The sequence below is a fragment of the Myotis nattereri genome (assembly GCF_964212035.1).
Source record: "Myotis nattereri genome assembly, chromosome: 12".
NCBI classification, from domain to species: domain Eukaryota; kingdom Metazoa; phylum Chordata; class Mammalia; order Chiroptera; family Vespertilionidae; genus Myotis; species Myotis nattereri.
The window spans coordinates 63,734,447-64,021,705 of record NC_138087.1 but is presented as its reverse complement, the minus strand read 5'-3'; the positions used below and the strand labels follow the sequence as shown (position 1 = coordinate 64,021,705).

The 287,259-nt window shown below is 47.8% G+C and overlaps 3 protein-coding genes across 8 annotated transcripts; all 3 read left to right on the top strand.

Moving 5' to 3' along the window:
- The first annotated feature begins 7,927 nt into the window (after positions 1 to 7,927).
- Positions 7,928 to 107,281, top strand: PTPN3 (protein tyrosine phosphatase non-receptor type 3). Its single transcript, XM_081103443.1, has 26 exons — positions 7,928 to 8,026; positions 37,449 to 37,603; positions 43,681 to 43,788; positions 43,868 to 43,910; positions 46,459 to 46,537; positions 51,157 to 51,201; positions 53,993 to 54,045; positions 57,905 to 58,025; positions 59,142 to 59,229; positions 62,535 to 62,623; positions 63,688 to 63,751; positions 65,090 to 65,262; positions 68,555 to 68,689; positions 70,740 to 70,916; positions 78,853 to 79,039; positions 79,159 to 79,236; positions 80,321 to 80,377; positions 81,783 to 81,939; positions 84,407 to 84,567; positions 91,819 to 91,909; positions 92,185 to 92,246; positions 94,548 to 94,694; positions 101,008 to 101,136; positions 103,180 to 103,325; positions 103,870 to 104,005; positions 105,644 to 107,281. The coding sequence occupies exons 2-26, from the start codon at positions 37,466 to 37,468 to the stop codon at positions 105,719 to 105,721; spliced, it is 2,742 nt and encodes a 913-aa protein (XP_080959569.1). The 5' UTR covers positions 7,928 to 8,026; positions 37,449 to 37,465; the 3' UTR covers positions 105,722 to 107,281.
- Positions 107,282 to 149,863: 42,582 nt separating this feature from the next.
- On the top strand, positions 149,864 to 264,881 carry EPB41L4B (erythrocyte membrane protein band 4.1 like 4B; the record flags this gene model as incomplete). 6 transcript variants are annotated; one of them, XM_081103438.1, is made up of 26 exons in its annotated part: positions 149,864 to 150,169; positions 183,092 to 183,196; positions 193,034 to 193,076; positions 194,296 to 194,374; positions 196,206 to 196,250; positions 198,131 to 198,183; positions 202,609 to 202,729; positions 204,006 to 204,093; positions 204,253 to 204,341; positions 204,641 to 204,710; positions 204,837 to 205,006; positions 207,264 to 207,373; positions 208,703 to 208,733; positions 212,676 to 212,709; positions 216,458 to 216,522; positions 231,176 to 231,411; positions 233,406 to 233,524; positions 238,964 to 239,077; positions 239,877 to 239,944; positions 241,999 to 242,097; positions 246,337 to 246,526; positions 248,335 to 248,412; positions 254,481 to 254,597; positions 256,853 to 256,921; positions 261,309 to 261,454; positions 262,211 to 264,881. In XM_081103438.1, the coding sequence occupies 26 exons, from the start codon at positions 149,864 to 149,866 to the stop codon at positions 262,278 to 262,280; spliced, it is 2,715 nt and encodes a 904-aa protein (XP_080959564.1). In that variant the 3' UTR covers positions 262,281 to 264,881. The 6 variants fall into 6 exon arrangements, with proteins under 6 accessions (XP_080959564.1, XP_080959563.1, XP_080959562.1 ...); XM_081103437.1 differs by having other exon boundaries at positions 238,964 to 239,089; positions 246,346 to 246,526; XM_081103436.1 differs by having other exon boundaries at positions 238,964 to 239,089.
- A 3,625-nt stretch (positions 264,882 to 268,506) lies between these two features.
- On the top strand, positions 268,507 to 286,873 carry FRRS1L (ferric chelate reductase 1 like). The gene is made up of 5 exons (XM_081104109.1): positions 268,507 to 268,778; positions 276,428 to 276,512; positions 279,045 to 279,183; positions 282,320 to 282,566; positions 285,828 to 286,873. The coding sequence occupies exons 1-5, from the start codon at positions 268,541 to 268,543 to the stop codon at positions 285,998 to 286,000; spliced, it is 882 nt and encodes a 293-aa protein (XP_080960235.1). The 5' UTR covers positions 268,507 to 268,540; the 3' UTR covers positions 286,001 to 286,873.
- The last annotated feature ends 386 nt before the right edge of the window (positions 286,874 to 287,259 follow it).

Here is a 287,259-nt window from a genome sequence, read left to right as displayed (position 1 = left end):
CGCTGGCGTGCAGGGATTAGAGAGTTTATAACAAGTTGGGATAATCCAGGAAGAGGTAGCTGGTGAGATGCACCTGAAAGAATTGGGTAGGGTTTCAACAGGCAGAGATGGTAGAATGAGTTGTTTCGGGAGGTTGATATGGATGGCTTCATTTTCAAGCAGAAGGAGCAAAGAGGTTTGTGCTGGTGCTTAGGCTGGGATGACCAAGACTGGACCAGTGGTGGCATCAAAGACCAAATTGAGAGAACCCCAAGAAGGGGAAGAAATGGGAAGAGAGCAATATTTTTTGTTACAGAAGCTGGAGAACTTCCTCCCAGAGGGGGACATTTGGGCAGAAAAAGAGCCGTATCTGTGTAGGCCTTGGTGGCTGCTACATTAAGTCACCTGCTCGGGCATCTTGACAGAAAACCATATGACCTTCATCAAGTGGTACCCCATATGTGAAGATGATATGCCTTAGCGACTCTGCTGTCCCTGGCTGGACACAGATTCCCTTAGCTTCACACGTGACTCATGTTTACAGAGGCATCGGGGGACACTGTGTTTGCACTGTGATGCAGCCACAATGTGTACCATGGAAAAAATGAGAAGGACATCCCAGCAGGACGCCAGGGCGCAGTTGAGGAAATCCTGTGATGTGTCATCCATGCAACACTAGAAGGTCACCAGAGCACCAGGCAGGCTGAACAGTGTCTCCCATTCTTGAAATGTCACCAGGGCTGAAACACAGTTGTCTCCTGGGTCCAGATCAGGTTTCCAACATCTCAGAGGTGGAATGGGCAGCCAAGCAAGAACAGGTTTCAGAAGTTCATCTTTTCATGGATGTGACTTCCAGGAGAGGCCCAGGTAGACACAGTTCTCATCTTACTGCTCTGGCCATTGTGTTCCCAGCTGTGTCTGGAAAGCATCGTTCTTGATCCCGAGGTCACTGGAATTATTTTTCTTTCTTTTTTATCCTCATCCAAAGCTCTTTTATCTGTTCCATCCCTCAACCACACGCGTTTCCAATAGGAGTAAGAGTTCTTGACCTATGGCTGTTTCTCTTGGACCAGTTATACATTATTTGCATTGGTCATAGTTACAGCCTTGGCTTCTCATGTAACCTTGGCTTCACACCTGGACAGCAAAATTCAGAGGGAGCCAAAATGTAAAGCAAAATAATTTTTACAAAATATTATGCAGACATCATTATTACTTTTTTTCTAGAGCGTACTCTTCCTTTTAAATAGGTTATACATTGCCGAAACCGGTTTGGCTCAGTGGATAGAGCGTCGGCCTGCGGACTGAAAGGTCCCAGGTTCGATTCCGGTCAAGGGCATGTACCTGGGTTGCCGGCATATCCCCAGTAGGAGATGTGCAGGAGGCAGCTGATCGATGTTTCTCTCTCATCGATGTTTCTAACTCTCTATCTCTCTCCCTTCCTCTCTGTAAAAAATCAATAAAATATATTTTAAAAAAAATAAATAAACAGGTTATACATCACCTACTAGATGTATACCCTCCCCTGCCCCCACTTATCCAGTTCCTCTTCGGGAGGCAATGACCTTCCCAGTTTCAGTTTTGTGTGTACTCTACACACATCCATGTGTTTATTTTAAGGTCTACCCCTCTTAGCAAACATCACCACTGCTGTGACTACCACCATTACCACCTCCTCTCCAGCCACGTGGTTAGCTTGCTTTTGCCCCAGGAGAGTTAGACATCTGAGAGCAGATAGCCCCACGTCTCTCTATTAGGCATCCCTATTTGTCTGTAGGGATGCCTTCTCTCCATCTCCCCCTCTCCTCTCCTTTTCCCCTTTATATGAGCACTTTCTTTAGGAAGTAGATGCTTTGGCACTTAATCCCACCCAGCCAAGCATCAGTGACACCTACAAGATGATGATTATCTCTTGGTAAAATGTCCCATCTTCTTAGTTGATTTCTTAGCCTGTGTTCTTGGTGTACATACATCGGAGGCTATAGGACAGAACTTATAAAACGCAGTGCGTGTAAGATTCTTAGAGCACGCTATAAAATGTAGGTTCCTGGGTTCCACAATCAGAGATTCAGAAGGTCGGCACTGAGACCAGGCGGCCATTTCTCACCGGGACTATTTCCCCCAAGGTGATCTTCCTATGTGGTTCCTGGATCGAACTTTAAGACCTGCTGCCCTCAGTATTGTTCCTGACTCCTCTCCTCTCCTGTAGGAGAATCTTCTATTAAGGATTATTGAGGGTTTCCTTCATCACTGCTGATTTCTCAAAGCCGTGACCTCTGTATAACCCTTCTCCACTGCCTGTTGTTTTTCTCTTTCTCTTTATGTTGTTGGTCATATGAACCTTGAGGGTGTGGTCGGGAAGCTTGACAAACCCATTTTCCCTGGTTTTGTAAAATGACACCACCCCTTTCAGGGAAGGCCATTGCTTAAACACAGTCCGCCACAGTACAGCAGGCCAACTTTCTTCTTTTACATTTACCAACATTTCTCCTCACTTCTAAAGCCACAGCCAGCTAGTGATGGGAACATCTTCAATGCTTTCAGTTTCTAGAGCAGGATCTCAAAGCCTCCAGACTTACATTTCTGGTTTTCGGCGTATCTATATGGTGGTCCGTGGCCCCCTCACGGTCCCTTTGGTCCTCTGTCATATCTGTAGCATGTGTGCCAGAAAAAGGGTTTTTGAAACTCAGGTCTGTGTATCCTTGAGGCTTCACTCAAGTGTTCCTGAAGACCTGAGTGCCCTCTGAGATCATCGCTGACTGTTATCTGTCCATTTCTATGATCATGTTAAAATATACTCATAATCTGGATCGTTTGGCTCACTCCCTTATAACGGAGGGCTGCTACATGATTGCGATTCCCTCACTGAAATCTCTGCTTCCTGACAAGCGGGCATCAAGTGACCAGCCAAAGGGACAGCATTTAACTTTCAATGTGTTGTCAAGTACATTTGGCAGTCATTACATTGGCTTGGCTTTCCGGCTCAGACTGGAAGGCTGAGTCCTTGCTGGGGCTGACGGAGGAGAGGGTGGGGGACTCGGGTTCTGGCCCCTGATGCCTCTTTGGCTCTACCAGCTCCCTTACTCTATGAATAAGGCCCTCCCTTAAGGGCCTTTGAACTGGCTATTCCCTCGGCCCAGATTCTTGCCCCAGATATCTGGGTGAATAACTCCCTCATCTCTTTCAGGCCTTTGCTGAAGTGTTTGCTTAAGTCATTAAATTCCTCAATACTATTTAAAATTGCAACTCCTCACCCCACCTCCATTATTCTCCCGAGCACCCTTAACCCCGGTGTCTTAACATACAATATGACTCATTTATTCATAATGTTTGTTGTTCATTGTCTCGCTTGTCCTGTTAGAATGCATATGTCCACAAGAGCAGAGATTGTTGTTTCTTTTGTTCATGGATGTCACCCAAGCACTTAGGGCACCGCCTGACACACAGTAGGTGTTTAATAAATGCCTGATGAATGAGCACCTCATGGCTGCTTTTGTGCTCATGCTAAATTTGTTCATCAGTTTTACAGACACAACTCTTTGGCAGTGATCATTTGCAATGGAAAGACATATTTTAATGGAGAAAACTTTAGGCTTAAAAATGTGTATTCCTCTAAGTCAGTGGTTCTCAACCTTGGCTGCACATTAGAATCACCTGGGAATCTTTTTTTTTTTTAATATATTTTTATTGATTTCAGAGAGGAAGGGAGAAGGAGAGAGAGCTAGAAACATCAATGATGAGAGAGAATCACTAATTGGTTGCTTCCTGCATGCCCCCCACTGGGAAGACAGCTATGCTCACCACTATACCACCAACACCTTCAATGCCCCCCACTGGGGATCGAGCCCTCAACCCAGGCAGGTGCCCTTGGCTGGAATCGAACCTGGGACCCTTCAGTCCGCAGGCTGACGCTCTATCCACTGAGCCAAGCCAACCAGGGCATCACCTGGGAATCTTTTTAAAATCCTGATTTCTGGGCCTCATTCCGGAGGAATGAGGAAGTTGCCAATGCTCAAATATTATGGACCTACAAAATGGCAATTTTATGTGGTTGAACCTAGTAATTCACACAGTTGAAGCCATACTGTGCAAGTAATTTTTCCTCACATTCTTTTCACTTGTCATTATAACAGCACCACTTGCCCACGTAGTCAGGGATGCGTGGGCCCTTTTTGTGAGCTTGCATTAACAGCACAAATAATTGATGAGCATTAGCATCTCAGCCGGGAGCCCTGCCCTGTAAATCATTCAAACAGTCCACCCAGTGACCAGACAGACTTCCTGCGTCTTGATGTGAATGACAATCCTCAGTGATTCTTCCGGGAAACTCTCCCTATAAGTGCCCCCAGCCAATTGCCTGCGTGCAGCACTCTGGCACCAGATTTCTGCCCAAATGGCAGCTTCTGGGAACGCTGCTAATGACTATGTCCAGTTGCTCGCCTGTCGTTCCTCTTCACTCATATGAATCTGGTCCATTACCAGTGATGCATATTGGGTTTGTGGAATTTCTTCCTTTTCAGGGAAAAGGCTCTCATTGGCTTCATGCATTTGTTGTTATTGTTTAGTGATTTCTGGACCAGGTACAGTCTACTAGCACTATTTTAAAAAGAGCTTTTTTAAAAAAAAACAAAAAACAAAAGCTTACCAGCAGTACGAAGGCTGCTTTTAGGGCCCTGGCTTTCTCTTGGCGAACATCATCAGAACTACCAGCTCTGTTACTTTTCATCATAGCAAAGTCCTGAGGAGTCCATGGACCATGGGATTCCATTATGTTATGATTCTGCCTCCAAAGTGATTGCCAGAAACAGTAATCTATGTGGGTCTCTCTGGCTCATTATCTGAGACTTGGTAGATCCCTATTCCCCACTGGCCCTCTATTTGCTCTAGATATAGCTGAGTTCACCCACATAGACTAGGAAGATTAAGTGCCTATCTAATAACCCCATTTGCATAAGGTTTGGGAGCTTATGATATAAGGTCAACTGTGATTGCTGATAATAACATTGTGTCACTCCAGGGGCAAGGATCTAAAAGGATGAACTTTATCACTTTTGCTCCAAGAATAATACAGTGACAGGGAACTAGAATGTTTAAAGGTAATCCGTGGCCTGCAAACACATCAAAGGATAGAGGAAATAAGGCAAAAAACCACATAAAATGGAATAATAGAATAATATGTGGTTTCTTTTACGATCAATATATGGTAAGCTACTACACAGAGGGGTAGTATTATAAAACCTAACACCCTGGCTTTGAGGTCAGACCAACTGGTGTTCAGATCCTGGCCCCGTTTCTTACCAGCTGTGAACAGCTCCTGAATGTTTCTCTTCTGTAAAACTGACCTAAAGACACCCACCCTGTAGAGTGACTATAAGGATTAAAGACAACACAGGAGTAAAGTATTGATCACACTTGCACTCAATATTAGTGGTTATTATTATTATTATTTGACGTACACAAAACTTTAAGAATTTCTAATTTAATCTTTTAAATCTTTATTATTGCAAACACAACATTGTGACATTAATAGATAAACTTAAAAATCAGACTACTACATATTCCCATATTTCCTCCTAAGTCTTGGCAAATGTGTAGACATCTTTACACAGTGCATTTGTGTTTTCAGCCTTTTTTCACTTGAGATTGTACAGTAAGTTATCCCCTGTTGCAACACAATCTAATTTAGTGTAAAATAGTTATTATTTCAACAAATACGTCATAACCTAATTAACCATTCTTCTGTTTTCAGACACTTATTTGTTTCCAATTTGAGGGATATTCTTTCCCTTGGTTCCTGTTTCCGTTGTGGCGATTGGAAACGCACGATTTTTATAAATATTTTGGGTTTTTCCTTAGGTGAACGTACATTTTTTAGCTCGAATTTGAGAACATCCTTTAAACTAATGGCTGTTGACTGTGGGGAAAGAAAGGGTAGTTTCAGCCTAATTTCTTGTGGAAGGCAAGTTAAGATGCCTCCAAGAAATCCCATGTCCACTAGTGCAGTTTTGTTCTCATCTCAGCACTTGGCAAACTGGCCTGAGGATGAGGGATAATTGAGGTAGGCACTCAAGAAATGGATCTTTAAAGTGGGCTAACCATGCTCACGTTTTTATTTCATTCAATCCCACGCGCAGGCCAGATCCAGGAGGTAGATACTCGTATTGTTTGAGGCACAGAGAGGGTAAGGAGCATGCACCAGATCACACAGCGGCTGGGAGAGGACAGAGAGTCTTTCACAGACCATACATTCCCAGCTTTCCCACTGAGCTTTGAAAAAAAATGTCCCCGACACCACCACACCCTCAGCTAAGAGTGGGTGGGAACAGAGAGGGGCTGAGCACTGGGCCGTCCCCTGCCCCGCCAGGAGGCTCCTCCTCCCGGGCGCTCAGGCCCAACTGGGTTCCGAGCATGCCCAGTGCGCTCCCCGTCGGTCCCATGGTGCCTGCTGGGCGCCGCAGCTCCAGGTTTTTTGGGCGACCGGAGGTTGGTGCGGGGCGGGGCGGGGCAGGGCGTGGGGCGGGTCCTGTTCCTGGGTCTCCCTGGCTCTGTCGTAGTTCCCCGAGGCCACTCTCCAGCGGTGTCCACAGCAGTGGCGCCGCTCCGGGACAAGGGTCAAAGTGAGGTACCAGGTGCTGCCCTCTGCCACCCTATGGCCCTAGGCCTACCGCCCCCCTGGACCTCAGGCATCGGGTCCGGACAGGATGGTTCCAGCCATCACTACACGCCTTCATTCACATATTTATTCAACAAATAGTTTTTGAGCGCCTACTGTGTGCTGGGCGCTATTATAGTGTCTGAGACACTGCAGCCAAGACAGGCAGCCCTGCAGTGCCAGAGCTGAAATTCCCGGAGGTGAATAATACACAACGAGAATAAGCTAATTAGAGGAAATCAGTCATTGACCTCATCTCCTGCAACTCTGCGTGCCTTGTCATTGCCTAATCAGTCCTGCGCCTTAGGGTCTTTGCACTGGCTGTTCCCGCTGCCAGTTTATCTGCATGGCTGAAATGTCACCTGATCTGACTACCTCATTGAAAATTGCACTCCCTCCACCTCCAATTCTCCTCACCCTGGTAGAACTTACCACCTTCAAGTATACTATATGCTTGTATGTTTATTGTCGGTCACCTGCCTATCCTTCCCCCTCGCCGCGACCCCCCACCCCCACCCCCCCATTCCCCAACTCCATCAGAGGACAGGATTTTTGACTATTTGGTCACCACGCATGAAGAACCAGAATAGATGACTAATAACTATTTGTTGAATGAATTAATGGATAAATTGTGATACATGTGAGGTAACGAAAGCGAGGACATGGGAAGCAGAACAGCAGGGAGCTAATTTGGTGAGGTGGTCAGGGAAGGTCTCTCCCAGGAGTTCACTTGTACAATGAAAAGGTGCCAGCCACGAAAGGCTGGGCAGAGAGGGAACGGCCTGCGGAGGCTGGCCAAGCCCTGAGTGTGTGCCGGATAGAAAGGAGCACCTGGGCTGCAGGAAGGCAGGTGTGCGATGAGGTGGAAGAGATGAGGCAGGGGCCCCGCAAATCTTGGGAAGGAGGTTTAAGCTTACTAGTGGACGGGGATGAGCACTGGACAGCAGGACCCTCTGGACAAGACGACTCCTCATTCCACAGGTGTGTTGAGCTGACTGCTTGACATTCCTAGGTATGAAATCACTCAGGGCCGGGCACGTAGTAGGTGCCCAATGCATGGTTATGGGACGAATGTCTGCGTGCATGCGCCAGGGGACTCCGGGCTGCCCGGAACCCGGCAGCAGAGCCCGGGTGGCTGGGAGGCGCGTCCCGACGAGACTGCCCCGGGCGGGGGCGGGGGCGGGGGCGGGGACGCCCCGCAGGGCAGCCCGGTGCCGGGCGCCCGCCCCCCGCCCCGCGCGCGGGCCCGTCGCGGCCAGCAGGACCGGCGGGAGCCGCCCGCGGGCGGCACTGGGCATGCTCAGACGGCGTCCAGGTCGCGCCGCGAGCGAGCGAGCTTCCGCGCCGCCCGCAAGCGCGACCTACCTGGGCGCCTGGCGCCCCCGGATGCTGCAGGTACGGCCCGGCGCGACCCCAGCGGGCCCGGGACAGGGCGCGGGGCGACCGGGGCCGGGGTAGCGATCGGCGCCGCCCCGCCCCCACCGTTCCCAGGCGCGCGGCGAACGCGCGGGCGGGCGGGCGGACGGGGCAGCTCCGGGGTCCCGGCGCCACGTCGGGGCGGGGAGGGGGCGCCCCCGCCGCGTTCACCTGGCCGGGCTGGGGCGGGAGGGAGCCGGCCGGCCGGGTGGGGCTCGCTCCGGGCGGGCGCCGGGACGCGGCGGCGGCGGCGGCGGCGGCGGGGCGTGGGCGTGGGCGTGCGCTCCGACCCGGACAGGGGCGGACACGGCCGGCGGCACGGGAGGGCCCTGCGGCGCCGCGACCCAGGCCCTGGTGGCCTAGGGGGCGCCCAGCCCGTGGGGAGCCAGCCAAGCTCGGCGGCCAGACCTTCTGAGCTCCCCGGGCGAATCCGCCTCTCGGCTTTCAAAGATGGCATTTCCTGGGCCTGGCATGAACTCCAGCGCCAGTAAACCCTCCCCGTTCCGCAGGCGACGCGGGATGGTTTACCAGGTACCTGCGCGGAGACAGCTGCAGTGGGGGAGTGTATGTGAGCGCGCAGCCCCCCCCCCCCCCGCCCCGGGAATTCCCATTTGCAGCAACCTAAACTTACTGAGAAGTTGCGCTTGCCTTAAAAATTCATGGGAAGTTGAGACAACTTGACACCTGGGCTGTCCGAGGCGGTGCAAAGAGCTTGTGACTTGGACACTGGAGACCTCCGGTCAAGTTGGTCTCCCCCTTGGCCAGCTGGTGACCTTGAGCGAGTTGTCCAACCTCTCTGATCTTCAGTTTCCTCCCCTGCAGACAGCCGGTAATAATGCCCACCTCACTGGGCGGGTGGGTGGATTAAGTGGGATAAATTATGTGGAGGTGTTTGGCACTGTGCCCGGCCCAGAGCAAGTGAGCAGTTGGCGTGATGCGAATTTAATTCGTTTAGAGACCCCCGTGGCTCCCATTTCACCAGGAAATTAGAATCAGGGAAGTATCTTCAGGGCCTGGTGGCAGAGTGACAGACCTGTCTCTGTGCCCTGGAGAACTTGTGCTGAAGTCAAGGGCTTTGGAAAAACAATTTAGCGAATTGTAATCGGAGAGCATCTTCTTTAAAAGCAGTTTCATACATTCAGGAACTCCAGAAGTTGGCAGTTCGGCTGTACTTACAAAAGAGCTGTTTTTCGAGAGGATCCATTCTGCAAATGCTTAAGCAGATGATGCTTCAAAGTAAAGCCAGGTTAGGAAGATTTCTGTTCTAAAAAGCTTCTAAACTCAGCTTTTGTGATTATTTAGATCAGGGTTCTTAACCTCATGGCTGGGGTTGGTTAATTCTTTGTTTGAGGCCTGTTCTATGCATGGTAGGTTATTGAGCTGCATCTCTCGTCTCTACTCACTAGATTTCAGTAGTAATCCCTCTCCCTCTGTTGTGCCAACCAGAAATGCCACCAGACATGGCCAGATGTCCCCTGGGGGGGGGGGGGGGGCCAATATCCTGTCTCACTTTTTAGAACCACTCCTGCTTTCTGTCATTAGCCTGTTGAAGTTGTCAGAGCATTTCATCTTATGTTTTTCCTATAATAACTAACCTTTGTATGGGCTTACAGAACTGCACAGAGTGTATCCACTATCTCAACTCACTTAATTTTTACAACTCCCCCAGGAGGCTGGTGTCATTCCCATTTTACAGATGAGGAAATTGAGGCTTTGAGCAGCGGATCACACATTATGTGGTGTAGTTGGGATGTAACTCAGGTTTCCTGATTCCATGGGCAGGTCTTTCTGTTCTGTATCAAGATGCCCTTTATTGTACTGAGATTTTTCAAATAGATAACTTTGCTGATGATTGCATCAAGATGTGAAGTAGATTGGAAGCTGGAAACCTTTCTGAGATTGACTAGTTGAACATTAACAGTAGGCTATTATCTGAGAGAGAGTAGGTCGTTCTAGTTAAATATTCTAGTTTATAGCGAGCTCCCATAAACCCCACGTACAGTTAATGGAATACCAATTTGCAGAGAATTAGAGTAGAATAAAACGTGCCTCCGTACTCTGTATTGATCCTGAGTTGTCTCTGGTGATTTGCCGTCTCTTAAAATGGACTCCTGTATGCAAATTAGACATTAGCTGGGGAATGTAAAAGGTCAAGTTACTGAAGTCATATCTGAGTGGCGGAGGCATTCTGTTCAGCCAGCATGTATTAGTCAAGCTGCTTCTGTATGGCAGATGCCGTGCCGGGGTTGGGAGATGCAGAGTTGGCCAGTAGACCCCAGTGAATCCAGGGTTTTCAAGGAGAGGCCAGGCCAGATACATAACAGGCCCACAGGAACAGCTTGGGGCAGGAGAAAGAGCCTAAGTTAACACAGAGTCAAATGCAGGGCCCCGCTCTGCCTCACCACTCCTGTCTCTGAGCCCTCCTTTCTGCATTTTATCACAGAGAGGCATCCTGGTAGCTTTTCACTTTCTCACTCAAGTGTCAGGACCCTGGTTAGAGACACATCTTACTCCTCATAGGAGTTGGGGTTCCCAGCTGGCAATTGGTCTCAGCAGATTGATTGTGGCCTGTGAACGGGGAGATTTCACATGCATTGTTTCATTTCAGTCCTCCCTGTCCCTGTTTTGCAGATAAGGAACCTGTGCTAGCAAAGGTAGCGTGCGTCTAGGAGCAAGAGGGACGAATTCTGACCTTTTGAACCTTCGTTTCAGGCCCGTGAAGGATTCTGTTTTCTAAGATGAACAACCCACCAGAGGGGCTCAGCTTTGGGGATTGGAGGGAACAGGAAGACATGGCACCCTCCCTCCCCACCCCAGCCCCAGGGTTTGTGGCACGTTGGGAGGGAACCAGCAATGTGTGGTCCCTCCCTCTCTACGTAGGAGAGTGCCTATTGACCATAATCCCAGTGCTCACCTTCCTTCCGCCAGACAGTGGTTCCTGGACAGCAGGGCCAGTCCCTCTTCATCTCTTCCCAGGGTCTGTTGCAGGGGCTAGAACGCCCAAGGAACTCCGTGCTTGCCATGGCATTGACGGGCTGGTGGGGGCTGGGCAGCCTGCGGGTGTTCTTCCCAAGCCTCAGCTCTTCTTACCAACTCTATTAGAGACAGGACAGGACAGGACAGGACCTAGTGTCCATCCTGCTCTGGTTTGGGTCCCGGCATCCGCAGCCTCCGTTCTCACAGGTGTCTCCTTTCATCTGCCTCAGGGGGGACTAAAGGGAGTGCTTGGTAGGCGCCTGGCTGAAATCTGACCTGGTGATGGGTTCCCAACCTAGAGATTTGCATCACACAGCTTCCAGTTGTGCCTCCAGTGAAGACCAGCTGTGAGCACAGATTTAACAGCAAATTCAGACATTTATTGAGTCTACTGGAGGCCTGATGCATGAAATTCGTGTAAGGGGCTCAGCCCCCACCATGGTGGTGGCTAGCTACCTCAGACCCCGCCACCACAACGGCTGCCTCGCCCCTTGAAGCCCTAGCTTCGTCTGGAAGGTCATCCAGAAGGACGTCCAGTCTAATTAGCATATTACACTTTTATTATTATAGATAGTATATGCCGGGCAATAGGGTTACAGAGATGAAATTTGAACCCCTGTTTTGGAAGGACTCATGGTGGAGTTGGGAAGACTGACCTGTGTGCTATCTGTCTGTCTGTCTGTCTATCTATCTATCTATCTGATAACTACTTTACAAGAGGGTAAATCAAATGCAAAGAGACCAGTGGAGGCGGCCACTCATTCTGATGGGCATCAGGGAACATCATAGGGAGTCGCTGGCATTTGAATTCAGCCTTGAAGGTAGAAAAAGATGGTACTCAGGGGGCAGACAGAACAGCAGATGTAAAGACTCAGAGGCATGAAGAGACCTTGTGTGTCTCAGGAGTGGTGACTCTTCCCCTTCTGAGCGTGCTTATTGCATGACCCACCTCCTGCAATTAGGGTACTCTCCCATCCCTGTACGGTGCCTGGCTTCACTCCGCCCAGTGCTCAGTGCCCATTCCCCTTCTTTTCCTCAGAGCGGTGCCTCTGGCTTGAGCACCTTCTGCCTGGGATGCCTCTGGTTTTAGTTATTCAATACTGATAGAGCGTTTACTGGCTGCAGGCACTGCTCCTGAGGCTTTCCAAATATTAACTCATTCATTTAATCCTCTGTGAGTAGCAGCCGCTTGGTAGGTAGGTCAGGGCAGAGCTCCTCTCCCCAGCCTGTGCCCCTCTGTGGGTGTTGCTCCGATTGTGGTACACCTTCTCATGGCTCACCTCATTGTTGTGCCAGAAAACAGAGAGTTGAGAGCGAGTGCTGATGGCCGCAGATTTTTATCCCTGACCCCGTGTCCTTCAGGGGGCCAGCAGGGCTCCCTGACTACATTTTCTGAACTAAGATTGGGAACTGTAGTCTGAAAAAGAATGTTTGTGCGGCTTTTTTGTGAAAGAGGAGGGAGGCCTGGGAGGTGTTGTTTGGATACTGAGAGAGTGGAATTTTTGAGACATTTTGATGGTTTATGTGGAAAGTTAGGACAGAGGATTTGAAATTGGAATAGCCCTGGAAAATTCAGGTCCTATGATTTACTGTCAGGATACACAAGCTTTTAGTAAATATTTAAGCACTGTGTAGCTTGGAGTGAAATTTTTGTACTTTTTTTGTACTGAGCCCATTGGAGCCTCAAAAGGGGGTAAACAGTACCTTTTAGTCCCAGAATCTTGCAAATTCCCACAAGCCCCCGTTTACAGATGGGGTGAGAAAACTGGGGCTCAGAGAGAGGATGTCACTACCCAGAGGGCACATTGCTGGTAAGTAGGACAGCCAGATTTGAACCCAAGTCTGTCCCCAGATAAGTCCTTTAACTGTGAAATGAGGGTAATAGGACCTATGTCCTTTAAATTGACCATTTTAAAGGAGCTAATGACTGAAAACCTACTGAGGCAGAACTTGGCACAAAAAAGGGTCCCCTCCCTTGTGGTCAGGCCCCTGACTCTTCGGACAAGCACTTTGGTGCTGAGAATGGCTGTGGGCGAGTCATGGCCCCTCCCAGGGCAGGGCTACCGGTCCTAGCTCTTAGCGCAGAAGGGATGTTCCAAGGGGCAGGATCCAAGGCCAGAAAGGGGCGGTGGCCAGCTGGATGCTGTGTTGCTGAAAGGCACTGGTCTGGCTTTGAGAGCAGGATGTGAAGACCTGGCCCCTGTACCCCGCTTCCCTCAGGTGAGTCAGCCTCAGTGTAGACCTGAGGTTTTTAGTAAGAGAGGCAGAAACCAGCTCTGGCCCTAATCACGGGTGGGCTGGGAGAGGGGAGGATGACAGCCTGGACCCAGGCCTTGCCTGCTGTTTCCCCCCGCCCCCTCCCCTGACCTGGTGATCACATTTATACATGGTTGTTGGAGAAAATTAAATGTCAGGGAGCAAAAGGAAAATCGGAGGCTGTGAGAGCCGGGAGCCTTCTCCCCTCCTCAGTTCACTCATGCTTTGGGGCTTTGCTCCCTGATTACCTTCCCTCACCTTCCTGAGTTGGGTAAACCTGGCTCTATACATGCGCATGCCACCATCTGTCTCCTTTTACAGAGCTTTTCACAGGTGCAGTTTTGCAGTTAATTAGTATAATTATTAGTACCTGTCTCCCAGCTGCACTGTGAACTCTGTGAAGTCTTTCTTTCTTAAAAAGAAAAATTTCTGAGACATTGTTTTCTTTTTAATTCTTATTTTGACCTAATTCAGACACAGAAAAGTTCCAAAAATAGAACAAAGAACTCCCATATACTCTTCACCCAGATTCCCCGAATGGCACCATTTTATCACATTTATTCTATCTTTCTCTCTACGTAGGTATTTTATGTAGGTATTTTTCCTGGACCATTTAATGATTAGTTATAGACACTTCTGTGTATTTTCTAAAAATGATGAAATTCTCCTATATAACTATAGTACAGTTTTTAGAATCAAGAAACCAATATTGATACAGTACTATAATCTATAGAACTTATTCAGGTTTTGCCAGCTGTCTCGATAGTATCCTTTATCACAAAGAAAAGCCCAGATCATGGGTTGCATATGGTTGTCATGTCTCTTTCTTCTTTAATCTGGACAGATCCTCAGCCTTTCTTTGTCCTTGATGACCTTGACATTTTTGGTGAGTGCAGGCTAGTGGTTTTGTAGAATGCCCCTCGATTTGAGAGCGTTTAACTCACTATTGTGTCCCCAGTGCCGCTGAGACATCAAATGCACTCAGTGAGTATTTGTTGCCTGAAGAGACCATAAGGTGGAAGGAAAAAGCAGGTTTTCTTGTTTCCCCCCACTCCCAGTCTTTTCCTTACTGAGGGATGTTATTTAGTTGCAATCATAGTATACATAGGTTCGAATCCTGCTGTTTTTATAACACAGCTTTCCCCCCAAAAAAAGAGAGAGAGAGTTCCGCAGGGAATAGTGAGCCTGCTGTCCGCACAGGCATGCAAGCAAACACTGGGTGATGGTTTGGCGGGGCTGCTGGAGAGGAGAATGGAACATTTGATGAGGAGAGACTCAGCCTGGAGTTCCCTCCCAATGCTAACCTGCCTTCTCTAACTGGGACTTGAACTTTGCTGGCCTAGGGGCCCAAGAATAGAGTGACTAGAACTCATCTGAACCAGAACATTTTGAGAATAAAAGGGGCGGCTATTAATAATTGCATCTAACCAGCTAGCCTCAGCTGGGACTACCCTAGCAAATGAGGATGTGTGGTCACTACCCACAGGTGACTTTGAGGTTGGAGGTCAGTGTAATGCCGGTGGACTTGATCCAGCATCTGGAAGGGTTCAGGAATCTGGAGAAGGCGCTGTGTGTAGATTAAATAGGAGTCCAGAGACGAAACAAGTTTGAAAGGCATTAGGGGGCCAGAGGAGCTTGACTAAAGAAACCAAGTTCTCTTTGTCTCAGGACCCCTTGCTTTTTATTAACACAAATTGTCCTAAGGCAAGGTAGATATACACATCAAAGGGTAGGGTGAGTATACAGAATCCATTGTCAGATTGGGGAAAAACTGCCTACGGCTGTTCCGGTGTTTGGCCAATAGGAGGCAATAACATGTAGATTAAGATGCCCTCAGCTGCCTGGCAGCTAGCAGTCATTTTATGCATCCTTTTCAGGTTTGGGGAAATGCCTTCAGCCACCTCCAGATGTTCAGCCCTGCTGACATGCTGGAATTGGCTTCTGGCATCAGTGCAGGCAAATTAGCCTGGAAACGCCCCTAGCACTAGGAATCCTCTACCTGGATAAAGACAGAACTTACCTCCTTGACATTGCTGGCCCAGTCCATGTCCGTGGCTCGGGTCCCCTCTGGTTGCACCTCCGTTGGCATGCTTTGCTCCTGCTTCACCAGCCGTCTGTCAGCCCTCCCTTTACCTGTTCCTTCCTGCCACATGTCTGCCAGAGCCTGCAATGTCACTTATGTATCCAGGCTGGAGGGAGGAGGGAGGTGGGAGGGGGTTTGGGATAGATGCACAAGGGGGACAAACAAGCCAGCTGAGCTTTTCACTGACCAAATTCTAATGGAATGTGAGAGCCAGGGTGTGCAGGTGAGGGGGGGGGGGGGGTCGAAGACTAGAGTCTCCCTAGACCAGTGGTTCTCAACCTTGGCTGCACATTAGAATCACCTGGGAATCTTTTTTTAAAATCCTGATTTCTGGGCCCCATCCTCCGGAAATTCTGTTTCTTTGTTACTAATGCTGTGGCCCCACCCCATCACAAAGAAACAGAATTTCTGGAGGACGAGGCCCAGAAATCAGGATTTTAAAAAGATTCCCAGGTGATTCTAATGTGCAGCCAAGGTTGAGAACCACTGCCCTAGACCAGTGGTCGGCAAACTCATTAGTCAACAGAGCCAAATTTCAACAGGACAACGATTGAAATTTCTTTTGAGAGGCAAATTTTTTAAACTTAAACTATATAGGTAGGTACATTGTTATTAACTTAATTAGGGTACTCCTAAGGCTTAGGAAGAGCCACACTCAAGGCGCCAAAGAGCCGCATGTGGCTCTCGAGCCGCAGTTTGCCAACCACGGCCCTAGACCTTATCTTCTGGTTCCCTGGTACTCACACCTGCACCCTGTCTTCCTCTTCCAGGCCTGGGTGGAAGAGGCCAGAACTAAGTCGCTGCTTTCCCTAGAGGCAGGGAAGCAGGTGTCATTGGGGACCCAGGCACCTGGATGGGTGGTCATCAGATGCCCGGTAGGTGCAGACAGGGACTTGGATGCAGAGAAACCAGGAAGGAAACCAGCATCTAGGAATCCCGGAACAAGATCACAAGGTCAGCAGGGGGCCATTTATCAGGAAGCCTGGAGTTGTAACGCTATACAGGTGGGGTCAGTGTGGTTTGGTACTTAACCCATTTTCTTCCTCGCAAAAAAATACCATCCCTGACTTCCCAGGTTAAGAACTATTAAAGGATGCCCTAACTGATTTGGCTCAGTGGATGGAGCGTCGGCCTGGGGGCTGAAGGGTCCCAGGTTCGATTCCGGTCAAGGGCATGTACCTTGGTTGCGGGCACATCCCCAGCGGGGGGTGTGCAGGAGGCAGCTGATCGATGTTTCTCTCTCATCGATGTTTCTGACTCTCTGTCCCTCTCCCTTCCTCTCTGTACAAAGTCAATAAAATATATTAAAAAAAATATTACAGGATGAAAATGGGCATGTACATTTTTCTGGGACGTCGCAGTCATGTGGCCTCACAAACGCAATCCAGGCAGTACCGTATTTTCATAACTCTGGGCATCGGTGGCTTTAAGGGGAAAGCCAGTTCGTGAAGGAGAGTTCTAGTTCTTCGAGTGCAAGACACGAGCACTGGCTGACCTTGGGAAAGGTTTTCTAGTTAACTGTTATATTCTGTTTGACTGCTGAAAATGTTCTTTCCTATCCCAAAGCTCAGCTATGTAAAAGCATTTAGTTTCCGGTCATTTCTTTCAGGACAGAAAGAATCACACAGTGTCAGAACTGGAAAGGGCCTCAGAAGAGCCTTTCCCAGCTCGATTTTACATTTGGGGGAACCGAGGCCCTGCAGGGCTGTGGCACACGCCAGGGCACACAGGCAGTCACAGAGCAGCGACTGGTCCCCGTGTTGTACAGTTTCAGGCCCCCAGGTCTCAGGCGTGTTTCCAGATCTCATCTATGGACGTTTATAAGATTGACTGTATTTCTGTAATTTTGTTAATAATGTGCACTGGCGTTTCTCTAACTATAGAAATGAATTGTGTTGACGTTGAAGCAGTTATGCATTTCTTGCTCTCTTATGTAGAAGCTGCTAGGCTGATTTTGTTCCTATAAGAAAGATATGAACTTTTCTGTTGGATTTCTGTGTTCTCTACTAGTGTTTCTCGAACTTCGCCACATCAGAATCACGTGTGAAAACACGGGCTGCTAGGTCCCGCCCCCAGAGTTTCTGACTTCTGTGGGTCTGAATCAGACTCCCTGGTGGGACCTGAAAATTTGCATTACCAACAAGCTCCCGGGTATGGCTGCTGGTCCAGAGACCAGGGGCCATGCTTTGAGGACCTCTGCCCCAGGCGTAGTGACAGTTTCAGACTGTGCCCTGTGCTTTGCAGCCGGCTAAGTCCTCCCTGCATTGCACTTCCCTGTTACTCCCACACCACCCAACCGAACCGTCTCACTCTTTCCAGGTCTCCTACCTGCTGTCCTCGCCTCTCCAGATAACCCACCGCCTGTGGCCCTGAGATGCTCAGAGCCTCCTCACCTTCACCCCTCCTCCTTCATTTTCTGGCTCCTCTTCTTCCTTCCTTTCCTCCAGTCTGAAAAAATGAGTGTCTCTGGCTCAAGCTTACTGTTGAAGACTGTCGTCCCCTCACCTTGGGAGAAAACTTCTCCAAGCCTACCCTTCTCTTTCACTGCCGAGGAATAGTCTGCCATTGCTGAAAAGGATTTGCTGTCACCACTCTGGACACAGACATACTGTTCAATTCCAGGCGTCCAGATTTCCTATACCTGTAATGAAAGAAGTAATTATTTTTTAAATGTGGTAAAATACACATAATGTAAAGTTTACCCTCTTCATCATCTGTAAGTGTACAGTTCATGGCACTACGTATAGTCAAAGTGTCGTGCTGCCATCACCCTCATGCAGCCACCACCTCTCTTCATCTTGCAAAACTGAAATCCTATGTGTATCGCCTCCCCCCGACCCTCTGCACATCCCAAACAGAGCTCAGCACCTTCTTCCTTCAAAACACTCTCTCCTGAAGTCTTCGCTGTGAAACCGCAGGTCACACTTCACTCACCCCCCACACCTGTCCTGGACAGATCCGCCTGGGAAATCCCTCCCCCAGCCCGCCCCTCCTCCCCACCTCCTGACACTGGGAGAGCTCCTGAGCGAGTCCCCCTAGAAAATGCCCAGGCTGAGCTGTGGTCACAGCCCAGACAAGGCCCCAGCAGCCAGGGGCACACATCTGTCTTCAGAGCCCTCACCACACCGAGAGGTGATTCTTCACGCATCTCTCTGACAAGCCCAGGGCTGAGGCCGGGGACCTGAGATAGCCTCTTACCTCTGACCCCCAGCCCCCGCCATGGAGCTGCCGGCAGTTGGTTCTCATTAAATGCCTGGGGCGTCAGAGAGAAGGGTAAATACAGACTGTTCAGGAAGGGAGAATGTGTAAAGCCCTGTGACTAAAAGCCAGCACGGAGAGCCGAGCACTGAGTCGGTGTGTCTGGGAGGGTGTTGGTGTAGAGGGGAAGATGGTTTGAGGAGTCAGCAGAGCCTCAAGTGAAAATGCCAAGATGGACTTCAGAGGTGGAGGGGGAACCCCACAGGGGCGAGTGCTGCGATGGGACTCGGGCATCAGCGTCGAGGAGCGAGAGTTGGGCTGGCGTTCTCTGAAGGGGTGGGGGGTTCAGCAGGGATATGGGGATATCGGTCAAGAAACCATGTGGTCTAAGGTCGGAGGGCAAAGCTGCTTTTCGCTGCTGCTTTCAGGAGAGGACAGGTGCCCAGATTTAGGCAGTTTGAGGATGAAGAATTCTTCGCTTCACGAGGCTTGGTGGAGCCAGCAGATTGGGGCCCCGTGAGCTGGGACTGTCAGCTCCCTGAATGTCAGTGTCCTGTGAGGTGGGGTCGCTTCATTTTCCCGAGGAGGAAGTGGAGTCTCAGAGAGGTCGGTAACTTGCCCAGGGCCACAGCTGGGAAGTGGAGGAGTCCAGCCAGGACTGGGGTCTGGGGGCCAGAGAGTGTCAGGCGGGGCATCCCAGCCTTGGAGCAGCAGGTGTGGTAACAAGGTTAGTGCTGTGGCAGGGTTGGGAGGGCGGTTGGCGTCCGGTTCTGGGGGCAAGAGGGAGGAAGAGGAAGCAGGGTCAGGGGACAGAGACACCTGTCACACACCTGGGCACCAGGAAAGTGTCAGGTAACAGCATTTTTAGAAATTCTGTCAATTTGATTTTCTTAACTCATTATTGCTCAGAGACAGTTTAGGAAATACAGAAAGGTGGAAAGGATAGAAAAACTAACAACTATGTTTTTATGGTCTTGCGAGTTCCCCTATACTTCTGTTATAGGTATGGGCATACTGTACATACAGTTGTATAACCAGCCTTTTTGATGTGCTGTTCTAATCACTTCCACATCATCATGAAGTCTTCATGGACACCCTGTGCCTATTGTGACTTACTTACCTGGCCCTCTGAAGTTGGAAATCCTCTTTTTTCTTAGTTGTAATTTTCAATGTGCCAGATGTCTCTGGGAGGAAAATCTTTGCCAATAAAAGTGACGGTAGGTTCCTAGGAGTGGAGTTACTGATCAGTCCGCCTCCCGCACAGCTGGAGTGATGCGCTGTTAGGAGCGCGGACACAGCCTTCTGAAAGCGCCGCGAGCCTTGTGCACATTAGCTGTTGGTTCATTCGTTTGTGTGTGCAGGTCACAAGCGTTTATGAAGGGCCTGTGGGGAGAAACCCCGTTCTCTGAGGCCAGGTCAGCAGAGTGTCCGCTGCCAGCATCTCTGGCTGACGGACGTGTAGGAGTGTTTTGTCACCCACGTTTCTCAGGCCCAGGAGCCTGGGACAGCCCTGAGCCTCTGCAGGGGCCAGACAGTGCTCACCTGTGAGTTTGGAGCCACCTGCCTTCCCCTCGGTAAGGATTAGTGATAGGGTACTTACTGAGAGTGGTGTCCCCCACTTTATTTTTTTGTTGTTGTTAATTCTCACCCGAGGATATTTTTCCATTGATTTTTAGCGAGTGGAAGGGAGGAGGAGAGAGAGAAACATCAATATGAGAGAGACACATTGATTGATTGCCTCCCGAAAGTGCCTCCACCAGGACCAGGAATTGAGCCTAGACTGAGGTACACACCCTTGACCAGAATCAAACCTGAGACCCTGAAGTCCTCTGGCCAACACTCTATCCTCTGAGCCAATCCGGCTAGGGCCCCCATTTTATCCTTTTAATGCATGCATCCCACAGGGGCTTATTGAGCACCTCCTGTTGGCTAGGCTCTGTTCCTCTTGCCAGGGATACAGCAGTTAAATAATAAAAGTCCCTGTGCTCAGGGAATTTCATTCTAGTGAGAGTCAGGGACATGGGGATTGCGAGGAGGAGGAGGAAGGGGAGGGGGACGGGGAGGAGGAGGGCAGTAAACAAATACGTGCTATGTCTGATGATGGTAGCTGCTAAGGAGAAAAGGGAGTAGGGGAGATAAGGAGTGATGGGGAGGCCTTGCTGGGCAGACTCATGAAGAAAGTGGGGGAGAGCCAGGCGGAGGATGTCTGAGGAAGGGTGTCCAGCCAGAGGAACAGGTGTGCACACCTGAGGTGGGAATGAGGAACAGGAGGGGGGCAGTGTGGCTGGAGCAGAGAGTGGGTGTGGTGCTACGTGAGGCGGGCAGGATAAGATCTAGGACCCAGGGGTCATTTTTTTTGTTAGGAGCCAGAGGGCCACTCCAACCGTGTGAAGGAATTCAGACTAATCTCATGGATTTTTTGTTGCTTATCTGCACTGTGTTTGGTGGGGAAAGCCCGGGATCTAGGAAGTCAGTGCCTCCATCGGCCCTCTGTGCAATGAGGGACTTGACCTAGGAAACTGGGAAGGACATGCTGAGCTTTGCAGGGCTGGGGCCTCTGCCCTGTCGTTAGTTAAGTGTGCTAGTTAGATCTTGGATCATTTGCGTTTAAGTCAGCGGTTCCCAACCTGTGGGTCGCGACCCCTTTGGGAGTCGAACGACCCTTTCACAGGGTCACCTAAGACCATTGGAAAACACATATATAATTACATATTGTTTTTGTGATTAATCACTATGCTTTAATTATGTTCAATTTTTAACAATGAAAATACATCCTGCATATCAGATATTTACATTACGATTCATAACAGTAGCAAAATTACAGTTACGAAGTAGCAACGAAAATAATTTTATGGTGGTGGTCACCACAACATGAGGAACTGCATTAAAGGGTCGCAGCATTTGGAAGGTTGAGAATCACTGGTTTAAGTGATAGGAGTGTGTGAATACAATTGTTGATATATAGTATTTAGTTCTTAGTATGTGTGTTTATCGAATCAGATTTACTATTTTGTTTTAAACTATAGAGTCAGCCAGTTGGTCTTGTAGCTGGGTGGAGGGTGGGGAGTGGAGTTTATCCACTCAATGGTTTGTCCACTCAACCATCCATTTATCCCAGTTAATTATTGAGTACCTGCTGGGTAGGCACTGGGCTGGCTGCCTACACCATAGTGGTGATTTTGAAAAGACCCAGACCCTGTCTTCATGAAGTTCATGATCTAGTGCAGGGTTGCTACCTAGCTCTGCCAGAGGGTCACAGTGGGGAGGGGACCCTGGTCAGAAAAAACAGGGCAGCCCCTCCCACACGTCATATACACAAATTAACTCAAAATGGATCCATTGCCTAAATATAAGCACTAAAGCCTTAAAACTCTTATTAAAAAAAAAAAACACATAGGGATAAATCTTCGTGACCTTGGATTTAGCAATGGATTCTTGGGTATGACAACAAAAGCACAGGCAACTAAGGAAACATAGAAACATTGGACTTCGTCAAAATTAAGAACTTTTGTGCATTAAAGGATGTTATCAAGAAAGTGAAAAGGCAATGTACAGAATATGAGAAAATATTTGCAAATCATATGTCTGATGATGGTTTAACATCCAGAATGTTTAAAGAACTCCCATAACTCAACAACCCAAATTAAAATAACCCAATAAAAAAATGGGCAGAGGACCTAAATAGGTATTTCTTTGAGGATCTGCAAATGGCCCATAAGCACATGATAGGATGCTCAACATCACTGTCACTAGGGAAATGCCAATCAAAACCACAGTGATAGATCACTTCACACCTACTAAGATGTCTGTCAGGAAAAAGGAAGGAAGTATTGGTGAAGATGTGGAGAAATTGGAACCCTCTGACATCGCTGGTGGGAATATAACATGGTGCAGCTTCTGTAGAAAAGTTTGGTGGTTCCTCAAAAAGCTTAACATATAATCACCATATGACGCAGCAGCTCTCCTGGATAGACACCCAAAAGAACTGGAAACAGGCTCAAACAGACGCCTGTACAGCCGTGTTCATCGCAGCACTATTCATAGTAGCCCATGGTAGAAAGAATCCCAGTGCCCAACAGATGGATAGCCAAATGTGGTCTATCCATGAAATGGCCTGTGATTCATCCTTAACACGGGATGAAGTTCTGACACATGCTACAACATGGATGGACCTTGAAGACATTAGGCTGTGTGAACTAAGCCAGACACAAAAGAACAAACATTATATAACGCCACTTACATGAACTATCTAGAATAGGCACATTCATAGACACAGGAAGTAGAGGTTGCCAGAGGTTGGGGGAGGGAGGGAACAAGGAGTTATTGCTTAATGGGTACAGAGTTTCTATGAAAACGTTTTGGAAGTAGATGGTGGTGATGGTTGCACAACATTGGGAATGCAACTAAAGCTCACTGAATTGTACACTTAAAAATGGTGAAAATGACAAAATTTATGTTCTGTTTGTTTTGCCACAATGAAAAAGACCAGAGCAGGTAGTGCAATGTCTGGGAGGAGATTGACTGCTAGGAGCCACTGGGTGTGAGGGTTCTGCTGAGCCAGGCCACCTCGGGTGTGGTCCTTGCAGTCTTTAGCCAGGTTCTCTCTCCTGATGTGAGAGTCCAGTGAGATGTGGGAGTCCAGTGAGATGACAAGTGCCTTCCCATCCCCTTTCATTTCTTCCTCCGTGTACAGAGATCATTCTGCCTGGTAAGAAAAAGAGAAAACAGCACACCTGGTGGTTTCCCCCAAATCATCAGTGACCTGTTCGTCTGCTTTGCCATTTTCCTCCAGGCGGTGGTCTGGCCCCCTCTTTGGTGCTTCTGCCCTAAAGCAGGGCTCCCCTGGGCCGCACTTCACTGACATCTGTGCCTGCCCTTGGTCACATGCTCCCACCCTCTCTGGGTTTACTGTGGGTTCTTTTGGAAGTCTGGGCCATGCTAATTAGAAGTCATCTGAACACCCAGCCATGCCTATGATTCCACTGGGTAGGATATTGTAAAACCATAACGACAAATACCAGAGAAGTGTTTGAACTACCTGGACAAATGTTTGGTGGTGGGATAATGGGAAAGAGTGGGCTGTGTGATTGGAGAGACATTACAAATTTAACTTTTAAAAATCACACCCCGAAAAACAAGAGGGTGTGTTGGTCTTATCTGATGTGTGGCAGCGGGTCTGCTGGGCTGCCCTCTCCTTCCCCTGCAGGGTTTGTCATCTTTGGGGGGTGGGGGTGGGGGAGGTGAGGGCGGTCAGAGCCAATTTGTTTTTACTGCCCTGGAGGTAGATTTCCCATGGCCATTGAAAGACTCTCAAGGTCTAGATCAGCGGTTCTCAACCTGTGGGTCGCGACCCCTTTGGGGGTCGAACGACCCTTTCACAGGGGTCGCCTAAGACCATCGGAAAACACATATATAATTACATATTGTTTTTGTGATTAATCACTATGCTTTAATTATGTTCAATTTGTAACAATGAAAATACATCCTGCATATCAGATATTTACATTACGATTCATAACAGTAGCAAAATTACAGTTACGAAGTAGCAACGAAAATAATTTTATGGTTGGGGGTCACCACAACATGAGGAACTGTATTAAAGGGTCGCGGCGTTAGGAAGGTTGAGAACCACTGGTCTAGATGCTATGAGGCTGTCCTTGGTCCTCCTGGAGACCCAGGCTCCTCCACACCCAGGATGCCCCCAGCTTATCAGTCGTGTCCCGTCCCCCCGCCCCCTCCCCCCCCCCCCCCCCCCCCCCGCCCCTGGCTGACATAAAGATTCTTGGCTTTGAGCCAGCACATCACCCTGAGGTGAGCGGGCAAAGGTGTGGTTGAGCTCAAGTTCATTGAGAAGCCCGGCCTCCCAGGGGCCGTTGTGCACCTGGGCCTCCATCAGGAGTCCTTGTGGTTCAGAGATGCCTGGGGCTGGTGCAGGAGAAGGGGCTGGGACTGGGGCTGGAAGGAGAGTTCTGAGCCAGTCAAGGGGTAGGAAAGGGCCGAGCCCATACCAGTACATGAGGCCAAAGCTGACCTCAGGAAATGAGGCTGCCCACTCCCGCTCTCCCGCTGTTAATAATTAGCCCAGGGTGGCAGCCTGTGGACCTGGGAGGGCCTTTACACGTCATGTGCACTTACTCCGGCCCACGCCTTATGCAACGGTAAGAGGAAGTCATTTACGAGGTTTCCCCGATTCTAAAAGAGGTGTGTTCACAATGTCAGGGTGCTTGGGATGTACTTTTTCTTTAAAGTTTATGAAATACCTGTTAACCCCATTGTCATCTTAGAACAGAGGGAATGTGGTAATACATACCCCAGTCGTGACTCGGGTTCCTGTAGTTGCAGAATGAATTAGGGAGCAAAAGGGTTTCCTGGACCATTTCTCCCGGAAGAGGAAATTCACCGGCATGTGAACTGTGGGGAGTGTCTGAAGATTATCTCAGAGGGTGAGGATATACTTATAGTCAGTAAATTAGAGACAATGGTGATTAAGTGGGGCCCTTTCCCCTGAGTGAATCACTTTCCTCCGAGTCGTATGAACCGTTGGACTGAGTGGGCAGGTGTGCGATGCGATGTCTTGCACTGAGCTTGGGAGCATAGCCTCATTTGGAGGCTGACTGTGGGACTTGAGCATGGTTCTCTGAGTCTGCCAATAATCTGCCCGTCTGTGAAATGGGTACAGCAATGCTGCCCTCCAGACGCAGTCAGAATGAGTTGAGCCGGGAGTAATGGATGCGAAAGTATTTGGGAAACTCCGAAGCCCTGTAGGTAAGACCCTTGGTTGCTTCTCAGGAGAGGAAGCCTGGGGATGGGAGCAGGCCAGGGACTAGACCTGAGGTGGGTGGAAAGGGTGGTAATACAGTCAGTCTTCATAGCAGCTGGTGTAGCGCAAGTGTCTGCAGTGGGCCAGGCCCTCTGCTGGGTTAGGTATAAGGTCACTGCTCCTCAGGATGACTTACGGATGAGTAGACTGAGACTTAGAGAGTGAATTTGCCCACGGTCATATCTGCCGGGATGCAGTGGAGCAGGGACTGGCACCCGGGTCTGGTTGGTTCCTTCAGGCCTCAGCTGGGCCCTGGTTTGCTGAGACCCCTGGTCCGGCCGGCTGAGTGCCCCTGGAGATCGAGAAGTGGGTAGCCTCTGTCCCTGCTCCCATCTCCCAGCACATGGAAGGCCTTGGGACAAATAAGTGCGCCAAAGGCAGCAGCAAGAGATTATTTTCGTCCAATTGTTCCTAAAAACTGTTACTCTGATTCCCATTTTGGTGTGCCTTTATTCGTCTTTCCCAGAGTTCGTGCAGTTTCCTCTCCTTAGTTTCCTGACCCGATCTCACCAAGACCTAAAGCCCTGGGAACCTTAGTAGGCGGCACAAACATACATTTTTATCTTGGTTTGGAGAGGCCCTGGCAGCGTTACCCTACCTGGTCTAACCCGAGATGGCCCCTCAGATGAAAGCCTTGCAGGCAGGGGATTTTGACGCTGGGGGGATCCGTAGGCTCTCCCTACGGGTGGTAACTGCCCAGGTCACTTGGCTGATCCTCACAAATAGGGTGATGCTTTGGTGGGGAGGGGTGGGAAGGTGTTTTTCTGTGTTTCCTTGAGATAACATGATGGCGACGACTGCCAGCGGTGCGGATTGGGTTTCTCTGGCCAGGCTGCCGCCGACTTCAGACTCCTTGGCAGGCTCAGAGCTGGCGGGATGGTCCACTTGTGAGATTCCAGCTTCTTGGCTGGGATGCACCGCGATTAGCACGTCTCAAACCTTTCAAAGTGACGTTAGCCGTTTTCTGAAGACTTCTGCTGCTCTGAGCTAGCCGCGCAGGGGTGGGGACTGGAGCCTAAGATAGAAATATCATGGACTGACACCCAAATGGGCGTGTCTCTGCCCTGAGGGCAAATATTAGCACAGTGTTTTTGTACAGTTTATGCAACTGGATTCACATCCCTGCAGAGTAAATTTATTCCATCCTGTTTTCCAGTCTATTTGGGCCTAGTAGAACTGTTCAGAGGGAGAATGGAAAGAGTTTAATAGCTTAATTTTAGGTAGAAACTGCTCAGTAGAAAACGTATTTATTCCATTGTCTATATTTTGAGCTTGGTGTATTGCTCTCTGTGTATTTGTGTTGTTTTGCCTCCTATTTCATGATTTGATGAGCCACTTAGTTTCTTTTCCAAGACTGAGGTATGAGGGATCTGTTTAGAATTATTTCCCAGGAGAAATCCATGTAAGATCATCCAAATTTGAGTAGTGCATGTAGGGCTGACATGTACAGAAATTAAACTTGGGGACTGTTGAAAAAAACTCATGATAGAATCTTGGTCCTGGACGCTCAGAGTTCATCTGACCCTTGCAGTTTTACCCAGGTTCTCTGCTTGGTTACCTCTAGTGATGGGGGGCTCCCTCTCTCCCAAGGCTGCCCCTTCCATGTTTGTGCAGCCTTGACTGTTCAGAAACTCTTCCTTCTGTTTCATTTCTTCTTCAAACCCTTGAAACCTTGGGCTCTAAAACAATCAGTCTAATGATCATAGTAAGAATAAGTACCCTTGATTGGGCCCTGCTAGGTGCCGGTGAATTTGCATAGGTATTATCTTCAGTGCTTAACACAACCTTGGAAAGCAGAGAAAATGTCCCCCCTTTTATTGATAAGGAAACCGAGTCTCAGAGAGGGTGAGTGATCTCGGCAAGTTCACACAGCTGAACAAGTGGCTGAGCTGGGCTTCCAGCCTAAGTCTCTGCCAGCTGTCATCCCTACCGGCCTTCCCAGGGCCTCACAACCATGTCCTGACTCCTCTTCTGTGTCATAGCCCCTTGGATTTTTGAAGAACCTAATCTCTTCCCGGAGATTTCCCTGGGATTTCAGTTATTCCTCAGACACTCCTACCAGATCTGTTTCCGTGGAGTTTCTAAAATGCCCCGGTTTCTCCTCCTGTCTGTGCACACACAGTGTCATTTCTGGACTGCACTGCCTCGGCCTGGCCCATTTCCCTTGGTCCTGCAAGATCCCCCAGGAAGCCTTTGTGATCTGGGCCCCTGTCCCACCCCACCCCAGTCAGGAGCCTTCCCCTGTTCCTCTGGCACGTGGGCTTTTATTCCCTCAGAACTTGGACTCCAGGCACCTCTGCCCTCCCACCCCACCCCAGTTTCTGGCCGGGCACCCAGCAGGTGCCCAGTCAATGAATACTAAATGGCCTGGAGCTCCTTCACTAGTGTACTATCGAAGACTAAAATAATCACCCACAAGATCGATGAGTCTGTGAAATTGTAGCCCTCCAGTTGGGCCGGGAACTTGGCCGGTGGCGCAGAGGCTGTGGGGCCGCTGTCTGCTGCTGAGTCCTGGAAGCCGTTCTCCTCAGCATGGTTTGGTTCCGCTCCCCCTGCGGCTGGCCGGTGTCGCCTTTTCCTCCCAGGAGACCAGCTCGCTGGCCTCTACAGTTTCTGGGTTCACCAAGTCGGCGGGTCATGGGAGAAGTTTACCAGGCACCGTTCAACGACATACTTGGGGGGAGGCCGAGTCACAGCCCTTCTCATTCCTACAGTCCACGCAACACAAGCTGCCGGAAGTGTACACGTGCGTGCGAGAGACTGTCCTAGCACTGCACCATGATAACCTTTACTTAAACATCAAAACAAAACCAAACCTTAAAAATCGAGTTTAAATTAATCTCGTGGCCCCAGCTGGTTTGACTCCGTGGATAGAGCGTCAGCCTGTGGACTGAAGGGTCCTGGGTTCGATTCCAGACAAGGGCACATACCTCGGTTGCAGGCTCGATCCCCGGCCCTGGTTGGAAGGCATCCAATCGATGTGTCTCTCTCACATCGATGTTTCTCTCCCCCTCCTTCCCACTCGCTCTAAAAAATCAATGGAAAAATAATACTCTCTGGTGAAGATTAACAGCAGCAAAAATCCCATGAAAATATTGTTAAAAGTTAGGAGAGTGGTCACCTCTAGGGGAAGTGTCATATTTGAAAAGGGCCATGAGGAGGTCCCTACCAGGCTTCTTGAGAGCCATGCTCTTAGAAAATCACAAATGCTTTTCCCCTCTGTGTGATCCTTTGGGAAAAAAGCAGGGGGTGGGGGGTGGGGAGGTGATGACTTAATTTAATATACTCACAAGTTTAACACGTGAGTTTCCTGGTGTCTTTGGAGTGGAGTGTGTTTTTCAGTTACCTTGCTTCCCATCCCAACCCTGAAAACTCAGCTCATGGAACATAAGAGGTTGGTTTCTCTTTATAGCAACATTACCTCTTTCCAGAAACTGCCTGCAACTCCCACAGCATTCTTTATCTTGCCCTTCAGGGAGCTTACAGCTACTTCTTGTTATCCTCCCAGTATCAAGTATAACTTTTATTTTGTTAGTTTTGCAAGTGCCCTGGTGTGGAACCTATAAATAAACCCCACTCCATAACAAGAAAACTATTTGACATTTTGACGTTGAATGAGAGCAAGAGTGCTAATTACGGGTCTCTGTTTGAGGAAAGTAACCCTACACATTACTCCACCCAACTTCCTGGGGGGCTCCAGTTGGAGACCTACTCCCTGAACAAATTATAGGATTTGTGGAAGAAATGATTTGATTCCAATATAGTACTTCTGGAGTATTAGGATTAATAATTGCAAGATAATTTTAGGATTGAGCTGTGTTATTAAAATGACGTTGTGAGCATTTTCTCCCCTTTGGTGGAAAATAATGTGAAGTCAGAGTTAAAACCTTTCATAAGTGCATTCACGGAAGCATTTTTATGAATAAAAGGTATTAAGTACTTTTACACACACACACACATTAAAAATAAGTCTTGTGCATCAGTATTTCCATAGTTGGTTGGGATTATTGTATTCATTAGCAAGCTTTAAGCTTTAAAGATGTTATTTAAAAATTAATCTTTTGGTTTATAGGCTCAGGACAAATTAGTTTATTGGCTTTACCGTTGAATTAGAAATAAATGTGAAAATGCCTTCCTTAATGAATTGACATTTTTTCCAATTTAGGAATTATTCACTAGTGATGTTTACATTATAAGCTAGTTTTTAAAATAAGTATATTTATCTTTGTTATGCAGTGTTGTACCTTGGAAATTAAAAAAGTCAATTAAGTGGAAAAATGGCAGAAGGTAGTATTGATAAATTTATGAAAACATAGTCATGAGGGAAATTAAACTTCATGTACCAGTTGAATGGTAATTTGCTTATCAGCTGCACATAATTTAAAATTAATAAAGTGGAATCGAATTTATGGAAATGTTTTCTAAAATATAGGGGCATTTCACAAATGAAAGCTGAAATCCGAATTTTTCATTTGTTGGGCTGAGTTTCATTAATAACATTTGCAAAGCCTAATGAATCATACAAAATGCATACATCTCGTTTATTTTTTTTTCTTCCCTATGACAATCATACGTAGTCCAGTCTGGCCCATGTCTGAGGAAGTGTGCATAACAAGGGCACTACGGTCTCTTTTTTTTTATAACATGGATATTATGAATCGTTCAGAATTGCTGTCTGTGAGAGAGGCAAACTAATTTGAAGGAACAAGCCAAGACATCTGGTTATGTAATATCCAGTGAGAGAATCCTTTCTGAACTGACATTATGCTCGCTTTGCTTTCTTCCTGTTATGACAACAGGGCTGATCAGGGCACTGACATACAGACTGCAGAGTCTGTCCCTGCAGCGCTCCGGGAAGTGTTTGCTGTGGAAGTTGTAGAAACTGTGCAGCCCCGCGATCTACGGGTAACACGGGCAGGAACACTGACATAGGGTGCTGACCTCCCCGAGCCCCTGGCTGTGGGCTCAGACGGTCAAATCCCAAGGGAACTCTGGAGATAATCGCCTGGTTGAGTGTTTTCCACGGTGCCAGGTGCTTAGACCCCCTGCATCCCAGTCCTCTGCAGGTGCTCATTCAACATGCAACTTCCATATGACAGTTAATGCAAGGCAAGGTCCTGGTTTGGAGCCTGGATCCAAAGGACAAATAAAAGATGCCATCAGAACCATGTGCAAGATTTTAATATGGATTGTATATTACATAAGTGCTTTATCAGTGATGTTTGTGCTGTGGTTACAAACTGTCTTTGTTCTTGGGAGATACATGCTAAGATAGCTACAGTTTTCAAGTGTTCCATTAAAAGCCTAGGGTAGGAATGCAGGAGAGAGAAAGAGAGAAGCATAGGTGGCAAAATAAAAACAGTTGAATCCAGACCAAGGGGGATGGGGGGTTCTGTTTTTCTTGCAGCTTTTCCATAAGCTCAAAAAAATTCCTTAAGTTTGAAAATGCGATTTCCTGGGTCCTTACTAAACCAGAGTCTCTATGGGTGGTGCCAAGAATCTGTGTTTTAACAAGCTTCCCCCCGATGATTCTTAACTACTAAAGTTTCATTTAAGTCTCTGGTTAAAAAGAAAGTCTCATTTTAACCACTCTTTTGTAGCGGCTTAATAACGTGTACATTCCTACACCTTGATCTAATCTTAATCTAGTGCTTGATAAATGATCAATCCCCATCCAGATGTTTGTAAATCTTATCTTTAGGACGGACTGCCCTGCTTTCTTCAGAGAAGTTTAAGGACCACGTAGGCCTGGCCTTAAAACAGACCAGAACTAGAAGCTGCCGGGTGTGAGGTACGCGCAGCAATCCCGAAGCGTGGCTTATGTTCTCCTGTCGGTATGCAGTCAAGCCTCGATTGGTGGGAGTGATTTTTAGGGCGTTGGTTTGCCCCCGGAAGACTCGGTTAACCAACCCATAAAGCAGCACAGTTACTCTGTGTTTACAGTGAAGAGGAGAAAGCAATATTGGTATTATATTAGCAGCTAAACAAGTAAAGCATTGTTATTAGATATTGGTGCCTGAAGGGAAGCACACTTAACTTGATGAGTCATCCGTCTCACATGGCTGGTTGTACATGAGTGTTTATTAGTTCTGTTTGCTAGAGATGTCCCTCTCCGGCTGATCGGGTATCTGCTGGGGCTCCTAACAACAACAAAAAGAAGAGAGCTCTTCTGAGTTCACTGGGGAAGAAGAGTTGGAGAAAAGGAGAAGGGAATCGAGCTACAGAGGAGGCCTTACATATTGTGAGAGAGGTTTTTTGAAAAAAATTGGGACTGTGATCAGATAGAAGGGAGCAAAGCTGACATGTTTCCTTTGAAGAAGGGTCAGTGAGAGGTGGCGTGATTTCCTCTGCTGGCCACTAGGTGGTAGCATTGGCTCAGATCAGCTTGATGATTCAGGTAGTAGAGAGGTACCTGTGGTTCATGTGCACTGTTTACTCACAAATTAGGTGTTTCTATCAGGACTGCTTGCTTCCTTTCATTCCTTTTTAACTGACACTTTATTCGAGTCAAGGGGTCTAAGTTCTTGTTTATTTTTTAAGGGTATGCAATCGCCCTAACGCTTTCTTTTAAAATGATCAAAATGGAGTTGCTTTCTACCTTTCTCTAATGGAGAAGCGTGTGCTCCGCTTCCTTGTTTGTGTCTGTGGTCATGGGCTTGTGCAAGAACACAGTTCCCCGGATTAGCATGTAGGCCCTTAGGAAATAGAGCATCCCCTCTCCCCCGGTCTTGGCTCCAGGGCAGATGAGGAGCCCAGAGGGAACAGTGGTTAAGCCGTGTGACCCAATTCTGAGCACCAGGGTGTGGTGGTCTGCGGCACCGTGCTACTGCTGCTTCTGGCTCCATTGAGTCTGTAGAGAAGTTCCAGAATCTACCTCGTATCTACGACGACTCTCTTTTAACTTTAGCAGGTTGTCTTTATTTAAACAAATAGAACTTTAAGAATCAGAACATTTTATACATTTGTAAGGTATTTTTAAGTCAGGCTTGCCTACAAAATACAGACTTTACAGTCAGCACCCGATGGCATTAGAAGCTTGGTATCCTATATAATAAGAGAGAAATATGCTAATTAGCTGTTACACCCGTTAACGACCAAGCACGTCACAGCCAGATCATGGGTCAGCAGGAGGATGGGCCAGGGAGGTACAAGTGGGCTTCGGAGAGCTACAGGAGGGGGCAGGGCAGCAAGCTATGAGGGCGGGGAAGCAGGGAGGGGGGTAGGGGGAGCTACAGGAGGGCGGGGCAGTGGGCAGAGAGCTACAGGAGGGTGGCAGTGACCTACTGGCGCACGGATTCGTGCGCAGGGCTACTAGTTATTAATAAAATGTCTTTTATTGAGTACCTGGTATGTGTCCCACTTAATTTGATTGGCTCTCTGTTTTAGCTGTGTGGGTACTTTACACGTCAAGCCCTCAACACTCACTGTACCTATGGGGGTCTACTGGGCACAGAGTGAGATGTGGGCTCTTTTCTGTGTTTTGCAAGTAGAATCTTTGATAAAAACTATAGTTACAGTAGAACCTCTATTCTTACAGGGCAGCACAGGTTCGTAACTATTTGCTCTTTGAAAAAGTACGGGCAGAGCAAGCTTGGCTCCCATGTTGATAAATGCATCAGCTGCAGCTGCAGTCATTTGTGGTGGGAGAGGCCAGAGTGTTCCTGGTCGGGTTGTGGCTTTGTTTGGAATTAAGAGGCTTATAAAGGAAGCCATAGAAACCCGAGGGCCGCAATTGCTGTGCTACAGGAAACAGGGCGGTTAGTCAGCACCCATTGTCCGGACTGGATTGTTTAAGATGCCATTTCAAGACAATCTGAAAACACTTCATGGCTTGATTGTGTGGTTATTTGTTATCAGGCCTCCTCTTATCAAGGTCTGCCTTAGGAACAAGGGTGGGAAGGACATTTCTGCTACTTTTGTGAAGTGCCTACTTATGACTTGTCATTAAGTGCCATTCCAACCCCTTTATGGAACAGGGGTTGATGTGAGGAGGACAAAGTGTGTCTGTTCTGGGTTGCTGGTTTACCATATTCTGTCAGCTGGCTACCTGCTTATGCTGGCCAGCACCATTCATTATGGTTCAGTTCAGAAGACCCGCTGGTACCCACGCTGGTGCGAGCGGTAGGGGGTCTCAGGTGAGGAGCGGCTTGAAAATCAGTGCCTGCGGGGGTCCTTCCATCCAGGTGACTTTCATTTGACAGCTCCTATTTGAAATCACTTCTGGGTTTCTTTCTGTGTCACGGTGTGGTTCTGATTCGCTCTGTTTTAGCTGTTCTGAGGACCTGCCTGATTCCCACAAGTGGCCCCACCATGCATGGCCCAGATTCTGCAGAGCCTGTATTCTCAGTCTGACCATGGGCAGCACGCCGCGAGGCACCCGGAACCCCACTCCTCTAGCCCTTGACTCTCAGGCCCTCCCTTTGAGAGCTTCCCAAAGGGAATGCCATTCTGGGCCCCACCCCCGGATGCTGAATCACCATCTATGGATAGGGCCAGGACAGGCATATTTTATAAAAGCTCCCCCATGGGGGGGCGGGGGGTGGAGGCAGGGGGTGTGGGGTGGGGAGGACGACTCTGATGTGCACCTCCCACTAATAGTTCTATTGTATCTTTAAAAAAAAGTCCTAACCCACCTGAAATTCTTAGAAAAGGACTAAACAATAAATTTGGCGTCTTACATTCAGCGTGGTTAAGGCATTATGGAACAGAACACACTTGTTGTTGTTGGATAACTTTTGGTATTACTCAGAAAATGCATCCCTGCTCCTGTGACATTTGCATTGGAAATGGCAAGGTGGAGGTGGTGGGGTGGGTGGAATTTTGCAAGTTTTAGAACAAGTTTCCTTTCCCTTCTGGTCCTGGGAATTTTTTTTATTATTAACACAGAGATCCCCTACTCCTCCCTGCAGGAGAATGGAGGTTCACCGGGAGCTCCTTAAACAGGATGAGGGATCCCCGCACCCTCTCTCTGGGATGTATCTTCGACTCGGCTTCCATTCCTTTTTGCTTTCAGTTCCTGCAGCTGAGCCGTGATCTGTGGCTCCCCGAGGCTTGATTCTGCTTTGTCCTCATCCCTCCCTGGCCACTGATTCCCAGCTCTGGCCCTGCCCTGACATTGGGTGCTGCTTTTCCAGTTATCTGTGGCTTGCCCTCCCAGGGTGGACCCCAGGTCAGCAGCCCCAGCAGCATCTGGGAGACCAAGAAATGCAGGCGTTAGGGCCCCGCCCAGGCCTACTTGAATCTGAGCCTACGTCTTAAGATCCCCAGCGTGAGGAGCCCCGGTCTGCGGGACAGCCCCACGCTGCATTCTGCGTGAAGCCCCGACCCCATCCTTCTTCCTGCCTGCTCCCACCAGCACACGGTTGTCGATCATGTTGAGCCGCTGTTTATCCACACTGTAACTCTTGGCTTCATTTTTTTTATCTCATTCTGCCTTTCACTCATTGATTCATTCAGAAATTCATTGACTGCCTCCCAGAGCTAAGTGTTGGAGATGCAGTGAGCAAAATCAGACCTGGTTCCTTCCCTCATGAAGCTCACTCTAAGTGGGAGGAGTAAATATTAAATAATCGCGTCATCCTTATATAATAAAAGGCTAATATGCAAATTGTCACCTCGACAGGGGGTTCGACTGGGCGTTCAACCAGGGGACCCTCCCTGGTTGGCCTCTCCCCCCAGCTGGCCCCACTCCTGATCACCCCTACCCCCCACCCTGATGGGGGATGGGCCCGCCAACTGCCCACAGCCCCTCCCCCGGCCAGCCCGGCCCAATCAGTGCACAAATTCATGCGCCGGGCCTCTAGTTAGTTATAAATGTGAAATTATGATGAGTGCTGTAGAGGAGAGCCTATAACACAAGTGAGTGGTCAGGGACACCAGGAAGGCTTCCATGAGGAGGTGATGCTGCACTGAGCACTGAGGTGTGAGTAGCAGTTATTCAAGCACAAAGCAGGAACAGCTTTCAGGCAGAAGAAACAGCATGTGCAGAGGCCCTGTGCATTACAGAGAGTTTGTGGAGAATTAATAAAAAGGAACATTAAATTGCTCTTAGGTCCTTCATCTTTAGCTGCTCTTCTGCCCAACCTTGTCAGATTTACACCTTCTTCATTCCTTACGCTGACCTTGATCCTTAGCTTCCTACCTGCATGATGGGACCATGTGCTCAGTTGCACACTTTTTGGGTCATTAGCCTACCACTCCACAATTGCATTCACTAGTAAAACCACTTTCCTTACTGTTCCCTGGATATACTGTGGTCAGATTCTAACCTGTCCACGAATCCCCTCTTCATACATGTATTCTTTGTAAGTAAACTTGATATTGAAATATGTGTACATAAAGGTGCACAAATCATAAATGTAGAGCCTGATGGATTTTTATAAAGTGGATACATCAGTCTCATTAGCATCCAGATCAAGAAGTAGAATAGTATAAGCATCCCAGAAGACCCTGGGCCCCCTCAGTCCCTACACCCAAAGGTAACCACCATCCTGTTTTCTATACACATTGACTAGTTTTGCCTGTTGTTTTTTTGAAGATGTGATTGGATTTATTAAGTGATTCATGAATGGGGCAGCATCCCACCGAGCCCCGAAGGGCTACCAAAAGGGAAAAGTGTGGGATTTTAAAAATAATTTAACAAAAAATTTAGTTGCAGTTCACATACATTATTCTATTAGTTTCAGGTAATTAGACGTTACACCCTAGTGATTAGACATTACGGTACATAACTTACTAGGTGATTATCCCAATAAATCTTGTGCCCATCTGACTTTATGTAATTGTGTTCCTGCTCTAGGTCTGGCTGCTTTTGCTCAACATAACATTAGAGACATTCATTCATGTTGAATGTGACAGTGGTTCCTTTTTTAAAAAAATTCATAGAACTGCTTTTTTAAAATATATTTTTATTGATTGCAGAGAAGGAGGGAGAGAGAGAGAGAAACATCAATGATGAGAGAGAACAATTGATCGGCTGCCTACGCCCCCTACTGGGGATTGAGCCCGCAACCCGGGCATGTGCCCTTGACTGGAATCGAACCTGGGACCCTTTGGTCCGCAGGTCGAGGTCTATCCACTGAGCCAAACCGGGCGCCTTTATTTCCTTTATTGTATAGTCATGCATGGTGTGCTGTTCCACAACTTACCCATTCTATTGAGGGACATTTCTGTGTTTTCCAGGTTGGGGCTATTATGAAGATACTTGTACATATATTTTAGTGAACCAGGAAGAAAGAATTAGCACTCACCATACTATGCTGTCATGAAAAATGTCCATTTTCCTGTTGGGAATAGCCTAGAAGTAGAACTATGTCACAGAATATGCATGTGTTCAGGTTAGGAGGTGCTGCCAAACAGAATGCATCACTAGCTGTGCATGAGGTTCCAGACGCGCCACACCCTGTTCAGCACTTGGTTGGGTCAGATTTCACTGTGGCCATTCGGGTGGGCATGTAGTACTAGTGCTTTGTGGTTTTACTTCTCTGACAACTGATGTGGCTTATTTATTGTAACAGGTTGTTTATTTGTTTCTTCTTATTGATTCATAGGAGCTCTTTGTATACTTGTAAATACATATTTTGCAAATATTTCTGTGGGTCGCCTTTTTATTTTACATAGTGTCTTTTAATGAATAGAAGTCCTTAATTTTAATATAGTCTAATTTATCAATAAATGTCTTCATATTTTACATTTTTATATCACATTTAGTTCTGTAATACCTTAGGGGTAGGATACACAAATATATAAAATAGTAAAACATAAATAAAAAATTAAAAGCATGGGAAATACATATATATGTGTGTGTACATATTATCTCGCGGAGATAATAAAACACAAGCCATGTAATCCTATAGACATATTATAATTTAACAATACGCTTTGCTTAGAGCTTAGAAGTCAAAACTTAAGCAGAAGCATGGTCTTTTATCTAGTTCACATTATTCGTGAGGTCCTCCTATTGTGCAGATCAAAGCAGACAGGTATGGGGTGGGCAGGCTTTGGGGTGCATTCACATGTAACTGTTAATTTGCATATCAGAGAGCTAACAGGTACATCTTCTGTTGCAGGTTATTCAACGATAGTTATGACCTCCCGATTACGTGCGTTTGGTGGAAGAATTAATAACATACGCACCTCAGAATTACCCAAAGAGAAAACTCGGTCCGAAGTCGTGTGCAGCATCCGCTTTCTAGATGGCTTGGTACAGACCTTTAAAGTTAATGTAAGTTCTCCACATTTAATTTTTTCTGAGTTAATGCTCCTAAGAAATAATTTTTCCTCCATCTTATAAATCAAGAGATGAAAACTATTTTAAAATGAAAGCTTGAGATCTCAGGTCTTGTATGTTGAGATTGGACTAGAAAGACCCTTAAAAACTATGTCCACGCACTGGCCAGTGTGGCTCAGTTGGTTGGAGCATCATTCCATATACCGAAAGGTCGAAGGTTCAATTCCCAGTGAGGCACTGGGCTCAGCAGGTGCTCATTAAATGTGCAAATGGGTGGGTCCTGTCTGGAAGGTAATGAGAGTTAGCCTCACAGATGGCAGGGCTCAGGGGAGGCCTGGCTTCTCCCACCTCAAGCCCGAGGCAGAGGCAGGGTTAGGAATGAGGTCTCCAGTGTCCCAGCAGGAAGATGCATGAAGAGGAGTAGTCCCTGCTGCCCCCCTCCTTCCTTCCCCACTGCAGTTACCACAGAGGCTCGTGACCTTTGCCTGTCTCTCCCATCCTGTGACCCTAAAGGGGTCAACCCCAACCTGCCTGGCTGCCAGCATCTGCCCCAGCCTGGAAAGTTCAATATGCAAGGGAAGGTATCAGAGAGAGAAGATGGGGGATGAGAGAATAACTGGAGGGCGATAAAAGGCCACAAGAATGTAAAGGCCAACAAAGCTGACCCCTGTGGCTCCTGCCCCACCCATAGTCTGCTTTCTGCTGAGCCCAGGTCACTAGGGCAGTTTTCCGGACCGCACAGTATGGTGCATGCTAATTTCTCCTTCCTGGCTCAGGGTTAAGTCAGCTCCCTTGTCTGCCTTCAGGGGACAAGATGCAGACAGATGACTGAGGACATGGGAGTTTGGGCCCGTCTCCTGGCAGAGAGTGGGAGTGGACAGTAGAGAGAGAGATTCCCCAACTTTCTACCCAGCTGCCCCTTCCACTCCCACAGCTGCCCAGGCCTCCCCTAAGGTCAGGGCCCCTTCTTTTGCAGATGGGGGGCATTATTGAAGAAGGACACGCCCAGCAAGAGCATGTAATTGCCTAGTTAGAATTGTCTAGAATCGAGGGGGCTCAGAATACACCTGTGACCTGTTTCTTAAACCAGTGTGTAGAAAAGCTCCCCTCTAGGGCAGCACTGGCCGGAAGAACTTCTTGCAATGCCGGGAAGTGTCACGTATCCACGCCAGTCAACACAGGGCCACTAGCCACACGCAGCCATGGAGCACTTGACATGCGGCTGGAACACCAGATGAGCTACATTTATTTTAGTTAATTAAAATGGAAATAATTTTACGTACTCCGGGTGGTGCAGCCCTTGTCAGTATTTTCTGAGAGTACATCAGAACCCCCTGGGATGCGTGTTAGAAATAGAAATCCCTCTGCCCTCCTGGGTGTTTGAAACATACTCTCTAGAGCAGGGGTCCTCAAACTACAGCCCGCGGGCCACATGCAAATACAAATATTGTATTTGTTCCCGTTTCGTTTTTTTACTTCAAAATAAGATATGTGCAGTGTGCATAGGAATTTGTTCATAGTTTTTTTTTTTAAACTATAGTCCAGCTCTCCAATGGTCTGAGGGACAGTGAACTGGCCCCCTGTTTAAAAAGTTTGAGGACCCCTGTTCTAGAGTATCTGCATTTTAACGGCTCACCAAGCAATCCTGATGCGCATTACAGTTTGGGGGACCACCAATTAGGGGCCTTTTGTCAAGGTCATACGTACATCCCTCAAAAAGCAACTGCCCTTGGTTGACTGAACTTTGTTCTATATGCCATTTCCTTTTGACATCGTCATCTATAGAATTTTGTGATTGAACCTGTTCCGCAAAGATCAGAAGTATCTCTTCTAGTTGCTGTAACCAGTTAATTTATATCTGACTCCTTTGTTAACATTAATGTTGTCAGTCTGCAGCTGTTCCTCAGCTCTGCGACTTCTTCCGCACAAGAACAAGAATGTTTATTTGACAGATGTTTACTGAGCACCCACTATGTGTCAGGCTTTGTTCTGGGTACAAAGGATAGAGGAGTGACCAAAACAGAGCAAAATCCCGGAGAGGAACTGGACCATACACAAATGTGTACTATGCCAGTGGTATTATGTGCTTAGAAGAAACATAGAGCAGGACAAGAAGATGGAGAGTGCCAAGGAGGGACAAGGAGGTGGGGTGTCATTTTATACAAGTGACCAGGGAAGGCCTCCCCTAAAGGAAGTGAAGAGGAAAAGAATCCTGTCCTTCTCTGGAGGAAGCACATTCCAGGTCCAAGAAACAGCAGTGCAAAGGCCCTGGGGCAGGATCCTGGTTAGTGTGGTTGTAGAACAGTGTGGCAAGCCATTGTGTGGGGAGAAGAATAAGCAAGGAGAGCGGCAAGAGAGGTCAGAGAGATAGCAGGTCAGCTGAGGTGGGGAGGGTTGTGCAGAGCCTGGTAGGTCATTCTGAGGGAGGCAGAAAGCACTGCGAGGTTTGGGCAGAGACCCAACATGATCTGACGCAGGTGTCTCTGGATGCTCGGTCGACAGTAGACTTGGGCCAAGGGCTAAGAGGCTATTAGAACAACCCCGGGGAGAGATGATAATGGGACAGTGTTGTAGTGTGGAGGTGGCTGAGTAAACCAAGTCAGGAGGTATTTTAAAGGTGGAGCCAGTGGAACTTGCTGGCAGATGGGATTTGGGATGTGTAAGAAGCCTCAAGGTGACTCTAGGGCAGTGATGGCGAACCTTTAGAGCTCGGCGTGTCAGCATTTTGAAAAACCCTAACTTAACTTTGGTGCCGTGTCACATATAGAAATTTTTTTTGATATTTGCAACCATAGTAAAACAGAGACTTCTATTTTTGATATTTATTTTATATATTTAAATGCCATTTAACAAAGAAAAGTCAACCAAAAAAATGAGTTCGTGTGTCACCTCTGACACGCGTGTCGTAGGTTCGCCATCACTGCTCTAGGGTCAGCAGGGCAGAGTTGCAGTTTACAGAGATGAGAAAGGCGGCAAGAGGAGCAGAAGTGGCCATCCTGTTGTAACCATTTGAGTTGCCTGTTACTCACCTGCGAGGGGATGTAGCCATGGTAGTAGATATGTGAGTCAGGAGTCTAGACTGGGATGTACGCACGGGGGTCTAGGCTGGGATACATATGTGGGTGTTCCCAGGGCAGAGATGGGGTCTGGGGCTATGAAACTGGATGAGGTCCCCTGAGAAGTGAGTAGACAGGCGATACGAAGGAGGCTCGATGTTTACAGTTGGAGAGAGGAGGACAGAGCACTAAAGGAGACAGAGGACTATCCAGGGAGGGAGGAGGGCACCAAGAGCAAGGGTCTTCGAATCCCAGCTAAGAACGTGTGTAAGGAGTGACGAGCCCTGTAAACCCGGACAAGGAAAGCACCCACCCAGAGTGGGAATCCCGTCAGCCTGGCCTGCAGCGGCTGCCCGGCCATTCTGAGTTGAGAATGTCTTTGTTACCATCACGCTGCTGCCGGTGTTGCCTCCCTAAGCTCCCAGCAGCCTGGTCAGAGCTTCCTCACGTTGAACTTGAATTTGAGGGCCTGCTGTCAGCTGAGCGTCTCGGTGCCTTATATATTTGTCCTCCTGGGGATTGTTTGCACTGTCTCATTCAGACCCTTCAGCCCGGACTGTCTTCACCAGGGGCGGGCGTCATCAGGGAAGCTGACCTGGACATCGGTTGTCCTTTGCCCAGCCCAGGGAGTGAGCTGGCCATGGACCGACGACCTCTCGCGGGATGGGGACGGATTGGGAGGAGTGTTCTTATTATAAGTGTGCCCCTTTATTATGATTCTGTTTCTTTTGAGAACTGGGCAAGATGTGTACAAGAAATCCTGGAATGGAAGTGTTACGCGCTCCGGAAGAGGAGAGGCAGGGCAGGGGGAACAGGCAGGCTTTAGCATTAAGTGGGCCTGAGTTAGGCAGACCATCCTGCGGCCGATGGCACAGGACACGGAGTTTTCCGGGGCCTGTTTGCTTATCGGCAAAGAGGTTGCTGATGGTGACTTTGCAAAGATGAGACATTGTGTTTAAAAAGAGCACGTATTAGCATCGTGTCTGGCTCCTCGTAGCTGTTCAGTGGATTATAGTTATTAATAATAGATTAAGCCTGGCGGGTTTGGCTCAGGGGATAGAGAGTTGGCCCATGGACTGAGGATCAGGAGTTTGATTCCGGTTCAGTGCACGTATCTCAGTTGCAGCCTGGATCCCTGCCCCTGGTGGGGTGTGTGTGGGAGGCAACCAACCGATGTGTCTCTCTCACATCCGCGTTTCTCTCTGTCTCTCCCCCTCCCTTCCAATCTCTAGAAAATCAGTGGGAAAATATCCTCGGGTGAGGATTAACAGAAACAATAATGATAATAATAATAATATATTTAATCTGATATAAAGTCATAGAAGTAACCATTTCAACACGGGGAGCAGATAGCGCTTTGACGCATTGAGAGAATGTCTCCATTTAGGGGGAGAGGATCTCATGGTTCGGAATGAGTGGGCCAGTCATCTTTTCCACACCATCCTGATTCCCTTGGGGGGGAGATGTCGAGGCAGAGGAGGTGGCAGGTACAGGCCCTGGGGGGGGTGGCAGGGGGGCGGGAAGGGGATGTGTTCGGGCATTGGGCGTGTCTCGTGTTCCCACATCAGATCAGATAACATGAGACCGAGCCAAGGCAGAGCCTGCAGGAGGGGCCTGACAGTTACCTAATGTCCTCCTGGTCGCTGCGACCTATTTTCAGGTACATTATCTGCACCCCTCCTCGCCCCCCCCAAAAAAACTGCTTTTGCTTCTTCTATACACGGTCTATTTCTGACTCCAATTGTCCTTCAGTTAAGTGGTTTGGTTCAAAGGATTCCTGAGAAGTCAGAGCATTAAAGTAGACTTTGCAGCTTTCCCAACACCCCACGCTGTTTCCCAGCCCCTGCCTTTGTGAGGGGGTGCCTGCTTCAAATGGCTTTTCTCAGCTCCTGCACCTGGAGGGAAGGTGTCACGCAGCCCCGCCACCCTCCAAGACCGCCACCCTCCCAGACCCCCACCCTCCCAGACCCGGGTCAGGGGCTGCAGGAGGGGTTGCTTGTCCCCAGGCTGCGTTGAACGTTGAACGTTTGTGTTGTCCTCTCGTGTGCTCACTGTGCCCTGAGCGTTTCACAGCCCTTGACAGCTTTCCACTCCCCTCGGCACAGTGCAGCTTCCACCGGCTGGCCCCTTGGGAGGACAGGAACGGGACACTCACTGTGCCTCTGCCCCCATGCTCAGCCTCGCGCTCTGAGTGGTGAAGGCGGCCGAGTCCCGCTCTGGATGTGAAGTGTTTGCATGTCCCCACCGGCTTCTCACTTCAGATGACGAGGAGCAGTGAGGCAGATAATCCCCCAGGGTGCCACATGCCAGCTCACTTTGAGGGTATTTTGGGTGTCATGGGAGTGTTCCTCGCCCTCTTCCTTCACGTGGTTAGCAGAGAGTTTGTTCCTCCCTTTGCACACGTCTGTGCCTCCTGAGGAGCCTTCGGGAGCCCGTGTGGGATTAGCGTGGTGCTGGGGATAAGCCATGGGTGGGGCACCAGGAGGTGCTCTCACTGTGATTGCTGAGTTTCCCAATTAAGGCATCATCACTTGGGAATCTCGGCTAAGGGGAAGCAAGAAGTCTGACAAAATTAAACTGGACGGTCTTCAGTCCTGCTTATGTCGTTTTCCTTAGCCTACTTCCCATACGTACCATGCGGCTTCTTAACTTGAATTTATTAAAGCATTTCTTGTCGTGGGATGTGTGTGCACATAAAATCTCTCTGAATGTTTTAACTCCTTATTTACTGTAAAGATTTTAAAAAATAAAATGTTATTTTTTTATTGATTTTAGCGAGCGAGGGAGAAGGATGGACAGATAGAAACATTGATCAGCTGCCTCCCACATGCCCCCTACTGAAGGTCGAGTCCACAGTCTAGGCATGTGCCCTGACTGGCAGGCGAATCCCTGACCTCTTCGTTCATGGGTTGACGCTCTACCACTGAACCACACTGGCCAGGCTGCAGGAAAGATTTTTAACTACTAGTTCTTAATTCGTTTTAAAATTTTACCTACCCGACTTTTTATTCCTAGAAACAGGACACCGGTCAAGTTCTTCTGGACATGGCATATAACCACTTGTGTGTGACCGAAAAGGAATATTTTGGTTTGCAGCATGGCGACGGATCAATGGACTCTCCCGTGAGTACCATCCCTTTAAGATGGGCTAGGCTTCTGCACATTTTGGTTTTTTTATATCTTATGTTTTCTTAACCAGCAGAGGTGGCTGGAACCAAGCAAGCCCATCAGGAAGCAGTTAAAAGGTGGGTGTGACCTTCTCACTCATTTGGACGCTCATTTGGTGTTAGTGTATCATGGCCCAGTCCTCCCCTCTGATCATCAGCGTGCCTGTAACATCTGGAACCTGGACTCCAGGTGGTCCAGGCAGCGTGAGTGAGATGCTTCCAGACCAGCCTCCAGGGCTCCTCACCAGCTGTGAGCAAGATGGGGGAGGGTGAAAGAAGACAGCCAAGAGCCAGGGAACCCACTTTCTTCTTACAAGGAAAGAGGATGGCCTTTCTTAGCCCAGAGTGAGAGGCAGGGTGGGAAAGAGAGACAGGCACACACACCTACTCCTTCCCAGCAGCTTAATTCCAGTCACGGGAAACCACAGCATAGATGATGTCACAAATGTAACATACAGCTCATCCACCATGAGAGGTCCCAGTGCAGGTTAATTCCCACTTAGGTGGGCTCTCAACATCACACTCTATTTCTCTTTATGCACCTTATGCCCCCGACAAACCTGGATGACTTGCTGGGCCCCACCCACTCCTCTGTGCCTTCCCTCATTCTGTTCCCTCTGTTGGGAATGCCTTTCCCTTTTGCTCCCTATGTCCAAATCTTGCCCTTCTTCAAAGCTGCTCAGATCCCCTTTCTTTCCCTACTGCAAGTCCTGACTCCCTCTACCCCCGCTTACATTTACATCATCTGCTTCACGTGCCCCAGAACACTCTCTCCTTCAACTCATAGTTACCTGCCTTTCTCTTTGTCAAGGAGCTTGCAGTTTGCAAGGTGAGAGAGGATGGCCTTTCTTAGCCCAGTGTGAGAGGCAGGGTGGGACATCCTCTCTGCACTCCTAGGAGTGCCCACCCCCCCACACACACACAGGAGGTGGCCAGTGAGTGGTTGAGGGGTGAAGGCAGGTGGATTTGTACACAAAAGTGTGCACACACACATGCTGCACCCCAGCCCCCAGATGGGAAGGAGCCGAAACAGTCGCCCGGACCCTGATCCCACAGCTGCTCTCACCTGGAGCCTGAGCCGCAGAGTCCCTGCCTCCCATGAGTGTGCACTTGGCATTCAGAAGTACCCCCAGGGAGCACAGCGCCTTTGTGCAGATAACCCCCGGCCCCATTTCAGTTCACGGAGGGATAAGTGCACACAGGCACGCACAGGTGCTGCCCTTCATTCTCTGACCGATGCATTCACTCAGCTAATGTGCCCCGAGCTCAGACTTTGGCAAGGCACTGGGCTCAGCTCTGGGAATCTGGTCCAAATCAGATTTGGACCCTGCCCTTAAGGAGCTCACAGCCGAGTGTGGGGACTCTGACAAGGGGAGAGACAGTGTAGGATAGTTTGGGGCACATGATAGGATGCTCTGGGTGCACAGAGGAGGACGCGAAGGACTTGGAGGCATGTCTGAGACACACAGTGACAACTTACAGATGGAGGTGGGGGGAGCCGGGAGGCCATCCCAAGGCAGTGGGAGGACTTCGCTATCCCTTGATGCGCAGGTGGTCGGCCCGCACTCAGTGTCCCAGCACCACACCCTCTGGCACCCTGGCACCTGTACGCAGGTACATTCATAGGTGCACACACACCAGTTGAAGTCTTTGACCTAAGCCAGAGATCAGAGAGATGATACTAAAGAGAGGAAAGGGCGGAGCCCAGCATGAACTAAGGTAGAGGAGGTGAGTGAAAGGCCCCTGGTGGAGAAGGCTTGAGTTTCAGAGAGCAAGTAAGTGCTGTGCGCTTAGATAGGGCCAATGAGTATTACTGAGTAACAGAAAGGGTGAGATTGACATTAAGAAGAGCATGGATCTTAGCAGCACAACCTGATATTCTCCTATTGCTATAGCTAGCAAAAGAAATGGGCTTATTTCATTCATACAAAAGGCTTGACTCTTGGTCGTGTTGCATGAAGCCATAGTTGAGTATATTAATTATGTAATATTTGCTAACATGTTAATCACTCTGGGATTCACTTAGCATTAAAAGCATGATGTGTCTTTTAGTATAAAAATGTGTTTGAAATGTGGCCTAGCAGAATCAGAGACCACAGGGCTACCATTCTGGTTGTGTGATTAGCTGTGTGACTGAAGGCAAGGCACACCTCTAAGCCTGTTGGCGTATGTGTAAAAGGGAGCTAGCAATAGCAGCCTCGCCTGTTCATAGCAGTGTTAAAATCAAGCATGTACATGGAAATGTTTGAAAAGTGTAAAATCACTGTCTGTGGGAGATAATATTTATTCGTGAATTTTGTATATTCTGCTGATTTAAGGATTTTTTACATTCCTAACACAAATAATGGAGTGCACCGTTTGAACACAGCCCTAAGTTAAACCTGTAATAAAAAGTAGATAATGCCTCATTCTCTGCTGATGCTGCAAAATAATATTTTACTTCTTGTAGACGTGATGATTTCTGAGCAGTCGATTAACTTATGCACTCCTTTTTATAAAAAATTAATGCTCTTAATGGGAAAGCTATAGTGTAGTGAAAAATGCATCACTTATGGGAGAGCAGCCACTTATATACATTGACTATTTTTAAAGGGAAAATTTAATTTGTTTTTGAAAAATGTTGTAGGAGGTTTCCCCTGTACCCTGCATTTTCGAGTAAGATTTTTTATACCTGATCCCAACACACTGCAGCAAGAACAAACCAGGTAATAACATTTTTTTAAAGTTTTCTACTTAGTATATAAAAATGAGTGATCACAAAAAATGTATTCTTTTATTTTATCACTGTGGCCAAATACTTCATTTGGATATAACTGTGCCATCAATTATGATCCAATTAAAGTGTGTGTGTGTGGGGCGGGGGTTGGCGGGTAACAGAGGTTGAAATTTGAATCAGCTCATTCCTGTCCAGTCTTGGTCCTGCCTCTCTCCCCTCCTGACTGTGTGATTCCCAGTGCACTCCCACCTGGTCCTGCCTCCCCCACTGGGTCCTGCCTCCCTCACCGTCCCCACCCCTCCTGCCTGTAGAGCTCCTGTGTTCAAAGAACAAAGTCCTTTTATGCTCATGCAGGCAGGGCTTGGAAGACAAGTTTGTAAAACAGTCATGTACAGATCCAGGAGCCTGTGTCTCCGAAGGGCTAGAATTGAGGCTCTTCAGGATAACAGGCGCTCTCTGAGCTAAGCATTCCCTGTCAGATCCCGGTGGCAGGAGCCAGAAAGAAGAACCAGCTGGGCCAGCTTCTCTCCTCAGTGAATCCGCCAGTGCAGACGGTCTGTGAACCAGATATGGGCTGTGATAGGAGTTGTTTACCCCTCAGGGCTTGGTGTCTGGCCCCAGCTTTGCGCTGGTGCTGACACGTGGGTTTTCTGGGCAGAAAGGTGTTTGGAATGGAGGGGGAGGGCACAGGAAAGTCGTGGCTGTTCGAACAGGTACTAGGCAGATTCCACCATGCCTCTGTTTTTCCCCATGGCAACTTCAGCCCTTTATTATGGGTACTTTCATCTTTCTGAGGGCGGGAAACTTCCACCAGGAAAAGTAATGAACGGATGTTCGGGAATATTGAATCCTGTTCTGTGCTCACTGTGGCCGGGAGACCACCACCAAGCCGGCCATGTCCACTCACACATAGAATGCCATCTTGATTTTTACCCTTTCTTTTTCTTTAATGGTAGTCACATGATCACATTTTACCTTTGAATATGTTTGAAGGCCAAATATTAGTCTATTGTTCTGTTTTGCCTTCTTTGTGCACCTCTTCCCCTGCAGTAGCAGACATTGGTGATTGGACTATGTTTACAGTGAAGTTAAATTTCAAGCCGTTGTAAGAGATGCCCATCAGGACTCATTGGGTAACCATGGCCGTGCACACAGTGGTTTGTTTTCCCCCGTACTGGCCCTTTACCCTGGTGCACTGAGGGGCAGTGTAGTGACCGCCACCTAGCAGGTCAGTTCCTAAGCCCAAGGACGCAAAGTGAAGACATTGTCTATAAGAATATGTGTTTGAAATGACCCTACCAAGGTTTCCCCAAGCCGTTACTAAAGAGCAAGTTCTAGTCCAGGAATGCTTTTAACCCTTTGCGGTCCAATGTTATTTTTGGAATTCAAACAATCTGGTCCATATTAATTGACGGGATTGAATGTTGAACTTTTTAATGTTCTTATTGCTCGACGTTGGACCTGCTCCTAGCGCCTGGTCTGTTGAGTCAGCCTCGAGGTTGGACCGAAAAGGGTTAAAATGGCATGATGGGTTATGTATATATTATGTGTGTGTGTGTGTATATACATATGTATAATGCGTTTTTAAAATCATAACCCCACGGTAAAAATATGTTGTGATTCATTACACAGGTTATATATAAATTACTGAGCAAACATTTCATAAAACAATAGGAAATGCAAAAGTACTCTGAAGTCTTCTGAGGTTCTTTTTCCTTTTAAAATGCCAGTTGTGGCCCATTAAATTGCTTTTACTACCAGCTAATGGGTTCCAACCCCACATGTGAACTGTGCCGCCTCAATTTGTGATTGTCCCCCATCCCCCCTGTCCTCCCTGTGATGCTCTCCAGAGAGAGAACTTGAGTGAGGGGTTGCTGGGCAGCCTAGTCCAGTGCCCCTCTCCAGCACCCTCCCTGGTCCCTGGACACTCACTTCTGTGCCCCATGGGAAGGAAGCTCACTCCCTCTGGAAGCCAACAGAATCCTCCTGCCCTGCCCTGACATTGAGGAAACCATAGGGAGTTCAGGATAGAGGACCAGGAGGGAAGCAAGGGCTGCCCTTGATCTGCAGGCGGAGAGGGGGATTGAATGAGCTTGCTTGGTAGAATTCTGTCCAGTGGGTGGAGGTTACAGAGGGGCAGGTTTAGGCTTAAGGTGAGTAATAGGCTAATTTTTGTTCTTATCTAAGTCCCATGTGAAATTCAGTTTGTCCGTGTGTTCCTTCTAAATCCCACCCCCCACCTCCCATCTTCAGAGAGGTGGTTTCCCCAGTGTGGTGCAGAGTAGAGCTGTCACCTCCTAGGATTCGGCGCCAAATTTCCCTTTAATGCAGCAGGAGCCCTGGCAGCAGCCACCCCTCTGTGTGTGTGTGTGTGTGTGTGTGTGTGTGTGTGTGTGGTTCGTTTGTTTTTACTTAAATGAAGATTTTTACCTGCGTTCCTGGCACATAGTATTTCCTGAAGCCCCAGCTCTGTAGTGTATCCAAAAGTTCCCAAAAGTTAGAAATCTAGCTCCTGAGAGTCAGAGAAGGAGCACAGAGGTGACATTTGTTTCCTGAGGATCCAGGCAGGGAGGCAGGGATTGCTTTTCTCTGAAGTTGAGCTCCTGGATGGGGTGTGCTCTAGGATCGATGGCTGCATTTCTGAAGACAGGCACAGCCAACATCTCTTCTCAAAGTCTTTCCTTTATTCTAACTGCAACATAAGTGTCCCCTTGATGGGGAACTCCACAGCGGCGGTGTCTGATAAATGTAGATCACTCTAAACAGAATTTCATTTACTGGCAGACTCAAAATGAGGCCCTGTACATCTGGGAGGTCCGCTCAGGTCAGGCCTCATCCCCCTATCCCAATCCCTTCGTGATGATGTCATGGGGTTCACTCAGGAGCTTTGCTGAACATACAACAAGGTAGCGTTTGATGAATGGTGATGCCCAGGCTCATGTTCTCGCTTATATCCCTAGGAAGATGCTCCGATTAGCCGGGCTCATCTGTGAAAGCCCAGCTTTTCCATGGGATTATCTCTAAGTCCCTCCCTTCTCTTCTTTCTCTCAGTAGTGTTGTGGAAGGAGAGAACACTTAATTCTGGTTGAATGTCATCTGGGATAAACAGAAACAAACTAGAAAGGACGGATTATGTTCTAGGTGGAAAAGGTAGAGATTCCATTATGGAATAAACACGAATCAGCAAGTCTGTGTTCTGCCGTCTCTCAATGCTGGTCTTCAGCACATTAAGGGAAGCTGGTAATTATAGTCAAAGTAATAACATCAGAGTTAGGAAATAGATCCTCAGCTTTTTAGCCATTAGCCACATAAATTTGTAGCATAGTCAGATTTTTCCCATAGCTTAAGTGTCCAGGTTAAAATAAGACATAACTGACCCCACATCACCTCTTTGAACATCAGTGTTCTCATCTGTAACAAATGTAGATGGTGGTCCCTACCTCACAGAGTTATTCCGAGGCTGAAATGAGGCAGTAAGTTCTAAAATACCATGCATGTGGCCCAGAACTGTGCAGATAGGAAGTCGTGATACCTGGTGAGGCATTCACATCTCAAAAGACCAGCACCTTCACCTTTAAACATAAATTTGAAGGAATCATGAGAATGATCTGTTCAAATTGCCAAAATGATCTCTCTCTGGCCCCTGAGCACTTCTGCTGCATCTGTATTATATTTCAAGAGGTTTCGCTTTTGTCATCTTGGCCAGACACTGGCATGTCTATCCCATTTGAGTCTGGGCTTTAAAAAAGAGTGGGAGCTAGCGGCCAAGTGTCACGGGTGTGCCGCATCCCGAAATAGAACGCTCTGCAGGGCCCTTCCCAGCCTGCACGGCGCTGTGAATGCCCCGTCTCCCGTTACCTGGCTGGAGGGCAGGCTCACAGGCTGGTGAGGGGCCTGATGATTTACTGAGCTCTGCCCACACGTCACGCCCCGGGTTTTGAAGTGATATTGCTTACAAAGAAGTGCCGAATCCAGCTTGGAGGTCCCAGCCTGCAGTTGACGGTTATGCTTTTGCTGGAGCACCCACAGTTCCTGGGACACAGGAAAGAACCCAGCTGGGTGCTTGCTCCCCAGCCAAGGAGATGTCTCCACAGACCCTCTTCTCCTCAGCAACTCCATGCAGAGCGTACGTGGGTGTGCAAATGTTGCGTTCTGAACAGCAGCCCCTCCAGTGTGCAGGGGCTGCCGGTGCCAACGCCTGTAGTTCCTGGAGCTATCAGACACCCCAAGTTTGATTGGGGAGGTCCAGGCCGAGGGTCTGGGCACTCACTGACCAGCTGGTCCTTGATGGGCTGCTTCCACCCCGTCCATCCCTGCTCAGCCACTCCTATGACAGCATGTGCTGGTGTGAGGCTGGCTGGCCATCGGCCCTGCCAATCAAGACTTAGGCAGCCACGTGAGCCATTATTCCTGAAGGGGCAGCTTTGAAATGTGCAAAATGGTACCTGATGCTTTAGATTAAAATGTGGCTTTACTAGTATTTTATTTTTCCAATGTACAGGTCTTATCCTTGACGCATCAATGTTGTTTTGGGTGTTGTTGTTGTTGTTGTTGTTTTGCTTATTTCAATTTGAGTATGATGAATTAATGAAAATAATTGTTTCATAGGCATTTGTATTTCCTACAACTGAAGATGGATATTTGTGAAGGAAGGTAATGAGAATTTTGCATTCCTTTTTTCCCTGTCAGCTGCCAGATTAGCAAAATCTCTGCTTCTAATCGCATGAGCATGTGCCCCTGGTAGCAACACTAAACGTCCACGAAGAGTGGATGTTGAAAGCAGCATTCCGTATGCTTTGGACATGTGTTCAACTCCATCCTGGTTTACAGAGGCGAAGGATCGATAACATTCTTTTTGTGTTGTTTCAATTTTGTTATAAAAGGTACAGATATCTTTCTGGTAAAGACCTGAGAAATTTTACAGGGAGGGAGGGACCCCGAATGTGAACAGGGCCTCCTTCAGGAAGGCAGGTCAGGCCTCATTAGGCCCACTTTGGAGCCCCTAGTACATGCGGATGATTCATTTCCTCTCTGGGACACTTTGCTCAATGACATGAGCACCTGCCCGTGATTCAGCACTTCCTGTGTATCGGGACCATCTCGGTGGCTGGAAAGTGAGGCGCAGAAAGCTCAGGGAGGGTGGGAGACGCCAAGCCAGTGGTCCCTGAGCCACCTCCTCCAAGTCCTGAGTTTGCGCTTGGCTTACAGAGGAAGGTGCAGCAGGTAGGCTGATGGGGACGGCTACCTCATTCCCATTCCCCGCATCCGCTCTCCTGCCCATGCAGTCCTGCTGAGGAAGGTCTCCAGGCCTCCGGCGCGCTTTCGGAAGGGAGCTTGCAGACTGCTGGGGAAGTGATACCAGAGCCCACGAAGCAGGGAGGACCAGGCTGAGCGTGGAGAGCACGTGGTCCTGGGGTTTTAGGAGGAGGAGGAGATGCAGGTGTGGGCTGGGAGTCTTCGTGCACTGCTGCGATGAGCTGGGGTTGGGGTGGTAGCGCAGTGAGGAGGTGTGTCCCCCTGGGTGGTGAGTGAGAAGATACCCCTCCCCTCACTCATCGGTTTGTCTCACAAACACTTCGCAAGCACCTGCTATGACACGGGCACTCGCCTGTGCTAGTCAGTGGGGCAAGGCCCTGCCCCTTCAGGAGCTTTCTGTCCAGCTCTCCCAGTGCTGGAAATCGGTCATCTTCAGTTTGTTCTTCTCCAGACAAAATACCCCTTGATAGTTTTATGTGAGTTGGTAGAATTCCTGGCTGAGAACCCTGGCATCCTTGTCACTATCAGGTGTGCCGGTGGCCCGCCCCACCTGTCTGAGGGGAGGTCCTGCCGCTACCAGCGGCTTCTCAGGATCTTTTGACAGATCTAGTGGATCTAGTTCGCATTCCTCCTGGGGGTGGAATCGTGCCCTGACCGAAGGCTTCAGTTCCTTCTGCTGAGATAAGCGATCTCATCCCCCAGATGGAGACCCCAAAGCCCGGAGAGAAGGAAAGGGGTCTGTTAGGAAGACGTGGCCTGTGAGCGGGCCAGGCAGGAGCACAGTGCAGGCTTTCAGTGTTCTCGACTCGGCACCATATTTACACTCTGAGTGGAGATATTTTCCTTTCTGACTTACTCGTAGGCTTGCTTCTTCCATCTAGACTGGACCCCTTTAGCCTCTCCCCTAAAATGTCCCCCAAATCCCATTCAGCTGTTTCTGTAGCAAGAACCCGGCTTAGATTCCACTGAAGCCCATCTTGGCAGGAGAGTGAATGGCTGATGCTTGCTCTCCCCATGGACTCTCTGGGTCGCCAGACGAACGAAGAGACAGTGAGCATCCCTGGATGTATCTCCAGACTTGGAGAGAGCATTTAGAAGTTCTAGTCAGGGCCCCGCCGAGAGGGAAGGCTACCTTCCCAAGCAGCTGCAGGGCCAGCACACAGGCAGCGCACAAGACAGGGAACCTTGGCGGGCCGGCCAGATTAGTCAGAGAGGTTGAGGTGACTCACATCTTCATGGGCTGCCATGGAAACCATGTGTTTTCTTCACTTTCCCATGGGTTTGCTGGGAAGAATGCTTTGAAAATCTGTCTCTCCACCCTGCAGGCCTTCATTCCTGCTCTGCGTTCAGCCCTCTCCCAATGCACCCCTCCCACTCAGGGTGACCCTGCTGGCCAGGCTCCTAAGTAGACTGTGGAACCCCAGGTGGAATGGAGAAAAGGGAGCACTCAGAGGATGTGAAATATGGACCAAGACAGAGATGGAGCCACTGGCAGAAATGGGGTATCCTGGAGGGCAGTGAGCTTAAGAGGGTAGAAGAACCAGTCCAACCTGGAGTCTGTGGACGCTTGGCAGATGGCAGGAGACTGGGAGGTGGACAGAGCATCCCCCCTAGACTGGAAGCTTCAGGGAGCAAACAGATTTAGGAATCTTAAACAACTAATTTAATTAGGTAATTTAAAACTCACTGGAGTTTGAAAATTCATAACGCTTTTCTATTTTTCCCTTTTAAGAGGAGGTCACCCTTCTAGAAAGTGAGTAACTGAGATTCATTGAGTCAGCAGACCTCGGGGATTTAGTTAGAATCCCCGGACACAGGTTTCACAGCCCTGTGAAAAGTCTCGTGTCTTTACCAGAAAGATACGAAGGTCGCCCATGGATCTAAGCGTTCAATTTTCTCTTAGTGATATGAGCCTGGCCTGTCTTGACCAGCCAAAACCCTGGCCAACCATGACTTCCATGGGATATGTATTTTTGTATATTATTTTAAACATGAAAAAGTGTTCTTTCCATTTTCAGAAATCTTTAGTGTTGCATTCATCTTTACTGCTTACTATTAGTTGTGTCATAAAATTGTCTTTGCTGTGATTCATGGGTGTGTCTCATGCTTAACTCAAGAAAGAAAAGACAGGTGATCAATGAGTGTTTCGGGCTCATGTGCCTTTGCTAATGTGTTTTTCTTCTGACAGGTTGACCTGCCCTCTTAACTCAGCGGTGGTTCTAGCATCCTACGCAGTACAATGTAAGTCACAAGGGCGCGTCACGAACGTACGGCTTGTTCTGTCGCATGTATCGGGAAAGTCATCGGCTTCTCCTGTTTGGCTGTGTCCCTCCCTCTCCTGTGGGGGAAGCGTCTCTGGTTGTCCAGATAGTTCCTCTCTCAGCCTGACTTACCCTCTCCTTCAGCTCAGGGCTGTCGCACTCAGGAAGGTGGTTGAAGGAAAAAGCGTAGATGAGCTGTGGTGTGAGGTTTTCTCCCCGGGGAGCCCATAAAACGGAAGACACCTATCGCCCATTACCTTTGCCAGAGGCTTTGCTCACATTTTGGATTTGCTTTCCACAACAAACCCCGTGGTCACGTCTTACAGACCTGGAAACCGAGGCCCGCCTAAGTTACGGAATTTGCTGGAAGTCATTCCTGCCACTTGCTTTGTGTCACTCTACACGCCGCTGGGATCTTAGGAATTTATTTTTTAGAGTTTCCATAGAGCTCATGGGGGTGTATATATATATATATATATATATATATATATATACAGATATATATATATTAGTTAGTAGAAATATAATATGAGCTATGTATGTAATTCTCGAGTAGCCATATTAAAAAAGTAAAATGAAACAGGTGAGATTAGTTTTAATATATTTTAACTGAGTATATCCAGAATATTATCATTTTAATATGTAATCAATGAAAAAATTATTAATGAGATATTTTACTTTTTTCGTACTAAGCCTTTGAAAACCCATCAGACTTTGCACTGGCAGCACATCTCGGTGTGGACTGGCCACCTCCAAGTGCTCAGTAGCCACATGTGGCCAGCGGCTGCCATACTGGTGGGCAGGCAGAGGTGGACCAGGCGATGCTGGCAGTGGGACATGCTGGTCCTGCCTAGGGGAGAGGGAGGGAGTCCAGAGCAGCTACTAGGGAGGATCCCCAAGCAGAGCCTCGAAGATCAGGTGGGAGTTGGAGGAATAGCAGGTGAAGGGCTTTCCCAGCGGAACAGCTGGACACTTGAGATGCCACACGTTTGAGTTCCCGCAACATACTCTCTCTTTTTTACAAGATGTAAAATACCACCCAGAAGACTGCATGGAACTTCAAAGGCAAGGTATTTCCCATGTAGGAGCCCTCATGTCCTTTTCCTGCTGCTATAATTAGCTTTTGCAGGTATTGCTTGGGCGTGTGGTACAGTCAATAGATAAAGAGTGTGGACGGTGGTCAGAGTCTAGGCTCCAAGTGACCAGCTAAACAACAGTGGGCAGGCCCCTTCCTTGAGTCTCAGTTCCATTATCTGTTTAATGGGGATGAAAGCATCGCCTATGGCAGGAGCGTCTCTCTTGCGGTAATGTCTGATGTCCTTGGAATCAAAGTGGAAACCGCCCTGGGCTTTCCAGATGTGTGTCACTGGTTAACTTTGTTTCCCCCTAGTGGTCAGCACAGGACTTGCACAGAGTGGCCGGCTAAGATTTCCAGGGAAAACCACCCTTCCGGGTGGCTCATCGGTCCTGTGTTCAGTTCAGACGTTGGTGGGTGCCTGACCTAAAGAGAGAACCTTGCTGTCCATGCTGGGTTGGGACTGCTAGTTGTATGATGGACGAGGAATCAAGATCCGAGAGGGTCTTCTGAGCTAATGAAACCAGCAGAGTAAAATTAGTAGGACTCTGCCTCAAGGCTCAGGAACATCATTTGTGGCATTTGGTTGCCCTTTGGGGACATGGCCAGTGTCATCAGCCAATGGCCAGCAGCAGCTCGGGCCTGGCAGGCAGGCTGGTGGGTTAGCAGGCACACTAGCCAGGGTGTGGATCACCTGCGTTCCGATCTGGACCGCTAAAAAATGGCTCTGTGGTCGAGGCAAGTCCCTTCTCCTCTCTGCACGTTCATTTCCTGCCCTTTAACATGAGGAGTTGGGATGCTAAGGCTTCCTCAAGCTTTCCTCGCTGTGGACCGTGTCAGGACACCTAAATGACTTCCTGTAAAGGCCATTGCACACTTCGCTATGCACAGGCTCACCTGCAAGCCACACTCGTGCTGACATCATCCAGCCTGGACATTGCCGTGCACAGCTTAGCCACAGTTGGCTGGCCTTCACGGCCTGTGGTCTACCCTTGACCAAGTCTGCATGCATAGCTCACTTGGCTTTCTGCCCTCTTCCCTTCCAAAGCTGAACTTTGCAGTAGCCTCCGTACACGTCAATTCTGAGCAACACAGCCTTGAGCACCTACTGTGTGCCATGTGTGAGAGTTAGGCCCTAAAGAGGAGTGGGCCCACTCCCAGCCCAAAAGGAACAGTGCAAGGAGGGAATGGGCCCTGTGTGTGACTGGCCCTGAAGCCTCACCTCACTCTCCTCAACCCACGCCCGTGTGACAGCGGAGTGGTGTTTGACTTAGAAACCTTCTGTGCTGAGTGGGTGCTCTGAAATGATCCTGAGTCCTCAGAAGCCCCTTGACGTTGAAGCCAGCCGCAGGAGAACGACATGAAAACCTTTGGAAAGATCTAGGTTCATATTTTTAAAAAGATGAAATGGCCTCTTTTGTCAAGAAAGTGAAATACTAGATTAATTGCCTACCAGAGCTAGGCCTCAGGGCCACCACCCACACTGGTACAGGTTGGGTGCTCACTGCACAGCTCTCAGGAATGCCCATCACACCACAGCCCTCAGAGGGCCCTGTCTGCAGAGGGCAGTCCAGGACCTGGAGGAGAAAGTGCCATTAGGCCAGGGGCTAGTCTGGGAGTTCCTCTGTGTGCCCCTTTCCCTTTCCGCCTCTGGTTGCAAGTCCCCAACGTTCTTTCCCTGACAGCCCCAGCATCTGTCTTCCTATCTTCTGAGTTCCCTAAGAATGTTTCCTCCTTCCCCGAAACTCTTCCCTCAGCCTTGCCAGGGCCTAGACCAGCGGTTCTCAACCTGTGGGTCGCGACCCCTTTGGGGATCAAACGACCCTTTCACACGGGTCACCTAAGACCATCAGAAAACACATATATAATCACATATTGTTTTTGTGATTAATCGCTATGCTTTAATTATGTTCAATTTGTAACAATGAAATTGGGGGTCACCACAACATGAGGAACTGTATTGAAGGGTCGCTGCATTAGGAAGGTTGAGAACCACTGCTCTAGAGCAGCAGTGGTCGGCAAACGGCGGCTCCTTGAGTGCGACTCTTCCACAAAATACCAACTTCTGCGCATGGGCCACGAAGTTTCAATCGCGCTGTACATGCGCGCCCGCACGTGGTATTTTGTGGAAAAGCCACACTCAAGGGGCCAGAGAGCCGCATGTGGCTTGCAAGCCGCAGTTTGCCAACCAGGGGCCTAGACCCTTCAGCCCCACCTACTCCTATTCCTCACACTCCCCCCACCCCCAGGGCCTCTGAACACACCCTGGTTCCCTCCCTTCCACACTTCCTGAACTCCAGGGGGTGAGTCAAGATGCAGTCCTCACCCGTTTCTTAGAGCAGATTGGCCCAGTGTTAAAACAACCTTGGGGCACTGCAGAGAGAGAGCCGGCACGGTGCCTGGCATCCAGAGAGGGGCATTGCTCTGAGCGGGTTCTCGTATTTTTCTTTATCCAGGGGTATAAGCACAAACTGCTGTGCTGACCAGATGTGGGATTAGAATAGGACCTAGATTCAAACTGCCTCCCCCTTCCTTCTCATGTGACCTCAGGGACAGAGAGAATTTGGTTGGAGCACGCTGGGCGGCACTTCGCTCGTGGGGAGAGTTCAAGCAGTAAATGTGGAATCCGGAGCTAATGCAAAGCTCAGGCTCCTGTGGGGGCAGAACTTTCGGAGAGAATATTTCCAATTAATGTTTTTCTTGTGATGCCTGTAAATGCAGACCTTGTTGAAAGGGCAATTTCCTCCCCATTCTGTCTTGCTAGCTCATTTTGGAGACTATAATTCTTCCATTCACCATCCGGGCTATCTTTCTGAGAGCCAGTTTATACCAGATCAGAGCGATGACTTTGTCACGAAGGTGGAATCGCTCCACGAGCAGCACAGGTGAGAGCAGGGATGGGGTGGCCTACTTTGGGAACCCCGGTGGGTACTGTCAGCCCTGTGTTTGCTCTGTTCTCCTCTCTCTTTTGTTCACGAATCCTGTCAGGATGTGGGGGGTTTGCGAACCTTTGAGCTGTAAGGAGGTCATGTATATTTGGCAGGACTGGCTTTCTGTAAAGTGTAAAATGCGGTAAGAGTTCAGGGCGATTTGCTGCCTTCTTTGTCAGGAGGCAGTTGAAATCCGTTAACTCCTGAAGGAAAGGCCCTTTTTAAATCTGACTGCCCCACTAATGGGCCCTCCCAGGCAACCCTTTGAACAGTTCACCCCATTGAATAAAATGGCCCCGTGCCTTCAGGTGGGGTCGAATGCACAGGCAGGTGGACAAAAGTGCTGACAGGCTGGCTCAGTCCACAGCCCTCTCTTGGCATCAGGTCATGAAATTGCCTCACTTCCAGAATGGAGCCCCAGGCGTCTGCGGCTGCCTGGGGCCAAGCCTTCACTGCAACAGACAGGCCCCACCTGGCCTCCTCCTGGTCCCTCGCCTCAGCTGACTCACAGCTGCCGCCCCCCCCCCCACCCCCCCGACTGGAAGGCCGGGTCTCAAGGGACCTCACATGCTTGGGAAGGCCATAGAAACAAAGGCCAAGCACCCAGCGTCCCTTCTAGAAGGCACCGCCAATCCTGCCTCCCAGAATTGCTCCCCCGGCAGAAGCCAGCGTCCTAAAATAGCACGGTGACGTTGGGAAGTTGGAGGCTGCTGCTCAAAGGGTAGATAAAGGCAGAAAGACCTACCGAGCACCTACGAAGCAACTTGGAATAAGTAGGGTGGGGGTTCCGAAGGCGACAGCCTTTGCTGTCTGATCATGGAGAGCCTACTAAAGGAGAAGGCGTATTTAATAACGAAATGATGGGCTAGAAGTCTTAGTGGACAAGAAGGAAAACCTGGTTTAGTAGAACTTAGGGTGAGACTAAGCTTAAGGAATTTAGGGTTAGGTACCATGAGGCATTTAGAAACCTTAGAGTAATGCTATCAGATTTTTTAGTTTTCTTGTCTTCATTTTTTAAATTGGAGATGCCATCCTCTCGTGGGTGAACGCTGTTTCTCCTCTCTTCTGTAGCGGGCTGAAGCAGTCAGAAGCGGAATCTTGCTTCATCAACATAGCACGGACCCTCGACTTCTATGGCGTGGAGCTGCACAGTGGTAGGGTAGGTACCTGGGGCACATTTGGCTTCAAAAACTTACTTTGATTTTAATTTCTGAAAGTTTGGAAACTTCTAAAAGTCTTGCTTTTGCAAAAAAAAAAGATCTTTTTTTAGACGTTTGGAAGTTTATAAAGTAATATCGAGTTTTGCTGGTTGTTTCTTCAGTTGCTTTTTTCATGGTTGCCTTTGTACTTGAAGACTTTATTTGGGGAAGGTCATGAGGATTAAAAACAAGTAATTTTTGTATGGCTATTTTATATTGTGGTTAAAAGAAGCAAAAATGGTATAGAAGTCTGTTTTCTGAGTAACACTTTAGTAAGCTACGGTTTCTACTATTTAATCTTAGTGCTGCTCAAATTAGAGCGAATTACTTAAATATCATCGTCTTTTAAAAATTATCATTGTGTAATTATGAAAATCAATATTTTAAATTGGTTGTGACTTTTTTTTGTTGTTAAACTTCACCTGAGGATATTTTTTCCATTGATTTTTTTTTTTTTTAATAGAGAGTGGAAGGGAGGGAGGGAGAGGGAGAGGGAAAAACATCTTGAGAAAGAGACACATGGATTGGTTGCCTGCCCTAGGCGTCCCCAACCAGGGCCGGGGATCGATCCTAAAACTCAGGTATGTGCCCTTGCCCAGGAATCAAACCTAAGACCCTTTGGTGCTTGGGCCAACACTCTAACCACCGGACAATACCAGCCAGGGCTGGCTGTGACTTTTTAAATAAAATGGACCAACATCACTTATTTTCTGAGCACTTTTCATCTGCCACACAGTGGCTTATTTCCCATGGGGTATTATCATTACTCCCTTTTTACAGATGGAGTAACTGATACTCGTGGACTTAATAGCACATAAGTAGTGGCTTCAGTACATGACCCCAGCCCTTTCTAATTAATATCTGACCTTTACTTTTTATAGCTGTAATTGGCCCACATCATATCCAAAAGGAAGAAAATAATTGGTGGAACACCTAGTCATTTGTTCCAGATGGTCTCATATGAAACCATAAGGTCTCATTTAAAGATTATAGTAACCTTTGAAATTGGTAGTCTAATTATCATTTTGCAGATGAGACTAAGGGAAGTTGAGTCAATGGCCAAATTTTATCTCTGTGTAATGTTTTTAGAATGCATACAAACACTTTCTTCAGGCCCATAACTGTGGCAGGCAAGTTATGACATAGGTAATAAAGTAGGAAAAACATACTGAACCTAGCCCTAGCCAGTTTGGTTCAGTGGATAGAGCATCAGCCTGTGGACTGCAGGGTCCCAGGTTTGATTCCTGTCAAGGGCACGTGTACAAGTGTTGGGCTCAATCCCCAGTAATGAGTGTACAGGAGGCAGCCAGTCAATGATTCTCTTTCATCATTGATGTTTCTCTATCTCCCTCTCTCTTCCTCTCTGAAATCAATAAAAAAAAAATTTTTTTTTTTGAAGATACTGGATCTTACAAAATACGAACTTTGGGACTTGACCATTAAATTTTACTCCATTTGCAAATAATATTTTCTCTCTAGTGGAATGTTGTGGAGAACTTTCTTCAGTGGTGAAGTAGGCTTTATACCCGCTCCAGTTGATCCATGTTCTCCCCACCCCCAGTGCCCCATGAGGGTCCTGAGGCCAGCTGACACCTGCAAGGTATCAGAGGGAGTTGGGTTACCCCTGGCTATGCCGCATCAACCAAAACCCCTTAAATCTCAGAAACTTAATATCACCAAGTTTCTCAGTAGTTCAGAGTCTGCAGCGGGTCCTGACAACTCCAGGGCGGCCCTCCTCCAGGTATGACTCAGCAGTCTAGTGGCCTCACCATCTTCACACAAGGCCTCGCGCCTGTCACAAGAGGAAGCTGGGGGGTTGCACACCACTCGTAAGAGACACACTGTCACTTCCGACCATATAGCACATTGGCCAGAACTAGCCCTGTGGCCCTGCCTCGTTCAAGTGGAGCTGGGAGATGTTGGGATGGGCATGGGAACTTAGGGATCCGTAACTGCCTGTGCTGCCGGGGTTGAAGTGCAGATTGAAAGACCACAGGCCCAGGAGATTGGAGACCCAGGTCACTGCCACCCAAGCCACTCATTGATTTCCTTGTTTTGCGCTCCACTTTGACTTTATTTGCTAATTTGTGTGTCTGTACCACCTGCTTAGTATTTTCCCCTATATTTTGGTCCCAAGTGTCATGTTTCAATGCAACCCTCATTTCCACCAAGGAAATTTGGTTTTGCTTATGTGTGTGATTTCGGTTGGGTGCCCAATAGCGAATGCTCTCTGGATCCTTCATGATATCGGCAGTGTGTTCTTTGACCAGTTTTTCTAATTCCAGTGTTCACATCATTTTCTCCAAAGTGAGTGGTCCCCAAAGCCTGTCCTGTGTTCCTTACCTATGTTCCCTAATTTCAGCCTGATAAAAGCCCTTGGAGGTGGGCCCGATAATCCTAATTGTACAAAAGGAAAAATTGACACTCAGTAGCCCAAAATAACACAGGCAGAGTCAAACTCTGCTCTTGCTTTGTAATTTCAAGTATCTGATCGGGTAAATACGGATTTGAGAGAGAGAGAGAGAGGAAAGGAGAGAGAGGAACATCGACTTGTTCTGTTTATTTATGCATACATTGGTTGCTTCTTGTATGTGCCGTGACAAGAGGTTGAACTTGCAACCTTGGTGTATTGGGATGACGCTCTAACAAACTGAGCTACTGGGCCAGGGCCGGGAAGGAGCTGTTTTATTTTTAAATTTTATTTACTGATACCTTGTTTGCAAACAAACTTAAACTGCGTATAGTTGCGGTATCTTCCTTCTGTATCTTCGTTATCTACGGCACGCCTAGCACACAGGTTCTTAGCAGATGTTGAACTTAATTGGATTTATGAGCAGCTTTCACATCTTAATTGAATTTAGAATCTGTGGTTTTACACTCCATTCTAGTGGCAGGAGTTGAGATTTACAGAAAGCTGTGCAGGCGCAGGGCCTTTGTGATTTTAATCTGACACCTCATACTAACTGTTGAAAATGTAAACTCAAGTTTCATCTCAGTGATTCTGTGGAATGGGCCGACTGGCCTGGTAACTTTTTGAAACTGGTGGAGGGGGTGTCACTGTCAGTGCGTTCACTTTAGAAGAACCTGGTGCTAATACTTAGATCTTAAGTGTCCATTAAGAGGGGATTTTTGCCTCTTCTCCATAACGTTTTCCCTGCGGAGCTTCTGCGCGTTGCTGTTTATGAAAGCGTGGGTGCTTGGGAGATACCAGAGGACATGGGCCTGACCGGAGCAGGCTGTGAATCTGAGCTCTTCCTTTTGACAGGACCTGCACAATTTAGATCTAATGATTGGAATTGCTTCCGCGGGCATTGCTGTGTACCGAAAATATATTTGCACAAGTTTCTATCCTTGGTAAGTGCAAACCGGTTCTAATTATTTCTGCATCATGCCTCACAAATATGCTGAACCAAAGTAATGTCAGCTCTAATTTTAAACGGTTATTTCTAAAAAGAGGGATGGAAACTCCCTCCCAAGTGTTCACCTCCGACCTCTGAATCTGATCCAGCGTCAGTACTTGGGAACGTTACTTTGGTTTTCATCGGCATCCCCTGCCCCGCCCCGCGTCCCCCTGTGGCGATGTGGATGAAATGGTGCAAGGCAGGTTTTGGAGTTAAAAAATCCCAGGCAGCGCATCGGCCAGAATTCAGAGAACTTTCTCTGGGCAAGAGCTGTGTTTTCAGTGCGGTGTTTACTGATTAATTGAACTTTTTACCAAGTGTTAGGTTCTGGTCTAAAAACCCCCCGGGGACCCAAGACTTGAATCCCCACAAGACAAGTCCATGGGCAAGGCAGCGCTGCCCCCGTTCAGACTTCCCGGTGGAGGACTGAGAGACGCCGGCTTCGAGCACCTCGTTGGGCACTGAGGTGACGCCTCTGAGCCTCAGGTTCCTCACCTGAAAACTGGGCGTCATAAGACGTACTTTCCAGGCTGATGCAAGGCTAGATGAGGGACTGCTTGTAAAGCTTCTAGTAGGGGACCTGGTATATAAAAAATGCTGTTAGTCGAGGCTGTAATTGTGTTGTTACGCAAACAATCCAGGGGCTGCTGGACACGCAGCGGTTGAGGAAGGAGCTGGGATGTGGGTCCTCTTTCTGCGGCTCCACACCACCCTCCCCATCTCCCCCAGGTGCACACCAGCTCATGCAGAGCTACCACAAATGCAGCTGCAGCAAAGAGCGTGCTGCCCGTAGTTCTTGTTATTTAAAAGCTGCATCGTAATCCAGCGGCTCCTATGTGATTCCTGGCTTCAGTCAGCTACTTGGTGTGGGGCCGAGGCGATGGGGCCGGGATCATTCCTACACAGAAGTAAACTCCGGTCATCGTGACCCTGGAGCAGAGGACGCACACTGGGAGGAGTCAGCCACCGCCCGGCTGATCCCCGATGTGCTTTTTTGGTGTGTTTTATTCCATGCAGGGTGAACATTCTAAAAATCTCTTTCAAAAGGAAAAAGTTCTTTATACATCAGCGACAGAAGCAGGTGAGTTCTGCCTACGCTTGCTTTGTGTCTCGTTTTCCACCACCTCAGCTCCTTCAGCGGGTGAAGGCAGCTGGCCAGGTGCAGAGCAGGGAGGGAAGAGCAGGGCTTAGGTGGGAAGAAAGCGGAGCTCGGAGCCCGGAGGACCCAGCAGTTCTCTGTAGAACTCACTCTGCTTGTCCGGTTGGAGAAGTAAGTTGCTTTGGCGTCAGATGATGGATTCAGGCGAGCTCTGCCTCTAACCAACGGGGCGGGTTACTTACCTTCCCCTGGCCGAGCCGAGTTACCTTATTTACAGAAACGCAGCACTGCCTGCTTCTCCGGGAATCGTGAGGATTAAACACAAGAGCATAGGTCAGAGCGCCTGGCGCAGGAGCGTAGCCGTAGGTGTCAGCAGGGTCAGTCCCTTCCCTTGGTGTGTCCGCGTGCATGCTGGCCTTCGTGCGTGTCTCCTGAGAGGACCGGTCTGGTTGACCGTGAGGGAGAAGGGCTCAGCAGTGAGGGAGCTGAGGCTCCCCACTACGAAGGGGAGGGGCTGGAACGTAAACCAGAGCTGCCGCTCCTTCCAGGCACCACGCTTCTCACGGAACCACGCTCCCTCTGGTTATGCTGCAGGCTTTTCACTTACTGTCACTGTGTCCATTTCCCGGTGTTGCAAAGAGAGTGTGAACCTAGAATGGCTCCCATCGCAGCGAACGCTTAGAAACAAGGGCACGAAAGCCCAGAGAAAACCAGGGCTAGCCTCTGGGGCTCCCCCCGCCCCGCCCCCCGCATCCCCACAGGATTCCACGTGGCCCAGAAATGCGCAGGATGATGGTGCTTTAACACGAAAACAAATCCTAAACTCAGGCGGCTGAAAGGAAAGCAGATAATTAAGGTGATGGTTCCGCACAAGCACCCTGTTTCACTCTGCTTTGTGGAAAGCAAGTAGAGAAATCCAGAGTGTTCCGGAATTATTCCCGCGGCCTGCTGGGTGAGAGTTCTCTCTCCAGGGGAGAGATTTGCCCAGAGCTAAGTGTTCAAAGGAATGTATCCTACAGCCCTTCTGGTTGTTCCAAATATATCCAACCTAGAAACGTAGGCACCTTTGAAAGGGAGGTGCTCACGAAGGACCACAGATACTGGCGAAGAGTAGACTCGGGTCGCCTTTCCCACGAGGAAGACGGTGCACCAGCCCACTCCTGAGCGTTCCTGCAACACGGGGCTGTGGCCGAGGCCTTGGGGAGCCAGTTTCCTGCACTCTGCCGCGTCTCACGTGACTGCCACCCGCGTGGCGTGAGATGCCGAGACCTTGAGCCTACTTCTGCGCCGATGAAATCTCTACTGTGTTTCTCCTCCCAGACGGAATCCAGGGATCACATTGTGGCCTTCAACATGTTAAATTACCGATCTTGCAAAACCTTGTGGAAATCCTGTGTCGAGCACCATACGTTCTTTCAGGCAAAGAAGCTGCTGCCTCGGGAAAAGAATGTTCTGTCTCAGTACTGGACACTGGGCTCCAGGAACCCCAACAAGTGAGTACACGCTGGTCTCCACGCCAGACTGAGAAGTAAACACGTCGTCCTGGTCCTCACCGGGGGGTGGACATGCTCCGTCGGGGGAGGGATGGCATCACCCAGAGGCCCCCGGCGCTGGGGCCGGAGCTGCTGACAGGTCTCGGAACCATGGCTGCGGTCCGTCCCTCCGGGGGCAGCGGTGTCTCCTTCCACACATGCTCGGTTTCTGCTCATGTTCCCATCGCCTGTTTCTGCCTCTCCACTCCGCTCTCCTCCGAGCTCCCGAGCAGCCAGCATCACAGCTGCTCTCACACCGGGTCACAATAAGGGAAGCACGTGTCGATGACTCAGGGTCACCGTGGAGCTGGCATATGGGCTTTGCTGGCCCGCTGCCACTAAGACAGCCTTGCCCACAGAATATTCATTCCCTCAGATGCTTCGTAGTAATGAATGAATAATATTTCCAGAGTCAAGTGACTGGTATGTGCTATATATAACCATCATGAAATAGCAATTATAATTACAAGTAATAATTATAGCTGATCATTGAGTGCTTGCTTTGCATCATGCACATAATTATATTTAATTCTTAAAAGTACAATCCCATGTGTACTCTTATGTACAAGGATAATATTCAAAGTATTTAATAAGTAGTAAAGTAAAAGAAATTAACCTATACATGTTTACCTTTTAATATAGATTAAAATTCCTTCTCTAAATAAACTAACCATGCTTTGTATATTTTTGTGTATTTGTGTTCAGATTGCCTTCTAAGTACACGCTGTAGCAGAAATTGTTTATCAATTATTTTTTTAAATGTTTTTATTGATTTTAGAGAGAGGGGAAGGGAGAGGTTTAGAGAGATAGAAACATCGATCAGCTGCCTCCTGCATACCCCCTACTGGGTATCGAGCCTGCAACCTGGGCATATGGTCTGACTGGGAATTGAACCGGGAGGGACCGTTTGGTTCATGGGCTGATGCTAAACCACTGAGCCACCCTGGCTGGGCTCAGTTACCCTTTATGATTTGTATATCATTTGTTGGTTTGAGAAATTGGTTTTGTGATTTTTGCATTGTTGATGTGGCTGTTGCTAACTTAACAATACCCCTGTGTGAGCCAGTCTCTGATATATGGGGCTGTGTCAGACAACTCCAGTGACTTTCCTGTTTAATTGATAATCATTAAGTAACTATAGATTCAATAAGTAGGAAGTTTCTGTTAGTATCAGTGATAGGATTTATGGCGCTACGTGCTCTCTCTCAGGTTCTGACAAACCACAAACATACATTTTCAAAGTTTTTTGCTCTTATAATACTGTCTAGTATTTTACACATTCAGGAGATGTATTACTGAACAAGCCATGAGCACAACTTATGGGAATGCAGTGTTTACCTCAGTTGGATCCATTCCTTCCGGCCAGCTGAGAGCATGGACTCTGGTGCCGAGTAGCCTGGCTCAAATCCTACCTGTGCCACTTCCGTTTTAATTTACTTTGCTGCTTCAGTGTCCTCATCTGTAAAATGCAGTCAGCATAGAGTGTGGGGGAGGGCATCTGGTTATGCATTGTGGCATAAAAAGCTACCTTTATTTTGGTGACTTAAAGCAACAACCGTTGTATTATACCTCGAGATTTTGTGGGTCAGGAATTTGGGAAGGCCTCAGACAGACAGGTCTTTGCTCAGCGACATGCAGCTGGTAGCTAGTCTGGTCTGAGAGTCCAAGAGGACGTCTCTCGCACACCTGGTGCCTTGATGAAATGATTGGCAGGCTGGCTCACCCGGACCCCTCACCCTCTCGTGTGTTCCCAGGGCCTCTTCATGTGAGCGCTCCAGCAGGGTGGTTGGGTTTCATACACACAGGCTCAGGGCTCCAAGAGTCTGAGACAGAGGTGGCCGATCATCGTAAAGGCTGGGTCCAGAAGTGGCACAGCTGTAACCAGCTGCTCTGAGTCACAGCAGTCACAGGCCAGCCCGATTCAGGCGTCAGAGAACCTGCAGACATCTTTCATTGGCTACTGGGGTCAGGTGGGATGTTGGGGGTAGTCCAGGGGCACAGGTCAGCAACTCTTTACTACCAGTGTCAGCTTCAGTGTCCTGGGACGTCTCAGCCTCATTTTACAGATGAGGAAACTGAGGCTTAGAGAGGTTTGGTGAACCCCTAGAGATACATCTACACATTTGCATATGAGGCCTCCCCCTGAGAGGGTCCACATAAAAGAAACCCATTCTGTGTTTTCCAAGCTTATGGGACAGTGGAACACTTCCCCCCCCCCAAAGAGTACCTATTAATAACCCATGACACATCCTTTGGGGAGCCACTATGTTAAACCTCTGAATCGCCCGCTTGCTGCCCTCCCTCGGTGCTGTGCTCTCGGTCAGTGGTAATTTGATGTAGGTTCTGGTAGCAGTGATGTCGTGCACATTTTGATGAGGGTGACAGTGGTACTTCTTGTAAATTAGTGCAGTGATATTCTAGGGGCTGTTTTGTGTTGTTTGTGTCCTTGGGGACTTTGTTCTTTTGTTGCTGTTGGTGGTTTTAGGCTGCAACAAACGTGTGGAATGTTTTCATATGACATCGACACATTTTTTAAAATCTAGAAATCCCAGAACTGAGTTTCCCCTAAACTGGCTTCAAACTTCATCCTCTGAAATAATTCACTCTCTAAGGCAGTGGTGGCGAACCTATGACACATGTGTCAGAGGTGGCACGCGAACTCATTTTTTTTGGTTGATTTTTCTTTGTTAAATGGCATTTAAATATATAAAATAAATATCAAAAATAGAAGTCTTTGTTTTACTATGGTTGCAAATATCAAAAAAATTCTATATGTGACACGGCACCAGAGTTAAGTTAGGGTTTTTCAAAATGCTGACACGCCGAGCTCAAAAGGTTCGCCATCACTGCTCTAAGGCATCTAGATAGCTAAGATTTAAATTCTCGGTACAAATAAAATTCAAAAATAACCTTCAGCTCAGCCAGCGTGGCTCAGTGGTTGAGCGTCGACCTATGAACCAGGAGGTCACGGTTCGATTCCTGGCAAGGGCACATGCCCGGCTTGCGTGCTTTAATTAAGACCAAAAAAAAAAAAAGAGAGGGCGAGAGAAATCTTCACCAGAAGAGAAAAAATAACATAAAGAAAAGGAGAGTAAAGGATCGCTTCTGACCCCCGCACCTCTACTCCTGCTAACCTCGGCCGGTGTCATCAGGGTCCGGGGAGGGAGGGTGTGCAGAGCGTTCCACTTACACTGCAATGTCTTCCTTGTTGAACATGTCAGTGTAGAAAGTGAACCTGCATCTGGTTTTTCAGGTCTGTAAATAACCAGTATTGCAAAAAGGTGATTGGCGGGATGGTCTGGAACCCAGCCATGCGGAGATCCTTATCCGTGGAGCATTTAGAAACCAAGAGCCTGCCTTCCCGGTCCCCTCCTATTACTCCCAACTGGTACGTCCTCCTTTTTTTGTATTACTCACCCGTAAGCACTTTCTCTCAAAAACAAACAAACGAAAATAATGAATTCCTAAATCAAGATGGCCGACAACAGAATTTGCATCGGCAGGTTTGGCTGCTGCAAACTGTTTTGGCAAAAGGCACACGTCTAGCTAAACATTGTCCTTGGTGGATAATGCCAGGATGTTCTTTTTTTTTAAGTTATTTGGTCTAGATTTGAGAACTGCAGCCTGCTGGAATGCCCTCTTGGAATGCGAGTGCACATGAGCAATTAATGTTCTAACAGGTCCTGTAATAAAGAGCGTGTTGAGTTTTATTTAATCTAATCTCACGTTTCCCATTAACATCACAGAAGAAACTTTGGGGAAACCTGATACAGGAGCACGATAGAATGATGGACGGACGGACGTGCAATCCTCAGCAACAGTAGCAAATGCACTTGGGGAGGGAGCCTGCCACTGTTTAAGATGATGGAGTTGGGGAAAAGGAAGGAAGTGGCAGTTGGGCACCAGGGAAGGGCACTGGGTTTGTAGCTGAAAAGCCCAGGCTCAGATTTAACTTTCCCGCTCATTCACAAGTTTCTCTACCTCTCTGGTCTCAGTCGCCCCAAATATAAAAGGATTATAAAAATTGCCATAAAAGAAGTAATGCTAAATAAATAGCTTGAGGTGGGATTATTATTGTTATTTTATTACAATGTTCCCCCAAAGGCATCAGGCGATTTCTGTGAGTGCCTCCCCAGCACCCTGGCGTCAGCCACAGAAGGGACACCCATCTGAAAACATTGCCCCAGCTCCATGCTAGGATAGGAGTGTGGCTTTCTGCTCTATTCACGAAAGACCCGTGAACCTTTAAGTTCCCAGGCTGAGGGAAGTTCTCACAGGCCTCTGGGTAAGGACCTGCCACTGGAGCCCAATGCCCTGGGCAGGGATGACGATGGTATTTGTTGTTAGTCGTAACAGGGCTGAGCAGATTTGCTTCTTGGGTTCCAAGATATGGGCCCACATTCTTAAGAGGTAAATTTACGCTATAAAGTAGCTTAATTTGCCTGAAAGTATCTTAGGCAGCAGTGCCAGGGACAGCAGAGGCCCAGGATGGCACCCAGGAGGACAGCTGGGTTTGATGTTGCCACACCCTTGGCGGGGAGCTCTGATGCTATTTATAGGTCCTCCCTAGGGAGTTACCAGCCTTTCTGCTCTACTGTGGACACCGTGTTATTGATTGTCCAGGCCCAGGGGGTGGTGAATAGTGGAGGCCCTGACAGCCCCAAGGACAGATGGCTCACAAGGGGCAGGAGGAAAAGCCGAGGGAAAATAGAACTTAGAAAGCTAAGCTCCTGGAATCGCCACTGCAATAGCCGATGCCCAGGGGCTGCCCCTGGCGTCCTGAGAACATTGCCTCTTCTGCTTTATTCTCAGGAGCAGGCAGGTGCAGCTAAGGCCCAGGGAGGTGAGATGACTTGCCTAAGGTCACAGAGCTACTGCTACTATCAGAGGAAAAGGATAGTGCTGTGATGTCCATCTAGCATCACATAAGGGATATGTTTTTACAGAGCGAACATTTCTTCTTGGATCAAGTGAATTCTGCATGAAGGGATGTACTAGTAGTTGAAATAAGGTTTGAGTTTTGACTTCTAAACCTTTTATTTCTACTGTTCAAGAGAATCAGGAAAATTGGTCAGCAGTCAGTATGGCCTATTATTTATGCATTGAGAGCTTGACTTCTCCTTGAAGAATGGCTCACCCTACATCAATACTCAGTGCCTTCCCAAAGGGCATAAACCAGTCTCCTTTGCCTCTTTATGAAGCTGAGCCACCTGGGGGCTGCACCGCTGGCCTGACAGTGTTGGGGACCCACGTGGCCCCTGGTGGACTCTGGGGTAGTAACAGGTTAACTGGCTTTTAACTTTCCAACAGCATCAGCCCGGTCATTCTTAGAAAGGTCAGGGCACAAAGTCAGATCACTGGTGTGTGATAAAAAAAAAAAAATGTTTTTAAGTGGAACTTGCTTTCAACACTTCCCGCTCCACCTTTTCCCCACCCAGGCGAAGTCCTCGGCTCCGGCATGAAATCCGAAAGCCACGGCACTCTTCCGCGGATAACCTCGCCAACGAGATGACGTACATTACCGAAACCGAGGATGTGTTCTACACCTACAAGGGCTCCCTCTCCCCTAAAGACAGCGATTCGGAGGTTTCTCAGAACCAGAGCCCTCACCAAGAGTAAGCGATTGGGTTATTCTCTCTTTTTACTTGCTTGTGCTGACTGTTGAGGAGTTCGCTGAGGCCCAGATGGCCGGAGTTGCGGGCTGCAGGCTGCAGCCAGCTCCCTAGGGTGCCCACTGGAAGACAGGCTGGGGGCCTGGGGTCTGGGGCTGGACTTCTCAGAGTTGTTACCTGTCCGTGAGCAAAGCTCAGTCTCATTCCGCATTCCCCAGAGGCATAGACATGTTAACCACAGTAATATTTCTCTAGATTGTCAGATTTTGCTGCTGCCGGGTTCCCAATCCCTGGAAATAAGCTTCTACACAGAACCATGGCATGCCCTCTGGGGTTTTGTTTCCATTTTGTCTTTAATGAGTAGTTAATGCAAAGAAAAAACATGCGTAGAACATCTCTGATTTTCTGTTCAGCTTGTATCAAGGACAGTTTGCGTCAAGTTCTTTGATATCCCCACTCTCCTTTTTTAAATGTGACCAACCCCTCTCAAGGCCAGGAAAAAGAGCTCTCCTAAAATGCTAGCCTGAGTCCTGTTATTATTCAGTAAGACGTATCTAAGGCGCTAGTTCCCTGTTTGACTTCATTACCAGGGAGCCCAGAGCTCCATGACGTGCTCAACTGAGTTGGCTTCCCTGAGCCCAGGTTTCTGATAGACTCCCTACTCTTCCTTAATGGGCTTTATTTTTTCTCTTGTTGTAATGAGTTCACAGTTCTGCCATATCTGTACATTGTAGGGTAAGCCATCTCAAACCATTTTTTTGAAGTGGAGAAGATACAGGTCCTAAAGAAATAAAATGACAACTTAAGCTAAAGGAGGATGGGGTCAACTAGTCAGCCATGGCCATAGGTATCCATTCTGTGAAGTCCTATACTAACCCTCAAATATAAGCATAATGCCTCCCCCCAACAGCATAGGGTTCACAAGGAGGCATTTTAGTTAATCGGTCACTTTTTACCACTCTAGCTCCTGGTTTTAAGCATTAAATGCAACCTGATTGTCCTCTAGGCCTCACAAGTAAATTGCAAGCCTCGTTTCCCACACAGTACATGTGCAGTTGCTGCCTCTCTGCTGTCCGGGACCACAGCAGTCACGGTTTCCAGCTTATCTGTGTTCTTAACACGTCTAGTTAAGTAATCCCTCTGGCCATTATTTCCTGGTGACCCGAGCTTGGACAATGCTTTTGTTGAAATGATCACTATCTCTTGCTCCAACTGCAGGCCTGGTGAGGCTGCAGTGGAAGGGGTACGTTCCTCCGTGTGACCCCGACTTTGCCAATCTAGAGATGCGCGTGCAGGCATGCATCACTCCAACTGGTTTGCGTCTGCGGTGGGCTTCTGTCGCTTTGCCGAAAGGAGAAGGAAGGTTTGGGGACCTGACAGGAGCTCTGGGAAACCCAGGCACAGCCTCCTATCAGATCTTCCCACCGCGGTTTGCAGTCTGGTTATGGAATTGTGGAGCAGCCAGGCCTTCCCTGACCAGCCCAGTAGCCACTAGCCACATGTGGTTATTCCAATTGAAATTATTTAAAGGAAAATAAAATTTAAATTTGGTTCCTCAGTCACATATCTTTATTTCAAGTGCTCAAGATCCACATGTAGGTAGTAGCCACCGTGTTGGTCGGCACAGATGAAGTCTGTTTCCATCACCACAGGAAGTGCTGTTAACGGCACAGCTCAGCGTCAGGTGCAGGGAGAGGAACTCTGTCCAATGCTGTGAGGATGGGGTTTTCTTTTGTTTGTTTGTTTTTTGTTTTAATATATTTTTATTGATTTCAGAGAAGAAGGGAATGGGAGAGAGAGATAGAAACATCAGTGATGAAAGAGAATCATTGATTGGCTACCTCCTACACTTCACCTACAAGGGATCGAGCCCACAACCCAGGCATGTGCCCTGACTGGGAATCGAACCATGACCTCCTGGTTCATAGGTTGACACTCAACCACTGCCGGCTGGCCAGTGAGGAAGTTTTAATCCAGCAGCACACTTTATACATCTTCAAGGCTCATTGAGGAAACATCGAGATGAATTAGACCAATCTTTGCCTTCAGGGGCCTTGGGCAAGCGGGGTAAATGGCACATGATCAGCCTTCATCGTCGTACTCTGGGGCTCTGTCCCTTTGCTGAAAGGAGAAGGGGTTCTGGGGAATTGTCTGAAGGTTCTGAGATTTGTGTGTCCTGCATCCGATTTCCCTGGTCTGCCGCCACACCATGGAACTGCAGAGCATCTTAGGCCTTCCACAGTCCAGTCCAGGAGCCACTATCCACAGAGGCTGTTCTAATTTAAGGTCATTTCAGTTAAATTTCAAATTCACTTCCTCCAGCCCTGTTTAAGACATTGCTGGCCCTGCTCACCCCTACGCATTGCACATCCATTCTTTATGAAACTCTTCTACCAGACCTTGTAAGATGTGTCCTTCTTGGGCACTTTTTCATTTTGCAGCTAAATGTTAAAAGTAGCGCCCTAGCTAGTTTGGCTTAGCTTAGTGGATAGAGTGTCAGCCTGCAAACTGAAGGGTTCTGGGTTCGATTCTGGTCAAGGGCACATGCCTTGGGTTGTGGGCTCGATCCCCAGTGGGGGGGCGTGCAGGAGGCAGCTAATCAATGATTCTCTCTCATCAGTGATGTTTCTAGCTCTTTCTCCCTCTCCCTTCCTCTCTGAAATCAATAAAAACACTTTAAAAAAAAAAGTTGGAAATAACAGTGATTCAAAGGCAGCCTTCCTTGTTGGGGCTTTGCCAGGGACACTGACAATAGATGACTCACAGTCAAATAGCCTCTGCACTTATCAGTGGGGTGAACAGTTGAAAAGCTGCAGCCCCTACCACCTCAGTTAGGTGGGGGACCCCTTCTGGCTGATGGGTCCCCAGAGGCAGCTGGCCTCCCTGGGCGTCTGGGGGTGGGGGCTCTCTGTTGCCCTCGGCAAGAAGGGAAGGTTGAGCTGTACTTGGTGAAAAAAACTGTGGTTATTTCAGTGAGTATTTGCAAAATGTTTAAGAGACGTTTGACATGTTTTATACAGCAGATCTGCGTTAAGAGGCGAAAAGGATTCTGTCAGAGAAATCAGATGAATACGACTCAGGCAGCGAGGAGGGCTCCTTTTAGAAAGCAGAATTAACGTAATGTTCTGCACCCATTCAAGCAAGAAGGAGAAAGAGAAAGGAAGAAAAAGAGCGGTTAGACTCTAGCTTGAAACCCAGTGGCGTAGCTCCGGGTCTCTGAACGCTCTCGGGCGGAAGAGTCACGGGGGGCGGGACCGTGCTCAGAGCAGCACAGCGAAGTTTGGGATCACAGATACCCATCCTTGGCAGTCTGCTTCGTGCCCAAGTGGGCTGGCTGTACGCGTTCCTCCCCAGGCTCCTGCCTTCCCTTCCTTGTTTCAGAGCAAAGGCCAAAATCCGCAGAGAAGGAAGTTTCCTTCGTGGCAGAAGAACCCAAACCAAGCACCCCACCACCCAGAAAAACGGGAGGGGAGGTCCCCTAGAGGGAAAATGGCTTTGCCGCCGAGCAGACCCTGGAGGGAAGCAGGTTTGCGGGCAGGTCCGGGGTGCGTGTGAAGAACGCCGCTGTCGTTTTTCCCGTGGTTTGGATCACCAGAGGAGACACTCCACAGAGGGCGGTGGGCTTTGCGTGGTCACCGGTGCCCTTGCGGTTCGCTCGTCTCTTTCTTCAGAGCTGCCTTGTTCCGTGGGACACAGGGCGGCTGCCACTTTTTATTTCAGAGCTTCTGTGCGCACACCATGTGAATGCCCCAGGGCTGCTGCTCTCAAGCATGGTGACGATGTTACATGTTATATGTGCGTTGACCACTGTTAAATTTTTAAATTTGCTTTTACGACGGCAGGGAGGAAAAAAAATTTCTTTAAACTATTTCTGTGCATTGGAAGGTACTTAGGAATCCCCCTTTCAGCCACATCGGCCATGGAGGAATCCCCCAGGCCCTGTCACCTGGTGACGGGGAGCCCTCCTGCAGGGTGGCAGCCTGTTCCGGGGTTGGGCAGCGCCTCCTCCTTGGCAGGGACCCAGCACGTCCACCGGTCCCTGCCTCGAGCTCCTGGGACACCACAAAAGGGGTCTGGTCTGTTTCCAGCCCTACCTGACGGCCCACGCACTGTCCTTTAAATTAAACAACTCCAATCGCTCCGGCCACTCCCCACCCTTGGCACCCAGATTGGAGCTTGGTGACAGGGTCTGGGCCCCGTCTAAGTGTCTCCCACAGAGACCGGCCAGCAGCAGGGGTTCCTTAGGAGTTTTGCACTCATTTTCCTTGCACTTGGCTGTCCCTCCCTGGATTCATTGCCAAGATAAGCATGGCATGTTCAGAATGTCTCCATATCACAAGAGCCCAAGCTTAAGACACCGATCTTTTTGTTACTCAACGGCCCTTATGTGAGGGTCCCTGTGAAACATTTCTCCAGGAATTTTATTCACAAGAAACGGAGCCTTCTGAGCGAGCCTGCCGAGGCGGAGCCCGCATGCTAAGGAGATCCTTGTCGCATTCTCGGGAGCTCTGATCTTCCAGACGCTGAGAACTGCTGAACCCACCCACCCTCCGTTCACCTGAGCTTCCCGGTTTCCGAGAGAATTCCGTGCTCTTTTAGAGTAACCCCACGAGCCCCAGGAACCGCGTGAAGGCATCTTCTCCTTCATTCGCCCAGCGTCCGCATGGAGCGCGCTCTGCGTGCCTGGCCGAGCCTGACGTGCATCTGGACAGGAGTGGAAAGAGGTCTGGGTTCTCTCCCGACGGCAAGAAGCTCAGAGACTCGGAGAGAAACATGACGGGAAGTGGCCCCGCTGTGTCCCACCTATCCTACTGGCCCCGCTGTGTCCCACCTATCCTACTGCCGTAGCGAGTTAGGGCTGCGGAACCCTCCTCCGTGGGAGCACAGCTGCTCCCCCGCACAGGTTGGGGGCGGAGGTATTTGTCATTATCTCAGGTGTAGGAAAGAGGGGCGAGGGAAGCATCACGCAGGAGTCTCTTCTGCATGGGCAGTCCTGCCATTTCTACTCTAACATTGCTCTTCAGAGGAAAGAATGTTACCATGGCCTTTGTTTCTGAAGGCACATCCACAGTTCTGGAGCTGAGGGTGGCCTGCGTGCCTGCCTGCCTGTCTCCACCCCTTGATTCCCAGGGACCTGAGGCTGGTCAGTCCCTCCCTGGCTACTCTGGATCCCAGATGGCAGTGGCAGTCCCCTTCCGGTCCCTCCTCCTCTGACAGGTGCCCCCTTCCTGCCTCAGGGACAAACCTCTTGCTTCTGCTCCCTCCTCCAGCCCTAGTCACCTGCCTGCTTCCTCCAGCCGCCCTCTCTTCTTACTTCCCTCATCCTACTCCTTCCCCTGGAGCCCTGGCTCCACCCACAGCTCCCTTCACCGCTCCCTCCTCATCCACTAGGCTCTCGCTCCCCTCGTTAGCACGCACATCCTGCCCCCAGAAGAGAGGAAGCCAGCGTGGTTTGGCGTCTTCGCTCCTGGCATCCCCGTGCTGTGTCCAGCTGCCACGGTCTCACTGCTCCTTGTCATTTGATGTCCTCCTCACCATCTGTCTTTCCGTCCTCCATGCTGAGCAGAACGTCCCTGCAGCCTGCAGGGATCGTCTGTACACAGTTGATCAGCCAAAAGCTGCCGTCACATGTTTAATAAAAGTAACCTCTCTGACCCTACTTAGAAAGCAGGATGGGGCACATCCTGGCTTTAAATGTATTATTTTAAATATATTGTATGAGTACAGTGGGCCGTTTTATGCCGAAAGGAAAAGTACTTTAAAACCTTGGATGATGCAATCCACACGTTAAAAATTGTAGAAAAAGAGTGACTATAAAATACATTAGAATTTTACTGACATCAGTCTGTTCTCTTCTGCTTTGTCACCTTGCTCACCTGTGTGTGTGTTTGTGTGTGTTTGTTTGCATGCCCTTCACCCTCTCCATCGCCGTCACCCTCCACAGTCTTCCACACGTGTGAAATGTGTGTGCTGCTTGCATCTTCTTCCTATTGGAAGTTCAGGACATAGGGTTTCCTAAGCCTTGTCTGCCACTAGGGGGTGTTCTTGTACGCATGCAAATATAGGCAAGTTGCCCTACTTGTGGGAGAGATTTTGTTTTGTTTTGTTTGTAGCCTTAAGTAAATTCATTTTTAGTCTGAAAACTTACCACTTGTCTACAGCTTCAGTCCCCAAGGATCCTTCCTGAAATGCCTTCCCATCCATCATACCTTTCCCTCAACTTGAAAACCGTGAGGCCAAACTCTTCTCTTGCATGTAGCTATATTCCTACACTGGCCTGTAGTTGAATTTTTATATTCCAATAAGTTGGAATTGTGACTCAATAAATTGAATAGGATACTGATTTTGTATTTAAAGTAAGGTAACTCGAACTTACTAGGAAACAGAGAAGCCCTAACTTAATGAAAAATTCACAGATAAGGGCTTGAAAGAATGATTTAATAAGAGGCAGCAGCAACTGTCTTTTGTCTCTTTCACTGACTGTCTTCATCTACTCACCTCTCCCATCACTGAACCCTGTGTGTAGAACAAGAGGAAAATCCTGTATTCTGTAGGCTTTTTAAGGCATCTTTTGCTAGGCCTGTGGCTCTGGAGGGAGGTGTAGTGTGGCTGTGTGTGATGCAGAGAAGTTGAGTGTCCTAAACAGTGGCAGCTGAGATGGTACTCCCTGTACGCCCTTTGAGGTTAGAGACTGTGTGATGGTGGAGGGTTGGGTGGGAGGGAATGGTGTGGAGGGCGTCTTGGGAGCAGACTTGGCGTAGCCTGGAGAGGAAAGAGATGCTCAGCGACTCATGCCCATTAAGTGAGGGGAAAGCTGTGTCCTTGGTCAAGCCACGCAGCGTCTCTGGACAATAGTTTCTTCATCTGTGAAGGGGAGTCGGACCCGATGAACATAGAGACCTGTTTAGTTCTAACTCTGTAGTTCTCCAAGAACTTCTGTGATGCTGCAAATGTTTTATAACTGCGCTTGTCCAGTATAGGAACCATTAGCCTCATGAGAATATTGACTTTTTTCCCAATTTATTTTTTAATCCTCACCACAGGATATTTTTTCCATTGGTTTTTAGAGAGACAGGAAGGGAGGGAGAGGGAAGGAGAGAGACAGACAGACATCAATGTGAGAGAGATACATTGATTGGTTGCCTCCTGCACACGCCCCTACTAGGGCAGGGATTGTCCTGCAACCCAGTTATGTGCCTTTGTCCAGGAATCGAACACAGGGTCTTTGGTGCACAGGATCTAACCACTGCTCAACCACTGAACACACCAGCTAGGGCTATTGATCATTTTTTAAAAGCGCTGGTACAATTGAAGAAATTTCTAATCTTTATTTATTTAAATTTAAATAGCCATGTGTGACTGGTGGCTACCATATTGGCTCCATAGTCAGTCATGTTTGCTCTGATCAAATATGAATCCAATGATTAAGATGCAGAAAGACCCATGTTAGAGAAAAACAAAACATATACCGGTAATCTCAACATGGACAACTAGTGGAATCACAGGCAAATAACACAAACTAGGATTAACATAAATTGCCCTGAATATGCAGCATTAGTCCCATCCCCTCTGGAAGCAGAGCTGTCAGCAGGATTGAGACAGAAGGAAAAGGCTTTCGGAAGGATGGAGACATGCATCTGAGTAGCTGGTCCATTTCCCCGTCACCTTCCCGTGCAGCTGGGAAGGGAGCTGAGATCTGCCCTGTCCTTTTCCCCTCTTCCCCCCAAACTGCAGGTGGTGACATTTAGGCCAGATGGGGACCGGAGTGGCCCGTTGGACTCTGGAGGCACCACAGCCTTGAGCTTGACCTCTGGAGTTCTCTAAGGTTGCAAGTGTTCGTGACAACTGTGGGATGTCAGGCCTCCATAGTCAGCCATGTTTGCTCTGATCAAATACGAATCCAATGATTAAAACATCTCCTTCCTTCCCCACGATGAAGGGGCATACCCGAGAGCAACCCAGCACAAAGCTGCCCGACCCGGAAGTCATCCAGTTCTGTGTCCCCGTCTTCAAACGCTCCAGGCTCCTGCTCCCCAGATGGCGTGGACCAGCAGTTCTTAGAGGACTTCCACAGGGTGGCCAAAGGGGGCTCCCCCGAGGACTCCAGCCAGTACTACTGCGACACGGTGAGTGAGCCCAGGCCCTGCGGTGCTCAGGGACCCGGGGGCCCGCCCGGGCTTCCTGGTGCAGAGGCACCCGCTGGAGAGGGAGGTAACCTCACTGACCACTTTCCAACGTGTTCCAGAATGACAGTGGGGATGGCTACTTAATCTTGATCCGTATCACGCCTGACGAAGATGGAAAATTTGGATTCAATCTGAAGGTATGTCGTACGTGTTTGTAAGGATTGTATGCTCTGAAGCATAGTCTGTGGATGACTTTTTAATTTCCCACTGGACTTCATTTCCATTGGAAACGGGCCGCATCCCTGAGGCTACATCAGGGCACTGGCTCCACCCTCAGCATTGGGAGTGTTTTTATGTGGCCATAGCAGCTGCCTCGCGCCAGGTGCCTGTTCTGTGCTTGGTGTTTGCTCTGTACTTATTCATATCCCCTCACTGAGTTCTAATCAGTGCAGTTGGCATTTTAATCCCATTTTATAGATGCATACTAAGGCTCAGAGGGAGGACGGCCCACCGTTGGCAAGCAGATCTACCCCTTGAAGAGGGGTGATTAAGAGAGCCCCCCCAGCATTGCTAAGCCAATAAGAGAACAGTGTTCAAGTGCAGGGCCATTACCCTCCTTTGCCTGCCTCTAGGCAGGGTCTGCAAGCTGTGGCCTAGGGACCAAAACACCAGTTTTTGCAAATAAAGTTTTATTGGCACACAGCCACATGCATCCATTTACAGTTGGTGTAGGGCTCCTTGGGCCCTGCGGTGACAGGGTTGAGGTTTGACAACAGAGCCTTCTGTCCCACAAAGCCTAACACGTGTACAGTACTCTCGGGTCCCCTGCAGAAAAAGTTAACCAGCCCCTGCTCTAGAACTGAGTGAGGGCAGGCGGGTGGCCTTTCCTACACCTCAGGGGCCCTGCCCAGGACCTCGCAGCCTGTGACCTTGTCTGTGGCTCCGTCTCCTCCACTGAAACCCCCTGTCCAGCAGCCCTTAGAGGCTGTGTTTTCGGAGTCCTCCTCCTGGAGCTATTTGCATGTTTTTAAAGGAGCTTGCTTCCTCCGAGAGCGCCTGAAGTTCATGGGACGTGGGGGTGGCAGTGGCAGCTTCTGAGCTGTCCTCTGGTTAGTACCCAGCGGGCTCAGGAACCTGTGATTCGGAAAGGACTTGGGCCCCTGGGTTAAGAGCAGGATCGCATGAGGTCAGACCCCTCCCCTGTGCCAGAGAGAGCTGCGTGTCTTCATTGCTGTGAATTACTCATGCGGCTGTTTTGGTTTTTATTTCACATATTTGCAGGGAGGAGTGGATCAAAAGATGCCTCTTGTGGTGTCGAGGATAAACCCAGAGTCGCCTGTAAGTAAACATGTTCTTCTTTGTTTTCCCCAAAATCTAACAGAATTCTGTTTCTGCAGCCAGCAGCAAAGAGTGTGTGCAGATGCATGCATATAAACCTGGGAGGAGCAGGGCCAGGAGAACAGAGTCCATGTTTCCAGAACCTTGCTGCTCAGGGTGGTCCCCACTGCTACAGCTCCCACTTCACCAACATCACCTGGGAGCTCGTGAGAAATGCAGAATCTCAGGCCCGACCCCAGACCTCCCAAAGTAGGACAGAAAGAAACATCAATGATGAGAGAGAATCATTGATCAGCTGCCTCCTGCGTGCTTCACAGTGGGGACCGAGCCCACAACCCGGGCATGGGCTCTGATCAGGAATTGAGCCATGACCTCCTACTTCAGAGGTCGATGCTCAATCACTGAGCCGCACCGGCCGGGTAGGATCTGCATTTATAACAAGCTCTCCAGGTGATTAGTGTGCACACTGAAATTGAGAAGTGCTGCTCAAGAGGGGAAACTGAGGCACAGTTTGCTGGTCTGCTTGCTCTGAGTGGGCACATGGGACCTGCCTTCCATCACCCTGCCCTCAGCCCTTGGTCTAAGCTTTCTCAGCAGATCATGTGCTCAGAGAGGAAGGTAGAGGGAGTGAGAGATAGAAACATCAATGATGAGAGAGAATCATTGGTAGGGTGCTCCTGCACACCCCACTGGGGATCGAGCCTGCAACCCGGGCATGTGCCCTGACTGACTGGGAATCGAACCATGACCTCCGGTTCATAGGTGGACGCTCAACCACTGGGCAACACCGGCCAGGCCAAATCATGTGCTTTTGTAAAGCAGTGAGCACCAGAGTCCGTGCACCTCCCAGGAAGGCACCGGGATGGGGGCTTTACTCTGAAGAGGCCTGTAAGCTGGCGACTTACTTTTTCTTACTGCTTGTGGCCCGTTTCAGGGACAAAGGCTTTCATTTTACCTTGGCCAGTGCCTCGCTTCTCTCCGTGATGGCTTCTGCCCTTGGTGTTACGCTCACATAGTCTCTCTCCATTGCAAGACGAGTAAAAGCTCACTTTGAGCTGACAAATCATTTTCAGACAGCCCATCTAGAAAACAGAAGGTCAGAAGCGTCATAGCCGTGACGCTACATTCATCAGGGAAGGTCGGCCGCCCTCGGGAAATGGCTCCGTGATTCTCTCAGCCTGATTCTGGAATGTTTCATAACTTGAATTCTGAGCAGCACGTTGTTGGATTTCCCCTGCCAGCTGCCATGTCATCATCGCATGGGTGTAAAAATAATGACGCTAATCCTTGAGGGAGGGATGGAGAACTTGATCACGGTCTCAGGTGTCGGGGCCCCGGGCGGCGGCATCCTTCCCTTGAGGACTGTGTGATGGTAACTGGAGAAACTTGCTTCCCCTCCACTCAGGCGGACACCTGCATTCCGAAGCTGAACGAAGGGGATCAAATCGTGTTAATCAACGGCCGGGACATCTCAGAGCACACCCACGACCAGGTGGTGATGTTCATCAAAGCCAGCCGGGAGTCCCACACGCGGGAGCTGGCCCTGGTCATCCGGAGGAAAGGTAACAGCCGCCTGCGGGGGAGCAGCCCGAGCCAGGCGGGGCCTGACCTGGCCCTTCCCTGGTTTTGAAAACGTTGAGCTTGTAGCCAACACAAATCAAGAACTTTCCTATAACAACCTGGATGTGTGATTTCTCACCTGAAAATTTTGAAGATCTAACCACAGACGCCTGGGCCCTCCGGCCAGTGCTCTGGAGATGGGCAGCGCCCACTGCCCACCGCCCCCTGTATGCAGGGCATGACCCCCAGTCCTCCCAGGCCCAATGGGCCCACAGCGCACACCTCTCTTAGCTGCCTGGCCCTGCAGGCATTTGCGTTCCAGCCCTTTCTGGAAGGATTGGGTTATATGTTATTCATGTGCATTTGGTTTTGCTGGAGAGGCAGGGGGAACAGGGCCAGGGCGCAGCCTCTGCGTGGTTCTCACTCCGCCTCCCACGGCTGAGGGGCCTTGAGCGAGTTTCTTGCCCTCACGTAAAACGAGGACAAGAAGAACAGCCCCTGCCTCAGGGTTCTCGTGAAGATTTAATGGTACTCGTACCTGAGAGCGCCAAGAATGCTGCCCGGTGTGTGGTGGGCGTGGGCAGGATGGCTTCTGTGAACACCATCACTGCCCTTGGTGTGGTTGCTGTAGAACAATAAGCCGAGTCCTTGACTGCTTCTGCCTGGCTTTGAAACACTGAAGGACAATGCAGTGTGTGACTCAGAGCCCTAGCCCTACAGCGCTCATCTCTGTTCTGGTCTTACTGGGTGAATGTCACAGCTGCCTCTCCGCCCCCCACACCACCCTGCGCCCCGCCAGCCCCCCGCCCCCTCCCTCCCAGCCTCCAACCCCAAACACACATGTGCTTCTCTCTGTTCTCACTAAAACTTCCAGTCAGGAGCCATCCGTGTTAGCTCTCCTCCCACCTCCCTGTGAGGCCTTATCAGAGCCTCTGGATCAGTATCTACCCCTTCTTCCACCCCATCCTGTCCCACCAAATCCCAGTACCCTGCTCTGCGCACAGTAGGTGTTCAGTTGTGGTAGTAGCTGATGTCTGGGGAGCGCCAGAGAAGTGCCTTGCACTGTGCTAATGGCTTTAAATAGTTATCCTCGTCAATTCTCATAACATTCTTATAATGTTAGTATTATCTGCAAGTAAGGAAATGGGGAAACCAAGTCAGGAGAGGTGAAGTAAGTTGCCCTGCTATGGTGTAGCTGGTAAGGCCGCAAGATGATAGGGCACCAAGGAGTCCAGCGATTGGGAGCAGGCCCTTGGCCACACCATGCGCCTGTGGGGTGCTGCCTGTGGGGTGCAGCACTCTGGCCTGTATGAGGTGAGGAAAATGGATGTCGATAGACTATTAGAACCACAAGGGCAGTGCCACTGGTCTTCTACAACAGTAACGATAAGTTTAGTTTTTAAATAAAAACATAGGGATTCAAAGAAAAATAAGGAAAGAGCATAGGGAATAGCGGATATGACAGAAATCAAGAAAGCAATGGAAGAGCTGAGTTTCTCTGATCAGAGAAAAAAAATGTGGTCTTCGGGCTCAGAGATACGGACCAGATTCCCGTGCCTCGCCCTGACAACTTTGGACAACTTACTTGCCCTGAGAGTCAGTCTCCTCATCTGTGTAATGGGACTAGTGACTCGTGTTCAGCATTGTGAGGATCCAGTCCAACCCTGTGGAGAAAGGTACAAGTTGATACTCTCCTCATCTTTCCTGTTATCTTGAGGGCAGTAGGGAGCCAGTGAAGGCTTTTGAGTGAGGGAGTGGCCTCCCCTTCTGAGTAGAAAGAGAAAATTCCGAGATGATGCTAAAGTTTCCAATTTGGGAGACTGGAGAGGGAAGTAACGGTAGGTGGGAAGAGGCACGTGAGGCTGGAGAGGTACGTGCAGGTGGGGCAGTCGGGGGCCTGCGGTTATTTTTATTCATATGGAGTCTGCCATGCAGGGCGGATTCGACCTGACGAGGTAGGCATGAAGTGCAGGAGAGATGTTAGGACTTGAGATGTGTACCTGGGAGCCTCCCGCCTAAAAATGGCCATCAGTTAGGTTGACTGAGTTGTGTGGGACGATGATGTCATGGACAGCATGCTGGACCTCACACCAGGGCCTGGGAAAGTGCCTGTTTTAAGGGAGTAAATGAAAAGGAACCGAGAAGGGGGTGGAGGATGGGTACATGAACCAGGTCAGAGAGAGCGAAGAGAGAAGATATGTTTTCTATAAAAGCATCCTTCCCCTTTCTTTTACCTTTGGCAACATCTAAACACCATCATAAACGAACCAGAATAGTATGTCGTTTTGTGTAATCAACACGTATAATCATTCAACAAGAAGCAGTGTCTTTGGTGAGAATTGCTGTGCTCGTAATCATTTAATGAGATGTTTTAAATCATCTGCATCCAGGTGTCATAAGGGTGATTTGGGGGGAGGAAACGGATCCCCAGGGCGCACAGCCAGACGCACCCTCTCTTGTCCCCTACAGCTGTCCACTCCTTTGCGGATATCAAATCTGAAGATGAACTGAACCAGCTCTTCCCAGAGGCCATTTTCCCTGAGTGTCCAGAGGGTGCCGACACCTTGGAGGGATCCATGGAACAGCTAAAGAAGGGCCTCGAAAGTGGGACGGTGCTGATCCAGTTCGAGGTAGGAGAACCAAGGGCCCACCCACGACCTGGACCCTGGTGCCTCGGTGGGCTGCTCAGGTGCTGCTGAGTCAGCCGAGACCCTGGGGGCCCATGCTCATCGCCAAACACAAGAGGGACTCTGAGCACCGGGCAGTGGAGCGGGCCCAGAAAGCGGGGGATGGGGCCCATAGCTCATCACCAAACTCTGCCTCACCCTCTTATTCTAGGATGTTTGGTAGTCATGGAGAAACGCGTCAGAAATCGAGGAGGAGGGACTCTGAGCTATTTAGCTGCCAACACAAAGGCTCCAAACACTCAGGAGTAGAAGGTAGTGGAGAGGCGGTGTGGGTGGCGCCCAAAGCATGACGGAGGAGCCCGTCCCTGGCCCCGCCAGGCATCCTGTGGAGCAGTTAGTGTCATCCCATCGAGCACAGGGCCTTGCCTCCCCAAGTGCCCAGAACCATGTGAACATGAGTAGTAACCAAAGTCAGATGCCCCTGTCCTTCGCCAGGAGGGACCGCTAATCACAGGTTGGAACTGTTGACAGAAAGCTCACACAGACTTTACAAAGCAAAGTAGGACCAGAGAAGGCTCGGTTTCTAAGCCAGTTTTACTGATTTGCTTGCCAACAGAATGAAAACAGAATGTGTTTATCGTCCAAATGTTTCTCAAGGTAGAAGAAAGCAGAGTAGTTCATGCAATAAAAGATAACAAAGAGCACAAAGAAGCATTAAACAAGGCGATAAAAGAAAATCGATCGTGATTAACGCCAACACACCCAGTTTGGATTCATAAATTAGGAAAGACAGTCTCGGGTTGAATTTGAAAGCAGAAATCAGCAATTCCTTGTTTGTTTGTATAAAAAAAAGAATCACAGAAGGAAAACTAGGCTGTTTGTCAAATGTATGTGACTGCACATTGATTCAGGAAAGCAGGAGTATGAATATGGAACAAAAAGGAACGCAAGGCATAGGGTCTCGAGTGAGAAGAGGTTTATGGTGCAAGGAATAGGATGTAAACAGAATACATCATTAGAGCAATGTGTGTTAAACAACAGTAGAAAGTAAAAACCTACAGGTGAAAGGTGAAGATAATTGACCTCCCCCCCAACCCCCCAAAAAAATCAATAGGGAATTTTAAACTTAATGGTCATGGCAGATAATATAGACAAAAAATAAGTTTGTATCTTATGGAAATGTGAACAGGATTAAAGGGTAGGAATAATGTAATTACGTGGGTAGAATTGGATAGACATAGACTGAATACAGAGAGAGAAAGTCTTCTTCCCACTGGCCTGCGGGAGGCTGTGTAGGCTTAGGCTTTTAAAAGAAGAAAATGCAGAGGTTGTGTTTCCTGGCCTTGCATTGCAAAATAGTGCATTCTAAACACTAAAACTGCATATTTTTAAACATTCTCCAAAAGCACTGAAACAAGAACGTAAAAGCCAGAGACAGCGTGTATTCCTTTTATTCCCTTTCGGGTGTTGGAGGAGATGTGAGAGGCACTGTGCAGTCACTCATTCATTCAGGGGGTGTACATTAGGGGTTACCATGTTTCAAATACTGAATCAGGAGCACACGCAGGAGGGAGAAGGTGGGTTTCTGGCCCCAAGAAGTTTACAGTCTAATTTTGGTATATTTGCATGGATGTCTCATGAATCCCAGAAACAGCTAAAGACCAATCTAGGGCAAGATGTCATTGCACAGAATGTGTGTTCTGTAGAAACAGGAGGCAAGAGGGTTACCGGAGGTCCTCTGGAGTGAGATGTCGTATTAATAGAGGATGGATGGGATTGAGTGTGGAGGGGGTAGAATATGCCAGGAAGGTCCCGAGCTAAACGCAGACGAAGCTCATAGGGTGTCAGGTAGCAAAGGGAAACAGGGATACCTGGGCGGAGAATGCAGCAAGGAGTCCTTGGAGATGTCTCCAGGTGGTGGAGGGCCTTCAGCCCAGAGGGAACCGTTTGTCTTTTATCACACTGTCCACAGGGGGCACTGTGGGCACTCAATGAGGAAGAAGACCAAGCTTGGTCTTAATCTGTGCTCCGGAGGGAGAATCCACTCCCCTCAGGGGGCTCCGCCCTCATGTTTCATGTAGGGGAATCCCACATAAGGTTTTTCTTGACCAGCGTTCACTGAACATCATTAACAGTTTAAAAACGCTTTGGAGAGAAGTGCCCACCCGTCCCCCGTGTTTTTGAGTAGTGTTTCTCAAAGGATGACATGCTGAGCATCTGTATGGATATTATCCAAGGAGTTTGTTACACTCAGCCCAGACACAGCTCCTGGGTCAGCCGTGCTGGGACGGGCCTAGGTGTTGATACTCTTAACCAGATCACCCGGAGGTTCTGATGTCCATGCGGATCCAGAGGATGATGGGGGAAAGGGGTGGGATAAAGATTGTACCAGAACCATTGCCTCACTGCTGCCCATCCCAAGTCTTGCCTTTAGAGTGTGTAGTTAGACTAGAGCATAAGACATGGACAACATAGAAATTTTAGGTTTTAGATTTTGGTTTCACATTTCCATTTCCTTCATTTAGTTTATGTATTTCCTAGAAATGAAGTAGGGAAACCCTCTTTTTAAATAACACTTGCGGAATTCCAGAATGCAAAACAGATAGCAGCAGAGCAGCTCTGTGATGCAGCTGGTGGGGTACATGGAGCCCTGCCTCCGTCTCCCCACTTTGTCCCAAGGAACCCTAGACTGTGAAACATAATTTAATGACCACTGTTACAGACGGGGAAAAGAGATCCTACACAGCTGCTAGAGAAGAATTCTAAAGGAAGCCAGATCAATCCAGAAACTAAGACAAAGGGAAACCTTTAATGAGCACTTACTATGTGCCGAGGGCATTATGTGCACCGTCACACAGAATTCTCATCCATACAATTCCCATTGTATAGATGAAGGATCAGAGTCTGGGGGAGGTTATCCCACAGCTGACTGGAACCCAGGCAGGCTAGTTCAAGAGCTTGCTCTCTTATCAACTATCTAATCTTTGTGAATAACAGAATGTATTTACATGTGAGAGTTATTATTAGATTAGTACAAATTAGAGCTAGAAAAGATCTGAGAAGCTATCTAGCCACATGGAGCCAAGCAGACTTTAAATCCTGGCTCTTCCTACCACTCACTTCCTACATAACCTCGGCATGTCCCTTAATCTCTGTGGCCTCTACTTCCCCAATTGGGTGTCTCATGGGTTTGTAAGGGTCAGATGAGATAAATACTTAATGTGTTGTCTGGCACATGGTAAGAGTGCAATAAAGAGTAACAACTATCATTATTTATAAACTAGAGGCTGGGTGCATGAAATTCGTGCACTTGAGAGGTCCCTCAGCCTGGCCTGTGCCCTCTCGCAGTCTGGGAGCCCTCGGGGGATGTCTCACTGATGGTTTAGGCCTGCTGTGGGGAGCGGGCCTAAGCCATCAGTCAGACATCCTTAGCCCTGCGAAGGCAGGAGAGGCTCCTGCCACCGCTGCTACACTCGCCAGCTGTGAGCCCAGCTTCTGGCTGAGCAGAGCTCCCCCTGTGGGAGCTCACTGAGCAGCAGGGGGCAGCTCCTGCATTGAACATCTGCTCCCTGGTGGTCAGTGCACATCATAGCAACCAGTTGTTCTGCAGTTCAGTCAATTTGCATATTATCCTTTTATTATATAAGGTAGAGGCTCCAAGAGTCTAAAGAACATGCCCGATGTTCACACAGAAAGTGTTCATGTCAACTTAGAGTTGGACCCCAGGGCTCTCTGACTCTCTAGTCCTGGCAGTTCTGACTCTCCATACGCTCGTCCAGTGCTGTCAGCAGGTGGGTGACGTGGCCTACGGGGCCTGTGCCCAGGGCAGGAAGCTATGGCTGGTACCTAGCAGGTGCCCACCCCACCCACTCCACCACACAGAGGGCCTGCCTTGGGGTAGATGGGCCATGGCCGAATCCCTCCCATGGTGATGAGCTGGTTTCAGCACAGCTCCCTTTGAAGTATATCTCCATGAAGGGAATTTCCCTGTGCTTCCCGCGGCTTTCGATAAACAATTACAAATGTGTTCCAGAAAGCATTTGGTCCCAGCTGTAACAAAATCGAACTGAATAATTAACCTTTCTATACCACATTGGAATCTGCCAAAGGTGTTTTACATAGTTTGTCTCCATTGACTGTACAACAGTTCTGTGAAATAGATATGGCCAGAATGATTAGGGTCTCACCTTTATAGATGGAGAAAATGAGGCTCAGGGGCGAAAGGACTTGCCCAGTGTCACACTGAGAGAGATCTAGGGTTAGAATCTGTTGAAAGTCTAATCCATTGTCAAAACTCACCATCGCCAGGTGGGACCCAGCCCTTCACCGAACTCCAACTTGAGCCCTCCCCTTGTAAATAATTCAAGGAATTCAGAAATAGCCACAGTAAAATTAATAGTCTCCTAACCCCCATCCCCTTTAGCTTCTTTCTCTTTGTTATAATTTACAAATAATTTGGTGGGTATCCTTCCATATTTGTTCCAATGCTCATGCAAATATAATTTTTACACACATGTGTACATAAGTACACACACACACACACACACATACTATATGCCGCTATGGGGTCACTATTGTACATATTATTTTGTAACTTGTATTTTTCACTTAAAAATAGACAAATGGAGATCCTTCCAAATGTGTGCTTTTGGTCTAATTTTTTTTATTACTTGCATATAATTTTGTGGTATGACTGTACCATGCATTTCTATCAGCCCAGGGTGTGCACATGTAAAATATTTTTAAACACTGGTATAGTACTTTATTTTTTATTTTTAGTATTCTGTAATCTCAAAAGATTGTTATACTGCTGAGATACTTATATACTTACTATAATTAAAACCTTTTGCTAGATCTTTGCTTTTCTGCTAGACCATCTCGAGTTGATTACATTTACATTTTTGTTATTTGAAAAGAAATTCTTTTTACCTCCAGGTTAGGTTTACTGATTATATTTGCTTAATTAGATTTCACTTCTGTGCAGTTTAGGGGAATCTGATTCAGATATTCTCTTTTCAGAATCAAACCAAAACCACCAATAAACCATGAATTTATTTCCAGAATGAGCTCAGAGAGTCCATTACAGTTTGCAGATACTTAAGAAGTTGTCCAATGGCTACTTGATTATTATGAACTAAAATTATAAAATAAAGGCGATCAGTAGCTGAGTGTGGGGAGAGATTGGAATTCTAAACATTTAGTAAATGTATAAGATAGGACACAATTGTCGTTATCCCAAACCTCTATGCTAATTCTCTCCTGGTGATTTCTGTACAACTTGTTTGTTTAATTAAAAAAAAAAAAAAAACTGACAAGAGAAAAACCAACAAATAAAATTTGCAAAAACATAAGGGGCGAAATAACGTTCGGCCTCCCTATTGAAATTGCAGACACGTTCTAGCTGATAATATGAGCCACAATTTGTTGAACGAAGCATTCTTATGTACCCCTGAGGGCAGGCAGCATGGTTATATGTATCAAAGTCCTTCAAAATATGCTTTGAGGCAGTAATTCTGTCCCTGAAAATTTATAAGAGGAAAAAATTAAAAACAGCCTAGTTAAAAAGGAAAGTAAAAGTTGAAATAAATTGTGAGAAACTATAGATTATTGAGACAGTAAAAATCATGTGTGTAGAGAATACTTAGAATATTTAACAACACAGAAAACTAGACACTGTGTAATAAGTAGGGGGAAAAATGGCTTCAAAATTATGGTTGTATTCCAGGAACGCTTCTTGTGAGATGTGAGATTCTCCGTGGCCAAATTAGCTTGAGAAATGCTTAGCTAATCATAATTAAATAAGCTTACGCACTACAGGGCTTGTCTTCTTGGAGAGTCATAGAACAGAAGATGGCTTGTAGTATTCCCCAAATTTGTTTGACCCTGAAACTTTTTCTAAGGGTGCCGATTTGCTTCTTTCAAAACACTTGGTCCCATAGAACACAGTATGGCACACGTTAGCATTCAATCTCCGTTTTTTGTTTTACAAAACATATGTGTTATGTGTTTGCATATATGCTTATGTAGATTTGTGTGCACATGCACAGAAAAAATCTAAACTGGAGAACATATATGAAAAGGGTTGTCTCAGGGTTGTCAAATTACTGGTAATTTTCTTTTTTATACAAGTCTGAATATCCCCAATTTCCTGCAAAAAAGAAAAAAAAAAAAAGATCCAACATTGAAAAATGTGTTTTTAAAATTCCCATAAAGTTAATAAAAACCACTGGTGAGTAATGTTTCACTTTCAGGTTCAAAATGGGAGAAACAGTTGTGTAGAAAAGAAAGCTGAAGGGGGCAGGAGGAAACTTCTGGAATGGAGGGACGTTCCATGGCCTTGATGATGACAGGTCACTCTTGCATACTTATCCCCAAACTCACAGCGTTGTATAGAGTAAATATGGACCGCCTTTTACATGTCAACCAGACCTCAATAAAGTGGTTTCGAGGAAAAAAGAAAACTCAAACACTGAAGTCAGATCTGAGTTCAGTGTGTGGTACATGATCTAAGCATTTAATCTCTGCCTCTTCCACTTGCAAACGAAGGATGCTATTAATACCTCTCACAGAGCTGTCGTCAAAATCACATCAGGTGCTGTGCAAAGGTGTCTGATGGGTGCTTGTAGATATGCAAAGACTGTTTCAATTGATATTTTTGCTGGTGATTACATGCACAAGGGAATACCTCTTCATATGAAGTTTACTATGTGTGGGAATAAATGTTTTGGTTTCCTTGAGGCAATAAATGTTTTTACTATGGAAATAGACTTGTGGAATGATGAATGAAATGTTCTTGTTTTTAAGCAAAACATACGGTTTACTCCACTGAATTGGAGGGAAGTGTTTTTAGACTAATGTAAATGATTTTCATTTCATTTTAAGTCGGAATTTTTTCTCTCTCAGAATTTATCTTCTCTACCTGCTTTTGGCATTTGTCAAATGATTGTCATAAAGGTTTTACTTGCTGTGATCATTATCTGTGACTCAGACAGATATGACTTTTTCTGCCTCCCCTCTCCCCCCACCGCAAAGATCCTCGTTCATGATTTTTAAAAATTGAAGAATACTTCTTATGGGATCATAGAATTTCTTATTGGGAACGTTTTTCTTTTAAGATGTAGCACAACCACTTTTAAGTGGTAAGATTTTGGCACCGTGAACGATAAACTTTCGATAAAGTATGTTTTCACACTCCTTTGATAGCTTTTTTTTTTTTTTTTACAATGGCTTTTTACTTCTCTGTTTGTTACATAGCAACTCTACAGAAAGAAACCTGGGTTGGCCATCACCTTTGCAAAGCTGCCTCAAAATTTGGACAAAAACCGATACAAAGACGTGTTGCCTTGTGAGTTTCTGGCATGAACGCCTCCTCCCCCCACACACTGAGATAATGTTTCCCTTCCTAAAACAGATTGTCTGGTATTCTGGACCGACTTTCAATGTGTGTGTAAACACCACCGTCTTCATTGCTGCCATCTCAGACTGGGAACAGTTGGGGAATAGTGTTTATGCTAATGCGGCGAGGGCTGCAGATGGGGCTGGGAACTGAACCCTTGTGTACTTGGTAAGATCAAAATAAGGCTGGGAATCATCGGTAAATGCCTTTTCTTCCCCCCACAGATGACACCACCCGGGTATTACTGCAGGGAAATGAAGATTATATTAATGCGAGTCACGTGAACGTAAGTTAGAAACTGGGTAATAAGAAAGAGCACATTAATCGCTGTAAGGAGCTTGATCGTGGCTCCGGCTGCTTTGCATTTGAGGAAGTGCTTTCCTGTTCACTTCCTGATTTCAGCACAACAGCCCGGAGGGAAGGCAGAATAGCCTCATTTTACAGAGGAGGAACTAAGGTTCAGAGAGAGTCGATAATTTGACAGTCACAAGGCTAACAGAAGGTGAGACCAAAACTTAGATTCTGTATCTCTGACTCCGGGGTCCACACGCCTTCTGTCCTCAGCTGCGGGGAGCGAGGTGTTTTGGGTTTGGGTTAGGGTTTGTTTTGTTGTGGGTTTTTTTTTATTTTTATTTTTGCCAGTACTATGTTTGTAATTTTCTGTGTTTTCCCCGTTATTACTGTATATACTGTCATCTAACATAAAAATAAAACCATCTGTGTGCATATAACCCAAAAAGAAAAGGTAAAAGATTTCACATGTTGTGAGAAAAGCAGTCATTTTACTCTGAAAACACATCTTGGGCAACTTAGTTAACCTCTCTGAACCTCCGTTTCTTCATCTAAACCAAGGGTCAGCACATCTTTTCTATCAAGGGCCAGGGAGTCAATATTTTGGCCTTTGCAAGTCAAGAGGCAAAATTGAGGATATTACTTAGGTACTTACACAACCATTTAAAATGCAACCACGTTAAAAACATAAAAATACCGCTCTCCGCTTGCAAAGCGAAGGTCACATTTGGCCCTCAGGCCATCGTTTGCCAACTTCGGGTGTAAATGAACAGATGACTTCTCAAGTTCAGGTCTCAACTTATAGCAAAACTATCAAGAGCTTTCCAAAAAAAAAAAAAAAAAAATATGGGTCTGGTCAGTGATTCCATTTATTCCAAAACATCCATGGGGTTCATTGATTCATTGACCCTCACTTTAACATTCCTCATGTCTTAAGATACGGTGGGGGCAACTTGACTTGGGGTTGTGAACACACAATATGCAGATGGATAATTATAGAATTGTACACCTGAAACCTTCATAATTTCATTAACCAATGTCACCCCAATAAATTCAATTTAAAAACAACGGAACAGTGGTGGGGCAATAACGCCACACAGTCCAATCTCCTTGAGTGACTAGCGGGCAGGGGAGATACTGACACCAGGGCTGAGGAAGCCATTAACCCAAGCACCAACGAAACCTTGAATTAGGTGCCTCCGTTTACCTTCCCATCCAAGAATGCGTGAATCACGGTACCACTGCAAAGCTCAGCGGGTTCTGAGTTCTTTTGTAGAAAGAATTCCATTCAGCAGGGCAGAAGTAAAAGCAGAGCAGGCTGGGGGAAGACGCTAGGAGAGCTGAAAACATGTCAGCGTTTAACCAACTCCAGTGGTGACTGCAAGGTGGTAGATGTGGGTGTTCACTAACTTGCTGTGGTAATCATTTCACAATGCATATGGGTATCAAACCATCATGTTGTACATCTTAAATAGATATACTTTTTATTTGTCAATTATACCTCATTAAAGCTGGGGGGCGGAGACCAACTTCATGACACAAGCATGGGCAGCCGTGCAGAAAGCTCGTGCAACAGTAGATGGTGGTTATAAGCCTGTATAGTTTATGCTTCAAAGAAAAGGAAGTAGATTTTGATAGAAAGCTGTGCGTAAAGAAAAAAATGAGGATTTTTTAAAGGACTTTAGTTTTATTTATTTTTTACATTCAATATTATTTTGTATTAGTGTCAAGTGTATAGCACAGTGGTTACGTAATCATATACTTTACAAAGTGTCGTGTCCCCCCCCAATATTTCAATACCCACTTGGCACAGTGGGTACAGTATTATTGACTATGTTCCCTGTGCTGTCCTCTACATCCCTGTGACTATTCTGTAATGCCAGTCTGTACTTCTCAATCCCTTCACCTTTTTCATCCAACCTCCTTCCTGCCTGGCAACCATCAATCTAAAAAAAAAATGAGGATTGATAGGTGTCCCTGAAAATATAGATGCCCAATATTGATGATATTTACGATATAGCAGTGAAGGTCATTTAAACTCTCCCATCATCTTGTAGGTACATTTCTAATGATCGCCTACCGAGTATCACAGTTGTATCTTAACTATCTAATGCTAGCACCTTTGTCAAATATCTTTCAAGAAATTTTAAAAATAGCTTTTTGAAAATTTTTCTTACTGGCCATAAGTTGATAGAGACATTATTCTGGCATGATGTCCGTTACCAACTAGAAGAGTTTAAGATCCAGTTTCCTTGTGGCAGTAACAGATTCTAATGCCTTAACACTCTCTTGCCAGATGGAAATTCCTGCTGCTAACCTTGTGAACAAGTACATTGCCGCTCAGGGACCCCTGCCACATACCTGTGCACAGTTTTGGCAAGTCGTCTGGGATCAGAAGTTATCGCTCATCGTCATGTTGACGACTCTCACAGAGCGAGGGCGGGTAAGTGGTTTGATTTCCGATTCAGATGTGTGCGTGTCACGCTGTGTTCTGTGGAACATGAATCTCAGAGCTGAAAAGGGTCTTAAATGTGGCCCAGTCTAGCCCCTACATGACCCATAAAGCTTCTGTAAGGAGCTACTGATGGACTTCTCTAATGATGGCAAGCTCAGCCCTCCTGCTGCCCACACCCTGGCCTTCTCCAAGCTAAAGAATGATGGGACAGCCCCTCCCACTCTTGGCTCGGATCCATTATTACAAGCCAGAGGCCTTCCCCTTGCTTCACCTCACCTGCCCAGAACCCCTGCACTGGCCTCACCCACCCAGGACAAGTGCTGGTCTCCAGAAGAGCAGTGTGGGTGCCAGGTTCACAGTGGAGGTAAAATGTAGGGAGAAATGACAACCTCTACCAACTTCTGCTTGTGTGGCAGCAAAACCCCTTGCAAAAATCAGATAAGAGGGGCTTAATTCGGAGAGTGATGGACTCCATACTGTGCTTTCCAGGATGTACGTTTTCCTCGGGAACAGATCTCTGATTATATAACAGAAATCAGCATGCAAGGGATACTGTATCGTGAATGCTCGAACTTGTGCCTACATCTGGATAGCTTCATTATGAAACGTTTATTCAGAAGCACATTCCAGAATCAAATCTAAATTAATTTTGAGCCACCTGCTTTGAATGGATCTGTGCCACTTCCTCCCAGGCCTTTCCTCGCTACGTAGTTCAGAATGCCAGACTGGTCCACGCTGAGAGCCAGAGCACAGGATTGGGATGGGTAGTATGTTTGAGGAGACCAGTCCACCCTCTCACCTGAAACAGCAAAATAAGGATTTCTACTGACTGAAAGCACCCCATAGATCGCAAATGGCTGTTACATGTGGTGTCCCAGGCAGAGCGCTCCCCACCTCTGCTAAGACCCTCCAGGGTCCATCTGTGGGTGTTCAGCTCTGATATTTTAAAAATCCCTCCTCACAAAGAGCTGAAAAATCCCTCCTCACAAAGAGCTGAAATCCATGCTGCTTCGAACCGTTACCCACCTGCTTTTCCCACCTGGAGACGCAGAGTGAGTGACCCCGTCTTAATATGCAGTGTTCTTCCCGGTATCTGAAAGTCATCCTAGACGTGCAAACACTGACACGTCCAACTCCCACCAAGCGTGTGGTCAGTGGACATTGTCTCAAGCTCTTGGAGAGGCTCTGGAGCCACACAGTCTGGGTCCAAAAAAGGTTCCTCTTGAGCCTACCCTCTCTGAGCCTCAGCTGTGGGAAATGGAGATGATAATGGTGCTCCCCTTGTAGGGTAGATGAAGATGGAGACAATATGTACAAGAAGCTTAGAGAACTACATGTTGCACATGTCCAACAAATGTTAAGGCATTGGTGTGGGGTGTGTGTGTGTGTGTGTGTGTGTGTGTGTGTGTGAGAGAGATCCATCATCCTCCTCATCATCATCACTGCTGGGAGGACTCAGCCATCAGATCTGGCCTTCAGAGTGCTCCTGGGGGCTCTCCTCATTCTTTGTGTTGGCTCTCACTCTCAGCTTCTTGTCACAGTTTTCATCAAACCTCTTCTCTTCACATAAGCCACTGTTTAAATAAATGTGAAGGTCTTTAAGAGGCTGTAGAAGCCTGTATGTCAGAGGCTTCGAGAGCACTCTTTGGGGAGCAGTTATTAGTTCTCCCAGCTCTACCCCCAGCCCCTGCCATTTCTCCCTCTTCTCTACTGAGGGATGGCCTGTCTGAGGCTTTGCTGCGAGCACAAGGCAGCAGGTCTGTGGCATCCCCGTGTCTGTAAGTCTTGCTTTTTATATTTTTAATTTTTGCTTATGTTTTGTTTTTGTTTTTTGTGATTCTTCTAATCTTGTTCTGAATAGGAGATGAAGTTACAGGAACATTTTTTAAAATATGTTTTATTGATTTTAGAGAGGAAGGAAGAGGGAGAGAGAGATAGAAATATCAATGATGAGAATCATTGATTAGCTGCCTCCTGCACGGCCCCTATTGGGGATCGAACCCAGGACCCTTCAGTCCGCAGGCCGACACTCTATCCATTGAGCCAAACCCACTAGGGCATTACAGGGACATTTTTTTGTTTTGTTTTTCTGGAGCACTTGCTACCATCCTGTTCTGTGGTGTGGTGGACAAGAAGGCAGACTTAGGGCCACATGTCCTGAATTCAAGTCTCAGCTCTACCTACCTGTGACTTTGGAAAGCTGTAAAACCTCTGTGGGATGGAATAATGGTACCAATTATGTTGTGAGATTGTGGGGAAATTGAATGACTTAAAACAGATAGCTTTCTTGGTATGCAATAAGTATAACAGAAAGGTTAGCATCAGTAGTAGTTTGAGTGCCACCTTAACAATGTTTGCCAGGATTAGAGTATATTTATTTTGCTGTAGTATTATTTTTCTTTAAATTGACTCACCTATTTTTTTTGTTTGTTTAATAAATTTCCTTTGAAAGATACATATTTTTAAAAAATTTTTAATTTAAGTAAAGTTGGTAAACATTCTTATGTTGGCTATATTAGTTTCAGGTGTACAATATAGTCATTTGACATTTTTATACCTTACAACATGATCACCCCTAGTTCTAGTATCATATGTCACCATCTGTCTTATCACAATATGTATCAACTGCATTCCCCTTCCCCCCCAAAATACATCTTAAATGGAAGTTCAGTATCACTTGCCATAAGTAGAAGGTAAGTGTAAAAATACGAAGATCGCAAAAACAACACTATTAAATTTTAAATAAATTCTCTTGCCTTCCAGGCTCTAAACCTGAGGCTTGCTTGCTTCCTCGGGCACCCGCATCTCCCCCTCCTTCCCTCCTAAAAAGAGAGTTCAAGTATCAGGGAGGTAATGTGAAAGCTCTTCTGGACCCAAATTGAGACTCTCCATGGCACCCACGAGCAAAACCCATCCCACCATGTGGTTCTATGCTGCTGAATACAGACCTGTCTCCTCTGAATTGACCTGCAGGCATCCCATACTTTGCAGGCCCTGATCTGGGGCCACTCTGGTATTTATAGATGACAGACATCAAGTTCATTGCCTTGTCCTTTCCAAAATCTACCAGTCCCCCCATTCGCCGGACTATTCTGTTACTTCTGGGTGCCTAGATGCTCCAGGTTTTCTCAGGAACTGTCCGTGGAGGCTCCGCTCTTGGGTCTCATGATGCAGTCCCTCAGAGCCAACCCCTGAGCCCATGCAGGGTGCTGGGCGCCGTCCGCGTGCCTGTGGTGGCCGTCTCTTTCCCCTGTAATGTTGGCCTCCCCTTCCTGGCTGTAAGGCCATTCTTCTCTGCAGAGAAAAGAGCTCCAGCCGGAATGGCTGGTGACAGATGATCTGCCCTGATAGCACTCCCTTCTCTCCCTTGTTCTGCTTGTTCCAACTGAAAAGTCGGAAAAGATCCTTTCTCCCATCCCAGAGGCCTCACTTCCTCTGGCTGCCGCGCAGGTCCTGGCCCTCCTGCTCCGTCCTGATGCCATCCCCCTCCTCTCCATTGTTGGTGACCAGCCGGGTTTCTTTGTTTCCCAGCCCTTTCTTCCTAACTGAACCCATTCCGGCTCGATCCTGCGTGAGAGATTCCCATCTCCCCTGAGTCACAGCATTCCCTTCACAGTCTCAGGCCCTGGGAACTCACCCCTCTTGTTTATCGATTGTTAGAAACCTGTTCTTCTAAAATCCAGGCTGCGTGTCTCCTCCCTCTCCCGTTACAAGCTCTCAGGTGATGGGAGCCCTTCATCCTGGGGACCCTCATCGCCCTCATCGCATCCTCACCACCCCCCAGCAGCTGGTTCTTCCTGGAGTCAGGAGCCAGTCACTGCAGGGGAAGTGACACCTTCAGCATGTCCTGTGTTTTCTCCAGGTTGTGCACTTAGTAGAGGGGACTCCCCACAGGCCTGTGCCGCCCTCAGGTCTGCCAGTGCAGGGGGCTCCCCTGAGGCCCTGCTTCACCCCGTGGTCTGGGAAACGCTTCCCTGCAGGATCTCTGGGTTCTCCCTTTTTCTTTCCTGCCCCAAATGTTTCTGTTTGTGTGCTCCCCTCGGGTTCATGCTTTCCTCATAAAGGAAATAGAGCTATAGAGGTACAGCTTTTCAATGGAAAAGTCATTTCTCTCTTCTTCCATCAAGGATATTTCTTTGGGGGGGGGATTGTTTTACATCTGTGTATGCCCCATTATATGTGTCATCTGACACCAGTTGATTCCCTCGCTGAGCTTCAGTTTATTCATATGCAAAATAGAGCCAATGATAGTACCTACCTCATGGGATTGTTTTGAGACCAAGGTAAAATAATGCCCATAAAAAGCACCATTGTTTGCCCTGGCTGGTTTGATCAGTGGATAGAGTGTCAGCCTGCGGACTGAAGGGTCCTGGGTTCCATTCCGGTCAAGGGTCCATGCCCAGGTTGCAGGCTTGATCTCCAGTAGGGGGCGTGCAGGAGGCAGCCGATCAATGGCTCTGTCTCTCATTGATGTTTCTCTCTCTCTCCTTCCCTTTCTGAAATCAATAAAATATATATTAAAAGGCACCATTTAGTGCTTACACACTCTGTTCAAACACGGGGAGCGTGAGCGTCACCCCTGCCCCCAGCAGCAGCATTCATGATGAAACTGCAGCTGGAAGAAGCGGAGTAATTTGGTCACGATCACACAGGTGGTTAGTGGGACTCACTGACCAGGATTGAAACATGAGATTTCCACAAACTTCTCACTCTTCCCACTTCACCCCCAGGGCTTTCAGATCCAAACAATCAGATCAAGGGGTAAAGAGAGAGGCCAGTCCAGGGCAGATTCACTGGGAGTCTCTAGAGACAGGGATGTTTGTGGCTCTGCTCTGCCTTGCACGGGCTGATCAATTCAGAAGCTATCTTCCCACAAGGCCTATGGGCAGAGCTCCCCACCCCCTTGCAGAAGAGGAGGAGATGTAGGCTGGTGGGTGTCGGCCGCGGGTTCTACAGACCGCAGCCCCTTCCTGTCGAAGCAGTCAGGCCATGGCTGTTAGCCAGATACCCAGGCTTAAGGTTTACAAGTAAATTCTCAGCTCTAACTTCCCAGCAGCACGCTTTAATTTCAAAGCATTAAGTTCAAACTGTGGCATTTGAAAACAAGAATAGAAGAGCTGTTTCCAGACAAATTATGTGCATCCCTTGGCATACCCTCTTTCAGCTGCAAACAGATGTAATTTTTACATTTGATGCAACTGAATGCTTGGAGGAAAACTTTGAGTGAATCAGAATTTGACTGACAGAACTATGACGAGAGGGACAGCTTGGCCGTGAGTTTTGCTTTGAAGCCAGGGCAGGAGTATGATATCTGTGGGACAAGCTTCAGGGTTTGGAGGGGGAAATAAAAATGGGGAGGGTCATGGGGTTAGCCAGCCTGCAGATAAGCCACAGCAGCCCTAAGACCTCAGTCCCGCTGAGCCGGGGGTCTCCTCGTCTGCTCTCTGGGAGTATCGCTCCACGTGAGTCCTGTGTGGAAGCCTGAGCAGGCCTAGGGGCTGCTGCTCGGGTGCAAAGGGACGTTCATTTACGTGTAGGGATGTCCTTCATCTGGACTGTGTGGACTCTCTCACCATCCTTACTCAATCAAGTTCATGCGGGGCCCACAGTGACAACAGTAATGGGGGCTCCATTGACCTGACCCCCACACACAGTGAGCCTGGCACTGCACTGTTATCTCCAGCCTCTGTCCCTGTCTGTGAAGCCGGTGCCGTCCCCATCTTTTGGGTGAAGGAAACGCAAATCAGAGCAGTTGAGTAGCAGGTTCAAAGTCATATGGCTAACTCCCACAGAGTCCTGACTCCCAGATGTGCCGTCTCAAGCACTCTGCCTTGAAGCCTTTACCTCAAGAGGGTGGGGGTGGGTGGAGGAGCAGGGGTGAGGTTGAGAAGGGGTGTTGAGAGCAGAGAAGGGGCCTGAGGGACTGGAGTGGGATTGACTGAGGTAGAGGAGACCGCAGTGGAGAGGTCACTCCTAAGTCAAGGCCCCAGGTCTGAGGCCTCCTCCTGTTCATTCCAGGCCCTGGTGAAAAGAAGGTAAGTCTCTGGACTCGTCCTCTGGCTTCCAGCCCAGACTGTTTTATGAGCTGTGGCCTGGCCCCTGCTAGGCCGACCCCAACCCCCCTCCCCATAGAAAGCAGACACACAGCAGGTCAGCCCCGCCTGAGCTCCTTATCTCCGGTCTGGAGTACCTGGTATAGTGAGAGGGCTCTGGTTGAATGCCCACCCCATCTGCCCAGGTAACTGCTCATGCACAGCACCCCCCAGTGGAGGTTCACTCACACCCCGTGCTTCCCTTGCAGACCAAATGTCACCAGTACTGGCCCGATCCTCCCGAAGTCGCCGAACACGGCAGCTTCCACATCCGCTGTCAGTCGGAGGACTGCACCATTGCTTACGTGTTCCGAGAAATGCTGGTCACAAACACCGAGGTGAGCGGTGCCCTGACGGTGGGTGGTCCGGGCAGGCAGGTTAGAGGCAGGTCTAAGTCAGCAGCCACTGTGGTCCCGGGAGAGCTGTTCTTGGTCGGCTCCACATTTTCACCTGGTAAGCATCTCAGTGAAAGAGCCAGAACTCATGCTCACGCAGCGCTGTTCACAGTAGCCAGCAGGTGGAAACAGCCATGTCCATGGATGGATGAACAGATAAACTAGGGGTATAGTCGTACGATGGACTATTATTCAGCCTGAAAAAGGAAGGAGATTCTGACCCATGCTACATCATGAGTGAATGTGGAGGGCACTATAAGTGAAATAACCCGACACTAAAGGAAAAATACTGTCTGATTCCACTTACGTGAAGTACCTGGAGGAGTCAGATTCACAGAGACAGAAAGGAGAGCGGTGGTTGCCCAGGGATGGGCATGTTTAATGGGTAAATAATGGTGATGGTTGTACAAACATTGTAAATGCACTTAAAACCACTGAAATGTACACTAAAAATGGTAAACTTCATGTTATATAAATTTTGCCCATTACCAAAAAAAGAGCTACTGTGTGTGGCCCTAATAGCAGGTGCTGTAGGAACAAGCAGAATGAACTCCCTGGGTGGGGAGGAGGGTAGTCAGATGAGACCAGAGGGTGGGGGATGGGAGTAGGTGAGGAGGGTGGGCAGATGAGACCAGAGGGTGGGGGATGGGAGTAGGTGAGGAGGGTGGGCAGATGAGACTAGAGGGTGGGGGATGGGAGTAGGTGAGGGTGGGCAGATGAGACCAGAGGGTGGGGGATGGGAGTAGGTGAGGAGGGTGGGCAGATGAGACCAGAGGGTGGGGGGTGGGAGTAGGTGAGGAGGGTGGGCAGATGAGACTAGAGGATGGGGGTGGAAGTAGGTGAGGAGGGGTGGGCAGATGAGACTAGAGGGTGGGGGGTGGGAGTAGGTGAGGAGGGTGGGCAGATGAGACTAGAGGGTAGGGGGTGGGAGTAGGTGAGGAGGGTAGGCAGATAAGACCAGAGGGTGGGGGGTGGGAGTAGTTGAGGAGGGTGGGCAGATGAGACTAGAGGGTAGGGGGTGGGAGTAGGTGAGGAGGGGTGGGCAGATGAGACTAGAGGATGGGGGTGGGAGTAGGTGAGGAGGGTGGGCAGATGAGACTAGAGGATGGGGATAGGAGTAGGTGAGGAGGGGTGGGCAGATGAGACTAGAGGATGGGGGTGGGAGTAGGTGAGGAGGGGTGGGCAGATGAGACTAGAGGATGGGGGTGGGAGTAGGTGAGGAGGGGTGGGCAGATGAGACTAGAAGGTGGGGGTGGGAGTAGGTGAGGAGGGTGGGCAGATGAGACTAGAGGGTGGGGGTGGGAGTAGGTGAGGAGGGGTGGGCAGATGAGACTAGAGGATGGGGGTGGGAGTAGGTGAGGAGGGTGGGCAGATGAGACTAGAGGGTGGGGGTGGGAGTAGGTGAGGAGGGGTGGGCAGATGAGACTAGAGGATGGGGGTGGGAGTAGGTGAGGAGGGTGGGCAGATGAGACTAGAGGGTGGGGGTGGGAGTAGGTGAGGAAGGTGGGCAGATGAGACTAGAGGGTGGGGGTGGGAGTAGGTGAGGAGGGTGGGCAGATGAGACTAGAGGGTGGGGGTGGGAGTAGGTGAGGAGGGTGGGCAGATGAGACTAGAGGGTGGGGGTGGGAGTAGGTGAGGAGGGTGGGCAGATGAGACTAGAGGGTGGAGGGTGGGAGTAGGTGAGGAAGGTGGGCAGATGAGACTAGAGGATGGGGATGGGAGTAGGTGAGGAGGGGTGGGCAGATGAGACTAGAGGGTGGGGGTGGGAGTAGGTGAGGAGGGGTGGGCAGATGAGACTAGAGGGTGGGGGGTGGGAGTATGTGATGAGGGTGGGCAGGAGTCAGCAGGGGCCCCTGCAGGGCTGTGCACGATGGGTGGAAAGAGCATCAGGAGACAGCAGCACCCGGGCTGGAGGCTGGAGAGGGGCCGGGTCTTCCTGCCCACCCTTTGGGTTGACTGACCGAGGCCAGTCTGTGTCCTCCTCAGACCGGGGAAGAGCACACTGTGACACACCTCCAGTACGTCGCGTGGCCTGACCACGGCGTGCCCGATGACTCCTCGGACTTTCTGGAATTTGTAAACTACGTGAGGTCCCTGAGAGTAGACGCTGAGCCCGTCTTAGTTCACTGCAGGTACTGCGGCTTGTTCGGTTTGGTGTGTGTTTTTTAATCTTCCCCCTCCTTGGAAAGGCCTGGAGAAGGGTGGCAGACATCAACTCCGCCTGAATCCCACAAGGCTAGACGAGCTTGAACAAAGCTCTGTTGACTATGTCTTTACGGCGTCAGGAGATGTGGAACCTTAGGGAGCATCAACCTCCGAGTGCAGCGCAGAGGTGAGAGGAGAGTCCCTCCCTCTTCCGCCTGCCCTGAGGCAGCTGACCTGCAGGATAGATGTGAATGAGATGGGCGGGGGGAGGCGGGGGGGGGGGGGGGGGGGCGTCTTTCCTTTGGCTGAAGCGCCAGGCCTCAGACTCTCTGAAGAGAGGCTTTGTCAGCCAGTGTGAGAGCACCCTGAGTGTGTGTTCCGTACCCTTGAAGGTCCGGGTTGAGGAAGGCTCCGTCTGAGTAAAGGTGGCACCTGGGGAGGAGCTGAGCTGGGCTATGCAGAAATGCTGGCTGAGCAAATTCCAAGTCTCTGCTCCTCTCCCCTACCCCCCCCCCCCCCCCCCCCCCCCAGTGCTGGAATAGGTCGAACCGGTGTCTTGGTCACCATGGAAACAGCCATGTGCCTCATCGAGAGAAACCTGCCCGTTTACCCTCTGGATATCGTCCGGAAAATGCGAGACCAGCGCGCCATGATGGTGCAGACATCAGTGAGTAGAAATCCAATAATAAATAGAGTAACAGTGGCTGATGCTCCCTGAGCGCTTGCCCCGGGCCAGGCCTGTGCAAAGGGCATGGTAGGTCAGGTGACCGCGGCTTGAGGGGACTGAGTCACTCGCCCATGATCACAGCTTGTCGGGCTGAGCTCCCCCACGGCACACCGCACCTGGCCCCTGCCTTTCGCTGCCTCCATGGTTTGTTTCCTGCCAACCACTCAGCCAGGGAGCAGCCCTAGTTGCATTCTGCATGGTGACCCACTGGCCCATCATTGGTCCATGAGAAGTAAGCAAGGTCACCTGAGGGTTCCCCCGCCCCCACCTGTTCCAAGATGAGCCTCTGGGCTCAGGGAACCTTCCACATGGCCTTACTCCCTCCTCCTGTGCGCTCTCTCCCATGTCTGTCACGCCTGGGTACTTGGCACTGCTCGTCTCCTAAGAGAGGAAATCCTGGGGTTTTCCCCAGAGCTATAAGAAAGGCGGTGGGGTGGAAAGACCATGATTCAGGCCCCCCACCTACTGGGCAACCTCTGAGTAATCCCTTAACCTCGCTCCCAGACTCAGTTTCCCTATCTGCAAAAGGGGGGGCCATTCCATAGTCATTCATTCATCGTATCATTGCACAAAAGGAGAGACCCGAGGTCACATGTATGGTAGGACTGGTCAATTATAGATCTCAGCGGCAGTGGGGGTGGCCACGGGAAATCTAAGAACTCGGTGGAAGAGGAACAAAAGCCGACACTTTAGAAAGTCCGGGAAGGCTTTCTGGCGGAGTGGCCTCTGAGGCAAACCCCCCGGGAGAGCTAACAAAGGAAGGAGGGGATCGCCATGTTGTACCACTCTGTATCCTCTCACAGTCTCCTGGGCAACGTTTACAAGGTTGCTCTAATCATTGTGAGCGCTCCTAGTTTCATATTCGTTTGTACCCACAGTCTGGTTAAGAGAGAGGAAAATCAGGTTATTAAGGCTGTTTGGGACCCTTTCTGTGGTGTGGAGACCTCATTGCTGGCCGAAAATCGTTAAAGGGCATCATCTGGGTAGCTTTTCCCCACCAGGGAAGCTCAGTCTCGGTGCTTCCTTTCAGCCTGTACGTCACTCAGATGCACGTTTCTTAGGTGTTTGCTAATAGAACCATCTTCTTCAGAGCAGCTTTCAGTGGCGCTTCTTTTAAAACGAAATCCAGATCCTCCCTCTGCCATGACCTGGTCCTGGCCCACTGTGGTCCCTCCTTCCATGCCCAGCGTCCTGGGCCGGGACCCCGCGCTCTGACTGCAGTTCTCAGAATGGGCCATTCTCCTCGGAACCCCCCACACTGGTGCCTGCACTGGAGTGGCCACCCCGCAACAACCATCACTCCTCCCTGACTCCTCCGGACGGCCAGTTCCTCCCCCTGCCTCTGCCGTGGTTCCCTGACACTTAGCCCGTTTTGCTCTGAGAACAGTCCCCGCCCTTCATCTTGCAGCAATAATGGGGTCACAGGTGTGTCTTCTCCACCCTTCCTCTGGCATGTAGCACAGGGCAGGCCTGGCCAGCGCTGGAGCTCAGAGGGTATTGATCACATTGCTCTGTGTGGGTGTGAGGGACTGTTTGTGGGGCTGCTGGCAGGCTTGACGGCTGTCTTCTCTTTTCCAGAGCCAGTACAAGTTTGTGTGTGAAGCCATTCTTCGTGTTTATGAAGAAGGCTTGGTCCCAATGCTGGATCCCAGCTAAGGCAACTGTGAAACACTCGTTCCTCTTTCCAAGGGCATCCTCCATAAGGACAGACCTTCTCTTTGGAAGCAGCAAGAGGAATCTGTAGGCCGTGGTGTGGGAGAGGAGAGGGCGCGTTGAGCCCAAGCACTTTAAATTTCTATGAAAAAGGAATCGTGTACATAGGAACTGTGTAGATACGCATGCGGCGGTAGCATCATTTAGGCCCGTGATTCCTCCGGAGAGAAATGCACAAAAGGGGGTCTCCGTTTGGGGCCTGTCCCAACGCCTTCCTCCCCAGACATCACCATGATCCTGTCAACCATCCTCGGGCATTCGAGAGGGGACGCCAGCAGCGCTGTGACCTCCCAGAAACAAGACAGTGAAGCGATTTGGAGGCACGTGGATGCTCTGTGTGTATACGTGTGCAGGACTCTAAGAGCCGAGCTTTCTGTGCCTCCAGGCCGAGCTGGAACAGGTAGCGGTCACCGCCAGATGCTAACGAAACCGAGATGGATGTACCCAAGGGCGGGGGGGGGTTTGGAGGGGGGCTTTCCGGCTGACGGATGAGCAGTACCTTTCCTGCCTCCCCTTCCTTTGTCCCTGCCTCCCCTTCCTGCGCCTCTGACTTTCTCGGTCCTCAGAAACGTGCCCAAAACGCCCCGCTTTCTGCCTGCCTTCGAGGGCCTTCTTCAGGTTCACACGCAGTGCCTGAACCGGATTAGTCATGTAGGTTCGGGTGAGTTTTCAGCCGAGACTCTGAGAGTGAGGATGTGGGGTGTTGTCTTGGTGTCTGGGTGTTGGTGGTCGGAGCAGGTGCTGCTCGCCTCTGTCCGCCTCTCGCTGTGCTGTCGGCGCCCAAGACTGGCATCGTCAACTACTGAATCTACTACATGGATTGCTGCTACTTCAAGCTATGACACTTGAAGCATTATCATTTTCCTGAGGGGAGACGGGATATCATCTAAATATTCAGAATCTTTGGCCCTTCTGAGGGAAAGATCTTCCAGCCATTGCACCATGGGAAAGCCAGCTCTAGATGGCTGTCGGTGGGTGTGGGTCGATGCGTGTGTACCCATGGCTGAGTGTTTCTCAGGATTCCTAACTTTATTCAAATGACAGTGGAGTTTATGTAAAGAATGAGTCTCTGTATGGAACAAACGTGTGCATTCACCCTCGGTTACAATGGTCTCCATTTCATTTCAAAGGAGAGGATCAGACTATCTGAATATAAACACGAGTTGATGTTAATTTATTCTAAGTATGCCATGATTCTGATTGTCCTCAAGAATTCTGCCTTTGTTAATCCTGTGTTCAATTTTTAAAAAGTCTCTGACAGGATTGTAGCAAATTATTATTTAAGGAAAATAAACCACAAAGGAAATGTAATGTGGTATGTTTAAGTAGCGGTTTTTATGTATTCAGAAGAGGAAGCTAAGGCAGTTTCTTAATGGGATTTATAGAAAAAGGATGCTTTTCTATTATAGTGCACAGAAGTGAAGCCATTTTGATGTCTAAGAAAACTCTAGACCAATTGAATAGTTTCCTGGTTGCAAGAGGAATAAAGACCTTTATCTCCAGACCTAGTGTATTTACTTGCATACTTCCCATCTTTTCCCCACCATTATTTTACAGCTAAATGGCAGGGGTGGGAGGGAGGGAGGTGTTATACCGTGCTGTAACCCTGTACTGTGGAACAGGTGACCACTTGAGCCCCATCCTGGTCAGCATGGTGCCAGGCTAGCAGGAAGAAGCAGGAGAGGAGAGTGAAGCAGTGGGAAATCAGTTCCTGGTTCCACTCATCGGTAACTAGCTCCAGGCCTGGTCACTGTCTCTACTTCCTCATCTATAAGTAGGAGAAATCATACTGAGGACTGTAAGTTTATGATGAATTTTCATCCACTGGAATCTGACACTGCTGTGGACGAATTACGTGGCAAAGTTAACTTATCAGTGATTTGTCCCAAATCCCAAGGAACAGAAGTAGGGTCGTATGGGTTTCTGTAAGAGAAAGTTGCTTTTCTTCTGGAAAGAACAGAAGTACAAAGGAATATCATACCTTCACTCAGTCTGGACTCAGAAAAATTCTGTCCACAAAGCACCAAAAAAAGAGGGGAAGGCAGAAAAGCTGATGTAAATTTAAATGCCATCAGGATATTTAGCAAATCATTGTCATCTGATAAAAATGCATCATCCTGTCTGCAAAAAGCTTGAGAAGTCTAAATGTGTTTACAGATTTGTATTTTGTTTTTTAATTGTTCAATATGGTTGCAGAAATGTTGTTATCACATAAATTTCTAAGAAGCTTACCAAAGGTTGCAGCTAGCCTTTTTCTGCCCCTGTGCAGGCTATTAATTCAGACCCAGCAGATGTTATCAGGAACAAAAACCACAAAATACTGGGGATGCACAAGATAAGGGAATTACCCGAAGGGGCAAAATATTGCAAGTAAATACTGTAGATACTACTGATGAAATTCTGTAACTCAAGATTTCTGCTCTACCACCTTACACACGTAAGCAATTATACTTAAGAAGCCTTTTTTTTAGTTCTAAGTGAAGAAATCAGGATCAATATTTTGCGTGGGAAACGTGGCTGGTGTGAACGAAGAAGACATTTACATTCTGCATTCTGATGCCCTCCAGAAGGTCTAATTTAAGTGCATCTATGTGCTGACTTCATCAAGATGGGAGATTCCTTCTGGTGTGGCCCGTTAGAGCCAGCACATAGTGTTTTGACTGTCCAGAAGAAAAAAAAAAAACTCCATTTGGATGGAGGTGGCATGGGGTGGTGGGAGGAGTATGAATCCCAAACTTGTACTGGTCTTTAATTCCTACCACGGTAATTTATACCTAATATGCTTTTAGATTAATGCAGATGTGCTGCTATGTTGCTACTTGACATTTTTTGTTGCTTGAAGGTTATCATTCAAGTGCAAGTGGCAGGACTCTTCATCTTCCAGAAGCAACAAAGAGGCTGCATCAATGCGGAAGGATCTCAAGAGGCAGGTCGTGGATTGAGACCTAGACTAAGGCAAGGCTGCCCTCTGCCTCAGTTTCCTCATATGGAAAAGGGGAAGTTTGGCCTGGACTGGATGAATTCTTTGGTTCTTTCAACATTTACCATGCTCTGAGTCTGTATTCCAGAGATTTGAAATTAATCCCATGTAGCTTCTGGAGAGAGATGTATCCTATTTCTGTGACTGGTCCCCAAGCGATTGTCCCTCAAACCTTGACGCTGTTGAATGCAAAGACAAGGATTGCCCCCTCTGATTCTTGCCATCCTTGCCATCCTACACTGAGTTGAGATTCAGTAAAGATGGCAAAAACTCTGACCTCAGCCTGAGGAACCAAATACGTGGGATTCTGATGGCCGGACTGCCTGCCATCTTGATAACTCACATTCTGTTTAGAGCAACAAAGGATTTGTGTTATGTGGTTTTATTGAAAATGATATTAATTGATCAGCAATATTTTTTTTTCTGTAAATTTGGAATGTTTTTCATTCAGACCTGTTCTGCCAGTGATTCTACTGAAAACAATTTGATTAATATAAAAACACTCAAGCTATGCAACACTAGCATTGTGTGTGGACATTTTTGTTCTAATAATTGTCTTGATTTCTGGAAGTGTTTTCTTATTTTGTTTGCTTTCTTTCAGGTAAATGCTAAATCTTTGAGGAGAATGCTCTCCATCCATCTCCACCTTTGATCTAGTCAGGGTATGACCATGCACAACACCTGTCAGTCTTACCCCTGTGTGGATGGCAAGTTCTGGATCAGAATTGGGTTCAGCTCTCAAGCCAACAATAGCTTACACAAAGTACAAGGTTCTTTACCCTCTGTCATGCAAGGTTCTCAGGGTGGCTCCATGATCCCCAGGTCCCAGGCTCCTTCTGACTTGTTGCTCTGCCATCCCCAGTGTGAAGTTTCTACACTGAGGTCCATGGTGGTGGCTGCAGCCACGTTCTCACCACAGCCAGCAGGATGGAAGGAGGTGGGAGGAGAAAAGCAAGACCCCTTCCCTCAGGGTGCGTCATCGGGATGTTGTACCTCCCATTGATCAAAACTGGGTCACAGGGTCATACCTACTGCAAGGGAGTCTGGGAGAGGTCGTTCTTACTCCAGGAAGCCATGTACCTACAAACTGAAACTCAGGAGTTCTGAGAAGTAAGGAAAGAATGTGTTTGAGGGGCAAGTAGGGGTCCTGCTGTAGTTCAACCCTTGGGTCACCTTTCTTGCCTCACATAGAGCTCACTCCTTGCCTCAAGGTAAGACAACCCAAACTCCATCCAGGTAGAGCATACAGCTAAGATAAAATCACCACTGGGTAATTTGTGGTCTCCTTCAGCTCTGGGTGCTTCTTGTGGTCTAGTGACCTATAAACTCAAGACAAGTTATCTTCTCCCAACATAACCCTTAAACAGTAGTGAAGTAGCAGCAGGCAAACAGCCATTGAAACCTCCTTCCTAAGAGGGGAGAACAGGAAACACCACTCCAAGCAACTGTCAAAGGCCACTGCACAGGAAGAGTGAAGACAACTGGCAGGCCCGCCAGGCCCTTGGCGAGCCTCCTGCCGGCCCTTCCGGCTCTGGGAGGAGCTCCTTGTCCATTGACCTCCATGGCCACATCTGAGGTGGGACCTGCAGTGGGAGGACAGTACAGTTTCCGTAGCCTGCTTACTCTCGGGGCAGTTTTGGAAGGTCCCAGGGTTGTGTTTTCTTTGAAACAGTAGAATTTCATCAAGTACCCAGAGCTGAAGATCTGGCCTAGCCTGGCCTTCGGTGCTTTGCTTATGCCTCTTCCTCCAAGGCCACCTGAAAGGGGACCTAGGGTGGGAGAGAAACACCCTTTGTTTGTTTATAGATAGTCTTATTTTTAAATTTTGTATTGTGGAATATTTCACATTTATACCAAATTAGAGAGATTCTGATAATGAGCGCTTAGGCAACATTAACCGGTTTCAATGGCTAGCGTTTTGTCAACCATGTTTGCTCTAAAGCACCCCTCCTTTCTTTACCCCATAGTTTTGGGGGTGGTTTTTCTCCCTCTCTGAGACAACGCCCTTAATCTGATCGTTGGATCCACCTGGTCTGCATGCGCTGGCATGGCTCACTGCCCCAGCCTTACCTCCTGCCGAGGCTGCACTTCAAGGCCACTGCTGTCAGAGCTGCAGTTCGGAGAACAGGCATTTCTACGCTTCAGAACCTTAATTTTGAGTTCAGGCTACAAACAGTGCCTCCCTTATCAAAGCAGGATCCCCTCCCATCTCTGCTGAGTCTGGCTGGCTCTAGCCCCAGTTCCTCTCACTTGTGTAGGACTCTGCGAAAAGCAACAAGGAGCATGTCACACTTCTTGCATCCTCCCCCCATTTTCTCTCTTGTCGTGGCCTCAGCAGCATGTGTCCACCCTCCCAGTTACCGCAGATGACAATTTCATCTAATGTTGAAAAAAGCAATTATGTAAAAATGCAATTCTGTCCCTACCATCTGCTGGCCTGCCAATTCCACTAAGCCAGTGCTACATTTTAGATGGTATTTGTAGCATCCCACGTTCAGGTATTGAATTCTGAATCTAAAAACCAAAGTAAAGGTGGCTGGAGCAAAATAGAAGTTTATTTTCTCTCAGATAAACCCCAGAATCCAGTGCTGGTAAGGTAACTGCAAGGTCGTCGGCACCCTGTTCCTCCAATCTGGTGGCTTCACTATCCTCCACATACACTTTCCACCTCATAGTTCAAAATGACTGTTCCAGTTCCACCCATCACATCCATATTCCGGCTGGAAAGAGGAAAAAGGAGCGAGAAAGAATGCCCCTTTCCTTTAACGATAATCCCTAAAAGTTGCATAGATTTGCACAGTTAGCTAGAACTTAATCACGTCAGAATCCCAGAGCGGGTACACCTAGCTGCAAGGGAGTTTAGGAAATACAGTCTTTATTCTGGATGACACTCTACCTCACCAACATTTAGGAATTTCATTACTGAAGAAGGGGATATGATTAGAGCACCATCAGTAGCCTCCCTGCAGACCTGCTAAAGGGCTGATGTATGAGGAGTTACCCTTCCCAAGACCCAGCACACAGGAATAAATGTAATTATGCCATTTAAGCAAGGCTAAGCCACCATCTGACAGTTCCAAATAGGATCAGCACTCATCCATGACAGAGACTAATAACACAAACTTTACCTCTTCTAGAAACCCCAGGTGCCTACCCAGTCCCATCCCCAAATTATACAGGTCCATCTTCATCTATGGCCACCCAGTGACCAAAACCCATGTATCCTTTGCTGGTTAGTCCCTAAACCTCTGGTTTCCTCTCCAGTCAAAAAAGGTTCCAGGATTTCTCCCGAAGCCGGCCCAGGGCTTCCAACATCATTGTTCAAACCAGAGTCAGGTAAGGAGACCTGTTGGGGTGTGGCAGAGGTCTGGGGAGAGATGGTGACAATGAGGACAAGGCAAGTCGTCTTAGTCTAGACATTTAGAGGAAGAAGTGGTGACTTGATAACTGATAGGCAAACAGAGGGAGGAGCCAAGGATGGAGCCAGTTTCTAGGTTGGGCAACTGGGTGGGTGTTGGTGCAACAAACTAGGCAAACTACGTGTGGGGAAGATGATGAGGTTGTTCTTTGGGTCTGAAGTCTAACGTTAGGGACACACGTGTAAGCAGTCTGAGCAATCTCACACAGCGATGTCTGAGTGTGAAAATTTTAGCCTTAAAAACAGTGTAGACATTTCTGGGTTCTGAGCACCCCAGTCAGCTCCAATAAATGTCTTTTGTGCCATTCTTGTTTACATTTTCATCCACTCAAATGATTTCTGTAATCAAATCTGGTCCTTAAAATAGCCTGTCTGGGGTGAATATGCAGTTGTCTTAGTCTGCTCTTGCTGCAATAACAAAATGCCATAGGCTGGGGGCTTAAACAATGGGCATTTATTCCTCACGGTTCTAGAGGCTGGGATGTCCAAGGTCAGGAGCTGGCAGATTCAGTTCCTGGTGAGAGTTCTCTTCCTGGCGCGCTCAACCCATCACAGGGACCATACCCTTGTGACCCCATGACCTTATCTAAACCTTAGTACTTCACAAAGGCTCTACCTCTAATGCCATCACATTGGGGAAATTAGATAAAATATTTCAAAGTATACATGAACACAGCAGGAAGAGACGCAACAGAAGCACCTGGCATTGCCCACAAGAGGAGTGCTATCTGGGCTCTGTCCAGAGTGTGAGGTCATTCTGACCTAAGCCGTTGGGGCCCCAGTGAGGAACTTAGCTCTTAGATTTCACTGAGACCAGGTGCAGGGTATTGGTTGTGAGAAACCTACCAAGCAAAGGCAGGAGGTGTGTAAATGAGAATAGGGTCGATGGTACCCAAGGCCAATAAGTCACGTTTCTAAACAAAAGAGATGCTATTTATAAACTAACCACAAAAACTTGAAACAGAAACAACTGATAAATGCCTAGAAAAACACATTCTAAAATAAATATGAACATTATAGTCCTTACAGTCCCTTGTTTCTGGTATCAAATCCAGATTGTCCTCAATAACAAAAGCTCTCAGGGATTCTATTTTTGTCTTATGTAGGCATTGTCTAAAAGTACAAAGAGCTGATCCCTCCCCCACCCCCAGACACCCCCACCTCCAACCGCCTGTAAATTGGCCTCCCCCACAAATTCTTCTTACCATCAAGAACTAAAAAAAAAAAGATGTTCATAGCAGTATTCTTCATGATGGCCAAAAAGTGGAACCACCCAATGTCTATCAATGATGAATGATGAATGGATAAAAAAAATGTGGTCTATCCATATAATGAAATATTATTTAACCATAAAAAGGAATGAAGTACTCATACATGTTACAATATGGGTGAACCTTGAAAAAATGCTAAGTGAACAAAGCCAGACACAAAATGATTCCATTCTTATGAGTTGTCCAAGAGATAGAAAGTAGATCAGAAGTTGCCAAGGGCTGGGAGGAAAGGGAATGTGGAGTGACTGCTAATGAGTGTGGGGTTTCTTTTGGAGGTGATGAAAATGTTCTGAAATTAGACAATGATGATGGTTGCACAATGTTGTGAATATACTAAATACCATTGTATTGCACTCTTTGAAATAGTGAATTTTATGGTATGTGAATTTCATCTCAATTTTTAAAATTGCAAATAAACTAAACTAAAAGAGTGTCATCAGTCCCCAGGAGGGAGAGTTTAAGTTGTTCTGAGGAGTACATGGTTGCAGACATCAAAGTCATAACATCTGCAGACCCACCCACCCAATAACTCTACTTCTGGGAATCTGACCTACAGGAGTAATTTAAGGGTTTTGTGCTTTAATATCAAGACAGTTTTTTAGTATGCTTTTACAGCTAGGTATTTTTACAACAGTGAACATGTGGGAACAATTTCAATGCTTGTCAGTCTGAGTCTGGTTCAATGAAGTTTGGTGCATTTGTGTTATAGGTTACTATGCAACTCTGAAAGTTGACGTGGGAGCTATAGACATCTACACACACAGAGAGAATCTCTGATGTTTCGGTAAGTGAGAAATTCAGGTTACAAAATAGTATTACTATGTGACTCATGTTAGATAAAGTCAGTCTAGTGTGGTGGCTAAGAATATAGATCGTGGAGCCAAACAGCCTAGATTCAAATACCAGCTTCTCACCATGACCAGTTGTTAAGTTCTTGAGTGAGATACCTAACCCCTCTGAGCCTGTGTTCTCTAACCTTTCCGTGCTTTTCTGAGTTTCGGTTTTGTCATCTATAAACTGGGGATAATAATATTTACCTCCTAGCATCATTGTGGACATTGAGTTATTATGTGGAAAATTAGACCATTCATGGTGCATAAGTGTTGTGTTGGCTATTGCCATGATAGATAGATGATAGATGTAGATAAAAACAGACAGGAGAGAGAGGAGATAAGGGAGAGGGGAAAGAGAAACAGAGAGAGAATAGATCCAAGATAGTTATGTGGTCCTAGCCGGTTTGGTTCAGTAGATAAAGTGTTGGCCTGTGGACTGAAGGGTCTTAGGTTCAATTCCAGTCAAGGGCACATGCCTGGGTTGCAGGCTGGATCCCCAGTAGGGGGCATGCAGGAGGCAACCAGTCAATGATTCTCTTTCATCATTGATGTTTCTGTCTTTCTCTCCATCTCCCTTCCTCTCTGAAATCAATAAAAATATTTTTTTAAAGAAAAGATAGTTATGTAGATGAGGGCAAAAAGTCAGGGAAGTGGTGCAGAATGCCAGTATGTTAAGAACATCTATCTCTATGGATAAAGTTGTAGGTGACTATCCTTTTCTTTTTGCTTATTGATATAGTCTAAGTTGTTGTCACAAACATGTGTTACTTGTATAATTTTTAAAGTCTGGATTATTGCTACTAATGCAAGTATCGTATATAAAACCAAGCGACCAGAACAACTGGAACGACCAGAACAACTGGTCGCTATGACAAGCACTGTGGCCGGCCAACCTCCTGCAGCCCCTTCCCTCCCCCTCCCCCACGTTCCACTGGTCCGCCCCCCCCCATCCTCCCACTCCACCCTGATTGGGGGCAGGGCCAGCAGCCAACCTCCCGTGGCCCCTCCCCCTGGCCAGCTGGCCCCAATTGGCCCCCATTGGGATGGGCCGGCCAGACCCCACTCATGCACAAATTTGTGCACCAGGCCTCTAGTATTAAATAAGTGAAAAACATTAAACTTGGCAATGAAATTAGATGTAAGAATCAGAGCCTCAAACTCCTCCTTGTGTCAGGCAGGATTCTTTTGATCGCAAGTGACAGGAACCCAACTCAGATTAGTTTAAGACAAAATGGGGACTCCTGGGTGGAACAACTGCCAGATAGAAGGACAACTTCCGGAAGTAAGGCAGCTCAATGGAGGGATTGGATTCTTGGCTCCTTTTGTTTCTGCTTCTCTTGTCCTTCATTATATTGGGTGTCTTCAAAGGAACCTGATAGATAGATTGCTCTTTCTCACAACTCCAAAGCCAGAAAGGAAAAGAGAATGTTCCCTCCATTCCCATTCTTTGTTGCTCAAAGGGGCATTCTGATTGGCCCAACTCCATTTAAGTGCTCACTGCTTGGGCCAATCACTGCAGCCCAGGAGTTGGTCAGTGAGCCACAAACCCTCCCCCACAAAACTTGACCACTGGACTCAAGAGTAGGAGAGAGGGACAGCTCGCATAGAAAGGAAGAGTTGTTCTAAACGCAGGCCACACCCTATAATAGACCTCTCACTGGCCAAAGCACTTGACATGCTGGCCTCATTGCATAAATGCCTGGAGAGTGTCCAAAGGACGCCCCCAGAGTCCAGAAGATTCTGAGTTCATGCCTCATCTTATTCAAATTGAAAGTGTATTATCTCAAGGACTGGTCTTCAAAAAAGATAGAAAACCTTTCAGTCCGTTTCCACTTTGATTTAAGTTGCCGTCAAAAGGTCTTCTACTAGTTAAGGTTGCAAATGTGGATTAAATTGATACATCAATTTGGAATTCAGACCACCATAAACACAATAAAGAGGCAATCAGGAAACTGAGAAAAATATGTGTAACAAATATGACAAATTCAAATAAGAGATGACATTTTTAGCTTAAACTTGGCAAAAGTAAAAGTCACGTTTTTGGAGAATGTTTAATGACAATTTTGTGGACACATTGCAGTAAGAGAAAGGCCTAGAAAGTCAACACAGAAACAGGCTTTAAAAGGCCAATCTCATCCATTCTTTCTTCACATCTCTGAATTCATGGGCTCCCTTCATTTCAATAATTATATCTTCCCTAGAATTAATATGTGGCCACTTTTCAAACCTGCCTGTTCTTTTCTCACACTGTTCTGCTCTGGCTTTAAGGCTTAAAGCATCTGTTCTTCATTTAGTGCTTCAAAAATTGTAAATCTGCTTGTTGTAAGATTTCTTTCAAATTGTTTTATCTTTTGTTCTTGGGGTACAAAGTCTTTGATTTATTGTAGTTGCTGACTGGGTGTGGTTTTATTGCTCCTGTGGGTTTATAAATGTTTTGCAAGTCCATCTTTGTCACCTTTCTGTGAATATCGACAATCCCTGACCGTGAAAGTGTCCCTGTCCCGAGGAATCTTGAACCCTCAGGTCCCCTGAGACTGACCAGTTCTGGACAAGTTTTTACATTAAGGTCATCACTTGGAATCCCCATTCATTCGAGTGATAGGCACTCAGACCTCACCTCGGCACCTTGGCACAGGGCCCAGCGTCAGCAGAGGTTTTTCTGGTCCTGCTGCCCCAGTGAGGCAGCCTCTGTGACACCTCACATGTTTCAGGCAGGCAACTCATTTCCATCTCCCTGAAAAAAACAGAGCCCCTCATCAGCAAGTAAGAATCTCCAGCCCCAACCATTCAGTTTTTTATTTATTTTTTTAACCACTGGTTTAAAAAATGTTTGTATTGATTTTTAGAGAGGGAGAGAGAGAAACATTGATGTGAGAATGAAACATCGATTGGCTGTCTCCTGCATGCCCCATACCGGGGATCAAGCCCACAACCTGGGCATGTGCTCTGACCAGGAATTGAACTGGCAACCTTTTGGTGCACGGGATGATGCCCAACAAATTGAGCCATCTGGCTGGTCCCAACCACCCAGTCTTAATATCCTGTTAGCCACTGCCCTCAGCTCTACCATATCACGGTTGTGGTACATGAATTCAGGACTACTGATATCTAAAGAGAGAAATGGGCCTAGACGTTTTAAGAGGAGGCTGGGAGAAGCAAGCAGAAAGCTTCTGGCCTAAATAACTTCTTAGATTTGCAAAAGCAAATAACACAACCCTGTGGGAAACCTCAAACACCTCCTCATCGAAAAGAGATTGGGAGGAAACATCCCCAAATGTAACTGAGCCAGCTTTAGTGTAGAGCAGCGGTTCTCAACCTGTGGGTCGCGACCTCTTTGGGGGTCGAACGACCCTTTCACAGGGGGGCCTAAGACCATCGGAAAACACATATATAATTACATATTGGTTTTGTGATTAATCACTATGCTTTCATTATGTTCGATTTGTAACAATGAAAATACATCCTGCATATCAGATATTTACATTACGATTCATAAAAGTAGCAAAATTACAGTTATGAAGTCGCAACGAAAATAATGTTATAGTTGGGGGTCACCACAATATGAGGAACTGTATTAAAGGGTTGCGGCATTAGGAAGGTTGAGAACCACTGGTGTGGAGGAAGGAATAACTTTTTGTTTTTCTTTATTTCCCACATTTTCTATTCCCTTTACCTTAGAAAAAAGAAGTAATAAAGCCATTGTTAAAAGTGGCTTTCCAATCGGCTAGCAGGAGATCGCTAAGGTGACAGCAGAGGACCACTCCCTCCTGTCGGAGGTTAGGTCCGTCCAACCAGGCAGCTGCAGGGAAGGGCTGAGCAGGGCCAGCGCTCAGAGGTGAGGGGCCTGGGTTGGAGTCCCAGCTCTGTCACGTGTTTGCCGGTCCAGGGAAGTTACACCTCTCCAAGTCCCCCTTTCCTCCGCTGTAAATGGAGATTTGTTCAGCAAGTCACGCATTCCACATTTTTTCACTGAGCACAGGCTAGATGTGCTGCGCACTATTGCGGGGCTGGGGCTACCACAGCGAACAAGACAGACGCTCCCTTGAAGTTCACGGTCCAAGGCAGCCCTGTGCAATAGAACTTCCCCGGATGAGGGACGTGTTCTGCATCTCCGCCGAGCACTCGAAATGGGACTAGTGTGACCGAGGCACAGAGTTTTTTTTAATTAAGTGTCATTAAACTCAAGAAGCCACATGAGGCTAGTGGCTACCACATTGGACAGCATTATAAAGAGCAGATTATGCCTCCTGCCCTGCGTCCTACAGTTGTGAGTGGGTCAAAGCCACGTGAAAACAGCTGTAGGTGTCCCCGGATGTGAGGATGTGCCATGCCTCCCTGGGACAGAGCAAGCTGCAGGAGGAAATGCAGCCGGCCGGATGTTGAAGACCCAGAGGCTGTCTCACAGGCTGGGGAGATGGAAGGAAACACTCCAAGTTGCTGCTTGTGGCCTGGGAGCACTGCAAGCTGGGGTGTCCCTGTGGAGCGCACGGGAGCCGCAGAGGACAACAGGTGACCGAGGCGATCCCCGTGACACCTGACTGCTGGCCGGCTCCCTCTCTCTCCCGCAGTTGGCCCTGGGTCCCCAGCTGCTTTCTTCCCATGGTCCCATATCGGCAGTTTCACTTCCCTTGAAACGGGTCAGGGTCAACCCCCGTGGCTTCATTCCCTACATACCCACTCTTCCCTGGCCTCCCTGAGCCCTTCATTCCAAATCAAGCTGGTTTTCTAATTAGCCAAGAACGCAGGCCTGGAGTGACCTTGTTCTTTATCTTCTCCTGACAAACTCCTTTCTAGCCTTGAAAACTCAGGGCAATTTTGCCACAGTAGAAAAAAATGTATATTTTAAAAATATACAGGGTGGCCCCCCAAAACATGTATACACACTTTAACAGCCGATAGCTCAATGTTGAAAATGCAATGTGTTGTAATGAACACTGCCTTTATAATTACTGCAAGTGTGTGTATACATTTTTGGGACACCCCATATAACCTCAGGGCAGACGCCAACTCCACGGGAATGTGTTTCCCGGCAAAGTCCACCTACTGGATTGTCCATGAAGGTCAAAGCTTCCTTTCCTCTCCACAAAGTGGTCCTGAGTCCGGAGGCATATCTCAATGGCTTTGCATTTCCTGACTCTAATCCCTACCTAATGCTCAGTTGTATTTCTCTCATTTGATTCTCAAAGAGAACCCAACATCCTTTAAATTCTCATTATAAACTTCCTTTTCCGTTCATGCTAACGGAAGCTGGTTTCTGTTACTTGAATCCAGAGAGTCATAATTAATGCATGAGCCCTCGCCCAACTGGTATCACAGCACTGCCTATGGGGGTACAGATAGTCAGTGAGCACCAAGTATCTGTGAGCTTCCCTGGCTCCCACTGAAGTTAGCATGTGACCACCGGTCCTAGGCAATGAGAGTGATGTGTGCTACTTCTGGGCCAAGGCAATGTACCGCCTCCATTTCTCTTTACCCCACTGTGACAACAACCTGCCCCCTATGGTGTGGCTATAAGAAGGAAGGGGACCTTCTAACCTACACTGGATTTTGCATAAGCAAAAATATAAACTTTTTTTCATGATAACTGAGATTTGGGGGGTTTATGGCAGACACTAACCATTACCTATAGTATTATATCCATTATATGGTAGCAATATGGCCCTGGCTGGTGTGGTTCAGTTGGTTGGAGCATTGAAAGGTTGTGGGTTCAATTTCAGGTTTAATCCCTAGTTGGGAAGGCAACCGATCAATATTCCTCTCTCACACCGATGTCTCTCTCTCTCTCTCTTCCTCTTCCCCTCTCTCTAAAATCAACAAGCATGTCCTTGAGTGAGGATTAAAACATTTTTTAAAAATTATAGCAGTATTGCCCTACCTGGTTTGGCTCAGTGGATAGAGCATCAGCCTGCGGACTGAAGGGTCCCAGGTTCGATTCTGGTCAAGGGCACATGTGGGCTTGATCCCCAGTAGGGGGCATGCAGGAGGCAGCCAATCAATGATTCTCTCTCATTGATGTTTCTATCTCTCTTTCCCTCTCCCTTCCTCTCTAAATTTAATAAAGATATTTAAAACAAAATAAAAAAATAAATTATAGCAATATGTTACTGATCTCTTACACTAGAATATGATATGTCTGAGATCGATACCAGGTGTTTGTCTAATAATAACACCAGCACCAGCCCCTACAGGGCCTGGGACATGAAATGTGCTCATTAAATGCGTGTTGAAGGAATTACGAGTGAATGAATCATTCCAGCTGAAGTTTCAACACCTCAAGTCAGTACTTACTAGAAACTTCTGGAGCTGGAAATTGAGCCTAGAATCCTCTCACTCTAAGCCAGGGGCTTTATGTGGGCCGCCAGCATCATTGTAGACGGACGGTAGGAACTGTGAATTGACTCCAATGTGTGGCAGCTCAGAAGACAGGCGGGCTGTGTGTAGCTTTCTAGGACAATTATTCTGGAAAGTCACTTCTGGGAAAGGGCCCAAGAACTTACACTGGGCAGAGGAGAAAGGCTCCTTTAAACACCGACGGCTCCTGTCGCTCTGGTCATGAAACTCTGAACACAGCACAAGCCAGAGGCCTCTGAGGGGACAGAGGAGCATCTGTCCTTTCAAAGATGTTGACGTTCCCGTTGAACAATTTCTCTGGGGTTGACAGAGGGGAACGTGAGTAGGGGGGAAATTTTAAATCCCACAATTAGGCTCCCAAAGTCAGTGCAGGTGTGGGGCGGGGAAAGCGAATCTGTGACAGCTTGTATAACTGTCTGAATTAATTAACTGCCAGCTCAGTAATAACAAAGGTAAAATTTGTTTTGCTCTGGCCAATGGGGTGAGTCTACCGGGTGTCAGGTACAGAACTGGACTTTATATACGTGCTGCCTATTCCTTACAGTCAAGTCACAAGGTGCCTAATGCTAGTCTGGTTTCACAGGTGGAAAGAAAATGGCTTCCAAGTGCCTGTGAAACTTGCCACGGATCCCAAAGCTGGTAAATGGTTCATATCAAATTCAAACCCAGGCCTTTTAGACTCTAAAGTCCATGCTCCAGGCCAGGGATGGGGAACAGCCAGCCCGAGAAATCATCTGGTCTGGTCCTGCCAAGGCGTGAGGGGTGAGTTGAGTACAGGTTTAAGCACATAGAGCAGGCTAATTGTTAAGGTGATAATTCTGTATGGCCCTTGAATGATGTTAATAAATATCCAAATGGCCCTTGGCAGAAAGAAGGTTTCCCACCCCTGCTCTAGGCTTGCAGATGTGGACATGTGATTCTTTTATTCAAAACGCTCAGAACCCCATTGTGGACTGCAAACTGGTTTAGAGAAAGGGACTTTATTGGTTTGCAGAATTCAAGAAGGATTAAGCGACAAGCCACTGGAGGGACAGGGAGAGCACTGGGCCTCCAGAGCAACTGCTCCCAGGCGCCAGAATGCGGCCATCGGTCTCTCCCCCTCCATCCCTCTGCTCCCCCCCCACCCCCACCCCCCGGGTCACCTTTGTTCTCTCTCCTGCCCTGCGCCTTTCCACCACACAACAGCACACACGGACTGGTCCCACAACTCACATCCCTCAGCTCCTACCAGGAGAGATCTGACTCCCTCTGGTTCCAGTTTGAAAATCCTAGGGCAGGAATCTAATTGGCCAGCCTGGGTCCAACACCTTCTCTGCACCAATCCACTTGGGCCATGGAGATGGGTCATCTAGGAACAGGTAGGTCCTTGTTTGGAGGAGAATAAAGTGTCTGAAAAACAAAAATGGTCAAAGGAAATAGGAAAGCTTAGCCTGAAGAAGAGAAAATACTCAGGAGGATATTCCTGTTATCTGTAAACATCTGAAGGAGAGTAATGAGGAGGGGGTGCTCTGGGTCACCATGGGACCAATGGCTGCAAGTTTCCAGGAAACAAACTTTAGGTTCAGATTCAGCATCCCCTGAGTGCTTCCCCTGTGCCAGCTGTCAATTACGTTCTTCCGTTCCTTCGCATTGCATAGCATCTCTCAATCCTCACAACAAGTAGGTCGGGTAAATTTTATTGCTCCTCTTTACATATGAGAAACAGAGCAAGATAAATAAATAAATTGACCGAGTGGCAGGGCTTTGAATCCAGGTGTTCTGTCTCTGCTCTTCCCATGGCATCATTCTGCTTCTTCACAGACAACCCCCTAATAACTGTTTCTGTTCAAAGAGCGGTGGGATTTTCCTGGAGTAAGGGCTGCCCATGCCTAAAGCTATCCCTGCAAAGGTCAAATGGCCATCTTCCCAGGACTTGGTAAAGATGCATTTCAAAATGCGAGAGATATGACTGGACAAGAAACCCCCTAAGATCTGTCTCAATTTTGAATCGATAAATTTTTCAAACTTTTAAAAATTTTTATTGATTTAATTAACGGAGAGACAGAGAGAGAAGCATCGATTTGTTGTTCCACTTATTTATGCATTCATTAGTTGCTTCTTGTGTGTGCCCTGACTACGGATCAAACCCTCAATCTAGGAGCATCGGGCTGATACTCTATCCAACTGAGCTACCCCGCCAGGGCCTACAGATTCTTTTAGAAATTCCACTTCCATATGGCCCCTCCAGCTCACTCTCTACCCTTCGCACTCTGTTCTGAGCCTCATAGGCCGACTTATATGCAGGGCAGCGCCGTCTCCCTGTGCTCTGGCTCCCAGTGGGTTCTGTCCATTAGGGATCCCCAGCAGATTAGAGGAGGGAGTCAAGTGACTCTGAGAGGTCACCTTTGGTGGGCTGCTGCCCCAACAGAAGGTCACTCCTCTCTCAGTGTGGCCCTCTCTGCACAGCTCCTGCCCCTTCTCCCTTCTCCTACCTCCTGCCTCCCTTGCCTCTACTGTCAGCCTAGGATGGTAATAGGTCTGTTATTTCTGTACCCAAGTCCTACAGCATCCCTTGGGGTCCCCTACACCCCCACACCTTTGTAATTAACCCCTTTGACAATACACCTTCCTCAAACTGGTCTAATTGGAGTGTGCCATCTGTTTTCTGTTGAGACCTTGACTGATACAATAACTTTCCAGATTATAGAGTCTATTTTCTAACTACATTTTCCTACATGCTCAGTGTGGGCCTAAGGAAGATAAGGCTAAAGAAGAACATAAAAGCCATCTACAATCTCACTCCTAAAAATAGCTCACATTTGGGGCATTTCTTTCCAACATTTTCAGAGCATGCATCGCATATGTTTTTTAAAGTTTTTTTAATTGTGTTAAAATATAGACAACATGAAGTTTACCATTTTAACCATTTTTTAAGTATGCAATTCAGTGACATGAAATGCATTCAAAATGTTGTGTAACCATCTATTTCCAGATCTTTTCTTTTAAAGACTTTATTTTTTTTTTTACAGCAGTTTTAGGTTCATGGAATATGGAAAGGAAGACACAGAGGTTCCTATGTAACCCTCTCCCCACACATGCCTGGCCTCCCCCATTATCAGCACCCCCCACCAGAGTGGAGTATTTGTTACAAATGATGAACCTACATTGACACAACATGATCACCCAAAGTCCACAGTCTACATTAGGGTTTACTCTTGATGTTTTACATTCTATGGGTTTGGGCAAATGTATAAAGACATCTTTATGGTGTCATACAGAGTTTTCCACTGCCCTGAAAACCCTCTGTGCTCTGCCTATTCATCCCTCCCCACCTTACATGTTTTTTACCCTGCTTATATCTCAATGTATATATGTACAATTTCATTAAAAATTGTATCATGAGCATTTCCCCGTATCATTAAAAAGTCTTTCATATGCCCGGCCAATGTTGCTCAGTGGGTGAGCGTCGACCCATGAACCAGGAAGTCATGGTTCGATTCCTGGTCAGGGCACATGCCCAGGTTTTGGGCTGGATCCCTAGGAGGGGCGTGCAGGAGGCAGCTGATCAATGATTCTCTCTCAGCATTTCTATCTCTCTCTCTCCTTCTCCCTTCCTCTCTGAAATAAATAAAAATATATTTTTAAAAAATGTCGACGCTCAAGTAATGTCCAATATCCTGTATACACTAGAGGGAGCTTGAGAGTTTTCGCAAACAGTCGCTTTCTGTGCCCTGGTAAAGAATGAAAGTAACCTCCTGCCAAGACTGGCAGAAATATTAAAGGCATTTGAGGGCTTCCCTTCACCACTGGGCGAGCCACGCCTGCTCTCATCATAAAACAATGTGGGCTTTTTCTTCCCAGGCCTCGTCCCCTCTTGGGTCAGGAGCAGAGCTCAGGTGGTTATTCCGGCTGACGACAAGTGTGGTCCGGAGTCTTTAGATCTGTGGATGACCAATGGCTGGCCGCAGAGGCCACACTGTCTATGAAGAAAGGCCCTGGGAGAGGATCGGAGAGAAAACCCAAGCCCAGCCTCAGGGAACCTCAGTCCCAGAGCCACAGGCCAGCTCTCCTGGCGGAAGTCGTTGTGCAACTTCTCTGCAGCAGCAGTGGCTGCACTTGAGACACTGTGGTGGGGAACTGTCCTCAGGTCACCAGCAAATGAGCCCGTGGCCAGCCATGTGACCAGGGCTCCGGGACTGACTCAGAGAAGGTGGGCTTGGGGGCCTGAGCTCTGAAGCCTTTAGCGGCTCCTCTGTGGCCCCTCTTAACTTTCTTATATGGTTCTTAGAGCACAGGATTCTGACACGGGAGAGCCTGCCCAGAGCCTGTGCAGCCAGTAGGGGCTGGGCAAGTGCTGCTGCCCCGAGAATGTGCAGTGGCAACCCTACCACCCCAGGATGAAGGCGGCACCATCTGTTGTCCATGGACCAAGGACTTTGCCATTTCTTCCCCAGGCTCTGTCTTCCCAGGGGTCGGCCCCACTTGGCTGACTATGGAGGAGATAAACTAAGATCCATTTTCCTTAAAACTATAAACACAGGAAGAGTTTTGATTGCACCCCAGAGACTCACAGGACCTAGGAAGGCAGTGGGGCTTCCATAGTTGGCAAAAATGGTAAGCTTTGGGAAAGGTGGCTCTAGCCAGGCTCAAGGACCTGTACTTTAAAAAAAAATTTTTTTAATTGATTTTAAAAGAGAGGAAGGGAGGGAGAGAGAGAGAGAATCCTCAATTGCTTGCCTTCTGCACATGCCCCAACTAGGGATCAAACCTAAAATCTAGGTATGTGCCCTGACTGGGAATCAAACCTGTGCCCTCTCAGCACCTGGGACGATGCTCAGCCAACTGAACCACGCTGGTCAGGGCAGGACCTGTACTTTTAAATGCTAAAAGCAGCACAGGTAGGGTTAAGGTAAATCTTTCCCTTAACCAATTGTGGTTCTCAACCTTAACTGCATAAAATCACCTCTGGAGTTTTGTTAAATCCCTCCTCCCAGACCAATCACATCACAGTCTCTGGAGATGGGACCCATTCGTCAGTGGTTCCTTAAGGTCTCCAGGTGATTCCAAAGTGTAGCCAAGACTAAGAACCACTGGCCTTAAAGAGATAATGAAGGAAGGCCAAGGCTTTAATGGATTGATGGCCATATAAACTTAATAGCCATATTTCCAGTCTGTACTTAGGTGTTTTATTTCTTTAAATCTTGCTTTATAATGCATTCTGGCTTTCCTTGGCAAAGCCAATTAGGGCTCTATAAACAAGTTATAATTGTAATAATTAAATTTAATGAGGAAAAAAAATACCTTGTGTCACCGTGCTCTGTGAGTTTTCCCTGTCTGAGGAAAACTTCATTAACTGGTACACCCAAGGTCATCTTTTTCATGGCGCAGGCAGATCGATGGCTTGGAAGAATGAGAGGAAAGGTACACGTTCATTAAAGCAAAAACTTAAAGATGGCAGGTTGCAAACCCAGGGGGACGTCAGATACGCACCCATCAGAGAATTGTGCATTTTGGGTCCAGTACTGGGGCCAGAGAACGGCGCCAGGTCAGGAGCTTACCTGGGCGGCACACCGGCATTCAGAAACCCCTGGAACTGGACTGTGGCTTGCGGTGCAGGCTGGAAGGCCAAGACTCATCAAATCCCAGAGCCTCAAAGTTCAACCCTCTGCTTTCTGCATCCTCTTCTCTCTTCAACCTCAGCCACCCTCCTCTTTGGTCTTTCCAGGCGTAGTGTGGGGTCCAGAAAGTGCAGGCATCTTGGGGTCAGCCCGCTGTGAGTTCACAGTCTAATTCCATCACTTACTGGCTGTGTGATAATCGTGAACTTTGTAGCCTCCCAGGCTTCCACTTCTCATCTGTGAACTTAGCAGGTGATCTCAGAATGGGCTGCTGCTGTGTCAGTCCTCCCTGGTTCATGGATTAAGATGAGATCTTTGGTTCCCCTTGCATTAAGGACTTTGCCTCTCCCAACTGGGTTCATCTTCCCAGGATTGGCCAGCTATAGTTGACTTGCTCATTTGTGCAGGAGATAAATAAAATCAATAAAATCTTTAGACTCAGAAAAGGGGGTCCCTACTATGGTCCCCCTAATCTATAGGGTCCTGTTCTACGTTTTCTTTGCCTCAATTTCTTCCTGCTGGGTGAGGGGTTCATGGGGGAAAAGGACCTGCCCCCTTAGAACTCATGCTCCCTATTTAGGCCACATTACACAGCCAGGGCCCTGAAATTCTTTGTCCAAATGGGCCTGGACCTACTTCTGGGGCCTGTGGGGGCTGCTTCCAGATCCTTCCTCTTGGAGATGTACTACACTGCCTGTCTGAGGTCTGCTGGCGGCCATGGGCAGCTGTTGGGAGGGGATGATGTGGACAGAGATGGATAGAGCAGAGACATCTGGTTTCCACACAGGCTTGTCCTCCTGGTGGCTTAGGACAGAGTCAAGGTTGAGAAGAGAAGAGGCCGTTCTCCCTGCATTGCCACATTTCGACTCTAATGAGCCTAAGAATTCTAAATTTGACTTGTCCTCCCCTATCATTATGAAGATATTTGTCCATTTACAAGGTTAACACAGACTTTACTTAATAACTTCTTAGCTTGATTTTAAAAAATATATTTTTTTATTGATTTCAGAGAGGAAGGAAGATGGGGAGAGAGATAGAAACATCAATGATGAGAGAGAACCATTGATCAGCTGCCTCCTGCACATCCCCCACTGGGAATCAAGCCTGCAACCCAGGCATGTGCCCTGACCGGGAATCGAACCGTGACCTCCTGATTCATAGGTTGACATTCAACCACTGAGCCACACCAGCCAGGCTTAGATTGATTTTTAACTTTTTATATATATATATATATATTTTTTATTGATTAAGATATTACATATGTGTCCTTGTCCCCACATTACCCTCTACCACCCCCCCCCCGCTCATGCCCTCACCCCCCCCCCCCACCCCCGTTGTCCGTGTCCATTGGTTAGGCCTATATGCTTGCATATAAGTCCTTTGGTTGATCTTTCCCCCTTACCCTTACCCTCCCCTACCTTCCCTCCAAGGCCCAACAGTCCAATCAATGCCTCTCCGTCTCTGGATCAGTCCTTGTTCATCAGTTTATGTTGTTCATTATATTCCACAAATGAGTGAGATCCTGTGGTATTTATCCGCTCTCCAGTTCCATCCATGCTGTGGCAAATGGTAAGAGTTCCTTTTTCTTCTTCCTCTTCTTAAAGAATACCTTTCAGCATTTCATATAATGCTGGTTTGGTGGTGATGAACTCCTTTAGCTTTTTCTTATCCGTGAAGCTCTTTATCTGACCTTCTATTCTGAATGATAGCTTTGCTGGATAAAGTAATCTTGGTTGCAGGTTCTTGCTATTCATCACTTTGAATATTTCTTGCCACTCTCTTCTGGCCTGCATGGTTTCTGTTGAGAAATCAGCTGACAGTCATATGGGTACTCCCTTGTAGGTAACTGACTGTCTTTCTCTTGCTGCTTTTAAGATTCTCTCTTTATCTTTTGCTCTTGGCATTTTAATTATGATGTGTCTTGGTGTGGTCCTCTTTGGATTCCTTTTGTTTGGGGTTCTCTGCACTTCCTGGACTTGTAAGTCCATTTCTTTCACCAGGTAGGGGAAGTTTTCTGTCATTATTTCTTCAAAAAGGTTTTCAATATCTTGCCCTCTCTCTCCTTCTGGTACCCCTATAATTCTGATGTTGGTACGCTTGAAGTTGTCCCAGAGGTTCCTTACACTATCTTCATATTTTTGGAATCTCTTTTCTTTTTTCTTTTTCAGTTGGGTCTTTTTTGTTTCTTCGTATTTCAAATCTTTGACTTGATTCTTGGGATCCTCTTGTCTGCTGTTGGATCTCTGTAAATTATTCTTTATTTCAGTCAGTGTATGCTTAATTTCTAGTTGGTCCTTTTTCATGTCCTCCATGGTCTCACTATACTTATAGAGGAATTCATTAAATTTATCGGCGGTTTCCATAAAATTCTTGAAAAACCTTATAAACGTGGCCTTGAACTCTATATCCAGTCGTTTGCTTTCCTCCATTTCTGCCATTTGTGACCTGTTTCTTTGTCTCCACATTTTGGCTGCTTCCCTGTGTTGATAGAGTGTCCCTGCGCGCCAGGTGTCCTGTAGGGCCCAGTGGCTCAGCCTCCCCAGTTACCTGCGGTGGACACTCTTGGTGCACTCTTGGTGCCTTGGTTGTTGTAGGATCACTGGGAGGAATTGACCTCCAGGCCAATTGGCTGTGAGAATCAGCTGTGTCTGAAGTGGGAGAACTTCTGTGCTGAAGACACCCTTCTGGGGCAAGACTTGCTTCAGTGGGGCTTTGGTGCTCACTGAGTCTGCTCCCCAAGTGTGTCCCTTATGGATCTGAGGAGTTGCAATCTGGATGGTCCCCCTCTGACCACTGGGTACAGTGGCTCCTGGATCTAAGGAGGTGCTAATTCAGCCTCTGCCTGAGGCCACACAGCAGGAGCCACGAAGAGGCTCAGCTGTGAAGCAATGCAAGCCGCTGCGGGGCCTTGGTCCTTCTCTTGGAAGTTCCGGGTCTGCCTGGCTCGGCTGCAGTTAGGTACATTCACATGCAAAAGCCTCTGCCGCAGCCTGGGTGGGGCGGGGTCTCAGGGAGTCAAAGAGCGGAGAAAGAAGCTATGGCTGATTCTCCACCCAGAGTCGCGCGTCTCAGTGACCCGATAATTGCTGCAAGCACCTCTGAGGGAAAGCTGCACTCAAGCTCGCCCGCTGCCCGACAGTCCAGCCTCTCCCCGCATGAGTCCTGGGACCCAGAGACTTCCCGGAACCGGAGTTCAGAGCAGTCTGGAGCTTGTGATTCAAAAAAAACAGCCGCGTCCTCAGGTGCCACCCCCTTTCCGCGCTCGGGCTCGCGCGAGCCGCCGTACCTCTGCACTTCACCTCAGCAGCTCCTCTGGCTCTCAGTGTGCTTTTCTTTCCTTCTAGTTGTAGAATTTACACTCAGCCAGGCTTCCCGTTGTTCTGGATGATGTCTGCTCTGTCCTTTGCGATATTTTTCAATTGTTGTGGGAGGCGACAATTTCCCGGTGTTTATCTATGCCGCCATCTTAGTTTCTCCTGATTTTTAACTTTAAAACACTAGAGCATAAAGTATGTGGTATGTGGACCTCCATTTGTACTATTTTTCCTAGCCCTGCCAATATTACAGGCAGGCCTGGGGAAAACACTGTTATCGTTTGGGTTGTTGTGAAGGTTAAAATGATGAGTGCAGAGTAGGAGTAGGTGCTCAGTAGGGATTATTCTCTTTTCCTTCCAACTCATCAGTGTCACTCAAGACATGCAGTTGCAGAAAAGAATCCTCCTCAGGTAGAGCCACCACCTTCCTTTTTCTGGTTCTAGGGGGCAGCCTCCTGCTGTGTTGACTTACTGGGGCATATGTGCCCTTGGGCCTTGTCACTGAGGCGCTGATCTAAGTTTGAGAGCTGAGCCCAGATCCCTCCCTCAGTTAACTGTGGCCAAAAATAAATAAATAAAGGCTCTTATGCCAACCAAGAAGGCTGCAAGCCCTTTCTGAAGTGGCTCTGGGGCAAGGCAGCCTTGTGATGTCCCATGATCTGGCCCGAGAGGTTTCTGGGTGTGGGAGGCCGCCCTGGGTCCCCCTTCTTGAGGGATATTTATCTGGAGGTCTCAGCAGAGGATCCCAATAGAATATGCATCAGCTTTCCGGGTGTGCCCTTTCAGTCCTGGTCTCCACTGATTGGTCAACACCAGGGCAGGGATCATTAGTCAATGCAGCTGGTCCTGATGTCAGTCACAGCATCACCCCGCCTGGCCTGGCTGCTTTACTGGGCCTGGAGCTGAAACACAACTTGAGGCCTAGATGTTATCCCTAGAGGTTAGTGCTGAGCGGGTGGTTGTGCAAGGACCCGCATGGAGTCACGTGAGGACACTCTCCGGCCCCTTGTTCTTCCTCCGAGGGTGTCTGCCACATGACTAGCGACAGGCCAAGGGAGGAAAGGTCAGGGGAGTGTCCCAACCTCATCACCAGGGATATGCTAGGGGAGGAAAGGTTATTCTGTGGCGAGGTCCTTGTTTTCCCAGTTTTGCCCATGGCTAGACACCCAGGGCTTTCTGCCCTGGTGACCTCTCTCCCTGGCCCGTCGTCCTTGCTCTGCTCTTGTCTGTCTAAATGCCCACCACACTTTGGGGACTCTAAGAGCTGTCTGCAGGGGTCTGTGGGGTCAAGCTCCGGAATGGAACCTGGAAAACCTCAATGCTTCCTCAAGGGCCAGGGCGGGGGGAGCAGGATGGCCACTGACTGATCTGGGAATGGCAGTTTAGGGCTCAGAGAAGCCGGGCCTCCCAGATAAGTGGGAACCAGCGGAACTGGTTCGCTCTGCTGTATATCTCAGATTTGCTGTGGTGGATCTACTTTGTACTTTGAAAGCACCCATTTATTGTTTGCATTTTAAATAGTAAGTAGGAGTATGCTAAGCCGGCAGAAAGTAGGGCTGGGGGGAGGAAGGCACAGCAGGCTGAGGAAACAGAATGCACAGAGCTGGAGGCATGGACAAGGGGATGTGTCCAAAGGGGTGATGTGTGCGAGAGAAAACTCAGGGGCGGGGGCCACCAGGAGGCTGCATTGAAATGGCCTGGAAGCATTCTGATGTTGCTGCAGGGATCATAGAGAAAAATTCACTTAAGACTATAAGATGATTTCTTTCTCATTAGAAACTCCCATTTCCTATAAGCTGGGAAATGTTTCCATATTCATTACTACAGGTCAAGGAATATTTAATCCATATATTAGTTGGACCTCTTCCTGGTTGAGTTTTAAATCTATCTATCTATCTATCTATCTATCTATCTATCTATCTATCTATCTCTATCTCTATCTCTCATCTCTCACCTATATATCTTTATTTTTAATCACCAGAAACAAAAATTTATTTAGAAACCAGGGAAATTTATTTTTCAACCACAGGGACGTTCATCGGGTAACTCTGGCATTCCACTTAGTTCTAGGAAACAGATCTGTGAAAATCACTGTTAGAAAAGCATTCCTGGACCTCAAGATGTCAAAAACAAGAACATTTTACAAATATTTTCCACATATTCAAATGCGAAAGAGGGCTGTAACTCCGAAATAAAGATCTATTCAGTCATCCAAGGCAGCGTTATGCTTCCGAAAGACCAAGAAATGTGGGCTCGCATTGAGCCAAAGTATAAAAGCCTTTAGATTTGTACTCTGCCAAATTCTATCTGAAGGGCCTGGGCGTTAGAGATGCAATAAATTTGCATCTATACCCCCCCACCCCCCAACATCACACACACACACACACACACACACACACACACACACACACACACACTTTAACTCCTTTTTGCCCCTCATGTGAAACCCAGGCTGGCTAAATGATGATAAATCACTACTAGTTCTTTATACCTATTGTTATAAATGCAACATTGTTTATTTGCCAATTCCCCGAGAGGCAAAGATCTAATTAATCTATTAAGCTTTCTCTTGGAAAGAAGTCAAACCTTTCAGATGGGAAACCTGGTGGCTGGCATCAGCGTGTTTTGCAATGGGGCTGGTGGGACTGCTCCAGACAGATGGGGTGCCTGCTCGGCACACTCTGACGTTCAGGCAAGCTGGGAGGAGCGGCAGGGGATGCGGTAGAGGGAGCGGCTCTGCTGGGGGCTGCCAAGCAGGAGGGGCCTGGAGCATCCACCAACCAAGGCCCAAAGCCCTCTGCAGTGGAACAGCGGGGCATGTGTCTCCGGAACTGGGATTAGACTAAGGGAAGACGCAACTGGAGGTGGGGGTTCAGGCGCCCCATAGCATGTCCCTGTAATCCTGCAAACAGTGTGGTACTTGAGGATGAGGGTCAGCTCTGCTGCGCGAAACTGCCCTGAGGCTTTTCCTGATGGGCATGGCCACTCATGGTAAGGGCCTTAATGTGGCCCTCCTGCCCCCCGCACCCCCCACACGGCCTCCCAGGGCAGCCTGGTACTGGTAGTTAGTTGGCCTAATGGGAGTGGGAAGTTTGGTTCAGTTTATTTTTAAGCTACAACCGTTCATGTATTCCTTAAACTCGAATGGCATTTGAATCCTGGACTAATCTCCCCTTTCTTTTTTATGATTTTGTTTATTTGTTGTATTTTTCTTTTGTCTCTCCTTTTAAGGCTCTCTCCCTTATCAGAACACAGAAATAAGTCCCAGGCTCATCGAAAAAAAAAATGACAACTATGGCTTTGTGACTTCTGTCCCCACAGGGTGGGCACAGCGTGACCAACATTTGGCTAGGGGTAGCGGGAAGGGAACACGGCTTACTCTATAGACCGACCCGACAGGACTTTCTGGAATAATGGAAAAGGTCTACATCTGTACTATTATCGCAGCTGCTAGACACGTACGGCTATTGCGCACTTGAATGAGGCTGGTGCCACTGAGGAACAGAATTTTTTCATTCAGCTTTTGTTTGGTTCACTTCATTTTCGTTCCATTGAAATGAACTTAAATTTGTTTTTTATTATTATTATTTTTTATTTTATGGATCTGGATTTGAGAGAGAGAGAGAGAGAGAAAGAGAGAGAGAGAGAGAGAGAGTGTTCCACTTCTTTAAGCATTCATTGGCTGATTCTTTCTTGTCCTGACCAGGGACCACACCTAACCGACTGAGCTAGGGCCTTCAGTTTGAATAGCCACACTTGGTTAGTGGCTCTCACATTAACACAGCAAGAAGTCCGCTGACCTTGAGATGCTAAGGGAGGGAGGGCCGCTTTTTCTTGTTTCCCTGGAAGTTCAGCTCCTCCTTAATTCATCTCTCTGGCAGCTCCATTGCCCAGGCCTCTCCTCAGTTAACCCTCCTGCACGGGCCAAACTTCAGCAAGAAGCAACATTACATTCTCTGCTTTGAAAAGACTGAGCATGGCTTTCTCTGAGCAGGATGAGGTTGGCAAGGACGGCTGACGCTGAGCGTGATACTCCAAACTGCTAATTCGCCCGAATCATTTGGGAAAGTGCTACTTAAAAACCCTGACGTGAGTGGAAGCGACATTTCTGAAATTTATGGGAAGCCAAATTGCATGCTACTGGAGGTTAGGTTTGCTAATCGACTCAGTGGTTGTTTATGAAATGGCTGTGGAATATTTCTTTCTCTCTGTCAGAGCCCTCGGCTCAGAAAGGAGGCTCATTTGCTGAGATTTTCTGCTGTGCCCCAATCCAAAGATTCAGCCTCACTTCTTGTCAACTGGAAATTTGGAATCACGGAATCTGCTTTTCTCCCAAATGAGCAGCAGGATGCTTTCATGATTGCCTCTGCAACCCAGGCAGAGTCCTGCGCACAGACCTTGCTGAGATGAGAAAGGCAGGTCGGCACAGGGGACTGTGTTTTGTACTTTTTTTCTGCTCAACCCCTACAGTTGGTTAGATCGGGGCTGGGCACTGACCACAGGGCAGCCAATCTCCGAGGCTGGCCTATGACCTGGCACAAAAGAATGTTTTCCAGCCAGATTCCCTCTCCCTGGACTGTAAACCAGAAGCAGAGAGAACCTGATACTAGAAATGGCAGGTGGGGGACGAGAGGGAGGAGCCACATATACTGGCTGAGGTGGGGAGCTCTTGGCCAGACCCTGATTTTGCACAAATGGGGTAGAGCTTGGAAACTGTTTTTTAAATTCCTCAGGCAATTCAAACTCCTGGATATCAATTTTGTTTCCATTGCACAGGTACTTAGTCACCTCCAGCAGGACACTTCTACCTGAAGTCACACCTCCCATTTGACACATTCACATTGGAGACAGCCAGTATTTTGCTATTGTTGATAGTACTCCAGTCTAAGGCTTTCTTTCTATTTATGTTTCCTTAGGATAGGTGGCTAGTAGTGGGATTAGTAGCCAAAGAGATACTTATCTTTGGGGTTCTGGCTACATATTGCCTTCCAATAGGTGGTGGAAATCTACAGTGTCATTGGTTAACTGAGTATGTCAGTTTCACCACCACCTTGCCAGCGTTTGGGTTATCATTTTGCATTCTCTCCTAATTCCCTCCCCGCCTTTTTAAATAATGTCTGAAAGTGCCTCGAGTCTACTTTAATTTGCATTCTCTTTTATTATTGTTAAGATAATCATTGAGATAATGTTTCCATTGGTGTGTTTGCTATTTGTTTTCTCTTCTCCCTGAGTTTCCACAAGTAATGTCTCCTCCACACCCCTTCTCATACTATTAAACCTTTCCCCCTGAATTTTCAAAAAACACCATATAGCTTTCAACACTCCAGTGGCAGCATCCTAAGAATACCCCACCAGCCAGAAAAGCAGCCTTTCCACTTGAGTTCCACCTCTACTGTAGTGGTGTTCCCAGCAGTGTTTTGCATACAACCACCAACACACATGCTGTCCAGTAACCATGACACTGGTATGTAGCCACACTATTCGATGGTCATGTAAAAACAAGAAAACTGAAGCCCTGGCCCATGTGGCTCAGTGGGTGGGGCATTGTCCCGGGCATGAAAGATTGCCAGTTCCATTCCCAGTCAGGGCACACGCCTGGGTTGCAGGTTGCAGGCTCCATCCCCAGTGGGGTCGTGCAGGAGGCAGTCAATCAGTGTGTTGCTCTCACATCGATGTTTCTCTCTCTCTCTCTCTCTCTCTCTCTCTCTCAACATCAATAAAAAATCTTTTTAAAAAATAAGAAAACTGGAATTAAGAAGATAAAACCAACTGCTTGACTGCAGAAGGACTTCTCAGAGCCTTCAGCGTGCCTTTAATAAATGCTCAGCAAACCTCTAAGAGGAAAATGTACCAGGTACCTTTCCCAGAGTGTTTTGCCTGCCATAGAATCCCTGCGTGCTAAAGCACCCTGAAGGAATGGTGTCCAGAAGAAGGCACTCTGAGAAGCCTGCCCAGGCAGAGAGGCCACGCCCACGCCTAATTCAGCATCCCGGGTTCAGCATACAGAATTCAGTGTGTTGGAGCTGGGAAAGCCACATGGCATCCCGCCATTACTCCACTTCAGACACGGATACACAGCGACAAGACACAGACACGTCTTAAGAAATGCTTTAAATAATATCTGAAAAGTCAGTAAGGATGTTGGAAAACTATTTTATGGTATGAAAAGGAAAGCTACAATGTGGCATGTGCAAAAGGATCCCATTTTTGTTTAGGAAAAAGGTATACTTTGTGGTTATTTGTTTGTCACCTCCAATTCTCATCACCACTAGAATATTAATTTTTGAGGGCAAGGATACCGAATCATAAAGAACATTGTAAATTTGCTTAAAATGTTAGGGTATGTATATATATATATTTTAAAAAATAAATATTTTATTGATTTTTTACAGAGAGGAAGGGAGAAGAACAGAGAGTTAGAAACATCGATGAGAGAGAAACATCAATCAGCTGCCTCCTGCACACTCCCTACTGGGTATATGCCCGCAACCAAGGTACATGCCCTTGACCGAATCAAACCTGGGACCCTTGAGTCCGCAGGCCAACACTCTAACACTGAGCCAAACCGGTTAGGGCTATACATGTATATATTGATAGACTATTGTGTTTATTACAGTCATGTTATGATTTATGTTTTATTTTTCAATCTGTTTATATTATACATATTATACTTTTTTGTTCTACCTACAGATGCTGTTTTCTTAATAATAAAAATTGTATATGAAAAAATAGAGATATATATGAGAAAATAGAGAAAAATGTCTGAAAAGATATATCAAAATGACAATTGTGGTTTTTTTAAATAGTGGGATTATGTTATTCTTAAAAACATTTGCCTCTCTTTATTAGATGGTGTCTGAGAAGAATGTTTTTGCAATGAGTATGTGTCAGTTTTCTAATCAAGGGGAGAAATAGTTATTTTTATTTTGGGGACAAAAAGAAGTAATAAGGGAAAATAACATTTGAGCATCTAGTAGGTCTCAGGCACTTCAACTATCTGTTAATTTAATCCTCGAAATCATTATTCTCATTTTACAGATAAGGAAACTGAGGCATGAGGCACCTAACGGACTTGCCCCAAATCATAAGGTATGTGGTGGAGCAAGGCTTTTTCCTTAATTGTGGTAAAATATACATAACATAAAATGTACCAGTTAACTATTTCTAAGTACACAATTCAGTGGCATTAGTGCAATTACAATGTTTTGCAACCACCACCACTAGCTGTTTCCAGAAATTTCTATCATCTCAAACTGAAACTCTGTACCCATTAAACACTAATTTCCCATCCTCCCTCCCCGCCGCCTCTGGTAACCTCTGTTCTGCTCTCTATGACTTTGCCTGTTCTAGGTCTCTCATATGAGTGGAGCCATACCGTATTTGTCCTTTTGTGTCTGATATTTTTCACTTCGTGTAACACCTTCATGATGTATTCATGTTGCTCCATTTTATAGCTGGACTAGAGGCCTAGTGCATGAAATTTGTGCATTTGGAGGGGGGGGGGTTTCCCTCAGGCCAACTTGCATCCTCTCACAGTCCAAGAACCCTTAGGGGATGTCCAACTGATGGCTTAGGCCCACTCCCCCAGGGACATCCTTAGCACTGCCTCCGAGGCAGGAGAGGATCCTGCCACCGCTGCTACGCTCACCAACCGTGAGCCCGGCTTCTGGCTGAGCGGCACTCCCCCTGTGGGAGTACACTGACCACCAGGGGGCAGCTCATGTGTTGAGCGTCTGCCCCCTGGTGGTCAGTGCACATCATAGCAACCGGTCACTCCACTATTTGGTTGATTTGCATATTAGCTTTTTATTATATAAGAAAATATTCCATTGTATGGATAGACCACATTTTGTTTATCCACTCGTCTGTTGATGGACATTTGGCTTGTTTCCGCCTTTTGGCTAATGTGGGTGATGTTGCTATCAACATTATACAAGTATCTGTTTGAATCCTTGCTTTCAGTTATTCAGGGTATATAGAACTAGTGTGGATTGCTGGGTCATTAGGTAATTCTATATTTAACTTTTTGAGAAATTGCCAAGCTGTTTTCCACAGCATCTGCACCATTTTCCATTTCCTACCAGCAATGCACAAGGTTTCCAAATTTTCCACATCCCCATCAACATCTATTTTCTGTTTTGTTGTGTTTTTTAATAGCCATCCTAATGGGTGTGATGTATTATCTCCTCATGGTTTTGATTTGCATTTCCCTAAGGATAAGTGATGTAGAGTGTCTTGCCATGTGCTTATTGGCCATTGGTATATCTTCTTCGGAGAAATGTCCTTTCCAATCCTTTGCCTACATTTGAATAGGATTGTTCTGATATTGTTATTGGTGAATTTTAGGTGTCCTTTACATGTCCTGGATATTAACCCCTTATCAGATACTGTATATGAGTTACAAATATTTTTTCTCATTCTGTGGGTTTTCTTTTCACTCTCTTGATAATGTCCTTTGATGAACAAAACGTTCTCATTTTGATTTTGATTGAACGAAGTCCAATATATCCACTTCCCCCTTCTTTTTGCCTGCATTCTGGTGTCAGAGCCAAGAAATCAGTGTCAGAGTTGGGGATTTCCTCATAAGGCTCGCAGGTCCTATTTTTCAGGGTATGGTAAGCTAGCTAAAGCCGAGTTGGGGAACTGTGATTGATACATGTGAGGTTTACTGAACAGTGAGGTGTTTCCCGTAAGTGCCGATGGACTTAGGTTTATAATTGTGACGTGGGCCGGGCCTCAGAGGTGGCCTACATTTTTGGTCCCTATATAGGAACTCCCTTTGTCATTTTTATAGTTTTCACGTTTAAGACTTTGGTTCACTTTGAGTTAATTTTCACTGACAGTATAACATCAGGGTTCAACGTCATTCTCCAGTTGGCCCAGCACCACTTATTATAAACACTACCATTTGCTGCTTGGCTGTGTTGGAGCAGAGCTGGAAACCCAGCTGTCAGACATGGAGTGTATGGCTTTTTCATAGTAGAGTGTGTGCCCCAGTTTTCCCTCTCTCTCTCTCTCTTCCAGACCCAGAAAGGCTGTCAGAGGCCAGGCCAGGAGTGCTCCTGCTGGCCTCCCAGATGGGAGGAGGAAGGGGAGGAGGAAGAGGAGAAGGCCCCAGGCATCGCCCCAGGGCAGCCCTGCTACAGTCAGTCACGCTCCTCCCTCTGGAAGCTGCCACACCTGACCAGCCTGGCTCCAGGACTGCCCAGACCGGTTTGCAGGGTTTCTGTTCACTGGGAGCTGGTTCCCTGTGCACACTGATATCTCTCTCTCTCTCTCTCTCTCTCTCTCTCTCTCTCTATATATATATATATATATATATATATATATTCTCAAACTCCCTCTCTTTCTCTCTCTCTTCCCCTCTTTTTCTCCTCTCCCCCAGTCCCTGCCAACCCCCAGGCCCAAGGCTCTGGGCCACTGACTTCACCTCCACTCCCAGGCCCAAAGCTTGGGGCCCCCATGGGCCCACTGCCAGGCCAGCCAGGCTCTGGCCCAGGTTTTTATTTTTTTTAATGGATATGAAATTATCGATGGTGACATGAACAGAAATGCTTACAACAACAACAACTCACATTGATGAAGTACTTATCAGACATAGTTGACATACTTCCTGTTGCTTATTTCTCACAACGGACCTGTGAGGTCGGTACTGTTACGATGCCCTGTCCACAGATGAGAAATCCGGTGAGAGGGCTCGAACCCTGTGCCCAAAGTCACCCAGCAAGTGAGCGGCACAGCCAGGATTCCCAGGCCGCAGTGCTTCCGGACCGGGCTGTCTGATGCCCACTCTCCCTTGCTAACCGTGGATATGTAATAAACATGCATGTGTGCCAGCCATTGTGTGTGTATGTGTGTGTGTGCATGTGTGCGCGTGCGTGTGTGTGTGTAAACGAGAGCAGTTGTAAGGCAAGAGGGAGACAGAGAGAGTGCTGCCGGGACACGCAGGCCCAGGGGCAAGAAGTGACTTATCTAAGGTGCGGGGGTTGGGCAGGGGTAGAGAATGCAGTATCCCCGTTAGTTTTCTTTCTTTTCCTTTTTTAAAATATATTTTTATTGATTTCAGAGAGGAAGGGAGAGGGAGAGGGAGATAGAAGCATCAGTGATGAGAGAGAATCGTTGATTGGCTGCCTCCTGCATGCCCCACACTGGGGATCAAGCCTGCAACCCGGGCATGCAACCTGACCAGGAATCAAATCGCAACCTCCTGGTTCATAGGTCGATGCTCAGCCACGGAGCCATGCTAACTGGGCGTCACCGTTAGTTTTCAAACTGCAGATTTTCTAATAGGCAGTGGGCGCTGGCCCATCTATCGCGGAGGGGGAGCCAGGCAGCGGCAGATAGCCAACAACCGAGAGAACTTGTGCTGAAAGCTCTGGACCACACGCCCAGGACCACTCAGCCGGTACCCTCCCTCTCTGCCCCGTCCTCCCCGCCCTGCTGGCTGGGTGCGCTGGCACTGCTTTCCCAGAGGCTCGGACCTGCCCTGGGGATGAAGAGCTAAACAAGACATGCTCCCTCCTTCAAGGAGCTCTCAGCCTGGGAGGGAAGGGGACTCTCTGGCCAGAAACCCCCGACCCTTGCCTCCCTTGCCCCCCACAGCCCATCCGTCACCACATCACATTGGGTTTCCCTCCCTGTTACCTCTCAATTCTGCCCCGTGTTTTTCCACTCTGGTCCAAGCTATCATCATCTATACACTGCTAAGGCCTGAGAGCTCCTAGCACAGAGGCTTCCTGATTTATGCGGCAGAGGCAGAGGCTTGTGCAAACGGCATGGAAATTGGACAGAGAAGGGAAGCGCCCAGGTCTCTCTGGAGAGGATCAGAAAGGGCTTTGCAAAGGGGGCCCAATCTGGGCTTCTGAAGGGTGACTGGAGTTTGCAGGCGGAAAAATACGTTTGAGGAAGATACATTTGCATATAAAGGCTTGAGGGAGCCTTAGGGTGTATAAAGAATGGCAATAATTTTGAATTCAAGATGGGGGGGGAGGGGCTAAATGATAGAGTCAGAGCCTGGGCTGCAGCAGCAGGTGGAGCCAGAGTGAAAAGGCCTTTCCCCTGTAGATAGTAGGGAGCCACCAAAAGACAAGGCCTCCAAGAGTGAGGGTGAGCCCTAGTTTAAAACGTGTTCAGTCTCTCTTGGTGGGTGTGGCTCAGTGGATTGAGCATCGTCCCATGGACCCCAGAGGTCCTGGGTTTGATTTCTGGTCAGGGCACATGCGCAGATTGCGATATTTCCGTCTCTCTTTCCTTCTCCCTTCCCCTCTTTTAAAAAATCAATAAAATGTGCTCAGTTTCCTCAGCACATGTAGGCTGGCGAAAAATCTTTCTGTGGGATTTGTCCAGATGTGAAACAAGGCTGGCCCCGGCCCCGTTCCAGACTCCTAGAATTCTGTCATCTTCGCCAGCGCCCCTGTCGTCAGCCCTGCTGAGAGATTATAACTGGGAGAACCACTCGGTCTATTTCCTTCTGCTCTGAGGGCTGGGGAAGGGATGGATTGGAGAGAGAGAGGCTGTAGGGGGGACCGAGGCAGTGGTCCAGGGGGCAAAGTAGTGGCTGTGGACCAGTTGGGGCTGGAAGAACGAGAGAGAAGGAGGTTCTGGAAATTTCTAGCGTTGACTGCCATTGTCCGAGGAAGGCCCTGCCCCCACCAGGAAAGTCTCCTTGCCTTCTTTCTGCTCTTCGCCTTAAGATGGACTACTAATCTGATCGGCCAGACTCCAGGGCGACGGTTAGGTCAAGTTTACTTGTGCGTGGGGTCATGGAGCATGAAAAAAAATGGCACACAAGAATGTGATTCTTGCTTTCACCCACACCTACGCAGCATACTTGCCTTTGCTTCTCTCATCAGCTACTGACCAGAAGGAAGAACCATCCCCCAGACAAAGGAGAGCTTAGGGAGGGGAAAGGCCCTGAGGCCTTCAGGCAGGCCCTGGGCTCTAGCCCGGCCTCAGCCCAGAGCTCTGGCTGCCAGGCAGGCCTGGCAACAACAAAGCACAGCTTGTATCTCCTACCATTTGCCCTTGGTGCCTGTTCCCTTGGGAATCTCTGGGTGGCAGGGGGGGGGGGGCGGGGACGGGGGACGGGGAAGGCGGGGTGTCAGGGCAGAGCAGGTCTCCAGTGGCTCCCATCTTAATATCATTAAAACCCCTGCCTTTATTTCTAACAGCGTAATCAAAAGGGAGACAGGGGCCAGGGGAGAGGGAGATGAAGGGATGAAAGAGAGGGTGGAGTCTGGAAGGTCAGAAACTGGCTCTGGGGAGAAAGAAGAACAAGGGCCCCTCCCGGTGAGTCAGGGCGGGTGGGGGCTGGCGTGGCTGCAGGGCAGGGCCGGGTTTCAGTGTGGAGAGGGTGCCCAGGGAGGGAAAGGAGGCCCAGCCAAGGAGCCGCGATGCGCGGGTTCCCATCCTGGCCTGCGCTGCTGCTTGCCAGCCGTGTCACCTGGGGCAAGTCCCACAGCTCCTGCGAGCCCCAGTTTTTTCAGCTGTGACCTGGGCTACGCCGCCTCCCAGCAGGGCTGTCAGGCAGGGTAATTACATGTGGTCATGTCTGTGGCGGCTCTTCATAAACCAGCAACCTCCGCACAGCATCGAGCAGTGTTATCCTTTCTATTGTTCCCTGGGGAATGAGGAGCAGGTGCCTCTGAGAAGCATTTGTCCGTTCTCAGCTCCACCCCGCTGCTCTCTGCCCAGCCTTCCCTCCAGCTTCAGAAAACGCCATTTACTCCTGCCCCCACCCAAATACTCTCCCTGGTAGCTCCCTGATGCCCCCTCATCCCTCTCCACAGGCTTCTTCCTTTGTTTCCCCTCTGCATTTAGATTGCCCGCCCCCCAATATTAAAATAAGAACCATGTCCCTCAAACCTTTACTTGGTCCCCTTGCCCTTCTAGCTTCTGCCTGGTCCCATCCTTCTTCCAGCCTTATACTTTTACACGATTTTGCAGTTTATAAAGCTTTGCTCCTTTTATTTTGTTTGTTTGTATCAATTACCTGTTATGTCATATCACTGTCATAGCAAAGTTTTGAGGTTATAGTACTCACCCATTTTAAAGGTGAGAAGAGTAAGACTCAGACTAGAATTCAGCAGAAGTCCCATGCTCTTTCTTTGATAACTCACTGCCTTTCTTTGATGCTAAGCTTTCAGGATAAGTGGTCCGGATCTACCATCTCCATTTCCCTGCCTGCATTTTCTCTTAACCCAGGGGTGGGCAAACTTTTTGACTCGAGGGCCACAATGGGTTCTTAAACTGGACCGGAGGGCTGGAACAAAAGCATGGATGGAGTGTTTGTGTGAACTAATATAAATTCAAAGTAAACATCATTACATAAAAGGGTACGGTCTTTTTTTTTCTAGTTTTATTCATTTCAAACGGGCCAGATCCAGCCCGCAGGCTGTAGTTTGCCCACGCTGTCTTAACCCCATGTAGTCACTGTACTCTCTTTAAGATCGACACGGCCACTAGCTCCTCCCCAGCGAGCCCACTCTTGAGGCCCCTCCCAGACCACCTTCTTTCAAAACCTTCATGGCAAGCATCTGACTCTACCCACTGCCTTCTCTGTCTTCTCACTTTCCTGGGCTAGAACTAGGACTTGAAGTCTACATCAGAGAAGGAGGTGTGTCTGGGTCTGAGCGCCTTGGCTTTGCAATGTTAACCCAGGTGAGTCACGGGACCCTCACCTTGGAATGTGCTCCCGCTCTGAGTTATGGCAGGTTTTCAAAAGCACATTCCACCACCAGCAGCAGCCCAGCCGCTAAGGGCTTTACCCGAAAGAACAGCTTACCTTGGTTTTGACCAACTTGGCAGAAGACGGGTTTTCGATTTGATGGCAAATAGGATCAGAGCTGTCATACCTTGTGACTTGGCTGGACATGGGAAAGTGAATGTCGGCAGTTTGGGGACAGAGCAAAAGGGACTAGTCCTGCCCAATAGGTGTGGGGCAAGGACTAGGGACATGAAGCCAGCTATAGGTAATGGGGGTGATGTCTAGTCCTGTGTTGTCCAATAGTGACCTCTAAACATAGGCAGATATTTAAATAACTAAAATTAAATATTTGGTCCTTTATAGTTGCACTAAAGTGCTCAATAGTCACCTGTGGCTAGTGGCTGCCATATTAGGTAGCCCAGATATAGAATGTTTCCAATCATTCCAGAAAGTTCCATTGGACAGCACTGACTGAAGACCAGTGGATAGAAAAGAATAAAAGGTAAGCAGTTGGCTCAGAGAGAGTAAGAGACAGAAAAGCTCCTTAGGAATGGCTGGGAGAGGAGGTGTCGTCAGAGAGGAGGTAGGGAGGCAGCAGGGGGCAGGCCCTATGAAAATGTCCCCTTCCACTCTTTGTGCACATCTCCAGTATAAATGTTAGGCGGGCAATCGCATCAGACTCACATGTGTTTCTCCAAAGCGAATGCACATCCTTCAGGGAAGAAATGAGTCCTCAGGTAGGAAACCCATGCCAGGGCTGGCATCAGGAAAGTGGGGGACACTCCTGTTTCCAGATATTGATCTCTTGAGTCGAGGCAGAGGGCTGGAGAGTAAATGTTTGGAACGGAGATCTAGAGAGTAGGTGCAGAGGAGGAAGTCAGAATATGACCTGGAGCAGGAGGGAAAGATTGGCTAAAAATTTGAATTCGGGACTCAGTTGTAGTCACCAAAACGTCCTTATATTATTGCCACTTCTGAATCTACAAGTTTAGATGACTTATTAGCTCTCCATTTATTTCTGTACAATTTGATGATGAGCATTGCTTTGCTAATTATTTACTTGAAAATAAATCCTTTAAACCATGAAGAAACAATGAGTGCCTATTCAAAACAATGCTTATGCTCTGTGCTCAGTAAAGAGACCTGGAAAATCTCCATTCTAAACTGATTCACTCCTTAAATTGTAAATTCCAGGGAGTAGCTTCAGGCACGGCTGGATCCACGTAGTCAAAATGAAATTGTCATCAGAAAGTTATGTCTAAGGCTTGCCTCTGCTTCTCTCTGTGTTACTGTCATCCTAGGACTTTCTCCAGGCTGTGACAAGGTAGGCCTGCAGCAAGGAGCTCCAGGCTTAATACTGTTGGTTCCCAATAGTTTCTGCAAGAGTTGCATTGGCCTGACATGAGGTACTGCCCATTCTTGAGCCAGCAACCGGTATCTGGGAAATGCAAGGCTCTGATTAACCAAGCCTGATCATGTGCCGCACCTGAAACACTGGTGGACAGCTTCACCTAGAGCAGTGATGGCGAACCTTTTGAGCTCGGTGTGTCAGCATTTTGAAAAACCCTAACTTAACTCTGGTGCCATGTCACATATAGAAATTTTTTTATATTTGCAACCATAGTAAAACAAAGATTTATATTTCTGATATTTATTTTATATATTTAAATGCCATTTAACAAAGAAAAATCAACCAAAAAAATGAGTTTGCGTGTCACCTCTGACACGCGTGTCATAGGTTTGCCATCACTGACCTAGAGCATTATGGTTCTTTTTTTCTTTCTCTTTCTTCTTAAAGAATACTTTATTGACTTTTAGAGAGACAGCAAGGGAGAGGGAGAGAGAGAAATATTGATAAGAGAGAAACATGGATCAGCTACCTCCTGCATGCCCCCTACCCAGGATTGAGCCCGAAACACGGTCATGTGCCCTTGACTGGGATTGAACTAGCCATTTCCTGGTGCATGGGATGATGCTCAACCAACTGAGCCCCACCAGCCAGGGCAACCACTAGGCTTCTGAGTGGTGGTGAAGTAGTTCTGCATAGTAACCCAAACTCTGTAACCCAAAGAAGGGAAAGTGGATGCTAGGCTGGCAGACAGCTCTACACAATCTCTAACTAGTAATAGTTATTGTGAAACAATAGCAGAAAGGTTCAATCAACATGTTTTTCCTATTGTGGTAAAATTGGTATACAACATTGTATATACTTTAGGTGTACATTATAATTCAACTAGAGGCCCGGTGCACGAAATTCATGTGTGTGTGTGTGTGGGGTGTCCCTCAGCCTGGCCTGCACCCTCTCCAAACTGGGACTTCTTGGGGGATGTCCCACTGCTGGTGGCTCCTAACTGCCTCTGCCTGCCGGCCTAATCGCGGCCTAACTGCCCTCCCCAGCAGGCCTGATCACTGCCTTACTGTCCTCCCCTGCCAGCCTGATCACCCTCAACTGCCCTCCCCTACCTGCCTGATAGCTCCCAACTGCCCTCCCCTGCCGGCCTGCTCGCCCCCTAACTGCTTGCTCCCCAACACCGGTCTGATTGCACCTAACTGCCTCTGCCTCGGCCCCCACTGCCATGGCTTTGTCAGGAAGGAAGTCGGATGTCTGGAAGATGTCCAGTCAATCCAGTCTAATTAGCATATTATCCTTTTATTAGTATAGATATTTATATACACTACATAATGATCATCACTGTAAGTCTAATTATCATCCATCACCATACAATTGATCCCCTTCACCCATTTTTGCCGGCTCCCAGGAGCTTATGTTTATTGGAAGTGTAGGAAAGGCTTTGTGGCACATAGTAAGGTCTCAATAAATGTTTCTGGGAAGAACAATTCACAGGGGAGTAAACAGGAACATACATTAAAGTGTAATGTTGTTCTAAGGGAAAAGAAAAGGAGTCAGAATGAGGGCACACTTTTATTGAGTCTAGGAAATGAGCCAGGAAACAAAGGTTCGGGATAAATGGCACATTTCTGAAAGGAGTTCCTTAGAGACAGCAAGGGGCTGTTTAATTAACATGTAAAACTACATTACTCTGGAGGAAGGAGTGCATAAGGAACTCTCCCCAAGGTTTTCTGATGACACAAAGCGCTGAGTTGTGATGGGAGGCATGGTGGAAAGTTCTCAGGGACCTGAGGAGGTGGGGAAAGAAGTGGTAGCCGAGGAGAAGGCAAGAGGTGACTTTAAGGATATAATTCCAACTATTGCTTGTAAAGTTGAGGAAGTCAAGCTCGTATTTCTGACCAAGGAAAAGACCTGGCATTTAATGTAGACTGTTTCTTGAGAACTTCAGCCCAGGATGGTTCAAGACAAAAACACAGGTGAAATACTGGGGATTCTGAACTACAGTTTGTGGACCAAAAGGCGCACAAAAGAGTGATGTATTGACAGGTATGTGTGAACTCCTAGCCCACTGATACTGAGCAGGGACGTCTGAGAACTGGCAAATCAAAAATTCGTAGGGCTGGTTATAGAGCTCAGGTAACAGGGTTAGGGACTTTTAGGTCAAAAAGGCAAAGATGAAAGTACATAACACTGTGAGCAGACAACATGTGAACTTGCTCATCAAATCTGAAATTCTGGGATTGAATCTGGGTGACATGAAATTTAATCAAAGGAAGGCCTGAGCCTGGCCTGTGTCACTCAGTTGAGTGTTGTCCCTTTCACTGAGAAGTCACCAGTTCGCTTCTGGGTCAGGGCACAGGCCTGGGTTTTGGGCTTGATCCCAGTAGGGAGCCTGCAGGAGGATCCGTGTTTCTCTCTGTTATCAATGTCTCTCACCTTCTCTTTTCCTCTCTAAAATTATTAAAAACATTTTTTTTAAAAAAGGAAGGCCTGACTCTCTGTTTCTCCTCAGTGTGGTGGAGAAAAGAGTGCTTAAATCAACATGGTGATGAGGACTAAATGATATCAGTTAGGTGACAGTGTCTGACACAGAGGAGGTACAGGTAAAACTAAAGCAATCTGGCATCCCCAGGTGATTCCTGATGACGTGATGCTGTTCAGAGCACACGGGATCTGGCATCGGGAGACAGGGTTTGAGTGCTGGCTCCACTCCAATCTTCATTTTCCCCATCTCTAAAAAGCAACAACAAGCCCTACCCCACTGAGCCATTAGCACATTGAAATGAGACCCTGCATTCATTCCGCAAGCATTTACTAAATGCTTACTTACCAGACAGCATGCTAGGTGCTGGGTGAGGACATAATAATGAGAAGAAAACGCTCTGTCCTTGGGCTGTGTTCCTTCTGGAATATCTAGGGGGAGAAGATAATCTGTTCCTTATCTTTCCCAACTTCTAGGAGCTGCCCCCATTTCTTGGTTCCTGGATGCATTGCTCTGACTCCTACTGCCATTGTCGCCTCACCTCTTACTCTGACCCTTCTGCCTCCCACTTGTAAGGGCCCTTGTGATTATACTGGGCCCACCCAGATAATCCAGGGTAACTCTCCCCGCCTCAACCCTCTTAATTTCATCACGTTCCTTTTGCTATGTCAGGTTCTGGGGATGGAGATGTGGACATCTTTATTCACTCTACCAGAGCACCCTTGGGCTATGTAGTGGGACGTGGGTTATCCTGAGACCCAGGAAGCATGTTGGGCTTCCTCTGAATAGAATACAGTTGGTATTCTATCGTGTCAAGTCTTGTGGGGAGGGGAGCAGAGTGGGTATCTGCCGGCTGATTGGAGATGCCCGCTCAGAGTTAACTGTCACACATTAGACTCCTGTAGAGTCATAAAGGGAACATTAAGCAACCAGTGAGGATACTGGCTGCTGCCATTCAGGAGCTCTGAGACCTCCGGCAAGGATAGTACTTGTCTAAGCTCCAAGCCACGCCTAAATCAATAGGGATAAATAGAACGACCTAGAAGGGTTGGAGTGAGGATTAATGAAAATATCATCCATGAAATCACCTAAGACAGTACCTGATCCTCAATAAATATCTTTTTTTTGGGGGGGGGGGGGGATGCTTCCTGAATTCACCCCTCCCTCTTTCTCTGACCCTTTTGCTGTGGCCACTGCCCCTGACCAGGCCTCTTAGGAACCTTCATCGCTTGCCCATCAGGCCACATGCCTCAGCCTGGCAGTAGCTAGGAGCAACAGCTTTGAAGCCCTGCACAGGAGTCCCTGTTAACCACGGAATCTGGAGCAAGGCTTTTAAGCTCTCTAAGCTTCGATTTCCTCCTTTGTCCAGTCGGGATCAAATCGTCTATTGAACCAGGCTGTCCTGAGGATTAAGTGAGATGATGAATGGAAAGGGTTTAGCACAGTGTCAGGCACAAAAAAAGTAGTGTTTTTCATCTCAAGAGACCTGACCTCCTTTCAGCTTCCTCTTCTACGTTCCTTCCAGCAACACAGGACAAACCCTTCTCCCTGCAGCAGGCCTTGGACTTGTACACCTGAGGGGCACCTCTGATATTCCCAGTGAGTCCTATACTATTCTTTCTCGAGCCTCAGTTCTACTTTGCTTCCCAGTAATTTGTTCAGCCTTTACTAGCCTTCTGGGTTATGGCTATTTTGTGAAGGCCTCTGAGTCAATACTGGACACAAGTTCCTTGGGGAAAGGAGTTTCTCTGTGTAGTAAGTTGCAGAAGTACTCCCTCTCCTTGCTCAGACTCAGTTTCCTTATTTGGAATGAGCCCATTGGACTGCAGTGGCTGAAGGGCGCCTAACAGCTCTGAGATCTTAAAATGACCGAACTTAATCAAGTAGCAGGGATCTTGTAGATTACATGGTCCACCCCTCTCCTTCTCCAGAGGGGAACCTGAGGGTCAGGAGGGCCTCCCCTTAATGCTATTCTCTCTCAGGTCTCGGGGCCAGGCTTCCGGTGGGCATACAGCCCAGTTTTCCTAGCCACGCAAGGGGAGACTCTCAGGCGTCTCCAGGGCTCGGGGCGCCGGAAACACGTGTGTGCTCACCTACGTGTACACACGTGAGCACACCTACAGCAGCAGGGGACCCTCGGGCCGGCAGGGGGCAGCAGAGACTCGGTTTGCGATTACCGGGCGCAGCCCCGAGGGAGGAGGGTGTGCTGCAGTCCCGGCGGCGGCGGTGGGAGCCGGAGGTGCAGCCTCCCAGGTGGGAGGCGGGGGCCGCGGGCGCAGGAAAAGGCGCCTGGGGAGCGGGCGCTCAGCGGGGCCTCCTCCGGCCCCGGGCGCGGCACGGCGAGGGGGAGTGAGCGCGCCGGGAGCACGCAGGCGCCCTGCTCCGGCTGGCCCTTGGCCGACGCGCGGCGCGGGAGCACCCGCAGCCCGCCCCACGCCCCCCGCAGCCCCGGGCCCCCGCGGCCGGCCGTCGGGAGCGGCCCCTCCGCCGTGAGCGCGGGCCGCCGGCCCGGAGAGTCCGCGGCGACAGCGGCGGGACGGCTACGGGGCCGCCCCCAGCGCGCCCTCCCGCCCGCGGCCGCTCGCAGTCGGCGCTGGCCCGGCCCGCGTGCCCCGCAGGCAGCCGGAGCGCGGCCTCGGCCTCCCCGGGAGCGTGCCCAGGGCCGCAGCCCGCGGGAGGAGGCGCCGGCAGCCGCGGGCGCTGACGGCGTCGCGGGGCGCTCCCGGGCGGCGGCGCGGCGGCGGCGGCGCAAGGGGCGGAGGCAGGGGGCGCCCCCAGCCAGGATGCTGCGGTTCCTACGCCGGACCTTTGGCCGCCGCTCCATGCAGCTCTACGCGCGGGGCGCGGCAGGGCGCGGGGCCGCCGGGCTGGGGGACGAGCGCGACGGGGGGCCGCGGGGGGGCCCGGCCGCCGCCGCCGCCTCCTCGCCGCTGCCCGCCGCGCCCGGGGGCAGCGTGTTCCCGGCCGGCGGAGGACCCCTGCTCACGGGCGGCGCGGCCGTGCACATCTCCGCCGCCGGCGCTGCCAAGGCCACCCTCTACTGCCGCGTCTTCTTGCTGGACGGGACCGAAGTGAGCGTGGATCTGCCGGTGAGTGACGGGACGCAACTCGTCTGGGCACTGGCACCCCGCGCCCCTTGGGGCAGCCCCCCTCCTCCTGTTTTTCTCTCTGGAGCGCTCCCCTTGCACCTTTCCGGGGATCCCCTCCCCCTTCTCCTGAGAGTACTCCTTAACCCTGGTTCCCTCGGGAGCCACCCCGTCCCAGTCTTAGGGGGCCCCATCCCTGGCCCGCGCCCCCTCCTTGGCACATTGCCTGGCAGGGTTACACCTTCTCTGGCTCCCACCGAGGCCTTTGGGCCTCATCCCCCTCCCCAGCGCACCCACTCCCCGAGTCCCCAGTCCCCGCCCCCTGGCGCGGGTGACAGGTGTTCCCCTCCGCCCCCCAGATTCCAGCCGGGCCTGGACTATTGGTTAGGAAATGTCAAAGTGATGCGGTGCTGCCCCGGGGTGGCCCGCTTGCCCCCCACCTCCCAAAGTCGCCACCAGGCCTTAGTGAACGGGCAGGGAGAAGCTCTCATGCTTGCTGCCCGGCAGGTGCCAAATTTGGGAGGGAGTCGGGGGACCATTTCTGCGCTCTCCTGATCCCCTCTCCGTGTTCCACCCCACGCCATCCCACCCCACTCGACCCCAGCCTCCCCAGGAGCCCCTTCAGGCTCGCATACTCGCAGGGGGTGGGCGACTTGGGAGCCAATGCTAGAACCCACTCTCTCGGACCCGGCCAACTTTGTGCTGGCGCAGCCCGTGCTGGGGCGCCGGGCGTCGGCCCCGGGGCGCCCACGGAGTCTGGCGCGCCGGACTTCACCCGGGTCTCCGTGCGTGGGGCCGCCGACGCACCGGCGGGTGGCGGCGGCGCCCGGGCCTGAGTCCCCGGCCACCCGCCCACAGGTGGTTGCACCCCGCCTCCCTCCAGAAGGGAGCTAGGCCGGCGCTGCTACCCTCCCCCACCCGGGCGTCCAGCTACCAACGCGTCTTTCTAGCCCAGGGGCCAGATCTGATCAAATCAAATCTGCACATTAAAGGGGCGCCTACTGTGCACCGTGCGCTGCGGCAGATGGTGCCTTTGGGGATCTTTGGGTGTGACTGAGGACAGGGCAGTGATTGGGCTTTAGATGAATATTACAGACCATCTCGAAGGTTTCAAGGGAGAAAAAGAACATTCCCGGACTTCCAAAAAAAAGCATTTAGGCCTTTCCGGGTGGGAGAAATTCGTTGGACTTCCCCCCGAGAACTAGGAACATGTAAGGGTTTTAGATGGGAATATCAGAGCCTGCCTGGCTTGGGGTTTAATGCTTCCCTCTGTAGGTTTAATTTTGAGACAGTTTCAATTTATGGCAGTTTTATTTTTTATGGCTCACAGTGCTCTCCATAGAATATCATTTTGTTATGATAATACCCTTTTGGGTTTTGTTTTGTTTTATTCATGGAAAAGGAGCCAACATTCCGGTGCTTTAGAGCTGTTGTCTAAAATAGCATTAAAATGTTGCTGCCGCCCAGGATTGAGGCTCCTTGGTTTTTATTTAGCTGGGAGAGGAGGCCTGACCAGCCGGAAGGAGTGCAGAGGGGGGCAGGCTGCCTCTGGAGTGGGCAGCTTGTGTGTGGAGAGGATGTGGCGCATTTTGCATCTCTGATCTGGGAGAGGGATGTTCTCCTTGGGAACTTCCCTGGGGATGGTCGGTTTGTAAAATGTATTGCTTCTGTCAGGTCTGTGCGACAGGCTTAAGTGGTGTTTCTGGAGTGAATAATGCCAACTGAGTAAAGTGCATTCGTGGTGAATAAACCTGAACAGGTCGGGGCAGGAATGCTGACTTACTACACCTGGTGGAGCTCTTGGGGTGGGGGTTGGGGGGGGGGGGAGTTTGCACCCTAAAAGCTTTCTTCACTTTATAAAAGGCTGTTTGACAGAATCACTCGCCAGGGTTTCTTATGATGGCAGATGTTGCGATGCTTTAGGATGTGATTTAGTGAACCCCAAATTTTATTTACACACACACACACACACACACACACACACTCGCTGTCCAAACGCAAATAAAAAGAAAATGCTGGCTTTTGTCATGTGAGGCAGCTGGAGTGCAGGAAAGATGAAGGAAAATCACCAGTGAGCATGGCTCACCGACTTAAAGATTTATTGCATATCAGAACCGCATCACCGTCTCCTTCGCTAGTCTTCCCAGATCAGAGTTTTAGTTCTTGTAATTCCTTCTCAGAGTTGCGTGGTTAGCGCCCGGCAGCCAGCTCCCCGTGAACTTGTAGCACAGGTGATCCCTTCCTCAGACCCTTTTCACCAAGCTTTTTTATGCTGTTGTTTTTGGCATTTGGCCCCATTATTCTCTTCTGCATCCCTGGATTTTTACCGCTTCCTGGGCTCTGGTGTTGCATGCTGCCTGGCGCACAGATAGGATTTACCTTTGGCCGCCATACCCGTAAGCTGGGTTTTCTGTCTCCAGCCACTTCCACCGGTACTTGCCAAGCTATGGCTCCTTTGTAATGAAAACCCTCTGGTGGTGTTAGCTTCAAGAACGTCTTTGCTAAGCGTGTTAAAAGTGGTTATGCATTGGCACAAGCCATTTTTTTTAGCCCTGGTCCGGACACTTGTGTTCCGAAATTGCCTCGAATTCAGCACCAACCGCAGTGTGACTGTGTCAGGGCACCGCAGTTTTCAGTTCAGTCAACATTTAGTGGGTGTCTCCAATGTGCCAAGCGCTGAGCTGTGGACGGAAAGGTGAATGAGGGGTGGCCTTGGGGCTCTTGGGAAACACGTCCTTTTATCCTACGTGATGCTAGGTGATATGACAGGCTCACCCAGACAGGGTGCTGGGGATGGACAGCCTGGGGGAATTGGGAAGACTTCGTGGAGACTTTGACACTTAAGATGATAGCATCTCCAACCCAGTATCCCTTGTGCATTTTTAGAATACCATTTTTAGTATGTCAGGTTAACTTCTTGGCCAAGCCACAGCCCAGTTGTTGTGTGTAATAAGGCAAGAAGCAACTGTAATTGTCTTCTCCAGCGATCCTCTTCTGAAGAGGCCTGGAACTCCCTTGTCTGGTGGTGGGCTGTGGCCCCTAGCACACCCGTGAGTTCTTAACCTTTGCTGTGGATAGTTGCTGGTTTCTCAGTGCTTGATAAAATGTGAATTAAAGGATATATATATATATATATATATATATATATATATATATATTTGTGTGTGTGTATACACACACAGACACTGAGTGGCCAGATTATTGACCACCTGACATTTGTGGGCAAATTAGCTATAATTTCGCGCTGAAGTTGCTAAAGAGCCAGATCATTATAAACGTCTGAATAGCACAACATACCTAAGTATCGTTGCTGATCAAGTTCATCCTATCATGTTGATGGCATATCCCAATGGAGATGGCTTCTTCCAACAAGACAATGCGCCATGCCACGGTGCTCATATTGTGCAGGAGTGGTTTCAAGAACATGAGGGAGACTTTACCTTGCTTAGGTGGCCCCCACAATCACCAGATCTCAATCCAATTGAGCATTTGTGGGACAAAGTTAAAAGAGCCATCAGGCAGCTGGTTCCACAACCATCAAATCTCACAGAACTGGACAGTGCTATTCATCAGGCATGGTGTCAGATTCCTTGAATCACCTTTCAACATCTTGTGGAGTCAACGCCAAGAAGCATCGCCGCAGTATTAAAGGCAAAAGGTGGCACAACGAAGTACTGATGGAGTGGTCATAATAATCTGGCCACTCAGTGCATATATATATATATATATATATATATATATATATATATAATCCTCACCCTAGGATAATTTTCCATTGATTTTTACGATGAGTGGAAGAGAGAGGAAAAGACAGAGAGAAATATCGATGTGAGAGAAATACATCATTTGGTTGCCTCCTGCATGCGCTCTGACCAGGGCCAGGGCTGGGGAGGAGCCTGCAACTGAGGTACGTGTCCTTGGCTGGAATCAAACCTGGGACCCTTCAATCCGCAAGCTGACGCTCTATCCACTGAGCCAAACAGGCTAGGGCTATAGGATATTTTTTAAACATCCATCTGACATGCAGTCCAACGTAGGTTAGCTTCAAAAACCAGCTTCCTAGGAGTCCTGGGCACACCCTACCAACCAGAGTGCCACCCAGAGCCATTTCTCTTCAGAAAACCTTGCCTTGGAAGGTGCCTCTCTTTCGTTAGCCCAGCCGTCAGGTGTGGTCTGGTCAGCAGGGCAGGACTCCCTCAGCTTGCCCTAGACACTTTCCTCCTATTCATGCAGCTGAAGATCCCATTCGTGTGCTTGGCAGCGGCACCCACTGTTGACTCATATTAGCTCTCTGTTGACTAAATCCCTGGCATCGCTTTTGCTCGTGCGGCTGTTGCTCAGCCCCGTCTCCCCCCTCCCCTGCGTGCACAGTCTCCCAGCAGCTCTCTGTGGAAAGCTGTTAGGATGTGTGGTTGGCTGGTTAGCACTCCCACTATGCCTTGGAGGGCACGGCTTTGTTGGCCAGTATTGCATTTGGCGCGATTGCTTTCATTGTCTCTGGAGCTCTACGTTGACTCATTGTGGTGCAGTGCAAACATGGAGAGTTACATGGAGAGTTTCAGGGTTAGCAGAGCCGGGGTTGAATCTTTTAGGCTGCGTGGGCAGCCTCGGGCAACTTAAGCTCTCTGAGCCTTGATTTTCTGGTCTTTAAAATGGGGATGTTGGGCAGATGATATGACAAGAAGGATACAAACAACCTCGGTAAATGGCAGGGTGCTGAAGGGTTGCTGGTAGGTTGTAATCTTATGTCTCGTGCCTTCTCTTTGGCCCATGGGAAGGGTTTGGAAATGTTTCTAGTAATGAACATTAAAGAAAAAAAGCAACTGTGCCGGGAAGCTTAAACATCACTTGGTTCTCCTTCAGTGGATATTGGAAGTTGGATGCAGTAGGAGAGACAGTTTTAAAATTTTCACTTTGGGTGACAAAAGAATCCCTCCCCTGTCCTCCAACAGAAAAATGCAGGTTCTTAGGATTTGAAGACTGGAACTTCTGATCTAACAAAGCCTACATGATACAACATGAAGATCAGATGTCTGTTTTGGAATTGAAAGGACCCTAGGTGCACATATCCCACCCATTTGTAGAGGGGAAACTGAGGCCTGTGAATATAAAGTGACTTACCTTTAGTTACTCAGTGAAGAGTTGGAATGGGCTACTTTGGGAACCCCAGGTGTCTTGTGTAGGATCAATGGCGGGAAGGCAGTCTGACCCCTAGTCCTAATACAGGATCATGGCAGGGAGCGGGGTAGTTACTGGCAGTTTCAAGTAGGACACGATCCCCAAACAGTGGGAAACTCCAGCACTTCTCTAACGTCAGTGTACTCGAAGTTCATTTGGGATTTTTTTCCCTCTGGTTTACAATTTGCAGAATTTCTGATTCTGTAGTTCAGAAAGCTGGACTTTTAACAAGTATCCCGGGTGATTCTGATCTGGGTGGTCCCTTCACACCCTTTGAAAAACACTGGCTCTAGAACTGTGAGAACAGAGGGCAGCCCCAGTATTCGTTAAAAACTGCTGCAGGCATTGGGCATGGGGATTGGCCATCCTTGAGCTGGAGGTTGCGAGTGATCACACCCGAGCTCTAGGGAGCCCCCTTTGGCCACTGCAGAGGGGAGACTGGGCTGGAGGAGGGACTGACTCACGCTGTTGCCACAGCCCAGGTGCGGGGTGATGAGGGCCTGGCCGGGACAAGGGGCAGAGTGCCAGAGCAGTTTGCAGGTGGAGTTAATTGAGTGTATGTGGGAGGGGGAGGGCAGAGGCCTGCCGGAGTCTAGCTTGGAGGGCAAGGGTAGCTTCATCTCAGTTGTGGGGAGAAATGGGGCACCGTACAAAACACCCCAGGAAGTAGGGGAAGACAGCTCCTCATTCCACCCTCCAAGGTTCTGGCTACTCTGGGCACCTTGTTTTATCCAGGTTTCTGGGTGGCTTGCTGTTTCCTGTCCTTGTGGGCAAAGGTGTTGGCTCAAGGTGGCCCAACAGTACTTACTCCACCTGCACCTACATGCTCCCCGAACCCCCCCCCCCAGACCATGAATGAGACCATGGGGAGGGAGCTTTGGATACCTATATGGGTCATGAGTTTGTGTACTTTTAAAAATACCTTATTTTAGAAGGAGGGTTGCGGGGGGGGGGGGGGGGATGGTGAACATCCTTCCCAAATGAGATATAGGTACAATATCTAACTCTGGTTCCACACTTCTGGATAGTCAGTGTTAATATGCGGTGGGGCCAGGGGAGGGAGGTCTATGCGACCTCCCAGTGCCAGGAACATGAGCCTACACCGGTCCAGAACTGAACAAATAGTAAGTTGCTAAGCACTTTCACGTGCATAATCTCATAATCCCTCTGAATTCTGTCTCTAGCACACCGCTGTGGGTGCAGGCACGGGTCTGTTTAATTTTGAAATAGCAACAGGCGGGGACAAGTAGAACTTCCCCTTAAATTCTTGCACAGGGACTTAGAAGAAAATTCACTGCATAACCACAGAAATCCTCCACCCACAATGTGTCCTCCCCAGGCCTGGCTCCCCGCCTGCCGCCTCCACGCTGCCTGGATGGAGTGTGCTCTGCGCAGGCACCTGGTCCGGCTGCACTCCGGTTTCCTCCTCGGGCCCTGGCAGCTGCCTGCGGGCAGGGTCAGCTGCTGACCCTCCTTGTGTTTTTTTCAGGTTGGCGTGCACTTTCCTCCCTCACTTTCATTTCACACTAGAACATGTTTCAAGCAGAAGGATTAGGAAATGTAGAGAAGCAAGAGAAGTTAAAACACCTAAAATCGCATCGGAGATAACCACTGTGAAAATCGTGGTGTGTATCCATCTGTACCTTTTCTCTCTGCTGTTAGGTATAAATATGCATTTCAAATGGTGAGTGTATATGGGTTGATGAACATCCCTTTCCCCCCTTTAGCACAATTGAATAGGAACCATATGTAGACCCCGTGTCCCTTTGCCCTCTCACTCCTTTACGTTCCCTAGGACCCTTAGCTGGGACTGGGCATCCTCAGTGGCCATCTTAGCTGTGTGCCCTGCTGCCCTGCTGGGTGAGGCGCAAGCCCTCCTTCCTTGGAGCCCCTCCCCGCAATCACCTCTGCTTTCTGGCAGGATAAAGGTCCTGTTGATGTGGCCATAAAGTCGCCTTGCATCTGAGGGCTTGTGTTCTGAACATAGGATTTGGGTGGTCACCACTGCACTATGCTCTCATGTGGGGCTGTTGGGGCAGAGGAAACAGCAGGGGCAAATGCACAGAGCATGGGAGCCAGAAAACCCCCTTCCCAAGGCCCTGGCTCCTTGGGTGGGTGGCGGGGGGCGGGGGTGCCTAATGAGCCCTGGCTGTGACCCTGAGTTTTCAGATGTGAATGAGGAGACTGAAGAACAGGAGTGTCTCTAGTATTCAGTAATGGCCACGGCTTCTTGAACAAGGAAGCTACCAAAGTACTGGGCTAAGTGTTTAAATGATTGTCATGTTGAATCATCTCACAACCTCTCTTGGTGGTTACTATAGTTACCCTCATTTGTAGAGAGGAGAATCGGGTTTAGCAGACAGGTTAAGAAACTTGTCCAGGTCACATGCTGGCTAGTAAAGGTACTCGGGCCTCAAGCCTCACAGTCTGGCTGGAGATCTGTGGCCTGGGAGGATCCTCCTGCTGTCAGAGGCGGGTGGGGCTGAGCCTGCCCCTTAACCCCCCCAAAGTGGACCCAAGGTCTCCAGCCTGAGAATGTAGGTTCGCCCAGAGTACATTCTGGTCTGATGGCCATAATTCTTCAACACTGAGGTCAGAAGTGGGCTATGTTTTTCAGAGTGCTTAATAGAACCACGTTAAAATCACCCCAACGAGAAGCATTTGATAGATTCCCATTTTGCTGCGTAGTAACTGGTTGGTTTCACTTTGTTCCCTCAATCTTTGTGCTTTTGTATACATGTGTAAGCACGGTATATGCCCTTTTATTCCCCCTCGCATCCCAGCCTTTCTGACACCCTTCTCACCAGTTTGTTGCCCTCTTTTGTGCTTATTCTGATTTATTTAGATTCACCCTGGAGTCTGTGTGTTTGTGTGTGTGTGTGTGTGTGTGAGTGAGGCATGACTAATATTTATCTCTGCTTATCTCTTGGGGCCAATAGCAAAGCACCTGGTATCTTACTTGTTGCCAGTTGTACCTCCAAGGCCGGCAGAGTCTGTGTTACTTCCCTTAATTGCCACCGTCTGGGAAGGTATTATTGTCCTCTGTATGCATGGTCTCACAGGTGGCCGTGGGCCACTCGGCTCGTTAGAGTCCCTGACTCATCTTCCCGTGCTCTTTCCCCCACCCCATGCCGCGCACACCCAACCCTCCTGTTTGCCCTGTGTGCTCCTTGGAACTCCCTGGGAAGGTCAGGGTCCTTTATGGTTCTGCAGGTCCCAGTTTCCTGTACTACCCCTTCCCCGTCCCGTCTTTCCTGAAGTCCTCTGCCGCTCAGCCTCTCGGCATTTGGGTTCTGCCTACCGTTTCTCAGCACTTTCATTTTTGCCGCTTCTTTTCCCCAAAGTCATAGCTGGCTGAGGGCCCAGCCTTTCCTTTTTGAAACTAAGAACTGGAAAGTGATATCCCAAGGCTCCTGGGCTCCCCGTGGGTTCATCCAGAGCTTCCATGTTTCCCAGCACTGAGCTCGGACCCCGGGTCCCCGGGTCCCCAGCTCCCAAGGGTGGGATTGTCCATGCCGCAGGCCTGGAGGGTGAGGACGACCTGGTTCCGCAGGTGCCTGCAGAGTCAGCATCTCTCAGCTCTGTGGGTCTCCAGCCTACCTGGCCCGGGACCTGAGTGTTGTCCGTATCTACCTGACGGGTGCTCAGGAAGGCGAGGTAGGCCTGACAGTGCCTCTCCTTTATCCCACCTGCTGTCTTGTTCAACTGCACCTGTCCTGAATTATGGATCTTTTTTATTTATTATTATTGATTTCAGAGAGAGGAAGGGAGAGGAGAGGGAGAGAGACAGAAACATCAAGGATGAGAGAGAACCACTGATCAGCTGCCTCCTGCACGCCCCACACTGGGGTTGGAGCCTGCAACCGGGTATGGGCCCTGACCAGGAATCAAACCGTGACCTCCTGGTTCATGGGTTGATGCGAATTATGGATTTTTAAAAATTGTGATAAAATGTAACAATTTACCGTTTTAATGTGTACAGTTCAGTGGCATGAAGGATATTTGTATTGTTGGGCAGTCATCACCACTATCCATCTCCAGAACTTTTTCATCTTCCCAAACTGAAACTCTGTGCCCATTGAACACTAACTCCCCCCCCCTCCCTCCCCCCAGCCCCTGGCAACCACCATTCTACTTCCTGTGTCTATGAACTGGACTATTCCAGGTACCTCCTATAAGTGGAATCATGCAGTACTTCTAAGCATTTACAACTGGACTCTTTCACTTAGCACAATGTCTTCAGGGTTCATCCATGTTATAGCACGTTTCAGAATGTCATGACTTTTTTTTATGACTGAATAGTATTCCAGTGTATGTATATACCACACTTTTTATCCATTCATCTGAGATATAGATTTCTGTGCTGGTCCGGGCCTTCCTAACTCAATCCTGCCCGTTATTAGTGGCCCTGCCATTGGGGACTTGGATGTCCCCAGTCCTTCCTTTCTGGATTTTGTTCTTGCCATTCTGGCATCTCTCCCCTGGGACTGTTCTGCTTCATGCTCATCTCCCTCCCAGGTTATCTGGTCTTACTTTCCCCCCTTACATTTTCGTCTGAGTTTCTCAGTGTTGTTAGCAAGTCTTCTGTCTAGCACGTTCTCTAAATGTTTTCATGATGAAATTTAAATACAAAAGAGTGTCTATAACACGAATAGTGCACAGAAAATTGATATAATGAACATTCATGTTCCTACCACCCAGCTTAAAAACAAAGATATGCTGTTAACCCCCACCGTGCTCCTCCCGGTCCCGTTCCCTTCCCTCCCGCTTCCCGAGATTGTCTTTCATCCTGTCCTTTTCGTATTGGTTTGCTGCATGTGTATGTTTCCCCAAACACTACATGGTTAGTTTTACATGTTTGTGAACTTTATGTAAGTGGAGTTTTCACTCAGTACTGCGTTGTGAGATTCATACACATTGAGGGAGGTAGCTGTGGTTCTTTCTGCTCTGTAATTATTCCATTGCAGGGATCGATTTAAAAGTATCCTTTGTTGGTGGATATTTGGGATGCTTTCAGTTTGGGACTGTTAGAAAAATGCTGCTTTGAACCTTCTGGAATTGTTCTGCTGGTGCACATATGCGAGCAAGTGTTTCTCCCGGGTGGGTGTGTACCCGGGAGTGGGATGGTGGGAGGGTGGTGGACAGGCCTTTGAAGAGCATTTAAAATTTTTCCCAGCGTTCCAGCAGCATGTCAAAACGTCTGCTCATCCCTTCTTCTCCATCCCTTGTTTTTGTGCAGCTTTTCTGTTTTATTTTTTTCAAACTGATGGGGGTTTGTGGGAACTCCTTGCGGTCTTCACTTGTCCCCAGTTATTGATGGGGTTGCGTATCTCTGCGCATGCTTATGAACCATCTGTATTGCCTCCTGGAATGTCTCAGTCTGTGTATTTTGCCTTTTTTTTTTTTAGTCGAGTTTTATTTTTCTCTTGTGTGTAGCTCGTTCCCTGCTGATCTCTGTGAGCTCGTCTCCCATTCCACCTTCCTCTTCCGAGGTAGTAACCTTAATGGAACCAGAGAGGGCACTTCTCTTACGTCTCCAGATCCATATGCTTTCAGGCTTTTCCTCTCTAAGTCGGAATTAATGTTTTGACTTCAGTTTTGCTGTGAATGACCTAAAGTCCGTTGCTGCTGGTACCTCTTGGTGCACAAGTGCAGGGTTGATAGTGTCAAATTCTGCAGTTGGTACAGGGAACTGGCCTTACTTTCCTTTTTTTATTTAAGTTTATTGGGGTGACATTGGTTAATAGGATTCTATAGGCTTCAGGTGTGGATTTCTGTGTTACAAGATCTGTACATAGGTCCTCGGGTTACATCAGAGATCCCTTTCTACGGCGACATAACGCATATTTTGCCGTAAGTCAGAACCCACCTGCATAAGCACCTACGTCACTCACATGGAGCACACACACAGCAGGAATGAAGTGAAACAGTAAAAGAAATTTAAAAGAAAGATAACAATTCCTGACCTTTACTTGTGGTAAATAAATAATAAAAGACATAAAGCACATATGTACATACATCGAAATGACGGAACTTTTTTTTTTTAATAAATAAATGGGAGATGGCGACGTAACCACAAAACAACGTATGTCGAGTCTGACGTAACCCAAGGACTGTCTGTATATTGTACTGTGTACCCACCACCCAAAGTCACATCATCTTCCATCACCATATATTAGGCCCCATGCACGCCCCCATCCCTCAGGCAACCACCACACTCTGTTAGTGTCCATGAGTTTCAGTTTTATATCTCACATGTGAGTGCAGTCATATGGGGAACTGGTCTTGTTTTAAGCATCTGAGACAGGGCACATGGAATATGACAGCTTCCTCATTTTCAAGAAACTTGAGTGGAGCTAAGGCACTATACCTGGTGTGAAAAGTGCTGTAGAGAATTTTAAATAAGCTCAAAGGAAGGCCCAAGGTGCAGGGGGGTGAAGGGGGAAATGGATGACCTAGAAAATTTCAGAGAGAGAGAACAGCGGGAGAACAGCTTTCCTGGTGGCCAGATTGGCATGTGCAAACGCACCGAGGCTTGAAATAATCCCTAAGATTCCTGTTCCTTGCTCGGCTGCCTCCAGCGAGCCCTCGTTTCCCACCGGGTGCTGTGTCTTTGAGAAGGTTGAAACTCCGTCTGTAGAAAGTTTTCGGTAGGTTTGTTGAAAGAGTGTATTTTCTTCTTCTCTGTCCACCTTCTGTTTCTCCATCAGCTTCTTGACACTGGTTTGGAATGTCTCCCTTGACCTTGGGTTCTTCCTCTACCATACTCTACACCAAGCATGTCAAACTCAAAGGCTAACGGCCAAATAAACAGGGCATGTGGCCCGCGGGCTGCGAGTTTGACATGCTTGCTCTGCACTCTCCAGGAGGCCCCCAGTGAGCCTTACCATGTTTCCCGGCTGGAGGTGCCAGCAGACACTTCAGGGAATTCACATTCAATGAACACTTCAGAGAGAAGGGAGACGGGGGCAGACAGTAGGGCAGCGGGAACCACTGGGTTTTTATCTCTGAAGGAGCCTCACTCTGGGTGGGCAGCCCTTTCCTGTCTGCCTTGGGACACTCGCAGCTGGGCCATGCAGCCAGCTGCTGCTCACCTGTGGCAAATGAGCAGTAATTAGTGTGTCGTAAGAGCCGTTTCCTGCACGCAGCCCTCCAGGCCCCTGCTGTCAGTGGCCCAGTGGCATTCAGCAAGCCTCTTTGCCTCTCCAAGACTCCCTTTCTTCTTCTGAAAGTGAGTTGTGGCCCAGAAGAAACATTGCCTGCCCTGTCACCTGCCCACGAAATGGGCATGGGCTTGGCCTTCTCCCCGAAAAGCCCAGGTGAACCAGAGGCTCACAAGGGTTAGTTATTAACCCGCAGCGCATTCTGGCAGCATTTCCCTGACTGCAGTGCTTTTATGGCTCCTGTTTGCTGGGCCCTGAGACCCAGGGCCCACGCCACCTGCTCAGTCATTGCAATCTGTATCGGGTGGCACCAGCGCTGAGTAGATGGCCGTGACAGTAGGTGGTCAGAGTCCAGACTGGCTTGGAACTGGCCCAGTTTATGCCCACAAGCCGGCAGTGGCAGATCCCGGGGGATCCTCGAGGGTGAAAGCTGGGCAGAGGATGTCTAGATGTGGGCTATTTTAATGGGAGAGCAGGGAACCCAAGGTCGGAAGTATTTGTTCAGAATACCTCAGTATTCTACATAGCGCTTCTTTTGCTTTGAAATCCAGAAGTATTTAGCTTTGTTCTCAAAGCTGTGGTGGATAATTCCTCTTCATTAAAGAGACTCCTGAAGCAAAATGCAAAAACTCCGTGCTGGCTTCTGAAAGGGAAAGAAGAATTGTATGTATTTGAATTACTGCAACATGTCATTCATCTAATTAGCTCACTTCAGTGAATGTGCTCTTCCACATATATGAGCTTTCTGGATGGCTACCGTTATTCTGTTCACTGATGAGACCTGCTTTGTTTCAGCTGTTTCATTTATTTATTAAAAACGATAACAAAAAAACATTAGGGACCATCTAGTACAGTGATGGCGAACCTTTTGAGCTCGGCATGTCAGCATTTTGAAAAACCCTAACTTAACTCTGGTGCCGTGTCACATATAGAAATTTTTAAATATTTGCAACCATAGTAAAACAAAGACTTATATTTTTGATATTTATTTTATGTATTTAAATCCATTTAACAAAGAAAAATCAACCCAAAAAATGAGTTCGTGTGTCACCTCTGACACGCGTGTCATAGGTTCGCCATCACTGATCTAGTATGTGTAAGGTCTTGTGAGGAATATGACCTGGTCAAAAAAAAATGCTTAAAAGAAGCTCATTTGGGGTGGGGTGTGTAAGTGTTCTTAAATTGCACTGCACATCGCCTGACCCCCTTAAAAAGGAAAGTGAACAGCCGAAACCGGTTTGGCTCAGTGGATAGAGCGTTGGCCTGCAGACTGAAAGGTCCCGGGTTCGATTCCGGTCAAGGGCATGTACCTGGGTTGTGGGCATATCCCCAGGAGATGTGCAGGAGGCAGCTGATCGATGTTTCTCTCTCATCGATATTTCTAACTATCTCTCTCCCTTCCTCTCTGCAAAAAATCAATAAAATATATTTTTTTTAAAAAAAAGGCGAGTGAACAATTTTAACCATAACACCAGGCAGGATGACTTGGGTACCATTCAACACTGGACAAATGAAGTTGTGTGGGGGCTCCTTGGAGGTAGCTGTGGATTTCCACTGGGCTTGGCTTCAGAGTTGGGGGGACTGTTGGGTTGGTTGTGACCTTCAGTGGTGGAGGATTGTCAGTCTGGGCTGAGGAAAAGAGTGGCCACCCTCACTGAGGGCGGGGGGGGGGGGGTGTGTTTGGAAAATGGATTGCAGCTCATGGGATGCTGGCGCAGGGGAGATGGGAAGGGAGGCTAAGACCGCTTGGAATTTGGCTCAGGGGGGCAATTAAAGGGGTCAGGCTAAGAGGCTTAGTTGCTTGTGGGTCTAAACTAGGGTGATGCTGGACATGGACAGGAAGGACAGATCCAGTGGAGTTTGAAGACTTGGAATCCAGTGGGTTTAGGGCTGGATTTAGGACTGGGGTTGATGGAGAAACCAAGATGTGACTCCCATGTTTTGTGCCTGGCAGGGTGGTGAGATTGAGAACCTAGAGGCGGAGCAGCAGTAGGGTGGCCCCAACTAGTACCCCATATTCACTTGGCCCTTGATTCTGTAAATTCTGCAAATGTAAGATGTTTATGACATTTTCTTCCTTTTTTAAGCAGTTTGGTTGTTTAATTTTATTTACTTATTGATTGATTTGAAAGAGATAAGAAGGGAGGGAGAGAAAGAAGCATTGATTTGTTGTTCCACCTATCTGTGGATTCATTGGTTGATTCTTGTATGTGCCCTGACCAGGGGATCACCCTGCAACTTGGCATATCGGGACAATGCTCTAACCAAATGAGCTACCCGGCCAGGACAGCATCTTCTTTCTTTAAAAGGTCCTCCAAATGGTATAAGCCTTAAGGTGCCACAAATCCTGGATTCATTCCTGGTTGTGTTTTAGACGGGACCAGAGTGAGGCTCCCGCAGGTCAGACACCTGGAGAGCAGGCTGGTAAGGATTTGAATGCAAGTCATGTCTGACAGGGCCCACTGGGAGGCTGACAGAGTGACAGGAGCTGACGTCTGTAGATCTGTAGAAGCCAGGCCCTGGGTGGCCGCTGTGTGGACTGTCTCAGCTCCCACAGAGCGTGGGTGCTGGTGTTCCCGTCGCTATTTATAGATGGGAAAAGGAAGGCAGCTCGTATTATGGGCCACCCTGCTCTGTTGCCTTCCACACCTGGGTGGGGTTGACACTTTCAAGGCAGTAATGAGCAAATAATGAAGAGGCACAGGCATTTATCGAGGGCCTGCTGTACACACAGAACCAAGCCAGGGGCGGGCGGGTACGAGACTGAGTCAAAGACGCACCTTTTTCCTTAAGCAACTGGCAGCTTAGCGAGAAGGTGCGTCTTTCGCGTTCGCAGAGAACTCCACGGCTTTTCAGTGCTTTTACCCAGTTTTCTTGCTTAAGGTAGAAGAGTCAGGGCAGAAGACGAAAAGAAAGGTGGTCTGGCCCTCCCTAGCCGGTTTAGCTCAGTGGATAGAGCATCAACCTGCAGACTGAAGGGTCCCGGGTTCGATTGTGGCCAAGGGCACATACCTAGGTTTCAGGCTCTATTCCTGGCCCTGGTTGGGGCCCTTGCAGGATGCAACCCATCAATGTGTCTCTCTCACATCGTTGTTTCTCTCTTTGTCTCTTCCCCTCCCTTCCACTCTCTCTAAACATCAATGGAAAAATACCCTCAATGAGGATTAATGGAGGGAAGAAAGGTGGTCTGCCTCGGCACTCAGAGGACACTGAGTCAGCTCATCGGTCAGAGCTCGGGGATGGTCGTTACTGCACATTATAGATGCAGAAACTAGTATCTGGAACATGGGACCCGGGGAAGAAAGCAGGACTTGAGTAATTGAAAATCCTGGCTCCGAATCCCAGTGTGGGTCATTTTTACCTCCAGTGCTGATCGTGGGACTGTGGCTGTCCACATAAGACGGCATGAGAAAGGTGATGAAGACGCATCTATACAGTTGGGTCCAAACCAAATTTTTATTTATTTATTTATAAATATATATTCTTAATTGATTCCAGAGAGGAAGGGAGAGGGAGAGAGAAATAGAAGCATCAGTGATGAGAGAGAATCATTGATTGGCTGCCTCCTGCATGCCTCTGCTGGGGATCAAGCCCACAACCCGGGCATGTGCCCTGACCAGAATCAAACTGTGATCTCATTTGTAGGTCGATGTTCAACGACAGAACCACACCAGTTGGGCCCAAAACGAATTTTAAAACTCATCTTTTCGTATTCACACGAATGATGCTGCGTGAGACAAACCTTACACGAAAAAAAGTGCCTTCTGGCTGGTTCCACTGACCTACAGTTCCAGAACTGGCAAAACTAACGTGAGGAAAAGTCAGATGAGAAAAACTGCTGCTGCTTCTGGGGAGCGGGGAGGGCCGGGGGACTGGCTGGGCATTGGCATTGGGACCTGTAAGGGGAGACGGGACTGTGCTGAATGGCACGAGGTGTGGGCTGCACAGACGTATTCCTCGGTGACCGTGGAACAGCTCAGGTTTGTGCCTCTCGATGGAAGTAAATTTGCCACCATCCCCGAAAAAGACCTGTGAAAAACAGAATGGAAGGCCAGGGGAGGAATGAACGGAGGAAAAGAGGATGCAGAGTGTTGGTAATTGTGAAAGCTGAGTGGCAGGTGTTTACTACGCCATTCTGTTTGCTTTGGACTTGTTTGAAATTGTCCATAATAAAAATATTTTTAACGAAGGAGCATATACCAGGTAATCTTTGTTAACTCTGCCAGGAATCCAGCCTGCTTGCTGTCCTGGGAGAAGGCTGACTCATTGGGGATGGTCGCAGCGCCCTGGCCATGATCCGGGCTTGCTGACGTTCTGTTTGGTGGCCGTGGATTTTGAACTTTGGCTTCCTCATCCTGGCACTGCCACCACCCCTGTCCTTTGTCCCCTGTCCTTTTGCTGTCCCTATGAGTAGGCCCTCCCCCTCTGTGGGACTTTGACCACCCACTCCACCCATGACTAGTTAGTGCCTTCTTATCTCTGACTCCTCGGAGCCTCTGTGACTCCAAGTCCTTCTTTGCTCAGAGATACAAGGGCTGTGAATGGGAGGGACACCGTCCCCCTGTCCCCACGCAGCTATAAAAGACTACGTGCTGCGTGCATCCATTTATATGAGCTTCAAATCAGGCAAAGCAAATCTGAGGTACCCGTGGGAAGGGAGGAAAGGGTAGAAATTGGGAAGAGGCACACAGGGCCCTCCAGGAGGCAGGCAGTGTTCTGTTGTCTGACCTGGGTGGTGGCTGCACAGATATGTTAACTCCTGGTAATTCCTTGAGGTGTACACGTATGACTTGTGCGCTTTTGTCTATGAATATCGTGCTTTAATTAAAAAAGTGTGGCTCGGTTGGGCATCACCCGTGCACCGAAAGGTTCAATTCCTGGTCAGGGCACATGCCCAGGTTGTGGGTTTGATCCCCAGTATTGCATGAGTGGGAGGCAGCCCATCGATGTTTCTCTCTCTCATCGATGTTTCTTTCTCTCCCTCTCCTTTCCTCTCTTTCTAAAATTAATAAAAGAAAATACTTAAAAAATTTTTAAAAGTTATAAGAAACAGTAAGTTAAAAAAAAAACAACTAAACTAGAGGTCTGTAAAAGGCTTTTAGAAATACCCACATTTCACATTAAAAAATTCAAATTTGTGCCGAAACCGGTTTGGCTCAGTGGATAGAGCGTCGGCCTGCGGACTGAAAGGTCCCAGGTTCGATTCCGGTCAAGGGCATGTACCTGGGTTGCAGGCATATCCCCAGTGGGAGATGTGCAGGAGGCAGCTGATCGATGTTTCTCTCTCATCGATGTTTCTAACTCTCTATCTCTCTCCCTTCCTCTCTGTAAAAAATCAATAAAATATATTTTTTAAAAAATTCAAATTTGTAGACTTTCTTAAAAAAAAATTGGAAGAGCTGATCGCACAGTCTGAATCCCCATGGCGCGGCAGGTGGCTGGATCAGAGTGGGGGCTGTCCCCCATTCCTCATGACCCCCTCCACTTATGGGATGTTTCCTGTCTGTGCACCTACCAGCATGAATTCCTCAAAGTGCCTGGCATGTGGGTGACACCTTGTAACCCCATACAGATTTTCCTCGGGCTGACATTCTGTAGGTCTTGTAGAGGTATCTGGGCTGGGTCATTCAATGCCTGGCTGGCGGCAGTCTTGTAGGAATACCTTTTGACATGGGTTTGAAATCCTGGGGCACCCGGTCTTGTGTGAGAAACCATTGAACTGGGAGAAATGGGAGGAGGGGGCAGTTAGTTTATGATCCACCCATAAGAGTTGAAGGTGAGTAGAAGTTACCCTAGTTGTACCTAGGTGTTCAATTCTGTAAGGACTTTCCTATGGGTGTATTCTATTTTGAAGAAAGTTTCCATAACAATACTAGTTAGTGCTTGGTATTCAGTTGTTGCTTTTAAAAATGCACAGATGATTGGAAACATTTTTTCTTAGTTAATGAGTGAGGAAAGGCTAACTTTTTGTGTGGCGAACAGTCAACATTCTTCTCTCAACAGCTCACACTAACTCACACCACATGCCCAGGGGAATTATCCTGCTAACGCCATCTTTACAGATCCAAGCCTACAGAGGGGCTGTGAGCATCACACGCTCCTTTTCTCCATCTGAACGTGTCATTCTCTGCCTCCTTGAAGGGTACTTTTTAGAAAGACTGACTCACAAGAGAGAGAGAGAGAGAGAGAGAGAGAGAGAGAGAGAGAGAGAGAGAGAGAGAGAGGAAAAATCAAAGGCCAGCCATAAAAAGACAGCTTTGTTTGTATACCCCTCATCAGATGAATGGATGGTGGTTCCTCAGTTATAGCTTTATGACCTTAACTGCCAAGCTCACCAGAGACAAGGTTAAAAGTTTTATGTGCTTTTCCACTCATTAACCTTTTTGAAAATCTTATATGCACACAGAGCCAAGTAAAATAGCCCCAAACTTCTGTGCCCTAGCAGTTGGTGTGATCACTGAAAGTACTAGAATTCAGGCACATTTGCTAGCTGGGTTCAGTGTCCATCCTTAAGGAATACCAGCCATGGGTGGGACCCCAGGAACGTGGGCTCCAAGACTGTGCTGTGGCCCGAGCAGCACCTTGGCTGTTGGGGCCAGGTCTCCCCATCGGTTCGGTCCCGGGAGGAGCGCCACGCAGAGTCCACCAGCTGCCCGCTACCCAGCAGAGGCCCTGGAGCTCCAGGAATGTGGTGGGAAGTTGCTGGAGCTCAGAGTCAGAGGTCCCGGCACAGCCCTGGCTCTGGCCGCCCGCGGTGCGCATGCTAGATGAGGCCTCTGCATATGTTTTCATCTCACCCTCACCATCGCTTGCTGGAATGGGTGCTGTGTTATCTCCACGTTCCAGGCAGGAAATGGGCTTAGTAGGGATCATGTTGTTTGTGAGTGGTGGAGCCCAGATTCTCACCTGGTCCTGACTTGAAGCCATGTTCTTGCCTGTGTTAGTCTGCTCGGGCTTCCACAACAAAATGCCGCAGCCCGGGTGGCTTAACCAATGGAAATTCTCACAGTTCTGGAGGCTGGAAGTCCACGATCAAGGTGGCTGGGCAAGGTCGGTTTCCTCTGAGGCCTCTCCCATTGGCTCGTAGATGGCTGTCCTCTCCCTGTGCCTTCTCATGGTCTCTTCCCTGTGTGTGGGCAACCTGATGTGACCCTTCTCTCTCTTTCTCTTTTTTTTATTTTTTTTAAATTGATTTTTATAAAGAGAGAGGAAGGGAGAGGGAGAGAGAAACATTAATGCAAGAGCAAAACATCTATGGGCCGCCTAGCACGCCCCCTACTGGGGATTAAGCCCACAACCCAGGTACATGCCCTGAATGGGAAACAAACCAGCAACCTGAGACATACCACCAGGGTGACCTTTCTCTCTATCAGATAGGTCGAGGGCCCTCCCTAATTAACTCATTTAACTTAATTACCTCTTCAAAGGCTCTATCTCCAAACACAGCCACATTCTGAGGCACTGGAGCTTAGGGTTCCAACTTACGAATTTGGGGGGTGGGGAGGAGGGGACACAGTTCAGCCCAGTGACTTAACCCCCATAAAGCTCATCTTCCTCTGGGAGTGAGCACGCTACCTAAAATGAGGCCACCTCTGTCACCAGGAGTGTTCTGTGCGAGAAGCCTAGGGCCAAGCCCTGTCAAATCGATCATTTCATTTCGTCCTCAGACATTCTTACCAGGTAAGAAATTTCCTGACACCGAGCTCCACCTGAGCTGAGTAATAGAGGTGGGTCTCGGACCCCCTGGAGCGCATGCCTTCAGCCACTGCCTCACAGGGTGTGTTGGGACATCCAGACTGCTCTCAGCTGGAAAGAATTCCACAGAGAACAGGGTCCCAGTTCTTCCAGGACTGGTAGTTCGGAAAGCTTCCTGGGTGCCAGGTAGCCTTGACCTGCCTGACTTTGCAAATTTAGTCACATACCCAAGTTGCAGGATGGGTGGGGGCAGTCGTCCACTCAGAGTTAGTTCTTTCTCTTCAAGTCTCTTGGCTGGGCATTCTGGGAGTTTGTTGCATGTTTATTGATGTGGAGTTACTCACTTTCAAAATTGCACAGAGAGGGGATCTGAAATCTGGCTGCAAAAAGTAATTTGGCAATTCATTTTCAGGCTGCCCTTCTCCCAGCAGCTTGTTTCAAACTCAACCTCTGGCACCAAGACATCCATCATTTTAATTGCATGTGACTGTTTAGTCAGGCACAAATTTGTTTCATTTCTCCCAGTTTGGGGTGGGTTTTGTGGTTTTTTCCTGGTCCACCATTTAAAAAAGCCAGAAATATTTCCACAAACCAAGCACTTTTTATAGTCAAATAGTTTGTTTTTTTAACACAGATTTCTTTGGGTTTTGGGGGGGGGGCGGGCGGGGGGGGGTTTGGTGTTGCATATTTGGTTCTTGGTCCTTCAGAAGTGGAAATGCTATGCAAGGCTTGCTTTTTCAGGTAACATTCATATTATGTAGTTGTGTGAAGATAATCCTAAGAAAGAAAATTGTGTTGCTCTCAGGGTCAGAAGGCTTGTGTTCTGTTCCTGGCTTTGAGTGGCTTCCTGGGTGTGACCTGTCTCTGGCCTTGTTTTACCCATCTGTAAAATGGAGTGTTTGAAAGAAACTCCCAGACACAGACAACTTGTCACGTAACCTGTTAATACTTAAGTGGGTGTCCTTTATGTATGTGTGTGAGGAAATGCCATCATCATATTCAGCAAAATGAGGAGTGATTCCTTAGTGTCACCCAATACCAAATCCATGTTCCGTTTTCCCCAGTCATCTCAAAGCCGTTTCATGATTGGTTTGCTTGAATCGGGAGCCAACTGCAGACCACACATTACTTTTGGTAAATAATGCCTCGTAAGTCTCTTTTAATCCATAATGGTGTCCTCTCCACTTTTCAGTGCAATTTATTGAGTTCTTAATGTGTGGTTGGTGAATGTAGAGTACAACAGCCTCAGGTTTTCCAGCCCTCGATTTTAATGTCTTTCTCCTAGAGAAACAGTTAGTGAGTGGCCTTTGAAGAATAGTGTTTTGATTTGTTTATCCTTTCGGTTGTTTTGGGGAATTCATCTGCTTATTACCCTACTCTCTTATCTCAAGCAGGTGATGCTGAAATTAGTATCACAGTGTGGGGATTTCCTAAGAAACATTTTTTAAAGTTATGAAAATCTTTCACGTACACACACATATGCCATGCACACATGCTGTGTCTGGGTATGTGTATGGTCTTCATTCTGGTTACCTAGTGTTGCATAGCAAACTCCCTCAGTGCTTAGTGGCTTAAAATAACAACCATTTTTCAGAGCTCCCGGGTTCTGTCGGTCAAGAATTTGGGTGGGGCTCCGTTGGGAGATTCTTCCGCTCCCCATGGCATTGATGAAGGTCACCCAGGAGGGCCCAGTTGGAGGATGGGCTGGTGTGGGGGGCCCAGCATGGCTGCTCCCCATGTCATGCACCTGGCAGTGATGACCAGAAGGCTGGGCTCTGCTGGGACTGTTGGTTGGAACATCTGCTCTTCAGCATGGCATTCCCAGGGGCATTAGACTCCAGAGCAAGCATCCCAGGAGAGCTGTTACCTCCCCTTGGAAATCACAAAACATTGCTAACACTGTATGTTATTTGGTTGAAGCAGTGCCATTCTCTTCCAGATTCAAGGGAGAAGTGCAGGGACCTTGCAGCTATGTCTAAGCATCACAATGTAAAAGAAATAACACTAAAACGAACACCTGAGGTCAGTGGTTCTCAACCTTCGTAATGCCGCGACCTTTAATACAGTTCCTCATATGTGGTAACCCCCAACCATAAAATTATTTTCGTTGCTACTTCATAACTGTAATGTTGCTACTGTTATGAATCGTAATGTAAATATCTGATATGCAGGATGTATTTAGGCGACCCCTGTGAAAGGGTCATTCAACCCCCAAAGGGGTCGCGACCCACAGGTTGAGAACCGCTGCCTTAGGTGCTTGCTACCTGGGACCACTTTTTAAAATTGTTTGTTTTTTTCAATTATAGTTGACATGCAGTATTACTTTATATTAATTTCAGGTGTACAGCATAGTGGTCAGATATTCATATAATTTATGAAGTGATCCCCTGATAAGTCCAGTACCCATGTGGCACCCTACATAGTAATTATAATTTTATTGACTATGTTAGCTATGCTGTACTTGACCTCCCTGTGACTATTTGGTAACTACCAATTTGTAACACCTGGGACCTTTTACGTCCACAAGTAATTGCCTGTTGTTGTTTTTTTTTAATATATATAAATTTTTTTATTGATTTCACAGAGAAAGGGAGAGAGATACATCAAAGATGAGAGAGAATTGTGTATCAGCTGCTTCCTGCACGCCCCATACTGGAGGCCGAGCCCACAACCCGGACATACGCCCTGACTGGGAATTAAACTGTGACCTCCTAATTGGTAGGTCAGTGCTCAACCACTGAGCCATACCAGCCGGGCTTGCCTGTTTTTTAGTGTAAGATAGAAGCCACCGGGGTGGGAAACGCCTGCCTTAAGAGGCCCTTCGGGGATCATACCTCAACATAATAAAAGCCATATATGACAGGCCCACAGCCAACATCATACTCAATGGACAAAAACTAACACCATTTCCCCTAAGAACAGGAACAAGACAGGGATGCCCCCTCTCACCACTCCTGTTCAACATAGTACTGGAAGTGTTAGCCATTGCAATTCGGCAAGAAGAAGAAATAAAAGGCATCCAAATTGGAAAAGAGGAAGTAAAACTGTCCTTATTTGCAGACGACATGATATTATACATACAAAACCCTAGAGACTCCATCAAAAAGCTACTAGACTTAATACATGAATTTGGCAATGTAGCAGAATACAAAATTAACCCCAAGAAATCTGAGGCATTTCTATACACCAATAGTGAACTTTCAGAAAGAGAGATTATAAAAACAATCCCGTTTACCATCGCACCAAAAAAATTAAGCTACCTAGGAATAAACTTAACTAAAGAGGTAAAAGACCTCTACTCAGAAAACTACAGGACGTTGAAAAAAGATATAGAGGAAGACATAAACAGATGAAAGAACATACCGTGTTCATGGATTGGTAGAATCAACATCATTAAAATGTCCATACTACCCAAAGCAATCTATAAATTCAACGCACTTCCCATTAAAATACCAACGGCATACTTCAGAGATCTAGAATGAACTCTCCAAAAATTCATCTGGAATAAAAAAAGACCCCGAATAGCTGCAGCAATCCTGAAAAAGAACAAAGTAGGTGGGATCTCAATACCAGATATCAAGTTGTATTACAAAGCCACTGTTCTCAAAACTGCCTGGTACTGGCACAAGAATAGGCATATAGATCAATGGAATAGAATAGAGAGCCCAGAAATCGGCCCGAACCAATATGCTCAATTAATATTTGACAAAGGAGGCAAGAACATACAATGGAGCCAAGATAGTCTCTTCAATAAATGGTGTTGGGAAAATTGGACAGATATATGCAAGAAAATGAAACTAGACCACCAACTTACACCATACACAAAAATAAACTCAAAATGGATAAAGGACTTAAATGTACGACAGGAAACCATAAAAATTCTAGAAGAATCCAAAGGCAACAAAATCTCAGACATATGCCGAAGCAATTTCTTCACTGATACAGCTCCTAGGGCACTTGAAACTAAAGAGAAAATGAACAAATGGGACTACATCAAAATAAAAAGCTTCTGCACAGCAAAAGAAACCATCAACAAAACAACGAGAAAACCCACTGTGTGGGAAAACATATTTGCCAATGTCATATCTGATAAGGGCCTAATCTCCAAAATTTATAGGGAACTCATACAACTTAACAAAAGGAAGATAAACAATCCAATCAAAAAATGGACAAAGGACCTAAATAGACACCTTTCAAAAGAGGACATTCAGAAAGCCAAGAGACATATGAAAACATGCTCAAAGTCACTAATCATCCGAGAGATGCAAATCAAAACAACCATGAGGTACCATCTCACACCTGTCAGACTGGCTATCATCAACAAACGACAAGTGCTGGAGAGGATGTGGAGAAAAAGGAACACTCGTGCACTGCTGGTGGGAATGCAGACTGGTGCAGCCACTATGGAAGACAGTATGGAGTTTCCTTAAAAAACTGAAAATGGAACTCCCATTTGACCCTGTGATTCCACTTCTAGGAATATATCCCAAGAAACCAGAAACACCAATCAGAAAGGATATATGCACCCCTATGTTCATAGCAGCACAATTCACCATAGCTAAGATCTGGAAACAGCCTAAGTGCCCATCAGTAGATGAATGGATTAGAAAACTGTGGTACATCTACACGATGGAATACTATGCTGCTCTAAAAAGGAAGGAACTCTTACCATTTGCAACGTCATGGATGGAACTGGAGAGCATTATTCTAAGTGAAATAAGCCAGTCAATGAAGGAAAAATACCACATGACCTCACTCATTCATGGATAATAGAGACCATTATAAACTTTTGAACAATAATAGATACAGAGGCAGAGCTGCCTCAAACAGATTGTCAAACTGCAGCGGGAAGGCCGGGGAGGGTTGGGGGGCAGGAGGTAGGGGGGTAAGAGATCAACTAAAGGACTTGTATGCATGCATATAAGCATAACCAATGGACATAAGACACTGGGGGATAGGGGAGGCTGGGGGACTGTCTAGGGCGGGGGGATAAAATGGACACATATGTAATACCCTTTGTAATACTTTAAGCAATAAAAAAAAAAAAGAAAAAAAAAGATTAAAAAAAAAAAAAAAAGAGGCCCTTCGGGGCAGTGTCCTGCCGTCTGTTCCCATTCACTAGGGGTTGGAGTGGAGTCAGTTGGGCAGAGAGCAGTGTGATAGGTCACATGATTCACTTTGCCTAATAATGGAGGTGACAGGGAGGGCTCCAAGTTTAGAACTTTAAAAGGAATTTTTCCAACAGACCTTTGTGTTGGGGGGTTGTCAGATAGTCTGTTAATGGATAGTCTGTTAATGTCCTTATCAGTAGGGGTAGTATATGAAAATGTGCCTGATAGCAGTATCACCAGAAAATTGATGAGTATTCGACGTGTACTGTTTTGATGTTTCACGTTGAGAGCGGGAGGCATAACATTTGAAGTGTTGGGTGAACCAGTTTTCAGGGCAGCCAGGATCAAGTAGGGTTAGGTGTCCGGACTGCATTCAGCATCTTGGGGAATACATGGGACACTGTCCCTTAAACTAACTGTTGAATCCCTTGTGTTAGGCATGCGTGGATGGAACTAGACGGAGACAGAAATCGAGGTCCTGGGAGATGTTAGGTATTCACCTTGAGTGAAACAAGGGTCACAGGATCGTGGCCAGGGGGTCATTTAATTTTCACAGCAGCCCTGTGAGGGAGGTGCTGTTAAAAGAACAAACGAGAGCTTTGAATCTCTGCTGAGATGTAACGACAGCTTGGCCCCAAATGGTGTATCGGGCTGGAACCAAGGCTGATCAATAATCAATCAATAATGCACCATATTGCATTATAAAGTGATCTCTCCCTTAGTTGAAGGCAGTGCGGCTATGTTCTGCAGTGCAGTGGTTAAACCTAAAAGGTGTCTGCCTGGACCTCTTACACATATTGAGAGCCCCTGGCCCTTGGTGGACAGAGACCTTTGGGGGATCGGACCACCAGGTGCCTCCTTTTCCTGCCTCACACACCACGAGGACAGTCACTTTCTCCTAAGATGCTTCTGGCTTCCTTGTTGATGAGAATTAAGGGCAGTTGTTTTTGTTGCTTCCTCTGATTGCCAAGCGATTGTTAGCCAGGGGAGCCAGGAAATTAATAACATGTGCTCTGTTTTACCAGAATTGAATTTCCAGGAGCCGCCCAGACTGTTGATGTTCCCCTCACTACAGTGCCCTGGCTTCTGTGTTGGTTTGTGAGCAAATACTTCACTTCCCATTCTGCCGCAACTCTCCTGCCCTCCAAATAAGTCAGAGATTGCACCCCCCCGCCCCCCGCACTCCCCAGGCTCCTCCTCCCCCTCCCCCCCGTGAGCTCAGTTTCCGTTGGACCACCTGGCCCTTTATCCCATCTGTAGCTCAGACCGGGCATGAAGTATGTGCTCAGAAGATGCGTGTTGGACGTGTTGCATGTGCTTGGAGCCAAAGAGGCACATGAGCTGACTAGAAAAGTGGCGGGGTGAGGTAGGAAGGTCTCTGTCCTAAGACTCAGAAAGGCCGGGTCCTGACTCCAGGCCTGCCACTTACAAGCAGTAGGAACTTGGTCACGTATGTCTTCTGAAGCTAAGTCTCCTCTGGAAAATGGAGCCATGGGCCCTGGATAAACATGGAGCGCTCTGCAATAGGAAGTCGGGTGTATAAGCTGGACAGCCTGGCCTTGATCCAGCGGATTATGGGCACTTCTGCAGGCTCTTGGCATCGTAGCATTCCAGTTTTGAGTCACCAAGTCTTGCTGAGATGGGACAGCAGCCCGCCCCACCCCACCCCCGCCCCCTTACCCACCGTGGACGCTGAAACTGCAGATAGCACCGAACCCTAGACATACTATGCTTTCTCCTTTATAAAGATACCTGTGATAAAGTTTAATTTATAATCTAAGCACAGGAAGAGGTTAACAGCCACAACTCACAATAAAATGGGACAATTATAATATCGTGTAATAAAAGTTATGTGGATGTGGTCACTTGGTTCAGGGGACCCATTGCTGAAGTCTCTGTGTAGGTTAGAGTTCAGTGCTTCCTGCTACCACAGGTTGCTGGCAGTCAGTGCTCCTGTTCTGTTCTTCCAGCCACACGTTTAATACCATTTCCATCTTAATAAACACTTACCATGCACTGAGGCTGTAACTTTGCAGTTTAAGGTGCGACAGCAAAACTAGCATAATTTCTTTTTCATAATTTCATGGATAGAAGACTCATTCTTACCACAGGTCTTAGCAACCTCAGCATATGATTTGGTTTCCTTAAGCTGAGAACTTGTACTGTTTCACTTCAAGGAAGCACTCTCTGTCTTCTCTTAGGCATGTCCGAATCACCAGCCCCACTCTCTTAACACTTGGGGTCCATTAGTAAAGTAAGGGTGACTTGACCACAAGCACTACGATGCTGTGACAGTCAAATAACCGAGGTGGCTACTATGGGACTAAGAGGTGGGGAGCGTGTACAGTGTGGGTCCTCTGGACAAAGGGATGAGTCACATCCCAAGAGATTTCATCTCGCTACTCAGAACAGCACACAGTTTAAAACTTATGACTTATCTCTGAAATTTTCCATTTAATATTTTCGGGCCACGATTGACTGCGGTAACTGAAACCATACATAGAAAGTGAAACCCGGGATAAGGCGGGGAGGTGAGGGGGGTATTGTTTTTCTCACTTATGATGAAATTTCAAGGTAACTTTATCCGGTCATTTCAGATATTGGTGTTCTTGACATCCTGGAGTAAACCGTTTATATTTGTTTAGGATGGCTTAGTAGCAATGGCCGCGGAGACAGAGAGCCCTGGGCCACTCTGTGTGTGTGAAGACCATTCCGGCAAACGGGGAAGATGGTTTTAGGAGGTAGACACTAGAAGGAGGGAGACCTGATATATGGGGTGACAGTCTGGGACTCATAGTGTTCTTAATAGGATAAATCCTGAGTCAGTCTGAATGAGAGGATTGGGGCTGTTGCTATGGTCCATGACGGTGATGTGGCCTGATAGAGAGTGATAGAGCCGTGAGAGAGAGGGGGCCTTTCTGAGGTTGGATGCAGAGGGACATGCCATCTGATGGATGTGGAGCCAGGGGGACACGGGAGAGCCTCATGTGCCTGCCAGGAGATGGCTCCTGAAGTCATTTCACTGCCCAGATGTCGTGCCTTTTGTTTTGGTTCACGACTAGGATGTATAGCTCGACTGGCACACTTACCCACAGCCTATTTCCTCCTTTCAAACCTGCCTGTGATGCCTCATGTCTTATGCTATTGAGTCTAATGAGGCTTGGATGGATTGGCTTGTACCTTCTTTGTTCTTCTAGGGCCTGTAACATTGCAGTTAAGACATTGCCAGGTGCCTCTTATCTAAGAGGGCCAGGATATTTGGGGGGACAGTTGAGACATCAGCTGTCCAGCAGTCTTCTTTATCAGGAGCATGGCCGGGCACCTCTGACTGACTGTCCAGCAAAGATATCACGGTGTCCATACCTTTCCCTGCTGGCTGCCTGCCTGACCCAGTCTTTAGCTGGCAACTCTGTACTCGTATTTTAGACATGGTTTTGTTTATTTTTAGCTGCTGTCAGATCTGAAGGAGCTGCTACAGAAAGACATGCCCACTCAAAACCACTGGTTGTTGGTCCTTGTGAAAAGTGATGGGTTGAGCCCCACCGGGTGTGGCTAGTGGTTGAGCATCGATCCAGGAACCAAGAGGTCACTGGTTCGGTTCCCAGTCAGGGCACACGGCTGGATTGTGGGCTCGATTCCTAGTAGGGGGTGTTCAGGAGGCAACCGATCAATGACTCTCATCATTGATGTTTCTATCTCTCTCTCCCTCTCCCTTTCCTTCTGAAATCAATTTTTTTAAAAAAGTTGATGGGTTGAGATGGGAGGAAGAAAAACCAGGCGGCGTGGATGCAAGGCTGGAGGGCAGCCCTCTCTGCCCTGCTGTGTTTGGGGACAGCTTGCTCTGTGTGTCTTAAAGTAGATGGAGCGTCATTGGATTCCGGAATGGTGACCTGGACTTAGTAAGTTTTTACGTTTTGTATGTTCTGTTTTGGAAGGCAGGGAGATACTGGCATTGCTGCCCCAGGTTTGGATGCCTTTGCTTTCCGGGAAGGACTTACTTGGTGAGGACTTCCTGTAGCTACTCCCCTCCAGACTTTGTGACCTCAGTGTACGCCAACACCTAGAATAATGGCTGGAATTTGATGAGCAATTGGTAAATATTTGTTGAATGAATGGATTCGTCACAGAGGGGGAGACCTAGTTGACGGTGAGCTGACAAGGAGTGGCTTCTAGTCTGGTCACAGTAATGGATCACCTGTTGTAACCACTAGACAGCACTTTACACAACAGCCACACAACTGTGTTTAGGGAAAGAGCCTTGGAAGTAGAGCACCCTTCCTAGGTGCTTGTTCCTGGGATACATCATTTGAAAAGATTTTAATGAGGATATTCTCATTTTCAGCCTGCCGCTTATGAAATATCAGTCTATTATTGGTGCACAGCCCATCTGGAAGGTCTGTTTCTTGGCCCAAGACGCCACACACATCCCTTATTCTTCCTTCCTTCCTTCCTTCCTTCTTTCTTTCCTTCCTTCCTCCCTTCCTTCTTTCCTCCCTTCCTCCCTCCCTCCCTCCCTCCCTTCTATCCATCCTTCCATCCTTCCATCTGTGCAGCAAACAGACATTTATGGAGCTGCTGTGTGCCAACCAGACACTGCTTTGGGATGGAGGAGCGGTGGTGCTCAGATGAACACGGCCGGTCCTGCCCTCAGGGAGTGTTCAGTCTGAAGTCAGTAACAGGAGCACAGGCAGCTGCGGTGCAGTGTGCTAAGTGTGTATGTGATAAGGGGGGGTGGGCACCTGTTGCCCTGGTTGGGGGCGGGGGACAAGCTGCTGAGGAGGGAATGTTTGGGCTAAGCCTGAGATGACAGTTTGCGGGCTTCCAGGGGCTGCCCCAGGTGGGATGTCCTGGCTGGCAGTGCAGGTGAGTCATTACCTGGAGCCTTCTCAGTGTTGAGAGTGTCCACCCTGCAGACTGGGAGGAGTGAGAAGTGGTGGGTTCAAGTGCTGTGGCCTTGGCCCTGCTGTCTTCGTCCCACCCCGAACCCTCTGGGACTCTGTTCTGAGGACCCCTCTATGTCAGTCCTCATCATTTTTACCAGCTTCTTTTGAGAGCTGGAGAGAGCCATTGGGAATTCTCCCCTCCAGCAGAAGAGACCAAAGAACGTGCTTGATGAAGGGAGCTGGGTGGGGGAAAGTGTTTCTAAGTGAGTAAAAATAGATTTCCTGTCCACCAGCCTCTGTCTGCCACCTCTAAGTCCAGCTGAGGGTCTACCAGCAGAGGAGCCCGTCTGGCTTGGCAGAAGGCACTCACCGCCCCGAGACGGGTTCTTTTCCCAGCAGCCACCTTGAGCTCTTTCTAAATTAAGAACCATTTTAGAAACACATCAGAAAAGCAAGACTTGGAATGACCTAGACGGAAACTTGGGCTGACCTCCCTCATTTGGCGTGTGTGGAACTGTGTTTTTTCAGCCCATACTCGGTGTGTGTTAAAATTGCATACCGAGTGGTGGGGAGGAGGTTGGCTGTGGGGCCAGTTGCATGTGGTGGCCCTGTATATTCAGGGCATCACTTCTGATTTGCAGCTGCAAGAGAAGCCCAGGATGGCCACGAGGATTTGGGGGAATTATGAATGGTTTCAGGTCACCTTTAGTGGTGCATCTGGGCCTAGAGCACGGGTCTCTTGCTCCCTCCCAGCCCAATTCATATATATTTTTTATTTCAGAGAAGAAGGGAGAGGGCGAGAGAGCGATAGAAACATCAATGATGCTAGAGAAAATCATTCATCGGCTGCCTCCTACATGCCTTGCATTGGGGATCGAGCCTGCAACCTGAGCATGTGCCCTGACTGGGAATCAAAATGTGACCTCCTGGCTCATAAGTCGACACTCAACCATTAAGCCACACCAGCTGGGCCCGGTCCAATTCTTTTTGCGATGTTCTGCTGCTCAAGCTGTATTCTAACTAGTTTTATCCCAAGGAAACCTGCTAATGAATCATTGGCACGGTGGAACACAGCTATTCTAGTTTTTGCAGATTTCCTGTTTATATCGAGTGATCCATGAACAACGTGTACATATTTCTATGTAATTGGAATCACAGCTTCTTCTTCCTTTCTAGTCTACTTATCGAATGCTGGTAGTTTAGAACATTGCCCTGTATTTCTTGCCATTGGCAATTGGATCCAGTGCTGTGGAGAGAGAGGCCAGGGGGGCGAGATTCTGTGTCCGGGGGTGGGGTGTTCTTTACCAGGAGGTACCTAACAGCTGGTTGTCTCCCGTTGGGATGCTAGCATCCACTGGTACCCAGTGCTTGGCGCCTGCCATTTGGTAGAAGTTGCAAATTTGAGATATTGCAGTTCTTGTATTCCTTCTTCGTTTCTTTGTTGGAAATAAATGCAAAACTCGGCCCATCTATTTACGAAAGCTTTATTGAGATTCACACACAATACAATTTACCTGTCTGGAGTGTACAATCCAGTGGCTTTTAGTATATTCTTAGAATTGTGCATCTGTTAACACAGTCATTATCTTAGAACATTTCATTAACCCCCGCCGTCCTCATCCCACCAAAAAAACTCTACTCACCTGAGTGGCCACCCCACAAACGCTGCAGCCATAAGCAAACCCTACTCTAATTCCTGTCTCTGGATTGACCTGTTCTGGACCTTTCACGTACTGTGTGGTCCTTCATAACTGGCTTCGACTTAGTTTTCAGCATCCAGGGTCCATCCATGTTGTAGCATGCGTCAGAACGTCATTCCTTTTGATGGTGAAATACTGTTCTGTTTTGTGGATAAGGCCACAGTTTATGTATCCATTCACCGGTTAATAGACACTTGGGCCGCATCCACTTTGCGGCCATTATGAATAACGCTGCTCTGAAGGTCTTCTTTACAAGTTTCAGTGTGAACATCATGTTGTCATGCTTTTTGAATATAGACCTAGGAGTGGAATTGCTGAGGCCAATGGAAGCCGTGTTCTACCGTCTGAGGACCTCTTAGGCTGTTTCCGAAAGTGGCTGCACATTTTTCATTCCCATCAGCAGTACCTGAGGGTTCCAGGTTCTCCAAGAGGTGTTCTCTGTCTTTTCGATGATAGCCTTCCAAGTGAGGGGTCTCGTTATGGTTTTGCTTTGCATTTCCCCAGTGACAGTGAGCACCTTTTCATGGGCTTATGGAGAACTCTCTTTCTCCATCCTTGGCTCCTTCTGTAATGGGGCGTTTGCCTTTCTATTATTGAATTGCAGTAATAGTCCTGTAGTCTAGATAGAAATCCCTTATCAGACATGTGATTTGCCAACGCTCCCATTCTGGGTTGTGTTCGGACTTTCTTGATGTCTTTGTGTCCTTTGAAGCACCCAAGCTTTACATTTTGATGATGTCCAGTTTATATTTTTATTTTCCTGCTTATGTTTTTGGTGTCATATCTAAGAAACCATTGCCTAATCCAAGGTCATGAAAATTCATGCCTGTGTTTTATTATGTTTTATCCTGAGAGTTTCAGGTCTTTGATGCACTTTGAGTTAATTCATGTATATGCGTCATCTACTCTTTGATTACCTAGGGCTACAATAAAGACAGGATCAATGTTTGATCCCCCCCCCTTTATTTACCAGTTTTCAAGGTGTTGGTTCCCTAATATCCTTGTTTGGTGGGTTTTTGTTTAGACTTAATCATGAGTTTGTATCATACTACAGCCAATTAAAAATTTTAAAATTTTGCATCCTGTGTCGCATACATATATATGCAAAATACAGAGAAAAGTGATCTTTAAAAATCTTTTTGTTTCTTACCCAGCTGTCATGTCCTAAATCTTCATCTATCCACTTGCTTTCCAGAAACATGCCAAAGGCCAGGACCTGTTTGATCAGATCGTGTACCACCTGGACCTCGTGGAAACAGACTACTTTGGCCTCCAGTTCCTCGACTCTGCCCAGGTCGCGGTATGTCTTCCTTTGACTCCTTTCAGGGCAGATCAGCTTTTCTTTGCTACTCACAGATCCACAGCGGCTAGAAATTGGTAGAGGAACATAGGAGTGAAACTGTGGTGTTGTTGCCATGACGAGCATTGGGATGCTGGTGATGGTGCTCCAGTGAGATGCACTCACGATGCCCCACCCTTTAGGCGGCCAACAACCGGGAGAGGAAGAGGGAGGGAACGTTTATCTCAAGCACGGGGATGCATTAGGGAAGCACTTCCATGTGTAGGGATGCAGTGTGGGCACATTTCTCAAATAGGTAGACGCCATTGTGGGAATTCTTCCGGTGGAGCTGCTTCTATTTTTAACCAGCAGAAGGGGCTGCACCACCATCCTCTGGTGCAGACTTGCTGGGCGTGGAGAGCAGGTGTTGTGAACCGGGCTGAGCCCCAGCCAGCTCGGGGCGGGGCAGTCGGAGCAGGTCTTGGCATTGCTCGAGAACCATCTTGCAGGCTCCAGGAGGTGGTGTTAGGTCAGCAAAGACTTCCCTTGCTTTGCCTGAGACAGAAGTGTTCACAGTGGAGAGGCTCACGCCACCCCTTAGAATCCCTCATGTAGAAAGCAGGAATGACTTCAGGTCTCCCTCCCAACGAAATCTAGCTTGGGGTTTCGAAGGTAATGTATTCAACAATCTAAAAATATTTAGTGAGTGCCTCTCCTGCATGGGCCCCATTCTGAGCACTTTGGATAAAGCAGTGAACACAAATATAAGGTGACGGGTAGTAATAAGTGTGAAGAAATATAAAGAGGAGTAAGGGATAGATAGGATAAGGGGCGGTGCTATGGTAGTGTGTGAAAAGGTGGCTCCCCGGCTCAGGCGGCATGGCTCAGTGTTTGTTTGAGCATCGACCTATGAAACAGGCGGTCAAGGTTCGATTCCCTGTCAGAGAACATACCCAGGTGGTGGACTCGATCCCCAGTAGGGGGCATGCAGGAGGCCACAGATCAGTGATTCTCATTGATGTCTCTATCTCTCTCTTCCTCTCCTTTCCTCTCTGAAATAAACAAAAGTATATTTTTTAAAAAAGAAAAAAGGTGGGTTCCCCTGATAGGAGATGTTTAAAAGCTAAACACCAAGAGCTCCTCATATGTGGTGAAGCCTTTCTACCCAGAAGACACTTTTTATTACATCTTGGGAGCCCCACATGACGGTTGTAAAGTGAAGATGCTCAAAATCGATGCCTGGGAGTTGGGTCTGCCTGAGACTGTTAGTGTGGTGCTGAGCGTGCAGACGATACAGTGGAATCAGGACTTCAGTCTATCCTAGTTACAATATCTCTTTGAGCTAGTGGTCCTGATTCTTCTCCATTTCCCCTCTGCAGACTCTCACTCCAGCCCACCAGGGTCCTGGGGAGGGGCAGACCAGCCCTTCTCTTTCCACCTTCCTGCCCAGTTCCCTGCCCTCTGACCTCAGCAATGTTCTCCCCATCCCTCAAGGCTCTGGCCACCTCAGAATTCAAGTTGTTGATCCTTCTAAATATTCTGGACACTGTTTCCTCTCATTGAAGCTTCATCTGGCCAGACCTCACCTAGAGGCACCTTGGGCCTTGTCACCACTCCAAGATCCAGAATTCTGTTGTCCCCCATTCCAGGATCACTTCCCTTGATTCCATCTTTCCAGGCCCTCTGCATCTGGCCTCGGCCTTGATGATCCCCTCCTGCCTCATTCTCCCCTCTCCCAGTTGCCTGTTGCCCTTGCCTTCTTTCAGGCTTGGCAAAGCCTCGGCCATCTCACCTGTGTCCTCCTGTGCCCTTTGATTCTCCTGTCCCCATGACTGTCCCTGGAACCCCCTTTGACATTCAGGCCCATCTGTTTGCTCTGCTGCTTCTCCCAGTTGCCAGGCATTGCTGGAGAGTCACGGCTGTGCCTGTTGGCACCTGTTGGCACCAGCACAGATCACAGTTTCAGAGAAGTCCAAACCCCGAGCTCCTTCTGGAGCCTCACTAGCCCCTCATGGACTCTTTCCCACCCCCAAATATGGTTTTTTTTTGTTTGTTTGTTTGTTTTTTTAGAGAGAGCGAGAGAGAGAGGGAGAAACATTAATTGGTTGCCTCCTGCACACACCCCAACTGGGATTTGAACTCACAACCAGGGCATGTGCCCCGACCTGGGAATTGAACCAATGACCTTTCAATGCATGGGCTAACACTCTAACCAACTGAGCCACACCTGCCAGGACCCCAATGTACTCTTATGTGCCCCATAGTTCCCTTTCTAAATCTTGATCACAAACATGTAATCCAGTCCCCATAAAACTTCAAATTGGCCTTATCTCCTCCTGAGAAGACTGAGCTCATTTTGCTCAAATTCCTGGGGGTTTTTTTCCCTGAAGACAAACCAGTCCTCCTTGCCATTTTGTCTTAAGGGAGTAGCCTGTTTCTCCAGCGTTTTTTCCCCAAACCTACAAGGACAGTTCCATTTCCAACTGCTTCTTCCTGAGTTCTGTCCCCAGCACCGGACGCTCGTCAGCTCTCCTCTTCCCTGAAACTCTTCTCTATTCTGCCTTCTCCTGTGTCTTTAACCTGTGGAATACCGTGTGGTAGCTTTGACTTCATTATATCTGTGGCCCTGGGCCAGCAGTCACACCTGGGCCTTGCTTCTGGCTCTGCCCCTGACTCATTTGGTGGGTTTTAGACTAGTCTTTGTTCTCAGTTTCCTTATCTGTAAAATGGGTTTCTTGGACCTATTCTCCCAGAATCTCTTCCTGTTCTAATACTCAGTGATTCCGAGTGTAAAGAGGAGGCAGGCACGTCTGCCCCCCACATCTTTTCTTAATCAGAAGGGAGGAGATCTCTCTCATTTCTGCTATTAGAGCCAAGTGCCCATTGCCCTGGTGGCACGACCTCCTCCCCAGGTGACCCCCTCTCCAGCCACTCGGATTCCCAGAAAGCCAAAGATGCGACTCTATTTCGAAAGACTTTACCATGGACGTCTGCTCGCTTGGCTGCGAACTGTCCCATCCTCCGGTGCCCTGTCACCGTGCCACAGGAGGTGTGTTCACAGCAGGATCCAGGCTTCCTTCCCAGGTCAGACACAGACAGATGCTAGCTCTCTGCAGGCCCTAAAGCCTTTCCAGGATCCCACTCTGTGAGCGGATGTGATTTTCTTCCCCACAAAAGCAGGTACACGGTCCTCATCTGCCCGACTCTAGGACCCAGGAGCGTGTGGCCCCAGCAGCCCCAGGCCCCTTCTGCTAATCGTGTGATTTCTAATCTGGGCTCCTTACGGGCCGGGCCGGGCACAGGTCATGCCTGCACGCACTGCTGGGCCTTTGTTGGTGCTGGCTCCCCTCCTGGAATGCCCTTTCTCACCCCATTTCAACTTCTGGCCACCCTTCAAGACCATCTCAGGCGACACTCCATCACGGAGCACATCCTGAGCTCTCAGAGGGTTTTCCTCCACGGTGTGAACCGCTGAGCTTATTTTGCCTTCTGGGACAGCTTGCTCGTTTGGCCTGGGGATCTTATTTGTGTATATAAATAAACAAAGCCTTCCTGATTAGACCCGAAGACGTAGGACTTCCTCTTCTTCGCTGGGTGGATCTTGGTGACTTACAGAGCTGTGCCAAGAGAACCTGAGAACCTCAGTCGTTAGACCCAGAAGAGGTGTTAGGAGCCACGTATTTCCATCTTCTAGATCAGAGGTGGGGAACACCTGGCCCGGGAGCCGTACAAGGCCCGAGAAATCATCTGGTCTGGCCTTGCCAAGGCATTAGGTGCGAGTCAATGAAACGTTTGACCACATAGAGCAGGCTAATTGTTAAGTTGATAATTTTGTATGGCCAGCGAATGATGTTATAAATATCCAAATGGCCCTTGGCAGAAAAAAGGTTCCCCACCCCATTCTCAATGGTGAACCCAAAGCCGTAGACCTTGGCAAGTCACTCAGTGAGAAGCACAGCTTGACTCAAGCCCAGGTTTTAGACTTCAGGTTCAAGTGCCCTTCTCGGCACTCTGGCTCTCGGTGCTGTCGGTCTTCGTCACGGTGGTGACATCTGTGTCACGGGGCGTGGAGGGGCTTTGTGAACTAAGGGAGCGGAAGCCGTTTTGTAATCTGACCTGGGTGTGGGTTTGCTCTTCCTAGCTGGACATTCTGAAGGGGACCAGGAGTCATCACAACCCCAGAGGTGACAGGCTGAGGTTGGCTGGGACCTGCAGGCTGTCTCTCCTGGGGGAGAACCCTTAGCAATCTCCACAGGAGCCCTTCGGCTTCCAGGGTATCATTGATTTTTCTGAGAACCTGGGACAGTGCGGTTGGTGGCAGGTGACTGGATGTGATGGCAGGTGTGTTTCTGGGAACAGTGGGATAATAGATGGGGGCCTGGCTTATTACTTCATAATTGAAGCTCCTGCAAGGATCGACACCCCCCCCCCCCCTCCCAGCCCCTGACATGCAAACCAGAGGGCTGGCCCAGGCAGAGCTCTTGGCACAGCTCTCTGAGTAAGTCACCAGCTCCGGGCCCAGCTCCCTGCAGAGCCAAGCCTGGTTTCCATAGTGCCCGGCCCAGCCCTGCAGCAAGGTCAGAGTCTATTGGCATCTCCTATTTTTAGCTGTTGGGGCTGGGGCCTCCTGTTTCCTTTCCCATGTCAAAGCGGGAAGTCCACCTGGGAATCCTCTCAATAGACCTCGCTTTTAAACAGCTCCAAGCAGGGGCAAGGGTTCTGATTTCACATATCAAGGCTTTCTTGGGAGAGCCTGCACCCCCCAGCTTTCTCACAGCTGCTATTTACTGAATCCCCTCCCCTCCGCCCCCTCTGATTGAGGCATCTAACTAAAGGCTTTACGTAATTCATGTCTAACATTCTTTATCACTGATCTGTACAGCGGACCAGGGGACAGACCCATTTTACAAATGATGACGCTGAGGCTCAGAGACACTTTAACTTGTAAACGTTAAAGGGACAGAGGTGCCACTCAGAACCTGACCACCTTCCAAAGCCCAGCACTTTCCTTCCATTGCACATGGTAACGTGTCACACACACACACACACACTGAAAGAGAACATTCGGTCAGTAGCCGTTGAGCAAACTTTGACTTGGAGCTTACTCAATGCCAAGCTCCATAGCGCAGAGGCGAGCTGGTCCCTGCCCCTGCTGCCACATTCTGGGGAGGGAGCCAGACAAGTGGTCCTGGGAGTAGCGTGGTTCAGTCCCCCACTTTGGAGCCTGGAGGCCGACGGCCTCAGCACCATGGATGAGATGAACAGGGTGTCCCAGGGGGAGGGTGAACATGGGGTGGCCACAGAGATGAGGGGACTGCCAGCCAGCAGAGGAGCAGCCGGGATTTGAGGGTCAATAACCTCCTCATCAAGCAGGTGCAGCCCTGCCCATCCGGGGCAGGTGTTCCACAGGTGCGGCCATTGTCAGTCCATTCCTCAGCCCCTCCCAACATAAAAGGGGGGACGTTTTATGGTGACATGTTTTACAGCAGGAAGTGCAGAAAAGGTGATTTGGGCCTTTCTCTCAAGCCTTAGGAGGTGTTTTTCCTCCGGTCTTGGTTGTGCGGAATTGGGTCGGTGGGTGATGGAGGCCCACGCTGCGAGAGAAGGGTGAGGGTGTGTCATCGCTGCTAGTTGTCATCGCATTTGCCACTTGTGTGGAGACCACAGAGCGATCCTTACTGCTTCCGATGCACTTGGAGGGGAAGTGGGGGAGTATAAACACTAAGAGAGGAGTAAGACACTGTCCTTCCATTTGAATGGTTCCTTATAGTTTCCATGGACACTCAGCTGATTCTTCAGTGTGCCAGGGGCTAGCTCAGTGCACAGAGGAGGACACCGGGGCTCAGGGGGCCCTTGCTCATAGCCACACACCAGGTGAGTGGCCGAGCTGGGACCCGAAATGTGATCTCCCCTTCGTTTTAGTACACGTACCTGTGCAGCAGCTCCAGAAATGGCGCGGCCGGTTTCTGAATGCCCGCAGGGCGAGTCTTCTCCTGCCCAGGTGCAAATATTGGTAGTGAATGGGAAGCTGTGGATAAAGGGGACAAATCCCCCAGGAAACCTCAAGTAGCTGGTGTGAATGGTGAGGAGGAGGAGGAGGAGGAGGAGAGATCCCTCCCATGGACGGAGCAGGCACTTCAAGCTGTGGGTGGTATGGAGACTCAGAGCTGGCTGCTGACTCGGCAAGAGTTAGACTCCTGCCTCCTCCTCATTAGCGCTGTGATCCTGGGCACCTCATGCACCTTCTCCACGGCCGCCTGGCCACCTTCATCGGCTCCGAGGCCTAAGAAAGAAATGGATGTGATAGGGTCCAATGTGTTTTGTTTTCTTCCCACACCACCCAACAATGAATTCTGACACTGTCTGCCTGGAGGTAGCTTCAGATCCCGCAGGCTCAGTCCCACAAGACATCCCCACCAAGCCCACACACATTTCAGGCGCCAATAACAGTGATATTCTACAGCCAGCCTCACGCGGGTCATATCCAGTTCTGTTGCACAAGTAGAACAGGTGGGCTTTGCCAGGTCATCTCACATCAGGGTTTATGGGAAGGGTTTTGCCCTTGGATGAGACTTGGGTGAGAAATTCACATCAAAAACCTCCTTTCTAGTACCCGTTAGAGTTTTTGAGTTAAATGTCTTGCCCTTTGAGCTCAGAAATGCACCTGTCGTTTCCAGTGATGCTTTAATCGTCTGTTAAGAGGGCTGGAGCCAGTTGCCGGGGCCTTTGCTGACAGGCGGCCTGGATGTATTTAGCCAGGATGCAGGTGAACATCTGAGACAGGTCCTGCTGCTACAGGCCTCCGAACCAAACCCAGGGTTCGATTTACTAAATGCACGTAGGGCCTTAGTGCCGGGTGTTTGTTACGAGGTAGTTTTGTGGCATAAAGTACCAGCGATCAGAGTCTGGTCAGCTCCCACAGCTAAGAAGAAGGTTAGGTCACTTTGAACTGGTTGGATACAAGATAGGTTTTATCAGCTCTCATTTTAGGATGGTGACTGGGTTTCCAGTCGCGTCTGAACGCCACAGGGTCAAGGAGCTTTGAAAAGGGAGCTGTTTCTGATGCCTTTCCCAGTTTAGCAAGCCCCGGACTTTTTGCAGGCCTCCATCCTGGCAGGTCCTGCTCTGGGCAGGGCTCCAGGCGGCTGCTGGGCAGGAAGGATGGAGGCCAGGCTGCATGGATAAGGGAGCTCCTTCAGCAGCGTGGCCAGAGGGAAAAACAGCCTGCTGTCCAGGAGAGGCATCTAGCCGTGATCTGTCTGAGTTAACGCCGGCTGCAGACGGCTGGCCGGTAAACTGTGAAATTGAGATTTTGCAGAGCTCAGAGAGCAGTTTTCAGAAGGGGCCGTGGATGTGTCACGATCCCCAAGGTCATTCAGACCCATTCGTTCCTGGGCAAGGAGAGGATGGGGGAGGACTTTAGCCCTAAGTATTTAATGGGCACTCTGGGCACCTTTGAAAAACACACATGCTCTGAGATTCTGTTTCATGGGTCTTGGGTGGGACCTGGGTATTTGTGAGTGTAATGCTCAGCCAGGGGAAAACCACACCTGCGGAAACGGGTTGGACTTGGATCAAGGTTAGGGTTGGATGATAGAGGGATAGTGGGCTTATACTTGTTCTGTCCAAAATGTGATAAGGAGACTTGAGATAGGAAAGAAATGGGCCAAAGCTCCTTTAAGCGCGGAGCCTCTGGGCTGATCAGCTTAGAAGGCTGGTGGCAGGGAGAACTTCCTTGGCCTGGTAAGGGTGAGTTCATTTGAGAGTGAGAAGAGCAGGTTTAGTCATAGCCATTTGCATGGTACTTACTTTGGCAGGAAAATACATATGATGATACTTTCATCAAGTCTGTATCTGCTCTCCTTCCCGGGGCCATGTCCAGGATTCTCAGCCTGGTGGAGGGCAGCAGCGAGACCTACTTCTCATGAGGCAAATGGATCATCAAAAACTGCCCGAGAGGCAAACGACCAATGAAAGGATAATGCAAGTGTCCATCCAGCCCACCCCCAAGGAAAATAGTCTTCTTAGTAAAAGTAAAGAAAAAAAAAATGCTTCAAACTCAAAAAAAGAAAAGAGTAAACAGTATTCATATCCCTGTATCCAAAAATAACCCCTCGAAATCTTTCTGGACATAGCTCGACAGAAAATACTAATTTTGTATAAATGGGGCCTGATTGTTTTCCTCTGACATTGTGCTGTGGGTCTCTTGCCACATCAGTAACGCTAGGCCCACATCAGTTTGAAAGGCGGAATAGTATTTCATTATATGGATGAGCCTTTTTTTAAAAACCGTCTTTGTTGGTGGGCATTTAGGTCATTTCCAATTCAAAGCCGTTCACAATGAGAGAAAGCCTCCTGCACATGTGCCTGTGAGATAGCATCGGCTGCGGTGATCTGCTGCGTTTGTGACACGGTTGCTTAGCCGGGGAGTGGAGAGGGGAGTGGAGATGACAGAAGCCCATGTTCTCCCACTGCACTGCTCACGGCTTATTGTATTATAACTCATCTGATATTTGCTTTTGTGTTTCCTTATCCCGCTCCTCCCACACAGCCCTAATGGGCTCTCTGGTGAGGGCTGGAGTACACACAGTGCTCATTTAGCCCTGTCCTTGCCCATTGTTAGAATGTGCCCGGTTCAGATTGCCTCTGGAAGTCTATTGACAGTGGGCAGAATGGCCTCTGGTTCTGAACAGCTAGTGAGAAACCCACTCTGGCAGTGTCCTTCCAGCTGATGTATCCAGTGCACGGGAAGTGATGGGGAAAGTTTGCCTCAATTAAAATAGGTTGGACATTTATTGATGTCTCAGGAATCTAATAAGGGCCGGCTGGGTGCCACACTCTTCGCAGAAATGGTGACCTGAACCGACGGCCCTGCCCACCGGGGCTTAGTTCCCACCGAGGGGCTCACAGTGTTACATTCCAAAAATGCCCATTTCCATGGAGGCTAAGCGTTCAAGGCTCATCGGGACTGCAGCCTCAAGAACTTTGATGTTACAGAAAACTTTTCTGTGCGGGTAATGGTTTTGTAATTGCCTTGATGGGTAAGACTGAAGTGGTTGTTCTGGTAAAAACTAGAGGAAGTTGAATCGCCTTCATTGACCAGAGCAAACGTTTCTCAGGCAAGTCCCTGCCCATCTCCCCATCTTCACTGTGGCAAAAGAATAAAGGGGTCATGAATTACGGATTTATAATTTTAGAGGGGGGGGGGATAGAGAAACATCGATGTGAGAGAGACACATGATTGGTTGCCTCCCACACGCACCTGGACCAGCTCGGGGGATTGAGCCTACAACTGAGGCATGTGCCCTCAACTAGGAATTGAACCCAGGACCCTTGGGTCCGCAGGCTGATGCTCTAACCACTGAGCCAAATCTGCTAGAGCTGGGTTTTATAATTTTAGAGTTTAGGGCGACAGCGACAAGACCAGAGTGTAATCAGGGCGTCTCAGCAGTGCAGTTTGTAGTCTTTAGCAGATTAATAGACTTGGAATAATTAGGGAAGATTGATTGTAACTTGAGGAACTCGGAAGGAAGAGGCCGTTGTCTCCGCTGGTGAGAAGGGACTTCACAGACCAGTTAGTTAAAGGGTTTTTAAGTTTTTTCAGGCTCCTCTTTGCAAAGCTTCCAGAAACTATGGGCCCTTTCCCCAGAAAAAAAAAGAGTTCACTACGTGCATAAGTAGATTGTTTTTTTATACCTTCCCAAGGAGTTTGCAGATCCCCAGCCCACACGCGCGTGATCCGGTCCAGCCTCTGGTTTTTACGGGTAGAATTACTGTGGGTAGTGGAGGAGGGTAACTCCGGTCTGTATACTCTTGCTGATGCACTGTTCCTAAAGAAACATTTTTTTTTTCTTTCAGCACTGGCTGGATCATTCCAAACCCATTAAAAAGCAGATGAAAAGTAAGTAAGCCGCATTTGGCCTTCTCATCTATTTCTTTTATCGGGAAAGTAAACTCCTTTGCCAGTATTTTGAGGCGTTCTGTTTTCGCCAGAACTCGGGAACTATTATTTAAAAAGATTCCATTTTGAGTGGATCATTTTTAATTTCTTAATTAAAAATTGAGAAGTTAGAATTTCTGGCCACGTGTTCGAGTTTAGGATTTGAACAAGCGTCTTTAGTAGATACTAAAAAAAACACAGACTGTGCTCTCATTTAAAGTCACACGCCCCTGCCAGTGAGATCTGACTCACCTGCTGCTCAGAAGCAGGACCGGACATTGTCACAGTCCTTTCTGATAGAGTAGACTCAGAAAATGGGGCGCAGGAGGGCTCTGTGAGTCAGGCCCAGCTCCGGGGTTACCAGTGTGGTCCCTACCACATTTATTCATTGTTGTGAATGCACGGGTCATCTTTTTAAACTCCATGGTATTTAGATTACAGAACACTTGGCTGTTGATGTGTCACTTTTCTGTAGCCCATTAGTATTTTGTAAAAAGTTAATATCCGTGTGGAGCATCATGGGAATCAGCAGGGAGAATGAAATGTCAGCTCTTAGTAATTCCTCTTAGATCAAGCATGTCAAACTCAAAGGCTATCACGGGCCAAATAAACGAGGCATGCGGCCCGTGGGCCGTGAGTTTGACATGCTTGCTCTAGAGCAGCGGTTCTCAACCTGTGGGTCACAACCCCCTTGGGGGTCGAACGACCCTTTCACAGGGGTCACCTAAGACCATTGGAAAACACATATATAATTACATATTGTTTTTTGTGATTAACCACTATGCTTTAATTATGTTCAATTTGTAACAATGAAATACATCCTGCATATCAGATATTTACATTACGATTCATAACAGTACCAACATGACAGTTATGAAGTAGCAGCGAAAATAATTTTATGGTTGGGGGTCACCACAACATGAGGAACTGTATTAAAGGGTCGCGGCATTAGGAAGGTTGAAAACCACTGCTCTAAAGGATCATGGTTTCCCTCCAGCAGGAGGTGCCCAGCCAAGCCACCATTGCTGATGTGATTCTTTTTAGCTTTCTAGCCGAGGGTGGAAAAGAACTTACTAGCTTTGTGTGCCCTCCCAGGGTAGTGCTGAATGTGTTAATTTAATGTGTTTTTCCTTTTGTCCACTCCACGATCTTCTTCAACCTTCCATCTCCAAATGTTTAGCTGGACCTGCTTATGCTTTGCACTTTCGAGTTAAATATTATTCTTCAGAACCAAACAACCTTCGTGAAGAGTTTACAAGGTAGGACAAGATGCAGAACAGAATCCGCCCCCGTCGCACTTGCCGCACGTGTAGTGTATGGGTCTCCTAAACTGTGGGTTTGCTCCCCCTCCCTCTGCTGCCTTTATATTCTGAGCAAGAGTTATGAGCACTTGGCCTGTATTCTCTTGAAAATCCACACTTTGCTTAATTTGACCTTTTTCTTCATAAGCCAGCATGCAAAGATTTGTTATCTTCTCACCTTTCTGTGTGGTTGACCTTGGGCGATTTGGGTAGTTGTTCTATGGCACTTCATCTTTGTGCCCGGTAAGAAAAGGGTTGGCAGGGATTGGAAGAGCCTTTCTCAGTCCAAAATTGCCATCTTATTTTCTTTTAAGGGACTGCAAAATATTCCCTTGGTTGTTACAGTGCCAGCGTTCTTAGAATCTCTTTGTGTTATCTTTCAGCCCCACTGGAGTTCTTTTATGTCTGCCCGACTTCAGAAACAGTGTTGAAGCAAAAGAGACCTAAAACATTTTAAACGTGGGGTTTCCCTGCAGCTACCCTTTTATCAGTGAGATTCCTTGCCCAGTCCTGCCCGCTGTCCCCAGAACCTCCTTGTCATTGTCTGTGATGGACAGTGGTGGTGCTGGGTAGTCCATGGTTGACCACTAGCTTGGAGATGACCACCTAAGCAACACTTTCAAGACTGCTTATCACCCTTCACCTCCCTCTCCCCATCGGAGAGGTCCGCAGGGCTCCTGGAGTTAGGTTTTCCTGTAGAAATTGGAAGATCGGGCCATGTCACACTGTCCTCCTTGATGGGAGTACTCAGTTCATCGGTGGTTAAGCACTTGTCGCGGGCAGGAACATTCTGGAATAGAACCTTCAGGCACCCCGTTGATTTTTGGGGTCACCCGCATTGTCCTATGTCCATGCCACGGAGACTGACTATCGGCATTGTTCTCAAAGTTCAAACAGATTAAATTATTCTAGTATTTTCCTTCCGAATCCTTTATGAAACAGGCTGCTCCTAGCTGTCATCAAAGCCAGTGGTTCTGAAGCAGGGCTGTGTGAATGAGAAACACGTGGGAAGCTTTTGAGCAAATCAGATTCCTGGGGACTCTGACTCCCTGGGTGCGGAGTGGGGACCGCGGGCAGCCTTTTGGTTTTTACAAAGCGCTCTAGCATGGTTCCGCTGCCCACGTGCATCTGGTCAGAAACTACTTGTTTAGGCCAAGACACTTAGTCTTTTTACTTAAGTGAACCCTACTTGTGTTATTTGCTCTCCCATTTTTTATTACTCCTGTAACCAGCAGCTGCAGTTCAGTTCCAGGATTTTCGAATTTTGTTCTGTGTGTGTGTGTGTGCGCGCACGCGTGTGCACAGTTTTTTAAAAGACAGTCTGCAGTTAAACTGCATCAGGAAAAAAGTCTTACGCAGCTGCTAACGACAGTCAGCCGTACACTCTTCGATTCAGTCAGATGCAGCCTTTCTGGACTCCCTGGTGGGGCTGGCTGAGGGCCCCACACGGTGGCTCCACCTGCCCGTGTGATTGGACATGTCACGTGCCTGCTGTGTACGAGCGCCGCATGCAGGGCTTGACCCTCTCCCGGGACACGGGGCGGGTGTGGAGGCCGTCATTGGACCCCGCCGTGTCCCATGGTCCATCCTCCAAGTATCTTGCAAGTTCCTACATGCACTCACCTTCCTGCAGACGCGGGAGGAGATGCTTCCACCACGTTGGAGTTGGACCCCCTCCTTGCAATGCAGAATTTGGGGTTGCATGCGGGGCGGGTTCAGGCTGGGCAGTCGGGATCCAGTCGGGAAAAGAGTGATCGATCCTCTGTTGACTTTTGTATATGTTTGTCAGGTACCTGTTTGTTTTACAACTCAGGCATGACATTCTTTCAGGAAAGTAAGTACATTTTTGTTCTAACTCTTAAACCCAGGATAGATCACATAGTAGTATATTTCTAAATGATTCACTGTTTTTTTGTTGTTTTTTTTTTAACTCTCTTACCCTTGTTCCCTTTTCAAAATTCAAAAAAAAAGTACACCAGGCATTGTAAAGTGAGTCTAATACTTGTATCACCGTCATCATCTTACTTTAAATGGTTACTCTATGGCTTGAAGCATTTCCAAGAGCATTTAATATCGTAAGTGATGTGTATTTGGGAATTATTCTCTCCCTGATCACATCACTGCCCCATTCATAATGGCTTTTGTCGTATTTGCAAGCAAGATACGTTATTAGTATGTATACACTTACAAGTATTTGGACAGTCAAAAAGTTTCATTCATCACCATCGGCATCAAATAACGTAAAGAGGTAATGTCCTGATTCTGACAGAAAGAGGTTTAGACAGCTCATCTCATTTCCTTTGCCCCCTTAAAAGTGGTTTTTAAACATGAGGCCTCTGGCTGCACAGTGATTGTTGAGGATAAGGAGCATGGGCACTGACCTGATTGATTTTACATGCAGTGTTAATCTGTTTTAAAGATACAAGATTTACAGTCCTAGCTCTGACAGCAGTGTCATTTTTCAGCCTACGTATTGGCTATTTTCTTGTATGTGAAAAACTTTTAAGACTCTACTGAATCTAAAACGCAACACCTGATATCGACAAGAATACATTTTGATTTTGAATATAATCCGGAGGGAATTGAAAATGTGCTTTCTGAATTTGCAAACCCTCCATAGAATACCTGCTATAAAATCCTTAGTAGAACGTACGCGACAGAACACGTAGATTGTACAGTGTATACATTTGCCTTCCTCAGCCATGCAATACAGATCTTTGATTGGTGTGTGTATTATGAGTGTGTGTGTATTTTGACCTCCCTTCCCCTTTCTCCATACCGTGCTCCTCATCCTGAAGGCCTCTCGACTCTAGTAAATGTCCTCAGTTTGGAAAAATACCAATGGCAGACATCCTGCATTTGTATAGTACTTTGCAGTTTCCATGCACTTCAGCCTGATGTACTGACTGTACTTCAAAGCAGGTGGACGTTCTGGTCCCAGCACTGCCCCCTACTGGCTGGATGACCTTGGGCAAGGCAATCCTGCACTCTGCACCTCATCTCCAAATGGGGGATGGAGAACACTGGCGACACACCTCTTAGGGGTTTACAAACTTCGCACATTGACCAAATGGGGTAATATAGATGAAAGGCTTTGAAAACTATGAAGTGCTATACCAATGTATGTCATTATTATTTTTCTAACTCAATTGTCATGTGAAATACGAATGAGATCCCGATTTGCAGTAATTCCTGTCTATGGCTCAATCTCAGTTATACTTATGAGAATGCTTGAGTGTATCCAGCTGTCCTGGAACTGTCAGATACCATGTCTGTCTGCTTACTTTTAATATTATGACCTCGTTTCCAGAAGGATTTAAGGCAGCTTGGAAAGGTGCATGTACTATATCAAGATAAAATAAGTTTAAAAATAATAAGGCAAAGGGAAGGCTTCTCATTCTATTTCCCAAATTTCCCCATTTATTTATTTATTTTGCAAAATTGGCTAAAATTGCCCACTTGGTTGATAGAACCTAGACCTAGATTGGATTCTTTCACCGTATGATGAGAACTGACTTTGGGAAGTATGTAATGCAAGTCAGCTTGGTTGCATTATTTAATGTGGACAGCAGAACTAGAAACCAGAAAACAAGAATTATGACCTAAAGATCGCTACCTTCTGACCAGTGACTTGAATGACATTTTGTATAGTTATGAGTATTAAAGTCCATGTACAGAATTAATTTCTTTTCTTTCTTTCTTTTTTTTTTCAAGATTGAAATGCCCATATGAGACGGCTGTGGAATTAGCTGCTCTCTGTCTACAAGGTACATTGTTCCTTAGTGGTCCTTAGTATTCTGATGCCATTACTTCCATGCAACAAATGAGTGTCTGCTGTGTGCCAGGCACAGTGCGGTGCTTTGGGGGTATCAGTGAATACGATATGGTCTCCGTCCTCAAGTAGCTTGCAGTCCCATGAGGACCACATGGCAGGACCACATACTCTGTATGTACAGAGTACAGTGTCGTCCCTTTAGGAGTAGGGACCTGCAGAAGGCCTGCAAGAGGAGGGCTGGGGGAGGGGGGGGGGCGGTTACTAAGTGAATACCATCAAAGTAGAAAGGCATGTGCAGAGAGGTGCTAGCTGTTAAGAGGTGTCAGAGGGTGAGGGTCAAGAAGCTGGGTAGGTGGGCGCCTTTGGACCCCTTTAAAGAGCACGGATTTCATGCTGTCAACAGTAGGGCCTTTGGAGGCTGGTGTTGGGGGTGTAGTGAGGAGGTGTTGCTGTGATAAAAAGAAACTGATTAGGGCTGGGGGTTCAACACACACACACACACACACACACACACCCCAAAACAAACAACAGCATTGTCCATACTAGGAGAAGGACATGGACATTAGACTTAGGTGTGGAGAGAGAGGTCAGGGATGACTCAAGGTCGAAGAAGAGTTGGGCTCTGGTGGAGGAGACATGAGTGTAGGGCGTCTTGGCCGAGAGATGCCATTGGGACCTCCACTAGCTTTGTGAGTATGCACATCTGACTTGGTGAGAAACATCGACAGGGCGGTCATCGGCATGTGGGTGGGAATTGGATGGTAAAGGTTTGCCTGCATTGACTATTCCATCCATGTGATGCATTCAAATGCACAAGAAACCCTCACTTGCCACCGTCCCCGGCACTAATTGAGAGGATACTGGTGTGTAAATCGCACACAAGGAAATTCATCAGTACATCAGGTAGACATATGCTGTGGACTTGTTTACCAGTGTGCTCATTGGCTTCCACGGAATAATGAATTATTCATTCATAATTACTAATTATTTTTGAACATCGTAATAAGATCTGCCTTCTCACTTTTGTATTTACCAATTTCTTAAAAGTTGATCTCAAATGCTAAAGTCGGTACACGCTTAGTATAGAAAGTCGGGACAACAGCATAATAGACAAGTGGAAGGAAGGCAGGACCCCTGCGTCCTGCCAGCCACAGACAAACAGAGACTCTGTCTACGTGGTTAGAGTGGAGTGTTTAAAATGTAATTCTGTGCAGAGTCCTAGACACATTTTTTTGTATGATTTTCTACTTGGCATTTTTTAGTACATGCATTTTGTCATGTTTACACTCATCAAGATGGTTTTTAATGACTTCAGGTTATTCCCATTCTCTGATACTCTCATTCTTTAGTCAACATTCTTATCCTCTACTGGGGGCTTGGCATATAGTAGGCGCTCAGTAAGTGCAGAATGGATTGAATGAAGTTGAAGAGGCCCCCAAGGACTTTGATTGAAGGGGGAGCCTGCCCCTGAGGTATGAAGGCATTGGTGGTAGAGGGGACCATATTGTCATCTGCAACTGTCTTTGCCAAGTACAGTGCCAAATGCTTCACATCCATATGCAAACCCACACAGACATTCTAGTGATCTTCACAGTCTGGGCAAGCTGGCTCAGCTGTGGTCAACCTGAAAAGCAGGCTACCGCATTCACAGATGGGATGGGCAGCAGGGGGCTTGGAGAGACATAGATTCCTAATACTGCAGTCCTATGTAAGTGCCATAAGGATATGTAATGGCTTGGGGAACTTGGAAGTGGACTGTCCACTTTGACCGGGTGTGGATTTCCCCACCTTGTCAAGTAGCCTCCATCCACCCTGGAGTTTCTGAGTTGCCAGGAGGTCACACCATCAGGCTTGGTGGCCCAGCAGCAGATGTCAGGATGTGGTTAATGGGATGAAAGCAGCCATGTCAGACCTGGGGTCCCCAGTCCACTGGAGAGGTTTCTTCCTAAGGCCAGAGGCGCAATATGTAAACCTGTCTGTTGCCTTGAGTGATTAGAGGATGAGGCACACATCAATGCCCACTCCCCTTTGTCCCCCCCTGCCCCCCCCACCCCACCCCCGTGATGAGGGCATCACCACCTTCACCAAGTCCAGCTCTAGTAGAACTACATACCTTGCCCCGGAACCCATGCAGACCAGAACATCAGCTCTCCGTGAGCCCTTCCTGAAGAAACTACCCATCTGAGTTGGAGCCACATTAGTGTAATTTAGATGCAGTCGTTATGTGAGGCACAAATGAAAAGACTGGAGACTTAGACATGCAGGGTCTATGGGAAGTTCTTGTTCCGTGGTTCCTCCATGCCCCCTCTGCCCATCCCAACAGTGAATGCGGCAGCCTGCTTTCCAGTTCAACCACAGCTGAGCCACCTTGCCCTAGACCCGTGGTCGGCAAACCGCGGCTCGCGAGCCACATGCGGCTCTTTGGCCCCTTGAGTGTGGCTCTTCCACAAAATACCACGTGGGGGCACGCACGTACAGTGCGATTGAAACTTCGTGGCCCATGCACAGAAGTCGGTATTTTGTGGAAGAGCCACACTCAAGGGGCCAAAGAGCCGCATGTGGCTCGCGAGCCGCGGTTTGCCGAGCCACAGTTTGCCAACCACTGCGATTGTAAAGATCACTAGAGCATCTGTGTGGGTTTGCATAACGTGAAAGGTTGTGTTTCCTCCCGTGCTTGAGCCCTGCAGACATGTCTGGCTGTGGTGGCCCTTGAGTTAATGGCGCTTCCAGCGTTAGGATGCAGTGGCCTTGCGTAGAGGCTGTGCTCTTGGGGGAACTAAATTTCCGGTAGATTAGAAATTCAATTCAGGCAAAAAGAAGAATAAGGGAGGAAGGAAGGAATGATCATTAGTTGTGTGCCTGTGATCTTGTTCCGTCCTTGTAGCAGGTATTGTTTCACAGGTAAAGATCAGAGACCCAGGCGAAGTGGCTTGCCCAGGCCACACACATAGTATACGGCAGAGGTGGGCTCCCCCTCCTTGTCTGAGCTCTTTCCGCCCCCTCCACAGCGGGGCCCTGGCTGCAGAGTTCGCAGACTGAGGGAAGTGTCAGGTTGTTTTTTGTTTTTGTTTTTTTTTAAAATATATTTGTATTGATTTCAGAGAGGAGGGGAGAGGGAGAGAGAGATAGAAACATCAATGATGAGAGAGAATCATTGATCAGCTGCCTTCTGCACCCCCCCTACTGGGGATCAAGCCCGCAACCCAGGCATGTGCCCTTGACCGCAATCAAACCCGCGACCCTTCCTTCCCCAGGCCGACGCTCTAGCCCAACCTTGGGCAAACTATGGCCCGCTTGAAATGAATAAAACTAAAAAAAAAAAAAAAAAAAAAAGACCGTACCCTTTTATGTAATGATGTTTACTTTGAATTTATATTAGTTCACACAAACACTCCATCCATGCTTTTGTTCCGGCCCTCCGGTCCAGTTTAAGGACCCATTGTGGCCCTCGAGTCAAAAAGTTTGCCCACCCCTGCTCTAGCCACTGAGCCAAGCCGGCTAGGGCAGGTGTCAGGTTTTGCCAGCAGATTCTTGGAAAGCAGACATGCTATCTCACAATTGATCTCCCTCCGGCCCGTTTTAGCCCAGTCACAGGGAGGAGGGACGCCAGCCCCCTTGTGAGCCCCAGGGAACCCTTGTCATTGTCTGGCTTCTCTCTCCTGTGCTTGATGGTGCCAGGGGCCTTGTCCACACACAGCCACTAAGCGCAGGGCTCCACTGCCTCCCTTCCGCCCGTGGTGCAAGGGAAGAGTGGTTCCTATCAAGGAGATCTCTTCCCAGACTGCCCCCCTGGGCTTGGCAGGGGTACGTGGTGAGAGCAAGGACACTCGGTGGGGATCGCCCACGTGGCTGCCCCTCCTCTCTGCATGACTAGCTCCCTCCCTGGTTCTGCCTGAGCTGCAGCAGTTGCTCCTGCAGCCCTTACATCCCCTCCTCCTTCCCCGTCCCTCCCTCCTTCGCTCTCTCTCCCAACATATTTTCCCCCTGGATTCTGCATGTACTGAATTCTTGATTGGTCCTCTCAGCACTGCAGACCCTGGAGTGCTGCTCAGACCCACCTACTTCACGAGAGCTTTGTTAAATGAGTTTCTGGGCAGGTCCTCATTCCCTGCAGTTGCCTCTTTATTGCACATTCAGGCTCTACCACTTCGCGGGGGAAATATGCTCAGGGCCTCCCCGGCAGGAGCAATAATCGGGAGAAAGATAGGCATCACTAAGATGATGGTGTTGTGCCCCAGGGGAGGATTCTGAATGTACATGTGGGTACCGAGCGGGAGCCGGTCCTCCTGGAAGGAGAGCATTACACATTTGGGGTACCTGTGCTTTGTTACCGTGCAAAATGCCTTTGGACCTGGTTGCAGCAGCAACGAAAAGCACTCAATGTCTCCTGTTTTTCTCCTTCTTGTGACACTTGCAGCGGAGCTTGGGGAATGTGAGCTTCCAGAACACACCCCAGAGCTTGTGTCTGAGTTTCGGTTCATTCCAAATCAGACAGAAGCGATGGAATTCGATATCTTCCAGAGATGGAAAGAGTGCAGGTACCTTGACGCATTTATTTTGTGATATGTAAGCATTTGCACGATCCTTTCATCGACTGTAAAACTGCAGCCCCAACTCTCCACCTCTCTCCCGCGCTTCAGTCCTGTTTTTCCTAAGGCCCACATGACGTCTCTGTCTTTCTAGAGATGTACGGTAAGAACCGAAGCATATCCTGTTTCCCTGAATTATAGAGCCCAAGCCTGATTTGCTTGTTGCTGCCAGGAATGCCCCTTCTCTCCTGGCCTGAAGAAAGTGAAGGGGGAGGGAGGTGGGCGGGAGGAGGCTGCTTTGAAACATTCCCATACCTGGGTCTCTGTCCATGGTCTGAACGGCTAGAGTTAACTCTTCAGATGTAGCCCATGCTGTCCTACAGGGACACTCATAGCTGAGACCATGTGATTTCAGGACATGTGGTCACTGCAGCTAAAACCAGCCCTACCATTTATCTTTGGGCTTTTTCCTCCTTTCCCCCATAGACACCCCAGTCTGCCGCTTTTATGCCTGGGCTGCCAGTAGTGCCTCCGCTCACGTTTCCCAGACATTAGCCTCTCTTCCTTCCTGTCCCATCTTCCCCAAACTCTGCCTGTTCCAAGTCACTCTAGGACTCAGAACTCCTTCTGTCCCTCAGTCATTCTGAAGGGCATCTGACTTCTTTGAAAATGGAGAGTGACAGTGTGTTCTGTTTTTAAATTTTTTTTATAAATATACTTTTATTGATTTCAGAGAAGAAGGGAGAGGGAGGGCGATAGAAACATCATTGATGAGAGAGAATCATTGATTGGCTGTCTCCTGCACACACACCTCCCCCACCACCATCACCACTGGGGATCAAGCCCGCAACCCAGGCATGTGCCCTGATGGGGAATTGAGCCATGACCTCCTGGTTCATAGGTCGATGCTCAACCTCTGAGCCACACTGGCTGGGCTGTTAGTGCATTCTTGTATCACATAGAAATGTGTGGTTGCAGAGTCATCTGCGCCCCTGCACCCCCCGTCTCCCTCCTGCAGGCAGCTGTTGTGTTCTCCACCTTTCCTTTGCATATACATACCCGTACCTGCACACCAACAAATGCTTTCCTTAAGTATTCACATTATAAACACTGCTCTGTCATCTTCCTGTCCAGTGAACGTTCTGTCTGGAGGTGTGTTAGTATAAATGGGTGTCCCCCGTTCCTTTCATTGCTGCATAAAATCCCTCAGTGCATGGCTGTGCCCTTCAGAACCTCGTGGGTGTACGAGTTGCAGTTTACATGTCTTTCCATTGGTTTCTCTAAGGGGAAAGAGCCCTGCCCAGGCGGAGCTGTCCTATCTGAATAAAGCGAAGTGGCTGGAAATGTATGGGGTAGACATGCACGTTGTCAGGGTAAGAACTGGGTGCGTTCAGGTCCTTGGGTCTCGCTGTGCCCGAGCAGTGGGTAAACGATGGGCAAACGAAGTAATGTGGTGAGCGAACTGTTTTTGCATTCTGCTCTGTGACCACCTGTTAGAACCTTGTACCGATTGTCACTTCATTTATTTGTAGGGAAGAGATGGCTGTGAATATTCTCTTGGACTGACCCCGACAGGCATATTAATCTTTGAAGGAGCTAACAAAATAGGCTTATTCTTTTGGTAATTTAGTTTTGTCTAATATTAAAAATGTCTTTTCCTATTTTGTGGTGGAATTATATGTGATGGATGATTATTGAGGGCTATTTGCAATCCCCCCTCCCCCCGCTTCATTTTAAAGGCACACCATTCTCTGATATTTGTGGGTGTATGGCATTGGCAATGAAACCTCTGGATAATCACGCTTAAGTGAACGAATGATTCCTTAGCAAATCCAAGCTTTAAAAGTAGAGAGGAAACTGCGGTTTGACGTGTCGTTTTCCCTGCAGATTGTGCTTTTACAATGTTTTCTCTCTGGCCAGGCCTAAAATTACCAAAATGGACTTTAAAAAGAGCAAATTGACACTAGTGGTGGTGGAGGACGATGATCAGGTAAGCCTTGCTCCCGTCCTGCATCCCCCCTCCCCCCACCCCCCCAACCCCAGCCCCGCCGTGGATAATCCTTCATCCGCGTTCCTAACGCCCACCGACATGAGAACCCTGTGCTTCCCCTCGAAGGGCCGGGAGCAGGAGCACACGTTTGTGTTCCGCCTGGACAGCGCCAAGACCTGCAAGCACCTCTGGAAATGCGCAGTCGAGCATCACGCGTTCTTCCGACTGCGCACGCCAGGAAACAGCAAGTCGAACAGATCAGACTTCATCAGGCTGGGGTCCCGCTTCAGATTCAGGTAGGCACCGTCTCACAACACCACGCGGTGGTGATGTGTTCTGTGGGTGGAGCCCCCGGTCTGCCCCCAGAGGCTCGTGTTGGGCATCCTCCTGTCCCTGCCTCTCTAAGATCTGCCCTGGGGCTCTTCAGCCGCTGTTCTCCTTGATGGATTTGGGGGTAATAATAACAGAGTTGTTAGTAGCTGACATGTGGCTTGAACTAGCCTGTCTGTTTCAGGAAACACTAGCCACATGTGGCTATTTAGAGTCATTGATATTAAAGGGATTTTAACATGTAGTGGTTCAGTCTCACCAAGCAAGTTCGGGTGCTCAGAGCACGCAAGGCAGGTGGCTGCCGCGCTGGGCAGTGCAGCTGCAGGGCGTAGGCATCCCTGCGGAAAGCTCTGTGCACCGCGCTGCACCGGGCTCTGCATGTACCAGCTCGCAGTCCTCCCAACAGCCTTCGGAGGATAGGTCCTCTCATTATCCCCATTTTACAGATAAGGAAGCTAAAGGCCAGGGGTTACATAATCGGCCCAAAGGCACAGACTGTGAGTGCAGAGCCAAGATTCAACCCCACACTTTAAGTCGGGGTCTTACACTTGAACCACTACTCTATTGCGTTGCACATGCCCATGGCAGGAAATCCGGGGACACTGAAGAATGAGAGCAGGTTTCAACGTGTGTGTGAGTGGCTCCAGGCAGCCTCGGTAAATATTTGAATCTGAAAAGACCCTGAAAAAAAAACCCCACAGAATTTATTTTGATGAATTTTTACTTAGGATTCTGAGATGGTGTCTCTCAAAATGCTTGAAACCTCGCTGGGTGTTGGTTAAAAAGGAGGATTTATGACCTCACCTAAGACCTTCGTAACCAGAAGCTGTGGGCATCCACATGTACATGTATGAATAAAGCTGGGCAGGTACATTTTAAACGCGTTCCCAAGGTTGATTTCTGAGGCACATTTACTGATCTGAGAATAGCTCTTACAAGACCTGAGGCTTCACATGTTTCATAACCTCTGCCCACACGTGGCATGTCCTTGAACTCTGTTTAAAGTGCCAACAGATCTGCTCATTTCAGATTTATCTACTGTGCAAGGGGTTGGCTGTGCACTTGTGTTTAAAGAGTTACTGTGTTTGAATGTATTTTTAAAAAAAAAAAATTTTTATTGATTTTAGAGAGAGAGAACGGGAGAGGGAGAGAGAGAGAGAAACACACTTCGATATATGAGGAATCATCAATCAGTTGCCTCCCATACACACCCCAACCGGGGTCTGAACCCACAACCTGGGCCTGTGTCCTGACTGGGAATCGAACCAGTGACCTTTAGGTGCCCAGGACGACACTCAGCAAACCGAACCACACCAGCCAGGGCTGTTTGCATGTATTTTCAAATGCTGCAAGGCAGGGGGCAAAAACCAGGTCCTTTCTGAGAATAGACTCATGGGGTTCTGGGGAGGATGGAGAATGTCAGCCTGCAAAGGTTAGCGGAGACATCGCCGGGGATGCTGACATCTGCTCGAGTCGGAGTGAGGAGGAATGGCCTGCGGGGGTGGTGGCCAAGGCAGGATTTCCCATCCTGGGAGGCAGCTCCCCCAGGAGTTGGCCCAGACCAAGCTCAGGCTCCCTTCTGCTCTTTGAAGAGAAGCTTAGAAGGAAAGGGGAGTTTGGAGATGAGGTTGGTCCTGGGAGGCCCTTAGAGCAGGTGGCCAGTGGCTCCTTCCATGTGATAAATCCTAAACCGAGAGTGGCTGGAATGAGGCCATGACAGCTCAGACACAAACAGCATGCCCCCTGGACACTGGGCAGCTCCTTGGTTGAGACCCAGAAAGCCTTGGTGAGAGACCAGTGTTTCTCTCGGCATGGCAAGCAAAGCCAAGGTTTAGGTAAATGGTCATTGATAACAGCCTTTTAAACGATTTAAATGTCTGCATAATTTGTTTCATGAGAGGTTATTATACGTGCCAGCCAGTATTCTCTTAGTGAAACATTCCAGGTACTGGAACCTGCTTGGTTTGTGCAGCCAAGTAGCCGGTACCTAAATTGCACGTTTTGTCCTTTGATGGAAGTGCCTGCCTCTATCCTACGGCCTGGATTTGGCAAAGCTGATTTTGTTTCCAAATGGAAGGCAAAACTTTGTGTGTTCTTCGACACACGAGTCACAATAAGTTGGAATTGACACTGGAACTCTGGGAAACAAGGCTCACTTTCAGATATGTGTAAGGTACTGATACTCTGATATGGGTGACGTGCAATAAAATATTTACCTTCCAGTGGGCGGACGGAATATCAGGCGACTCACGGGGCCCGGTTACGAAGAACCAGCACCTTCGAGAGGAAGCCTAGTAAACGCTACCCATCCCGGAGACATTCGACATTCAAAGGTTGTGTGCTCTCCACTCTGCCTTGGGATTTGACGTTATGCTTTATCTGGTTAATCCCCGAGGAACTTGGGGAGGCAGATTTTTTAAAAATCCTTTCTAATTTCTCCTCAGAGAACCATTTTAAAAAAATATGTTTTAAGCCCCAGTCTATTTGGCTCAGTGGACAGAGCCTCGGCCTGCAGACCAAAGGGTCCCAGGTTCGATTCCAGTCAAGGGCACTTGCCTGGCTTGCGGGCTCGGTCCAATGTGCAGGAGGCAGCCCATCAGTGATTCCTTCTCATCATTGATGTTTCTATCTCTCTCTCTTCCTTTCTCTTCCTCTCTGAAATCAATAAAAATATATTTTAAACAAATGTTTTTGATTTTTAGAGAGAGAGAGATAGAAACACGAATAAGAGAGGGGAAACATCCATCGGCTGCCTTCTGCACACCCCTACTGGGGATCGAGCCTGAAACCCAGGCATGTGCCCTGACTGGGAATCACACCGGGGACCACTTGGTGCATGCATTGATGCTCAACCCCTGAGCCACACCGGCTGGCCAGTGAAGCAGATTTTGAAGGCACTTCCTATTGTTCTGCTTTGCCATGCTAAAGCTTTTTTTTTTTTTTTTAATTATAGTGACATATAATATTGTATTAGTATTTTAGCTGTTGTCACCTTACACCTCTCTGTCTGGGTCTTGGTGTGGCTGCCCCAGAGGGGAGGGCCCATCCTAATGCTTGGCCCCTGCGATGGCCGAGAGCTCCCTCATGCTCCAGGTTCTGTGTTTCTCCTCCACCTCTGTCCTGGTCTCCATCCTCTTTGTCCTCCTTTATTTTACTGACAGCTTCTCCAGCCAGAGTTCTGGCATCTCTGGGAAGCTTTGAATGGTTCTCCACGCTGCATTTTTTTGAAACAAAGTAGAGTCTAGATAAGCCGTGCCTCTTGGCGTGGCCCCTTCCACAGACGCACAGCCTGCGCCTGTCATAGTGGCTGCCCTGCACCCAAGAGGTTCATGCTTGTATTTTAGCCATGAACACCTTACACCTCTCTGTCTGGGTCAAGGCTGGGAGCTCTTTGAGAGCCAGGGCTGTGTCCAGTCCTTCTGCAGCCCAGAGCCCCTGGCCCTGGGCACGCACGCAGAGGGCAGGGCTCCGGGGAAAGAACACGTACTTTTCCTCTCGAAAGGAGAAGCAGCTGCGTGGAGACTCTGCCTCCTGACACTGAGGCTGCTCTTAGATCACAGGCGTCGTCCCCCCCTCCCTCCCCGCCCCCCCGCACCTTGTCATCGCGCGGTAAAAGTGAGAAAGCTCTCTAAAATGTCGTGCTCTCTGTTTTTGTTTTAAAGCAAGCAACCCGGTGATAGCTGCTCAGCTCTGGTAAGTGCCCCCAGGCCCTGGGGTGCAGCTGTTTTCTCTCGTATATTTACTTTCAATATTGACTTTTTCCTTGATACAATTAAATCGCTGAGTGCGTCTGCTGATTTTCTTTTTTTCCTTTTCTGCTGCCTGGCTGTACCATCCCCCTGGCTCTCCATGAGTACACAGGAGAAGGTTTCAAGACCGTTGTTGTTTTAGAAAACACAGCTGCCTTGTTTGAGTAGCTCTGTGCTTTGTTTGCCCTAACAGTGGGTGACAAAGGTGAAAGGAATGCGCCCAGCACAGGGTGCTCATGGCATTGCAGGCAGCGGTGGGAAGGGAAGGCCGTGCTCATGAGCAAAAACTGCAAGAGCAGATGCAGGATTCGCTCTGTGATGGGCAGGTTTCATCGTCATACAGGGTAGAAGACCTTTATTAAGCACTTTATTGAAATTCCTGTAGGAAAAAGAACTTGTCAGAAGACTGAAACTCTAGCACAGGAGCCAACCAACTTTTTCTGTAGCCAGATAGGAAATACTTTAAATATATTTTTATTGATTTCAAAGAGGAAGGGAGAGGGAGAGGGAGAGAGAGAGAGAAACGTCAGTGATGAGAGAGAATCATTGATTGGCTGCCTCCTGCACGCCACCTACTGAGAATCGAGCCCGCCACCTGGGCATGTGCCCTTGACCAGAATTGAACCTGGGACCTTTCAGTCTGAAGGCCAGCATTCTATCTACTGAGCTAAACTGACTAGGGCCAGATAGGAAATACTTTAGACTTTGCAGGCTGGGCTGTTGCTTTTACAAGGTACGCTGTCGCTGGAGCAACAGAGCCACCAGAGCCATATGTAAATGAAGGAATAGGTCTGTGAGCCAATCAAACGTGACCACAATCACAGGTAGGCCAGGGAGTGGTTTACAGCCACTTCCCCATCACAGGTATTCTGGATCTTTCCTGTTCATTGGAATCACCTGGTCAGCTTTGAAGAGTCCCTGTCAGCCAGGCCACACCTCAGGCTAAGGGACAATCTGAGGGTGGGGCCCAGGCACCTGTGGTTTTGAAAGCCCCCAGGTGATTCTAGTGAGCAGCCAGGTAAGCACCCTCCTCCTATCTTGAATGTGCCTCCTTTTCTCCCCCTGAAACAACTGTGTTCTTAAGGGAGTTTTGACTTATTAGTGGACAGGCTGGTAGAGAATCACAGAATGTAGTTGTTTCAACTCTTGCATCCAAGCTCCAAGGACTGACCAGTAGCCCAGTTTAGTTAGCCCAGTGGTTCTCAACCTTCTGGCCCTTTAAATACAGTTCCTCATGTTGTGACCCAACCATAAAATTATTTTCGTTGCTACTTCATAACTGTTCTGTTGCTACTGTTATGAATCGTAATGTAAATATCTGATATGCAGGATGGTCTTAGGCGACCCCTGTGAAAGGGTCGTTCGACCGCCAAAGGGGTCGCGGCCCACAGGTTGAGAAGCGCTGATAGCCTTTCAGCCGTCGGAGGTACAGGCCTCAGGCTGCCAGGGAGCATGGTCTTTGAGATCACAGTTGGGCTGTGCCATGCACTCTGGACGAGGCGGAGCCAGTAGCCGAAACCCTTGTTGGTGGGGAGATCCCTGCCGGGGATCAGGAGACTGGCCCCAGCGTGGCTCTCACCCAGCTCTGGGGCCTTGGCCTCCCCCTTTCTGGGCCTCCTCTTTCTCACTTGAAAACAAGGAGGCTGGACTGGATCAATGTTCTTTTCAAGGTTTTTTAGGCCCCCAGAAGAAACATGCCATAGAGAACAGAGGGATGTGGAGAACATAGAGAACTGGGGACAAAGCAGAGTGGGGAGGGAGGGGGCCAGCACCTGCTGCTCGTCCACCCCTCCCCCCAGTACCCCAAGGCTCCACGTCCCCACAAGCTGGCCCCTTGTATATCACACAGCTGGAAACTCAGCCTCCAGTCTTTGATTTCAAACTACCTGCAGGGCATTCTGCTGGGGCCAAGGGTCCAGCGCTGTGTCTAGGTTCACTTCTCAGCACCTGAGGAAGGGGGTTCCAGGGTCCTGCTCCCCACCCTCTCCCCGGGCGGGAGGAGGTAGCACGGTTCTGCATGGGTTAGCTCAGCCTCCAGGCTTTGCCCTGTTTCTAGCATCCCTGCGGCAGGTAGTATATGCTAACAGTATTGGCTCCCTTCCCTGCCCTTCAGCATGTCTCGCTTTTAATTCTCAGGGGTTTGTGCGTTACAGTGTTTCTTTCCTTTGCTGTTTAGGGAAGTGATTGTTTTGTGTGTTGGCTGTTCCCTAATAAAATTACATTTGTCACTTAGCGTCTAGTGATTACATATATTGGAAACCAAAACAAACTAAAAAAAAAACACAAAAAACCCTCCCAAAAAATAAATAAAAGAAACCCCAAGTAAAGATACCCTTTAGGAACAAATGAGCTAATAACCACTGTTCGCAGCTGTTTGATTGTTCTCGGCAGCCTGTGGAGCCAGGGTGAGGAGGATTGCTGTGGGAGCCAGGGATAAAATTGCGCTCTGGGCTGCAGAGGTGATATGGGCAAATAGCACCTTGCAGAACACTTAACCTTCCTGCTGCAATCCGGCCGGAGGTGAACCTGGCCCGGAGCCTGGCTCCGTGCCCTGGCCCCCTCGGAGAACTGGAACACAGCGCCATTTAGACCCCAGCAAGGCTCGTAACAATGACACGCTTCCCTCTCATTGCTGGAGAAGCAGTAAGCCTTGATTTCAAGCGCAGCGCCCTGGCAACACAGCCCGGTGGTGGTGTTGCATGAGGGATGCCAAGCCTGCATACTAAATAACACGTTATGTTTTACACCGACCGTCCACCCTTTTTTTAGAGTAGTTACACCTAAGAGTCCCATCAAAATAGGATTATGCACAAGGACCCTGAACCTTCTTGGCTTAGTGCAGTGGTCGGCAAACTGCGGCCCCTTGAGTGTGGCTCTTCCACAAAATACCACGTGTGGGCGCGCACGTTCAGTGCGATTGAAACTTCGTGGCCACACTCAAGTGGCCAAAGAGCCGCATGTGGCTCTTGAGCCACAGTTTGCCGACCGCTGGCTTAGTGGAAACAATATAGACTTTAGGATCGAGCAGATGTCCATTCCAGTCCTGGCTCTGCCAGTGAGTGATTCACTGGCTGACCTTGGGGTTTCCTAACCTCTCTGTTAGGCAGTCATTCCTTTCTCTATAAAATGAGGTGGTGGCATTCATTGACCTCCTCACCTTGCTGCGTGGATTAAATAACAACAGATGTGAGGTTCCCAGGACAGAGCCTTACATGGAATGAACATTCCAAGGTGGTGGCCAGCTCACGGCTTCGTTGTTGTTGGCCGTGGGGCCCAGAGAGGCAGGTGCTCGGAAGGTGCTGGTGGCTTTCCCTTCAGCTTGAACGTCAGGGGCTGCCGGAGCCCCGCCCCACCCAGCAGTGCCGGGGCAGGGCTGGAGTGGGAGCCTAAATGACTGGGTTTGCCTCATTGGAATGACCTTCATTTTGCCACCAAAACTTGACATCACAACCAGGATTCTGGAATAGTAGCCATTTGCTTCTACTTGTGAGCTCTATTGTGACAAATGAAAGTTGCTGTTTGGTTTTTCCAGTTATGAGCTCATTTAAGCAGCTAATCAAAAAGAAATAGTATCTATGAAAGTTCCTAACAGAGTAGATAGGGCTTAGGATTGCTTTATGATTGTTAAATACAGGCATACCTTGTTTTATTGCGCTTCACTGATGCTGCAGGTTTGGTTTTGTGTGTGTGTGTGTGTGTTTTGTTTGTACACATTGAAGGCAAGGCCCTCTACCAGCAAGAAGGTTACGACTCACTTTATTGTGAGACTTGCTTTATTGAGCTGGTCTGGAACCGAACCTGCAATATCTCAGAGGTCTGCCTGTAAATCAGTAATGATGCTGCTTTACAACCTATTACATTGTAATTTTTCTTTTCTTTCCTTTAGCTCTAAAACAAATCCTGAAGTCCATAATTACCAGGTAAGATACTGCTTTTAAAGGTTTTTATGTTATACTTCTTAAAGCTTTTAAACTTTCCACACTGAGCAGTTGTTTATAGACAGATTTTTAAAGAAATAATAACAATATGGTTTTTTGAGAAAACGGAGAGAGGAGCATCTCCTTCCCCAACCCCCTACCCCCACTCCCTCCTCCCCACCTGCTTCCTCTTGATCATCTGAGCTGCCTGTTTCTCTTCACCGTGTCAGCTGGCAAGCAGTAGGGACAGATGTTGACAGTCTGGGGGGTCAGACAGACTCTGAGTGGCACTCAAGTGAGGCCACTTCATGTCCAAGTGTGTTCTAGGCCCAGGAGATGTGAGCCCCTTGAGGTGTGCCTCCAGGAAAGGATGTCTGGCCACACGTTTGAGAAATGTTGCGTCCTTCATGACCTTTTAGATTTTACAGTGTCCACTGGGGTGTCCAGCATACTGAGAAATCCTGCAAGAAAGACATGTTGTTTTTTTCAATCCAGTGTTTCCCAAGATCATTTGATTATTGGGCACCTCCCCCCCCCCCAATAAAAACACTAGCTTCTCTCCTCACCCCCCACTGCCCACCCCCTTTTCTCTGGTGGTGTACCAAATAACATCGATGCAGCAATGGCCTCTGGAACCTCCTTGGTAAGTCATTGGGCTGGGCCTGTTCTGCAGCAGGGGCACAGAGCCGTTGCCATGGCTGGCGGTCTGCTCTTTCCCAGGGTGGCCAACAGGGCCAAACCCTGTGCCTGCCCACCCATCTCTCCCCGTGGGTAACTCTCACTGGCCGTTCAGTCTTTTGCAACCTGGCGGCGACTTCCTTTCCTACATTTCTTTCTCACCGCTACTCATCACAACATATGCCCAGATCTCAGAGTATTACATCATTGTTGCCCCCTAATTTCTTCCCGCCATGCCTTGGACCATACTCGTCTACCTGGAATTCCTTTGCCTCCTGTCTGGAGAGAGCCCGCCTCAGAAGCCATCTCCTTCCCAGAGCCTCTCTGGCCCTCTTCACTGGAGGTCACCAGCACCAGTGGTTCCCAGCCCTGCCCCACCGTCTGGCAAGCTTCAAACCAATGACCGGGGCTGGGGCCTCCCCCTGCGGGCACTGAATTGGGAGTCTGGGTATGAGAGAGCGTGAGCTCCAGAGGTGCTTGTCACGAGCGGCCAGCTGGGGAACCCTGGTGGGCGAGGTGCCCTCACTTCCTCCATTGTCATGTGTTTGCCTACAAGAGGCAGCATCCACGTCTGATGACCTCCCAACTTGGGATCAGCTTTCTTGTCCTGGGCGTTGTGGATGTCTAAGGGGCACGACGTGCCCAGGTGTCTGTGCCCTGTCACCAATCTGGTTTTGCGTGTCACAGGAACAAAGCGACTTTATCATGAGTCCGCATTGGAGCCTTGTTCTAACTAGTCTCATTCTTGATCTTCTGTTTCTAGATACTAATTCCTCAGGTGGGGGTGGGTCCCCAGGTACATTATCTTTACGAGGGCTCCACATTATGCTGCAGAAGAAATTTGTAGTATTGTCTTCCGTACCTGAAGTCATCTTCCCGCTGTGCAGAGCCTGCCCGTGGCTTCCAGGTTTAGGGAATGACACCTGAAGGAACTTTGCACCTGCCAGAGGACGGGCCGGTTTCCTGATCTCCTGGCCTTCTTTAGGTTCTTGAATCTTCTTATTCAGATTGGTTTTTGTTTGTTTTTGAGGGGTTTTCGGGTGTGAGTGGCTGGAATGTTGGGGGGGAAGGGAAGAGTTGTTGGGGATTACTGTGTGAGTGACAGGAAAAAGTAACTGAAGCAAAGCCGTCCTAGCTCAGCGCCGCCCCGGCCGTCCTCCCCCCCAGCCTCGTGGGTGAGCGCGCCCTGCACGCTCTGCTCACGGTGCGCGGCGAGGCGCTTGTTTGTTGCAATCAGATCTACAGAATCTGTTTCCTACGCATTGTTGTTCTCAGCATTTTTGGCAACCACCGGACCTCTGTGCCTCGCTGCTCCCAGAGGTTCTGCTTTGCTCTGTCAAGGATCGGGAGTCAACGGACCGGGAAGAGAACATCCTGGGAAGTGGCCCGATAAGCATCTGAGTGCTGAGAAAGGGCTTCAGGAGGATGGGATGGGATTGCAGCGTGTCTTATTCTGAGCTCAGCAAGGCTAGCCAGCTGCAGAGGATGGATTGCTGTGTTCCCGCTGAGGACGCTCCTGGCATTTGGGGAGGGACGGTTCTTCCTTGTTTGGGACTGTCCCTGGAGCTACAGGATGTTTAGTTTCCCTCTTCTCTGCCCAGTCGTTAAAGGTAACCCCCCTGTGGTTTTGACAAGCAAAAATGCACATAGATATTTCCAGTTGTCCCCAGGGAACATAACTGCCCCGATTGAAAACCTTCTGGGTTAACATGAAAAAAATACTCCTGGGCAGCTTGTAAGTTGCCAGAGGACACCAAGGAACGGTCTGGAGTATCCTTCTTCTGGGTCCTTGTGGATACAGTACCCACGCCGTCTCCCAGGAATCTGATGTGGTTGTGTTTGAAGAGAGGGAATAGAAGGGCCGTTTCTAATCTGTTCCTCTTTTTTCTTGAAGACCCCGTTGCTGGAGCCTCACTTGGGGCCAGAACAGTTAGGCTTTGGGCAAATCTTCTCAACTCTGGGGTTCTGTATCCCCTCAGAGGGCAACGTGAAGAGAGTGCATCGGGGAGACTCTAAAGCCCTGGTCAGCCCGCCCATTCTGCTGTGGAGGGGTTTCCTCCAGATCCATTCTCCTGCAGCGCTTCCTATCGGGGCCTGCCGACTTAGCTTGCTGACAGGCGTCTCGGAAAGAGAGAGGCCTCTGGAATACAGAACAGGCAGCAGGGAGGGCATGTGGGGTCTGAGGAAACAGAATTGCTGAGAATTTTCCATAACAGAGAGTAGCCTTCTGCTTATTAACCAGAGCAGCAGGGGAGGGAGACGAAGGGGAGGAAATAATTAAGAGAGCGATGGTGGCAAGACTGGAGTGGCTTAAATGTCAGGCGGGCCTAATTTGCCAGGTAGAAAGTTTAGCCTTGAGAAGCACCCTGGCTTCTGGCTATGTCTGGGACCGCTGCCCTCTGCAGGCCAGACGTGGATGGGCACCCGCCACCCAGCCAGCCCCAGCCAGTCTTCCCTGGGTCATTTTGTGGGTCATCAGCCTGGATCTCTGTGCCCATCTTCAAGTGGACCAATTTCTTCCCTCCGTTTTGTCACGATAATAAGTGGTCTGGATGATTTGGGGGGTATTTGGGGTCATGCTTTAGAAAATGATTTTTACTGTTCAAACAAGGGAGAAGGCGTGTTCCCACAGCCTATGGTGCCCCTTCCCGTCCTGGTCTGTGTGTGTGCAGACGTAGATGTTACCCACGGTTGCCGGCATTTCCAGCAGTGACAGAAATGGTTTCTGAACATTGCCGACCAGCCTCCCTGTCTTTCTGGCACCTTCCGTCTGTTCCCTTGTTCCCTCGGGAGAGGTGATTGTGGCCTGTCCTGGGCACTCTCGGGGGGACCCTTTCAAGGCCGATGCCTTCCCCTTTCTTCCTGGGCAGCTTCCCAGCCCCAGCCTTTGTCCAGGGGAAATGTGATCGTCCTGGGAAATGTCCCCCCCCCACCCCCCAGGCTCCCCGCCAGCGTTCGGTTATAGCCTTTCCATTCACAGCCCCTTAGGTGGATGCCAGTAAAAGAGAAAGTGAATGAAGACCATTGAAATCAGAAGGTCATCGAGTAATCACATTTGGTGTTTTCTTTCTAGCCTCAGTATCATCCCAATATTCACCCCAGCCAGCCACGGTGGCACCCTCACTCTCCAAACGTCAGGTAAGTGCCTGAGCTCACAGAGCCGCCCCTACACAAGTTCTTTTCTCTGAAAAGTTCAGCTTCTACTGAGTCATGAGTTAAAGTTCTGCATCAGCAGTCGCCGTGAAGAGTGGCCTTGTCACGGCCGAGATAAATCCTGAGCAAAGCAGAGGCAGTCAGCGAGACTCTGGATTTGCTCAAGTTATGCTTTCTGACACCAAAATGCAAAATGAATTGGGCCAGGATTTTTGTTGTGTTTTGTTTTTTTAAGTCATTCTAACCTCCGAAATTTTGAGTTTGGTTTTGTGTTAGAAGTGTTACTTAAAATGTCTAAGTAGCATTTCCCTGTCCTGAGAATTCATTTATAAAAATATGACTAAATCGTGGAGATTTTTGTTGTGGATTTTTTGGACAGAGGTTTTTTGGTGTTTTTTTTTTCAGGGGTGGAGTGAGGGCTTCCTTTTTTGTGGCAACGGATCTTTTTTTCTAAACCCAGGGGTCAGTGACCTTTTTTCCGTAAAGGGCCAGATAGTCGGTACTTTCGGCTTTGTGGTCTCCTCACAGCTGCCCAGCTCTGCCATTGTAGCCAGAAAGCAGCTACGGCCAGTGTGGAAGTGCATGGGTGTGGCTGTGCGCCAATAAAACTTACTTACGGTAATAAGCGGCGAGTGGGCAGTGCCTGCTCCCCTCGGCCCTAACCCACCACGACCCTTCCCAACTACACCGGCACCTGCCTTGTGTTTGTAGTCAGGCTCGAGAGCGTTTTCATGCCAGCTTTGTCAAGGCAAACGTTCCTTTTAAGACCAGCTTTCATGGGTGTTTCTGTTTAAGAAGCTCTCTTAGAAACATGGCTGGTGAGTTCCGTGCGCACGGTTATTTCTTGGCGAGGCAGCCTTGCTCTGCGAGAAAGCGCCGAGGCTGGAGTGATGGGACCAGCTCTGGTCAGAGCAGGGCAGGCGGGGGCACCTGGTTCTTGACAGTTCTGACCACGCTTGGGGGGGACCCTGTGGGACAACAGTGCGGTTTTAGCATAAACACGTGATACTTGTGTAACTTCCAAAGCAAGTCAGACTGGTGGAGTAATGATTCTCAACGTTTCTGGATTGCAAAGGCAGTTTATTTTGCAGACGTGAGAAACAGAAGAGGTTTATAGAAACGCTATTTTTAATAGCCTTGTTTTGACAGAATTTTACGCTCCTTGCTGCTGAGTATATCATATTAGTTTCCTTCGGAGGCATGACCCCGCCCAGCATTCCACAGGGTCATTCTGAAGAAGGCTGGTACCAAGCTCCTCTCGGTGGCCCGCCTGCCTGGGAGCGTGTGAATGCAGATTCACGGGCCCCCGCACCTGCTGTATCAGAATCTCCGATGGGGCCCAGCATTTTGTGTTTTATCAGGCCCTACAGAGAGTTAGAGAGGCGCTGTCTGAGATACCTACCCGAGGAAAAGAGAGCTCATTGTTCCAACACTTTTGGCAAATGCTGCATAAGACATTCACAGGGCACATGCACATAACAGCCTGAGACGTCCCCTAGCAAAGGCACCTTTTCCACCTTGACCTGGCTTCCCCCAGACCGACCTTGCGGGGATGATGGCCCAGCCATAGACAGAGCTTTTCTCCCCTTGGAAGCGGGTAGATGACCTGCAGCAGAACATCCATCTGTTTCCGCTTGTAAGCCGTTCCCGTTCCTGTCGTTCGTGGTTTACCCCGCCCAGTCCCTTGGTGCTCATGTTGTCTCTCTCTTTTCTGAGTTTCCTTCCATCCCCCCACTAACCATTCACTCTGCAAACGAAACAGGCCATCCTTTGAGGATGACAGGCCGCGTTGGAAAGCGCCGGCCAGTGCAGACGACAGCCATCTCGATTATGTCCACAACCAGAACCAGAAGAACTTAGGAGGCGTGCAGAATGTGGTGTGTCGCGATAAACTCATGACTGCGCTTTGAGGGACCGGCCATCTCACTTCCATGCTCCATCCCCGTTGCATTCCATCCCATGAAAGGTGTCTGGGCGTCGCGTGGCTGCGCTTGTAAAGGTGTCTGAGGGATAGTGCTGAAAGGTGTTTTCCGTGCCCGTGTAAATATTGGAAAGTACTCCCCATAGCTAGTCCCAACGTACTGTTGACTGCATTCTCAATAAAATGAAGGTAGGTAAAGGCTCAGGAATCACGTTGATGTTCTGATTTTAAAATTGGAGTAAAAGTCTATGTGTATTGTATTGCTATGTACCTGATATTTCTTTGTTATTTAATGAGTGGGACCAAATAAAACCAGGGAAACGTGGGAAGATAGCTCTGCAGAGAGTACCAGTGATATGGTGGGGATGGAGATGGCTGGGGTGTGGTCTTAGACAAGCCATTGCCCCTTCCCGGCCTCATGTTCCTCATCAGAAAAGACTGGGTTGGACTAATCGATCGTCAAGGTCCTTTCCAACTCTGAAATTCCGTGATCCATTTGAAATACAGTATTTCTAGGCTGAGGCTATAACATGCAAACGATCTCATAGGAAAATGGCAACATCCCCTTCTTTAATGGAGGCCACCCCATCCAGAAGCTAAATGAAGTGTACGGACTGGTTAGATGTTATACCATGCAGGGAGACTCTGAATTTCAGGTCCGAGGACAGTTTAGCCACTTGGAGTTTTAGAGATTTGACTAATCATAAGCTGCATAGCATCCATTTTGGTAGGATTTGCTGCTCGAGAACAAGAATAATTTTTTAACGTCTTAATGATTGGTGCTGCTAACTTGCATGATTGCAGAAGACATGATTATGGATAGATGCTGTCGGAATTTGTAGAACTTGAGGGTTGGGTTTTTACCCCAGACATCACTCTTTTATGACGCTACATGCCATCTCAGACACATATGGCGTAAGATTTTAACGACGTTGTGCCAAAGCATTCTGTAGATGAGGATAGGAGGGGTGTTGCACAGTCTTTTGCTAGAACCAGAAAATTAATTTGTTGTCTTTTAGGGTAGAACTAGTACCAGTATATTTATTTTCCCCCATTTCAAGCCACGAGTCAAACATCATTTCTCTTCATAGGTAGGCCTGAGATGTTTTTCCTTAGAATTTTTGTGAAATCAGTTCCCGTGCCATTTTTATATATGTCATTGTAAATTCGGCCCATTTCAAGCCTTTAACAGCATGTCTTGACATCCCTTGAGAATTTTATTGCTGAAATCTGAAAATTTTCTTTGGTTACCACAAAACCCTCTCCAGAAGGAGGGAATCGGCTGGCGCACCCTGCACAGTGGGGTCTGTGTCGTAGAAACTCCCCCCCAAGACATTTGTTTACAAGTATATTCCTGATGCTCCATATGTCCTGATGTTCCGTGTCTGTGCTGCGTCCAAATAAATGTGTTCTGAAGCTTTTAATCTTATTGATACGTTTTTACAAATGTGTTTCCCAAGAATAAAGATTATTCTTGCTCGTTGTGACTCGATCTTCATTTTGTGCTGGCAGAAGGAACATTTGTGGGGGACGTAGGGGATGTGACCATGCACTCTCAGGTGGCACGGAGCAGCTCCTGCTACTGCCCTTGGGGGAGTGGCTCTCGCAGGCAGTGGCGGAGCCATGTCCTCATCGGGAGCAGCTCTGGGGAAGGAGCCTGGCCCTGGTCCCAGGTGGCAGTGGGTGTGTCCTATCGCAGTCCTGTCGTGAGCACAGGCCTGTGTCCGGGACACACAGGACAAGCTGCTGTTCCTGGGAAGTGACTTCCAGCCCTGTGTCTGTGGCCCCTGGAGACTGTGTACTCTGTCTAATGCATCTAATAAATACCTTGTGCTTAAAGCAACGTGTGTGGGCTCAGTTGTCTGTAACCGAGAAAGTCTAACCCCTTTTGCATGCTTCCGGCCTCCTCATGGTTAAGTCACGTGGACACTGTTTATTCCTCGGCTGCGTGGACCTCTGTCTGCCACACTGGATGGTGGTGGTGACTCATCAGCTTCTGGGAGCTCTGTGCCCTTGGCTTCTGTGGTGTCTGAGTCTCCGGCCCTGGGACTTTTTCTTCGGTTTTTGTACCTCCTGTCATCCTCTGAACTATTGCTCTTTCCCAGGAGTCCCTCCTCTGCCCACTGCTCTCCTCACTGTCATGTCTCCCTGGGTCTTCTCATCCCATCGTGACCTTATGGTGCTGCCGACACTGAAACCATTCTCTCTCCCTCAGACGAGACTGGCATTTCAACTCGTATATTCCAGGTACACCGCAAACTCCACGTGCCAAAAATTTACATTTCCCCTCTCTTATTACCAAAAGGGAAAAAAGTTTACCCCAGGTCTCTCTTTTTTACCCACGGTAAAAACTTCTATATCATTGGCATCTCCTCTTCCTGTCGCCACGCGTATCCAGGAGCCCTCTCCTTGGTATTTTGTTCAGCCGCCTTCTCTCTTTGCCGCTGACCTTGATCTTTCCTCTGGCTGCGAGGTGCTCTTCCTGATCTCCCTGACTCTGATCTCTCCTGACAAGCGCGTTCTCCTCACAGCCCCCAGAGAGAGCTTTCTGAAACACCATCTGATGGTGTCATTTCGTTGCTTGACATCTGCCAGGGTTCTCCATCACCCATGGGACGAAGCCCAAGGCCTTCTCTGTGGAATCCCCCTGCTCTGGCTAGCATAGTTCCCATTCCTCACCCTCCTGTTTAAGCTCCTGCAGCTCCACACTGCGTGTAGTTCCTGACATTCACCATACCCTGCTGTCACTCCCATCTGTGCCTTTGCAAACACTTCCTTCTGCCGAGAATGCTGTCACTCCCTTCCCCTTTGCCCAACTCCTGCTCATACTCACGTTTCCACTCAGCCTCGGTCTCCCAGGGATCCTGACTGCCCCCAGCTCTGCAAACTGGGTTAGTGCCTGTGCTCCATCCCACTGTCCCCACCCTCATATATATCAGTGGCGCACTTTGTATTGACACTGCCTCTGAGTCTCATCCTGGGGCCTGTACACAGCTCTTAATTAAGTCTGACTTTGTGCCACCTCCACCTTTGTTCCCCAGTGCCTGATGGGTAACAGGTGCTCCATGAATGTCTGTTCAGCAAATGAATGGTTCCACATTCACTCTAAAGGAAACATCGAACCGGCGAACAGACAGTTCATATGTGATCTCTGAGCTGGTCCAAAGGTATCTGAGCAACTGTACCCAGTGTGGGGCATCACATTTTGAGTAGGACATTGACCACCACGCATGTTGTGGCTTCAGCCTCATCATCTGAACAGCATTCACTGTGTCTGTGGTGTTCTCCTTTGAGGCATTGATGTCATGTTGAGTGTCACTGCCTGGCAGAGAACAGTCCAGCTTCGGTATCCTGGAGTCCCAGGTAGAGTGACATTGACCTATGGTAATATACAGGCGCCAACAACCACGCGTGTGCTTTGCACTCTACATACGTCACTTCACTCGATCCCCTGACCACTCTGAGGTCGGTGGTGTCCTTTTCACACACGGGAAGCTCAGGCTTAGAGTTTAACCAAGCAGCTTGCACATGGTCCCAGAGCCAGTAGGTGGTACGTCAGATTTCTGACTCCAAAGCCTGTGTCCGCCACATCTGCTCTGACCTCTCATCATCCTGCCATTTGGGACCTCGTCGACCCCCATCTCCATGAGGCTATTGATGAATTCACTACACAGAAGTCTAGTTACTAACTAGAAAGACACTCGCCACCACCAGCGGTCTCATCCGTACCCCCTGTATGCCATTGGACTAGTAAACTTTGTCCATCACCTTTCCCAATGAGCTAATAACCCCGTTACTCCCCTCTTCCTGTATCCCCCACCCAGATGTCTAGGAACCCTTCACACCTCCCCAACTCTCTCAGCAACCTGGTAGCCCTGCCCATGCAGGCATTCATTCAACAAGGGTCCCCTTTCACAGGAACAGAGGTTGAGCGTTATTTTCTTAATGAACTACCCATTTCAGACGAGCCACTGCTTCCTCCTGGAGAGCTCACAAACTACTCATTTCTTCGGGAGTATCACCCATCACCAAAACCAAGCTCAGTATTCCACACCAGGGTTCGCTTTTTGCATTTTAGAAACTCAGGTACTTAGTGGTCTTGCATCATCCATTATTTTTCTGAGATCCCTCAGAATATCTAACAGTGAACTGACAGTGTGGTCAAATGGATGTAATTCATATGGACTGGAAGTCTTGAAGTCATACCAGGTAATTAGCTTGGCCTTCTAAACTCTCTTGCCTGTTTCGTTTCTTGGTCTACCATTTCCGCTGAAAATGATTTTCATTAAACTGAAGACGAAGGAATAAGGACATTGCAGGAGTCCTTCGTTTTTCTTGCCTGTTAATATCACGCCATCTTTCCAGGTCAATGAGTCCAGCCTCCTGGGTCCTGCTCTGAACACAGCTAATAGATCGTTTTTGTTGCCCTTGACTTTCCAGCTTTTAAAGGGCCCTTTAAGATCTGAGCTCATCAGAGAACTCCCTGAGCAGCTGTATTGATCCCTTTGGATCAATATTTCCCAAACTTAGCTCTGACTTAATTGCCTGAATCTTCCAAAATTAACCAGGTGAATACCTTAAATAGAGCTAGGATGATTTGGCTTCTGCCATTTTGGTACAGAAGGCGACAGACAGATGCCAAGACAAGGCACAAGGGGGCAGAGATAGAGAAAAAGCAAACGGCTGCTAGCAGCAGGAGAGACCCTTTGTAGAGGAAAGGTGGCACATTTTAAGAATCCCCTCGGGTATCTCCAAGGTGAAACAAATCTGAAATCAGCATTCAGCTGAGCCTCAGCAAAAGAAGAAATCCTCAGTCATTCTGCAAATAGGTCCATTTCCCCCCAAATTGGGGAACCAACACATTGTTTGGACAGCTTACTAAAAATTGAGTGGTCGGGGTGAGACCTAAGAACCTCCATTGTAACAGTCATCCCAGGAGAGTCAGGTGGGCAGGGGCAGGGCCTCACTTTGGAAAAGCACAGTTTCCTATCTGGTTAGGTTTGCTCTTGTTTAATGGCTCGATTTTTAACTAAATAGAAGCCAACTTTTTTTTTTTTTTTAAGTAGGCATGATATTTAAAAGTAAATGGATGGCTATCACAGTTCTCAGATGTTCGTGGTGGGTTGAAATGAGAGATGTGACACTGAGTCTCATCCCAGCAATGTAGTTAATGTTGAATCCTGAGATGGCTTTGCGCTACTGAGGCAGATTAGGTTGGCTTCCACCTCTCGTCATTTTCCTACAAAAGGCATGGAGGTTCCTGCTGCAGTCCCTCCTTTTCCTCTTCCCTTCACATGCTGCAACCATCTGGACTACATCAAGCTTTCTGCCCTGATCCCTGACCAAGTCTTCTATTTTCCTACCACATCACGCCTTTTGAAAAGAGACAAACTTACATTTGGATTATTGTTTTTAACAAGGTAGGAAAGTTCATGTATATCATCTATCAGTTTTGAAATATAGGCCACATAGGGCAATCAATATGCCATGAAAGCATACTTTTTCGTTTAAATTATAATTTTTGTATAAAAGGTAAGATTCATCTGGGATTGTTCTGAACAAAATAAATATAATTTTTTAAAAGTAAATGGACATCCTCGCAAGCAGCTGGATCTTTCTGCTCAGTATGGTTTTGCACACATTCAGGTTCACAGGGAAGCAGAAGAATGTGAGAATTCTAGTGGTTCTCTTATGGCTTTACTTTCATTATAACCTCCCTCCCCCAAGTCTACCTAACCGAGTCTATGTCACTGTTCTGCTCTCCTCCAGATGCAAGGGGCTAGGGACCTTCAAATGATGGAGAAGGTTGTGCATGGGCACACCCCAGTCTACCAACCCAGGACAGGATTCAGGCCCATGTGGGGAAGCAGGTGGAAGTTTGCAGAAGCAAAATGACAGGACATGGCGAGCTGATGAGAGGACTGTGGACTCCGGTGTGGAGGTCTGGTTTTGTTCTCTGACAAGTGAAGTATGGACCCTTGGGTATCTCACATGGTTTGAATCCCAACTGTGCACTCACCTGGCCAGTTTCTTCTTCCCCTCATTTTCCTCATCTAAAAGGGAATTTAGCTCAGCTGGCTTGACTCAGTGGTTGAGCATCACCCTATGAACCCGGAAGTCACAGTTCAATTCCTGGTCAGAGCACATGCCCAGGTTATGGGCTAGATCCCCAGTGTGGGGTGTGGCAGGAGGCAGCCGATCAATGATTCTCATCATCAATGTTTCTATCTCTCTCTCCCTCTCCCTTCCTTTCTGAAATCAATAAAAATATGTTTAAAAATAAATCAATAAGTGGGAATTTAACAATACCTATTTAGGAGAATTCAATGACATGTGTATGTGTGGTGCTTTGCACAATGGTTGATACTACCTGACAGCAATTTTTAGTGGGCTTTTTTTTATTTTTATTTTTATTTTTTTTAGATTTAGGGCCTTAGCAGTCCATGTGGTAAGAAATAGGACAAGGAGACTCAAAGTAGCTCAAGGAATGGTATCTCCCCTGGGTGGATAGGTTGCGATGTACAGTCTAATTTTAGCAATGGACGGGGTGCTTCGTTCCAAAGGAAAGAGATGGACGAGGGTTAACACAATACATAAAAACATGTCTCTGAAACGCTAACAAGCTCAGAGCAGAAACACCATGGGGGTCTTTTGAGAGGGGATTAAAAGCAATGGAAGTGGTATTTCTGTCGGAGAATTCCAGGCAGGGTGCGGACAGTGCTTTCCCACCTGCACAAGGCAGGATCGGCGGGGGGCGGGCCCTGGTGAGACCACTGAGAATCCGTTCTGCGGGCACAATTGGGACTCAGAAGTTTGGGGAATTGCAACGAAGCGTCTGCTCAGTTCCTGACCTGCCCCGACTTGGGACTTCACCTTATACAAAACGGAGGAACCGGTTAGCTATTTGGAGACTAAATAGAAAGTACTAATGGGAACTGCTGTGCTTTTTAACTTTTTTTAGTAGGGAATACAGACAGTGGTAACAATTCAAGCAAAGACACCTGAAAGTTACTTTTCCTCTCCACCCTCTTGTTCCCTGGTTCCTAGTTCTTCCCAGAGTCAGCCTTTCTTCTTGTCAATCAGAGCAATTCTGGGTGGAAAGCACATGTGTTTATTTAACCAATCAATATTGATGGGCATTTAGGCCTCCTCGAGTCTCTAAAATTATGATTTTGCTGCCATCCTTGTACATTCTGTTTTATGCACTTGAACAAATCTGTCTGTAGACTAAATTCCCTACAGGTAGAGACTTGGGTCAAAAGGTTTGTGCATATTTAACTTGGATATTGTCTAATGAAATTTCCCTCCAAAGACATTCTCCCTGATTATGCCGCCCCCACCCCAGCGATTTGACAGGGCTTCTGGGACCCCGCAGCAAGCAAGCTCCTAGCCTTAGCTGACTTTTTGAACCTTTGTTAATCTGATGGGTAAAAACCACATTAATCGCATTTCTCTACAAACAAGGTTGTACACCCCCTTCCTCTTCTTGAAGGCCATTGGTTGCTTGTTTTCTCTGAACTATCTAGATTCTAGAACCTTTATCCTTGAGTCCTGCTCTTTCATAAAGATCAGGCTGACGAAGTGGAATTAATGATGTCATCAGCCTTTTTAACAGTGAAGAAAGGGAAGGCTAGGAAAAATTGATATTTATGAAACATTTTTCTTTTTTATTTCAGAGAGGAAGGGAGAGGGAGAGAGACATAGAAACATTAATGATGAGCCCTAGCTGGTTTTGCTCAATAGATAGAGTATCAGCCTGCCGACTGAAAGATCCCAGGTTCAATTCCAGCCAAGGGCACATGCCTGGGTTGCGGGCTTGATCCCCAGTAGGGGGCATGCAGGAGGCAGCCGATCAATGATTTTCTCTCATCATAGAATTTTCTCTCTCTCCCTCTCTCTCTGAACTCAATAAAAAAAAATTTTTTTAAAAAAAGAAAGATCAATGATGGGAGATAATCATTGATTGGCTGCCTCCTGCACGCTCCCTACTGGAGACCAAGCCTGCATCCAAGGCATGTGCCCTTGACTGGAATTGAATCCAGGACCCTTCAGTCTGCAGACCAGCGCTCTATCCACTGAGCCAAACCAGCTAGGGCTACCAGACATTTTTTGAAAGCAGGTAGCCATCAGTGGGATACCAGGCCGTGGAGATAGAATGTGGGCAGTATCAAAACAGCCAGGATGAAGGAATTGATTTCTAACATCTGTGATTCCTTTTCTTTTGGGGGCTTATTGAAAACTTTTCACTCAGACTTTTTAAATACCCACCTCAACATTGTGAATTTCCCTGGTGCATTTGACCAGGGAAGGACGAATTTACTTTTAGGTACAATTAAAATTCTAATGTATCGGATATAAAAGCACAGCCACATCCCAAGACTCAGCAGTGGCATTATTGGAGGAAAGGCTGCAGAAGTTAAAACACCAGAAGGGCTGTCGTCTCGACAATCCACTAAAAAGGGGGTTAGGATAATTAGAGGAACATCCCGTAGGCATGTTGTAAGGAACCCGCAGAAACCTACCTAATCATCCCCAAATGAATGGGAATGGCTTCAGCATCCATTTTCTGCAGCTGAGACCTCCGGAGCAAGAGGTGTTGCTGTGCCTACGGCCCCACCAGCACCATCCGGGGCCACATAATGGACCTTGTACCTATATTAAAGGCAATTAAACAAGCCCTTAAAATACAGCTTCAGAGGCTTGCAGGATGGTTATAATGGAAGCTTCTGAAAAACCTACCAGAATTGGGGAGCAGAGAGGAAGCCTTTGAGGAGATTTTCAAGCATTCATGAAAACCAAAATATATGATCCCTCTGGCTCACCTCAAAAACATGAACCCAGCGTTCAGCTCCCGCTCCTGCTCATACTGGTATCTTGTGCCATTAGAATGTTTAAAACCCGCCCTTCACAGAGCATGTAATGTATGCACTGAACCTGAGCATCTTTCTGGAATGAATGATACTTCCATTCATTTGGGTGAGTTAGGTAGTGTCTGCAGGGTGGAAGAATAATACTCATCTGGTGCCCGAGTCTACAATAGCTCTTTCAAAATGCAAGGGATGATAAAGGACTGGCTTTTGAAACATTATTTTACACACTAGCAGCTGCACTTGATGGAAATGATGACTTTTTCTCCCTGTTCCTTGAGGGCTCCCGTATGATACTGTGTGGGGATGCATTTAATATGATACTATGTAGGGATGTATTTAATATGATACTGTGTGGGGATGCATTTAAAGCAGTGGCTAGAGGCAAGTTAATGCTGCTAACTTGGGGGGAAATCTTCATTTAAGGCACAGAGTGGGCACTGGGATGCAAAAATAAGAACCCCTCCCCCAAATCTGCAATAAATCAAGAAGGGAAAGCACCGGTAGATTAATTGGAAGTGAATGGCATAAAGGAAAACAACTATATTTGTGTCCGTATTTTTTTCAAGGCAGACAACAGTGAATAAAATCTTAGTCATAAGCCTCAGGGCAAAAATGAACTCATAAAATATTTATCCTTTGGACTCGGATGCTGAAATCCATCTGGGATGGTGAAAACCCTAGATCTCACCACGAACTTGGAGAACCCTTCCCCGTGGCTTCCTGGTGCCTCGCGCACAGTCAGGAAGCGCCTGTGGCAGTGAGCAAGAATGAGATCAAGGTAAAATGGGTTTTCCAGCAGCAAGTGTTCAAGGCCTGCTATCTGTTGACGACCATTCATTGAAACCATGGGATACAGTTTTGCCCAAGGAGAATTCCGGACTCCAAGATGGAGGTGCACTTCCTGTCTGGCCCACGCAGGACACTCAGTTACCATGGAACCCTAAGGGCTCCCGTGGCTCCGTAAGATGTGACACGTTTCACTCTGCAGTTTTGCAAAGACGAGAATGTAACGGGAAGGCAACCTGGGGGATTGGAGAGCAAGGTGAAGCGTTTATGAGTAGACACTTGATAAATTAGCCAGGGAGAATTAAAATTGAATGCACAAGGACATTCATTCAATAAATACGTACTCTGCATCTACACTGTGCCAGTACCGTAACCGGCCCAGCATAGACAGAGAAGAGGCCGTCTCTGGCCCCAGGTAGCGATTCAGACATCACCTGTATGAACACTAGACTTAGTGCCGAGTTCCGTGCTAGGAAAATGTCTTCAAAGAAATACAAATGGGAAAAGTTCTCTTTTGCCAATTAGTAGTCTATAGAAAGACTTCTAAACCATGCCCTGAAAGTGTCATCTTGACCTTTTCAGACAGGAAAAAAAGTGAGGTAGGGCATCTTTCCTCTCTAGTTGCTCTTTTTAAAAAAAATAAATAAATAGAACCACTAAGTTGCTGTAAGAAATCATTCCTAATTAATAGACCTAACGTGTAATGTGTCATACTCCTAAGATGCTTACACAATTTTCTTCTCAAACGCATTATGGAAAAAGTACGGCTTTCAAATACACTTTCTGCTTGCTGCCACTGAATTTAATAAGAGCTTGTAGCAATATGTTGGTCTAATGGTCCATTCTGTTTAGTCTCCACTAAATAAAAATTGAAATAAGTGACAGGTGTCCTGGAAACCATACCGAGCAAATGCACCTTGCCCTTGCTCTCAGCAGGACATGGCAGAGATCAAATTATTTCATTGAGCTGTAGTTCCTGGCATATAAATGCTTAATAAATGTTTGTCCAAATATGCAGTGTCTGGGGCCCAGATAAGTGAAACGAGTCACCTCGGGTCACATAGCTAAGTGGCCATAAAACCAAAGCTAAGTGCCAACCAGCGCTCTTTTCACGTCATGATACTGCTGCTTCTGTCCACGTGGCCGTACAGTGCCTCTGAGCACTTGAGAGAGCACAGGGCTCTAGAGTCAGGCTTCTTGGGTTCAAATCCCAGCTCTGCCATTTACTAGCTGTGTGGCTTTGGAAAGTTAACTAGTCTCTCTTCCTTTTTTTTTTTTCCTTAAATTCTCACCTGAGGATATGTTTATTGATTTTTTAGAGAGAGGAAGAGGAAAAGAGAGAGAGAGAGAGAGAGACCAGGGATTGACCCTGCAACCTAGGTATGCACCCTGACTGGGAATCGAACCTGCAACCTTTTGGTGCAGGAGATGACGCTCCAACCAACTGAGCCACCCAGCCAGGGATCTCCTTCCTTTCTGTTATCTGTAAAATAAAGAAAACAATACCTGTCCCTTCTTCAAAATGATTGTTGGGAGGTTAAATGCATTAATAGATGACACATTGCTGGGCACTTTGAAAAACCGAGCATTGGGTGTTTTTCTCTGTGAGTGTTGGGAGAGCATGATTACTGCGCTAGTGTTCAGTGTTGGGGAAGGGAGGGTGCTGGCTGACACCACCTGCTGTAAAAACACGGTGTTTGCGCAGATTCTGCTGAGCGCCCCGGTTGGAGAGCCACAGTTCCAGGCTAATGGGCTGCAGTGTGGGCGCGTGGCGGTGCTTCCGAACGTTTCCTCGTCCTCGGCACACAGAACATGACGTATTTGTGTGGCAGCCGAGTCAGCAGACGAGGCTACTTGAGGCTCCAGGCTCTCTGGTTCTGTCCACTTGCCTGAGGACCGAAAGAATCAATGGTTCCACCTGCCTGCCACCCTTCTGACGCCCGTCCATGGGAAGCGGCTCTACTGAGGTCTTTGTCGGCATCTCCCTGCTGCTTTAGTTCCGACTAGGCGTACGGAGTCGTCCCCACTGTGGGCTCCAAGTAACGAGGAGCCGGCGTGCCCCCAGCAGGCTGCTCTGGAAGGTGTTGGGGGCACATGTGCGGCTGCGCGGGCTGTTCCTGTCTCCCGGCCCCCTGTTATGAAGCTGGCAGGTGCCGTGGGCAGGTGAAAGGGTCGCCCTGCACACAGTGAGTGTGCAGTAAACCATCCCAAGAAGATGCCAGTAATCACCTCACCAGCTGCATGTTCCCAGGCAGAAAACTGAAGCTCAGAGCGACTGCCCGCTGTTCCTCCCAAGGCTGGGGTAGAACTAAGACGGGAACCCAGGTGTTTCAACAACTCGGTGTGCTTCTTGCTGCCTGCTTTGTGGTCTCCATGGGGAGGGTGGATATCATTGGAGAAGGGAGGCTGCTCTGTGACTCCCCGGCCCCAGAAGCCAAAGTCACCCCTTCTTCCACATTCTTCCACACATGCGCACAATGTGAGACCGTCCTGAGCAAGGCCTCCAGGAGCAGCCAGGGTGGGTCAGAGGGAGGAGAGGCGAGGAGGGCTGTTAGGAATCTGTGTTTGAGGCAGTCTACGTGGGAAATGACATGGGCTTCCATAGGCAATATTGGTAAGAAGCGAGAGGAACCATTGGAATGAAAAGATGTCACAGCAGTAACATCAACAGGTGCTGTCTGCATGGTGAGGCTGGTGGGGAGGAAGGGAGAGGGGACTCCAAGACTTCCAGTTTGTCATTATGATCGTGTTATACGACAGTTGACAAATTGTTTTTTTTTATCCTTGCTTTTCATTTCTTCCTTCCTGTTTAGAGAACATCTTTTTTAACAGAAATGATTTCATTTCAAAGTTGAGAATTTTGCTAAGGTTGAAGGTCTCTGATGTATACAAATTCCCACTTTCTGCTTTTTCTTGGAGAGCAATGTAGCCCTTCTGTCCTGTTCTACAACAACCCTGTGGATCTGTTGAACTGCTTTCTCTTGTTTTTCTCCTGCTTTGAGAACTTCTTTTAAAGTATGGCATTTGCTTCTCTAAATACTGACTTTGACACCCTCCACAGCTACCCGCTCCCTTCCCCAGGGCTCAGCAGCTCAGACCGGCTACCCTTCGGCATCGAGGAGAACGGGGGCACACCATTCACTACCAAAGCTTCGGGGAGGCACCACCACCACCACCACCACCAGCACCAGCACCAGCACCAGCACCAGCACCACGCAAACTATGGCCTCTCGCTGACCCTGGAGAATAAGGAGGGGCCTTTGAGGTCCCCAAACTCCAGCAGTAAATCCCTTACAAGTGAGTAGGGGTGGGGTAGTGGGAGGGATGCTACAGGGCATGGCTGGCTTCCATGCATCCTCAAGACAGACCCTGCAGGTGCAGCGTGGAACGGAGCTAATGTCAGCGCTGGGTTACTGGGTCTGGGCCTTGAGCAATTATGTAGGAGCAAGGTAGGGAGTATGGTTTACCAGGAAGCTGATTTCATTACAAGGTAACAATCCTCTTTCCTCCTGCTCATTCCTTAGCTCATCTCTGCTTCATCCGTCTCCAGCACAGGCTCAAGGTGACGAAAAGAGAAAGAGGGGAGTGAGGCTGCTAGAATCTCTGCTTTCCTAATTTCAGGAAAACCCATTCTAGCCCCTTTCTGACTTCCCTCTTCTGAGAGCAAGGTGACCTAGGGAGAGAAGTTACGGAAATGGAGAGTAAGCCATTAGAAACATTTTTAGCAATTTAAAGGTGATTTTATAGCTGTTAAAGCTTTAAAAATGTGGGCATGGGTTTTGTATGTCTATTCTTTTATTTTTCTGGAATTCACTTCTATTATATTTTATGTAAGAATTGGTCTGTGACATCCAGGGGGCAAGAACTGATATTCTTTATCATATACGGTTTGAAAAAGCTCTGAGGAAGAGGCAGGCGTCAAGAGGTGGCAATTCCCAGGCTCACTATTGAGCCAAATCTCCTCTTGGATCCCCAGTTTGCTCAGCTGTGAAATGGGGTAGAGGGTGTCCACATGGATGGCCAAGGAACCTTCCAGCGCTGACATTTTGGGAGTCTGTGAGCTGGTGAAAAGAAAGAGCCATTGGCCACTCGTTGGCCACAGGGAACAATTCCCGGTTGGCTAAGCCGGGAATGGGAACTCATCATTCCCTTGGTGTTGAAGAATCAGAACTCCCTCCCGTCATCACTATCCACACTGCCCTTGCCCTAGGCCGTGGCTCATCTTTTTGCATCTGGATAACTGTTACAGCCCCTTCAAGGGCACCCCCTCTAGTGCACTCTCCAGGTTGTAGCTGCCGGAGCAGGAGCTCTCACCAGGTACCTCTGACCAAATGCCTGAGACCGTCCCATGGTTCCTCCCGTCCTGCAATAAAGCCCATACGTCTAAGCATGGCCACACACAGACCGTCACAGCCTGGCCGCTGCCGAGGTCTCCAGCCTTCCCTCCACTCACTATGCTCCAGCCACCGCTCTGCTCTCACCACGCATTGTGCTGTTTTCCAGCTCAGGCCTTTGCCCCTGCTTTCCGCTGCCCCGGTGAACTCCTACACATCCCTCAGGAACTGGCTCAGATGTGGTCCGTGAAAGCATCTCTCACACCCCTCCCTGATTCCTAGCTGTGGAGTACCTTCTCTCTCATCCTGTAGCAATTAAATAAGCCTTTTATTACTCTCGTTTGGAGTTGTCTGCACATGCATCTGCCTCATTCATCTCTCTATTCCAGCTCCCCAGACCTAAATGGCAAAGAATACTTGGCACAAGTTTTAGTGTGTGATGAATATCACATATTTAACGTCATGTGTTAATGGGTAAATACTAGCTAGTGGGAGGGGTGGTGGAACTAATCCAAAGTAGTAGAGAAATAAAAATCAATGAATTTGACTTTAGAATCATAACCTAGTTTTTAAGGGCACATCCATATAGGCCTGTTAGCTTGAACACGAATCTTTCCAATTTGCACAGTGCTTTACCATTAATAAAGCATTTGTACATGCAGGGCCTCATTTCATATTTGCAACAATTTTGAAAGGTAAATAATTTTATTTTCAATGTAAAATGGCACAAAGGCTCAGAGAGGTCCAGTGATTCGCCCAGGCCACCCAGCTCATATATGAGGGAGTTAGGCCTTGAAACCTTGACCTTAGATGTTCTCACACCCCGTCAACTAGTTGTATTCAAGGGATGCAAGCTGCCAGAGGAGGAGGCAGGCAGAAAAGGTGCTGGCAGTGGGGCTCTGGAAGCATCTTTTACCGTCTAGCTTTTCCTCATTCGTTCCCTTTTGTCTCTTATAGAACTGACTCCAGGAGCACCTGCCCTGTTCAGTGAGGCGGCCACGCATCTAAAGAAGCTGGAACTGGACACTGTGAAGGCTCCTGGACCCTGGCCTGCTCTGCACATCAACATCAATAAGGTACCGAGGACCAGAACCAGGCAATGAGCGTGGACCTGGGGCTCACGTCAGACCTCTGATGATTACCCTGGCTGCCTCCTAGACCCGGTGCCTTTGGCTTGGAGGGGTTTCTCCTCGGGCTTTCCTGATGTTTCTGCTCAGCATGTCTGAGGAGCAAATATTCACTTACATCCTTTTTGGGTGACTTACCGAGTGAGGCATTACCCTCAGTGCTGAGGCCAGCAGGCTGGATCTATTAGTGGTCTCTCCCTCCTTCTAACGGAAGGATCCGCAAGCGAAGAGTCCTCACTCTGCTCTTCCCATTTTTACCCCTCTGTATTAGTCTGCTCATGCTGCTATAACAAAACACCATAGACCAGGTGCCTTAAACAACAGATATTTATTTCTCACAGTTCTGGAGGCTGGGGAGTCCAAGATTGAGGCACTGGCTGATTTGTTTCCTGGTGAGGGCTCTCTTCCTGGTTTGCAGAAAGTCACCTTCTTGCTGTGTCCCCATTTGCTAGAAAAAAATGATCTTTTTCTCTTCCTCTTCTTATAAAGCCACTCATCCCATCATGAAGTCCTCACCTCATGACCTCATCTAAATCTAATTACTTCCCAAACGACTCGTCTCCAAATATCATCACATTGGGGGTCAGGGCTTCAAATATAGGAATTTTTTTGAGCGGGGGAGGCACAGTTTGGCCCACGCCACTTCCTCTCTCTCTCTCCAACTGTGCCTGGCACATAGTAGATGATCAGTAACTATTCGCTGATGGAAGGAAGGGGAGGCTTGAAGGAGGGAGGGAGGGACAGGGCAGAAGCCAAGCTCTCTTGTGGTTAGATCTGTTCTTATCCAACTGCACAGCCTTGTAAAAATCTCATTTTATGTTAGAACTATAGACTGTCAGGGCTGGATTTGATCTATTATTTAGTTCAACCTTCTCCACATCAAACCAGAGGGAGGGAAATTACTTTCTCAAGGTCACACAGCAGGGGCTGAATCCACGCACCCCCGATGCCTCATCCGTTGCCCTTTGTACTCCGATATGGTTCTTTCTTTTCTTCCCCAGGTTTCTCAGTTTCAGGCCTTATGGCATTTGGGGCTGTTATTTCTTTGTTGAGAGGGGCTGTCCTGTGTATTGTAGGATGTTTGCAGACCTGGCCTGGACCCACCAGATGCTAGTACCACCCCCATCCAGGTGTTGAAACTAAATTGACTCCAGACTTTGCCAATTGTTTCTTGAAAGGTCACATCGCTCCCAGTTGAGAGCTGCTTTTGTCAGAATATTTTACTCTTTTAAAGTCCCCAAAGGAATAGTCTTTGTCACTCGTTCCACTCTAATGCTTAGCTTTGTTCTTTTGTAAGAAGAAATTTGGAAGACCTGACTTGGGAAGCACCCCTTTGCTGGTGAGCATGGGAAGGTTATACCTCCTGTCTGGGCTGTTCTTCCACCCTCGCCAGCCCTCCAGTCTACAGTAGACTTCAGAGCTTCTCAGAAGACCCTCACTCCCTTGCACTCCTCCTCCTCCCACAGGGCAGCCTGAAGTCCTTCTGTCCCTTAATGGGATCCCAACCTCAAGGCCCCTCTCATCCACTTTTCTTTTTTTAAAATATATTTTTATTGCTTTCAGAGAGGGAGAGAGAAATAGAAGCATCAATGAGAGAGAATCATTGATCGGCCTGACCAGGAATCAAACAGTGACCTCCTGGTTCATAGGTCAATGCTCAGCTGGCCGGCCACTTTCCTTTTGTCCTATGCTCCCTGTTGGCTAGCTGGAGAGAATTCCTCCTGCGGGATGACACTCATTCCTTCAAGCAACAGCTCTTCATTGAGCAGGCCCATACCAGGTGCTGGGGAGTCAATCCCGTGCATCCTGTGCCCTCTAGACTTGTCCTTCTCTGTCTCTTGGTTTTCAACTTTTCTGATGCACTCTACACATTAAATGTTTTCACGGGGGGTTACCCAGAGTTTGACAGCGCCCAAACATGTTTTGTGAGGAAGTATAGCATGTAATATCAGGGAACGCAGAAGCGGTATGTAACTGGTCATCATCATGAGTGTTGGTGGGAAATGGACAACAGTGGCTTGCTCTGGGGTAAGCTGTGACTTATTAAGTTCTTCCCTGAAGCTCAAACTATGTATAATGCTTCTCTTTTCTCTCCCACTTGAAGAAATACCTCAGTAAGCAGGCAGGCTAGAATGATGTCAGATAACCTTGACTTTGTCCTATCACATAAGCAAAGTATATTATTATTTCACACTATGATTTTTATCATTAATAAAGCATTCCTTGCAACAGACCTTACAACTTATATGATACCACAATTGGGACCAGTGGCTTCGATGACTCTTAAAGTTTTTTCCAGCCTCAATGATCAAGAATCTACTGATTCTTCTAAGGTTTGGAGAAGTACCTGTTCTTGATTTAATGGTGAGAAGACATTTTCATTGCTCAGTTCCAAAGTAGTACCTAAGATTATCATAAGAAGTTAAATCTCATGGGATTTCAAATGTGTGAACAATTCGTGTCAATAATTTAAAAATGCTCCTGATCATTTATCTCCATTGCCATCCCCAAACAGATGGACCTTTTCTAATGCCCAAGTCCAAGTGTCATTCCTCTGTATGTTTTGAAGTCTGTATTTCTAGATCAAACAATAAATCATCTGTCCACAGTTAAAATTGAATGTAAAATACAAACTCTGATCATGCAGAAGAGAAAGCACAACATTCTCAGAGCCATCCTCCAGGCTGGGATATGGTCCTATTGCAATCCAGATGCTTATCCCCCCGGAAGACGCCTTTTATGCAAACATGTTCACATAATGATACTCGAATTTTCCAAAATTTATATTGGCCTCCGCCTGAGTCAAATCAGAGAGCTGAACAGTAGCTCTTGCTTTGTCCAGATCAAACAGGAACAAGCCAGCTTGAATTGTATGTCTAAAAAGAATTACTAAATTCAAGGGGGGGAAAAATCAATGCTGGATCCTCATTCTTTTCTTATTTTAGCAGCATTCAATTTTTTTTAAGTAGGTCTTCGGTCATGACTTTGAGTATAACTATGTCCCCTTAAGCAATTGTCAAAAACCTCAAATGGGCTTTGGAACCAATTTAATTTCTGTTTCCCAGCATATCATTCCCCCAAAGTAAATCTAATTAAAAAGTAACTCTTTGCACACAGGGAAGACACCATTCTGGCAGTAAACACTTTATCTAACAGGATTTAGAAACACATGATGCATCATCCTAAAGGTGAACTGTAAATCTCATCTTTCAAAGTACATGAGTTACTTCATTTGCTGTTTGGAAACTGCTAAGTCTCTTAGGATAATGATTCCAAATGAGTCCGTTTTCTTCATATCCAACTTGACGGCTTAAGATCATTAGTGTCCTCGTGTCTGATGTTCTTTTTTAGTTATATTTTCTTTTATGTTCTTTTTTAGTTATATTTTCTTTTCTAACCAAAGAATCTACCATGAAAGTGACATTCATATCTTATTTTCTCACTTGATCCTCATAATAACCTTACGAAGAAAGAAACTGAAACTCGGGGAGGTTAAGGGGAGCCAGTGTGGTGGAGTGGTCAGGGCTCCAGCCTTGGGTGTGAATCTTTGCTCTTCTTGGAACTTACTGTGTGACCTTGGGCAAGTGACTTACTCTCTTTTTTTTCTTCTCATCTATAAAATGGGGATAGTGATTGTATCTACCTCCACACGTGATGGTTAAATGAGACAATGCAATAAGATATACAAAAGAAATGCTTGGTCAGTGCCTTGCCCATTATAAACTCTTGGTAAATGTTATCATTTTTTTGTTGTTGTTGTTATCATCATCATCAGCAGCAGCAGCAGCAGCAGCAGCTTTTGTTTATGGTGCTAGTAAGGGAAAAAGCTGAGATTCAAATCCAGGTCTTCTGTCACTGCTTATCTCACTGTTACATGAGATTGCTGAGTTCTGCTTGGTCTACCAAATGCTCCTCTATGCATTTGGAGGTCCCATGGAGACACTCTTTTCTATGCCCTCTTTTCTTTAATAAATGATGTCAACCAGCCAATTGCACAATAATTCCTCCAGGGATTCCGTGATGTTCCATAGGACTTTTGAGTTAGAGAGTGAGATTAATTTTGGAACTTGCAGAATTTGAGGCCTTTAGAACATTTTGTTCTTGCCCTGGCCCATTGTGGCTGACAGGCCACATTATGTCCTGATATCATGAAATCGACTTTTAGCAATCATGTGCCCTTGTATTTTTCTTATGAAATACATCTCTTCTAATAATAACTATATGTCATTATGATCTTCTTCAGCAGGTGTTTATTGAGCACGTGCTATGTGCTCAGTGGAATATGCAATGACCACAATAGACATGGTTAACAATAAGACATGATTTCCCTGTGTGTAATATGTATGCCATCCAAGATGATATGCATAAGCATTTTTAATAGTTATATAACTATCATACTGTACATTATAATACATATAATAGTCACCAAGCCCATGATTTCAGATATTACTGCTTAGGACACCACTTAAACTAGGTAGTTCCAGGGTAATCTTATTTAACTGGATCATATGAATTATAGGTGCATGTTCAGTTAGTTCATGGGAAATGGCAGACATAGTAAGTTATGGAAGAAATCCGAGACACTCTCCAATGAGGGAGCATAGATACAAATTTCTCATTGTGAATCACGTTTTTCATCAAGATTTATTGAAAACATACCAATGAATATTTTATACTCTTTCCTTTGACCCAACGAGCCACAGAATTGAATCTTTATATGTAAAAGGTAGCAGTTTTGGGGGAAATAGCACTGCACTAAGATATAGGAGACTCGAAGCTTGAGTCCTGGACCTGCCTGCTGGTGTAGCTACAGGGCTCTCAAAGAACCTCCTCTCTTTGAACCTTCACCCCATCCTCTTCTTTTTTTCATTTTTATTTATTGATGAGAGAGAGAGAGAGAGAGAGAGAGAGAGAGAGAGAGAGAGAGAGAGAGAGAGAAACGGGACAAAGAGAGGGAGAGATGCTGGGGGGTGGGGGGTGGGGAGAAAGAGAGAAACATCTATTTTGTTCCACTTATTTGGGCATTCATTGGTTTCTTATTGTACTCTACGACCCTGTGTTGGTCATGGCCCTGCAGGGATCAAACCTGCAACCTTGGTGTATATGGATGATGCTCTAACCAACTAAGCTACCTGGCCAGGGCTCACCCTGTCTTCTGGCTCATGTGCTCCCGAATGCATCCTCTCCCTGCTTCACATGAGAATGAGAGGAAGGGCTTGTCAATTCTTTGCACATAGTAAAAGCACTGCTTACAAATATAAGGCTTTGGTGATACACGTCTTTATATGTTTAAGACTGTGTTGTTTGCAATTATGATTAAAGGAAAGGTTAATCTGTATGTTTTCCTTTTCCTTTGCATCCAATCTGTTGCATTTTGGCTCGTCACAGGTTGAAGAAAAAAAAGTTTCTGAGAAGACTCTTCAGACCCCACTCTTGCCTTCCCCTGTGGCTGATCACGTGAAGTGTAACATTTTGAAAGCCCAGTTGGAGAATGCTTCCCGAGTGAGTGCCCAGGTGTGTGGAGCGCATGCATTCCTTTGATTTCACACGACAGAAGTTCCTCCAGACCCGAGAGAAGAATGAGGTACTCTAGGACCCTGTGTGGGTCATGGTCCAGCCAGGAGACAGGAGCCACACCTGTGCAGAGAGATTTTAATATAAGGAGTTATTAACTGGTTACAGTTATTAATCGGGTAAGTGAATCAGCCAGCTCTGTAGGTCGTGCCGGGTATGAGGGCCGCAGACGGCTGCATCTCCCATTGCCTTCTAGCGTGCGTCCAGCTGGCATGGCTGTCTGTGGGGGGGTGGGGGGTGTCTTTCCTCCCCCACTGCTCTTGGTGGGATTCACCAGAGAGAGGGGGACAAAGCTTCTATCAAAGTCATCTGACACAGTTCCTCCCAGGCTGTTATGCTTATGTGAAAGAATGAGCTGTTAAATGCTGCGTGGTTATAGAGCCGATTGTTATTCCTGATCTAAAATGCGAGGTGGGGGTTCAACTGTGGCTTTTTGCACACCATCCTTTTCTCATTTAAGCATGAGCTGGCGCATAGCAGGTGCTCAGTAAACAAGCATTGATTGCTTTTGAATGATGAGGCGTTAATCCCCATGATGGGGAATGACTCAAGAAGACATTTTTTTTGTTGTTAACTTACATAAACACCAGAGAATATTTGTTATTGACTGAGTACTTGATGAACTACCTCCTCAATCCACCTTCACATTTCTGTAATCCAGTGAGTGTAGGAGACGCGAGAACAGGTTCGCATGCCAAGACATTCACCTGCCTGTTTTCTTTCACAGGCTGGAAAGGAGGAATCAACGTTTGTAAATATCAATAAGAAATCCAGTCTTCAGGACGCTAATGTAAGGTCTGTTGCTTCTTGTTTGAATGGGGAAACAATATTCTCTGTGTCATCAACATGACCCTGAAAACATTACTCATGAGGGTTTTGCTAAGAAAATCAGAGAGAGAAAAAAAAAAGAAAGAAAATCAGAGAGGAAGAAGAAAACTGGGTGAATGGGAGCCTGGCGAGATAGGAAAAAAGAAAAAAGACTGGCTTACACAACTTCATTTGAGCCTCAAAAATGATGCTTATCCCCAGTTTTAATATTGCTACCTGTGGTGCTAACAGAGAAATCACTTCGAGTTGCTTCTCAAGTGTAGAGATCTGACCTTGTCATTCCCCTTAAAGACTCCACTTTGCTCTTAGGGTGCCATCCAGACTCGACCACTGCAAAAATCCTGAAAGCCTTCCCCTAAAATTGCTGTTTTGAATGGGGCCTATTGGTTATCTGGCATATTTTATTGAGGAAAGGGAAAAGTGAAATTTAATTTTTACCATGTTTACATATGCATTTGAATTAAAATGTTTTAGAGCAAGTCTTAAAGGTATTCTGATTATGCATCTTTCACATTAACTACTCTACGGTTCTTTATCTTTAAATACATATATTCCATAATATGGCTACAAGATTACTTGGAAGTCAGTAAAAATAGGTTTTCTACAGGTTTCTCTTTACTCATTTTACTAGTAAATCCTGGTAATGCATCAAACCCTGATATTGGGGATGGGTGTCTTGGGCAGGGAAATTTTATGTGGTACCCCAATTACATTCAGTTCTTACTTGCTATATTTTCTTTATTAGGATATTTTTTGTTTTTGGATTTTCTATAGCATTTTTTAAAAAATTGTATTTTGCCAAAACCGGTTTGGCTCAGTGGATAGAGCGTCAGCCTGCGGACTGAAAGGTCCCAGGTTCAATTCCAGTCAAGGGCATATACCTGGGTTGCGGGCACATCCCCAGTAGGAGATGTGCAGGAGGCAGCTGATCGATGTTTCTCTCTCATCGATGTTTCTAACTCTCTATCTCTCTCCCTTCCTCTCTGTAAAAAATCAATAAAATATATTTTTAAAAAAATTGTATTTAATTAGTAGAGTGGAGGGGAGAAAAAAATGATTATCTTAACTATTATTTTTATTAAGGTATAAATTAACAGAAAGCAAGCCCCCTACAGCCAAAACAAGGCCATACAAATTTTTGTTGGGGCTGTTCTGTTTTGCTTTAGTTTGTTTATTTATTTATTTTTAAATTTTAGTTGACATACCATGCTCTATTAGTTTCAGCTGTGCAGCATAGTGATTTGACATTTATATGCCTTATGAAGTGATCACCACGCTAGGTCTAGTAACCATCACTGTACAAAGGTAGTATGATACTAGTGGCCTGGTGCACGGATTCGTGCACATTGAAAGGAAATTAATTGGAAGGTGGCCAGTGGGGCAGGACTGGGTGAGACAGGCCGGACATGCCCTGGAACCAACCTCCCGTGGTCCCTCCCCGGTGTCTGTGGAGTGAGCAGGGTTTCTCCAGCAGGTGGGGTCCCTCAGCCTGGCCTGCAGGGATTGGGCCGAAACCAGCTCTCCAACATCCCCTGAAGGGTCCCAGAGTGGGAGAGGGCACTCTGCAAAGTTGCTGTGGTACAGGGTGTGGAACACAAATGCAAGTGTGCAGTAAACCAGATTCAAGGCTGACAGTGTCCCAGCAACAACATAACCGCGAGGCACCCGAGGAATCCGGCTCCCTCCTCTCTGGTTTCGGGGTGCGTCACCCAAGAACCACTGCTGCCAAGTCACTGCAGCTCAGCAGCTTCTACATTGAGTGTCTGCCCCCTGGTGGTCAGTGCACATCATAGTGACTGGTGGGATGGTGGGAGGGACACTTTGCATATTAGCCTTTTATATAAATAGATTATTCCCTCTGTTGTGTATGGTATACATTGCATCCCCAGGACTTATTTTATAACTAGAAGTTTGTGCCTCTAAATTCCCCTCACCTTTTTGCACATCCCCCCTAAACCCCTCTTTTCTGGCAACCACATTATTCTATGTGTGTATTTTTTTTATTTTTGGTCTGTCTCTAGAAGTCCTATTCCTATACGTGTGGAAACGGCCCAGCCAGCAGTGGAAAAGCCGGAAATCAAGCCTCCCCGAGTGAGGAAGTTAACAAGGCAATACAGTTTGTGAGTTCTTACTGCAAATTTCTCAGATATTACAACAAGGGTGATGCTAAATGTTCAGTCATGAATGCTTCTTAGCCCTTCACATCAGTCTCAAAGAGCCATCCCCAAAATACAGTTAATTTCCAGGTTAGGTCATAACAAGACCAGACCTTCCTCCCTGAAAACACTACAGAGTTGGCATCTATGTTCATTATAAAATGCTGTGAACAAATTACTACAAAACTTAGTGGCTTAATTAAAACAATCTGCGTGGCCAGTGTGGCTCAGTGGTTGAGTGTCCACCTATGGATCAGGAGGTCAGGGTTTGATTCCCGGTCAGGGCACATGCCTGGGTTTTGGGCTCGATCCCCAGTAGGAGGCATGCAGGAGGCAGCCGATTGATGATTCTCTCTCATCATTGATGCTTCTATCTTTCTCCCTCTCCCTGCCTCTCTGAAATCAATAAAAATATATTTAAAAAACAAAACAACAATGACAAAACAATCTGCCTTTATTGTCTCCCAGTTTCTATGAGTTGGGAGGCCAGCCAGGGTTTCGCTGGGTCTCCTGGGTCAGGGTCTCTCACAGGCTTTTCGAGGTACCATGGGGAAGAACAAAATGACTTTGATCATTCTCATCTGAGGACTCGCAATTTAGTAGAGGGAAAGGCAGATTACAAATGATTGTAATCCAAAGAATACCGGTGATGCTGTAGTAAGGGTGGCGATGGTCTTCGTAATAGTAGCAGTACTGACCACAGTGGCATTTTTCATTTCTTGACCTTGGCTGTGGCACCAGGGCTGGTCAGTGAGCTGCAGGGGCGCCTTCGGGTGCAATGTAGACCTTGTGAGGCCCCTGGAATTAGAAGGGCTCCTGGTGGAGGCCTGGCTAGTTTACTGCTGGAAGCTCTTGGGGAAGTTAGTCTATGATCCTCTCTTTCTTCCTCTGTAAAATGGGTGAGAGCATACCTACCTCTGAGGAATTTTGCGAGGGTGGTTAACATGAGTTAATGCGGGTGAACCTCCTAGCCGGTGACCTGGCCACAGGATAAATTAGTCCCCGTTCCTTTCTTCTCAAGGACCTGAAAGCGTCTGAGAAAAAGTCAAGTTTAAGGGGACCTACCCTGAGTGCACAGCCTAGGACAGGGAGTAAGGCGATCCAGCTCTCAACCAGCTGTCTCAGGCCTGCCACCTGGTGGAAAGGAGAGGGAGGAGGGCAGACACTTCCCACCTCATTATCCCTTGTAGAAACTTCCGGGCAGTATGAGCAGCTGTATTTCCTAAGAAAGCCCAAACGAGTAAGACTCAGATAATTAACAGCCGTAATGCTCTCTGGGGGACAAATTAAACCTTGAAAAATCTGCTTCCCTGAGGATACGGCTGGCAGGATTAGCCTGGCCTTTTACATTTTGAAATTTAAAATGTTGCTGTCAGCCACTGGGGATGTGTAATCATGTTGGAAACAATGACTGATGCGTGGCCTGGAAGAAGAGAATTTAACCAACTCACCAAATTGCCTCCTTTAAGCCTAGCACGTTTAGAAAGTGACAAGCTGCTTTATCTTCTCCAGAAATGTAACTTAACTGTTTCTTTAAACATAGTGTGAAAGTTTTTAAAAATCCAAGCAAGACAGGAAAGTCCAAAGAAAAGTAACCAATTCCCTAGAATCACTCCATCAAAAATAATCAATGTTCCCATTTGATGACTTACTTTAGACATTTCTCTATGCGTGCAGTGTGTCAAAATAGGGGGGAAAATCATTTCGAAGAAAATAGTGCTGCACATAAAATTTTACTTATTAAAGTGTTGTTTCATGAATTTAATATGAATTTACCTCAGGTAAAACTGAAAGATTTGATGAACTTTAGATATATGTTTCTTTGCTAAGTTAAGAGAAAAGGTTGTTTTAAAAAATTAAGAATTTGGAGTCTTTTTCCATTTGAGGCATTATCCATTTACTTCCTGCTCCAAAAGATGAGCTGTTTTTTTAAATGGCTTTTTATGTAAAACTAAATAATAGCTATGCTTTTCAGGTTACAGTTTTTCTAATGAGATAATAAGAAATTTTAGCCGAAACCGGTTTGGCTCAGTGGATAGAGCGTCGGCCTGCGGACTGAAAGGTCCCAGGTTCAGTTCCCGTCAAGGGCATGTACCTGGGTTGTGGGCACATCCCCAGTAGGAGATGTGCAGGAGGCAGCTGATCGATGATTCTCTCTCATTGATGTTTCTAACTCTCTATCTCTCTCCCTTCCTCTCTGTAAAAAATCAATAAAATATATTTTTTAAAAAAAGAAAAGAAATTTTAATCCCACTCTTCCACTTAACTAGCTGTGTGACTTGGGCAAGTAATTTCAATACAATACAGGGTGGTGGTGAAAATTAAATGAGCTAATGATGTAACTGGTCTGACTTAGTTCGTCAGCAGGAATCCAAACTCATGGCGTCATTAAGTTTCCTGCTTAGTTGTTCACACCCTACTTGTCCTCCCTTTTTTGTAGTAAGTCCCAAGTCCTCCTCTTGAGGCTTCTCCATTCACAGAATGACCTCAGATCCCCAGAGCCCTCCTCAGTCTGTCCCACCCACACCGCAGCCATGTCCCTCGGCCACGTTTCCCACAAGGCCCTCTGCTGTGATGAGGCCATCATGCGGGACCCTACACGGGCCACGCTGGTGCCCGCTGGTCATCACATTGGTGCCCACTGGTCATGGGTCTTGTATCTACCCTCTTTCGCTCAGCCATCATTTCTTTCTTTTTTAAAAAAAAAAATTTTTAATTTTATTTTAGAGAGGGGAAGGGAGAGGAATAGAGAAATAGAAACATCGATGGAAGAGAATGCTGCCTCCTGCACGCCCCCCACCAGGGGTTGGAGCAACTGAGCCTACAACCTGGGTATATGCCCTGACCAGGAATTGAATCGGTGACCTCCTGGCTCATGGGTGGATGCTCAACCACTGAGCCACACCATCCAGGATCAGCCATCATTTCTAAAACACAACATTATGGCTGGGTGGCTCCGGAAGTGCCACGTGGAGAGCCTTAGCGAAAGTCTGTCAGGGTCCCCAAGACTACTGTCACCTTGGATGACTCGCTGGAGGAGTCACAGAATCCAGAAAAGCTGTTCTCCCCAAAGCGAAGGCCGATTAGAGTGAGAGGATGCAGAGTAAAACAGCAAAGGGAAAAGGTGCATAGAGTGGAGTCCAGCAAGTCCAGGCACAAGCTGCCAGGCGTCCTCTCCAGAGGAGCCCCCTGGGCAGTGCTGAAGTCTCCCAGCAACAGCGTGTGACACACACGTGAAGTGCTGCCAACCAGAGCTCGCTCCAGACTTGGCATCCAGCGTTTGTATTAAGGGTCACTCATGTGACTGACCTTAGCTACCCAATCTCCAGCGCCCCAGAGGTCAAATCGATACAGTGTGACCCCCAACCCCAGGCATTCATACAAACACAGGCATTCGCCATAAATCACATTGAGAGCAGGCACTGCCTGGCATGGCTTCAGATGTCAGGTACGAAGACGCTCTGATGAGGCAGGGTCTTCCAAGGGCCCAGAGGTCCCCCCGGGGCTTGTCAGTGAGCAGCGGTTCATTTGGAGCGGGCAGGGTTTGTTTGGATTATCCCTGGCCCTCCGATAGCCATTTACTGCTCAGGCAGCAGCCTGATTGGCATTAGGTGTTTGGGGCCTTGTGTTTATTTCTCTCCATTTGAGAAATGTTGTCCATACTAAGAACGGGGGATGGGTGCTTCGGCTCTGGTCCTGTGCCAGGATGATCTGACCTGGGGATGAGCCCAGCTGGCACTTGGACTTCCCCACCCTCGTGGTGACAAGGTCCCTAGGTCAACTTCATCCGGCCAGGAAGCAGAACAGGCGCTACCAGGGGAGAAAGCAGTTGGGTACCGTTACTGCTGGGGCTGATGAAAACGTTTTGGGCATCGATAGTGGTGATGATTACACAGCATTGTGAATGTATTTATGCCACTGCATTGTACACTTACAAATAGATAAAATAATATTATGTTATGTGTACTCTTTCCTTAAAAAACTTATTTGAATCCCTCAGCAAGTGACAGAAAATCCAGCCCAGATTAGCTTTGGCAAAAATGTCAGTGTACTGGGTCCTATAAGCGGGGCCTCTGGTAGAGGGGGACCTCTGTGTAGGGGACTCCCACCCCCACCCTGGCATCCTCCACCCCCCGCCCGCCCTTCCTCTCCTCCCCACAGCCTGCTTCTTATTGTAATGAGCAGAGCTTCATGTGCTTTTAGCAACCGCAGTGATGAAGACGACCTCCCTCCAGAGCTGGCCGAGGCAGTCGGCGTGACCACCACCACCACCACCACCACCACGGCCTCTGCCACCACGCAGGTCTCGGCACCACTGGTGTCCCCCAAGGTCCACAAAGTCAGCTCGCCTCAGAATTCAGAAGGCAAGAGCCCGCTGTCCCCAGGGGCCAAGGTACGGGGGGGGAAAAAATCCTCTTGCTGGGGATTCGGTAGAAATGAAGTGTGCAGCATCCGTGTGCATTTCAGTTTGCATCACCAACGCTTGTAAAAGCTTTGCACTTGTAAAACAACCTCACCACCAAAGCATGGGGTTTTTTTTTCCTATAACTGTCCCCAAAAGATAGGCTGTGAGAGATAAGTAGTATATGATAAAACCATGCGCACCGTACTGTAAGGGAAATTCAATAAGAGATTTTTGAAGGCAGTTTTGAATTCAGAATATCATCGCTACACAGACTATTCATTGGGAAGATAGAACGCAAGAAATGGGCTTTCCTCCCACAGCGGAAAATTGGGGGGAGTAAAATGTAGACGTATCCCCATCGCAAGCCTTATGTCGGAGAGCCTGTGCAAGCAGTGCCCCCGTGGGAAATGGTTTTCTGTTCAAGGGTTTGAAATGTCAGGGAATTGCCAGCGATGCGAATGGGCCGTGACAAAGGCCTCGCACAACCTTTCTCTCGGTTCCCTTGGAGTGACCCCTAGCTGTGGTCACTTCAGCCTCTGGTCCAAGTGTGGTCGAACCTATTGCTCCCCAAGCAGATGCTGAGCCAGAGGGGGCTTGGCCCGTGGGCCCCTCTGAGGAGCGGTGTGTGCACAGGGTGGGGGCCTGAAGGCAAGGCCAGAGCCCCGGACTGTGGCTGCTTGAAATGAGCTGTCACTCTGCAGCCCTGGTTTCTCTGAGCCTCCGTTTCCTCCTCCTGAAAATGGGACTCATCTCGGCCACCCTGCCCAGCTCCTGGCTCGCTGCGGGTCCAGTGTAGGTTAAAGTGCAAACCGGGTGCCGAGGGCCTCCGCAGCATCAAGGTCACGACTCCTGGTAACATCTAGGTCCCAAGGTCCAGGCCCACATCCTGTGTGACCAACGCCAGTCTCTCACTGGGTCCCTGCCCAGGATCGCTGGGGTGCTTTTGCCTTCCTCCACAGAAGCCTGGCTGGACCCCTCAGCCAGGGACCCCCCGGGACCACAGCTCCTGCTTTTCTGTAGCGCACCTCCTGGCATCTGCACTGCATTCTCCTCTGCTGTGCGGAGTCCCTCGTGCTGCGTTGCCTGAAGGGTGGGCAGAGGCTCCTATGGTGTATCCCACACCCTGGCTGAAACCAAGTGAAAACATTTGCAAAACAGACAGGAGTTCCGTGGAGATGCGGGCAACATCCTAGCCAAGGCCACAGGCTCCCTCTTCTGGCGGTCTCTGACCTGAGGGTCCTGCTTGTGCCAACCTGGTGGGGCTTATTATTCCACCCCCTAACCACCCACAAAGGGCCTCAAGGTCCCCCACGCTGCTGAGACCCCAGGACAAGAGGAAAAAAAGGTTTTCTCCAGAAACGAATATGATGGTCAGAGCTACCCCTCTCGCACTGTAAGGATCTTCCTCATTATGGTGCAGATGAATTCAGCTCCTGAGGCCGTGGCCCGCTGGGTCCAGGATGGGGTCTTTGCTCTGTCTGTATACAGCCCGCCCCCCGCCCCGCCCCAAATGCCAGTCAAAGAGCACTCGGCGCCTTTCAGAAACATCGCAGCTTCAAAATCAAACGCAGGTCTCCAGCCTGCACCTGCTTCTACTCATCAGGGTTTCAGGAAGAAATCAGGGTTTGGTCCTAACATTTTGTTCACTGTCGAGCGAGCGCTGGGGTGGGGGTTGGCTTGATCACGAGGTCGGTATGAGACGGGGAGGAGAGCGGCGGGGACCTCTGTGTGGCCGGCGAAACTCCGCTGTCAGTCCCGCACTGTCACTAACCCAGATGTTTCTGTCGCCTCCGTAGAGCCCCTCTGACCGAGGAGGTGCCTTTACCTTGGAGCCCGGCGACCTCCTGATGGATTTCACAGAAGCCACTCCTCTGGTAAACCTCCCCTTTCGCTAGAACCAGAAAAGCCTGTAGAGACACCTGGGCAGGGGGACAGATGGACAGAGGTGGGCATCGCTGTGGGGAAGGCTCTTCCTGGTGCCGCTCTCAGCCTGGAGGCCTGGGGGTCAGCTTTCCTTGAGGGTGCAGGCGCCACGGGTCTGCCCAGAGTCTGCGAGGGAGGGCCGTGCTCCCTCTCCTCTGAAGATGGCCGCCGGGGTCCCGCCCCCACCTGCCTGCTGCTCCCCCAGCATTGGGGCTCCTTGGTGCTTGGGGCTTGGCTTCCTGGCTTCCTGGGCTGCGCCCCGCATGCCCACCCATGGGGCATCCCCTGTCGCTTAAACAACATGCGCTGGTCTGAAGCACCTGCTCACGTCCTCTCCTGGCTTTCCAGGCCCCTCGTGCCTCCCTGCCATCCTCCATCCGCTACATACAGGTCTCCCCTTCGGGAGGGCAGCCCTCGTGTGGGACTCATGCAGGCGGGAGAGCGCGGAGCAAGAGTCCTGCAGGCCAGGCCTGGCTCCAATCTCTGCTCCCTCCTTAAGAGCCTTGCCATTGGCTAGCCGCTGCCTCATCTGTCAGATAAGAATGTCATCGTTTGCACTGTCTGCCCTACAGGTGTAAGAAGGATGGAGAGAGAGAGGGCGGGAGAGGAAAAGAGAGAGAGAGAGAGAAATTTTCAAGAATGCAAAGCACCATAAGTACATGTAAGATATTACTACTGATATTGTTGGAGGACACAGGCAAACTTGGATGTATCTTTGGCTCAGTGTAATATCCGGGTTTACTTGAGCATCAGTCACGGTCCACAAATTTGGAAAGTGAGTCAAAATGTGAGGCAAATTAAAAACTGTCTCCTGAGAACTCACTGTGCTCCCGGCCATGTGGAGGCTCGGAGTGGACAGGGCAGCCAGAGGTTGGAGGGGAGGCAGGTTGATAAAGGGCCAAGGTGGACAGGGGAGCCAGGTACAAGATGCACAAGGAGAAGCCAGAAGGGGGAGTCATTTGGGTGTGGCTTGCTGGAGGAGGATTCGGTGGATAGGAGGGATTTCTGGAAGGTTTTCAAATGGGGCACGATGCTGTCCAGGCTTTAGGAATGATCACCAGTCCTGCCTCAGCTGGCCCAAGGCAATCCCCTGTGATTTATACAGTTTTACCTCTCACCTGGAGATGGGTACCATCTCAGGGCTTCGAGTCGGCAGCTTTGGATAAACTGCTGAGAACGGACGGTTCTAGGAACCTTCCGAGTTATTCCCCGTGTGCAAGTGAATGGAACCAAGTTATTCCAGGTCTTTTTGTTAGAAAAATTGCCAAGGGAGGGTAACTCAGAAACAGGAGCCTTCATCATCCCTTTACACAGTTGGGGAAACTGAGTCCCAGTGTGGGGTAATCACACAGGGACTGAGATGGCGCGGGAACCCAAGTGTCCTGACTCCTCCTCCGGTGCTCTTCGCATCAGACTGGGCTGCATCCGGCGTCTTCTTTAGGGAACTTGCCACCTGGGAGAAGAGCCTGGGAGAAGGGCTGTGTTTAAAGCACTCGCCAGCCGGGGAAAGTTCGCCAAAGGGCCTGGAGCAAAGGGCAGCAGGTTAGGTGACTGGGCCTGGAGCTCCACCAGTACCCCATGAGTACACCCGTTACATCCTGGCGGGCCTCGGTGGCAAGCTGAGGACATCCCGCCTGGCTGGAGGGCAGCATCCCCCAAAGGACCAGAGAAGCCCTAAGGTACAGTCTGAAAGCCCTTGGAAGCAAAGGGGAGAAAGCAGCGTTCCTAGGCTTCACGGGACCAGGGTTTTCAAGTGTGAGTAGGCGTTTGCCACATGGAGAAAGTAGACCCAAGCATTCTATGCAGAGGACACACCATGAACAGAATACTGAGTATTTATTAAAAAGGCCTGATATTTCTGAGAACTAGGATTAGTTTGTAATATATATATATATATATATATATATATATATATATATATATATCTCAATATATCATAGCTTTGATAGGAGTCATGGGATTCAATTAAGACCATGTTATGGATCCAGCTTGTAGATTGAATTGCCCATCTTTTCTTTCACTATAAGACTGAGGTTAGAAAGGAAGCAGTATCAGGCAGCGACCCAGAGGTTCCATGATATGAGATGCAAATGCCTAACAAATGACTGTCCAGCCTCTGTCTGTACCCCTCCAGCAGCAGGGAGCTCATTCCTTCTCCCCAGGACACCTGGCTGCATCTTTGGGGGCTCTTAGCTCCGAACCCGGGGCCAGGGTGCTGTACTGCCCGGGCACAGGACGGCTGAGATCCTTGTACTGCACCGAGACCGGGCTGCCCACTTCATATGAAGTTTGCGGTGAATACGTGCTTTCGGGGTGAAGCATCCTTTGTCTTGCTTGCGTGCATTTGAGGCGTGAGTGCACGTCCACACAGCAGGCAGCCGGAGGGCTGGTATTTTGGCGGGAGCCCACCCATTTGGGCTTTCCTCAGCATCATTGGCTTTGCCCTCACTTCGCTCTAGAGTCCTGTCTTCCGTGGGGACCTAAGGGTTCCTGAGAGGAAGAGGGACTCTGGCAGCCTGCTTCTCCCTCTGTCTGGTCCTCTGCCCTCCATCTGCTCTTCCCAGTGTCATAGTAACGCAAGCAGCAGCCCTCTCTGCCCTCATTATCAGGGTGATGGGGGATCATGTTGTCAGTGACTCAGGACAGCAGAGGAGAGACGGGGCTTAAGGTCTGGGGCTGAATGAAACCTCTAAAGCCACATCATGGCCCTGGTTGCTTGGAGAACGGAGGAAAGAAGAGAGCACAGAGCTGCACAGACAGGGAGCTGGAGAGGTGAGGGGGATAGATTATCTTGCCTTCATCTTCCAAGACACTATCAGAGCTGGTCTAACCCTGGTAACTGTCCACCCTCATGAACCAGTCTGTGTGGGGTGGTTTCCAAAGAAGCATAGTCCAAACAGCCAAGCATAATCAGAAGGTTCAAACTTTGACTGGGATCTCCAAAAAAATTCAAGGTTAAACTCCCACCTGGTGACACTTCTTGCGTCTCTTTGCTGCCCTCTTACCTCTCTTGCTCCCTGCCCACCTACAAGGACTTTCACCCCCAATCTCTTCACAAAAACATTCTTTCCAGCTTCACTCTTGCAGCATTTTCCCCTCCTTTCCCCAAACCTCTTCTTCTCTCATTCCCAACTCCTTGATGGTGTAGCTCGATTTAGCAATCGAAGTCCCACCACCTCTGCAGCTCGTTGTCTGCCCAGTCCCCGAATCGGCACCACAGACTTCATAACCGGATCAGTTTCTGCCTGAGATGGAAGAGGTGGGGTGGGGTGGGAGGGGAGAGAAGGCAGTGAGTGAAGACAGCACCCACTCTCCATCTGCTGTTCTCTGCAGGGGTGTGAGTGTGAGCAGTGCGCAGAGGATGCTGGTGTTAAGAGAATGAGGGAGATTGGAAGGAGGATGGATGCTTTCTCTTTGGGGTTTGTCCCTCCTTGATCCCCGTTATTTCATAAACCACTCACCCAACTGCAAAGCAGAGCCGGTCACAACCCAGGCCTCTTCCGGGTCAGGGATGGTTGGTCAGGGAGGAGGCGGGTCTAGCCAGAGGAAGGCTGTGCTGGGCACAGAATGACTGGGTTTCCATTTGTCTCATAACTTAGTTTTTATTTTGAGCCTCATTCTATCATGAGGGCTAAAGCTTCACCCCAAGTCAAATCGGGGTACCTCTTCAGTTCCCCTGTGTTCTCCAGGGCATGGAGAGAGGGAGGGCGTCATCTAGTTTGTGCTGTCATCGCTTGCCCATACATTGGGGCCCTCTGCTTCCCTCAGGCGGAGAGTGGAATGCCAATCACTGTCCTGCTGGGGTGTGCATCCCGATCTGCTGGACACACCACACAGCCCTGCTATTCTGGGACCTGCCACCTCCTGGCTCTCCCTGAGCAGAGGGACACGGGTCCTCTCTGGCTTTAATCTCTGTTCCCCAGCCTCAGCCCACGGATGGGGGCACAGGCCCCTTTGCTCAGTGCTTCCTAATGTCTAGCCCTCCTCCCTTCCCTTCTGGCTTTCTCCTCTGTCCTCAGACGGGCAATCTCTTTCCTTATCTGGATGATGAAGCCTCATGCATTTGCATTGTCATTTGTCCAGGCTGAAATCTTTCCCAAAGAGTCGGATTTTGAAACGCAGAAGCCAAGTAGAATCTAACTGCTCGAATGTGGGCAAGACCCAAGGAGCAAAGGAAATACCAGGCCGAGAAAATAGAACGGCCTTTCAGAAGAGTGTCCTGTTACATGTTATCTCACTTCCTGCTCAGTTCCTAGAGTCAAGCATGCGGGAGCCGCAGGAATGTTCTTTTGTCCACTCAGATGCCTGTTTAGAAAGGTCAGAGGTGCTTTTGGGATCAACATTTCTTGAGCTTAAAAAAGTCCAATGCTGGGCAAAGCCTTAAGTCACGATGATAACCTTCAATTCAAACACTGGCGGGCTGTACCCATGTTGGCTCCTAGGCAGGGCGTCCATGATTCTTGGTCATTTGGGCCAATTGTTATTTTCTTCAAAGAGCACACACTGAGCCTGCTGGTACCTGTAAAGGCAAGGGCCCCGCGGCCTGGGGTCCCTGGTGTAGTGGTTCTGGCTGGGGCTTTGATGCCTGGGACAGGGGTGGGGACCGAGCCTGAGGGCAGACGGGAGCCAGCTTCATGCAGGCCACAGATACTGTCTGACAGACGGATGTAGGATTTATACTGAGGACCAGAGAGAACAGTGGGCCAGGGGGTGGGGGTGGGGGTAGGGGGGAGGTTAAACTTAACTGCACGTGACTCATATGGACTCACTTGTTTCTGAAGAATAGCTTTAGAACCACCAGGAAGGGGTCTAGACCCGTGGATTTAGACTTTGCAGATGCCATTTCTGCACATCCCAGATTTGAAGAGTACAGCATGGCCACCATGAAGGCCGCCGTGAGATAACGGTTGTAAAAGCCCCCGGAAACCGTCCTGGGCTGCACGTGGTAGAGGACGAAGTTAGGTCCGTGTGGAGACAGGAAAGAGGCCTGCAGTTTTCGTGACCAGCTTTCAGTGAGGCTTACCCAGCGGCTGTACTGTATTCATTATGGCAGGATCAGACCAACTACGTAAGGAGACTCCCTGGAGTGACAAGATGCCCGTGTTTATTCTCCGGAGCGAATGGTCCCTCCCTGAAACCCAAGCGAACCCCGTCAGCGGTCCCCGCCCCTGACATCAGAGCATTCTCTCTTCACCATCCTCATTTCACCAGTACCCACTGCTGGACCTCTGCCGGGCGCATGGCACAAGTTAGGGCTGGGGCGGGGACCTGGTATCCCAAGTGACGTGGCATTTTCTCACAATGCTTGGCATCTTCCAGCTAAGCAGCAGGGTACCCCAGTGCCCATACAAGCTGCCAAGGCCTGGGCCCGTGGGTGTGGGAGTGGGGGAAGGCCAGTATGTTTTCTGCACAGATAGAGAGAGATGACAGGTTCAGCCCTAAACTCTGCGTTCCTCCTCGCCGCCGACGTCTCTCTTTCCTGGGGCGCTCTGCTGGGCATCTGCTCACCGATTCGCCATAAGGTGGACCCTTGTTTCGCAGAGTGGAGGAGGCCACAGGCATGGAAGGTGGTCGCTCCCATGTGTGTGGCCACCCCTCCTAGTGCCCCCACGCCGACATCACTCACTCACAGCTTTCTGGCTTGGCCTGGGCAATGCTTCAGAATCCTCAACAGCGTGCCAGGAAGACACTGCCAGTCCCGTGCAGTTGGCACAGGAGACGGCCCCTACCCACCCTCACCGGGTTGGGGTTTTGAGGTGGAGTTCTGCTCAGATGGTGGAGGAGACAGATGCGGGCCAGAGAGGAGAGAAGGCGGAGAGAGGAGGGCAGCGGGAGGGACTAGCCTCCAGTTGGCCAGAGGCTGGAAGTAGGCTGCGGGTGAGGCTGGCTTGAGAGCAGGAGTTGACAGATCTGTCTTGCACTGTGCTATCTTTCTCTCCTTCCCCCTCCCTTATCTCCTCTTCCTCCTCCCCATCTCTCACCACCTCCTCCTCCCCTTCTCTCCTCTCCTTGTGAGCAGGCAGAGCCCGCCAGCGCCCCCCACTGTGCCCACTCTCGCTGCTCTCCTCCACTCTCTCTCCCCATGAAGGAAGAGACCACTGGAGTTTGCATGCACCCTCCAATCAAAACGAGGCTGGTAGGTACCCAGCAGGGAGAGGGGCCTGGCCAGGAGAGGCGAGGCGGGCAGGAGCCACCAGGCGGCAGCCGCAGGGGTGTGCAGGAGCCTCAGACCCCCCGAGGAGGCCGGCTGACAGGTGCTCTCGTTCCAGGATGGACACAAAGTTTGGAGACCAGCTGGCTCTGGTCAAACTGGGACACAGGGCTGTGGTCCTGGCCCTTCGTCACTAGAACCAGGTCTCCAGAACCAGGAAGCTTGCTATCCTAGAGCTTCAATGAGCACAGATGCTTTTCCCAGAGAGGAAATTCTTAGTTGCATTTCTACTGAAAATAAAAGCTTTTTAAAACGTGTCTTTCTTGCTCCTTATCAAGATAACATGAGTATTACATAATGACTTGAAAGGAATCGCCCATAACCCCAACCTAGCACGTTGTTGTTTTTTTCATTTTTGCATGTTTCCTGCTAATACGTATTCATATTTTTACAGAGTTAAAGCATACCCATGCCATCTTCTGTTTTTCACTTAAGGTTGTGTTCTTTCTACCTTGTCCTTGTTACCACATTCTCTGTGACTGTTTATATGCCCCTAGGTGAGTGGTCCACCACTTATCTCACCGGTTCTCTACCACAGGGCGCGGGTTTGGTTCCCACTGTGTCACTCACTTTCCCAGGGAACACACGTAGGCTCTGGCATCAGGCATTTTATTTTCTCAGGCTAGACCCTGCTAGGTCCAAGTGACAGCACCGTCAGGAGACTATGCTTGGCCACGGAGCACAGCTGCTGGAATATATATTTTCTTATTTAGAGCAGGTACAACATAATTCTTTGGAGTTGCCAACATTCACATTCCTTTCATAGCAATAGTCAACCTCTCTCCCTTTCTACTCCATGCTGGTCTGAGAGTCTCACCTGTACGTTACCTTTCATTTGGCTGTTGGTCTCAGAACACCACGTGGAGCCACTAGGTCGCACAAGGAGCATGCACCACATGGCACTGGCCCCGGTCCCAGTCTTGCTGGGCTGCAGGCAGCTGCCACCAGCAGTCTGGGTTGGCACCTGAGTCTTAAGGCAAAGCGTGGGGTCCATGCTGGGAATTTGGAGATGTTTAAAGAGGCGGAAGAGAAGTTGGGGGAGGGGAGCAGACTTGGACTGGACCTCTCTGACTATTGCAAGGACATTATCATTCCCAGATCACTTAGATTGAGACCTACCCCACCCATTCAGAAACCTCAGCAAATTTGGGTCTGGTTGATGTGAACTTGCTCATTCCTACTTTACTCCCCATTAAAGTGACTCAAGGGCACCAAGGAACTGTCCCAGGTTCCATAGGCAAGACCCTGAGGGACACGAAGGCTGCTTCCAATGGGCAGGTGTCTCGGCTGCAACCCTCTGGGGGGGGTGTGTGGGGGCGTGCAGAGTGTGCATTCCCAGCAGGTGTGCAGGCAGTTTCTGTGCCCTGGGGCTGCAAGACAAAGCTAGTGCCAGAGCCACCCGGCCCCTGGGCATGCGGGCAGTTCTCTAGGGCGGCTCCCCCCATGCCCCAAGGATCCAGGAGGCCAAAGACGTAATGACCAGACAAAAAACAGAAGCAAAGTCTCTTTCTGGCCACCCATCACTGCCTGGTCAGATGGCGCACCCCCCTCTCTCAGACCAGCCCTGCCCTGCAGCCACCCCCGGAACTGGGCCCTTTTGATCACCATGCCTTCTGTTTCTAAAGGCCACGGTGGCAGGATCCTCACAGGCTCATGTGGGTTCCTTTGTGGCCCAGAGTGTACAGGGAGTTCAACAACTAACGTGAGCAGATAGGGAGTGCTTTCTGGCCTAATTGGTCCAGCTCTGGACTAATGTGTGATCTTGGGTAAGTCACTCCTCTGCCCACCGCCATAGACTGTGTCTTAAAATGTGGCCTCTCAGCTTCTCTAGTCCTTTCCCTGCAGCCACCCCCGGCCTGCCTCATGTGCACCTGGCCAGTGGGTCAGGCGAGGGATAGGGCCCAGCCTGCCTGGGAGGCCCCAGCAGACCCCAGTGAAGGGGGTTCCAGGGTGAGGTAAGCCTGGGGTGCCCCCCAAACACGAGACTACAACAAGGGGCGCAGATTAAAACCACTGGCCCCACTCCTGTGGGGCCTCTGTGTGTTTCCCTACACGAGCGATGAAGGCTGGGCGTGTGTGCCCTCGAATCCTTCAGTTCGATTTAAAAAGCACACCGCCAAAGGTGGCAAAACATTGTTTTCTAATCTGAAAGTAACACTTGTTTTCTCTCTTTTTTGAAGATAAAAACATTCCCGGTTGATCCAGTGACCTCGTTTCCTGAGCCCTTCATTGCCGGGCCGCAGTTTACCGTAAGTAGCTTAATCCAGAGAACCCGTCTGCACTCAAAGGCATTGTTCCCACGTGGCATGCTGTGCTGTGGGACACCAGGAGCCATGCCAACAGCTTCCTTTGATCACTGTCAACTCTGACTTTGGAAGGAGCTAGGGTCTGGGGGGGGTGGGGGGGAGGAGGGACCCATCTTTTAGTTAGGAATTACCTAGATCCAATCTATGGGAGGAGGAGAGGGTGCGGGCATACTTGATCTGATCACAAACATAAAATTAACCATTTTAAAAATATGTTTTTATTAATTTTTAGAGGGAGAGGAAGGGAGGGAGAGAGAAACATTGATAAGAGAGAAACCTCATCAATCGGCTGCCTCCTGCATGCCCCTTACGGGGGATGGAGCCTGCAACCCAGGCATGTATCCTGATGGGGAATCAAACCAGTGACCAACCACTTAGCCACACCGGCTGGGCTAAAATTAACCATTTTAAAGTGACAACTCAGTGAAAGTACATTTAGAACCGTGCAACTGCCACCATTATCTAGTTCCAAAACATTTTTATCACCCCCAAAGGAAACCTCATACTCACTAAACAGTCACTCCCCATTTCCTGTCTCCCTCTGGCCCCTCATAGCCACCAATCTGCATTCCTTCTCTATGGAATTCCCTAGTTTGGATATTTCATATCAAAGGAATCATATGACCTTTTGTGTCTGGTTTCTTTCACTCAGTATGTTTTTGAGGCTCGTGCACATTGTAGCACGTGTCAGTACTTCATTTCTGTTTATGGAGGAACAATATGCCATTGTGCGTACATGCTGCAGTTTGTTGATCCTTTTATTCATTGATGGGTATTGGGGTTGTTTCCACCTTTTGGCTATTGTAAATCGTGATGCCCTGAACATGCGTAGACATGGTATTTTGTTTGAGTCCCGGTTTTTTATTCTTTTGAGTTGGATCTGCATCTTGATAATAGTGTGATTTTAGATACGTCACTTGACCACTCTGAACACCAGTCTCCTCTTATTTAAAGCAGACCCAGTAATAAGAATATCCTCCCTGTATCTGGTTGTGGCTAGAATCAAAAGGGATGAAGAACTTGAAAATACTTTACTGGCCACAGACCATCCCACAAATGTCAAGTGTGATTGTTGTTTCTCAAGGCTGGAGAGGCAGGTGGTGTAATTAACAAGAGCCAGTAGTTGTGACAACTGGCTTCCAGCCATCACCTCTCTCTGTGTTGCTGAGCAACTTCTACTCGCTGCAAACGGTTAAAATGCTTTTTAACATTTAAGTGTTGTAGTTTCCTCATCTGCAGAACGAGAGGGTCTGATAATTTCCAAGTTTCTTTTCAGTTGCTCAGTTCTTTTCTTTAAATGAACATGGCTACAGGAGCTCACTATATCATGGGCGGCTGTCCAGAGCACAAACGGGGAGTCCAGGGTCCCTCCTCTTTTGCTCTCACCCCCTCCTCCCAGGGATCAGATCTAGGTAATTCCTAGAACCAAGTGATTCCTGAGCCTCCTTCCAAAGGGTTTCTGGCCCCTCTGGGGGATCTGTGAGGCGGGCTGTAGTGACCTTGGGGTAGCTCCAAGTGCAGTCTCATGAGCTGGATGATGGTCACTACTTGAGGTGGTTTGAGTCACATGGAGAGGGAAGGTGTACACAATCCAGGCAAAGGCAAAAACAGGCTCCCAGAACATCTATTTCTAGGATCATGAGCTGTTGCCAGCGCCTGCCTTTTAAGAACGAGAGGACAGAGTCACAGGGGCTGGGCCAGGCTGTTAAATATTATTACTCCGACGTTCATCCTACCCCTGCAGTTTTGCTAGGCACAGTTCCCCAGCTGGAAACTCTGGCTCCTCTTCCCTCAGCTGGCCATAATGGGCACTCTGGCCTCCTGCCCAGCCTTGGCAGTGCCATGAGACACCCAGGGAAGCCCTTCCTGAAAAGCTGGGGGCCAAGACAGAGCAGGAAACCAATGTCAGAAACCACGCTGGGACTTTTAAGAACTGGGCAAGAGTGGCTTGAAGGCAGCTGGAGGAGGCAGAGGGAACAGCATGAACATGGGGCAAAAGGGATCATCCCATGTTCAAGGGACTGAAATGAAAGCAAGAAGAACTAAAATGCAGAGAGCAAGGGAGTGGGGCATGAAAAGAGGAAGGGGAGGAAGGAATAAACACTCAAGGGGCAAAAACATGCTTCATTTAACAAATATTAAAAAGATGAGTACTCAGGGTTGAGATTTAATAATATTAGTAAATTTTGCTGCTCCCCAAGGTCATTCTTAAGTGAAGCTAGCTTTTTTTCTTTCTACGTGGAGTGCATGGCATTGAAGAATATAATGGCTGCTAATATAGTTTGGTGCCACTGCCTTGATTCCTGTTAGCACTTTCACACACCATTGCCTTTGTGCCATATTTCCCCCTTTTCCAAGAGAGTATCAAAAGTGACATTAAAAGCTCAACCTCCACCTAGATCACTAAAACAACAAAACAACTTTTTACTCCAGCTCCTGTATCAGGATGAGCTAAGTCATGCTTGAAAATGACAAACTGAATTTCTTGCTCATGCTGTATGTCCATCATGGATGGGCTGAGGGTGTCATCCTCTTTCTGGGACCCAGGCTAATGGAGCAGCTGCCACCTAGAACATTGCTAGTCATAGTGGCAGAAGGGAAAAAAGAGGCAATAAATTGCACACTGGCTCTTAAATCTTTCAAAGGAAACAAAATATGGCACCTCAACTCACATTTCCTTGGCCAAAGAAAAGCATGTGGCCATGCCTAACTTTAAATATATATAATTGATTTCAGAGAGGAAGGGAGAAGGAGAAAGAGATGGAAACATCAATGATGAGAAAGAAACACTGATCAGCTGCCTCTGGCACACTCCCTACTGGGTATCTAGCCCAAAACCCAGGCATGTGTCCTAAAAAGAATCAAACCATGACCTCCTAGTTCATGGGTCTATGCTCAACTATTGAGCCACACTGGCCTGGAGGCCATGCCTACCTTTAAAGAGGGTGGGGAAGAGCAGCCCTAGCAGGGCCTGGAAAGTGATGAGCCAGAATTATCTGGTGGACCACACGTATGATGACTACAGCCCAACATTTGTGCAAGCTCTTTGTGGCAAACACTACATGCTGGAAAATGTCTGATGCTCCCTTCTTCATGGTCAGTTCTTCGGCACTGCTCCATTCCAGGCCAGGTCAGTTTTCCCTCTGGAGACAGGTGTAAAACAAAAAGGGGCTTGTGATTTTCAGCAATAGCCTCTCATGACCTCTCAAAGATAAGCCTCTCCCCATTGCTCAAGCCAAATATATCCTTACAGAACAGTAGCTATACTTGGGGTTTTTTTAGAGATTTTTCATGTTTTCCTAGAAGGGATAAGTTATCTTCTGTCTAAATGTAGTGCTCATTTGATGGTCAATGCCTCTTCTTTAGAAAGCCAGGAAATAGTGTGAAAAATCAAGTTATAAGATATGAAGCTGGCATTATCTAAAGGATATAAAACAAGCAAAAAGCATGCACAGAAAAAATACAATGAGGATGTATACTGACAACAACAGTAAAGGATTATGGAATTTCTTCATTTATTTGCTTTTATATGTCTCCTAAGTTTTCTATATAAAAGTAATAAGCATATCATGCCTTTTAAGGCAAACAAAAACAACCAGTTATTTTCTCCAAATGAGGCAATATTCTCTAGACCAGTAGTTTTCAAACGTTCCCTGGTTTCAGAATTATCTAGAGGCCTTGTGAAAACACGGACTGCTGGACTTCCCCAGACATTCTGGTTCCAGAGGTCTTTGGTGGGGCCTGAGAACTTGCATTTTTACCAAGTTTCAAGATAACACTGATGCTGCCAGTTTGGCGACCATACTTTAGAACCATTGCTATGGTGGTGAAAGACACCAGTTATGGAGCCAGATCACCCTGGGTCTAAATACTGGTTCTTAACACACCCTGTGTGACCTTGGGAAGATTCTTGACCTCTCTGGAGCCTCACTTTCCTTTTCCATAAAATCAGTTCTAAGATGCACATTTTTTTTTCACCTTTTAACATCTCTGAAATAAAAAACTCATTACAATGGGGGGTGGGACCAAGTTTGATTGGTCTCATTTTTCTTTCTCGGTGGTGGCACATGGAAAAATGGTGCATCTTACAATGATGGGGTCTAAGATGTGATGAAATATGATCTCCACCTTACAGCATTGCCCAGAGGCAATGTGTGTCAAGTCCTTCGCATAGTGTCTGGCACAAAGTAAAATCATTTAATAAATGACAATTGAGTTTAGCTGTTATCAAAAAGTAACAGGAATTGCATGGCATGGCGTAGGGAGCAGCTGACAGAGTGCAGGGAAACGTAGACTGAGATGGCTTTCCTCGTTCTTGTTTCATCTCCAGGCAGACTTTAGAGACAGTAAATTACAGTGCTGCCCTGGCCAGTCTTCCCCGCTGATCCCAGCCGTGACCCTGAGGCCTTTGACAGAGACCATCTCCACAGTGCAGACCATCTACACCACTCGGAAGCCTGTTTCTCTGGCAGCCAGGTGGGTGAGGGAAACCAGGCACACGCCTTAGGTTCACTGTGTTTGTGACGTCTACAACCCAGTCATTCATTCTTTCATTCATTTTTTTCTGGGTTTATTGACATGCCTTCAAAGGCTAGACAGTACTTGAGGTGCTAAGGATGTACAGTGAACAAAGTAGATAAAAGTCCAGCCTTTACAAAGTTTGCAATTTAGTGTTGGGGAAGAGGAGACAGACATTAAATGAGCGTGTGTGTGAGTGTGAGTGTGTGTGTGTGTGTGTGTGTGTGTGTGTGTATACAGTGGAGACAGATTCCATAGATAGGCAACTGGGCCTGAGGGCCAGGAAGTTAGAAGCAATCTCTTAAAGCAGCCAATTTTAATTCATTTTTACTTATTAAAACATAGGAGTGAATTGTAGGAGAAAGTGCATACGAGACCAATTGAAAGCTTTATTTAAAGAAACTTAGCCCCTGGACATCTTCCCAGTCACTCAAAGGACCATTCCTGAGAGGCTGCTGTGCACCAGCGCCTGTGCTAGGCTCTGGGGGTTCAGAGATGAATGACGTATATACAGTCTGTCCCCTGAGGAACTCTCAGTCTGGAGGGGGAAGCCAGGTCATTGTCATGCTAGGAAATGTAGGGGGCCCTGAAGGAGCCTGTCAGAGAAAGTCAAGAACTACGACCAAGAACAAATCTGGCGACAACTTCAGCAAGTCTGCTCTTGTGATTTTTGAGGCTTTATCTTACTGTTTTGTCACCTACTCTCTTTTTCAGTGCAGAGACGCTCCGGCAGGAACTGGAGAGAGAGAAAATGATGAAAAGACTGTTGATGACCGAACTGTGACTTCTCCCCGCGCTGCCTGGAGGACGGCATGGTGCCTTCTGTCATTTTCCTTCTTTGGGCTTTGTGTGCTCACTCTAGCACAACATGCAAATGTGTGCTCTGCCTGCCCAGGTCCCCATGGTTAGTTGAAGCCAACATCTGGCTTGACTTTTATTGGAAAAGTTATTTAATGTCTCCTGAGTATTAGAGTTTTTCTTCTACTCAATGTAGTGGAGACAGGATTTGTAAGTCTTGGCGAAAAAAAAAATGGAAAAATGGGGATTCCTTTTCAGAAGTACCTGTGTGTATTCATTGATAACCACAGGGGTTACTAAGGCGCAGAATCCTTTGCTATCAATCTCAATCATGTGATTTTGTATGATTGAAACTTACACCAAGCTTTGACTGTTTGCTAAAGAGTCATTTTTAATGAGAGAATAATTCTTTATTGCTGGTTTTTCATTTACACTGGTAAATACACAGATCTTTTAAAGTCTTTAACATTCATTTTTATTCAGACACGAGTAGGTGAACTAAAAAGGAAAGTTGCAATCACCAGGACTCGAGGTACTTCAGCTTAATCTGAAACATAATTTCACTTGTGACTTTGTTAAATACGATATTATTTGGGATACACAGAATTTATGATTGAACCCAAAGTAGGAAATTATAGCTTAAATTCTAAAAATCCTTACAAGATTAAGGTGATTCAATATCAGGATTCACTGGGGGTGTTCCATAAAGGAGAATTATTTCTAAAGTTGATCAATTCCTATCCTATTGCTAGAACCTTGACCAGAAGAAACTCTGCTCTCTTTTTGTAAGTTTCCAGAAATGTGTTTTTAAATTTTTATTATGCACTTGAACAACTTTGCAGGAATAAAGGAACCCCCTAGCCACAAACTAGCCCTCCAAATTGTTTCCCAAGCTTTCTCAATGAATATGCACACCTTTTTTACAGTGGTATGATCGGTGTGTACACACTCTTTGGTTGTACTTCTCCGCCTAACGCATAACTTCTCTTTTCAATACAGATTCTGCTCTCACCCATTTAAATGTCTTTATATCCTTATAACATGGTTAACCTCACTGCTCCCCATTATTAGATATTTGAGTTATATCCAAGTTTTCACTCTTATAAATAGTGCTGCTATGAATGTCTTTGTAAAAAAAAAAAATTACCCTTCCTTTGGATTCTCCCCCCTGGGAATATCTCCAAAGAGGGATTGTGAGGTCAAAGAGCATGAAGTATTGTATAACTCTTACTTTATTGCCAGATTGCTTTCTAGAAAGATCCAATCTTTGGGTTGGAAGGACCGTAAAGGTCAACCCCTTCGATCCCCTCTGAATGCTTGAACTCCTACAATTTATGATGCCACCAGCAATGTATAAGCATTTCTATTTACCAGTAGCTCTGCCAGTATTGGGTTTTGCCATTTTAATTTATTTTTGCTTGTTTAATAGGTGTGTACAGTTGTCCTTGAAAGGTTGTTTTATTTCATTAATTGCTAGCAAGGCCGAGCACTTTTCCATGTGATGATTTACTAGCTATATTTCCCTGTGTGTAAAATGTCCATCCATTTCTTAAGACCGCTTGTTAAGTGGAACTGATCTCATATATTTGTATCAGAACTGTATTTTTATGTTGTGTTGTATAGTTTGCTCTCCTGTCCCTGTACTTAAAACTGAATGGTGCCAATAATTTGATACTAATGATTATTTAAAAAGAGCAATGCCTCGTTTACTAACATTGTTGTAAAAGGAGGCATGTAAGCAAATATTCAGATCACAGAGGATTAACCCCTGAAGTGCTGAATCTTTAAAATATTAATATTTTTTGAGGGAAATCTTTCTAAGCTGTATTACACACTTCCCTGCCTTAGTAAACAGAGTATACCGGAGAGTATTTCACCTTTTCTCGATGAGTCATGGTCATCATTGTAAACATCAGCCCCTTTTGGACTTGGCGTGGCGCAGTAATGTCATTAGAAGCTATCAGAACGTGTGGGGCTTGGCTTTGCCTTTCACAGGCTGTTGTGCTCATCTCATTGATGGCTTCTACTGTTGTCTGCTCTGCTGGTGAAGCCATCTGGGGCAATTGGGGTATTTGGGACCTTTTAATCCCTGTACTACACGACCCCTGGCTGTACCTTTAAAACAGCTTTCGCCGTTCTTTATCTCGTGCACACGATGATGCCAAATGTGTTTCTGTACAAAATGGGGAGCTCTCTGTGTCTGGGCTCGTCAGCTCTTGCCAATCCAGCACCTAACCTGTTAGCTTTCTGAGTCTTCTGCTCTTCACCTCCTGCTCTCTGATGGGAACCTCCCGGGCAAAACAGGAAGTTCTCTTGCGGAGGCCAGGAACCCCAGTGTCACATGGTGTCAGGTTGGCTCTGCTGCTGCGGAGGGATGCATGGGCTTTCCGGCCGCTGTTTTCAGGAGCCTCTGAGTCTCCTGCTTCTTCCTCCCCGCGTCCCCCTGGGTTCACAGATGTTTCAGAAGGTGGATGTCACAGATGTCTCAGAAGTCTGGTCACAAACTCGTTGGCTACTACTGTATATGAAAACCCAGTACCTTTGGCAGCTCAACTCTAATCAGTAAAATCAAGAGGATTCCATTGTTTCAGCAGTTGTCCTGGTTATTTGCCTACGTAAATGTACGACGGGTGCTTGGCATTGGGAGCTGAGCAGAAGACATTGGCTTGGGTGGATTCACAGGGGTAAAAGTGAATTGGTACAGTCACTTCATCTGTTTTAAATTCTTAAAACCAAAACAATGGTACCATATGGTCACACAACACACATGTTATGTCCAGGGTGGGCAATCAGCAACACACACGTTATGTCCAGGGTGGGGAAGTCAGCTTGCTGACATAATCACTCCCGGCCTCCAGAGTGTGGGCCGCTGACTCCTGATGGGCATGGGGGTGAGTGCCAGGGGCCTGGGAAGCTGGCGACCCACAGGGTATGTGGACTGTAGACTGTGTAGGAGCATCTTTCTTAGGTTTGAAGAATTTTAAAACTAGGTCTTGGAGCATTCAAAAGATCCCACCTGAATGCACCCCAAATTTCATATTCCCCAAATAGCACAGGAATATTCTAATATCTTTACCTTTCTTTCACCATCTCAAAGATCACTATTTTTTTTTTAAAAAAATCGACATTCCATTACCATTTTAAAGTGTACCAATTCAGTGGTTTTTCGTATATTTGCAATGTTGTGCCAACATCACCACTAAATCCAGAACATTTCCATCATTCCAAAAAAGAAACTCCATGTCTAGAGTCACAACCTGTCTCCCATCCCCTAGCAACCACTGATTTACTCTCTGTTCCTAATTTCTGCCTAGGGATTTGCCTATTCTGTACACTTCGTATACATGGAATCACACAATATGTGGTCCCTTGTGTCTGGCTTCTTTCACTGACCACAATGTTTTCAAGGTTTATCTGTGTAGTAGCATGCATCAGTACTTCATTCCTTTTTATGGCTGAGTAATATGCCATTGTATGAACATAGCAACTTTTCGTGGCTGAGTAATATTCCATTGTATGAATATTACACCTTTGTTTATCCATTTATCAGTTGACAGACATTTGGGTTGCCACCACTTTTTGGCTATTATTAATACAAACATTTGTGTACAAGTTTTGGGGTGAACATATGTTTTCCATTCTCTTGGGTGTATAGCTGAGATTGGAAAAGTTTGGTCACATGGCAACTTTTGTTTAACTTTGGAGAAGCTGCCGGGATCACAGTTTTTACTCCTTAAGCCATCAAAAATGGAAAAATCACATTTATTACTAGACAGAGCATGGGCACCTCCATTACAGGTCAGATACTGAGATGCAGCACTGATTTGGGGAATTTTTATAACGGGGAAAAAAAGTTGTTTTAGTGAAGTGGCTTTGACGAGAAGAGAAAATAAAAATAAAGGTGGTTTCTTCTAAAAGTGAAATTAAGCTCAGGTTCATCTCTAGGTCCTTGTGTGAGTAGCTGGCTCTTGCTCAGCCAGTGGTCTCAGAATATTCAGGGAAAGTTTCCTCCCAGAAAATGTGAACAAAAGAGAAAAAAGGGGAATAAAACAGCAATAGATAGCAAGCTCAGGTTCCCAAACCAGAGAATCAACACTGAAATCAGAAATGTGTTTGTTTTTGGTTTGTTGTGGGTCTTTTTCTAAATGTTGATCAATTTAAAACTGATTATACCTTCCCTGGTGAACAGGAGAAGAAAAGAAAGGAATTTCAATTTTTAAGAAGTAGGGTTTTGGTGTTCTGTGTTTTTTTTTGTTTTGTTTTGTTTTTTTAGCATTACATGTTTATAGATTTTTCAACTGATTGCCTTTTTTGTAGTTTAGAATTTTATACATTACAAAGCTGTTTTTGGGGACGAAGTCTCTCTGTTTTGATTGTTGAATAGTTGTAGTTCATCTTACCTTTTTCAAGCAATAAATCTGACTTCTTGCAACAGCTGGTCTGTTGGGAGACCTCGCGAAGCCGAAGGGTTTCATGAGTTATACCCGATTCACCCGTCAGGATAAGCAGGTTTAAGCTCTAACTGAACATCCCCCGACAATGTCGGCTGATACCCAAGAGTCTCGCAGCACTTCTCACTATTTCCACGCCAGCACTGTCTCCCATCTCCCCTGCCGCCACTAGTTTCTTTTTGAATGTTTGTATTTTGCAATCTTATGTGTTCATTCATGCCACTGGTAGCCTGGAACCCTAGTCATTCTTACCTGTTTCATCTGATTTAAACTCCCTCGTCATCATGGAGGTCACTGTCACCACTCCACACCAGCGGACATCTGGGCCTGCATTTGGAACCTCTCTGTGCTTTTCGGTCTCCATCATTATTTTATTTGTTTATGCAAGAAAATATAACAGAAAAAAAAAGAAAAAGCAGGCAAAAATGCTGACTCTGCAGTACCATCATAAAAAGAACTGTGTCAGTGTTTTCTAACGGAAGACAGCTTGGTTGGAATATGTTATCACTCCAAAACCACCATTAGAGGTGAACTCCGGGAACTGGCACGCAGTTAAGTGCTTGGTGTGAATACAGGGATGGCTGAGTAAACAACCAAAGGGAATTGCAAGCGGCAGGAACGGATTTGAGAGAGTTGAGCATTCAGCGTGGCCATCAGGCCTGGTACAAAGCTTGCTGCGGGGGAACCAGAGTACACCGGCTGCCTTGCTTTGAAGGGGTCGGGTTATGCAAAGGCCCCAGCAGCCTCTGCTGGTTACACACTCCAAACGTCCGGAGGGGAAGCAGGTGCATCCGGCCCAAGGAGCTGCCTCTGGTGTCCCCTGGCTCTGAGCACCTAACTCAGTTCACCTAGAGTGGGGATCTTGCTATTTCAACTTCCTCCTGTGACGATGCCAAGACATCATGGGTACAGGCAGTGCTTTATAAACGGTGTCCCAAAATTCACGCAAGATTTGAATTTTGTGGGAGCATTAACAACAACAACAAAAAATAAAAGCCTAATTTTACTTGGTTTATTGCATCAGATTCTAATATCTGTTGCCCTTTGATTTCAATCCCTTCAATTTGATAAGCATTACCAAGTACCAATTATGGCCCAGGAGCAGGGACAATGAAGACCAATGAAGACCACGGCTTTGCATATGTGCCAGCATACCTGATGTGCTATTCCATACATAACCCTATACTGTATACTTTATGGATCAATAAAAAATTGACAATTTTTAATTATAAACCTGTGTTTTCTATCAAAATTACTTCTTGCGTGAATTTTTGGGACACCCTTTATAAACCAAAAGGTGTCTGAACAAGGTGGGGGAGGCAGCAGTTCTGACCAGGTGTGTCCCAGGTAAACCTTCTTAAACCTGGGCGAGCACTCGGGGTCTCTGGGGGACCCCGGTGAAATGCAGACCCTGACTCCCGAGCCTGCAGCGCGGCGCGGTTAGTGACGCTCACAAACTGGGGATGCTGAGCTGCTGAGCTGAGGACCGCGGTCTGAAGAGCAGGTCCAGAGGGGCCACCTCTGCGTCCGCGGGAGACACGCGCAGGAGAGGAGGAGCAGGGGGGAGGCCGGGAGGAAGGACGGGGGAGCGAGAGGAGAGGCTGGGAGGGAAAGCGGGGCGGCTGCGGCCCCGGCGAGGATGCGCAGACCGAGGCGGCTCCGCGGCTGCGCGGGCTGCGGGCGGGGGACGGGCCGGCGCGTGCTGGCGGCGGCGGAGGCGGCGAGGTCCCGGCCCCGCGCCCGCGGCGCCCCCGCAGCGGCCAGGGCGGCCCGGCTGAGGGCTCGGTGCGCAGCGATGGCGCGGCCGCCGGAGCGGAGCCGGGGGGTCTGGGCGCCGCTGTTCTGGCTGCTGCTGGCGGGGCCCGCCGCCTGTGCCGCCAGCCCCGGGGACGACGGCGCGGGGCCGGGCGGCCGGGGACCCCGAGGCCGCGTGCGGGGCGACGCGGGGGCCGACGAAGCGGTGCGGCGCCACGACTCCTCCTACGGCACCTTCGCCGGGGAGTTCTACGACCTGCGCTACCTGTCGGAGGAAGGTGAGGCTGGGAGGGTGCGGGGTGGCGGAGGGGAGACCCGGCTGGGGGACGGGGGCGGGCACGGGAGCGAGGGTGGGGAGTTGGAAAGGACGCGAACGGAGGCAGCTTTGGCGCAGCCGAGGCGAGGCCGGGCAGAGAGCGCAGGGCTCAGACCCCATCCGCCTGGTGAAGGGGCCCGCAGAGCTGTCCGCTTTCCAGGTGGGGAGACTGAGGCCGGGCGAGGGAGGGTGCCAGCCGAGTCCTGCGAAGCTGCGGACAGGTGGGCTGCCCCGGTGTTCAGCACCTGGCCTCCACCCTCTCGGTCAGGGGTCGGGAGTGTGTGTGTGTGGGGGGGGGGGGGAGGGGGCTGCCATCTGGCCGGGGCTGTGTGAGATTGGAGCAGCCGGCGGAAAGCAGAAATCCAGACTTAAAAGAGATGCTGCCTTATTTCCTCCCCGCGAGTATTGACCTAGATTTGCAAAGGCAAGCGCCCTGACCTCTCAGTGTTCTGTTCCCGGCGCACCCCCGCCCCCCATCACCACCCCGTCAGCGCTGGGTCACTGCCCCTTCCCCGCCTCCATCCCACTCCTTTTCTACCCGGCCTGTTAGGGCCCCCTGGTGTGAGCCACCATTGTGGGGCCTGCTGGGCCCAGAGACTGGGGTTTGTCAGCCATAGACCTCCCCGCGGGATGCTTCAGTGAGCACAAAGCCACTGATTCTGCTCAGAAGGAAGGGAAGCTGGCCTCTTTTTCCCTGCCGTTTGGAAAGTAGTCATTTTCATTTTCTTCTGCTAAAAGGAATAGTAAAATTATATATATATATATATGATATATCTGTTGCTGAGGATTAGGTTTAGCTACCTACACCAAATAGAGATGAGTAGCTTAAATAAGATAGAAGTTTCTCTGTCATATACAGAAATCTGGAAGTAGGCAGTCCAGAACTGGTCATCAGAGACCCTGGGTCCTGGTGGTCTGCATCTTCACAATTCCTAGCGTGTGACTTCATGGGCCGAAATGGCTGCATGATCTCCTGCCATTACATTCACTCTCCAGACAGTAGGAAAGAGGAAGTGGGAAGATCACCGACTATAAGGAGATGATGCCGAAGTCCCATATAACAATCCTGCTTAGCCACAGCTTAGTCATGTGGTCACTCATAGCTGCAAAGGAGGCTGGGATGTGTAGCCTTCTAGCTGGGAAGTAATAAGTCCTAGTAAAAAATTGGAATTATTGTATTAAGGAAGATGGAGAGAATGGATTTGGGAAAATGTATTAGTTGGGCAGAGGCTTAACTGCTGAAACAGAGTCCTCAAGATACAGTGGCTTAAGTAAGATGGTTTGTCTCACATGAGTCAGGCTGTTCTGAGCTGGTGGGACAGCTCTGATCTACAAGGTCATTCATGGACTCAGGTTCCTTCCATCTGATTGCTCCATCATCTCCTAAGACTTTGTCCTCCTCTGTGTGGAAGTTGAGTTGCTTGCGTGTCCTGTTCAAGCTTGAGGAAAGGAGAAGAAAGGAAGTTCGGGGCAAGCAGTTTCCTTTTAGGCTGGTTGTACAGATCACTACTGCTCACATTCCTTTGGTCAAGAACGTAATTATATGACCTAGCTGCAAAGGAGGCTGGGAAGTGTAGTCTTCTAGCTGGGTAGCCATGTGGCTAGGGAGGAGAGAATAGGGGGAAGGGAGGCCGGGGGAGCACAACAAGCAGATGCAGAATCTGTTACTCTGGAAAAGAATAAATATCCCAAAGTCCATCTGCTTCTGAATGCATCTAAAACATATTTATTCTGTTCCTAGTCAGCCTATCACACTGCCGGGTAACTCAAGATGTGGCACATGAAAGCTTATATTCTCATGGGGCACATGGACCTAACAAATGAAGAGCAAGGTCAGATGCTCTATGTCAGTTTGTATCTACAGAGAGAATAGGGTTAGTTGTGCAACCCAGACAGTTTTATGAACATGGACATCAGGTGGGCTGCAGCCATGTGAAGGCTTTATAGAGTGAGCTGGGAAGTATGAAAGGCTTTGGTGAGACAGAAGAGGGAGGACATTTAGGTGAGGTGACTGCACAGGGGCAGCAGGGCATGCAGTGTGTATACAGATCCCCAGTGTGCTTGCCTCTCTCACCCATTCTGCATGTGCAGCCAGAAGTTTGAATAGGGTCTTAGGACTTGAATCTTACCAAGCATCCCCCTTTATCTTGAGGTTCTTAGCCAGAATCTATATAGTATTAGAACAACAGTAGAATGTAAAACAAATTACCACGATTATGGCTAAATAGCCCATTCTGGCTGTTCTCTCAAAAAAACAAAACAAAACAAAACAACACAACAACACACACACAAAAAAAAACTGAGCTGGGTGTTGGCTTAGGGTTAAGTCCCAAGTAAAGCTAGCCTCCTGCTCTGTTCTCCCAGCTGCTGAGATCCACAGGCCAGGGCTGAGGAACAGACCCTGAGTCTTTCCACAGCCACATGGGTGATGGTAGCTGGCCTGCCCTTGGGGCCATGGCCTGTATAGGAAGGAAAAGGGGACAACACCATACTTGGTTGCTATCTTCCAGGCACAGTGACTTGTAAGACATGGCCCAGTCAATGAGCTCCTGACCATGAAGTTCAGACCACAGTTTTTTCTATCTTGGGAAAGAGCTGGTGAGGCAGTAGAGAGAAGAGCAGGGCCTGGAAGGGCAGAGTTCCCTTCATCTGCTTGTATTCTTCCTACATCGACTGCATATTGTATGCAGCTACATAATTCATCACCCTACACATAAACATTTGGGATGCAAATGTTACCGCCATGCTTTTCCCCTTTGAGATGCATAGACAGTTACTATCTGAGAAAAAAAAAAAGACCACACACACACACACACTTTTTCATTTATAGTATCTCTTCGTTTGTTCTTTGGTTTGAACAAATATAGTATCACCTTGCTTGGTGAAAAAGAAAAAGTAGAAACACTATATGTATACTTTTTATGGGCAGGGGATAGCTTATGATCTCTGAATCTTTTACTGATAGAAAAATAAAACAAAGCACAAAAAAGGTAAGTAATTTATAAAAATAATCTATATCTTTAAAGATAATCTATATCTAATTTATCTTTGTATCCACCATGAATCAATCTAGCCCAATAATAACACTAATTGGAGCTAATTGTTAATAAGTGCTTCCTACTGTGCCAGGCACTATTTTAAGTACCTTTTACGTATTAACTTTACTCTTTACAGCAATACTCTGGCTTTGATACTACAATTTTCTCCACTTTCGAGCGAAGAAAACTGACCCACAGAAAATTTAGATATCTTAGCTAAAGTCACACAGCCAGGAAGCCGCAGAGAGCTGTATGGGATTGTTGACCGACTTTATGGGAAAGGTGTGCAAGCTGTCTGGCCTGCCTGGAATGGAGGGTCCCTGTTGACGTGCTAGGAAATGCAGAGGGACAGGCGGGGATGGGGTACTTTTATGAGTGGACTGGAGAAGAGGGGTTTGGCATTGGTAGGGAGGCAGTGGAGAACCGCAGGCTGCTGAGTGGAGGAATGCCTTGGCGAACGCTTTGCTAAACAGGCTCCATGTGTGTGTGTGTGTGTGTGTGTGTGTGTGTGTGTGTGTGTGTGTGTAGCTTTCCATTTTCCAAAGTCCCAGGACAGCTTTCCTTCATGATGTGACTCTGCTGAGCGGAAACGGTGACTCACGCAGTCCGGAAAGAGACAGATGCTGATGCAGTGGCTCTCAGAGATTTGAACGGATAATTTCTGGTTAAAATATCAAGGACTCAAGGACTAAATTAATACCTGAGAGCTGTGATCCAAGCAGTTCATTAGAGGCGATAAATAGCAAACCAGAAGCCATTAACCACTCAGTGGAGGATGGCAAAACAGGCTCAAGGGATTACAGGAAAGGGATAGATAGTATCTGTGAATAACACAGGGATGGAAACCACAAAACCATATTGAGAACCTGAAAAAAAAAAAATAACCACGAAAATAAGTACCTCTTGTATTACAGGAATATCCGAAGGGAGAAAAAGTGGCTTAATTGTTCTCCACAACAGAGCAGTTATTGGAAGGTTTTACAGGGCACATGTGAGAAGGAAAGTGGGGAGGTGCCCTAAACCAATATTATTTGGTCTCAATCCAAGTTTTTATTTTAGTGAAAAAGAAAACAAATAGCACGAAGCCCAGCCGGTGTGGCTAAGTGGTTGAGCATTGACCCATGAACCAAGGGGGGGTTCGATTCCCAGTCAGGGCACATGCTTGGGTTTCGGATTTGATCCCCAGTCGGAGGAGGAGGGGCATGCAGGAGGCAGCCAATTGATGATGTTTCTCATCTATGTTTCTATGTCTCTATCCTTCTCCCTTCCTCTCTCTACAAAAATCAGTAAAAACATTTAAAAAAGCTACCAAAATGGAGGGAAAGGAACAAGCAAAAACAAACAAAACCCCAAAACCAGTAGTGAAAAATGGGGGATGGACAATGTAAAGGGAGAAGGAAGAACTGGCCGTGTCTGGGGGTTCTAACCTATGTATCTCAAGAGCAAGGCAGACAAGTAAGTGTAGGAAAGAAAGAATGGTGGGGACGGGGGGCAACCAATAAAGGTCTTTAAACAGTATTGTGACAAGATCAGTTTCCCATTTTAGAAAGATGGCAGGTGGGGGGAGAAGTGGGAGGGAGGTGGGGGGATCAGATAGGCGATGGTACAGCATGAAAGGGCAGGCTCTGGTTTCTAGGGTGGGAATAGAAGAATGGTGGGTGAGTATAGATAGCAGGTGGAGAAACCCAGGACTACAGTTTCAGGGTTGGAAGACTGTGGTGGGTGGTGGCATTCTTCACGGAGACAGGAAACGTAGGAGGAAGAGCATTTGGGAGGTGGGGGAGCTCAGTTTTGGGCTATGGAGTCTATGTGCTTATGGAATATCCAGGTAGAAACCCCATGTCTGACGGTGGGTAACAGCCACCCAAACGAGAACGGCAGGCAACTTCATAGACTGTAACAGAATTTATTATAGGGCAGTTTCCTTCCAGGAAGATTGAGCCACAGGGGACAGATGGCCCAGAACCTCGCACAAATTATTCTCTGCTACCGGACACCTGTTGCAGTACTTTTTGCAATAGTATAACTCGGGGACTAATGATTGACGAGACAAAGGGATGAAGAATGCAATAGCTCCCAGGGTGGTACCTCCTGGTGGTCTTGTGGTAGATGATTGCTTATAATCAATACTATTTCCAGTTGGCTATTTACCTCTGTTGTCATGCCATTCCAATTGTTACTAATAAAAATATTTATGGCTGCATTTTATGAAACACAGATAATCATCAACTAAAAGGCTTTGATATGCTTGCTAAGGACAGGGAGGTTGTTCAAAGGTCACAGCATGAAACTTAAAAACGAAATGAAATCCAGAACACACACGGTACATACCCTTGACCAGAATCGAACCCAGGACCCTTCAGTCTGCAGGCCAATTCTCAACCACTGAGCCAAACCGGCTAGGGCTGGAACCTGAACTTTAGATCCAGGTTCTGCTTGTAGGCACTTTTGGTAATGATCTTACCAGTTAGTCATGCTAGAGTTTTAGGATAATGGTCTTGGGAACATAAAAAAACTTTTTGCAACCTAGCAGGATCTTAGATACTGGCACATAGTCCCAACTTATTTTATGCAAAATAGATCATTTAATTCCAGCAAAATTTGAAATATTGTAAAATGTGCTTATATTCTGATGCCAACCCCAACGAGTATACTGAAGTTTATTTCTGGTATTAATGACCCAGAGTTATCACAAGTTAAAGGGGTGGCCCACAAAAAGACTGTCCTCAATTCAGACCAACTGGCTACCAATTCAGGGGCACCCACTAGAATGTCTCGTAGAACTCAGGACAGCACTGTACCTACAAATAGTATCGTTTTGTTATAAAGGAAACACCTCAGGAACAGCCAGTGTAGGCACATGTAGGGCGAGTCCAGGGGACTCCCGAATGCAGTTCCCGAGCTTCCTCGTGGAATCAGGGCCTGTCACCCTCCTGGGACAGCACCGTAGTGAGAAATAGGAGGAAGAACATATGAAGAGCTCAGCATAGTTTGTAGCACTCAGCAGTTCAATATAAAGAGAAAAACAAAAATCTCATCTCAGGCAGGCCTTGCCAAGGTATTAGGGGTGAGTTAATTAAATGTTTGACCAAATAGAGCAGGCTAATCTTTTAAGTTTTGTATGGCCCGCAAATGATGTTATAAATATCCAAACGGCCCTAGGCAGAAAAAAGGTTCCCCACCCCTGTCCAAAATGCACAGCTGTGTGCCAGGAAAATGCAGTCCAGTGGCTTTTTTTTCCCCTTACAGGATAATTAATAGAACCAAATAAACAGAATCTCACTTAAAAAAATTACAAATAAAAAAGAAATGACATCAAAATAATGAGAAAAGAAAAACTAATAAACAGTAATTTTTTAAAATGTGTATTTACTTTCCTAATGTTATAGGGTGATTTTATTTATTCATTTGTCAATCATTTATTCAGTGGCCAGTGCTAGGCATAATGCTGGGCAGAGAATACAAGATGAATCACACTTGGTTCCTTCGTACACCGAGGAAACAGTCTAGGATAGTGGTGGGCCAACTCATTAGTCAACAGAGCCAAATATCAACAGTACAACGATTGAAATTTCTTTTGAGAGCCAAATTTTTTAAACTTAAGCTATATAGTTAGGCACATTGTTACTGACCTAATTAGGGTACTCCTAAGGCTTAGGAAGAGCCACACTCAAGGGGCCAAAGAGCCACATGTGGCTCGCGAGCCGCAGTTTGCCGACCGCGGGTCTAGGAGAAAATTATTTTTGTTACAAACTGGAAGCATAATGCAGGTTGCCCTTCAATGTATGGTTTAATGCATTATGATGCCAAGTAATGCTACAAGAAAAATACACAGCTGTTAGAAATGATGTGTGTAAAGAATTTAGTGAAATATGAAAATGTTATATGCAGCTTAATGAAAAATGGAAGTTCACAGTGATGGAAAAATTCTATTATCACATATATAAATGGAAAACCTCTAGTACTGAATATATAAGTGGGTCATTGTTAACTTTTTAAGTATGTTTTCATTGATTTGAGAGAGAGAGAGAGAAAGGGAGAGGGAGAGACAGAGAGAATCATCGATGTGAGAGAGAAACATCAGTGGGTTGCCACACCCTGACTAGAGATCAGACCTGCAACTTGGGCATGTTCCCTGACCAGAAATCAAACCGGTGACCTTTGGGTGCACAGGATAATGCCCAACCAACTGAGCCACACCGGCCAGGGCTATTTTTTTTCCCTCTTAGAGCATGTCTATTGAATTCAAACTGTGGTTTTTAAGCTCCCAGGTCACAGTGGTGAGCCTGTGTTCATATGAAATTATGCCCCCTCTCAGGGCCTCAGTTTCCTTGCCTGTAAAGTGAGGGGAAAGTCACTTATTCTCAGCTAACATGTAAGGCTCAGTTCAAAGATGTGTACCCTGTATTCTCCCCTCATGAAGAGGGTGATTAGGCTTACCCAGGGCCCTTTTCTGAGGCCTGATATCTATATTTAGATGGGTGTGATAGAAAATAGTAAATGTACTTTTTAAAATTCTCATTGAAAAAGTTGTTACTGGACTTGCTAACCATTATTTATTCTCACTGTCCAGGTTACCCTTTCCCTACTGCTCCTCCTGTGGATCCATTTGCCAAAATCAAAGTGGATGACTGTGGTAAAACTAAGGGATGCTTTAGGTTGGTAGACCTGTGCATTGGATAACTCTAAGACTGAGGCGTCGCTTTACTTCTCAGGATAGAATTGAAATTGCATGCAGTCCATTCTAACCAGGGGCCTATACCCCTTCAGACCTTCGGCAGGGATATGGCCGCTCTGATGGCCACCCCAGTTTTCAGTCTTCAAGGCCTGGGACACTGGAACATTCTTCACTTTGACTGTGCTGCCATTGGCACCAGTGTCTGTTCCTAACCAATTGGCTGTCTGAAGAAGAATCACATGACACAGAATATGTCCACATTTATGGGGGGGTGGGGGGGGATGGCCAGGACAGACAATGATAAACATGTCTGATACCCAATTCCTTTTCAAATAAATAGTCGTGGTATATTGATATCTGTATGATACCAACTAGTCATTAAGCACTTGTTGTCTAGTGTGTTGAGGCCTCCCCTGATTTTTAATAGTATCCTTTCATGACATGATGGGCTAGAGCTAGAAAACAGTAGTCGAGACAGTGGGCCTCCCACGAAGATAGCTCTGTTTTGTTGGAAAACTTCCTTTGAATTTTTTGTTTTCTGAAACAAATTGTCCTTAAGTAAAGATTTTTTTGATCACTGTTCTAAAGTTCTGATTTATATTTTTTTGGTCCATTGCTCAAGATCTATGGGTGGTGCGGCGGGGGGGGGGGTGGGGGTGGGACTGAATTATAGGGGTTTTGAGCTTTCTTTGGATTACCAGAACATTCTAAGGAATAAAAATAATCCAATAATACTAATATTAAGGAAAATGGCCTTTAATGTATAATTCTGGTGACTAAGGGATATTTTTGAGAAGTGAAGGAAGTTTAGTACCCCGCTGGCTTCAGGGTGACCTGCTTTCGGGCCCATTCACTCCTCCTTTAGCTGTTCTTAACCTTTTCCACCCAAGTTCCTTGCTGTCTGGAGCTTATATCTCACCCTGGCTGCTCAGAGTCCCTGCTGAGTCCTTGCCTCCCTCCTCCGTCAGCACTTAGTAGGTTTGTGTCTTGTTCCTCCAGATACCTTCCATCTGAATTTAGATGGTCACACCCATTGCTACAACGCTCTGTCATCCTAAAAAGAAAGTTCCTCAAACTAGGGGTTGTCAGTTCTGAAAGGACCACAAGTCCTCTATAAGAAAATTTAAATTTCTGTTTTCAAAAAAGAAACAGATCATATATACAAAGAACAGACGTATGGCTGCCAGATGGGAAGGGAGTGGGTGAAAAGGTGAAGGGATTAAGGAGTACAAATTGGCAGTTACCAAATAGTCACCAGGATGTAAAGCGCAGCATAGGAAGTACAGTCAATAATATTGTAATGACTGTAAGGCGCAGGTGGGTACTAGATTTGTCAGGGACATCACTTTGGAAGTTACGTAACTGTCTAACCCTATGCTGTACACGGAAAACTAATATAATATCGAGTATCAATTGTAATTGAAAAATATTAATTTTTAAAAAACATTGCTCAGGCAAATTAAAAATAAATAAGTAAAATAAATTGGTGTCTTTATGTCAGTGGTGCTTCTTTAAAAGATCAATGTATGCATAATCTGATTTTGTGGAGAAACACCTTATTCTGCTGTATGCTTTCATGTCTGAATTTGTGATTGTATGAGAACCTATACAGCAAAGGCAAATTTTATAAATAGACGATGCATCCATGCTCAGTGAATACCAGATGAGGTGTTCAATGGGTGCATTGTTCATTCCAGGGTTTTGCAGCAATTCAGATAAAAGTGGAAGAGAGTGAGTCCTGATTAATAGAACATGCTCAGTTAAAAGACGCTGCACAGTACAGTCAGACATACCATATGTGTGTGAGCAGAATTTCACTTTAAGAGAAACCGCATCATCCATCACATGAACGCTGTCAGTTTAAATGTTCCTGGTTTTGTAGTTTATATATTTATATTTAATTTGCAACTTGGTGTTCATTTAATTGCAACATTAAAGTAGAAAAAATTGGTATACATTTAATTAACAAAAATAATTTAAATTATTAACTCGGAGAATTTTCTCATTTAAAAGGGATTCAGAAATAATTCAGTAATAACTAATATTTGAGAGATACTACTATAGTGTAGAGAACACTGGCTGGGAGTTTGGAGGCGCAGGTTCAAGTCCTGTTGCAGCTACTGACTCACTATGCAACCTTCCCATCTCTGGGCCCCTTTAATATGCAGATAAAGTGAAGCAGGTCATCTATGAGGTCCCTCCCAACTGAGTGGAACTGTTTTTTGAAGCAAAGATCTAATTTATTCAGTAATGTTGCTTAGCATCCTGCCTGATCCATCAATGTCCTCTTAATGTATTTTAAATAAGAATATGAAGGAGTCATGTCTGTTTTTTATTAACTTTATTGGGGGTAACACTAATTAATAGCATTACATAAGTTTCAGGTGTGCATTTTATAATTACCATCATATTCCATTGTGTGCTCACCACTCAGAGTCTAACCTCTTTCCATCACCATATATTTGACCCCCTTTATCCTCTTGAGTAATGTCTGTTTTGATGTCTCTTATAGATATGGGAAACCAGGCTGCAATGCAGAGACCTGTGACTACTTCCTTAGCTACCGGATAATAGGGGCCGATGTGGAATTTGAGCTGAGTGCAGACACAGATGGCTGGGTAGCAGTTGGCTTCTCTTCAGACAGGAAAATGGTGAGACACATCATGATAGAAGCTTATTTTTCTCTTTAGTTTGCTATGTGACTTTAGCATTTAGAGAATGGGCATGGTTAAGCTGCCATTGCCACTTTTAAATGCAAGAAGCTAATTTCTGGCATTTGGTTGTCTTTTGCAAAGCATCACAAAGCAAAGAAACTCACCAAAGCAGTATAATGAGTATATTAGTGTTGCTCTCTGGCTGCAAGTTAAAATAAATTCAAGCTAGCTTAAACAACCAAGGAAGGGTTGGTTTTGAGAACACAAGATGTTTCATATCTATTGATCAGCTATTTCCACAGATATCCTGCAGGGGAAGTCTCCAAAGCTACATGGTTTTTAATAGTAAGCATTTATTTGTTGCTCATGTGTGTGCATTGGCTGGGGCTCAGCTGGGCTTGGCTCCTGTCCATGTGTTGGATTTAGTTTTTTTCCCCCCTAATCATTCTGCAACCAGCAACTACCAAGGCATGTTATTTTTGTGGCAGAGACAGGAGTGCAAGGGCAATCCAAACTTATTTCAACCTCTGCTCGTGTTACAGCTGCTAACACTCCATTGCCCAAAGCAGGTCACACAGCCAAGCCCAGAAGGAAGGGGCCGGGATATACACTCCCTCTACCAAGAGGCCCTGCAAAGGTCTGGGCGTATAATATAACTACAGGGGACTGAAGAATTGGGTCTGACAATTCAGTCTTCCACAGTTCTCCTGGGCGAGAACACATCTGGACCTTAGGAAGGACTGTGACCAGGCACAGGCAGGGCACCAGGAACCCAGGCAGCTGCCCATCTCCTGCCTTTGCTCCTCTCTACACCTCTGCTGCCGTCTTCCCTCCTTTCTCTGTAGCCCCGTCATTTGCCACTTCACTGTGCCAGGACTTTCTTAGGCCTCTGTACCCTGGCGCATGCACTTCTCTTTCCCTGGCCTCTTTGAGATCCAGGCAGTGAGAGGAGGGCAGCTCAGACCAGGGTTACGGCAGGGGTGGTGGTGAGAGGTGCTCAGATTCTGGATACGTTTTGGAGGTCAGATAGGCTTCGCTAATGAATTAGACATGGGATGTAGATGGGTGGTAGGAGGAAGCGAAGAGGACGGTCCAGGCGGTCAGAGCTCCCGGGGCTTTTTGTCCAGGAGAGGTGACCTCAATTCCCAGTCCAGGCAGTAAGACAACAGCGGGTCCCACTGGTAAGATTGTGCAAATAAGAATCTACATCACTTATCACCTACTGGGGTGTTAATAGGTGAAACAGCAGATATGTGCCATACCGAGGGACTGGCTCGGGTTGCAGCTGATTATTTCCTGTCCTGGGCTGCGTTTGCAGGCATGGTGCAGCTGTTAAGATGATGGGGCTCGGAGCTGGGAGGTTGAGTGAGGAGCATTCACATTTTATGTTTGACATTTTGCTGCCTAAAGGCTTTTACATTACCGGTTTCTCTTTTCTTCTATTATTTCAATAAGAAGCGCAGGTTAAATTTTTTTCAAACCTTGATACACAGGAAAAGCAAAATGGAAACCCTTTTAATAGCCTTTAACTTATTTTGAAATGGTGCATTATTTTTATTAGACTTTATTATTTCTTAATCTTCACCCAACTGAAGATCTTTTTCTCACTTTTATCCTCACCTGAGGATATGTTTATTGATGAGAGAGAGAGAGAGAGAGAGAGAGAGAGAGAGAGAGAGAAAGAAACATTGATGTGAGAGAGAAATATCAATTGGTCGCCTCCTGTACACTCCCTGAGTAGGGAATGAGCATGTACCCTGGGTATGTGCTCTGACCAGGAATCAGACCTGCAACCTTTATGGTGTACAGGACAGGGCTCCAACCAAATAAGCCATTGGCCAGGGTTAGGGTTTATTTTTACAGCAGTTTTAGATTCACAACAAAATTGAATAGCGGGTACAGAAAATTTTCATTGACATGCGCAGCCTCACCCATTATCAACATCCTGCACAAAGTAGAACGTTTCTTAGAATTGATAAACACCTTAACATTTTTTTACTTATTTTGAAAAAATTTTAAACCTACAGACAAGCTGCAAGGATAGTACAATAGAAGAATCACCAATTGATAACTTTTTTATTGTGGTAAAATGTACATTACACAAAATCTACCATTTTAACCATTTTAAAGTATACAATTCAGTGGCATCAGTTATATTCACAGGGTGCAACCATTGCCACTGTCTAGTTCCAGAACTTCTTTACAAATGATAACATTTGCCACACATGCTTAATCTCTCTACTGCTTCTACTGCTAATACTATTATTGTTACCATTCTCTGGAAACTTTGGAGATTAAATCCATTTACTTATTAAATTCAGGAAGTTTAACATTGATCTGATGGTATTATCCAATACACGGTCCATTTTTAAATGCTGCCAATTGTCCCAATAATGTTCTTTATGGAAATTTTTATTTTATGACCCAAGATTCTGTCCAGGAACACCACACCATTGGTTGTCATGTATATTTCATCTTCTTTAATATTAAATAGTTCCTTAGCCTTTAAAAAAAAATTGGTCTTTTATGACTTTTTTGATGATTATAGGCCAATTTTTTCTTTTTTAGAATGACCCTCAATTTGAATTTGTCTGATTGTATTTTTAATGATTAGTTTCTGTGTTTTTGGCAAGAATACGGTATAGCTGGTGACATATTCCTTTCTCAATATCATATCAGGAGGCATTTGATGTCAGCCATTGTGATGTTAACTTTGGTCAGTTAGTGAAAGCTTTTAATGGCATTTAAAATAATTTTGGGGGTGGGATTTCAAATGACAAAGGTAATGGAATATCCATTTCTCAGTGAAATTTCTGTATTTTTTGTTAATTCTCATCCGAGGACATTTTTCCATTGATTTTTAGAGAATGGAAGGGAGCGGGAGAGACAGAGAGAGAGAAACGTCAATGTGAGAGAGACACATCCATTGGTTGCCTCCCACAAGAGCCCTGACCAGGGCTGGGGATCAAGCCTGCAACTGAGGTATGTGCCCTTGACCGGATTCGAACCCAGGACCTTTCAGTCCACAGGCCAACGCTCTATTCACTAAGCCAAATGGCTGGAGCTGAAATTTTTTTTTAGTAGAGAAATTTGCAAAAGGCTGACTTTTTTTCTTCATTATTTTCCATGTCAGGGTGGTGACGATGTCATGGCCTGCGTCCATGATGACAATGGCAGGGTCCGCATACAGCACTTCTATAACGTAGGCCAGTGGGCAAAGGAGATCCAGAGGAATCCTGCCAGAGATGAAGAAGGAGTGTATGAGAACAATCGAGTCACCTGCAGATTTAAACGCCCTGTGAATGTTCCCAGAGATGAAACGATTGTCGACCTGCATTTGAGTTGGTATTATCTGTTTGCTTGGGGTCCAGCCATTCAGGGTAAGCTTGCATTTTGGCATCTGGATTAAACATTAGACACCGCTGTCCTGGTGTTCGTTATTTATTGGGCAAGAGAGTGATAAGCACTTGCGATAATATTGTAAAAAAAGGAGATATGATCCTGCCTTCAGGTTATAATGGATTTATCATTCACACGGACATGCAAATGGGTAAGGTATACACATGCATAGCTTGAATAATACAAGATAACATATGAGTTAAGTGCTGAATGAAACAGATCACCTGACTACTATTTGTGGGGTGTGGCTGTGTTTAATTCTCACCTGCTCCCATTTATTCCTCACCACATCCTTGAGAAGTAAAGGTATTATATTCTGATTCTCTAGAGACTAAGAAACTTGCTCAGGGCACTACGACTAACTAATGGAGAACTAATATTCAATCCTAGGTCTGCCTGGCTCCAAAGTCAGTGATAACTCTTAGCCCTTATGCTCTAAATATAAACAATCAAACACTGAGCAGGAAAGGGTTTCTGGAGACTTCGCTAGAGATTGACAGGCATTTCAGTGTGCTTACTTTATGACTATCCTGATGGTCATAAATCCACCAAATGGTCACAAATCCACCAAATTATCCTATAATTTTGCCCATTACGCCTCACATTTTAACTTGCGTAGACATCACCTGCCTTTATCGTTAAAATGCAATTCAGTGGCCTGGGATTCTGCATTTCTAACAAGCTCCTCATGGATTTGGTCCATTGCTGACCTTCCTTTGGAGGGCAAGGCTCTTCCAGCATCTCCCCAACAAAGACCCGAGGATGTCATGAGACCTTTTAGCAGCTGCTAAAACCAAGTCACACTGTGTCTTCGGCATTTCCTGGCTGATCAGCCTAATGGCCTGAGAAGCCTGGGCGCGACTTGTCTGCAGTGTTTGTGTGAGCACTTTTCTGGCTCCTGGGTGTTGGGTCTTCCTTAACTGTGTGCCTATCAACTCTATATTGTCCAGTCTGATCTGCCTCCCCCTGTCCCCTTTCAAATTGTTTCCATTGATTGGTCTGGGGCGTTCATAAACTTGTTTTTCAGTTTCTAATTGAAAAAAACATTGGGATGCCTTCAGATAGATTTTGGGACAATTCTCCCATTTGCGTATGTCCAGATTACCAACAGTGGATCTGCAATTATGTCTTCCAGTACTTTCAGTAACCTGGGAAATTACTAATATCTTAGCCTGGAGAAAGGAACTCATTTCAAATGATGGCATTTGGCGTCTAAAATGTTGTGTTTGTGCATTGGTTTTGCCCCTTGGTGGCTGTATCTAGCCTTTATCTAAATTCTGAACTCCAATTTCTTTATATCTAAAATGGGGATAATAATAATTTTGACTTTATAGAATTATTGTAAGGATTATATGAAAACAAACTGGAAAGTGCTGTACTTCAGCAGTTCATCTTCTTACACATTTGGCATAATAGCCAGCAGGGCAGGCCTTCCTGCCTTGCTTGGTAAGATCACTCAGGACTTCTGTTCTTCTCACCGTCTCCAAACAAAACAGGCCCATTCCTACCCCACAGCCAGGTGTGTGCTTTTCCTGTCTCTTGGACAGCCTCTTAATACCTCTCTATCTTCTTTAAAAAAATTTTTAATTTATTGATTTCAGAGAGGAAGAGAGAGGGAGAGACAGATAGAAACATCAATGATGAGAGAGAATCATTCATCAGCTGTCTCCTGCACACCCTCTACCAGGGATCAAGCCAGCAACCTGGGCATGTGCCCTTGGCCGGAATCGAACCTGGGATCCTTTAGTCCGCAGGCTGACGCTCTATCCACTGAGCCAAACCAGCTAGGGCCTAACACCTTTCTATTGATGAAAACTTTTCATGCTCTTAAGGTCTCTCAGTGGTGATAAACTCTGAGCTAAGGTTTGAAGAGGGGCATGGGTTAGAGTTCTCTAAGGAAGGCATGAGGTAGAACTGCTTGGTTAAGCCTAGGAGTCTGCAGGGGACCCCCAAGCGACATCAGGTAGGGGAGGTGAGGGATCTGCTGAGAGAAAAATCTCGTGCCAACCTGAGGAGTTTGATTTGTGCTAACAGGAGCCAGCATGGACACTGGAGCAGAGAAGTGACATGTCAAGTTCAGTTCAGCTTCCCTGGCAGATAGGACCTTTAAGACACTCACTCTGAGCCCTGTTTCCAAGGAGACCTTTGCTCTGAACTCATCTGCCTTCGTCTCCCTAACCCAGGTTTCATAGGGATTATCCATAGGGTTTACATCCACATGGATTTCATATGGGTTAGGAGGTCAGGCACTTCTAATCAGCTTATGAAGTAGCCTTTAACACAGCCTTTTCCTCTTTCCACTTCTAACCAGGTCAAAAACAAGCTTTCTGTTCAAATATTTATTTGGGCCCTGGCCAGTGTTGTTCTATGGTTAGAGTGCTGGCCTACTCACCAAAGGGTCGTGAGTTTGATTTCCAGTCAAGGGCATGCACCTGGGTTGCAGGTTCAATTCCCCGGCCCCAGTCAGAGCACATGTAGGAGGCAGCCAAATGATGTGTCTTTCTCACATTGATGTTTCTCTCTCTCTCTCTCTCTCTCTCTCCCTCTCTCTCTCTCTCTCTCTCTCTCTCTTTCTCTCCCTCCTTCCCTCCCTCCCTCCCTCCCCTGCCCCCTTCCATCCACCCTCCCTAAAAATCAATGGGAAAAGTATCCTCCAATGAGGATTAACAAAAAAACATTTATTTGGCATTTTAATCCTCCTATGTCCTGTACCATTCCATCCAACTTGGGCAAGCTACCACTTTATGTCCCACAGACAAAGTGAGAGAGGCTTCCGTCTATAAGGGAGTCCAGTGTATTCAGGGGTTGTTAATAATTCATATATAAAATACATATTTGAGGAAAACAATTAGTAGCTCTTGCTCTTTGAAAGCATAGTATGGTTTTCCATTTGGTATTAATAAGATAAAACTCATTAGAGACCTTAAAAGTAAGCATTCATACAATACTAAGTAGCAGACTTAAAACTGGGGTGCCGTGGAGAGACCCATAGCATTATTCTGGTAGTGGGTGTGCAGATTCACGAGAACTTGTCTTTTTGGATAAATTTAACTAATTCCTATGTTCTTCATTATATGTACATTATATGCTGAGAGTTCTGATACCTGATTCCAGATCTTTATAATCACTGCTTACGTATTCAACAAAAAGGTTTTTGTTTTGTTTTTCTGTTGTTAGAATATATCAGTTTAAATATGTGCTTTTCTTTAATTGCCCCTTCCTTTTCATTTCTTTTTTTAAAGGCTCTATCACCCGACACGATATAGACTCACCACCTACTTCCGAGCGTGTTGTCAGTATTTACAAGTATGAAGACATTTTTATGCCATCAGCTGCCTACCAGACCTTCTCCTCTCCATTTTGTTTGCTTCTCATTGTTGCCCTGACTTTCTACTTATTGATGGGAACCCCTTAATCGCAGCTGCAAAGCCAACACATTCAATGGATTAGAAAGTCTTTAGTATATATATATATTTTTAAAGAATATGTAGTATAATTTTAGCTTCTATTATTTTAAAAAAAAAGACTCATGCTTTCAGCTTTTCGGAAGAAAAAAACAAACTTCTTTTCTAATCAAAGAGGATTGTTTAATAATGACCCCATACTTTTGGAAAATACTTAAAACTTTTCTAAGTTTTCATATTTGAGCTTCACAATATCTCTGAGTTGGTTTGATGAATATTATTATTGCCTTCTTACTGAATGGGGTTTGAGACCCAGAAGGCTGCCTTTTTGTGACTTGGTCAGATAACAGGTAGCAAGGTAGATAAAGAGCTAGGCATGGGATCATGTCCCTAAAGCACCTCTCCTCTCCTCTTCCAGCTACAGCTCAGGAGACTTACTTGGAATATTACTAAAGAGAACTTCACAGGATAGACATAGTTCACAGTCAGCCTTTTAGGCAGAAGAACTTTCAAATTTCCATAAAGCTTAAGTGCGTTTGGATAATTACACCGCTGATGGGAAGAATGGGGGAGATTACAATGATATGAAAATGGTTCATATTTCTTTGAAATTTCTTCTCAATTAGTGAGTAGCTATGAGAAACCATTTTTTTATTGCTGTTGGAAAGCTTAGAAACAGAGTTGATTGATCCTGAAGATGAAAATTATGTTAATGATAGAAAATATGGGCATTGTTAGCAGTTAGAATTTGACCACTGTTTTATAAATTAAGGTACTCATCTGTGGTTACAGCCTATTCTGTTGCCAGAGTAACATACACTGAGAATGATTACCAGTAAACAGTAATATAACAGAAAAATCATCTTAATAAAAATTTAAAGCATTTGGACAATAACGCAACATTTTGCAGATTGTGGAATTTGGCATAGAAACTTTTTTAAGATGAGATTTTTTTATTAGAAAACTAGAGGCCCAGTGCACGAAATTTGTGCAAGGGGATTGGCCCTCGCAGCCCCGGCTTCGTCCGGAAGGTCTTCCAGAAGGACGTCTGGTCTAATTAGCATATTATGCTTTTTTATTATAGATGACAAATGACCCGTAAAGTGAATTCACCTAGATCAGTGGTTGGCAGACTGTGGCTTGCGAGCCACGTGTGGCTCTTTGGCCCCTTGAGTGTGGCTCTTCCACAAAATACCGACTTCTGCGCATGGGCCATGAAGTTTCAATCGCACTGTACATGCGCGCCCGCCCGTGGTATTTTGTGAAAGAG

Bases quoted from the DNA above. Each gene is read 5' to 3' on its own strand.
- PTPN3 (XM_081103443.1), top strand. From the start codon at position 37,466: ATGACCTCCCGATTACGTGCGTTTGGTGGAAGAATTAATAACATACGC. The intron at 43,911-46,458 runs GTGGGTGTGACC...AAAATGTTGTAG, and splicing joins CATCAGGAAGCAGTTAAAAG to GAGGTTTCCCCTGTACCCTG. The intron at 46,538-51,156 runs GTAATAACATTT...ATTGTTTCATAG, and splicing joins CTGCAGCAAGAACAAACCAG to GCATTTGTATTTCCTACAAC.
- FRRS1L (XM_081104109.1), top strand. From the start codon at position 268,541: ATGGCGCGGCCGCCGGAGCGGAGCCGGGGGGTCTGGGCGCCGCTGTTC. The intron at 268,779-276,427 runs GTGAGGCTGGGA...CTCACTGTCCAG, and splicing joins GCGCTACCTGTCGGAGGAAG to GTTACCCTTTCCCTACTGCT. The intron at 279,184-282,319 runs GTGAGACACATC...TTTCCATGTCAG, and splicing joins TCTCTTCAGACAGGAAAATG to GGTGGTGACGATGTCATGGC.